This window comes from Anopheles gambiae, chromosome 3, assembly GCF_943734735.2.
Source record: "Anopheles gambiae chromosome 3, idAnoGambNW_F1_1, whole genome shotgun sequence".
In the NCBI taxonomy this organism is placed as follows: Eukaryota; Metazoa; Arthropoda; class Insecta; order Diptera; family Culicidae; genus Anopheles; species Anopheles gambiae.
In genome coordinates this window covers 44,848,677-45,084,489 of record NC_064602.1, presented here as the reverse complement: position 1 = coordinate 45,084,489, position 235,813 = coordinate 44,848,677, and the positions used below count along the sequence as shown (strand labels likewise).

The 235,813-nt window shown below is 42.5% G+C and overlaps 16 protein-coding genes across 65 annotated transcripts; 10 read left to right on the top strand and 6 right to left on the bottom strand.

Annotated features, from left to right (window-relative positions):
* Positions 1-12,293: 12,293 nt before the first annotated feature.
* Positions 12,294-79,468, top strand: LOC1279347 (metabotropic glycine receptor). Of its 18 annotated transcripts, none has more exons than XM_061659376.1 (14): positions 12,295-12,696; positions 13,759-14,192; positions 14,318-14,447; positions 25,199-25,762; positions 45,223-46,012; positions 49,810-50,049; positions 50,146-50,320; positions 50,432-50,500; positions 58,710-59,138; positions 59,219-59,413; positions 68,910-69,094; positions 69,245-69,356; positions 71,282-71,302; positions 76,005-79,468. In XM_061659376.1, the coding sequence occupies exons 5-14, from the start codon at positions 45,273-45,275 to the stop codon at positions 76,167-76,169; spliced, it is 2,331 nt and encodes a 776-aa protein (XP_061515360.1). In that variant the 5' UTR covers positions 12,295-12,696; positions 13,759-14,192; positions 14,318-14,447; positions 25,199-25,762; positions 45,223-45,272; the 3' UTR covers positions 76,170-79,468. The 18 variants fall into 18 exon arrangements, with proteins under 18 accessions (XP_061515373.1, XP_061515374.1, XP_061515360.1 ...); XM_061659375.1 differs by having other exon boundaries at positions 13,759-14,231; XM_061659379.1 differs by lacking the exon at positions 13,759-14,192 and having other exon boundaries at positions 12,295-12,462.
* Positions 79,469-79,590: 122 nt separating this feature from the next.
* Positions 79,591-82,583, bottom strand: LOC1279346 (vacuolar fusion protein MON1 homolog A). Of its 2 annotated transcripts, none has more exons than XM_061659395.1 (5): positions 82,437-82,583; positions 81,610-82,347; positions 80,972-81,536; positions 80,607-80,888; positions 79,591-80,487 (listed from the first exon to the last, which is right to left on the bottom strand). In XM_061659395.1, exons 2-5 carry the CDS (start codon positions 82,308-82,310, stop codon positions 80,347-80,349), a joined length of 1,689 nt encoding a protein of 562 aa, XP_061515379.1. In that variant the 5' UTR covers positions 82,311-82,347; positions 82,437-82,583; the 3' UTR covers positions 79,591-80,346. The 2 variants fall into 2 exon arrangements, with proteins under 2 accessions (XP_061515379.1, XP_319053.5); XM_319053.5 differs by having other exon boundaries at positions 81,610-82,337; positions 82,437-82,556.
* Positions 82,584-82,844: 261 nt separating this feature from the next.
* Positions 82,845-87,784, top strand: LOC1279345 (mucin-22). Of its 2 annotated transcripts, none has more exons than XM_061659393.1 (2): positions 82,845-83,304; positions 83,386-87,784. In XM_061659393.1, exon 2 carries the CDS (start codon positions 83,555-83,557, stop codon positions 85,772-85,774), a length of 2,220 nt encoding a protein of 739 aa, XP_061515377.1. In that variant the 5' UTR covers positions 82,845-83,304; positions 83,386-83,554; the 3' UTR covers positions 85,775-87,784. The 2 variants fall into 2 exon arrangements, with proteins under 2 accessions (XP_061515377.1, XP_061515378.1); XM_061659394.1 differs by having other exon boundaries at positions 82,845-83,310.
* A 1,371-nt stretch (positions 87,785-89,155) lies between these two features.
* LOC1279344 (exportin-1) lies at positions 89,156-103,255 on the top strand. 22 transcript variants are annotated; one of them, XM_061659350.1, is made up of 12 exons: positions 89,163-89,321; positions 94,074-94,350; positions 94,452-94,684; positions 94,787-94,947; positions 95,408-95,621; positions 95,859-97,811; positions 97,895-98,184; positions 98,276-98,377; positions 98,466-98,843; positions 98,939-99,271; positions 99,382-99,747; positions 99,811-103,255. In XM_061659350.1, the coding sequence occupies exons 6-12, from the start codon at positions 96,269-96,271 to the stop codon at positions 99,958-99,960; spliced, it is 3,162 nt and encodes a 1,053-aa protein (XP_061515334.1). In that variant the 5' UTR covers positions 89,163-89,321; positions 94,074-94,350; positions 94,452-94,684; positions 94,787-94,947; positions 95,408-95,621; positions 95,859-96,268; the 3' UTR covers positions 99,961-103,255. The 22 variants fall into 22 exon arrangements, with proteins under 22 accessions (XP_061515333.1, XP_061515334.1, XP_061515331.1 ...); XM_061659347.1 differs by having other exon boundaries at positions 94,452-94,705; XM_061659364.1 differs by having other exon boundaries at positions 94,452-94,705; positions 94,787-94,985.
* Positions 103,256-103,358: 103 nt separating this feature from the next.
* Positions 103,359-108,060, bottom strand: LOC1279342 (protein ref(2)P). 2 transcript variants are annotated; one of them, XM_061659371.1, is made up of 4 exons: positions 107,632-108,060; positions 107,283-107,477; positions 106,294-106,861; positions 103,359-105,798 (listed from the first exon to the last, which is right to left on the bottom strand). In XM_061659371.1, the coding sequence occupies exons 2-4, from the start codon at positions 107,443-107,445 to the stop codon at positions 103,983-103,985; spliced, it is 2,547 nt and encodes an 848-aa protein (XP_061515355.1). In that variant the 5' UTR covers positions 107,446-107,477; positions 107,632-108,060; the 3' UTR covers positions 103,359-103,982. The 2 variants fall into 2 exon arrangements, with proteins under 2 accessions (XP_061515355.1, XP_061515356.1); XM_061659372.1 differs by having other exon boundaries at positions 107,283-107,499; positions 107,632-108,033.
* Positions 108,061-111,210: 3,150 nt separating this feature from the next.
* On the top strand, positions 111,211-112,594 carry LOC1279340 (acyl-coenzyme A diphosphatase NUDT19). Its single transcript, XM_319047.4, has 3 exons — positions 111,211-111,458; positions 111,518-112,066; positions 112,123-112,594. The coding sequence occupies exons 1-3, from the start codon at positions 111,360-111,362 to the stop codon at positions 112,546-112,548; spliced, it is 1,074 nt and encodes a 357-aa protein (XP_319047.4). The 5' UTR covers positions 111,211-111,359; the 3' UTR covers positions 112,549-112,594.
* Positions 112,577-114,033, bottom strand: LOC1279339 (acyl-coenzyme A diphosphatase NUDT19). 2 transcript variants are annotated; one of them, XM_319046.5, is made up of 3 exons: positions 113,810-114,033; positions 113,163-113,720; positions 112,577-113,098 (listed from the first exon to the last, which is right to left on the bottom strand). In XM_319046.5, exons 1-3 carry the CDS (start codon positions 113,906-113,908, stop codon positions 112,670-112,672), a joined length of 1,086 nt encoding a protein of 361 aa, XP_319046.5. In that variant the 5' UTR covers positions 113,909-114,033; the 3' UTR covers positions 112,577-112,669. The 2 variants fall into 2 exon arrangements, with proteins under 2 accessions (XP_319046.5, XP_061513841.1); XM_061657857.1 differs by having other exon boundaries at positions 113,163-113,742; positions 113,810-113,929.
* Positions 114,034-117,480: 3,447 nt separating this feature from the next.
* LOC5668136 (protein naked cuticle homolog) lies at positions 117,481-162,236 on the bottom strand. 2 transcript variants are annotated; one of them, XM_061655622.1, is made up of 7 exons: positions 161,552-162,236; positions 160,205-160,952; positions 126,859-127,301; positions 122,735-122,839; positions 121,462-122,597; positions 120,956-121,378; positions 117,481-120,883 (listed from the first exon to the last, which is right to left on the bottom strand). In XM_061655622.1, exons 2-7 carry the CDS (start codon positions 160,266-160,268, stop codon positions 119,980-119,982), a joined length of 3,075 nt encoding a protein of 1,024 aa, XP_061511606.1. In that variant the 5' UTR covers positions 160,269-160,952; positions 161,552-162,236; the 3' UTR covers positions 117,481-119,979. The 2 variants fall into 2 exon arrangements, with proteins under 2 accessions (XP_061511606.1, XP_061511605.1); XM_061655621.1 differs by having other exon boundaries at positions 162,032-162,236.
* A 12,179-nt stretch (positions 162,237-174,415) lies between these two features.
* Positions 174,416-177,636, top strand: LOC1268683 (uncharacterized). Of its 3 annotated transcripts, none has more exons than XM_307249.5 (7): positions 174,416-174,853; positions 174,957-175,146; positions 175,323-175,425; positions 175,749-175,982; positions 176,070-176,319; positions 176,397-176,906; positions 176,981-177,636. In XM_307249.5, the coding sequence occupies exons 2-7, from the start codon at positions 174,974-174,976 to the stop codon at positions 177,499-177,501; spliced, it is 1,791 nt and encodes a 596-aa protein (XP_307249.4). In that variant the 5' UTR covers positions 174,416-174,853; positions 174,957-174,973; the 3' UTR covers positions 177,502-177,636. The 3 variants fall into 3 exon arrangements, with proteins under 3 accessions (XP_307249.4, XP_061514503.1, XP_061514501.1); XM_061658517.1 differs by having other exon boundaries at positions 174,498-174,743; positions 174,915-175,146; XM_061658519.1 differs by lacking the exon at positions 174,957-175,146 and having other exon boundaries at positions 174,496-174,853.
* Positions 177,637-180,510: 2,874 nt separating this feature from the next.
* On the top strand, positions 180,511-182,665 carry LOC1279335 (integrator complex subunit 11). The gene is made up of 2 exons (XM_319042.5): positions 180,511-182,237; positions 182,309-182,665. Exons 1-2 carry the CDS (start codon positions 180,703-180,705, stop codon positions 182,598-182,600), a joined length of 1,827 nt encoding a protein of 608 aa, XP_319042.4. The 5' UTR covers positions 180,511-180,702; the 3' UTR covers positions 182,601-182,665.
* Positions 182,666-182,728: 63 nt separating this feature from the next.
* On the top strand, positions 182,729-184,244 carry LOC1279334 (nucleoside hydrolase). The gene is made up of 3 exons (XM_319041.5): positions 182,729-183,118; positions 183,184-183,545; positions 183,616-184,244. The coding sequence occupies exons 1-3, from the start codon at positions 183,049-183,051 to the stop codon at positions 184,198-184,200; spliced, it is 1,017 nt and encodes a 338-aa protein (XP_319041.5). The 5' UTR covers positions 182,729-183,048; the 3' UTR covers positions 184,201-184,244.
* Positions 184,245-184,851: 607 nt separating this feature from the next.
* Positions 184,852-192,758, top strand: LOC1279333 (importin subunit beta). Of its 3 annotated transcripts, XM_061658030.1 has the most exons (5): positions 184,881-185,402; positions 186,388-186,629; positions 186,708-189,061; positions 189,329-189,609; positions 190,332-192,758. In XM_061658030.1, exons 1-4 carry the CDS (start codon positions 185,360-185,362, stop codon positions 189,333-189,335), a joined length of 2,646 nt encoding a protein of 881 aa, XP_061514014.1. In that variant the 5' UTR covers positions 184,881-185,359; the 3' UTR covers positions 189,336-189,609; positions 190,332-192,758. The 3 variants fall into 3 exon arrangements, with proteins under 3 accessions (XP_061514015.1, XP_061514014.1, XP_061514013.1); XM_061658031.1 differs by lacking the exon at positions 189,329-189,609 and having other exon boundaries at positions 184,852-185,402; XM_061658029.1 differs by lacking the exon at positions 189,329-189,609 and having other exon boundaries at positions 190,344-192,758.
* A 9,234-nt stretch (positions 192,759-201,992) lies between these two features.
* LOC1279331 (large ribosomal subunit protein eL43) lies at positions 201,993-203,070 on the bottom strand. The gene is made up of 3 exons (XM_319038.5): positions 202,914-203,070; positions 202,478-202,606; positions 201,993-202,400 (listed from the first exon to the last, which is right to left on the bottom strand). Exons 1-3 carry the CDS (start codon positions 202,914-202,916, stop codon positions 202,263-202,265), a joined length of 270 nt encoding a protein of 89 aa, XP_319038.4. The 5' UTR covers positions 202,917-203,070; the 3' UTR covers positions 201,993-202,262.
* Positions 203,071-204,461: 1,391 nt separating this feature from the next.
* LOC1279330 (transmembrane 9 superfamily member 2) lies at positions 204,462-208,074 on the top strand. Of its 3 annotated transcripts, none has more exons than XM_061658035.1 (5): positions 204,462-204,614; positions 205,101-205,583; positions 205,669-206,858; positions 206,932-207,091; positions 207,200-208,074. In XM_061658035.1, the coding sequence occupies exons 2-5, from the start codon at positions 205,422-205,424 to the stop codon at positions 207,701-207,703; spliced, it is 2,016 nt and encodes a 671-aa protein (XP_061514019.1). In that variant the 5' UTR covers positions 204,462-204,614; positions 205,101-205,421; the 3' UTR covers positions 207,704-208,074. The 3 variants fall into 3 exon arrangements, with proteins under 3 accessions (XP_061514019.1, XP_061514016.1, XP_061514017.1); XM_061658032.1 differs by lacking the exon at positions 204,462-204,614 and adding an exon at positions 204,703-204,870; XM_061658033.1 differs by lacking the exon at positions 204,462-204,614 and adding an exon at positions 204,719-204,917.
* A 1,215-nt stretch (positions 208,075-209,289) lies between these two features.
* Positions 209,290-220,092, bottom strand: LOC3292092 (uncharacterized). The gene has a single exon (XM_061658028.1). The coding sequence runs from the start codon at positions 219,476-219,478 to the stop codon at positions 209,393-209,395; it is 10,086 nt and encodes a 3,361-aa protein (XP_061514012.1). The 5' UTR covers positions 219,479-220,092; the 3' UTR covers positions 209,290-209,392.
* On the top strand, positions 220,049-230,739 carry LOC3292094 (uncharacterized). Its single transcript, XM_061658027.1, has one exon. It carries the CDS (start codon positions 220,279-220,281, stop codon positions 230,476-230,478), a length of 10,200 nt encoding a protein of 3,399 aa, XP_061514011.1. The 5' UTR covers positions 220,049-220,278; the 3' UTR covers positions 230,479-230,739.
* The last annotated feature ends 5,074 nt before the right edge of the window (positions 230,740-235,813 follow it).

The following is a 235,813-nucleotide window of genomic DNA, read 5'->3' as shown; positions in this document are numbered from 1 at the left end:
TCCGTGAAGTGCAATAAACATGCATAACTTAGCTTAAATAGTAGTGAGTCAAAAAGAAAGAGTTCTATGACAAAGAATATCAAACTTTGCTTTGAATACAATAATTTTACTTTAAGAATAAAAATACAAGCTTCATTTCATTTGAGCAATGCATATCATAATTTTGTTTCTCTGAACTGCAATGGAAAGTGTTGTTAGGTTTATTTCTCATTTAAATTAATACCCTATTCATAAGATAGAGCCGGTCTCTTTAATGTCAACTGCCTTGAAATACGACTAGGCAATTATAGCCTGCAGCAATAAAATAATTTTCTAATTCTGAATTAAATTTTGCAAAAGTCTCTCTCGTGTATGAAATTATTACACCATAAAAAAGTTTTATAATATTCATGATCTACCGTACTTCACCGTACTGTACCTAGCGGCATTTACCCAAATAAAAAGATATTTAAGAATATATATATGGCTACCATGTTTGTTTATGAATGTAAAGCAGGATGAATAATGTATAGCTCACTCTAGACGGGCACTAATTTCCTCCAATTAAAATACCCGATGTCACCATTCCAAAGCTTACCTTATTGTCATTCTCACTCGCAAATTAATCCGTTCACATAATAAAGTAACTTCTCTCGCTTGAATGATGATCGTGGGTGAATATGCACAGCAAATGAAATTTCGCATGTATGCTTTTCAACAGAACACAGACCGTTGTCTCTTAGAAGTAGATTAATTCATCTGGCAAGCCACGAACTTTCAACACGTCTGCTATTTACTTGACAAATGCTATTACTCACCAGTTGGAAATGATTCGTACTAAACGTTAACTGGAACAACGTTTGAAATCAACCCTATAGCTCACTTTTGTAGTTTACGTTGAAGGCGACAGGTTGAAAAATTAAGCCTCCGGAAATATTCATTCTACAGAGTAAAATGTTCATCGTTTTTCTCACTTAAATGAACTAAATCTCACGGGGTTATAAAATGTTTGCTTCCTCGCATTGTGCCCCTCCAAATGCCTTTTATCCAATACCCTTGATGGCATGCGAAGTACAATCGCGAGAACGTATTTTGCACTGAAACAGGAGAGGATGAAAAAAGCACGTTGTAGGATGAATTATTTTCAAAAGTCAAAAGAATTGAAATAGATAACAAGTTGAAGTCTGGGCGATAATACACACACGCCTAAGGCGGTTACGGTACGAAGCGTCCGACATAGCTGCAAGCAGTTCGATTCGGTGCCTAAAGAGATGAAAAAATGAACACCAACTAAAGCACTTTGACCGCTCAAACGAGTTGTTTGTTCTGATGCGGCAAGAACGAGGAACCACGTTCAAAATGAGCGTTTCCTTAATGCGATAGGAATTCACTTCCTTATTGATGAGAAATGTTTTACAAAACAACAAATGATACCTTAAATACAGATAGTCTTCCTTGGAGATGCAATATCATGCCAGATAATTTGTTGTCGAATTACGCACCTTATTACTGGTATAATTTATGAATGAGCAATTGCATTAGGCAGACAAGTTCTGGAGATCAAAGTCAAAACTGAAAGAGGTGCCTCGGATAATCTGTCTAGTTACGCATCAGTATTTGTGATATTTTGAGCGGATGTTTTTCTTTTCTTCTTTACATCGGATGTTGTGCTTTCTTTGATAGGAATTTTGATTTTGTTGCATTTACTTAAAAACAAGAATCATACATGTAAACGTAAAGTTTTTTGTTGCAATTTCACATATTCCATTTTTAATTAAATGAATGGTATTTAATATCAAATAATTGAAATTATTGAATGTATAAACAATTTGTCAAATAGCTTCCAAAGTATGCTGGAGCAATCGTGCATCGTATAGAACGTTCTATGCGAGTAATAAAATCATATTAGCACCAAAACCTCATTGATGTTATACATCTTTTGTGGCGAAATGAATGTGCTTTAGGGGTACCGTTTTACTGCCCCTTCCAAACCGCACCATGAGCCACTAACCCAAACTGTCCACCTTTTTACACCTCTTCAGCGGCAACGTTTACGGCTGCAAGCATTTTACGGTTCATTTTGACCACCCGCCTCTAAGCTACATACAGCCGCAAAGCGCTCTGAAGCTTACGCCACCATGCTTCCCAAAAGAACATCCCAAAAATATCGCTCCAACAAATGGGATCTAAGCCGGATAGGTCCTAAATGATTGTTGGTTTTCGTTTGCGCCCGGTCGCTGGATTGAAAATAGAATTTACAATAGAAAACATAATTATACCCTCCGCCTATGGCCTCGTCCGTGACCAATGCCGGTTCTAACCGTACGCACACGAGCACACCGAATGTTGCGGTAGTTGATGAAAAAAGTGCAAATCACTTACGGTAATAACAACTTGCATGAGCTTGTGAGTTGTCCTGCTTCCAGAACGGTAGTGTTAGAGCTACCGTAGACGAAAGCAACGATCGCGCGAGAGATTAGCGGTTTGATGCGTGTCAAACTTAACGCCCTGGAGTAGATTCCTTAACACAATTGATCGTTATGGGCCTCATTTCTTTAAAATTACAATTTTACCGGGTAAGTTTCTGTAACTTTTCTTGCATTTATCTTTAGAACAAATTCACTACCAGTATTAATAACAACTATGAATTTAAATTTCTTCTTCTAATTTTGTATATTTCTTAAACAGAACACCGTGCCCATCGCTTTAAACCAATCAAAAGCATTGTACATGAAACATTGCTAATTGATCCCGGCTTACCACAGGTAGCCGCTCATTAGAATAAATAAATCAGCGGGATATCCCTTGTTGACGGTGGACAATCACAACCAAAAGCAAGAAATAATTAAATGCTGCGGAGCCCTCCCAACGATCGACACCAGCATGAAAATGAAAATAAATTGCAAACGTGATACATATTTTGACATCAGGCGGAGTTGAATCGCTTCCAGCCCCTTCATTCCCCCCTTTTCATTGCAGAGCCTCAGCAAGAACCCATTTTCACGGACATTATCGCCAACCAGCGGGAACGAAATCATCATTCCACCAGCAATACCTGCCCATCGCCTTCGGTGGCACTATTGGTGTCGTAAAGAATAACACTTCACCGTGTCGGAACGCCAACATAAGATGCAGAACAGTTGGTTTCTTGCAGTTTTAGTTTTTGCTTTTTACCTTCAATATCCTTCGCATACTGGATAACATTGTATGCCAGTAGAAAAACATATTAAGGCTCGCCAAACTTTCGATTGGAATGCATTTATAACGCTGGAGTGCACCGGCCAAAGACGCAGCTCTCTTGGTTACCATCCATATATTTAAATCCGACCCTTATCGTAACTATTTGCTTTTCAAATTAAGAAAATTCGCATACAAATTCCGAATTCTCCATTTCTATCCGCCCCGTGTCGTTGCATTCAACAGGCATTTTGAACAGCTCACAGGAAGTATTTTAATGAGATTTACCTACGCTGAGTCGTGCTTGTTTGGTATAAAAGACTATCACATGTTCGCGTCAATTGATCGAAACTCCGATTACAGGTTCTTTAAATATTTCTCTCTTAAAAAGGAAAAATACAATAAACAGAAGATTTAACAAACTAATAACACAAGTACATCTAAACGAAAACATATTTGTGTAACTGAATACAACCAATGCATTATGTACATTTCATTTTTCAATATTCAATATTATTGAATTCATTTATTGCATTTTTTTAATTGCCTATACATAAATGTTGCATAAATGTAATGTTTGGCCTCATTCGTTTGATTTATATTGCTTCTAGGATTTGTTCCTTACGTAAATCATCGATGTACAACTCCCTTCGCATTGATTTGTTTATTGCAACAACTTCATACTAAATGATTATTTTTATTGTTAACATGCTTTCGACTACCTCGTTTCATGAATGAAGTGATACCATTCCATTCTGACTACGTTGATTGAAAGCACAGATACGATCTAAATCATCTGCTTAGTAAAACCATGGGAGTTGCATACTTTCTACCAATCGGCTCGCCGGAAGTAGGCGGGCGAGATAAAAATATTTCCAATGACATACAAAAAAACACAGATATCGTGTGAAACCTTTACCAACCGCAACACACTTCAGCATAGGAAACGGAACATGACTGCAGAACAGGTGTTAACATGATCATTGCGTTTTCTTCATCCACACATTTCTGAACAAACATGATTCAACGATCATGCAAAAGACCTTGTAATATGGAACGTTACGACTGTAAAAGCGTTGTAATAATATCATATTTATGTAACGAGCATCATGTTTTGCATATAGAACCGGAGGCAAAATGAAGAGTGCGCTTAAAAATTTATTCCATGTAGATTGAGCTGTGCGATTGTAGGTTTGGGTGGAAATATGAAATTAGTTATGCTTTTGTGTAGAAATAGAAGTTTTTGGTTTGTATACACCTATTATGCTTATTAAGAATGAAAATGAGATTACTTTTTATATTTTCTTGTATCTTAAAAACCTTTTTATAGAAACACACAGCTTAATTTATCAACTACATTCCTTGGTAATAAGCTGTATTCTTCAATGTGGCCAGCGGTCTTTTTGATACAGCAAACGTAAGTGGATTATGTTTGTCTAGTCCTATTTGATAAATTGGACTAACTAAACTTTTTCCATGTTTTTCAACTCAAGTTATGGTATGATCAGAACACTGACTCTCACCCAAAAACCCATACCAGGTACGGGGAAGAATAATGCAAAAATTCAATCCAAAAGAGCTAACAGGCGAAGCCACGGCATAAAGAGAGAGGAATACCGACTGCAGCACTAATGTTAAACAAGTGAAGCTTTGTCGCGGGATGGGAAGCCATGAAAGAAGAGAATCGAACCCATTAGCATACAAATGTAGCGCTCTGCTCTGGATTCTAGTAAATGGAAGCAAAACATCTTGTCAATAGCAATATGAATATTAAAAAAAACTCACTCTCGCAACATGCTTCCTCAGTGTCAGATGCATTTGCACTACGATAATAGAAATGTTTGTACAGCTATCATAGCTGTGGATGCTTTCACAAACGGACTTTTTTTTTATCCTACAACACAGCAGCAGCTTAGAGCGAAATGAAAGGTTTTCCGTTCCACATAGTCTACATCGTGCTGCTAGTCATTTGTTGTACAAATTGATTTTATGACTACACCGAGAGAAAGGAAGATGCTTATCTATAGGGAGCATGCTGCGCATCTATCTATGATGCAGCGACGATCCCGTGAGATAAGCGAAGGTGTAAAGTTTAACTTCTTCTGTTATGCTATGATCGTAAACCAACTGTTCAACGAGTAAGATAAAGTCATCACTGAGCAGCTGCTTGGTAGTGGGAACCAAATTCATTTGATTGACATGAAAATGGAAGATATACATTCGGGGGTGGGATGAGAAGGCTTGTATTCTTTTCCTATCGTAACGTGTATAATATGTTTAATTTAGCGTGGTATATGTATAGTTATCTTTTTTTTTTTGCTGAATTAATCATCAGTTAATCCTCGAACATTGCAACTATTCTTGAATCAACAAATCATGTTTTAAATAAACAAAAACTTAAATATCAATCAAATAACCTTAATTATGTTATGTTATATGTATTAAATATGTATTAGATATATGCTACATTGTTCACTCGAAAGTAAACAAAATGTATTTTTCTTTTAGTTGATAAAAACTCATTTGCAAATGAAGTCATATTCTGATATAAAAACTCATTATTTGATGCAATAACCGGTGGTAGAGTTATACCACAGCAGTTTCAATACTGTATATGTCTACCCACAGCAGAAGGGCTCGATTCGTATGAGGCCTGATCTAATACGGGCTGTTCCACGCAACTCCCACAATACAGATTCTTTTTATTGTTACACTACATAAAAAAATAATTATTTACTCACTTATCCGGCGCTATAACCGCTTTGCAGTCTTAGCCTGCCTCAGGAGTGTCTGAAACCTCTCACGGTTTCGCACCTTCGTCTGCCATTCCGTTATCCCGGCCTCAATGGCGGATGCCTCCACGCCATCTTGTCACCTCAATTCCTTGTGGACAGCCTATAAAAACTTTACGGGCTGGGTTGTCCGTTTCCATGCAACCAACATCACCAGCCACTGGAGCCTGGTGAGCTTGATACGCTGCACGACAGTGAGGTTGCCGTACATCTCGTATAGCTCGTCATTATAGCGGCTCCTTCATTCAACATATTCGGGGCCAAAAAACCTTCTGAGAATCTTCTTCTCGAACGCGGCCAAGAGGCTTTCGTCAGATTTGGACAGTGTCCATGTCTCAGAGGCGTATGTGTCTCAGCTTCCATGCTATTGCTATTGACCTTTGACCCGAGATAGGTGAATTCGGGACGACTTCAAAAGTGCGCTCACCTATCTCTACGTAACGCCTACGTAAGTTTAGGTTTGTTATTGGTAGGGCCGCTGATGTTGCCACCAACAGTTTGGTCTTTGCCTCGTTTATCTGCAATCCGAGGTTATCGGCCGCCTGCTCGATTCCTTGGTAGGCTTCAGCTACATAGGAGAGCCGCAGACCATTGATGTCTACCTCATGCGTATGCCAGGATCTGGGTTGACTTATTGAAGTTGGTTCCCGTAGTCTCAATCCTCGAGATACAGATGGCCTTCGCTAGCGTTAAGCAGAATAAGGGACAGGCAAGCCCGTCCTCCTGGCGCAGACCTTTGGTGATAACAAAAGGCCCTGAGAGTTATCCATCCACCTTCACCTGGCAAGTGACATCGGTCATAGTCACTCTAACTAACCTTATCAGTTTGGCCGGGATACCAAAAGAGCTCATAGCGTCGTACAGTTTTACCCTGGCTATGCTATCATATGCGGCTTTGATGCCAATGAAGCGATTGTACGTGTCGTGTCTGTTTTCTGCCATCTTTTCCAAGATCTGCCGCATGGTGAAGATCTGGTCAGTGGTTTATTTTCCGAATCCTCGTTCGTTTGGACCAATCTACTACCATTATCATTACTGTGGTCATGCGGACTGTGACAGCCAGTGTATTGGCGGTACGTTGGCTCCCTACCGACTTTTGCAATGGTGGTCCCAGGATGATGTTGAGGACATGCCTAGGACACGCATCTATGGCTTTTGCGAGGCGGCCGTAAAACAGGTCCTTTTTTTCCTTTTTGTCTTCAGTAGGGGCGTAAACGCTTATGTTACAATATTTGCCTCGCGTGTGCAGGGTGCCCTATCGTTTATCGCCTATCGTTTATGGCCTTGAAATCAATGATTGTGGGTTTCAATCGACGACCTACAGCAAAGCCCGTTCCGTGTTAGCACTTCTTACCATACTTGTTGTGCACACCGTTCCCTAGCCATCGAATCCGTTCCCCAGCCACCCTAATCCTGGGGTATAGCGGATCCGTCGGTATCGTGATATCCGTTTCACATTCTTCGGTGGCTTTCCGTATACCTGTTATTTAAAATTAATTACCAACTTATAAAAAAGAGGAGATCTAATAAATTAATGCATCCGACCCTTCAAAGCCGAACGTCACACGATACTCATCTCGATCGTTCCTGTGTAGGCTAAAAACGTGTACAGTTCAATTTAAGCGGAATAGCCAAATCCAACCCAAGGGCGGTTTTCAATCCTAATTCCCGAAGATACGCTGTACCTCTAATACTCGAATTTAGATTTCACGGGTACGTGGTTTTGTACATTGGACAGCTCTTTGAACAAATTGTAGTGATTCTACTAATTTTCCTTTTGATCTAATTTCGTTCGAATCCTTGAAAAAGGTGTACATTTGTAATCTTCAGTCAGAATTCCGACTTCTTCATGTCAAACAACTAATTTAGTGATTAAAACCACCCAATACCATAACATTGGCTACATTTTGGCTAGAAACCGCGAGATACACTGTTTCTACCCGTTCCTCATTACAATTATGTATAATTATAATTATAAAATAACTATTATAATAGCGTATCTCGGGAACAACCTGTATTTAGTACGATTTCTTGGTTTGTTCTAAAACATGATTTTTACTTGTGTGCAAGCTTGCTTAAGAATATTTGCATTCGCGTACCGTCAGATGGCGCTTTTACTTGCAGGCCTTTTTAAAAATATAACGGTTTTTTAACTCGTGTACGTGTACGTATATGGCCTAATTTGAATTTTTTTCAACTATCTTCTAGTTTATTTGCGATCTTTGAATAGAAACGAGATTTTTTCACATTTTTCTGAGAACAAACATGCCAGTCGTGAGCCTCCTATCGTCCCCCTGTTGCAAGGTCTGACTATCCGGCTACATGGTATTGACTAATAAATCTTTAAAGCGTATAAGGCGTATACAGCAAATACAAGAAAAAGTATGCACACTTTCCTTAAGTTTTGTATATTTGCTTTGCAGCTTTTGAATATAGATTACTATTTTAGCTTAATAGTTTTCATTTAAATTCATTATTAAAAAATGATTTTCTGCTAGAATCTATAAACATCGGATCATGCAGCAAATGTGACTTTCAGCTTGATTGCGGAACTAAGACATCACTCTTAAGATCTTCAAAATAAGATATTTCTATTCATCAATAATCATCGAGTGATAGGTAGTATTGTTGTTAATGGACATCTCTCAAAGTACAAATCGAATTATGAAGGAATATATACAAAATGAATAAATTTTAATTAGTTTACATTTATACTATTTTTAATTTCTATAGAATTACTGTAATCATATTTCACTTGTTTTTAGATGTAATATAATGTTGAAATATAATAAAGAGCTTTTTAACTTTTGTTATTTGTAATTTATTTGTAAATAATGTAATTTATTTGAATATTATTCAAGGAACCGCGAGTGGCCGTGTTGAAGTGGAATAAGGTTATATGTTTTACTCTAGTTTCAGACATCGTTGTAGTCACGTTAAGTCTTAATTCGTCCTCGTGCAAACACTATATTTCCACTCGTCTACATGGATTTGTGCCTAAAGGTTCAGTTTCAACCAATTTCTTGGAATTTGTGACAGAGTGTTATAAGGCTATTGATTCAGACAGTCAAATTGAAACTATATACACAGATTTTCACACAGAGATCAGCATTCGACTTAATCAATTACTCCCTATTGCTGGCTTAATTAGGACATTTGAGAATACAAGCAGTTCCCGAGATACACGGTCAATGGGGTCCGAAAACGGCCACAAAATATCGCGTATCTCGAATTTCCGCGTATGTCGAATTTCGAGATTTCCAGCCAAAATATGTATGCCGAACTGTCCCAGCCATCGTATCGTACCAGCCTTCGCCACCGTCATGATGATCGGTTCGCCGTACAGCTCAGCAAGCTCGTGGTTCATTCTTCTCCTCCATGCTCCATGCTCGAACACAACGCCAAAAATGGTCCGAAGGATACGTCGCTCAAACATGCCTAGAGCTTTTGCATCCTCCACTCGGATGGTCCATGACTCGTATCCATAGAGGTCTATAGAGGTCTTTTGGATCTCAACAATGGGCTTCATCATAGTATGCACGATTCCCCTGAACGACCGTCTCGAGATAGCAGAATTCCTTACTACCTGCGCTGCGGATGCTCATGTGCTTGGCGGAGGCAAAGTTTATCAGCCTGAGGCTGTTGTTGTTTGTCAGCTGTTGGACGCAGAAACTTCCGATGGTTGGTTTATATGCCTCCTCCTGTCCGACCTGAGCATTAAGGTCTCCGATGACGACTTTCACGTCATGTGTTGGGCAGCGGTCGTACTCCCTCTCCAGCTGCGTATAGAAGGCTTTCTTCTCGTCATCGGTGCTCCCAAGGTGTGGACTGTGCGCATTTATAATGCTCAAGTTTAATAATCTGCCACGAATCCACAACCTGCACATCCGTTCGTTGATCGGCCACCACCCTTTCTGTTGCATCTCACCTAGCACCATGAACGCAGTACCGAGCTCGCGCCTCTGTTCACTCCTATGGTAGATCGTGCAGTTGCTACGGTACTGGTGGTCCATTGCACCATTCCAGCGCACCTCTTGAAGTACTACTATCTCGAAGCCGCGGGCCCAGACCTCATCGTAAAGGTTACGGGTACTCCCACCCGATGAAAGAGACCTGCAGGTCCTCGTTCTGAGCTTCCAATCGTAAAGCCTTTTTCCTAGCAAGAGTCAGCATAGGTTGGTACTATACGGTTCTTCGTCTTGTTGAATTTTCGTTGCATTGCAGTTTTTACGAGGGTGGCTTGTACGACTCCTCCCCTAACCTTAAGTCTCGTCGTAGGGCCTACGCTCGCTGGCTCTTGGAGTCCTCCTTTAGACACCATTTCTCAATTTAGCCGTGCAACCCATCTATCCATGGCGTAGGGTTTGGGTTGGACATGTTACCGTTCTGTACGACGGGGACGTATTGAGTTGGAGTAGGGGGTCGAGAGTATATGTTAACATTCTAGAGGTTTCGGATCCGCCCCCGTATCAGTGAGGTATTGCTACAACATTGCCAACAGAACTAACGTTCGAAAATACTATATACTCCAAAAATATGCAAGAATATCAAACATAACCGTCAAAAAAGAAGCAGAAAGATTTTATACTTCATCAATACGTCAAAGTAAAAAGGTATAGCTCTAGTAATCTGACTATGTGCCTAATACCGAGAAATAGCGTCGTCTCGTGTTCCTTGATTTTAAAACCATATTGATCAATACGCACGCTACGTGATCATTATACTATGAAATGAAGACTGTCCGACTTTCAGTGGACCGCATAAATTTGATACATTTCACATATCACATATGTCATATTCATGCATGGTGTTCCGAGATTTTAAAAGATATCGGTCTGATTTGTTGCATGTGCATAGCTGAAATGCTTCCGCATCCATGGATGAAAAAAGTTTTCCGATTAGTGGTCTAGAGAACTGTCCAGAGTGCCGCAAAGTCAGATAATAGGTGAAAATATGAGGTGTCGGACCTTTGATGGCCGCCACTGTACATGCCGGCGTGAAAAGTTTCAGTCATGTTAAGGTTGGCTATTTTCACTTTTTCTTGTCGTGAAATTGTCTCGGTGTGTCTAAGGGCATGGGGAAATGGAATACCTTCTCAAACTTATTGCTTCCCCAAGCGTTTTAAGAAATAAAACCTCTAAAATTATTGCCAAATGCTGCACATTAACTGTTCGTTTCACCTACATTAAAAGATACGGCGGCAGCTTAGTTTCCCCCAAACGTTCGCTTTTCCATGCCTGTTTTATCATTTTTCATCCCTATCCGGATTCTCCTTTGTTTAACCACTCCATTCAGACGGATACACAGACATGCAGTACATACTGTAAAACAAATGAATTCGGTTGTGCTGTTCCGGTTCTATGCTAAGCTTCCTGCTAGTTTTACTGTTGCTTCTGCTGCTGCTGCTTGGTATCTGATCCTGTGCATCTGTGCTCACCATTACGCTCCTAATACGAATGTATGCACTCGGTCGCCATCTGTATGTGTATCTTGTTTCAAATGTATCATCGTCGTCCTAGCAGTTGTCGGTTACATTAGAACTAGTGCCTCAATGTATTAGTGTCAGTTATGTCTCCATCGATCGTTTTCTGGCGAGACCGTCCACAATGTTCGGCAATTTTCGCGATTGGAAGGAAAAGGGAGCTACACTCATACAGCAGAGAAGTGCACACCACTACACACAATCAGATATCAGGGAAGCTCCACGATTCGCCACCGATACGAATAAACCACTGTTCCTTGTTCTATTATCGATGGAAGGTGTTGTGCGCGCGCACTTCTCGAGAGAGAGAAAATAATGCACAGAAAGGCTGGAGCATATTTCAACATGTTCAATCTCATATGTAGAGCAGACGATGTTTCGTTTACACCGTAGTTCGTAATTTTTGGGACATATTCATGGTTTAAAAGGAAAATTTAGTTATACTTTTTGGTTGTTGTACAAAAATTACTTTAAATTTATGTAATCAATTACATATTTAATTTATATCATTGACATAATATATGTTAAGACAATTGAGTGCAATTAATTCATTCGAATATTGCTCATTTACAATACTTCTCCTCTATATTGCAACAGAAACAGCTATCATCCATGAGAAGATAAAAACAGGTCCATACGTTTGACAAATACCAGCTGCTTACCCGAAACGCTTGTTACGTACACCATCCAAACCTGGCGGGATGTTGGAAAACACAACCACGGAGCAATTTTCTCGTCTACGAACCGAATGTATACAAACACCAACACTGACACCACGCTACCACTGTGTTGGTGATATTGCACCTTCAAACGACACAGCACGAAGGTCGTGGAGCGAGGCGAAAATTTTCCTTCGCCATCTCGGCGACCCGACTCAGTTGAGGTGCGCTTTTCTTCGGAGCAAGACCCCGAGGTCCGGTGCGCTGGAAATTTGCTGTGCGTGGACGAGAAAAATCACATTCAACGCCTCCTGCTCCCTTGGTTCATTCTCTGCGCCTAGTGCACCGGTTGCACCACCCACCCGGCACAGGTGTATGTACTGTGGCAAATACAGTTGAGTGGGCGCATATGAGAGGCGGCTACTGTCCGGGGATAGTGGTGCATAAATAAAAAATAAAAAATAAGTCAGAGAGGACACCAAGGGAATAACAAAAAAAGCGGACGATGTCTGCGAGTTCGATTTTTCACCGTGAATCAGTGTAGTGAGCATTTGGTGTAGGGGGGGCTCTATCAACATCGATGCTGGGTGTTTGACTGTGTATATGTGTGAGTGTTTATATATATGTGTGTGTGTATGTGCTCGTATGTGAATGTGTCCGGGCTTTATGCTTATGTGGTTGATATTGAACGGCAGTGTTTATTGGCGATATTGTGTTTGATTTTGAGCGTGTGTGCAGTTTATGGGTCGCTCCATTGCCTCCTAAATCGGCAAATGAATGGTTTTTAGCTCTGGTTCTTCTTCCTACTCATTTTTAATACCTTTCTGTTTATTCACTGATCATCCGTTCATGCACATATTATGAGTAGAAAAATGGTTATTCCTTTTGTAGTTGCTTTTTTCCAACAATCAAAATTTATTATGTTGTCTTATTAGATTCTGATATCATTGTTCCTGAACTTTGCTACAAGCAAGTGGTTGGGAAATCTATTCACCGCATTTTTTATGCTCTTACTGTGAGTTAAACTAGAAAAAAAGATTTAAGTTAAAATTCACAGCTGTTTGAGTAACTAAACTCACTGTGCATCATTCAATCATCCTTCGTTTTGAGGTTTTATGCTTCTATGTTGCTGAAATTGAAGCATACCATGATTTTTACGATTAAACAACAATTAAGACGAGACTTAATTTATTACCACGTAGCCGGATAGTCAATCCTTGCTATGGGGGGACGGCCGATTCTAGGATTGAACCCATGACGGGCATGATATTGAGTCGTTCGAGTTGACGACTGTACCACGGGACCGCCCCCACTGATTGAACTATTGAACTCGTATTTTAGTAGTGTAACTTAAATGTTAGTAATATTCCTAGTAAAGTAATGCAAGGACCAGTTATTGTTTTTCTAACTAGTAGTCGAAATCAAATTAACGAGATTGAAATTAAATCTCGTGCGATATAAAAAGAAGTAACTCCACTCATTAAGCTAAATATGTGTCCAAGGCATACTTTTATTGCAAAACTTTCCATAACTACCCTTATTATCCCACACACAAACACACTCACACATAATTTCATCCGGCTCCTTCCACCAACTCCTTCCAAATTATATCGCAATTGAGTGCGTTTTCATACCCGCCTATCTTGCCAACCGTTGCTGTCAATTCAAGAAAGCTAGCTGTGCTGTGAAAGGCTAAGTCGGCGAAGAAAAGCAAAAAAAAACCCTTATACTAAGTGCCTCCAGGCAATCGGAGACCCACTTCCAACCACAAGCGTTGAAGCAAGGCATGATAGCGACGACGCCAACGATAGCAAGTTGCTGGCAAATGAAACGACGTTCAATAAAGAATTGTGTGCGTGCGTATCGAGAGCGTTTCGTTCCGAGAAAGGTTATGTGCTCGCAGTGTGCGCTAGTGGGCGCGTGTGTGTATGAATGTTTGTGAATGTGATTGTGTGCAATTTGAGTCTGCTAAAGTGGTTAAAATCAAAATCAATCAAGCGCAAAGTTCGGAGTCTCTACCACAAGCTATGGTCGTTTTTTTAGTGAAAGATGGAACAGTTTTAATGTAAGCCATGTACCCGTCAAACAAAAGGATTACTAAAGGTTCGACACCGAGTGTTAGAATGAGTGCATCTTAAGCTGGTACAGATTCTATAAATTTGAAGGGCATAATCATAATCAACCTTAAAAGTTACCAAATGCGTTTTGAATTTTTTGCTCTATAATAGGATTATGTAAATACAAGTGATTTAGATAAGTATGACTGATGTAGCGAGAAATCCACCCCGGATTATTATCTTTCATACATAACTGCATCGTGAAAGGCTTATGGATCATGCAACGCTGATCGTACAACAGGTAAATTTGATAAAAATGTCACAAAATGTGCATTCTTCTAAATATGCCTGTGGGATTGCACAGTGTATGTTGTAGCTTTCCCCTTCATTTTACTGTATGACATCATCACACAGCATCCTATAAACGTCACCATCCCTAATAAATCTACGGAAGGACTCATTTATCCTACCATCAACATCATTTCCAGCACAAATCAATCTTGAACACCGATTTTTTTTTTTTTTGCACATACACGCACATAACCATACAAACAACCATCCAATCGGCTTCCATTCTCTGGCTCATCGTTTATGACACATCGTCAACATTAGCAACATTCTTGATGAACTGTGATAGAATCAAGAGCAAGGGAACCACGACCCACCGGACGAAGCAATCAACGCACGCATTGTCGTCAGCGGCCGCTTTCGAGGGTTTTAGGTTGTTTATACCTCATACATCGACCTTTCATTCGTTCGATTTTAGGGCACATCTAAAGTGTCTTATCATATTTCGTCGTCCACTTTACCGTACCCCTCATACCATCGATCGATGCTCCCAAACAAGCCTTCACGAAACATTCCTATCTTTACGAGAAACCTTAGAGCTATATATCTACTACGCTGTCCGGTTTTATCTTCTAAGCTGGTCTGAGGAGCGTAGTGGCTACGGCTACCGAAAAAAAAACAAATGCTTTTACCATCCATTAAGCCGAAGGAAGAGGAATCCACATTCTATAATGGCAACGATTCATAGCTTGTACTGCAAGCCATCACTTGGTACGCGAATCCACCATCCATTTTGTTTCTTTGCTTCGTTTATACTGTGCAAAAACGATGGACGATAGGCAAGTAAATCTAAAGATATATGAGTGGAATTCAATTTGCTACCGAACATTATGGTACTCCACAATGGATGAAATGGTGTGGAGCAATGTCTAGTGCCACACGGTTGAATACGATACTTCCAAACTTATCAAAAATTAACAACCCACCTAATGGGGTCGTGATTGAGCAACCTTCGGATCAACATCCACTTGTGCTTGCTGAGCAGTCAATTGAACACGTGTTATCTCACACAGCTGGATTTTATTTATTTAGTTTTTGATCAACAGCAAACGAGATGCTGTGGGCGGTGGCCAAATTCACTAGAATCGATAAACTTAAAACGAGCCAATTTGGAGACGTTTGGTGTAAAGCAACCAAATCTACAGGATGTGGGACTATCAGACGCTCAAAACTGGCTCAAAATCAGTGAGTGTGGTATCATTGGGTTAGACATTGGCAAAATGACCAAATCCTTAATAATTTGTGGAATATTTTTTGGACTAGCTAATAATAGCCAAACTGGCGAAACTGTGATGTAACAGGGCAATTTGGCTTAACATGGCGACTCCTTAAAGTCGGTCTGATTTATTCTCACATTTTATGACCAGGAAGGTATTATCAGTAAACGTCAGTGCATAAAATGTTAAAATCATTATTTTGGAAATTTAATTATCGAGTAAAATGGTATAAAGCTAGATGAAGAATTTTAAACATTGATTACAGTGTCCGACTGGAAGCCTACAGTGTCCGTCTTTTTTTATTCTTGGGATATCTACTTCTGAGGAGAATTTGTTAAAACAAGAAGTTGTTCATAACTTACATATTATTGAGTTTAAGAAAAGTAATATTCTGTTGATATATATTTTAAATAACTCGCATATTTTTATTGACTTTCATTTTAAACATACAAGTTTTCGGAGGAGTGTATAATAATCAACATGTTTAGATTTTTCATTGACAATATCATATACATTCGTCCTGTTTGATCTGTAACTTATTCCAGTATGTCAATGGAATTATAAAAAGTTCAACGATGGACACTAATGGATCAATGAAAAACTTCCAATCGTCCATAACTATTTAATATCTGCTACTACGTTAACAACAAAACATGTACAAACCATTGCCTGCCAACGCAACATCGAACCCGTTTGACCCGCAAAAAGCAGTCGAACAGTAATCGAATGTCAACATATGTCAAGCTAATCCAATCCCAATCCCAATCCAACTGATACTGACGGCATTATCGGCTTCTGTTGTGCGCTTGAAAGCTGCAAGATTTCCACCACGCTTCCATCTCCTTAGAAGTGTCCGTGAAGTACAGCTTTCTCCAATGCCAACGTACACCAGCAGCGGTACGCATAATTGTCGGACGTGATCCCGCATCCGGGAGGTACTCCAGTGGGGCCCAAGCCACCAAACCCAGCCTACGAACGATTCGATTAGAAGTGCAAAAATAATCGATAGTATCCGGGGCCCCCTGGTTTGCGCCAGCACTGGTTGGTTGGTACGTACTGCACATGGCCAACGGGTATTGGATTAATGAACAATAATCCACTTATGAGCCAGGCCGAAGGGAAAGAGACGGAATAGGGAGTGCTCGGCCCTATCAAATCCATTTCTTGCACCATGGGCCGGAAACTGGCACCTATTTGCTGGATGCTGTATGGTTACGCGCAACGGGTAGACTTGACTAGGGATAAAAAAAACACGCTCTCTACCACGCATAGTTGTACCGAGCTCCGAAACCATTCCGGTGCTGAGAAATCAATATTCCACAGGCAACCGACAATTGGAATGCTACCGTTCCATTTACTAAACAATCTTTGCGAATCATTCCCGCGAACAGGGACCGTCAACTTTACTTTAATTCCTAAATGTTGTTATAAGCACAATATCGAAAACCTAGTATCTTGTTTTAAGAAGGTTTTAGGCCTTGTAAGCGGTTTATTTATTATCATCATATCAGATTAAATCTTTAAAGAGGCAGCTAACTGATTAACTGATTTTGTGATCATAAAACAATAAAAACCAATCAATTAGATCGTCTTTTAACAAATGTGTATAGATACAAAAATTAAAGCTGTTTTTTGCAAAGAATGGCTACCACTTCATTCCCTGATCCGATACCTTGTCCACTAAATTGCACTTCTACAGTCTAAAAGGAGCACCCACTGATGGAGTGCTTGGCCAATCACCCGATCCGGCACGCCCAGAGCTTGACTATGAAACAAGCAAGGACTGTCCTTTGTTGGGTGTTCGAGTGCTGCTTGCCCGTAGAAACGCGATCCACTTTCCCATCATACGCGTTTCTTCGATTCGTCTCTGTGTCGTTGTTTGTTTTTTACCCAGCATGTTCCGTTGCTCTGTCCGACGCGTGAAACCATGTTCGAGAGTCCTCGTTGTTATTTCGTCCCGAGGAATGAGAGAGAAAGAGCTTTTGATATAAAATTCGCAACGACGTCGGTATATGAGGATTGGCCGAACAATATCGACAGTCTTTTGAAAAAATCCTTCAGTTTAATCTTTAAGCCAAAAAAACACACACACAAGAAAATCTTCAAATGACACAAAATAGAATCTGAATCGATTCTACGAACAGGAATGGCAGGAGACGACCGTTTAGGAGCCTAATGGAAGATGGCATTTGATATTTCACAATCATCTGAAATGAAATAACCGCACGAAAGAGTCGAACAAAGCGAACGAACGAAACATGTTTTGTGTGTTATTGCAATTATCGTTGTTGAACATCAAGAGCACATTCTTTGACCGGGTAATGTATAGCTTCAAAGTACTGGGTTAGATAGCCGAAATTTTATAAATGTTCCCATGACAATTTAATCGTACTATACGCAAATAAAAAGAACCGTGTATGGGTTGGTAATAAATTTTGTAAAGCTTTATCAATCTGCACAAGCTTTGAAATACTCTCGTTATTTTAACGATACCATTATTTCATTTCCACACTCTGTCTTTCAAATGAAAATATAATTGGAGTTCCCAAATTGTGTTAGCACGAAAGCGGTTACAATTAATTTGAGTATGGATCGTTGCCGGTCTCGTAGTACAGTCGTCAACTCCTACGACTTAACAACATGCCCGTCTTGGGTTCAATCCCCAAATAGACCGCGCCGCCATGCGTAGGACTGACTATCCTGCTATGGGGGGGAATCATTTAGTCACTGAAAGCCAAGCCCACAAGTGGGTACAGGCAGGCCTTGACCGACATCGGTTGTTGAGCCAAAAAGAAGAAGAAGAATGGATCATTGCATCTTAACAGCGATTGAACTTCAAAAACAGGTTAGATCTCTGATCCAGGCGCCCTTTTGTGCTCAATCCTTTAAAAGGGTTTAAACTTATCTAGCAATTTTAATGTTTGTAGCATCCGTTTTATGACTCAACGTATCTCGTTTAAATTTCAAGTTTAAACATTTTACACTTGCCCAACCCCCACAACATTTTACAACCGAGCACAACGTGCTTCCATGACCTATGCACACGCGAAAAGGGGTGCCCCAGATAGAATTCACATTTCCATTCCAATTGTGTAATTATCCCGTCATTTTTAATGTTTTCAATGCCTATAGGTTGCTTGGTGTGCTCTCCCATTCCTTTTGAATCTATTTATTGAATAGGCTCTTAAAACAACAATTACCCAGAATCGATTCGTTCCAGCTATGTAGACAAACTGCCGTTGTGTGTAGTGTAGTGTGCCGTTAAGAGAAACAGTTACACGAGTTTCTTGCGTTCCGCCCCTTGAGTGCAGCTGGAAGGGAAATAATCATGCCTGTTGGGACGATCCACCGCTTCTCATTTACAATGAAACACACCACAGACGCAACAATGCTATAAATTCACTATGCGACAGATGTTGAACAACATCCTGCGAAAAGTACAGAATTATGCGCACCGTTTGAGATAGGGTGATCGCGCATCCAGCCGACGGGTAAGAATGCTTCGTTGGGTCGTTCTTACTCTTCCCTTCCCACTGCTCGTCATCGAAGGTAGCAAATGGTTATGACTTTATTTAATGGCCATATTTTCCTCCTGTAGCGCCTTCCTGCGCTTGCACGTGAAACGAATGTTTGCCAATTAACCGGCAACCAAATCATTGGAAAAGCCCTTCATAGGGAGTTTGTGTTAAGTGGAAAAGTTACTTAGTTACGCTTGAGCGAACGAGAATGCACTGACGTTCGTTCGGACGCCGCTCGGCATTAGCAGATTGTGTAGCTCCAGAAAATCATCCTATTACAAGTTTTTGGCCACTTTTACGGACGTTTTCCTTTCATTTCGCAGTTCAATTTTGTACTAAGTCGATTATTAATACTGCAAAACAATCTGGCCAGTTTAGATTCGTTAATACAAAAAGTAGGCAATTCCTAGTGTTCTTTGTTTTCCACACATTTCATAAGCAAGGGCTTTACCTCTTGCTTAAATTCTCATGCCAGTCGACTTCATTACCAAAGTTTTTACGCTTAATGTTTTGCATTTATATCACGTGCCCCTCTGCATCGGGATTGCTAATGGTCATTAATTTGCCAATATGCATTCTTCGTAATGAGATACCGTGCCACGGTGTAATTATTTGCTCGCGCAAAAGACTCGACACAGAAATTCGTTGCCGGAAATGAATCCAAAAAGTAAAACTCGTTCATTAATTGCTCGCGAGCCAGTGCTGAGCTCACACACACATACACACCCGTGCGACAACGGGAGTCGGGAGTCGAAGATTTCCTCTCCTTGTAAAACAAAAAAAAACACACACACACATAGACGTGATAATGAGAATTCACGAATAGTTGTAAAATGTGCAAAGGAATTGGGCACAAGCCCACGATTTTTACCTTAAGATAATGCCTCAATTTATTGCGACAACTTTACTACTTTGCAGAAACGGGCCTGCTGGTTATATTGGTAGAGCGAAACAGTTCAAAATATCACACAGCACTGTTGGTACCATGGGACTATTTCATTCAAAAGCTACGTTCACAGCCGTAAAAAGGAAGGGTAAGCCAGCCCTAACAGTGCAATTGCCGAGTAAAACACTGGGCGTCTCCATTAGGAAAACAATGAAGAACCTTGAGAGCAACGTTTCTAGGCGTGGTGTGCAGACTGAAACCGGTAACCCAACCTCATGAGAATCCTTTTCAAGCGCTTCCCTCCGCCAGCTCTTATTTAGCCGGATAGTTTATCGGTAATTTTATTTCCATTTATTTTTATCGTGTCACTTCCATCCCCAGGGTTTGTTTCGACTTTCTCGCAAGGCGACAACCACATTTGCCACATTTTCAGTTTCGAATGACTATTTGCTCACTGCAAAATTGTACCGAGTGTATTGCTGCACGTGTGCTGCTCGATTTAGGCACGGATTTTCTCTCGATTGTTGCGCTGGAAAATCCATTTCTAATCCCTGCCAGCCCACTATTACTCGGCTGTGCTTATGTATGTGTGCACCATACACACAATCAAGACGTGCAGGAGCGGTACGATAAAATGCTTGATGGTATCCTTTTCTCGATCTGACAAAGTAACGTTTCCATCGGTTTATCGATCTCAGAGCCTACAATCAAAGCGGAATGAGAGACAGCGTATGGGCGTGTGTTTCTCGGGAAATTGATTCGGTTTTTCGCGGATTCTCGAGAGTGTATGGAACATGTACTCATAACAGTATAAAGTGGAAATTTGCCTTAACATCTATACTGATTCCCCTTCACCAGTGGCTTCTCCTTCTTGTAGCGTGCTGTTGACATACGTTTTGAATTCACGGCATTCGGCAATTTTATTTATTACCCTACATCTCATTCCGACCACAGCTGGTTGTTCCGTGGAAAACAAATCTATACTTTATGTGCTTTATAAGCATGCCATTTCATCGTGCCGGTGGAAAAATTGCAATTCCAAGCTTCTGGCACACTAAACAGAACGGAAAACTGTTGCCGAAAGCAACAGATGTCTCGGTCAGATCGAACTCAATAGTGCTTTGTCCGACGCATAGCGGTACCAAAGGATGGTTTAGAGCTGCAGTAACCGCAACCTCATATCCGCCTAGTCGTCGCACTCTGTGGAGGCACGCTCCTGGAGCGTCGAGCCTGTCTCTGCCCAGGAATCAAACAAGGCTGAAGAGTTGATCCTATTTATAGCGTCGATTTATTCCTTTGTATCGGCCCTAAACCACTTTATTACGGGATACCACGTTCTACGCTCTGGACTCGAAGAGCACATTTTCTCTGCACGCATACAATGACGGCAACTGAATGGAACGCATTGCTTCTCGGAGGAAACAACACAAACAACCGTTCGGCTGTAAAGGTAGGCGTATACCTTTTCTCTTTATTTTCTACATGATGGAAAAGTAATTTGCAACGCTCTGCCGGAAATAGAGAGGAGCTTTTGCGTGAGGCAAAAATAGTTCAAAGCAGTTGTAAATAAAAAATCGATATGATGCTATATCCCAAATCCGATCAGACCGAGCATGCGACCAGGGATTATGTTTTTCCTTTGACATTCTCCTAGATTGGTCTGGGGATTTGTTAATCCTAGCAATAAATTTTCATGAGCAGCTCACACTTGGTCCGAATATCGACCCCGTTCTAAACTGGGTGCGTTCCACCAGACGGCCACCTCATCATAATCCTCCATTCACATCATTTAACACAAATTGTTTTGACATTTTTGAAACATTTTATTTTGTTTTTAACACACTATTACATCGCTCTTGCTATAAAGACATTGATCTTTTCATTTGTATATTCGGGTCATCTATTGATCTGCATTTATTCATTTATTTACATTTTCATTCATTATTGTTTAGTTTCGTCATCTTTTAATTATTTTATTTATTTTTCATGTACTTGCTGGATCTTCCAATTCGTATATAAATGTCTCATTTTATTTTTATTTAAATTAACGTGTTAACGACTTCGGCCGAATGTTTTTGTATATACATTAATTCATTTATTTTATGCTCGTTTATTTCCATTTGTTGATTTACAGGGTTATCCAAGTCAGTTTCAAATGTAAACATTGATATTCACCGCATCCAATATGTTTTTCAACAGCTGTCAAATGATTTATTTGCTTCAAAATGAAATTTCAGTTTCAACACATGATTTTCAACACATAACAAAGAGCTGTCAAATTCAATCCAGGTAGAGACATGTTGAAAATCATGCTGTGGATTTTAAAAATTATTATGATGGAAATTTAACGTCAGATAGATGTGGAACAACATTTTGCATGCGGAGAATAACAATGTTTACATTCGAAACATTCGTGACTTGGAAAACTCTGTATTGATGTAATTCTTTAGTTATCTTTGTCATCTATTCAACTGCAGTTATGCATTAAATAAATAATAATTTTTATTTTTCTATTTCTTAATCATGAGACTAAATAATTACAATTCAGACAAAGTTATTTATCAATTTTGTCGTTTAGATTCGTTCTAAGTCCTCTAAAACAGTGTTCTCCAACCTGTAGTCCGTGGCGTTCATAGAAAAAAATCCGTGAAATAATTGATTTTTTAAAGAATAGCTTTTTACAACACATATCGTGCAATTTTTATGATTAATCAAAATTACACTTTCAACAGACATGTCTAGAATAAGATTTAAACATATTTTTTATCAAAAAGTTATAAAATAAGCCTGAAAATTATAAGCCCTCAATAGCTGTGAGTCGAGGCAAATATATTTTTAAAGTCAAGTTGTCCGATATCCTAAAAAGGTTGGAGAGCACTGTTCTAAAACATACTAAAACCAACATAAGAAATCGATTATTATAGAAATGCCCCTCAATTTGCCACACAAACTGTTGTTGTGCGAAAACATTTCAAAACAATAGACCACTTTCACGAAAAATCGGGTAAGATCTCGACATTATCTTGTAAAATCGTTGTCTCAAACATTTTGTATTTCGATACAGATCTATGAAGTGAATATATCATCGTAGAATAGCAAATATTTTATTGAAATCACATTAATTTGATTAATCCCTTTTGTATATTTTTAATCCAATCATTATATTTATTTTTAATTAATCCCTATATCATCGCCATTGACCTACGAAGCTCCACGTGTCTGTGTCCTTTTCAACACAACAACACAAAACCTACAGATGTAACGGATTTGCCAAGCAAAGTCACCTTCACCTTTGACAGTTTATTGGCTCTTTATCGAAAAGGGTTGTCAAGGGACAGGTTTCACCCTCATTACAAATAAACGATCGAAAATCATGTTGCCAAATGTCAACGTCCTTGTAGGCCTTATGTTGAATCCTTTCCCAAGAAAGCTAATGTTTTCTTACGGTCTTTCAGCCTAACCTCACAGTACTAAAAGCCTGCTGAATTCTTCATAGTCAGTACTTCTAAGAAACCGTATGGCAAAATGGATGCTTCAATTGGTCTCCCGAGATTTGTGTACAACCTTATTGCTAGGAATATCATTTTGTCTGGTGGGACGTTTGTGTTTGCAATTCCACGATAAAAATTCGTCCCACCAACTAAGTGTGTAATCCTTTCTGTTTGTTCGTCTTTCGTTACCCCAGATGTGGAGTTTTATTGCAGAAAAAGAGTCTTTCTGAAACTGATGCTTTATTTTTTTTAAGATGGATTTCTTATAGGTAAATACTCAATGTGCAACTCATCACTCATTATAATGTATCCAAAATATCATTTATAAAAATATAATCAAACTTTTTCAGCATACTATGCAGAAAAAGATGAGAGAAAACAAAAATGCCTTCCTACATGCGTACCATGAGTGCATGTTTACGCAACCTCGTACGACATCCAAATAATTGACTTCATACGAGCAGGGTATCACATCTGCTCTAAGGACCAACTACCACTCAACTGTATTACCACAAATACTGACCGACCATCTCTTCTTCTCGTTTCCCCACAACACGGAGACAAGGGCAACAGGCAACATCTTGAAATTAGCAGTTATCAAGATTCACGTCACTATCATTTACCCTCTCATCTGACCCGGTCCTTCACGTACCATCCGTGTCAGTGTTTGGTCACATATTTTCCCTGATTGTTTTCAGGGTAGTCTGCGCACACACGCACACAAAAACCGATCAGAACCACTTCGATTGAAGGGCTCAAGGCGTGGGGCTCTATCCGTAAGCCAGACGATCGCCAGCAAAGTGATGATGCTCGCGTAATAACAAAATCGACTCCGATTGGAAAGGATATTGGGTCATACGTGCTCTACATACACCTCTACTATCCTTACCAGCTTGAGCTTTTGGGGGCTTACCACCAATATTTCACCAGTGTTGTTTTGGTTTTTTTCTTGCGACTCTTTCTCCCCAAATTCATATTGCTAACGCTAGCTCACGGTTAGTGTTGCAGAATCATCACCATGAACCTCGAACTGCACCACTAACTCCTTCCCTCTTTCCCCCAGCGTCATGTGTGTGTGTGTACGTTGAAATTGAGGCCAACGTCGAAAGGGCATGATGCATCCTGTGAGAGTACCATGTCAATGGCCTCGACTTCACTCTACTGTTTTGCTATTCAAGAACCGTGCCGATGGTTCGACTGTCGAGCGACGGCACAACAGTTATCGTTCCCCTTTTCGCACAAATGTGTTTTGAGTGAAGATACACATTAAGATTACGCCAAGAATCGGATCAGGCCAATTTGATGCCAGCAAAGTAGGAAAAGGAATACACGACGCGCTTTATTGTTATGATTATCACTAACGAGCATCGTTTCGAAATCAAATACAGCATTCACGCAAGACTCTGCTGATTGATGATAAACACAACGTCAATCTTTAACCACTGTGGCAACGTTATTGCGTGAATCATAAATGCAAATTTGTTACTAACTTCGCCACTTCAAACGCTTCAGTAATGTTTTCTATTTCATCTTTTGCATCACATTGAACTCATTACTGAAAGGCCCTTCTTACTTTTCTTTTCCAATTACAGATATACAACCTTCATCGTTCGGATTATTAGTAGCAATACGAAGAAGAGTATTTGCGGTCGTTTTTGCACCATGTGCTCTTTTCTCGACACGTGTTTTCCATTCTCAACTACTATCTCTCGAAACAACGAAACCTGATACACGAGTGGTGCGTGCATAAATGTGTTCAGTCCAAACGCAACACTTTCATCTACAAGTGTGTTCATAAAAATTGGAATAACCCACGTGAAACAGCGACGATCGACCTCGTGGCAATATCGAAGGTGACTTCAAAATCTTGTCTACACTCGGTGAGGTGCTCGTATATGGTTCATAAAACACATTCCAGAGGGCAGTAAAAAAAAGAACACCCATTCGTCGGCCGCCATCCAAGAACAGTATCCACTCGAGAGCGGGTCAGCGTTGCACAGCGTTTGGCTTCTCGTAAAACTTTCGGAAAACATACAGATACATCGTACGAAAATAAATCAAATTCCGGTAACGATGCCGACACCGCTGGACAGTGGACGGCTTGCGGTCGGTTCAACAAGTGGCTCGACCTTAGCGTCGGATCGAGCGTGAAGAGGGTAAGTGTTTTTCTTTTCCCACCTTTTTTCTCTCATTCTGTCGTTTGGTTACCTCTCGTGTAACCCGTGTAAGTTGCTCCCCTATTGATTTTAAACGGAATTTCCGTAGCCGAGTATGATGAGTGTTTGGATTTGAACCGCTTGGTAGAGAGGTTGGACGGTTTTATTTATTTGCCAATGAAACCCCCTATCTCGAACTCGTAGCGCTTGTTTAAAAAAAGACAGAAACATAATAATTGCTGACTGGATCCTTCACTACAAAGAATATAGTAAAAGAGAGATAAAAAAGCAACCAACATAAAGTGCGTACTTCGGCTATATGTTTAATGAACTATATTCTAAAAAACCATAACATAACTTCCAACTCAATTCTATTTCAATTCAATTTTAATAATGTTAGCAAACGTTCTCCCATTATACATGCAATATAATACAAATGTGCATGGAGGCTTTTTAAGTCCTACTATAATCATTATTCCAAATGATGGGAAGGAATTTTGATAACCACAAAGCAACTCAAATCACCTCCCTTAAGGGTTCATCCAACAAAAACCTTTCCTGGGAAAGCACGTGGCCAAACGTCTCCACGCTAATTTCAAAACGATTGCAATAGTAAAAATAATCATTCCATCGTTCAGAACCATCAATCCCCGCAGGGAGTCGAAACGAGGAGCAGTGGGAGCGTATTTTATTGCGCCCTGCTAAACCTCATTCCCCCATTCCCACGCCCCGGATCCGTGGTGATCTCCTTTAATTTATGTTTATTTTGGCATCGGTTGAACGAGATGCACCAACAAGGGGCCTCGTACCCAAACACGTCCATCTCGTAACGGTGCCAAGATCGAAAATTGCTTTTAATGAATCATAACGAAAGGTTTACGGATTATTTGCGCCGATCCCGCACGCCCTCGTTTTTATTCCGAATTACGACTTGTTTGCAAGTATTTTGCGTAAACAAATCGCAACATCTTTTATTACCAGCGCACAATCACAACCAAGCCAATGATGCGTGTCCTATCCTTGCTTTCATGATTTCTAGCCTGCAAACCATTGTGCCAATAATGGACGATGATCATAATGTGCGCTCGTAAACGCACTCGGAAGTGGTTGGTGTCTATTCTTTAGCGGAAAAGGAGTGTTTTACGCCAATCATTTACTTGATTTCTATTTACACGAACGAAGTAAAAGTATGTAAACAATGAGCAGCGAAATGTAGGTCATACTCTGCCTGTGCATGTTGCAATGGACGGCGTTTGATGCGCACAAAGATGAACAAAACCTGCCTTGCATCAACCGTTGCAATAGTGGTAGAATAAACACTGAGAAGCTGCCTGGGAATCTTCATTGCTTACTTTTGCTCGACTGAAGTGTATTATGATTTATCTAACAATTTACTGCCATGAACTCGTGAGAGTGGTTAGTACAAACTTCATCTAACTCAACCAAAGCTTCCAAAATGGCAATGGTTCGCCACGCTCCTTGCTTGGCAGAAATTACCCAATCCCGGATTTTTGCCGCCTTTTAACGAGCACGAGTACGGTTCTGTGCTACGTCGCGAGCAGTAAAGCGCGTAGTGATAATGAAATGGATCATTTTTCACGCTTACGCTTTTTTTCTCTTTTTGACCCAATCCCATTTCATTCACACTCCAATTTTGCCATGCTTTGGGCGCAGAGGCGCCATTCTTTAGCGTGGTTGTTTGTGTGGGAAGGCCGGACACACTTTCCATACTTTATGTTGTGCGATGAGAAGAAACGAAAGTTTGTTGTTATTAAAAGCTGAAAATGATCATGCCGGGAAACTAAGTTGGACCTGGGCGGTTGTTCCCGTAGCGAATCGTTGTGGGATTTTTAAACAAAAGGTCAAGATGTTTGCTCTAGGTATCAGTGTTAGAAAGGAAAAAAACAAAACAAAAGCTACTACAAGTAAATGTTAGTGTAAGCAAGTGATTGACAAAATGGCATCATATTTCGAGCAAAACCATTCTTCAGGCGTATTTCTCAAACATTTCCAAAATGCTTCCAAGTAGTATGAAGTAACGTTTTCAGCCAAACTCGGGGAATTGAGCGTGTGACGTCGATAACAGGCGATACAGAAACTTTTTTTCATTTGAAATACAGTCGTAAATAAAAAAAAAAAATTCATCGTACGGTCGTAAATTTTGTTCAATATTTTATTCAATTACATTTTTGGGGTTTAAAATTACATCTTAAATTCATGAGAACAGATCAACATGAAAGTATGATTCGACACTGCAGTCATTGGAGAAATATTTGAAACATTGACTCAGCTTGTATTACGGCCAATTGTTTATTTAAAAATAAAATTGTATTATTGCACTTATATAATTTCCATGTTTAATTTTCCTTCACTAACTTCCTTTTACAACAACAAAATATATTTTAATTTAAAAAAATGAAATGATTATTTCCTTTCACTTTTTCCTATACCCTACATCAAGTAGTAACGTACTCGGCCAGCCGCTCGCTCAATGCCACGACCACGCTGCTAACAACCGGATGTGACATGTGGTCCACGGACGTCAGCAAGCAAAGCAGAAAACATGCAATGCGATCCTTTCAAAAAGGGTTTTTTTATGGAAATGATAATGAAGGCATGGCAATCGTTTCACATCCGTTTTACTGTTAGTTGCTCGTTGGCTCCACTACGTGTTCGTCGTTCGTCCTTTGCCGCTTCGAACCTCGCTTATGAATATGAATGAAGCTCGCCATTCCCCTTTTCTCGGATACACGTCCGCGGATTTATCCACTGTAAGACGATTTTGCCAAGAAACACCACCATCGCAGCATCCAAAGTCTGAAAGATCTTTCCCTGCTAGCTTCGTACGTTTGTCGTGTTCGGGCGTACGGATTACACACACACACACACACATAGTCATAAGCGTGCGTTGACAGTGACACTGGATTTTCCGGTTTCACCATACATGCGCACACAAAGTTTGGATAACAAAAACACTCACAGCAATCCCACGTTTACATTCCACGTTCCCACGTGACGGAGGTGAAGGGGGTTGAGTTTGAATAATAAAAACTATGTAAATGGAACCACCGGAACGAATGCGATCAGATCAATGAAAGATGGTAAACCCTATTTTGCAGTTTCAAATGTGCAATGCCGCAAGCGTTGACCGTGATCAATGCATACCGCGAATTCGGTTACACTTGGCTGTGCAAATGTATAGTTGTGCTGCACATCAACAGTATCTACTGAGTTATATTTCAAACATACCTCATAGATAGATAAAAACAAAACCTAATAGCTGATAACGCTGGACGTTTCCTGAAAAAGTTGTTTCTACTAAATTGACATTTACATATTTCCCGTGTTCGGTAACATACAACATACAGACTAAACATAATTGATTTCCCTTTTCCAAGCCCCATGCAAACGGGGCTTCTGCCAGGGGTTTTACATAATTTTCTATTACTTTTACCGAAAAACATGCCGTAGAAAAACTCAATTTCGTAAGATGCTTTTTTGGCCCCATTTGTCACGTACCAAACGCCCATTTCAAACGCCGTGGGCTCGCACGGCACCAATCCATTGGCCCCAATCACATTATGCTTTTCTTGCGATGGTTAATTTGCATAGATCCTATAAATTATGGTACGCGAGACGCAACCATTACCGTTCGCCCTGCGGTTGGTTCCGTTTCGATTTCATTAGATTTAACAAGATCAGCGTTGTAATATCCTGCTGCAAGGGTGTTCGCTTTCCACGTCCGGCCGTTGTTTTATGAGCCATCGGAAACTGCGATACACACAAAACATACACACACACATACACCTTGCAACACTTCCGTACTTTAAACAAGAAGTAAGGCGCAGAGATTAAAACGCATCTAATACTGATTCATCACGCGTTGTTATTCCTCAGCAATAGCATACAACCCGAACGAGTAAACGACCCAAAAGCAATCAAGCTTTTAATGTAAATGAAAACGTTGACCGTTGACATAGCAAAGAAAAGCCCCCGGGGGCCTGTGAGTGCCAGTAAACCAGTACGACTGCTCCCCATCCCTGGCCACCTGGCTCGGGAGAACAATTTATCAAATATTTGCGCAAAGGTACAACAAGGAACGACGGATCACCCGGTACCAAACACCACACAAGTGTGTCGTTATGTTTGCTGATGTGTGTGTGTGTGTGTGCGTATGTGTTGTTTTAAAGACGTAAGCAAAGAAACTGCTTTCAGTTGGTAGCCACATCAAGCGTTGGAAAGGGATGAAAACTTTCGTAATGTTCCACAGCCTGTATGTTATCTTACGTATTAGGGAAAAACTGGGCGCAACGGGGTGAATGGAGATTAAAAGTTGTAATTACTAAGCCATAGTCATATCACTTTCATGATGAATGTAAACCGGGATAGAGGTCACAAATGCAAGGCAAAGAACACACAGACAGAGAGAGCAAGAAAGGACTACTCATATAATCAGACAGCATACACATATACAGCTCGGCATTATACAGCTCGGGTTTGGAAAGAGTGTATTATTTGTACTTTAAGCTTACATTATTTCCATGAGCTGTATGGCCTTGGAAACCTGCTAAGCTCGATACGGTTATCATTTCACTGCCTGGAGAACTCTTGTATGACCATTTTAAAATAATTTATATAGGTAACTGAAAATTGTCACTCGTTTTATTTAATCGCTATAACTAAATTCATAGAAATTAACAATAATTATAGTGATGCAAGGTTCGAGTCTCTCAAAGAATTTAACGTCTTCCGACATTAAAACATATAGATAATTAGAGAAACAGTTGATGGAAGGTTTAACGATACAAGCCAATTATTGTAAATAGAGTTTGAAAGTGGGCGGTTTAAATAATTTCAACACGCCATACAAAACCATTAATCTAGTCCAGTGGTTGTCAACCTTTTTGCAGCTTCTCACCCGTTGTAGAGTGCATGTAGGATTTTAGTCGGAGGTTCGATCAGACACGGTTAGTTAATATATAATTGAATATATTCGCTGAAGCAAACATATTTACTGAAGAAATGTAAAAGACTATTCCAATTGTTGTTGAAAAGTTTATGAATAAAATATAATTGATTTCTTACATAAAAAGTAAACAAATCGATTTGTAAAACTCAATGTAAAATTTTATAATTCATTTCGTACAGAAAAAACTAAATAAATCAATTTTGTAATTTATATGTTTGTAGACACAATTAACGAAATCCAAAATGACATAACGCAAGTGTCAATTGAGTTTGAAAATACTAGCCAGATGATGAATATTGTTCCACTGGCAGTCACTGTCACAGAATTTTCTAAATTTAAATGAATCTTTGACTCGAATATTGGGGTATTCATATAGAGCTTATCATTAGACTGCTACCATTAAGTCAACATTTCCTAGCACACGACAAGGCTTTTACAACCGTAAAGAAGCTCTATCAATACAAACAAATAACTTAAAGTAAATAATCATTTACTTCATCTACCGAGGTGTAGGCTTTTCGAAACTTCATGTGAAATCAAACTTTAGTTTTAAGGATATTATTCCAAACAAATTTCTTGCACGTCACTCTAAGCAACAAGTATTGTTCTATTGTTAAACCTCTAAACACGTTATCAAGCTAAATAAATAAAGGTCTCATTATTTTACTTCGTATCACAACAAAGGCTATTCGCTAAAAGTAACACAAGAGAGTTAACTGTCATGGAAGGTTTTCAATTTATTCATCACATCAGACCAGAATCGAGCGGCTATGGTATTATACTTATTTCTATTATATATGTACCATATATCCCACCACCACCATCTCCAAGAATGTCATGACGTGAGCGTTTGTCTATGACGCATGTTGTACAACTTTTATGACGAATTGCAGAATTGCGGATGGTGATGGGATGTGCCAACTGGAGGCGATGAAATATACCGGCAATAACTCGGCAGAAAATCTCTCCTCAGTGGCATCAGAGATACTTCACTTCGCTCAAAAAGCCGTAAAAAAATCATTCTTGCCTTGAACCCACTGTTGATTGATTTTATATGTTGAAGATTTTTCATCACCTTCAACCTTAAAAAAAGGTGCGTGCACACGTACGAGACCTCGCACCTCAATCCTTTATTTCAGCAAAAAGCAAAACGGTGCCTGAAGCTCACACTTGAGAACCATCGTGAACGGCAAGTTAGACAGCAAAAAGGTGGAGGAAAAATGAATTTTCATGTGCTTGCATAAAATGTTTCTCCTTAGAAGTTGGCATCCAACCAGGCCCATGGCATCTACAACGTGAGATTGAAGAAATATCAGCCGCGACCGCGAATGTAAGGGGCGTGCGTATTGTAACATCGCAACAGTAAGAACATGGGGTAAAGTTTGCAGTTCTCTTTGCCGTTGTTTCAATCTATTACCCCCTCCTCTCCCAGTCCAAAAAAGCTCCCCGAGCGATGTTGGTTTTGGTTGAAAATTGATAGGGATCAGCAGTGAAACGGGCCGGAAATGAATGAATCGTTTTGCGTTTAGTTTATTTGCGTAAACTTTACAAACTGCCACTGGCTGTTGGGCTATGTTGGGCGCGCTCATTCAACTGAACATTTGATTCCATTTTCCAAGTTTTTAATAATTTTACTAGCCGGTACTACGTGAATTGTTCCCGGAGAAAAACAAGAATATGCTACGCGTGCTATTACGATAAGAATTTTGATGATTTAAAATTAATGTTAACCTGTACTACACAAGTGACTTTATACTGCGTTGCGTCAATTTTAGGAAACGTTGTGCCTGTAAAGAAGGCTTTCACGAGTATATCAAACATATGACATACATGTTAATGTTTGTAAATATTAAAACAGGCATCACTTTATTTTGCTACGAAGAATACATATTAATTGCTGGGGATCTTTGTGCATTTGAACTCAAACTGTACCTGATATTGTCTGACACGTGTATTTATGAAAAATTATACGAAACCACTACCGTTAAAATACCGTACGCACACAATCGCTGTATTTTGCTCTGTTTTGCTGTATCAGCGCAAAACAGGCGTGTAGGACGTGAAAAATAAATAAAAACCCTACAAAGGCACCTTTTTACACTGGACCACAAAGTTATCCTCGTTCAATCTCAAAAAACGATTACGCTGTCTGACATTTTATCAGTTTCGAAAAAGTTCTCATCTTCGACCACCACTCCTCCGCACATAATTCGGCATGTTACTGCGTTAAACTAAGGCATTTGGACATCTGGCGGAAATAATATTTCATGCCTTATTTAGCGGAAAAATCGGCGTCCTGGAAGTTGAGCTTTTTTCGATTCGATGTCCGTTTTGAGCAACAATTCATTAAAAAAATAAGCATTGTTGTTTTATTTTTATTGAGCTTTTTATCGTTTACATTTTACAAAACAGTGGCTTCCGGTAGCAAAAATCACTTCTGCTGGGGAAATTCAGACGACAAAACTTCGTAAATCAGACGATGATCATTTGGTATAGATTTCATTATCTTATATGCTGTTTTTTTGGTGCCTCCTGATTCGAGTAGTTCTTATTCATCATTCACACATTTCTACTTGAGCACATACAGTGGCCAGCAGAATAAAGTGGCCACTACTTACAATTTTACATTTTTTACATTTTTTCCGTGAAAAATGAAGTTATTGTACTGCTTTATTTTTTGAAACATTGTTCGTGATATGCTTAAGAATGCGCAGTACCATAGCATGACAAAAATGAAAAGTTTGCTTAAAGAAAAAAAAATTTTTTCTAAAATTGATCAAAGTCACTGTGCCAAAATAAAGTGTCCGCTTTATTCATTCTACAAAAAATATTTTTCTGAACAAATATAACAGCAAACTTATAATTTATACGCGTTCCTCTCGCATTCTTTACATGTTCGAGGATCGTTGGCGTATTTTTTTTCTAATTTTTAAAGGTTTATCTAGTTCTGCATCTAGTTTTTGCATCTGGTTCTTCTTAAGCGTTATCAAGAACTTTAAATTTAAATTTATTTGTGTGTGACACCAGTTTTATCCACCTTCGCACATAGAATCTGCCACAAATTCTCGATGGAACAAAAATTTAGACTTCATGGAGGACATGCAAGGTGTTTTATACGATACTAGTTGAGAAATGAATTTTGTATTGATTGTGTGTGTTGAGATGTTAGCCTGTAGGAACATGTTTTTAGTTTTCAAACCCCATTTTTTTTTAAGAAATATCCCAAAGTATTGATGAAGAATGTTAAAAAAGGTATCAGCCATAGTTGTACTTTCGATTCACACCAGTTTTCCTGCTACTCCTAAAGAGAAACACCCCCTAGCTATCACATTGCAATTTTCGTAATTTACTGCCCGTTAGATGTAGCGTCCTTCAACTTCCTCGCCCGAGCTACAGCAAGACTAACAAAGCCAATTGGCTTCAATATGATCAAGAACATGCAGATATATCGTTAGATTGATGAAAAACTGGTATTTGGACAGATGAGTCCAAATTAGAACAGATGTTCAAAAATAAGTAGACGCGATCCAACAAACCAATATGTATGAAGAGTGCAATGTGATGACCAAGGAGGGGATTTCTATACGAGAAGTGGGGAGCATGATTTGAATCGACGGCATAATGAAAGCTAATACCTATACAAGCATCCTGTGTGAATTTATCTGTTTTCTGTGAAAAATACGGAGTTAGTAAATAAATTGATGTTACAACAGGAAGACGACTCAAGTTCAAGACGTCTCAAGGAATTTATCAATCAAATCGAATAATTTTTTTTTAATGGCTCCCAGTTATTCTTAATCTTTATTCAATCGAGATTTAGTATGCAAATTTTAATGCAAATATAGTGAAAATGACGTGATTAAGAAAAACAAAATATGTTAAAGCTCTGAAATACTCTTAGGAAGAACCAATGCCAAATATGTGCAGATAAAAAACAAAATAAATTATGGCAAAGATCATCGAACATGTAAAGAATGCGAGAGGAACGCATACAAATTATAAGTTTGGTGTTATATTTGTTCAGAAAAAATATTTTCTGTAGAATGAATAAAGTGGACACTTTATTTTGGCACAGTGATTTTGATCAATTTTAGAAAAAATATTTTTTCTTTAAGCAAACTTCTCATTTTTGTCATGCTATGGTACTGCGCATTCTTAAGCATATCACGAACAATGTTTCAAAAAATAAAGCAGTACAATAACTTCATTTTTTACGGAAAAAATGTAAAAAGTGTAAAATTGTAAGTAGTGGCCACTTTATTCTGCCGGCCACTGTATGTGTCTGATCAAAATTCTGGTGAACTTGTTTTATTACTCAGTCAAAACGTTTGCTCGGGTAAAAATATTGATGTGCATAACGACTCACTGTAATGACTCATAGTGAATGAGTTATTGCTCGATACGGAGATTAAACTCTTCAAGAGTGAGTTCAAGATTTAACTCAACCGTCTAACTCATTCACTGTGAGTTAAATCATGCTAAATTAAAAACATTGCAAAATAATTCTTAGCGTATCTTTTCACGTTTCCTAATGTTTGAACTATTATTTGAACTTAATTTGAACTATTTTTCTACCACGAAAAATGATAAATAAATCTATTATTAGTTTTATTATGTTAAGTTTATAATATCGTACTCCATCCAAACGGAATTCTAGCAACAACAACAGAACAAATCATCAACTAAGCCCATCGTGCTAAAACAATCAACATCGAAATAGATTTCCTCCAATCAAGATATCATTTTCCAGCTAGCTGTAAAATGTTCACATGTACTGAAATCATCGAACGATATTGATAAAACACACAGACTCACAGAACGAAGTAACACAGGACACAGTGTGTCGATTCGATAAAAATCTGATTGTAATCGGCTCAGCATCTCAGTGCCTCGCAGTGCCTCGCAGTGATTGGAAACAGCGATCAAATGCACGCTTTTCGAACACAGAAAAAACCAAAGATAAACGACAAAACGCGAGCGTACGGAATGGAATTAAAACAAACTCAACTACAATGCTAATCTTATCGTAGCTTCACAGTTGTGGCCAAATCCCTAGCTCAGCAGGAACGAAACGTTCGCCATCAGCCGGGCGATTGATGAGATAAATTGCGGGAATTGTCATTCCAGTTGGATTACCATTTTTTCATTCATCCGTCAACGATTGCATCGGAGGCGAACCATATCCATCCAATCAATGTCCTTGCAATGGAGAAGAATTTGCTCCTCATTCGTTATTTTGCTTCTTTTTTTACCTTTTTGTTACTCATTTGCTATGTTCGGCGCTAGTCAAAAAACGAAAATCCATCATATTAAGAAAGAACAATGAATTTTTATCTGCCTGATTTGACGTGGAGTTGGAAAAAATCCAACCATCCACAATTGCATTCAGTAGAGTACGGTTCAACAATTGGCAGCCACTCACCACATTGGTCAAACATATGGAGATCCTGATTTAGGCGATACATTGCCAACCCACAATGACAGTTTTCGGCCGTATCGTGCAGATTTTGTCAGCTAGACATCTATTGTTCCGCTAAACGTTCCGCCAGCATAGCACGGTATGATAATCCAACTTTTTAGCAAAAGCCTTCCGTAAGCCACCAAAGAAAACCACACAAAACTAAGCCGGATGATCAATGACAACGATACGTGCTGGGCGTAGTAGCTGGCCATTTCCGAGGAATGTTTGCTGCGCCAGTTTGTACTGTCACATAGCATCTGTCACCGTTTGACCATGGCCATTCCGACGAACTGTTCTCAATCCAGCCTTCCATTCATGCTCCTTTGCCATGCTGGGATATCAGATTTTACAATACGAAACTTTATCGATCTGGGCAGGACAACGGTGCCAGCAACGCAGCTATTCGGGAAGGTTGTATCCCGAGCCGAAAGCTTCACTAATTAAAGTGATAAAATTTTGAGTACCTCCCTCAGCTTTATAATGTGTGTGGAAAAAGTGCGGTGAGAGGGACAGCGGGACGTGGGTAGTTGATTCGAGGCATGCTCACTGTGTGCCCTTTTTCATGTCGAGTGGCTCTCTTTTATGATGAGCATGCAAGCAGATGATTACGATAGTGGAATAATTAACACAAAACGTTTTATGGTTCCACCACCCCTCCAACAAGTAGCTTCAGCAGTGGCCACATTGCTACGGAAAGCTATCGGGTAAATTAGTTTTGCTTTGTGTGAGTGGGGATACCCGATTTTGTGCCATACTTTGTATGCCTAGCTGTGCTGGGAGCGTAAATTATGTTTGCACAGTTTCGAGACAGCTGGAGTTATAATTTTGTTTGCAGCACGCTAGATATAGAGAGAGAAAGAAAGACGGGTACAAAAGAAATGGTAACGTAAAAACGCGGAGACTACTGAATATTTTTGCTGTCCTCTTTAACATTCGATTCTTTAGTTTTTATTTTGTACACCAAATTATTTTACCCCATTCAGTGTTTTGCCCAAGTCTATCTCGGAGAAGCGGATCGCTTTTGTAGTGATTTGCCCGAGTGAACTCAAGCTGATTTTTTCCCATTTTTGTTGCGTTCTTCGTCGCGCGGCGTTGTGGAACAGTTGTGTGATGACTCACGAGCGATTACGATATGGTTGATGTTATTGTCTGCACTTAAATTCTAAAAAACAATTTTATTCAAGACATGTTAACTGCAGACGTGATGCGATAAACTTACTAAAATCGCAACACTGCTGAAAGCATGCAATCCATAAGTCTTGAAAAAAAAACAATACTTGAATGATTTATTGTCACTACAAGCAATATCACTTTCAAGCATGTTTTAATATACCATATAATACCAAGAATATCGACTTCAACCATTTTTTAGCATTCGTTAAGTGTAGTTCTTCAAAATCTCAGATGAAAACTGTTGAAAATTTTTTGATCCATTTTTGCAAAATCACGAGATTGTCAAAGGGTTAAATATCTCTCAAGCACACGTTAAAACATTGACAAGCAAAATCTGATCATAATTGACCATTTTGTAACACCTCATCTTTTTTCTTTTTTTATGTTTTCTTGACTGTATGAATTTTTCACTAGATAGACTAAAAACTCATAAAAATTTAACTCTGTAATGCAAGGCGAATCGATGCCTTGTGATTGGAATCTCGGCATCATCTACCCCAATATACAAGAAGGGAGATAGGTTGGACTGCAACAACTACAGGGGTATTACGGTGTTGAATACCGCCTATAAAATATTCTCCCTGATCCTTCAGGATCGCCTTGTCCCGCACGTCGAAGAGATAGTAGGAAACTATCAAAGAGGATTCCGAAACGGAAAATCAACCACTGATCAGATCTTCACCATGCGCCAGATCTTGGAGAAGATGGCTGAATACAAAAACGACACATACCATCTCTTCATAGACTTCAAAGCCGCATACGATAGCATAGCCAGGGTAAAACTGTACGACGCTATGAGCTCTTTTGGAATCCCGGCCAAACTGATAAGGCTAATTAGAATGACTATGACCAACGTCACATGCCAGGTTAGGGTGGATGAAAAACTCTCAGGACCTTTTGCTACCACCAAGGGTCTGCGCCAGGGGGACGGGCTTGCCTGTCTCCTATTCAACTTGGCGCTAGAGAGAGCCATCCGTGACTCGAGGGTGGAGACTACGGGAACCATCTTCTATAAGTCAACCCAGATCCTGGCATACGCTGATGATATAGACATCATTGGTCTGCGGCTCTCCTATGTAGCAGAAGCCTACCAAGGGATCGAGCAGGCGGCAGAGAACCTCGGATTGCAGATAAACGAGGCAAAGACCAAACTGATGGTGGCAACATCAGCGGGCCCGCCAACAAATAATCAGAATCTACGTAGGCGTGACGTGCAGATAGGTGAATGCACTTTTGAAGTCGTCCCACAATTCACCTATCTGGGATCAAAGGTCAGCAACGACAATAGCATGGAAGCTGAGTTGCGCGCAAGGATGCTGGCTGCCAACCGGTCATTCTACAGCCTGAAAAAGCAGTTCACCTCAAAGAACCTGTCGCGACGGACGAAGCTGGGACTATATAGTACCTATATAGTACCAGTGCTCACATACGCCTCTGAGACATGGACACTGTCCAAATCTGACGAAACCCTCTTAGCCGCGTTCGAGAGGAAGATGCTCAGAAGGATACTTGGCCCCGTATGTGTGGAAGGACAATGGAGGAGCCGCTATAATGACGAGCTATACGAGATGTACGGCGACCTCACTGTCGTACAGCGTATAAAGCTCGCCAGGCTCCGGTGGGCTGGCCATGTTATACGCATGGAAACGGACGACCCAGCCCGTAAAGTCTTTTTAGGCCGTCCACAAGGACAGAGGAGGCGTGGTAGGCCCAAATTGAGGTGGCAAGATGGCGTGGAAGCGTCCGCCATTAAGGCCGGGATAACGGACTGGCAGACGAAGGCGCGAGACCGTGAGCGGTTTCGGACACTCCTGAGGCAGGCCAAGACCGCAAAGCGGTTGTAGCGCCGGATAAGTAAGTAAGTAATGCAAGGATCAATTTGTTTTAGTATTATGTATTTTGCGGTAACTCCTATGCGTTTTCGTCTTAATTCAAACCTACTTTACTTGACCTCAAACCATCAACTTGAAACAAATATATTAGTCTCTAATCGTATAATCATCGAAAACGCAGAAATTGTGGCCCTGTACAGACTTACTAAGTCTACGGCTTTATAGTAACGAAGGTGCTAATTAATTATTCCAACAAGTTGTTTCCTCAATAGAGCTTCTTCTCCTTCTAAAGAGTTGCAATCAACTGCAGTTGCCCCAAGCCTGCGTTATCGACTTATTTGTTTGATTATTTATCTTTTTTCCTGAGTGAGACTCTGGCAGTGGTTTTGTACTCCGTTTCGATTTATTCATCGCGAGAGGAGAAGAAGATTAAACAATTAAAATGACACTTTTTTCACTTCATCTTTACAATACCTTTTTCCGGGTATTCTCTCTAATCTCATTTTTTTTTTCTTCAATTTTTATTTTGTGCTTGTGAAATGTATTGTATTTATCCTTGACAGCGGCGAAAGCCGCAATGCAGTTTTAGCGCCAGATAAGTAAGTAAGAAAGTAAGCATTCTGTATCAATAAAAAATCATTTAACACACGACTCATTTGATTCGCTGTGAGTGAATTGTAACCCGTGGTAACGAGCTAATTCGTAATAGTGTTAAACAGACTCTACGTGATGGTTTGATTTAACACTTCTTCTTTTTTTCATGACGACCTATGCGACCATGCTGGTTCTTATAAGCTTCCGAGACCACGCTGCCAGATAACCTTGTCGTAAGTCCTTATTAGTGGGGCCGTCTTATACCACCCAGGAATCGATTCCGTCCTGGCTTTGTAGGAGCCGACTAGATTATCGACTAGACCTCGATTCATTTAATTCGCTACGATTATTTAACTTCTACATTGACTCTTACCCAGCCCAGTGAGTCTATTACCGAAATATCATCCAAGCTTATTGGACTGTTTGACTAGTATAAACACATTATATCTCATTTTTGACATGAAAATGAATTTTCGGGTATTGAAAATGAATGTTGATAGTCTGATCAAAATCAAAAATACTCTGAGAAATTTGGACAATCAATGTTCAAATGTTTATCCCAGGCCTGTGGCCAGGACTTTCCAGATTGATTCTTGAAAATATTTTTGCCGCAATGGACGAGCTATGCCATCGAGATTCTCACAATGACAAACTTGCAGCTCATATTTAACTTCTATATCTTTTAATCCCACACTAAACTCAACCCAACGTCCGCCCAAGATCCTTTCTTGACAGAGCATCGATCTTTAGGCTAATGTTTTCCCGCTTAACAAAACTGCGAACATGCATCTTGATCTTGTTCAGCACAAACGCTGAAGCTAAACAAATATCTTAACTAAAGCTAAATCACTTACCCTGAATGTTGAATGCAGCTGATTCCATCAACAATATTCGCATAGCTTTCAAAAGCCCCAGACCGATGGATATACCTCTCATTGTGGGATGGTGCGCAATGCCGCAGAGCCGTTGAAATCGTATTATAAAAGCAATTAAAACATTCAAATACTTGAGATATTTTGCAAGAGCCACTTCAAAACTTTTGCTTTTAATTAGGGCGAGTTGCTTGTTGTTGGTTGCCCTGAGCAAACGGCAAACTGCACTGTTCCGCCAAATAGCAACCCTAGCAACACCACCACTGCGTCACAAAACAGAAGGAGCAACGCTAGACGAGCTCGCGGTTGCTAGAAGTACACGATCTCAGCACAATTCACAGGTGCTTGAAAGGAGCACCACATCTTGGAACGGTCAGAGTAAGCAAACGATGTGGATGCAAAAGAGTGAGGAAACCTCAGGAAGTGTGGGTTCTTCTACCTTCGGTACCTTTGCTCACACAATGCACTCTTCTCCGCCTTCTCATACATAACCAATGCGATACCTCATCCAATCTGCAGGGGTTCTGCACCTCTTAAGCTGTTGTGCTGGCCATATTTGCGGGGGAGAATGGGGAAGCAGCATGTCTGGAAGCATGTAAAACACTATGAAAGCGTTACGCGACAAATCAACACAACGAAAACACACGCACACGTACATGCACACTAAGAACGGAATGTACATAGCACCATGTCTTGCACGGGTATCAGTGATGCAAAACGTGTGAAAACAATTTGTAGCCCGCAGCAAGTGACTGTAAATTATTTTCACTCAAGCTTAAGCAGGAAAAAAAAGATACCGAAACGCTTCGAGCTCTGCTCACTGTGTTAAGTGCCCATGACAACGTTGGTTGCTTTAGCATTAACACGCTACACACTAATGAGCTCGGTTGAATGCGTTTGATGCAAACAAACGGTTGCGCTATGAGCATTGAGTCAATGGTTGTAACTTATGTTATAAACTGTTTTGTCGTTTTTCTTTATTTGAAGATTCTCAGTAAGTTAAACAGTTGAGCAATTTGTTTTTATGTAATGCTTCATTTTTGACAATTTTCTTCATTCTGTGCGAGTGTTTTATAACCGGTAGGCAACAGATGGGGTTTACGAAAACTTACTTGAAATGTTTGTTTAATCCAATCACATTCGATGGCCATAGTAAGGAACGAAAGGACTGTCTAGTGCTTGATACGCTGGCTTATACAAAGAGCAGATGTGGTTCAATTCGTATTCCCATTGATACAATCTTGCTGCCAGGAATTTTGGCATTACAGAGTTTTCCAAGTCACTTTCAAACGTAAACATTGTTATTCACCGCGTGCAACATGTTAATCAATCAATCACATCACATCACCACATCAATCAGATATTTCATTTCTATCATATTAATTTTTAATTTGTTCAGCATGATTTTCAACACGACTCAATCAAGCTGGATTGAGTTTGGCAGTTCTTTGTTATGTGTTGAAAATCATGGGCAAAAACTGAAATTTAATTATGAAGCAAATACACCATGCGGGACTTGAACTCATAACAGGCATGTTGTTTAGTCGTTCGAGTTGATGACTGTACCATGAGTCCGGCTTAAAAAAAACACAGAAATAGCGTACTATTAAATTGCCTTTTTAACAGCACCGTTTGAAGCCAATTATTTAAATATCCTTATTACTGTGTAACTAATCCAAGTATTATTCAAGTACATCAATAATACAAATATTTTTAATACATATGAGACAATGTATGTTCTGTTTCATATTTCATGTTTTTATTGCTTACGTTAACAATAAAACAAAATTGATTTTCTCTTAGCCTCCCCGGCTCATTTTCTGATATATACCGTGTACCTATTCTCGTTTACTTTTTATCCTTTTTTTCAAAAACTTTTCATTGGATTTGATCAATTTCCCGACCCTTCTCATTGTGAACTGTGTTTCTGCTCTTGCTATTGGTGTCAAGCATGATTCATCTCGTTCCAATTTTTCAACTAACTCGATTTGGGACGGGGAAGTAATTCTTTTTATTCAACCAACCACCATACCATACCGCTTCCAAATCTGCCCGTGAATGACATAGATAACATCGTTCTATGGCCCAACACGAGCAAACCGGCAACAGAGAAAGTATTCCAAAGATGACCTTTTTTCAAGTGACCCCATTCTGGCTCGACTCCACAAAACGTTTCCCTATGCCGGTACGGATAACCCCTTCAGCTATGTAATCGTATCACCCAAGGGCTATACGGAGCACATCAATCGGAACATTTCAGCGTGAATGTGTGGGAATCTGTGTGCGTGTATGAGGGAGAGCGATAGAGTTCTTTTTTCTCGCTCTTGATACAGTGCAAAATTGGCTTACATGAAACCCGCAAGTATCCGGACAAGCACTGCCCAGAGTCCTTTTATTCATGCTTCTCATCGAGAAGAATGCGCATAAAACACCAACCACTTTAAAAGTGAAAGGAGCATTTTCGTCCTTTGTCGAAGAGAACCGAAACGATATCGCCAGATATCCCTGAACCAATGCACAGGAAAGAGAGATAGAGCGACAAGCATCTTAAGCAAACAAACTTTATCCACCGGCGTGTGGGGTTTTGGGTGGGCTTGCAGCTGTGTCTCTAAACCCCGCGCAAGCCCACCTAGCGTGAGAAAAGTGGGCAGAAATGCCTCAAAGATAAAGGGCACGGGAAAAATCGGTCAACCGGCAAAGTTTTGACCGGCCTCTCCTCGGGGAGCCCTTTTCTTTAAAGACAGTACCTGATACCGAAGGTCTACCATCCGCCCCAATAAGGGATGACAAATGACAAGCCTGTCAACATGATGCATGATTAGGATGTATTTACTTCTAACGGTTCGTTAGAGCCAACGGAAAATCATTCCACTGAAGGGCCGGAAAAGAGCACGCTTAACAGAAGGACTACATCGTCCGTTTGACGATGGAGACGATGGACGGGACAATTTCACCACCACAATTTCGTTCAGCGTGCTTCACCGCGTGCGGGCTTGGAATTTGAATAACGATAGTTCTGGACGGAAAGCCACTGTTGTTTGAGTACTGAGTAGAATTTTAAAAATGTTAGATGCACCAAGGGGTTTTCGTTGAACAAGTTAATCATTACTGCTTTGGGGCAGTGGTCGCTGGGATGACGCTATCATTACATGCCGCTTATTAGCGCACGATTTCTACACTACTCCTTTCCGAAAAATTATTGAAATGGATAGGCACATTATCCGACACAATAATGAACCACTATCGCCGAATCGACTAATGTACCCAAGAACCGTATTGCACACCCGATACAGCCAATATAGATTTCACTTTACAACGTCAAACCGTTTAGTTAATCGGCCACTAGAGCTACGCCTCGGAATAATTAATGATACAACCGTGCGCTGGGACGTTTGCTGGAAAGCACGAATAATTACCACTTCGCCTAACTCGCTTCTTAATGTTTAAGTGCGAGCAACTTTCCGATAACCGGAACATGCCCTACCATCACATACCCCCTTACACCAGCGAGTTCACGCCTGTAACCTATTCATTTATGCCTTGTTTCACCGCCGCTTTGGGAGACCAATGAGCAGCCTGTCAACCCGGGTGGGTCAAACCCGGCGGTTTCGATTTGGACATAAATCTTTCATGAGTTGCCCGCCTCCTGTTGCTACCGGGTTGCCGTCCCACGCTCATGCTACATTATAAGTCATTAAGTTCGGCTTCGAAGCCACCGAATTTTCCGAAGCGCTTAGCGATGCTATTATCTCCTCCCCGTGTTAAATCCGGGCCCCCGGGGGTGGGGGTATTAAATCCGCCATCCTACACACACACACACACACTGCTGCGAGCTGAACTTTGTCACCATCTTTCGCCATCGGGCAACCGGGAAACCCAAACACGGAGAGAAGATTAACGCTTGGCCGTCATGCCGAAATGTGCCGAACCTACTGGAAATGCCGTTTCGAGAAAACGTGTCGCCGGCGATTAGGTCATACGCTCAAGAAATGCTGCAAGGGAATGTGTATCGCGTTTTACGGTTTCATCAATACCACGGCTCAAGCACGCAACTACGTGCGAGCGATAAAATGCCCTTAGCCGGGCGGCGCTAAAGTGCCCAATCGTTAATGGAATGGAGAGTTATTCGGTAACCATCGGCACCAGAAAGTACAGTTGCTATAGGCATTACCGTCCGTTTGGCAGAGAGCAGCCTACTCCACCGGCAGTGTGGGAAGATTAAATTGTACGCACATTCATTAAACCTTCATATTCCTTCGATGATTGAATGTCGTTGATTTCCAGCCAGATAGTGACGTTAAGTAAGTGTTGAAGAGATTGTCGGATCAATGTTCGCTGTCAGTAGAAAACGTACAAATCGCGATGCAACGTCGAGCTTCATGTCAAGATTGTGCTAAAACATATACATTTGGATCAATTGACAAACCACACTAACATGATTTGCTTCTACTGGAACAAAGCTAATGTATAAAACTGCATATTTAAACCAATCTGCTGCTAATTGATGTAATTGTATTAATGCAACTAATCATCATCTTCATTTTCTGCTATTCTTCCAGATGCTCATCAAGGCTATACATCTTCACATCCAATTCAACAAACATCGGTGATGGGTCATCTTCATCATCGCCACCATCACCCGGCTCATGATCGGCTGCTCGCTAGACTCGTTTTCGGTACTGTATCGCGACCGACAAGCTCGCCGTCCCAACAATACCACTGCTATCGTCACCGACACATACTGCGCTGGGTGCTCGTGGGGCTTATCTCCTTCCTGATTAACACAGGACATGGACTGGAACAGCTTTCCGGTCAGCAGGAACCCCAAGCTGACCAGCAACCCATCCCACCAACGTTTTCGTCGACCTCCACGCCGACCCCAACACTCCCGCCCTGCGAACAGCGTGCCCTGGACGATATCCCACCCGATCCGTTCTACGACGTGTCGGACATTACGATCAGTGCGGCTAAATCGTTTGCCGATTTTCTCGCTAGCCGCAAGATAGATGGTACGTCTCGTGACGATCGCAAGTTTGCACTCGCCCGCGAGAAAGCCAACGAGCTGGCAACCAGTGTACTGAAGCAGGACGATGGATTGCTGCTGGCAGTTGGCATTGCGTACCCGCGGCTTCCACTGGCCGTGGTACAGTTTCGGGATCAGATCGACAGCGCGCACGTCAATCTGTCCGAGAGCAAGAACTTCCTGTCAACGTACTGGCGCGAGTTGGGAGCTGCATGGAACCAGAGCAATGGCGCACAGTTCTGGGGTGCTCCGTTTCGTGACTGCGGCCCCCTCTACGGACGGTGGCTTTGGCCGTACAGCGTTACCGTGGAGTCACAGGGTGTCAAGTAAGTACCGTTTGGTAACACTTTCCTTCTATGTAACACTTATCAGTTGGTTACCGCGAGTGCTCGAGTAGCAAATCTCTACAGGCCAACGAATACTTCCATCCGGGCCGGCTAATTATTCACAAACTTCTTCATTCCACGATTTCATTCGTTCGTCAGCAGCAAAGAGATTCCATAACTCTTAATTATGTATGATTGGAATGAAAAATTATGTACAATTTATCGCTACCACCACTACAGGAACACAATACGACAACTATAAGAACCATAACACCATTAATGGTACAGCAGAATATGATTTTTGGTTATGTTGAATGGTATAAATGGTTATAATTACGAAGATAATACGATATATCCCTAATAAAATGGTAAACTATTCACATGTTTGCATTATTGACATTAATAAAAAAATACATTAATTAAAAGTTATCTTCACCACTCCCAATTGCATCACTATTGGTAACGAACGCTGATACTAAAATTAAATATTAAAAAATTAAAAATTGTAAAACATTTTTTGAAAATCATCACACTGATTCAAGAACCAATTTAATTGAATTGTTATTGTATTTGTATCATATGTAAAAATCAATTGGCATGTTACCAAAATCTAAACCTTTGATTGTTTTAGTTATAAAAAGTGCCAATTTTGGGAATTTGCACCATTTTGAATGAAATATTTAAATGTCATAAATGTCGGCCAGAAAACATGATTTTTGATGATGAATCATTGTACTAAATATCTTACAAGCCATTGCCATTGTTTTAAGTATGTATTTATAACCATTGCAACATTTCCTGCACTGATATTAATTATACAATTACCGGAACAGGCAAACCTATTTGGTTTACAAGCCCAAAGAAATTACCTCCACAATTTGTGTGTCCCGGATAATCCCTTGAAGTTACTTCCAATCAGAACAATAAAGCAAAACGACACTTTGATGTTAGCAAAAGCGCTTGTTCGAGAATTAATTTTAGGAGTATTAACCGATTTTGAACAGTACTTGTAGGAATTTGAACGACGCAATCAGAAACGCTTCGAACTCGTTACCAAACGATCCCACAAAGCCTCACGAGTACGAGGAAATGTCATTAATTTCACAAACCCTCCTGAGGGAAATGTACTTGTCTCGAATTCCGAAAAATTTACCAACGATGCTAATAACACGATAGCAAGCAAACGACTATTGCCCAGGCGGTGCTAACAAATGTGTGTGTTGCGCTAAAAAATCCCGAACCAAACAGGGGAGGCGAATGTTTGAGATTTCTATCGCACAACTATCTGACTTAACACGGAGACTTTTCATTAGTGACATCCGCATCAAATGAGCCTCGGCACCCGTTCCCTACTCCGCCTACTCGTACCCTTCTCATGGCTCTATTCCAAATTCTGCACGTTGTCCATGCTGCGTATTGGCAGCAATACTGGACATTCTAAAAACAGCTCCGAGTGGTTGCTTCCCCGAAAGCGGATACCTTCAACATCCTAAAACTGAACTCATTCCCGGAAAGGATAGCAAGAATAAATTTAATACAACAGCCCAATTCCCCGCATGCCTGTTTGGTGGCCAAATGAAGCGCACGGGTGAACAGTTTGTACTGTAACAGCGATGTAACAGTCCAAGCATTTCCATCCACGGTTAGGCCTTTTTCTTGTTCTTTTTGTTTTTGCACTAGCTTCCTTTTTTTACTTCACAAAATGACCCCGAGGAGTTAATTAACATTATTTCATCACCGCCTCGGGCTTATTCTTACGAGACGATTTCACGAGAACAAAGAATATCCATCAACAAGCAGCGGGCATAGCGGATAATTATATGTTCACTTTTCTGTTTGGTGCCGTCTTCTAGGCTCCATGGACGGAGACGGAGGAGGTCTTAACTAAGCATTCGCGAAGTACGGTAGGATTTGTAACAACACTTACCACTACTACTTACCTGCTGATAAACCTGCTGATACTAATAATACTGATTTTTTTTAGCTAACACGAGAATTCATGGGATTATTAGATTATTATATGGTATTAGCTTGTATCTAGCTCTACCAACATTGAAAAGTTCTGGTTACTTTTTTTATGAAAAATACGGAGAAGTGTATTGGAAAGCAGTGTTTTTTTCATATGCGTTAATCTTACAGCATACTTTGCATGTTACTACATCGGAACTAAACCTTCTGGGAAGGCTCATATAAATTTTGTTTATTTAATAACTTCGCTCAAACTACAAAAGAAAAGGCCCTACAGTCGATGTTTATTGCTTTGACCTTTAACCAACCACACCTACCGGCTGAATTTTTGTGGTAAACATTTTCAGCTATTGGGGGCATTCACGATACTCGTCATGATTTAAGTTAGATTTCAGCCAGTGTGTGGAACAATATGTATCAACCGGGTTGATGATTCTCCATACTTAAATGACAGTTGCGTGCAAAAAATGCATCACAAAATCGTTTTGTTATCCATTTGCAGTTTGAAATGACTTATAGTACTGTTAATACTCGTTAAAGCAAAGTTTAAATTTGCCTTAAACCTTTACCTACAAAGTATGTATGCTTCTGGAACCTGAACAAGCCTGAGGCGAATGAGCATTTGTTTACTTTTTTTCAGGCTGAAATAATCTAGGTCAATATTCATAAAGTACTACAGGTCGATCTAATCTTCATTTGATAGTTAGGAAGTCCAAAGTTTCATTTTAAGCCCTTAGCAACTGTCACTCCCCTGCTGCCAATTTCCATAGAAATTTACATTAATGGTCCCTCCTATATTTTAAGCCACAAAGCTGAAATTTTCTGTTTGTTAGTGGAACAGTATTCATCATCCGGGTTGTATCCATTTGACAGTTTCGTTCCGTCATATTGGATTTTAGCAGTTGTGTACAAAAAAAAAACATTTTAAAATTGTTTAGTTTTCTTTTTTTCTGTTTGAAATGAATGAAAGTACTTTTATTCAACTAAAAAAGTCGATCAAAGCCATTCTTCCTATTCTCAATACAGCAAAAAACTATCAATCCGTCGTGAGCTAACGACGAAACGGCGTTTGTTTACATATTTTTCAGGGTGAAATAATCTAGGCTGAAAATCTGATGATAGTTTTGTGTGTGATTTTGTATGGAGTATTAACCTGATTCCCGTCACTAAGTGCCAAAGTCCATGAAAACAACTGGCTAATATCGTAAAAGCCTCCAATAATGGCAATAGAATTCAGATCCATATTCCCACAAGTGGTCTAGCCACCGGTCTCCGGGGAGCCGGTCTCGTAGTACAGTCGTCAACCCGTACGACTTAACAACATGCCCGTCATGGGTTCAATCCCCAAATAGACCGCGCCGCCATACGTAGGACTGACTATCCTGCTATGGGGGGGAATCAATTTGTCACTGAAAGCCAAGCCCACAAGTGGGCACAGGCAGGCCTTGACCGACATCGGTTGTTGAGTCAAAGAAGAAGAAGGTCTAGCCACCATGATGCAGGCTAAACACTTAAGGCAAGTTTAACATTTGATTTTGTATGGCGTGTTGACCTGGTTTAAGCCGCCAACTGTCAAACTCGATATTACAAAACTAAAACTAAAAAAGCTGACTAGTATCGTGCAACCTCTCTTTTTTGGTTATGAGCTAAAATTCTTTCATTTACATTTTATTATGATTTTTTAAACACCGGTAAAAGATATTCTATACATAACTAAATGAGATACATTCGGGTACAAGGCATTTGCTCGAACACATTCTCAAGGACTAGTTGCTCAAGCTTAATACCTACTAACGGATTCTTCTTTTTACAAAATTTCTTTCCAACAGAATCGTAGCTTCGGCGTTCATTGCAGCTGACGTGGATCAATGCAACGATGCCCTGGAATCGATTTTTGGCCGTCGTCATGTTTGCGATCGTGAGTCCACCTTCTGTCTGCTGTCGGAGCTGGACGCTTCCAAGCCCCGGGGCAAGTATACTTGCGTCTGTCGCCCCGGTTACTACATTCCCAACGAATCAATACAGGGGTTTTCATCCGAGAAAGACGATGGCAACATTACAAACTTTAGGTAAGCACAAAACTCGTCTTGAAAACGAAGTTAGTGTTCAAAAAGTTCACTAAAACCATCCTCCACCGATACGACCGCTTCCTTGCTTCGTTTTAGCTGCATTCCTTGCCCAAGTGCATGCGAGTGTGATTCGGAGGGTAGCTGCAGCAGCCCGGACGAGGACTTTAGCACCGAAACACTCATGAAGGCTACGATCGGTGCTATCTTAGGAGCTTGTATGCTTTGTTGTTTAGTGTTAGCGTTAATTGTGTTCCGCCAACGGAAGTGCAAGGTACGTGTGGCTCGGGGGCGTTTACTATCGTAACATTTCCACTGCATATAATGAACGGTGTTTCTTGCTATTCTGTGCTTTCTTTGCATTTTACTCTCTTTTACAATACAGACCATTGCCACCGGGATGTGGACCATTTTAGAAACAATTTTATTCGGCATTTTACTTCTATACTTAGCGGTAAGTGGTCGTAGATATATTTAAAGTTTTTTTCATTCATTTCAAAATAAAAGCATTCTTATCGGCTTTAGTGAAATGGAAACAATTAATTATCTTTAAAGGTTTTAGTGAATGATTAAAATTTGAAACAGAAAACGGAAAGCTATCAATTAACAAGCTATCAAAACCAAACTGGATTGTTTTTCTGCAACAAGATTAATTAGCAAATTAACCATTTAACCGGAAACTAAACGACATGCACCGTCTGCGCTCGTACTGGAAAATGGCAAAAAGGCACGGCAAACCGTTCTTAATAATTCACCCGTCGTGCCAACACGAGCAGCACCCAATTGCGCGAGGGAAAAAATGTATGAAAATGAAACTGTCATCAATATTATTCACCCGTGACCCATTGCTGCACCCCGCCGTTACACGTCGAAGAGAATTAATTTAAAAATCTCATCCCCATTTTCTCGAGCACCCCTTGCCCTTCCCTGGTGCGGCAAACTGTTTCGCGAATGATTTGACAAGACTGGAAACCATTAAGTAGGCCACGATGAAGTGAACCATCATGAAAAATTTAGCGGCTATCCTGCTCACTTTGGTGACCTGGTTGGTGAAGGGATGTTTTTTTTTTAAGTAAAGCAAACCCTTAGCGGGCCGATAGCGTCACGCACCATTGGTTGGGTTTATAAATAGAGAGCGACCGAAATTTTTACGGTAGACTCGGTAAAACTTTCAACCGACTAAACAAAACAAAATAACGTGACATTGCACCGGATTTTACTCTTTTTCTAGCTCTTTTGGTATTCTTGTAGAATATGGAAAGAAAATTTGCTCCAAAAACAAACCCTCAACCGAAAAAAAGAAACAATCCACAAGCGACCCGCATCACACTAGTTTTTATCGTGATCACGTGACCACGTAACACACAACCGCTCAAACCCCCGGTTATTGTTCGACAACAATTTTAATCAAAAGTTTCCAGTCATCATTAAAGTTGCAAAATATGCTCCACCGGCTCCAACAACTCCAACGGTGCGGTTCCATCAGGAAGATTTCTCTTGATTCCGTCCCGTGCACTCGGTGTTTCGTCTCGACCATCTGCTATCCCCTCATCCTCTCCCTTCTTTGATGAACGACCATTTCGGGGTGGATGTGTTGTAGATGGATCTGTTCGACCATTCCATCATGTGATGCACGGCAACAGCAGCCGTGCGTGTTTAGTGTCGGAAAACTAGTTTACCCGTAAGCATCACCTGCCATGCCAACAACTGGGACACAACAATAATTATTAACAGTCAGCGCGACACTTTCCGGCACTTCGAGCATTATGGTTGAATTACTAATGAGGATGTTTATAAAACAGGACGTTTTTGTTCTCTGTGATGCTGTTGCTACAAATTGTGGTGTTCGTAATGCATATGCATACCGCACGAGAGGGTGCGGGTGGCAACAAAAAATACTCGAAAAATTAATTAGCATTGCAAAGGGAAAAACTTTAGAATGAAATTGTCAACTTGCTAGATAGTTCTATGTGTGAAGTGACTTAAAGGATGTTTTGATGTCAAAACAGTGGATATATTATATTCACATGGAATTTGAAGGCCTTAAAGCTTACTTTCAATGTATGTTATTTATAAACGAACCAATTTTTAAATTTCCGACAACATCCCCGTCATGGGTTCAAGACCAATATGGACCGTGCCCCCATGAGTTGGACGGAATATCCTGCTAGGGGTAATCAATCACTGATAACTGATCTTTGGTTACTGATATTCAAGCCTATTAGTGCTAAAAACAGGCCTTAGCCAACAACGAGTGTTGTGCCAAAGAAGGAAAATATTTAAATAAACTGATACTGACCAATTTAAGATTTAATACTTAATACTGGCTCCCTTTTTTCGGCCATTTCAAATACACATGACAAACATAAGTGAAACAACTATTGCGTCAATAACCTTAGACATCTTATTAATAAAGCTCCCTAATGGCAGTGTGATCGCGCTACTGGTACTACCAAGGACGAAAAATCCTGCAAAACCGATGCCTGGTTGCATGTACCTCCTCAGGTTGTCACAAGCAGATACTATTCAAATTTAATTTACATCACTCCAGTGCATCTGTGCGGTAGCGTAATGTTTCGTCTAATTGATCACAACAAGCGTCACAACAACCAATCAATTACATCATACGTACCAACTTCAAAGCACTTGCAAAGCAGATGAAGTTGCAAAGCATGTGCACATACATCATCAAACGTACACACACCTAACCAATGAAAATGAGTTTCACATTCAGCCGCCAGACAGTGCAACAAACCAAACATTTTCTACGCATCGCCGCACTATTGATCAGCGTGCACCGCAAATAAGCACTGCTAATAGAATGGTACAGTTTGTTGAACACTACGCACTAATATTGACCATTTCAGTTGATGGTAAACAGTAACAGCGGGTTCCCATACCTTCCCCTTGTTTTATTTCACCGTGCACTCTACGACAATTATATCACAGTATCTGGGGGCAAATACACACACAAGACACGCAAGACGGTAAAGAGTAATGAGAGAGCAGGTGCAATGGAAATTAATTTATGACATGATGATGATTAACATATCGATTCGATAAACGACGCGCTAATCAGCGAGCTGGAAAACGATGACGATTGACAAGCTCATTGATTAAGGATTCACAGATACTGGAATCAACTCAAACGGCACCTCCTCGGCTTGACACGTGTCATTTCTTTGTATGATAAATCAATATAGTATCGCATAGCAAGGCGGCTATTTTTGTTACCATTCTAGGTTGCTATCTTTTTGTTTTAGTAGCCTGTCCAAAAAGGGTGTCGTACAGTAATCTTAAAAGTCTCTTCGGGAATTCCACTCCCCGAAATAAGGAGTTAAGAAAGTGTCCCAAAGAATGAAAGTTGGGCGGTACAGTCTTCAACTCGTACGTCTCTCCGTATCAAGGACTCCGGCTGCGTGCTACTCAAAAAGTCTCAAAAGCCTTTATAGACCGGCATGACCGCGTAGGTCGTTACCCCAATAACGGTTAATTTCACAGTTTTCTATTAATATACTTAATTGCTACCATACTCATTACAAGTAATTACGTTCAGAAATGAATAATTATCATTTATTACAGCATAAATGTGGGAATAACAAAATTATGAGATATAGAAACATTATAAAACAGCTTCTCTGACAAGATAGATTTGGAATAGCTGGTGCTCTAATAGAAAAGGTCCCCCAATAAAAATGTAATGGAACGCCACACAACGAGTTTAAGCCGTTCCAATATCTTACTCGTTAAGCGGGAGACTCTTTTCCATATACTTTGTATGAAAATTTAATCATAAATGTGTTGATATAAAGCTGTTAAACATTTTCTGATAGACTTTTTAAAAATAAGCCAATATCATAACAATTAAAGCAAAGTTTAAGGTATACATTCTTAACCACGATTTTTTTAAATATATATTTCATTAGATTCATTCGCGTCAAATCTACAATGCACATATAGTCATATGAAACACCGTATGATACAAAGTGGTAGTAGTAGGCAGATAATGCGTTGATAATCAGAAACACATCATATTATTTTTTTAATAATATTAAAAAATGTATCAGAAACATCAATTGTATTACTCGCTATGCGAGATGTTACTCGTTAAAAGAGGTAACAATTTAGATTTGATGTTTATGCAAAAAAACTCGTAATGAGGGGTTTCACTGTTATAATAGAATAACAATAATACACCAATAACAATAACAATACAATATATTAACGAAATAAATATTCAACGAAACTTGTGAAGTATCTTACACCCTTCTATTACACCGATAGAATTTTGGATTGTTTGAGATGGGTTTGTTCGTCTCTTTTCCGTTTGACTCACATAATTGGCCCTTATGTTGATTGAATAATACCAAGAATATAATATATGCACACAACAGTAACTTACTATGGTCAGTGCTACCTGAGATAGAGAATAAATGTTAAAATATTAAAGATTATTTAAACAATTTTTTAACAACAAATCTAACGTTAAATAACAAATTCCACTTCTACTGACAGTACGAATGTTATGTACCCATACAATGTATCAAATTTTCCCATTGATTTATCATACATTCTGCTTTCGTATTATGAGACCATTTACGAACAAAAGTTCCTCATAAATCGGCTATCGAAATACATCCATCTCGAAATGAAATCCATCCGCAAATTGAGGCTTTTCCTTCCCGACGCTCATTCAAGGCCACACAGCCACACCACAGCAGCAGAGTGCCCATTCAATTCGAACAAAGTGCCATGACTAGCCGTTTCCGTGCATCAGTTACAATAATCAAGCAGAAAAGAGCTGACCCTGTGATGAATGCCATAGCGGCTGTGTATCAGTAGCTGAGTAGCGCTTCAATCAACATTTTTAAGGAGTCTCACTTTCTACACCAATAGAAATGCGGTCAAATGTGGCACACACAAAAAATGAATATCCTGTAAGCCGCAATGTAGAGAAGAGAATACCCGAAATGGGAAACCAAGGAGTGCGGGGTGTGTGTTTGTGTGTGTGAGTGCAGGGTGGATAAACATTTGGAACCAAAAATAGTATAAGAAATAGCACCGAAAACATAATTTCAGCGGTATGTCAATAAACTTTAGTCGGCTGATGCCCGCCGAAGATTTACTTTTATCTACCTAAAAACGGCACACGTACAAAAGAGAAAATGTTGACTTTGCACACTGCTTCGAGCAACCCCTCTGCAGCCATCACGTAAAATCGAAGCTGCTTTTGTGAGCTTTACGAGAGAATGGGGTGGAAACTACGCATGCTAGCAAAGCAAGCGATATTTTTTATGCCATTCGAACGATCAATAACCTTTTTGGCTAGATCATTTTATAATTTTGTTCTCCCTTTTATGCTGAAATATTGCTAATACGTCTAAAAATGTTATTCTTCTACTTAGTATTGCAACCGTCGTTAAGGTACTGACATGCGCAACCTCACAAAACGCTTCGTCTAGAAAGCTCAGTATATATAAGAATCCAGGATTGGGCATGTTGGTATTATTGTAAACCTACCGAACTAGGTTATAATTATGTGTAAAATCAATACTGATAGTGGCACTGCCACTCAACCAAACATTTAAAACCACATTAATTGCAGTTTTGATTACTTCACCGCAATAATCTTGCTCAATACCACAGAAACGCATCTGATTGCTCCTCAGGGAATCGTTTGTCCTCCCGGGTTCGCAAATACCTCATATCGCATTGTGGGCTGCCGTTGTCGCACCCACAAGCGGATTCAATTTGCGATTGATTTTACCACACCAAAGCAATGTCAATCCACGTTGCAGTCATGCATCACCTAGCATTACAGGAGCCGTGAATAGCGTGTGAAACGCACGAATAAACACAACGGAACGAAAAGCGATAATGATGTCACTCTGCCAGTGATGAACGCAGGATGAACGACTGTACAACACCATCAACTAGCAAGATTTTTTTCCGACAGAACAAAAAATTCAAGAAATTCACCCATTATCTCCCACTATGGGGGATATATTTCCGCTCTCATCTCCTACCTTTAGACTAACAACTTTGCATTTTATTGCTTCCCGGTCGCAAAGATTTATTTCACGATACGCAGTCGCGCGTTTGGTTTCTGGGTAGTGGCATTTTTGCCAGCTGGTTTAAGTTGACAAAGCTTTCATATTTCCGTTTTACTATCGCTGCTACCAGCATGCTGTCTCCTACGGTCATCTGTCGATATATGAGTTCATTGTTACAGAGACACACGTTAAGTTGATTGCTCAGAGTTGATTGCTTCACGCTGAACATGAGGAATTTCACAAGGAACACAAATTAGATCTACACACGCAAAGGCTTGTTAAACAAATATTTCAAAAACTATAAATGATATTTGTTTTTATTCATAAACTTCATCCTAAGATTAATTTGTACGCTCTCGAGCAAGCACTGCGCCCCAGAAACTTTATGCTTAGAATTGAACGAGCGCGAACCTTCAGAGGACCTCATGATTCTCATGATATTGTTTCAATGCATTGAATAAGTTCTACTGATTTTTTGACTTGATTGCTACTGTTTCCACGTTTGAATATTCATTAATCTGTTCTAAGATATAGCTAATAAGGTTACTTTTTTTTATTTTTAAGAATTGCACGCGCTACTCAATTGTCTTCATCAATCAATAAATATAAAAATCTCGTGTCACGGTGTTTGTTGCCAGTACAAAGATTAATATTGTCAAAAAGATTAATATTGTTGTTTATTAAAAAAAACAATACACGTACAACAATACAACAAGAAAAACAATATACATAAAAAAACAACAATATACGGCAAGTGGCAATTATGGCGCGCTGGTGATATAATTGTCAATTGAGTGAATTTTCTGTGACAGAAAGTGGATTCTATGGCACCCTTATCGGACAGGCCCAACAGGAGTTTATATAATCCATTGGAATAAAATCATACAACTGGAATCCATTATCCCGGCCTTAATAGCGGTCGCCTCCATCATGCCTATCCCTCGGTCCTTGTGGACGGCCTAAAAAGACTTTACGGACTTTACTGAGCCTGACGTGCTTGATGCGCTGCACGACATTGAGATCTCCTTATAGCTCATATAGTTTGTCGTTGTTTTTTTTTTCTTTTACATATACGGGGCCAAAGATCATCTTCGTCACGAACGCAACGAAGAGACTTTCGTTATAAAAAAAAAAACAAATCAATTTAATTAGAAAATAAAAGAATGTATTAGTTTAATCGTAGCTACATTTCGAGTTGATATTCTTTAGTATATTTAATTGTAGTTATTAATTATAATTCTTGAGAATATGGGCATCTAAAAATGTGAATAATAAATCTTTAGAAGATATGTTTACATATGACATTTTCGAAAGAGATGAAATTAAATATCTACAAAATATCTTGTTATATGTACTAGTTATATATCTTTTTAAGTGCAGAAACACAACAACTTTATGATACAATCCTAACATGCTCTATTAAGATCAAATGATTTGCGTACCAATTGATTGTTGATTGCTGGCAATAAAGAACTTTCAACTACATACAACATACCATTGTATGTTTTTACCTAAGTTATTAAAAACTATTAGATACATTCAGTAAAAACTTATATTAATGCATTACGTTACTTACGTTTTAGAATATTTCAGATACATATCCAATATACATTTATGAGCAACACAGTGTTCGAAATAAAACATGTCTCTATAATAAGTATTGTTAAAAAGCATACCGTATAAAGACTTCATTAATTAGCCTTAATACGTGCATTTTTTTAATTTTATTTTTTAACAGCGGAATTTGGGGCAACTGTGCCATACGGGGCAAGAGTGCCACCAAGCATTTTTCCTTAAAAACTTAAGTTTAATGATCAATTGTGTATACAGTTGGTTGCTTTCCAATGACTAGGTATACTGAGCCGAATTTCATATAGACCAATCGATATTTCCCATTGTTTTGAACTGATTTATGTTAAGTTTCAAAATTGAGCAGAATACTATAATTTTTTAATCCAACCAAATAAGCTCTCACAAATCATGCGAACAATCAACCGAGAAAATATTTACACCACCGTATAGCTGTGAAAAACGTGAAATTTTTTGTGGGGTTAGTTGAAAAAAACTTTCTTTTTGTCACTAAAAAATTCAATTTCAAAAAAGTTACAACTTTTGGGGCAAAAGAACCATCTCTATTTGGGGCAAGTGTGCCACCATCTTTCATAGGCGCGAGCGCGAGTCAAAAATGTAAACATTGTTGTAGCGTCCAGCGGTATGGTGCGCTTTTACGAGCGGATTCTACTCCGGAAAAACAGACCAGCGACAACCCATATTCCGATACAGTTTGTGATGAAAAGGGGTTCAATGGTGACTCAAGACATGTAGATAATGTCTTTTTGGACCCTTTTTAAAACGCTTCAAAAACTGTTTTGTTTGCATTTTTTTCAAGCGAAGCTCATTTATAAGTGAGGAAATAGATGTAAAATGGTTATGAGATTTAAATCGGCTTTTAAAAAACACGTTTTAGTGAGTTATAACTTGAAATGCTTAAGGTGGCACACTTGCCCCAAATTCCGCTAACTTTAATTTCTATCAAACTGATTCTTAATAGCCATGTTATTACAAGTTTCCATTCATTACTTGAAATAATTTTTCCTTTCGCTTCTGCAGGTTGCGCTACACTTCCTGCAGGCATCGACTGTGCGTTGCCTGCTGGAGCCGTGGTGTCGCGAGCTGGGCTTCATCATCTGCTACGGTGCTATCGTGCTCAAGCTGTACCGTCACCTGGTGGAGTTCCGCACCAGAAAAGCTCATCGATGGGTTGTGAGAGATCTCGATCTACTGCGCTACCTGTGCGCCATGATCGTCGCGGTGCTGTGCTATCTGGCCGCCTTTACCGCGACCAGTCTCGACTTTTTACAGTACAGCGAGCTGGTGTGGCAGATGGACCAACCGCAGTCGATGGACGCCGAGCAGGTCGCGTCCAATATGTGTCGCCCACTTCGCTGGGACTACGTAACCGAAGCCGGCGAGCTGCTAATACTCGGCTTCGGTCTACAGCTAGCCATCGCCAGCCGCAACGCAAACACACAATTTCGGGTAAGTTTGTACACGCTGAACTGTGTTCATTTGCGATAAAATCATATTTTCCTGTTGTTCTTTTCATTCTCCATGAACAGGAGCGACAGTTTTTAGTAGCCTCCATACTGATCGAGTTTCTCGTCTCGTCCACGTTCTACATACTGCGCTTCTGGTATTTGGAGGAGTTTAATCCGTCTACACTGTTCTTAGCGCTGTTTGTGCGCTCGCAGCTGACCAACACCGTGACGTTGGGTTTGATTTTTCTGCCCAAACTCTGGTACCAGCATAAACAGGTAAATGTCGGAGGGTGAACTCCCTTTTCCTGGCCCCCATTTCCATCCTTCTCCTTCCTAGCCCAGCCCGGTCCATTCCGAAACCCCTTCCATCCCTGTTCACAGAGGAAAAGTTACAAATTCCACCATCGATCGAGACGCTTTGTGTAAATTTTCCCCTTCAACTGCAATTGGACAAATGTTTTGTAAAGTTGTCACCCCTGTCTGTATTGGAACACACAGTCAAATTAGTAGCTTCAGGAAACATCCTACAATCGGATCCGTATGCTCAAAGAGCGAATACTTCTCCTCCCAATATGGGCCAAACCCCTTTGTTTTTATCCCACAAGACCAAACACACCAACATGTCCTGCGACAACCCGCTTTTCATCCAACCCATCCAACCCATCTGCCCCTTCTTAATGCTGCCCTCGCCTATGCCTATGCGCCAACACAAACACCGCCTAATGAAAAAGTCAAGGGAACCAATCTGCGCTAGCACGCTGCGTGTACTTTCCGTTAGCAAATAACTATGTTGTTCAATATATTCGTCCCACCTTTTTGCCGTGACTGTTTTTGTGAGTGTCATCCATAACCGTGCACTCAGTATCTGTGCGGATTGTGTCTGCGTCTGTGTAGCATTGTGTCTGTAAATATGTTTCACTCCCGCCAAGACATTAACATCAATATTTTGTCACCTTTTTTAACATTCATTCACACATTTTGTTTTTACATTTGTTCTGACATGTGCGTGCTATTTTAATTTTGTTCTCTTAATTCTCTAAAGCATTGAAATTGATAAACAAAAATTTCTTTATTATTTTCACTCGTTTTGCACACCGAACCATAAACAAGCTCATTCATCTTATGAGTTTCCACTAGTCCCCCAGCCCAACGACGCAAGGCAGCTTGGCTGAGCAGCTTTCGTTTGCCAATTATTTACTCCACGATCTGCACACTGGCTAGCTAATTATTTCAACATTAGCCAAGCGAAACCGTCGGCATAATAAATAGAGGTGCTTCTTCACTACGCCCAAAAAAAGGGAAAACGTTATGTCATCGAAATTTACTTTCATTCTCCTCAAAAAAAAAAAGAAAAGCAAAAGGAATAATAATAATCACCACCCTGTACCCCCGAAGGGTATAATGTTTTCCAGCTTAAGTAAAGATAAGATGCCGGCGTTAATTCTTCCGTACCTTTTCCGCGTAGCATCTCCGCCGACTCCGTTCTGGTCGTCGAGTGTTTTTGTTCTACTTTTTGCTTTCCTACTTGCGCAATGATTTAACAATTTTTACTCCCGTTTGCTGTTTTGCTGACACATTTTTTTTTATCAACTACGACGCGTAAAGTGCCCACCGGCCTGATTTTCTTACAAAATGTGCCATTTTTTTCATAGACAATAACCTTGCGTATTTTAAAATGAACCGATTTCGGTTCGGGAAATGTGGGGTGAAGGAAGAGAATACATGGCAGAGGTTCTTCTTTTCACGAGCTTCTTCCCACCGTCAATCAGATGGGAATGGTGGTACAGGAGGTGGTTGGTATTAAGCCAACACAGACTGCTTTCTTATCTCGTCATCATCATCGCACGCTTCCTTTTACCATCTGTCAACCTGTTTTTAGAGGATGGGGCAGTGGGGAGCTCTGCGTGGCATGGGACGGACGCTATGGGCTTGAATGAAAAACAAATTGAACCACTTATTTACAAAATGTCCCCACCCGTTGTCCCTCCCCGGGCGGCGCTCATGAGGCTTTTCTCACACAAGAAAGATGGCGCCAACGACGGTGGCATCACCGTCGGTCGTCGGTTGTTTACTGAAACGATGTCAAAGGCAGGATGTTGTTTTTGATTCATCGTTATCAAGATAGCGTGGCTTCGGTGGAAAATAAACTCACACCCATAAAATGAGTCGCGCTGCTCCTCAGCCAAATGAGCGCACTGAACTAGCGGTACGTCTTGGATCGAAGCTCAAAGCTGCTCCACTGTCTCATTATGCTGCAACAGACCGAAGTGCGTGAACAATCGAAAATGTGAACAATCGTATGTGTGTCTTTTTTCCTACGCTCGACCGCTACATGTTGTTTGCCAATTACTAAACATGCTCCAGCTAGAGTACCTTCGCGTCGTTTCGAGAAGCGTTAATGTTGACATACGCCCTTCTTTTCGGAAGTGTGGACGCGAGTACCAGCTTCCCGCATCGTCGGTGCAATTGAGCGAAATTGATTGCGTGTTTATTCGACTGAAACAATCTAAACGCGACTGCTCCGCGGCCTTCGGTTTTTCCAACCGGGTGACACGCGGAAGAGAGTTAATGCAAACACATACACACACACTCACACATTGGCTCATGCTTGATTGGTTTGCTTTGGTGTGTCCCATTCCCTCAGAGGCGGCCAAATTGATGGCAACGTACAACAGATTCAAGCTAAAGGTGTTTGGTTTTAATTATGTCGCTCAAACAATTTAAAGTTCACTTCCACTTCACAGCGCATTAAACTGTGCCTTATTGTTGGTTGCAGCTTAAGCACTGTTTAAACTCAAACGATCCTCTGACCTGAATCTCCGGGATTGGAATGGTCCTAAGACAATTGTTGGATTTTTAGATTTATAAGTTAATCAATTTATAGAAAATTTCCTCCTATGGCACATCGAAAGGATGATGAGCAGCACTACCAGAGGTGGATCCATGTTTCTCAAACAAATTTTCATCCGCTTCTAACAATTCTGAAGTATTCATTTATATAACTAATTGAGGATGATTGATGATGAATAGATCCGTGAATGTTTGGATCTTCATATAAAGCAAACACTTTATAAATTATTATATCGTAGGAAACTTTCTTGATTTAATCAATCTTTACAGAAAGTCTTTCAGTCCTGAATTATTTTCTATCTGGGCAAGTTATGATTGCATTAAATTACAGAATGTTTTTTAGATAAAGACAAAGGATAAATCTAACTCATTGAATGCAATAGTTCAGGTCTGATGAAATGAAAAAAAATTATACAATTAAATCTTTTCAGCCTCTAATTCTTCTTCTACTTCTGCTTGGGGTAATCTTTTCTCCACTGAATACTGTCTTAATGTACATGAGTTGTGAATTTTGTTTGTTTTTCGATGCATAACTCAAGTAACTTTGATTGTTTCGGTAACGGTAAGGTAATGTATGTAATATATACATACCAAGACCGACGCAAGATTCAATGATAAACCACCAAACCGGTTATACCAAACGCATAAAAGCTAGCAATAAGTATTTTATCACGGAACAGAACCTGGGAGATAATCGATACACATCCGGATATTTCAGGAGCCAGCGTTTCAGTAGACTTCAGATCTGGTCTAACCGCTTTAACGGTTCAAATATATATTCTTTTTTCGTTAAAAACATTTGTGTTTATGCAATTGAAAATGCATTTCAATGTATTGACAAAGTTTTCATACTTATTTCAATATCATAACAGTACCAAGCATTTCAGCACAATTGGCAAGAGCGTATAACAAACATGCTTTGATCCAGAAGAAACCTTTCCGGAACGATGCTTATCCATCATTATGCGTCAAGCGTTCCAAAAAGTTAGCCCAGAGTACTTATCCTCTCCTTTTCGACACTCCCCTCTTCTTCACTCAACCGTAAAAATGTATCGAATCAATGGTAGCAGCGGTAAAACGGTTTCCTGTAAAAGTTTACCCTTCCTTCACCCGATGCCATTGCAACCGGAAACGGAAGTTTTGCTAATGTCAGTCCCAAGAAACATCACACCAATTTCTTGCTAACTGACATTACTAAATGCAAGCAAGAAAGGACAAACACGAAACAAAGTGACAGCATGCCTTATGTCTTGCAAAACTCTCTTCCAAATTACAGAACTACGTTCTGCCCAACCTCTGCATGCACTCCAAATCTGTGTGTGTTACTGTCTTACGCTTCGGTGCACACTACCATCGGAAGCACGCTCCGTTGTAGCTCGCAAACAGTGCACACGTGCACGGGCTCTTGCACTTTACTCAGGAAAGCTAGAAACCGTACGACCCAAAATTGGATCTTTATTATCCGCTTGCTTCATCGCCCGCGACCCATTGCCCTAGGGGACGATAATCCAGGATAAATGTGTAATTTAACACTTTACACCCATTGCTCTCCCGAGCCGCAGGATGCGCCAGTCGCCAGTTTCAAGTTTACAGCTTCCCCAGTGAAAACGAAGCTTGGACAGACTTTCAAATTACGTCAGTAACTGCCAAACCAGCGTCCGTTTCTAGGGGCCGAAAACTTCCAACAAACACACTTATCCCGTGAACCACGCGGCCGTCCGACGGAAATTCGGTACACGGTGTGATTTTCCGCAGTTCGAGCAAGCATCGTGCGGAATATATATGTATGTGTGTGTGTGTGAGCGGAAGTTGAAGTTGGAAGAAACCCCTTGCTCGAGTATCTCCGGACTTTATTAAATTACATAAATCATGAGAGGAAAATTCAATCGAAGGGACATTTCTCATCGTTGCGCTTTTCGCGCAAAATGGATGACGCGTGGTGATGTTTCCCCTTGCGTATCTGCAGAGGCAGCAAAGGCAGACGCAGAAGTCACCGGTAACCACCGGCTACACGTACACGGATTCCATGAAAGATTTGATGCCCACGAACAAGCCAAAAAAAAAGCTAGAACCGGCACCATCACACAAAATCTTCCACCGAGCCCACTGGCATGGTCGGGATGGGGATACAGAGAGAGAAAAGATGTTACTCCTGCGAATCCTAATCAAATTTTCATGACAATAAACTTTGTACTGTTGCGTTGGTTCTTTAAACGAGAGCCACCGAAAAGTTAGTCACGTAACAATCTTGAACGCGCACCAGAAAGCTTGTTGCACGTAAACGTGGCGAAAAGTTAAAATGAAAAGGCACACTGTAAAACATGAAAGATACGCAGACGACACAGCTTTTCCACCGCCTTCTATTTGGTGCGTAGCAGCGCAGGCGTGTATATGTGTGCCTGCGTGTGTCTGTGTTTATGTGTGTGTATGTATGTATGTATGGTATGTATGTGCGGTTCGAACTTTGTCTCCGCAGGTGTTGTTACTTGACTACTTGGATATTGAAGCATATTGAGGTGCCTCATCTCATTAAATATCGCTACTATCTCCCTAGTTTCCTTAGCTCGTCACGTCCGTTGCACTCTTTTAGCGGGAGGCAAATGAAAGAGTTTTCATTCTCGCTGCTCTCAAACACCTTAAATAAAGTGTACTGACAAGGTGCGACGTGCTTCGGTGAGAATGTTGTTGGCATAATCCACTAGAAGACAGAAGATGGGAAGTAGTGAACGAGCAGTACAATGAAAGGTACACTGAAAAAAGTATAGAAAGGGAATGATAGTATGGTGAGTCTGAGTTAGAGTGCTAAGAAAACTATTGATGAAAGTGATTTACGGTTGACGATAGTCTTCGGTTAACAATAATATAAAATCAAGGATTTATAGCTATTTTATTAAATTTTAGAACTGATGTTTTAACATTAGGTCATATAATACGCACTTTAAGTACCAAGGGGCGGTCCCATGGTACAGTCGTCAACTCGAACGATTCAATAACATGCCCATCATGGGTTCAAGCTTAGAATGGACCGTCCTCCCATAGCAAGGATTGACGATCTGGCTGCGTGGTAATTAATACAGTCTCGAAAGCCTGTATAGGCTGGCATGTCCTCGTAGGACGTTACGCCAAATAGAAGAAGAAGTATCAATGCAGGGTATTGATTACTTTTTATCTTCTATTTCGCGTAACAACCTACACGGTCATTCCGACATATTCAAACTACCGAGGAACAGTCCATACGAGGCTTGAAGGCCCTTGAAGGGCATGTTATTAAGTCGTGCTGTTTGACAACTGTACCACGAGATCACTCCTATTTTTTCGATAAATAGTCTAAGAAACTGTCCAGTAAGTTTAGATGAAAATGGCAAAAGATAGATGAAATTATGAGCTGTCCGACACTGTAACCTTTTCCGATCTAATTTATAGCGCAGCGTAAACAAACCATAGCATAATATTATTTCCATTAATAAGAAGAAAAAAAAATATTTGACCCACCCAAATTACAAACTAAGCTAAAGCCACAAATTTATTATATCGTTTTATAGTGAAAGCAGCGTTCTTAAGAACCTTCCAACTCTCTCATCTAATAGTCATACAGCCTCACCCCTACCACTCACGCACAGTTTATTCACTATTTGTGTGCTTACAATTGCTGTCCTCATCGTCTACCTTCCCCTGCTATGGCTACGGTAAAGTTAACACGCCTTCAAAATGAGGTAGCTCTACAACCTCCCTTGCAGACATTACTTGTGGACAGCGCGCCCCGGTGTAGGAGCGAGCATTCTGTGTAGCGACTGTTTTAACTTTCACTGTTTATTATCCTTACAATCTTGTGCAAAGTTTAGGCACCTGTAGGCAAATGTTTTCCTTTCAGCTAATCCTTTCCTACCATTTACGCCGTCTCTGTGCCGGATATCTTATTCGGTGCCCTAGGAAAGGCGGTTTCATAGTTTGCATAATCGTACAAGATCATTATCTTTCCCTCAAAGAGAGAGTTTGTGTGTGAGAGAGGGAGAGAGAGAGAGAGATAAAGCGAGAGAGTGAGGGAGAGAGAGAGAGACAGGTAGACGGTACAACAATTGCTCCTCTTAGAAACGGTATGTGCAGTTGTCATGCATCACAACCGATATGCTTTTCAACACTCTACGAGAGCGGCTTAACCGAACGACAATGAAAATACAGCACAATTCACACATATAAACCGTTTATAATTCATGCGTAAAGATATTTTATTCGCTAACTGCTTGAGATGGGCTTAGGCATGATTCAAATATCTATTCGATGAGCCATTATGGCGCATTCGATGTCAAAACTTTATTTCCCGTAGTGTCCCGAGGACTAATAGATAATCGACACCTATACAGGGTGGCAACCTAAAAGTGATGCACATTCATTCATTTTTGTCATAAAATTCGAACTTCTTTTTCTTCTTTGGCTCAACAACCGATGTCGGTCAAGGCCTACCTGTACCCACTTGTGAGCTTGGCTTTCAATGACTCGAAAATTCGAACTAGATTTTATTTATCTGAGGAATCGATGTTAATAAAATGCTAAGGTAGTCTAATTACATACATTGTTGTTAGTTGAGTTCAAATCTTTCTCGATTGGTACGTGATAACGGCCCGTAAATACTTTTCAAAGTCATTGCAAGCCTCGCGCACATCTTCATTCGGCATTTGGTCCCAAATCTTCACCAAACGATTCTTGAATTTGTCCTAGCTCCAATGCTTAATATTGTCGAAATTTCCAGGCTTGTATCCCCAAATTCTGAATGTCAATGATGATATTAAAGCGTTAAAATAATCTGATTAATAATTACATTAAGAGTATAAACATATTGTAAATACTTTAATTTTTGATCTCATTTTTAATACCATTCGTTGACATAGTCCTTCCCACGGCCCTTAAGCTTAATATATCTGACAGTCAATCTTTCAATTTGAAACTTATGCGGATGTACTTGTATTCAAAGCATAAAAAACGTTCAAAGAATCATTATAGTAGATAGGTGTTGAGCCTCAAAAGTACTGTTTGTAAAAATATAGCTAGTTGATTGCAAAGTTATATATTTAAATAAAACTGTAGTTTTGAGGCTCAAATTGTTTTTGAGAGATTAATCAAAGACCTTGGTATATGTTTTTTTGTGTGAAAATATGTGTTAAATTCCAATACAAATTCACAGCATGATTGATCAACCTTTTGTCATTGAAAAATTTCATCTATTTGTTGGGATTTTGAATAAAATTCCCCCGAAGTCATTTTTAACCAGTTTCTGGTTGAATTGGCAAAGTCAAAATATATTGAAAACTTGGGAAACCCTTTTGTTAAAAAATGTTGATTCTTCTTCTTCTTTGGCACAACAACCGTTGTCGGTCAAGGCCTGCCTGCCTGTTCCCATTAGTGAAAGTGAGCTTGTCTTTCAGTGACTTATTGTTACCATAGCAGGATAGTCAATCCTACGTATAGAGGCACGGTCTATTCGGGACTTGAACCCATGACGAGCATGTTGTTACGTCGTACGAGTTGAAGATTGTACCACCAGACCGGCCCAAAAAAAAATTTGATAGAAATGGGAATTTTCGAAGTTGATGTATTTCGGTGCAGTACTCAACAATACTCTTTCATGCTCACAAACTTACATATTTTTGTGCGATAAGTAGAGCAAAACTACGCAATGAGAAGTACGCGATATTCTTCACTATACACACACACACTATTTGTGAAAAATTAATACTTCCTATCTGAAAACTGAGCTGTACAGTTCACGAATTTCTTCATTATGATCTTTTACAAAAAAATTACCCCTATCATTAAAAATGATACTATGCCATATTATAAATGCAAAGCACCTAAAACATTGCGCTTCAACGAAAGCAATATGCGTAAAGCTACTAGTAATGAGAACTAGAGTGAAACAGTTAACCATTAGGTACGGCCATTAGGAAAATCTTCCAATCTCATCTTATTACCAAATACCACACATTCATCTTAGTTGGTCTGTCAATTCAATTGTTTCACTTGTTTAACCAGTTGTCTGTCACACATATACTGAGACACACACACACACACATACACACATTTTCTCTACCGACCTGCATTTCTCTATTGAATGTATCTATAGTGTCCTACTCGCTCTAACACTATCTCAATCTGTATCTGTACTAATCTTTCAACATTGGAGCCAATGTTCGCTCAAAGATCGCTCAAAATATCTTCAATAGTTGAGCAATGAATACAAACTTCATTTCATTTGTCAGACAAATCTCTGTATGTTTGTTGTTTGATGTTCTTTCGATGTGTGTATGTGTTTTCCTTCTATTTCCTTGTTAATTCCTCGTGAACAGCTGCCGCGCGACAACCAAATGCATTCAAGCATTCGCACTACCATTAAGAGCCGCATTAAGCAGTAACACAGTTTTGAACTTCCTTGAAAAAGATACGCGCCAAAACTCTCAATTCACGATTGTTTGTCGATTCATCCATCGTCTCTGTATGGCTACTATCTGTACCGTATCATCTGTTTCCAGTTTGTCTAGTAGCAAACGCTATGCATTCACTGTGTTTCCTTCGAATATCATTTTCCCTTCGAATAGGATCCTTCTTCCTTCCCTTTTTCTCTCTTTCTCTCTTTCTCTCGGTCTCCTTTCTTACTCTCCCATACTCTTTACCTATCCTGTTGGGATCTATTGATGTTGTTCGTTGTATCATTCTGTTTGAATCCAAGTAGCTTTGGTTCGATTGTGTTCTGTTCAGTACCCGCTCTCGGGTTCATTATTAAGCGTACGTCGCGAGAGGTTGGAATCTCTTTTCCTCCCGTTGCGTACGTCTATGTCTGTTTGTGTGCGTGTTTTTTGTTTGTTTTGTTGTTCTTTTTGGATGTTCCGTGTGTGTGTTGTTGTTGTTGTTGCATCGTCATAGCTTGCAGGTTCGTTCCCTTGCCCATGACGTATCATTCCGCTTACCTGTGGATGCTTTCAAGGGTGCACATGAGAGTACACACCATGGCGGGGCGCTCGGCACATACGCTGGCATCTGCATGGGTGACCCGGAGGTCGGTGACGTCACAATATCGGAGATGAGTCCCGAGGACATCAGAGCCGAGCTGAAAAGGTAAGTGTGTATGTGTGTGTGTGCGTGCGAACCGCGGTTCCGCGCTTCAAACTCTTCTGTCCATCTTCTCTAATGGTTTCCTTTATTTTCTGCTTCTTCTCTTTCCTATCTTTCTGGCCGGTTCCACAAACAACAACAAAACAACAACAGACTGTACACACAACTAGAATATTTAAAAAATAAAACCCTTCGCCAAGACAATCCCCACATAAGCAAGCGAAGAGGAGGCAGAAAGGTGGCCCATCGAAGATTCTCACTCCAGGTAAGAGACGAAACTTCCGGTTGCAAACACACCTAAGCAAAAAAAATGCAACCAAAGGGAGAGGGGAGGGACAATAAATTGTCCCTTATTTTTCTTATACCACCCTTCGTTGTTTGGATGCTTTGTAGGAAGTAACGAATTTTGGAAACGCTTTTTATTCATTATACTGCAGACAAACACACACGGACACTGAGTGAAAAGGGTATAGATCATGTGCAGTGTTTTTGATCTCACAATCATTACACGAATGCAGTAGTTATATTAACAATCTAGACGCTCAAATAAGCTACAGTATGAGAGCAGTTCACAATTTATCGCAAGTAATGGAGGCGCCTGGTCGTTTGTTCTATAAGATGGCTTATTTCATTTAATACGCAAAGCTTTTATAATGTTCTATGTAGGTCCAGTTTACTCCACATGCTATCATTTAACAATGATCATCATCTTCCGTTACAAAAAAAAATGACTTCAAATTAGATATCACGTTAAGACATCAATTGGTCAAACCTTCCCCCTCTCATACATGCAAAATAATGTACAACATATGTAGTAGATGTATCGTTTAAATGTATATCTAGCTACCATCAGCTCCAGCTATTCCATTAAATCCCAAAACCCCATCTGTTGAGTGTGTGTGTGTTTGTTTCCACTGCATTAAACAATGATCACGATACAAAATAACAGTAAATTTGGGCGTTCTTTCCCCTATTGAGTGTATCTCGTGATTGATACGAACAGTTGCAACAGTTTTCCACACCATTTCGGACCCGATATAAATACCTTTTCCAGTTCCGATGTATACACCCCCCCAACAAAGCTTTCCAAATCCGTGTACTTCCTCAATGCTCTGTATCACAACCGATTCTCCATCTACAGAGAAAGGGATCATCGTGATGGTTTTAATCGATTTTTCCTTTTTTAAGTACGTTTCTCTCTTTCTCAATTCTTTTGTTCGTTCTACCATCAATCGGGCAGTAGTTTTCATGAAAACAGTTTGTTTTTTATTGCTTTTTGAATTTGCAGTTTACCTTTACCATAATGTTTTATCTTTTTCCGCAGTAATAAGTTGGTTTTGGTACTTGCTTGTGAATTTATCTACTGATCGTTCGTCCTTTTTGCATTGTTTTGAGCGATTATTTTTGGGGTAGATTTTAAATCATGCGTGAATGAATCGAACAAAATTACAATTGACTGAAGTGAAAAAGTATGATATAATATAAATGATTTAAAAAGAAAAGCATTTTGCGCTGCCGTTTGTTCATTCCGCATTGATATTAGGTAGAATTGCAACTGTATCTCCTTATCTAACAACTAACCAAACTAATTCACATTTAACTGGTTGTTTTGTATCTCTTTTCTCTCTCTCTCTCTCTCTCTCTCTCTCTCTCTCTCTCTTTCTCTCTCTTTCTCTCTCTTTTCTCTTCTTAAACGTTCCCGTCGTATTGTATTGAAATGTTGTTGGAAAATGTGTACCCCTAACTATGTTTTATCCCTAACCTAACATAACATAAAAAAAACAACAATGCAACTCATGTTCACCGATCTACCTATACTATCTTACCACTCAACTTCACTAAACATTATATACTAAAACTTACATCCCCTTCATGAAACTCATTCTTGGTCCACCATACAAACCATGCGTTTCTGTAACACTCTTCTATCTGTATCTACTTCCTCGACGTACTGACGTACAACACCACGCATTCCAAAACTAATCGTGCATCCCTAACTCTACTACAAATGCTAAACATTGATGGTATTCCTAATCTCTTCACAACAAAACAAAAATCATCGCGAAAAATGCATACCATTGTCCCACCTCGATTGGCACCGACGTTTGGACTAAACAAACCCGGCACGGAACAAATTTTCAATGAATGATAAAACAATTATTAAATCAACCCTTCCTACTCCAACTTCAGAAAAAAGGAAGCCGAGAAAAGGTAATTTTAGAATTCACTTAATTACAACCACAAAATAGCGGTATAATTTGAGGGAGTCCCAGTCATCCAACAGTTTGTCCTTTTCTTAGTAAAAACGTTCATTTGTGTAAAAAGTGTTCTACAAACAGTTGGAATGTCTGGATTGAATTAATCCTAGATTCTTGTGCATTTTATATGATCAACTATTACAAATATTTAAAAAAAAACCTTCTATGTTTGCGTTTTGCGTATGATGCACACCAACCACAAGCCCATACAAAAGGCGGCCCGTTTGCGCTATGGGCTATGGGTGGAATGATTATTCTACGCACTGGAAGACGAAATCTAATCTTGCTTTGCATATAGATTAGAAAATTCGTGTGAAAAATTCATGCGCTCTTGTATCATTTCAATGCCGACGTCCGCCCGCCCGATCGGGTTATCGAAGGAGAGCACAGCCAAACACAACTAGTGGGAAAGCTTTCGGGCTTTGTCCTTTGGCAACACAGCTACGAAACTCACGAGTAGTTTCCACCAAATATTGATGTTAAATTTTGACTACACATCGCTTGTTTTGCTTCAATTTTCGATAAGTCTAGTTAGATCGGCATTAAACTGAAGCTTTCGTTTCACCGATAAACGGTATCCACCATGGCGTTCAATGTAACGAGCGCTCTGTGCGCTGGCTTGCAAGAATCGCTTTTCCATCACGCAAACCGAGGTGAAGTAATTCAATAAAGTTGTTTTTATTTTCAACATACGGATTTGGAACAGCATGGCACCGCCGGGAAGATGGAATCACTCTTAATCTGCACAATGTTGCTGACAAATTCAGTAGAAGGGAGCGGGGCCACCAGCAATCCGGCACGTATATAACCGTTGTCCCTGGTTGAAGCATGTCACCCTCTTCACGAAGACATCTCGAACAATTGGTTCTTGTTTCCCTTCTTTCACTTTAATTTTACTCCATTTACTACCCCCTAGCTGACTTGACTTTGACACTCGGATTTCTTGCTCCATTTTTCCCCCTCAACGGATTGTTACGGCGTGTCGGTGTAGTCGGGATGGCGCATATTTCACATTCCACCCATTCCCAAAGACTTCTCCGATACACCGGTGGAATTAATATTGACATCCTTATCCGGTAATCGTCACCCGATCGATTCACTTTGCGCTAGTGCCCCAAGTCGGGCCCTGGTTTGCCACCTGAACAACAATGTCATGATTCTGTCTGTGGAGTCGTTTTCGAGTACCTTCCGCGTACCGCGTTCAAAGCCTGTGCGCACCAACCTGTCAACGACACCATTATATGTGTGAGTGAATCCTTGAACGCGGGCAGGTGGGAGGGAGAAACTTTTCGTTTGCTGGTGTCTAAAGCTGAAGCACTTGAAACTGGCACGATCGTGCTCACAATTGACAATTAGTAGTGCGTAGCTGTCAAACGAAACCAAGCACTCGAGCACACTACTATTCCCTCGGCCCACCATACTTTCGTCCCATTAACCTTAGCAATCCTTCAGTGTGGTAGGTGCCATTTTTCATCGATGCTCGAGCACGTTCCACATAGGTGAGGGGATGGGCACAGTCCCACAAACCCTCACTTTATCAACCGGTTCCGATTGAGCGCAAGATCGATGGATGCTTCTCCACTTCGTGTTTGCGAAATAACGTTGCGCAGAAATTTATAGGCATACCATTGTTGACCTCAATTATTTATATGCTTTTTTTTTGTGCTTCGTCTCTCCGTTGGTCTCTGGGAGGGTAGAAAACCCAGGGCCCCATAAAAATGGGGGAAAAGGGAACATCAAGGGAAACGAAGGGATAAACGTAGATGATAGAGGCGTGATGTTTTGTCGGGAAGACAAAAGGGCACAGGAAATTGATTGAGTAATTCATGTGCTCTTTTACGCTGTCCATTACATCTTTACGGTGGTGATAGTGAGCGAAAAGCTCTACCTCAGGACCATCCATCCATCCATCCATCCAGTGAAGCTAGGGCAGCGGACTTTGCGAAAGACGCTATATTTCTTTCCATCCTCGTTACAATCAATAATTTCAATCAAATTAATTTCCTAGCGTAAAAGATGGCTCCAACTGTGCACACCCATTCACAATTGGGCAGCCCTAACTTTAAAGAGCTTTTACAGGAGATTATGAAAGTTTTCAGTGTTTCAGAGCTTTGATTGATTGCTCTTGTTTGTGGACATTTTTCCTTTTCAATTTGACGGAAAATTGATGTTGCATTTGTCGGTTTTAATTTAACTATTTTGTTATGATAAATAAGAGAAGATTTATCTATTTATTTAATATTCTGTTTTTAATTGAATAACTTGTAATTGTCAATAAACTAAATGATATCAATGGTTTGTTAGCTAGATGGCTAGTAAGTGAGTTTTATTTCCATTATTAAATTTAACTATTTATGGACAATAGTCCAATACAATAGTACTTTCAAAAGACTTGCGCGTTAATGGGTACGAATCTCTATTCTCTCCTCATTGACTCATGCTATGCTTAGTAGCTACCTTGGTCAGTGTAACTAAATAGATGTGTATAAAGTGCATAATTTAGAAACAATTAGATGAAGGAGAAAAATATAATTTGAATTGAAATCCCCTTGGATGATACAAGCCTTAAATTATGGTGTCAATTAATAGACAGTTTTCAAGGATGCTTTCAAAATAGATGCTTTCCTTACAGTAATGTCCACGGTCATCGCGGTGATGTTGCTGATGATAGGTCCCACCTCTTATCTCAACACAGGATTTGAGAAAGACAGAAGTATATTTGCGATAATATTACTCTAAAGTAGGCTTTCACCATGCGGCAGATCTTGGATAAGATGGCTGAATACAGACACGACACATACCATCTCTAAATTGACTTCAAAGCTGCATATGATAGCATAGCCAGGGTAAAACTGTACGACGCTATGAGCTCTTTTGGTATCCCGGCCAAACTGATAAGACTAGTTAGAATGACTATGACCACTGTCACTTGCCAGGTGAAGGTGCATGGAAAACTCTCGGGATCTTTTGCTACCACCATAGGTCTGCGCCAGGGGGACGGGCTTGCCTGTCTCCTATTTAACTTGGCGCTAGAGAGGACCATCCGTGACTCGAGGATGGAGACTACTCAACCCAGATCCTGGTATACGCTGATGATATAGACATCATTGGTCTGCGGATCTCCTATGTAGCAGAAACCTATCAAGGAATCGAGCAGGCGGCAGAGAACCTCGGATTGAAGATAAACGAGGCAAAGACCAAACTGATGGTGGCAACATCAGCGGCCCTACTAATAAATAATGCAATCCAACGTAGGCGTGACGTACAGATAGGTGAGCAAACTTTTGAAGTCGTCACAGAATTCACCTAGCTTGGGTCAAATGTCAGCATGCGACAATAGCATGGTAGCAAAGTTACGCGCAAGGATGCTGTCTGCCAACCGGTCATTCTACAGGCTGAACAATCAGTTCACCTCAACGAACCTGTCGCGACGGACGAAGCTGGGACTATATAATACCTATATAGTACCGGTACTCACATACCTCTCTGAGACATGGACACTGTCCAAATCTGACGACACCGTCTTAGTCGCGTTCGAGAGGAAGATGCCCAGAAGGATATTTGGCCCCGTATGTGTGGAAGGACAATAGAGGAGCGTAATAATGACGAGCGATACGAAACCTCACTGTAGTACAGCGTATCAATCTCGCCAGGCTCCGGTGGCCCAGCCCGTAAAGTCTTTTTAGGTCGTCCACAAGGACAGAGGCGTGGTAGGCCCAAATTGAAGTGGTGCCAGATGGCGTGGTGAGGTGTCCGCCATTAAGGCCGGGATAACGGACTGGCAGACGTAGGCGCCGAATACGTAAGTAAGTAAGGTTCTGAGGAAACTAAAAGTGTGCGAGCAAGTAGTGGTATCGGACGCCATTCAAATGAATTTACCAAGTTATATACACATCCAAGACCACCAACATAGTTCCACGAAGGATAAACGGGTCCTTATTCCATCGAATACAATGGTAGACCCTAGGCATCCTAATGTATCTGGATACAAGGCCACTTACAATCATCAATGAGTGAATCTCGTAGATTCCCAACGACTGTGTGCAGACAGCGAACTCTTCCAAATGAAATGAATGGCGGTCGTATACGGATTGTGGTTAAAGTAAACAATACAAATTTTACCTTTTCCATACATTTTAAGGACTAAATTCATTAGAATGCAGAAGAAATCCTGTAAGAAATGGAAATGGAATTCATCGATATGGAAATGCGTTTTGAAATACATTTGTACCATAATTGTATCATGTAACATAACTAACTGTTGATTAACAGTCTATTACGACAATTTAATTATTTAAAATGCCTAATTGCTTCATTGCTTAGAAAAGGATTCAGATATAAAGTAAAAGCTCTTTGCAGAATTCAAACAAATGTATGCTTTAGCACGCTTAGAGCATAACACATAGCAACATCTAAACAAAAGCGCACTATACTGCAAACGACATGCAATGCAATCGGTTCCATTATCTATTTTGCCATAGAAGGCAAAGATTGTAAGGGAAGAAACACACATACACACGCGCGCACCAACATTCAAATGGCACAACTATTACAAAACACATATTCACCACTGGCGGCGTTTACTCTTTTCTCCTGTCATCGATCCCGTTTTCCCAAATACACCACTCCAAAACGCCATCTCCAATCTTCCACAGGCACTGAGCGCTAAACATCGCCACAATCGCCCAGCGGTGAGCGAAGTGGAAGTGACCGAAGCGGAACCGTCCCGTACGCCCGAGGACAGCGTGTGCAGCGTCGAGGGCCCAACCGACACCGGTACCGGAACCGGCGAGATTTCCGGCATTTCCAGTTCCAAATAGCTACCGTCGGCCGGTGCGGTGCAATCGCAACAGTCTGGCGGCCGATCGCGCTACAAGGAATACAATTTTTAAGCAGTAGCAGCAGCAGCAGCTTTCCACAGCTATCCACAGCTATCCAACCAGTCCTCCAACATCTCTTCACCTGCTGACCATGCTGATTCTCAACACTCTCGGTAACAATAGCAGCTCAGTGAGTCTGGGAAATGCACTGGACTTATCCAGTGTTCACGCAAACCGGAAGCAGTTGCTGTTCAGACACGTCTATGGGGCTGCCGTATTGACGGGTTGCAGCCAGAACCTTTTCCCGTATTGTCAAGCACACGATATTACACAGCGTTAGTTAGCGAACCAGGGGTTCAAACATTGGCAAAAAAAAACAAGAAACGAATGTAACAAACACCGGATCTTAAATATCCTTATATCATCGTGAGAAACTCATTTATGTTATCATATGCAGCAGTTCGCTTTTACACATTCTCACGCCAAGTCAATATTACTTGCTTTGAGTATAGCTCATGCAACAGTAAACAGCAATAAGCATTGAAATAGGATCTCATTTTATTCGTTGTTTAGTAATGATGAGTTAGCAACATACTTCAAACATTTTTTCCAAGCGGTATAAAAGGTTGAAGTACAACTCTTATCAAACATATAATTCCTGCTTTTTCATCCTTGACAGTCCTGGGTACCAATCAGACAGAAGGGCGAGACATACATTAGTATGGAGTTACTTGCAACTGATCATGATACCTCATTCATAACAGTTTTGTTAGGATATTTGTTAATACAATGTGTGTTTAACAGTCAGAATCCGGCACCGAATGCATACGGACAACCAAATGTGTACATAAGAAGGGAAACTCTCTGCAACGTTTACATACACAAACACAAGTCACTCTTAACTCTTTTAATGAGCTTCTTTCTAGAGAGAAAGACGCACAATATAGTGTAGAAAACTGTGAAGATAGTTTAAACCGAACGAAATAGATGGCCATCTCATGCGGCAAACATTAGTTGGCAGCTGCACCACACAAAAGCCCTAGAAATAGGGTAAGGATCCCTTTTACTAGCAAGAACAGAAACAAGACCGCAAAGCGACAAAGTTTGAATTTAAGTAAAATTTAAAACGAAAGTAAATAAGTAGTGTTATGTACAAAAAAACAATACATATACGCACAAAGACAAATGACATTGTATCGAACATGTCTTAGATGGAGCTGGGTACTTGAGCGAGTGTGAGTACATCTAGACTCCCCCCTGTTATCACGTAAATCACGCAACAGAGTTGACGATTTCTTGTACCATAATAGGGAACAATGTGTAAGTAACGTGTAATGATTACTATTATAAAGAACAAACATACATACAATATCCCTTATCATGAGCTTAATCAAATAGATAATCCAAACAGCAGAAAACATGAATAAACACTTCGCCGTCGAGACAGTTGGTTGGGCGGTTGGTTTGGGAGAATCAGACTCCGATCGGCAATGCGCAAGTGTGGCACGTGTTGACGCGTAAACGCAGCCAAGTATAGCAGACATTTACACTCTGATCGCACGGACCATTCACCGCTGTGGTCCACTAGGATAGCATCATGTGCAGCGAGAGCTAGGGAAATGCAGAAGACAGAAATAACATAATTATATTACATACAAAATTTAGGGCAAATTTAGGGTCGGATGTTGTAAAAAAATAACTCACAACACACATAATCATTGCTTTGTTCTCTAGACAGAAAAGCGACTATAAGTGGTTCTGTTTTATGCGTTTACACAATGTACGCTAATGTTTTCATTCTCATTTAACAATTCGAATTTCTTCGCCCAACCGTCTCTGGGGCTGGGACCACCAGCCTAGTCGAGATTGGTGCTGGTAGGCGAAGAAATGTGTAACCAAACGCCAACTCCGAAAGATCCGCTCTCTCGATGCGCTTGTTCCCGGCTGTTGGTGGCGAACTCGTTTTCCACCACCCACAGAGACAAGAGACACACAACAAGACCGCGGAACCTGCTCCATCGATCGAGCAGTCGATTAGGGACGGGAAGGTATATATATATATAGTGTTATATACGTGTAACGAGACGAGACATATACGATTAGTTCGTTTACTCAATAAACAGAATTGTATCTTACTATCGTTAGGTGGAACTGCTACTACTACTACTACTACTGTAACTATCATTGCATAAGAAGTATTATGAAATGTTTAACATGTATCATGTCTGGGAGGACAAACTGCATGCAAATCAGTGGGATAGAAAATGAACGAAGCCGTAGCGGGGGTGGGGGGTTCGACCGACCGGTTAGTAGATTAAAATGGCAGCGAATAGCATATATACCTAACAGGTGGTAGCAACTATTGTAACAAAATAGGCAAAGTACGCAGCAGAAGCATAAAATGTTCTGATTACGCGGACGAAGGAAGCACAAACAATGACGAAATGAAACTATCCACCTTAACGTTTACTGTACTATCTTACTCTAGTTCTTACTGCAGATAAAATAGAAGAAAATACCAAAAATTAGCTAATGACAGCAGCATTGTAACGCTCACTCCAGTCCAGTCCACATACACGTACAGAGTGTAATGATGTTTGAAGATTGATAGTTGATAACAATCTCTCAATGCAAAAAGGGAATGACAGTAAAGCAAAGACAATTTAATTTCCTTTTGTATATGCAATGAGCTCGCGCTTGGAAATTTGATGATATTGCGATTTTGTATTGTTATGTGAAGTAAATTAATATAATTGCTTTCGACATTCTGTGCAATACAATAAAAGAAGAATTTTGTGCCACGTGTGCATAAACTTTCAAATCGAACGAAAGCATAAATTTCAACTTTCATATTGATGCACCTGGCCACAAAGAATAGGCAAGGAATGTGTATGCAAACACACAGGCAGAACACAGTTTAATTTCAACAGCCATTGTTCCCACCAGAAAGCATTTCCTAGGTACGTTCCCACCTTTTTCCAAAATTCAATCATGACTCGAATCATTTCTTTGAAAAAAAATAGAAAATCTCCATACACGAATCAACCTTGAGCATGTGAAAATAGAGAGCAACACGAAAAAAAAATTCCTAAATTTAAAGCGATTGACAGCAACAGAAAATGCACAAATGTCCAAGAACCTCGAATGTGTAGTATCCGAGTCTGAGCGCCAGTGGTGTATGGAGCATGGGAAAGAAATGGAACAAAACTGATAATAAAATATGTACTGCAGGAACTTTAGTGCAAGTAAATCAAGACGTAAACGTAAAACAAGAATGAATAAAACAGAGAAATTCCCGAGATCATGCGAAATGATTAATGTATGAGAAAACTTACTCTTTGGTTAGTATCCTGCTTTTGCCATTGCCGTCCACTTTTCCGCTGTCCGGAGCAGTGCTGCTTTTGTAACAATAATTCCAGTGTTACGGTTTTCAATAATTTTTTCTTTTTAGATCTTTATTCTTCAATAGTTTGTTTGTCTTTTATGTTTCACTTCTACCAGCTGACAAAGAGTAGTCGAAAATGCTAACGTTTGGTTTTTCTCTTTCAGAGTATTGCATTACGTTTCGTTATATTTTTCGTTTAGCTAAGTTTCTTTTAACCTTCATTTTGGTATTAATCATCTCCGACTACACCACTGGACACAGACGGGAGATGGTTTATGGGGTTAGTATATTTTTGTTTGTTTGTTTTACTTGTTATGTCATTTTCCCTAAGTAACTTTCTGCTCAACCGTCGAACAGTTCCTCATCGTAGGCACAATGAACCGATATTAGTTGGTATAACTTATTAACACACCGTCCGTCCAGTCTATAGTGATTGCAACGAAGATGTCACAGTAGTAGCTTATTATTATAAATAAATATATACAAAATACGTTCCATATAATAATTGCTCTCATCATTCGCTTTGCCCTTCACTTCCACGTACCATTTGTATGTTTTACTCTTTCTTATACCCCAACTACCGATCCACTACTTCCTTCGACAAGTGCTGCACACTGCTGGGATGTGACCTAAACATCAACTATCACGGCGAAATGGTATGTTGGAAAAATGAAGGGAGTTTAGCAAGTTTGGGAAATATATTCAATCCTGCATGCAGGACGTTCGCTCTGCCGGCCAGCTTGTTGGTGTGAACGAAAAGAACTGCAACAAAGGCGACAGAGAAAGTGACTCCTAGAACGTTGGTGCAGAAAGGATAAATAAGCTGTTTTCCTCCTTTTTGATCCATTTTAGCAGCTTATTCACAAGACTTATCACTTCGTTCTTCTCAACCGTCGGCTCAAACGTTACAAACAGCTCGTATGCCTGCGTCACCTACAATAAATATATTCAAATAGTGTCCAGTGTTAAGCAACGCATCTGTTTCGGCCATCAGATTGATGGTTTGAATCATCAATGAACCAATACGAGCGTATTAGGAGGCTAATATTTACCCAAGCAAGCAGCACTTCTTTCTCCTTCATCTGGTAGATCAACTTGACGGGGCGGCCAGAGTTGTGAATGCGATGATGTAGCCGAAAGTACATCCCTTCCAGACGCTTAAACTGTTCCCCGCTCGAGTACGGTACGGTCAGCTCCGAGCAGAGCAGCTGAGCGTTCGACTTGCTTTTGTACAGAAAGTGTCTTATCTCTGGAATGCCAATGTTCAACAGCTTGATGCCTTTGTTATTGATTGCATCGTTGATTGCTTCCAAGCAATTGCTTCTGCGTAGTTTCTGCACAAAAGGAACAGCATCGAAAGGAATTAATAACTTGTTAACAATTTTAGCAAACAAAGCGTTTTAAGAACAAACAATACCTCAGTTATCTTTCGCTTTGCCTCCGATAGGATATAGAACACGTCCCGCTCAATCGATAACAGCAGCAAACAGGCTTGACAGTCTTCGGCCAGGTACGATACGTGTGCGTGCAGGAATCCGCTCGAGTCAAACTTGGGAAGACATAGCGGTGTCCAGCTTTCGGCCGATTTGAAGCTTTCCGAGCATTCGATCAGGTTAAATATGAGTCTCAAATCAGCCGGATGAATGAAATACTTCTTCATGCGCACCAGTGCGATCAGCTTATTGTTGGCAATTAATACTGCAAACACCAGGTTCTTGATCTTTCCGCAGTTGCTCTGTATAGCGGACACAACCGTTTCTCGCACGGACGGCTGCAGCGGCAAGATGCGCACAGAGTGCGTCATAAAGCTAAACGGATTATTCGACACTACCTTCCGATCGCACTTGTCACTGACCAGCAAATGGTCGATCAGCCGTTCGCTACCGGCCAGTAACCGACGAAGATCGAAATTTTTTCGCCTCTCGAACGTTTTGATCATATGACTAAGCGTTAGGGTGGAAAGAATTTGATTATACACGTCACTGAAAAGAGCAAAAATGCAAAATTTAAGGGTACATGCTTTTTGTTTTCTTCTCAGATCTCAATTCGCCTTACGTGAGCTGCAGTTGTATTTGTTGCACGCTATGGGATGTCCGCGAAACCGCCACCAGAATCAAGGGTGATTTAACTAGAAACACAAACTTTACACCGGCAGCATGGATCGATTTGATCGTATCGTTGCCACTTTGGATAAAACTAACTAGCGCCTGCATCACTCCGAACAAGGTGGCCAATTTGTCTTCATTGCCGTGCATCGAGTAGATCGGTTTGCCCGCCGTGCTCAGTATGAAGACGTGTCGCTTGCGGTTTAGAAATTCGGTATCGTGCAGATAATCACCCGAATCTAACTCAGTGCCGATCGCTACAGTTCCGCCACTGCCGGGTTCCGTTGCTTCAGCAAGACTAGTAGTGGATGCATCGAATTCCCTGCTTTTGGCACTACTGAACGAACTCGATTTGCTCATCCCACCGTCAGCCGGGTAATTAGTAACCGTATCATCCTGCACCCTCGCTGTATTGCTACGATCGGACCCACTTTCCTGATCGTCCTCACGCGCCTTCTCGTCTGCATCGGTACGTTCACCAAGGCTGCCCTCCAGTTCCTGCAGGTGGGTGGAATTTTCCTGCACACTTTCCGCCGGTAGGCTATTTATTTCGTGGGAAAATTCTTCGAACGAATCCGTCGTTATCAGCGAACTTTCTTCGCACACTCCCGGCTCGCACTGATCCACCCCGTCTGGCCTGGGGTCGCTCATGTTTATCTTCGGTGTACCTATGAATATCTATTCGTATCTAGCCCGGCACGACGAAAAGAACGTAAAATTGATCGAGATCAGGTAAGGGAAACGGAAATTTCCACCTTTAATTAAAAAAAGTCTCACTTTTCAACCACGAAATCCGTAGTATCGTCAAATTACGTCCGTGGCGGGGAAACCAAAACACGAAGAAAAACAATCTGATTATTTGATAGATTTACATTTTCTTCCGCTCCACCCCGTCCCGTTGAACATAATTTGACATTAAATCTTTGTTGGCACGTTTGACGTTTCGACTAGTTCTAAATGAGCGGATATGTTTTTGCTTCGAAATCGAACCGTACTTTCTATTTCAATAAAAACATAAACACACACACATTTCTTTATTCACACAGCTTTCCGTACAATATAGCAGGGCATTGAGTTTTACTTTCGTACCCACATATCATTTTATATTGCTTGTGCTAAAAATTGTTCCAATTTCGGCAATGTTTTCCTCGGGCTGTACCAGACGATGACCATGTGCCCGTCCCGCTGTGCCCATCATGAACTGACTTTGCTGCCGAGACAACAAGAGCAGACGTACGTTTTCCTAAACCTTTGTTTTTGTGCGAATTTCAATCGGGAAGAATTTGTCTCATTTTGTGATCGCTTGCGGAAAGGAATCTTCGAAATCAGTGCAATGATGTTCTGTTTCCGCTATCGAGCTGCGCAACCGTTGTGTCTGCATACGTGCGTGTTTACATTTGCGCTGAGTGTTTGGTAAAGTTCCCAACCCCATTGCCCGAGCGGAATTGGTTCACCTTTTGGGAGGGCAACCAGCAACAGTGATGATAGAGAGACTGCGAATATCGGGACTCGCCCTTTCGACATTACGGCTTCAGTGGACGATAGCGCTGCGAGTTGCTAAATTTCGCTAATGGCTGTTGGTACCTGTGTACGGTGGCACCCCTTTTTCTAGTCTCTTCCACTGTCATCACGCCTATTGATACTGGTAGGGGTGGGTTTGTTTGCGCGATAATCTCCATTGTCGAGCTGTAGCGCGCACATAGCTAATCTTTCCGCCTTGTTGCAGGTGTTGTTTGGTCGATTTTGCTGCCAGCCTCTGCGTGTGTGAGTAACGGGTACGTGTGTTCCACGAGAATCGTAGGATTGATGGTATCGTTGGCCCTCCACTTGGCCCTCGTGAACGACGCAAACCTTAAACACGATAACCAGTACCGAAAAGACGCAGTCTAGAGGACATGGGTTGCATCAATTCGAAGAAGGACGACAAGGACTACCATTCCAACATCTTTCACGTGATCAACATCGACAACGATGGGACGGAGCTGTGGAGCGGCAAGTTGGAAGTGACCCGCGTCGAACTAACGCTCTACCGGAAGGGCAAGGAACCGACCAAGTGGCCGTTGAAATGTTTGCGCCGCTACGGTTACAACGTGGATCAGTTCAGCTTTGAGGCCGGTCGCCGCTGTACCACTGGCGAGGGTATTTACGCCTTTCGATGTCGACGGGCGGAAACGCTCTTTTACACTGTGCAGGCCTACATTCAGGGACGCATCTACAGCGATGAAAACACGAACCCTAACGATCCCTACCCGATACCGGTAGCTTCGAATGGGCCCTCGGTTGCGGCTCGCAGCGTTTCGCAAAATAATACTGCAACGCGCAGCAGTGGCAGCGGTGGTCAGGGCCAGCAAATGCAGTGCACGTTCGTGATGAACCGGACCGGCATGGCTACGAGCCAGTCGCTCAGCCCGAATGGGACGATTCACTCGAACTCAAACCAAAGCCGTAGCACGGACACGCTCCCACTGGAGGGCAACTATCTCGAGCCGACGCCGAATCGTTCGAACGTTTCCGGAACGGGGCAACCGCATACAATTACCACCCGCTTTCAGCAAGGACTACGGCTCAGTTCGGTTAGCAGTGGCCCTATTAGTCCCGACATAACATCACCCGGCTCTCCGAACAGTATGACCAACATACTGGAAGTGACGACCCTGAATCCGCTGCCCACGTCCCACACGAGCGGAAGCGTGCATCAGGGCGTGAGTAACGTCTACCAGGAGTTCCCCATGAAAGATTCGACGATGGCTTCCCTCCATCATCAGCATCACCAGCTGCTGCTGCATCAGCATCACGTGCATCATCCCATAGCTGCCCCGATAGTGGCCCCGCTCGTCGGTGGAGTGGTTCGAACGTCAATGGACGTACCGCCCCAGGAGCCTGCACCGGGCACATCGACGTTGCTGAACTCCACAGCTGGTTCCGAGGTAGCAACGGGTATGCAGAACGCCGGCCCGAACGATGCGCTCATTTGCGGTGCTGGAGAGTACGATCAGCAGCAACCCTCGACGCCAGATGCCATCGATCCGGCGCGACTGTACATGAATGTAAATATTGCTGGCAACGAGGTTGGCTCCGGTTGCGCTGCAAAGGGTAAAAAACCGGCCGCTTTCAGTAGCAAGAGCAACTCTAGTCTGATTTCGATTTCAAACATCACTAACAACAACAACAACACAAACCATAGCCATAACAGCACTGGTTCGTTCGACGAGTGCCAATATCAAAACGTGCGCACGCCGACATCCATAACCGCCATCGGCAGTGCGAATGGGGCAGCGTTGCCTTTGCTACAGCAGACCATCGTGACCGGTAACGTGTTCGCCCAGTTCCAGCGGCTGAATAGTGCCGGAGGTGGACCGGGGAATCAGTTTTCGATGGATCCGAATCGGTTCTACGAAAATTTGGAACCGGGCGAAATGAAAGCCGTCTTTCTTCGTGGTCGTTGCTCAAAGCCTGATATTTTCAGCAACGTTGACCTACCATTAGACCACTCGGAACCGTGCACTCCCACGGCAACTGCTGCGAACCAGCGGAAGGTGAACTACATCGTGCTGGATCTCGATCAGTCAAACTCATCGCATAGCATAAGCGGTGCGGCAGGATCTGGCACGAATGGTACCGGCATTCTTTCGCCGACTAGTACGGTGCCGGGCGGATCGACCAATGGTAACACGATTGCTACCAGCGCCACAAACGGTGCTAGTAACTTCAACAACAATAACAACAACAATGCAGCGATCAATCTGAACAGCGTTGCACCGGGTGGAATGTGCAATTCAGCTAGCGGTATGGCATTGGGAACGATTGGCTCAGGCCAATCCGATCACCGCGTCACGTCTGTTGCGGGTGTGGGCTGCAACACGGGCCTGTGCAGTGGCGGAACGCAAGGAGCTGCAGGCGTTGGCAATGTGACTCCTACCAGTGTCGGTTTACTGCCACCGGAGAGCCCGAAGAAGGCATCGCTCGGGTACGCGACGATCGATTTCAACAAAACAGTGGCACTCAGTAACTCTACCACGCCTTCGTCCGAACTCGACAGTGAAGGATCGCGCAAAACCCGCCACAACTCGACGGTTACGCCTCTGGCAAGGCAGAGCAACTCGGTAAGCGATTAAGGTTAACACGCTCAGTGAGTGGAGTCCGTGCACGTTATTCTAGTTGATAATTTGGGGCATTGTAATTAGGAGCAAACAATTAGCAAGACCTGAGTACCATCCCAGTGTTTGACTCAACTGTCACTCAAGCTATCAAGCAGCAACTTAGCTGCACTTTACCGGGAATGATCTTGCTTTGCAAAGTTGATTTTAAAATGATGCTGAATTTACATATTTTAATGAACAGGAGAACCATGTTATGAATCAATCTTTCCTTTTTGTAAAGGGTATTTATGATTTCGTTGTTTCGGTGGTTGTATTAAATTGATTTTAATTTCCTAGTTACATTTGCTACTAATATAACATATTTATCTCTTTCTACATTACGAAAGATGTATAGAACAAATTGAGCGTTTTTTTATGCAATTTTAGCGATTTTAATTTAATTTTACTTTAGATTAAATCAATTTAATTGTTCTTTTTTTAGAACACATTACGATCTCTTTCCGTGCTAAAGAGAGCGTAAGCTGCAACGTAAATGAATTATAATAGCATATTAGATGTCGATAAAAATAACGTAAATTGTTGTTAGTCTTAAGACAGTGAAAAAAGGAAGAGACATAAAATTTAGCACAATACAAAGTATGCAGTTTTCAAATGTTAGACAAATGCATGTATTGTATAAACCGTAACCGCCACTGGTTTCAAGCCGCATATAATTTGTTCTTCATATGAACGGGAGTGTTTTACAATACGGAATCAGTGAATCGAAATAATGCCAACATCATAACACGTTTACACAAATGATATCTCCAAAGAATAGCTTTATTACAAACAAAAAACAAAATTAACAGTGCTAATGCTCAAAAGATTGGAATTACATTGATTCTTGTACAAAGCGCGATTTATGAAAGGAATTGTATGCGTTCAGGGAACCATTCAAAACATCGTTGATAACAAGACATTTTTTACATTAAATTTCTACATATTTCATTTCTATGATGTGTATGTTTCGTTATCGAAAAATTAAGTGCGCAACGGTCAGAAAGAACCAAACCAAACGGTACAGCACAAAGACAGGACGAAAAGGTACGACAAAAAGCGCCAAAAATTACACAAAATATTTAAAAAAAATTAAACATAATTTAAGGAGAAACAAAAGCAGAAAGATTGTTACTGCGCAGTATGGGCAGATTTAAATTCTATCACTCATATACACCATTGTTTCGTTTAACAGTGTTATTGCGACGAAAAACAACCGCACTATAAACCAAACCCGTCACGATTTTCATAAAATACATAAACATATAAAGGAACACAAAGCGCCACTGCGCTCCTAAACGAAATATTGTATAATGCGTGATACGATGAATGTAGCCAAACAATATGCTGATGTAACAGTGGTAACAGTTAATCTGGGTTCTAGCACAATGAATCGTATGGGTTCGATTGGAGCAGCTGAGGGAAGACAAAAAAATTTAACCAAGCTGGTCTGAAAATAACCCCAAAAGGTAGGAGATATTATTCTGTAAGAATTTAAGCCTTCAGCACGGAAGAGAGAGAGAGAGAGAATCATAGAGAAATCATAGAGAAAATTGTCTGTAAATTTAACCAATAAGTAATTGGAAGCCGAAAGATGAGAACAGTTTGATATGAAAAACGGTAAAGCTAAACAGAAGTAACAAGCCGCCGTACCAGTGATCAGTTAACTTTGTTCATTTTATATTTCAACTGAGACATTAATTGTTTAAGAGAAAGCTGAACGTAATGTGTAACAGCATTTTTATAGTTTAAATTTATCTCATGTTAGGAAATGAAAAGGCCTGAACATCGTAGCAGATCGGCTACATAAATATGTAGCGAGTGTATTTTCCTCTGCAAAGAAGATGACACACACACATGGCCAAATAATAGAATGCCAAAAAGAAACGTTTGTTATACCACAGATGATACACAGCTGCGTCTGCCGTAAGTGTGCGGAACCATCAAATAAATCTAATAAAATTTATAGTTTACTATAAATACGTAAAACTTCTTGCATTTTCTTCCCATGGTCTAATCGCGACTAACGCCTCTTCCAATTCTATCGTTATCGGCTGTGAAACTCACCGATGAATTAGATATTTTATTATACAATGTAGCGCCGTTTCTCCGGGTACCTTTTATCCGGCTGTCCATTAATCCGAGAAATGACAGTTCAATACAAAGGTGACATTGCGTTATGAGGAGGATATTTGAAAAAGCGGTTATAAGAGCACATTGTCATCACAAAACAACGCTATAATTCATGGTAAATTTCAAATATTCACATTGGAAAAACATGAAGTTACTAAAACTGGGTTATTTTTATCAAAAAAACGTCTCGTCAGATTTGGACAGTGTCCATATCTCAGAGGCGTATGTGAGTACCGGAACTATATAGGTACTATATAGCCCAGCTTCGTCCGTCACGGCAGGTTCTTTGAGGTGAACTGATTTTTCAGGCTATAGAATGACCGGTTGGCAGCCAGCATTCTTGCGCGCAGCTCAGCTTCCATGCTATTGTCGTTGCTGACCTTTGACCCAAGATAGGACTTTATACAATAGCATCATTTAAAAATCTGCAAAACTTTGTTAATCGATCTCGCAGTTTTATTCTTTTTATTTCACGTTTTTTTACTCGTTTTTAATTGAAGATGCTTACTTTTGGCTATATAAATGTAATGCTCGTCACATCGCCGTGTTTTGTTAGCATTACACTGTTTTCCGGATCAGTTTCTGATGTTATTCAACATTATTCGCATTATTCAATCATCGCAAGAGATTTTTTCAACAGCCTAGCTGTCTCAAAAAATGGCGGCTGTTGAAAAATATCTTGAAAGTTTAGAATAATGCCGTTCACATTGAAAACTGAATAGGAAAACAGTATATTCTCACCAACTCTCTTAAATGCACCTTACGTTCTAGATTGCGCTCTCCCCTGTTTCTGTTCATTGCTAAAATGAACGTGTCTTCTTTCTCTATTGCTGTTTATCTTTTTCTCCCCACGTTGTATTTAGCGCAATGTTCTTGAAATGATTTTTTTTATTTTTTTTTATACACAAACGCACAAGAAAAACAAAAGCAGCAAAAATTAAGTAAGTTTTCGTGAAGAGTAATCGTGTTATAACGTATTTTTGAAACGTTATTTAAATTTGACGTTTGCTAATACAGTGCATGGCAGGTTACTTCATTATTTCCTTATATGCAAAAATGGATCTCAAAATGAGGTATTGATTCATTCAATCGCCTTTAAATTAGCTTTCTAATAGAACTGAATTAAAACAGGGTCACTTACCTGTATTTTGCGTCTTAAGCCGCGGCATACAAACACGCACACTACGTAGCCAATGTGTGAGCCTCCTCTTGTCAAACGGCCAGTTGCATGACGCTGTCAAAACGCATCCAACGTACCAACCTTCTGCTTCACAGTTCCATCAAGTTCAGCGACAGAGTTTCAAGAAAGTGCGCTGCGTGTGTGACTGCGAACTGGGTGCTGCGATGTGTGAGTGAATGCGTTCTTGTTGACTTTGTCACAGAATTGGAAAACGTAAGAATATTTCTGTAAAATTTGCACCAATTAATGGGTAAAAAGTACGTCGGAAGTGTTTGCCACCGTTTCTTGCTGCAAGATTGAGCGCTCCGTGTAGGTAATCCGCGGTGTGATTGACTGGTTTGCTCTTGCTGCGGGGATTACCACACACACAATGGAGATGTAGAATGGTGAAGCGGAAAAAATGTGGTCGCACGATTTTCTACTTGTTCTTCTTTCCCAAGTTACCGCTATTCGATTAATCTTTGGAGGGTTGATTCAGAAACCTATCTTTTTTTCTGAAAGTGTTCCGCGATTCATCCGATAAGGTGTGCTTGGAATGTTCCTGCTCCTATAGTGTGCCTCTGTGTGTGCGTGTGCGTGTGTGTGTGCGTACGCTCGCGTGTGTGTGTGTGTGCATGTGAGCGAGTATGTGAAAAAGTCTTGTCCAGCAGGAGGAGGAGGATGATGGAAGCAAATGTCGTCCACCAACAGCTTCGTTTGGCAATTTCCATCCAAAAACTGAACAAAAAGCACCCCAGCCACACTGCGTAAGTGGGGGGCAAGCGCAGGTCTCAAATGGAAATTTCCATCCACATCACACCCCACGCGCCCCTACCGTGCGTGCGCTCTGTCACTTCCACGGTGCGCGTCGGTGGAGGGTACACTTTTTTTCGGATGCGTCGCAATTGCGTTACCAGACCCAGTTTCACCTCCCCCCCTGTTCGGTCCAGTCGCACGACATTTTGCAGCACGTCATAGTCTGTGTGAACAATGGTCATGACAGGGACCGCACTCGATGAAGGAAAAATGTTTTCTTTTTTCCATGTGGTAAAATTGGCTCCTGGCGTAGATCGGGTCGTACGTTTGAGCGTGCATGTGCGTATGTGTGCGCGCTCACATGAAGGGCAACAATTTGGCGGAACTGTCAGTGGGACGTAATGCGGTACCCCATGTCTGGCTCGTCAGTCCTGCAAGACGATGGGCCGCTGTGAAAATTTTGTAGGTTAGGTTTATCACGATGGACGATGAAATCGACACCAACGACGACACGGGTGACGTTGTCCGGAGCAGGGAAGGAGGAAGATGGAGCAGAAGTGAAAGCGGCGGTGTGGCGGATAGCGCTTGTTTTTCTCTCGCTCCCTTGCAGCAATCGATTCTAGTCAGTCGCTGCTTCTAGATTTAATGTTAACTAGAATATCCTGGCCCGTTATCTTGCATTGGGGATCATGACGAAGTAAGCGGCGGAATTACTCCTGTGTGGGCTTAAGGTTTTGCTGGGCATGTTGCTTCATCGGGGAACCATTGTGAACGTTTGTGTGTATGTGTGTGTGTGCGTGAGTGTATGCGATCGGAATATTTTATAGAACTTTACAATCAAAGCGAAAGAACGGAAGAGACCGATGAGGTAATTTCATCGTGCGAAACATGCGGAAGCGCAGGAAGCTGTACGAAAGTGGTGGTGTTCTCCGTTAAAATGGCTGTCGCGAAATGCGTTGAAAGGTGGCACAAGAGAGACGAAAAAATAACGACGGAAACAGTGAGCAAGCGTGACAGAAGTGAGAGCAAGAAAGAGAGATGTAGCGTAAAATAGCTGTGTTCATAGATTTTTTTTATTATACCGTACACCGTTTGTCTCGATGTATGCAAATGTTCCTCGCTAATGTTTTGATCATGCATTGCAATTAGAGGGGGTCAAAGGGAATTCTTTTTCTGGTTATGTGTGTGTGTATTTATGGTGGATTGTTTTTTGTTCGATAGTGAATAGTTTTCCAATTCAATAGTTGTTCAATAGCAGCGTTTCAATCGCAACCTCCCGCTATTGCGGGCAACCACCACCGGGATATGGGATGAAGAGATGAGATACCCCGCTAAAAGGGTAGTGAAAATGAAGAAAAGCGAGCAAGGGGGAAAATAGAGAGCAGAATAATGGCAGCAAGAGAATGTACAAGAAGAAAATAGATAGTTCACTGTTAAAAGCGCCGCTAGGTGCTGTTGCAGCTGTTGTAACGCGTGTGTGTGTGTATGTATGTATGGATGGCATAGAAAGAGGAAATAGAGTAAAGTTTGTATGTGTGGTGGTGTTTTACAAAAAGAAAAGCCAGAACCGTATACTGGTGTAGAGTGTAGTGTATCGTCCACCACTGTCTGGCTGTTTCTTCTAGGCAGCTCGTTAAATGGCACCGCATGCTGCAACAGAACGTTTTACTCTAGCGTTTGAAAAAGGGTTAAACATGTTTTTTCTCGATTGCTTTTTTCAGATGCTATGCTATGCTATGGAAAGAGCGTCGTTCCTAGCATAATATTCAATCGAAACATAGCCAATATTTCAATGCGCCCCAAACAAAGCACGCCGAATTTTTGCATTATTCGTTTTGTGGCGTCAGGTTCCGTTTCCCCGTTCCGCAGCGCAGAAAACCGTTCCGCCCGATATCTCGGTGGAATGGGTGAACTGTTTGCCCGCTTGTATTTATGTGTACATGTATGCGTCTCTCTGCTGGCATGCTTCGACCGGGGTCAGACAATGCTGAGGCGCGCAATTTTAGCGCTTTATGTTGCTTTTGCTGCTGCTGCTGCTGCTCTCCTCCGTTCGATCTGTATGTATGTGTGTACGTTTGTGCACGTGAGTGTGTGTGTGTGTATGTGCTCATGTATGCTCTTGCTGGCTAGCGGCGGCACAAATTCGTTCACCAACACACATTGCTCAGCGGAAATTGCCCTACGCTTCTTGGGACGAACGCATCGTGGTTTTTGGTTGGAACGCTCTGGCGTTTATATATTATGCTGTGCGGGAAAAGGGTCGCGCATCTTCCTCGTCCAACGAAATGATGTACGTACGGTGTTAGTAGGAGGTCCGACGGCTAAACAGGATGAGTGTGGAAATGAGCTGTTTTAACCCGCGTCTCTTACCGTGCGTCTTTGCTGCTTTCAACTCTTTACGAGAGTGTAGGTACGCTTGGACGAAGCCGCTGCTAGTTTCAGCTTCCATCACTCTTTTTGTGTATACATGACTACAATTTCGATGCTGAAGTCGCGTTGTTTTTTGGCCCAATACAGTTTGTCTGGAGATATTTGTTTGTAGCTAACCAACGGTGGGTCTAAACTATTTTTCTTGCTGATATCTATTTACCCTTTTAAAAACTGTCGTATCCGGTATTTTTTTGTTTTTCGGATGCAATACAGAGGAAAATAACCTTAGTTTAGAATATGTTCCCTTTTAAGGGTATAATATGAAACTTCTATAGTGAGAAAAAGATATGAAAAGGATTGAAAAGCGTTTGCAAATGATTGTAAAAATGTTTAGCTAGTTTGCATTGATGTGTGAACCTAATAATGACACAAATTCTGCATAACAATGAAATCGTAGCTCGTCGCCACCATGTCGAAACCATAATTATACTTACAATACTTGCGAACAGCTCTACAAAGCCGATCAAGCCTGTCAAGTCAGTTCTTTCGGAGATTGCTAATGACGCCGCAGCAAAAGGCTTCATTGTAGCTGCCCAGCGTGCTCGGTTTAACCTCTGTTTACATATTAAATCGTTTCATTTCAGTTTATATAGGGTCCATGATATAATGCTTAAAGAACATCGCAAATGAGTCGAATGAGCGAAGAATTGTTATTTTATTCTTTTTGCAAGAATATTTTTTACACATGAATGATGCTTCACTCTCTGACATTGATAGCTGTAGCACGGTAGAGTGAAAGCCACGGTGGTGTTAGAGTTCAGCAAGTTCTACTGACGTCAGCCCGTTCCGAGCGAAGCCATTGAGGTGGACAACATAAATGTCGATTACTGTCGGCTAAACAACATCCCCTTAGATGGTAGTGCAAGGAAGCAGAGGTTTTGATAGCGTTACGCATGTATCGGACTCACTATGACACGCTACCTGACCCCACCGACACGAATCCATGGGTGAAGGTGCATGTGGGTGGAAATGGAGAAGCGAAGGAAGTAAAAAAACTGCAGCTCCATGTACATGTACCAAGTAGCTGCTAATTATAAACGATAACTGTACATTAGTAATATCAAACAGGAGTTAAAATATACAGTCTAATAATTACGAGTATCTTTCACAGAGATCCAATAGTTGAAGTGTCGGTGAAAAAGTACACATTTTACATTTTATAATGTGTGTTGCGGTTTAGTTCACTTAATTTTTAATTAGTTTAGTTTTTAAACTGCTTAAGAATGATAACATGTACTTTGCGTACTACAAATGTGGACTGGTTAAAGCTGCCTGTTTAACTCATCCATATTAACACTAAAGCTAGAAAATCCCCTTTCTATTGTATGATTATTTCGTCCTTTTTATTATACATAATAATCTACACATGAAACAAAACTACACCTCTTTTATATGATGGTACATATGTTTTCTAAATTTTACGACGAAAGAGAGAAAATGAGCGACAGCGACTATAACAAGTTGATTATTTATTTTTCCCTTAAGACACAAGGAATGGTATTTACCTTCCACAGTACTTGTTGAATTGCTTTTCTTTCAAGAATTTCGTGCTAACCACCAATTTGTTACTTTCCGGTGCGTGTCTTTAGCCTTCAGTTCAAAATTAGGTACTTGCACATGGACCTGTTCCACGAACTTTCCCCTTCTCAATGTACCATTGTTGAAACGGTAGTACAGTAAACTCTCGAACGAACTTGTTGTATTTTCCCCCAGCATCTTTTCCGACGCATTTTTGCCCATTGTTTTTTACAGATCTTGAATGTTTCAACATTTCTATTTCGTTTTTTTATTTCATTTTAGGATTGATGAATGTGAATGTGCTATCGAGTTAACCGGGAGAACAACAGACAAACGAGCGGAAAGGAAAGGCGCGAAGAAAGATACACTCTAACGATTATATTTTGACCGGACCACGCAAAATCATCACCAATCATCGGGGGCGTGTGTGAGGACGTGTTGTGTGTTACCGCTCGTTCTCCCGTTCACCATTTTACCTGAACTGGTGAAGAGATATTGCACCCACCGGAACAACCAGTGTAATCGGCGGACTGCCATCTATTCCGTTCCTTGTCCTAAGGTGTGCTTCTGAGCCAAAAGCATGATAGAACATTCTTCGTGCCTTCCTTAAACTTATGCTTTACGCCTTCAATATCCTTTCTTTTTATTTTCCTTTCGAAGTCTATTGCATCTCGGGAAACCGTGTGAACGAGTGTGTTGAGTGTGGCACGCATCTGCAGCACCCATGAATGTGTGCGCGTGTGAGAAGTATGCAAGTTTTGCTGTGTAGTAATAATGGTTGGTATGTTTGAGTGAGATTGTGCGAATGTTTGCTGTAAACCGACGTCGGCGACGAGTATACGTGGAGGAGATTTGAAAACAGAGAGACCTCGAATCTCCCATAACTCTGTGCGGTGTGTGTCCTATTCGTACGAGTAGGTATAAGTTTCGACGTTAAAGCTAGCCCGTCTATCCTTTCATTAATTAAGGTTTAAAAATACACATCGATTGTGTAGGAATATAGCTCCGCTTCGAACAGTGCCCATCGATCTTCAAAAGAGAGAACAAGACTGATGACCAACATCTTCTATGTTTGACTTGCCTGGGTAACGGTGCAAAGGAGAGAGCTCATATTTAATAAGCCCCGATCGCAAGGATAATAACAACCACTGCAGGGGTGCGTAAACCAAGTAATTTACCGATAAGGCAACTAGAGTGAGTTCAAATCATCCCTACCTAACATACATATACCTTGATATTTACTGCTCCTTAGTATTTTTGTTATCATTTTGCTTCCTATTTCAAATGCAACGTTTGTTTGTTTTGCAATGAAAGCTAAACATTACAAACAAATCAGAAGGAGTGTCAAGATGATAGTATAAATATATACATTTTGGAAAACAGATTTGTGTGAAATTAAGTTCAAATTTGTTAAACATAACTCCCCACGGCAGGCGGAAGGGCTAAATGTGTTTAACGTCACGCTGCTGGTGGGTAAATTGTTTGACAGCAGCTTGTACGCTTATTTGTTTTTCGTTGCATGTGACTATGCTCCGAGCGAAGAGGGAGGGTATGCTCTTTCAAGATTGTAACGGTTGGGGACGACACAAATAATTATCCTGCTCTGTCTCTATTAGACGGACAATACCCAAATCAGTGCATCCTTTCAACGAACAACGAACCAACCTCCACCACCATTACCAACATCACCATCCCCCCCGCTGTCGTCACCCTGCAGCGGAACTGTAGAATGATCGTCTCCTCGACTGAACGAGGGTGAATGCGGAAGGATGAATGCGTAACTAAGGACGACGTCAAGCAAATCAACAATCTCGACTGATTTGAGAATGTGTGAGTGCGAAAGTGAGCATGGAAGTGAGATGAGAGAGAGAGAGCAGTGCGGTAGAGCGGAATGAGTGGTGTACTTGTGTTAGAGAATATTATTCTTTCACTGTTTAGAATAGTTAGAGAGCGGTATTGATAAATTACTTAATCACCCCTTTCTCCCCAATCGGTACCCGTTTATTAATAACATGTTATATCTTTCTTTCTCTCTTTTTCTTACAAAATCTGTATCCACTGTTGTAGTGTCGGAAGGACCGTTTTGCAAGGGACCAGCAGCACAGTAAGCGTGTAAGGAACGAGTGAACGAGAGTGTGCAAGAAGCGCATTTTTAAAGGAAAAATTTGCTGAATTTGTTTAAACCTTTGTTGCCGTCAACATAACCGACGTTATCGTAGACGAAAAGTTGGAAAAATTAAGCTCGCGCAACGCTTGGTTTGAACAAATCCTCGAGGTGTGTGGTATTGTATATACACAACAGCGTGTGGATAGAAGCGTGCATGTGTGTGTGTGTATGTGTTGAATATTAAAGCGGACTGTTTGCGGTGAGAGTGTGTGAAAGATTATTGTGAGAAGGACGCAATTGCATCAATAAAAGTGTGCAGTCCGATTGTTTCAACTCTACAGTCAAGCGAATCGGTTGAACGGCAGTAACGATGGCTATTCCAATGATACGCCTCGACGAGGCGAACCAATTGTTGGACTTTTCGAAAAAGCTTGACATTGACCTGCTGGACAACATCGTCTCATGCTTGTACAATAGCACCGGCGAACAGCTGCGCCTCGCTCAGACGGTGCTGACGACACTAAAGGAGCACCCGGATGCGTGGACGCGCGTTGACAGCATACTGGAGTTTTCACAGAACCAGCAGACGAAATTCTACGCACTGCAGATCCTGGAGGAAGTGATCAAGACGCGCTGGAAAATTCTGCCCCGCAACCAGTGCGAAGGCATCAAGAAGTATGTGGTGGGGCTGATCATCAAGACGTCACAGGATCCGGCAATGATGGAAGCGAACAAGGTTTACCTAAACAAGCTGAACATCATCCTGGTGCAGATACTGAAGCGCGAGTGGCCAAACAACTGGGAAACGTTCATCAGCGACATTGTCGGCGCGTCCAAGACCAACGAGACGCTGTGCCAGAACAACATGATCATCCTGAAGCTGCTCAGTGAGGAGGTGTTTGACTTTTGCTCGGGTCAGATCACGCAAACGAAGGCGAAACATCTGAAGGACACCATGTGTTCGGAGTTTGCGCAGGTCTTCACGCTGTGCCAGTTTGTGCTGGAGAATTCCCTGAACGCGCCCCTAATCTCGGCGACGCTGCAGACGCTGCTAAAGTTTCTCAACTGGATCCCGCTCGGCTACATCTTTGAGACGAAGCTGATCGACATGCTGGTCTGTCGCTTTCTGACGATACCGATGTTTCGCAACATCACGATCATGTGCCTGTCGGAGATTGCGGGCCTGCAGCTGCCGAACTACGATCACGTGTTCATTGCCTTATTCAAGCAGACGATGGAGCAGTTTGACACGATGATACCGCCGAACACGAACATGAACCAGATCTACATGAACGGGTCGGACGACGAGCAGTGCTTCGTGCAGAACCTGGCCATGTTCCTGTGCACCTTTTTGCGGGTGCACGCGACGCTGGTGGAGAAGCGGGACACAATGGAGGTGGTGCTGAAGGCGCTCGACTATCTGGTAATGATTTCCGAGGTCGAGGATGTGGAAATCTTCAAGATCTGCTTAGAGTACTGGAACAGCCTGACCGGCGAACTGTACAAAGAGGCGCACACCTCCAGCCAGCGGCGCACCTTCTACCACAAGATCCTGTCGAAGGTGCGATACATCATGATTTCGCGCATGGCCAAACCGGAGGAGGTGTTGGTGGTGGAGAACGAGAACGGCGAAGTCGTACGCGAGTTCATGAAGGACACAAATAGTATTAATCTGTACAAGAATATGCGCGAAACACTTGTCTACCTGACGCATCTCGACTATGCCGACACGGAGCGCATCATGACGGACAAGCTGAACAACCAGGTGAACGGTAGCGAGTTTTCGTGGAAGAACCTGAACACGCTCTGCTGGGCGATCGGTTCCATCTCCGGCGCGTTCTTCGAGGAGGACGAGAAACGCTTCCTCGTGACGGTCATCAAGGAGTTGCTGGGGCTGTGCGAGCACAAAAAAGGTACATTTCGAAAAGTGTGTTTGTATTAGAAAGAGCGTTTATGTGACTTTAACGTTCGATTTCATTTTGTTTTTCGTTGGCAGGCAAAGACAACAAGGCTATCATTGCGTCCAACATAATGTACGTGGTCGGACAGTATCCACGCTTTTTGCGGGCTCACTGGAAGTTCCTCAAGACGGTCGTGAACAAGCTGTTCGAGTTTATGCATGAAACGCACGACGGTGTACAGGACATGGCCTGTGATACTTTCATCAAGATAGCGCTCAAATGCCGCCGGCACTTTGTCCAGCTACAACCAAACGAATCCTGCACCTTCATTGAGGAAATTCTGGCAACGATGAGTAGCATCATTTGCGATCTACAGCCTCAACAGGTAGGAGGAAAATCGAGCATAGGATATAATAGAATAGGTTGGTTTTGTGTGTGTGAGTTCGTATTGATGTGTTGTTTGGTTTCGTTCGCAGGTTCATACGTTTTATGAAGCGGTCGGATACATGATCTCTGCTCAGGCCGACCAGGTGCAGCAAGATATTCTGATCGAAAAGTATATGATGCTGCCGAATCAGGTAAGCTAGACGATCCAATCGCTGTCTCTTGATCGACAAATCAAGCATCCCCTTCATTAAACGTGACAATTCCTTGCCTTTTCAACAGGTTTGGGACGATATCATCTCACAAGCGACCAAGAACGTGGACATATTGAAGGACATGGGCGCAGTGAAGCAGCTCGGCAGCATACTTAAAACGAATGTACGTGCTTGTAAAGCTCTGGGCCATTCGTACGTTTCGCAGCTTGGGCGCATCTATCTCGATATGCTGAACGTGTACAAGATAATGTCGGAAAACATTACGCAAGCAATTTCGCTGAACGGACTGTCGATCAACAACCAGCCGCTGATAAAGGCGATGCACGTCGTGAAGAAGGAAACGCTGACGCTCATCTCGGAGTGGGTATGGAAGTCGAACGATCCGAAGATGGTGATGGAAAATTTCATTCCGCCCCTGCTCGAGGCAGTGCTGTTCGATTATCAGGTAAGCATATTGGACTTAGCGGTGTTGCGTACGGTGCATGCTAATGATGATGGGGCATTCATTCTGTAATATGTACCTTTCTGTATGTTGTGCAGCGCACGAAGGTCCCCAATGCACGAGAACCGCTTGTGCTTAGCACGATGGCATCGATTGTGAACCGGCTGCAGGCTGTGATCACGCCGGAGATACCAAAAATCTTTGACGCGCTGTTCGACTGCACGCTGGACATGATCAACAAAAACTTCGAAGACTACCCACAGCATCGTACGAACTTCTACGAGCTGCTTCAAGCGGTCAACATGTACTGCTTCAAAGCGTTCTTGAGCATTCCGCCCGAACAGTTCAAGCTCGTGTTTGATTCCATCGTGTGGGCGTTCAAGCACACGATGCGAAACGTGGCCGACACTGGCTTAAACATACTTATGCAGGTAGGTGATGCTGGCAGCTGGAAAAAGTAAAACAAATCCCGCTCCGTTTTAATCGTACGTCTCGTATGCTCTTCTGCTAACGCTGCTGTTCCATTGCTTTCCCATTGTAGATGCTGCAAAATCTCGAACAGCACCCGCAAGCCGCGCAAAGCTTCTATCAAACTTACTACACGGATATCCTGATGCAGATCTTCTCCGTTGTAACGGACACGTCGCACACGGCAAGCTTGCAAAACCATGCCACGATCCTGGCGTACATGTTTTCACTGGTGGAAGCCGGTCGCATTACGGTCAAGCTCGGACCCTCGGACGACAACGTGCTAAACATTCAGGAGTATGTGGCGATGCTGCTCAAGTCCGCCTTCAGCCACCTGACCGGCAATCAGATCAAGATATTCGTCACCGGCCTGTTTAACCTTGACCAGGATGTACACGCATTTAAGGAGCATTTACGAGATTTCCTGATCCAGATTAAGGTGAGTAGATTGGGGACAAAAAGGACGAACGCGGACGAGTTATTAACTTTCGCGCTTTTGTAGGAAGTGACCGGGGAAGACGATTCCGACTTGTACCTGGAGGAGCGGGAGAACGAGCTGAAAAAAATACAGGAAGAAAAACGACGCATGCTGATGACGGTTCCGGGCATGATGAATCCGCACGAAATGCCGGAGGATATGCAGGACGAATAGAGAGATGGCGGCGCTGCAAAATGTACAGGGAGAAAAGGTACCGCCGCGATTTCGCTGTCTGTCCCCCCGACTTCCCTCCTTCATCCATCCACTTATCCTTCTTATTTTCCATCTAGCAATGGCTAGGCAACTACTGCGGGGATCTCCCTCTCTCTCTCTCTCTCTTGCAATTCTTAATTGATCGTGAAAAAACAACAACCACCCACCACTCTCACATACACTGTGTTTCACTAAGCAAAGTGATCGTAATAAGGGAATATCATCGAGAAATGCACGAGAAAAGGAGGGGGACGGGCGATATCGCAAATAATAAGTGTGTGCACTAGTGACAAAAGTAGGCCGTGAATTGAGAAAGCGCGATCTCTAAGGACATTAACAGGACAGGACGGCTTACGCTGATGATGATGATGATGATAGAATCGATAAGCGTACAACAACACTGAACCCATGTGAGAAGAGAGGAGGATAAACAGCAGGCGTGCGCATAGAATTTAAGAATTTTCTTTCTTTTCCTTTTTTTTGTTCTGTTTTGCTCTGTCGTTTTGGAAGTAAATTGGAATTTTGCGCCTGCAGCAACGGCAGCACCACTCTACCCCCCATTGAACGCCTGAAAGGATCTTACTTTTAAACCACAAACAGTGTGTGCGTGTGCGCTCGTGTGTTCGTGTTTGTATGTTTGTGTGTGTGCTAAACTGTAGTATGTAAGCGTGTATGATGTGCGCGAGTATGGTATTGAGTTGATGATAATTGATGAATGCGTAGTGGTGAGGGGATTAGTGCACTCCACACTGCATGGTGGTAGTATGTGTATGTACAAAGGATAATGCATCTTTGGTTGAAAAATGTATCGACAGCAGTACCCACGGAGGAGAATCTGCTGTGTTTTGCTGTAGGTGAAGGTCAGTAGGAAGCGTTAAGAGTAGACGACGAGCAGCTGCTTCTTCTCTTCTTTTTGACCCCCCCCCCCCCCCCCACACACACACACACACACACACACACACACACACACATACACTAATGATAAACATTTGTGACCGGTTTGCACATGAAAAACGTGTATTATCAGCCTTTGTTAGGGAGTGGGGCTGGGGCTATTAACGCCCAACTAAATGAAGAAATATTCTATATGTTTTAAAGCATTTTTACAATACCCCGTACACATTTCAAATGCATTAACATTTGCCGGCCAGAAGAATTTCTTTTTTCGTGTTTTTGTTTTGCTTTTCGTGCAACAATCCCGGACTGCGGACGCTGTTTGTTGGGCAATTTTGAGAGTTCTTTTTTTTCATCTTGCATCATTTCAAACACACTCCACACGAGGACAATAACTTTTCGGCTTATTGGTTTACAAATTAATTAATTAGTTTCACAAATGGATTGTAAAATTTGCCTAAAGTGTATGGTACAGGCGAATCGCTTGCCAAGGGCTTGTTTCAGCTCATTAGTTCGCACCAATTCCCACTAATACCACAAGCGTTTACGTTCGCATCAACAACAAGGGAGGGAACGGTTTGTAAATAAAACGCGGTAGAATGTAAACAATCTACAATGTTGGAGAGATGCCTCAAGCATCCTTCTCCTTCCCCCGAGTACAAGCTTTGTTGTTCTTTTCTTTTCTTTGGGGAACATTACAAACAAGACTGTGTGGATTTGTGTTTGTGTGTATGTGTGTGTGTGTGCATTTTTGTGTAGTCCTTACTCGTGTGGTATATAACGGCAATGGATTTTTGCGTTTCTTCCCTGTCCAATGGAGACCCATTTTTGAAAATAGGTTTGACCCTTATCACAAACCTATGCTTAGCAGGTCACACATAGAAATAGGGAGAGTATTTTGCATTTTAAAGCATTGGTAGCTAACCATTTAAAGCATCGGCAGGTGACAGGAGCGGGTGTTTCAAGGGTCATGTTGTGTACACAGTGTAATCACACACACATACACAAATGAGCAGTGTAGTTTAATACAATACAAACAATTGGTCGCGGTGTGAAAACACCATGAGAGAAAACCACCACTAAGTGCAGCTAGTATGTAAGTGTGGAATTCGGCGCGTGCAGATCAGATGAAAGCAAAAGCAGCGTTTATGCAAATTGTATATTATCTTGTTTTTTTTTTCTCTCTTAACCTTTCATCCAACCTTCACGCTACGAGGGTGAAAATGTCGCAATTGTAAATTCAGAACGCAACAACTAATAATGCGTGTTATTTGGCATCAAATGGCATTGAACACATTTATTTCACATCCCCAGCGAGGGGGTTTACATTTAAAAAGCGCGCGACAAATAATGTAATATCGACAACAACCACAAATCATCGAACCACGTACGTGAGGAGGAGAATACGCTTCCCTTCTTATGCGTTTGTGTAAATGTGTTTTAACCGATAGAGAGAAAGAGAGTCCATTTTGCGCTATTCAAGCACTAAATTATCGAAAGGATTGAAAGCAAAACACACACACGCAACACAACATAACATACACACAAAGCGGAAGTGTGCTCCTGCAGCACGCGCGCGGTACTAGTAGTAACAGACAGTTAATAGTAGTAGTGTTGGGGCGCCGCGCATCTCCCGTTTCGTAGATTGTAAGCTGCTTAGCGATAGTGCACCCCCCCTCCCCACCCCCTCTCCCCGTCGGGGGTCATCACAGGATCGTGCACTGAACAAATTACACCTTTTTTTCGTTTGCGTGTTTGCGGTTTATATACGGGCGATGATGGAGAATGAATGTGTGTCTGTTTGTCTGTGTGTGTGTGTGTGTGTACGCGCGTGAGTTTACATTGAATGGTGAAGCTGGAGAATGTCCTTTCAAAACAGTGTGTTGGGGACACAACAGTAGTGGTGGGTTTCTTTTCCTTTCTACTTCTTCGTTTTTAATAATTATTTAGCAAAGTTGTTGCGTGCGTGCGTGAATGTGTTTTTTTTTTTCTTCTTTCTCTTTCTCCGGCAAAGGGTGGAAGTAGAATTGCACTGTGTGTGACGATGTTTAACACACACCTACAAAAACACCTTGATTGAAAACATGTCACACGTACGACAAAAGAGAGGAAATGAGGGGGAAAAGAAAAAAAAGCAGTGCAAAAGCAGGTGGAATGCAACATAGAATAAAAAAAAAACAAACACAAAATAAAGCGAGCGCGTATGTGTATGTGTGTGCGTGTGTATGTGTGCGTTAGTGCGTGAGAACATGAAAAGAAGGGTTTAAAGTAACAATAAAAGAGAAGCAAACACAAAGAACAAAAATAGTGCAACAAAAAGCAGCAAAATAAAAACAAAACAGAGAAGTACGATGAAACCGAACGAATGTGTGTTTTGGGTGTTTGATTTTATTAGATGTAATGGGGGGGGGGGGGGGGGGGGGAGTGGGTAAGTGGCAGATGTGTATAATAAACATTGCGTTCAGTTGTTGCTGTTTCGGCATTCGCCGAGATACATTTTATTTTTCCATAACCATACATATAATCTCACCGCCCCACACATCGTACGTAAGGGATGAGGGGAGGCGCAGTGAGTAAATACATCCATACAGGGGGGTTGTAGTGGGCATCTATAAACATTTTATATATGTATGCTTCTAAGGTGTAAATATATTGATTTAGCTCGTTAAACCATCCAATCCTCTGTCCTGTGTTGTTGGGTTATGTTTATGTTGTTTTTTTTACGTTTGCCTTCAATTGCGCACGATACTATTATAAATTCCCTTCGGCAATCTAATACTGGAGTCAAGCATGTTAAGGGAAATTTCGCCGTATTCGCTCTACCCGCCGAAAAAAATCTGCCGAATCACATCGAATTGACAATTATTTCTACTTCTTTGAAGCAGCTTTAAGAGCTGCTTCTACCATTTTTAGACTTACAAATTCTGATGAAAGGTTTGTGTACAATATACACCCAATACCTATCAAGCTAAAATTGGTTATACATCATGGTAAATGTGGTAGGTCGCGTGCATCTGCGACAAGTTGAAATACAATTCAAGAGTAGCATATAAGGCGAACGATCAAAGTTTAGTAGCTCTCGCCGTTGTTTAGTGGCGATGCTGAAGCAACAGATCGAGTGCTTTCGGGATGTCACCGTTCAAAGATTCGAGCAGCTGGGTCAGCCAACCGTTATGGTTGCTGAAGCCCATCGTCATCATCGTATGGATGGCATGGTTGACATGCGGGCGGTGGCTATATACTGTACAATCCATACGCTGCGCTGAGTCGCTCAATCGAGTGCTTTTATCTGGATTTGCGGCCATCGAATCACCCGACGACGACGATGACGACGACGACGACGAAGAGCACGGCCCTGAGCTTGGCGGAGTGGATGCCTTTTTCTCCTTACCAGCAGACGTCGTCGAAACTTCCAAATGATCGGCCAGGATTTTGCTATAATTCTCATAATCCAATTCACCAGCAACACCACTACCACCTGGCTTTGGCGAGAATGGTTCCTTCGTCTTATGTTCCTTCTGCTTATCTTTCGATCTCGAATTGCTGAATTTCTTCTCCTTTGGAGACAGGCTCGGTTTCGTGAAATCCAGCGAACCCAAAGAAGAGGACGACGAACTATCGTGCTCGATCAGTCTGGCAATAGCGTCCAGTGGCGCATTGGCCTGCTTTTCCTCGTCCTCGTCATGTGGGATGTCAACCAGGGTCCAGGTCTTTTCGGTCGCTAATGGTGGCTTGGACGGCGAGGCCGATTTTGCCACATCTTCTGCCACATCGATCAGGTCCTGGTCGTCATCGGTAAGCAACGAAGCAGACGATGTGGACGTTTGGGAATCGTTTTCACCGTCCATTTCGATTTCCTCTGCCTCCGCATCTTCCGCAACTGCTGCATCATCGGTTTCGAGCGATGTGCCCGCTCCTGCCACTTTTGCTTTAGTGCGTCCTTGCCCATCGGATGGTTTTGTTTCCTTTGTACCGACGACTTCATGGTTGTTCTTTGACTCCACCACTTCACCACATTCGGCCAACGGTTTTGCTTGGTTTTGTGCTGTATCCGAAACGGTCGTTGACTCCACATTCTGCGATTCATGTGTTTCGGTCGCTTTGTTTTGCTTCTCCTCGGGCGCACACGTCTCTTCCTTCGTCATTGTCGGGCCTGATGCGGGTGCCAAGTTAGCAGCCGATGTGGACGGAGTGCAATCATCCGTTTTGTGTGCGTTCGCATCTCCGTGGGAGGATGACGAAGGAGACGCCGCTGTCTTGTGGCGTATCTCGAAAGATAATCCGAGCGGGTCCAGCAGCTTGGATACATTCTCGCTTGCGAACAACAATTTCTCCTGCGTTGGCCAGGCAAGATTTACGAACGGTAAAAACGGCAGCGAAATTCCCGGTTGCTGTTCCGACTGTGGTTGCGCAGTTGGTGGTGTCTTGTTTGCATGCTTTTTAGAACCTTTCTGTGGCATCCTGGCGTCGGTAAATCTCTCAATACATTCGTCCGAAAAGGGTACCCCCCAGACGTTTGTTGAGGATGGCATTGCGCCGTTACCTCTATTAGATGGTAAATTGGATGTAGCATTCAGGGCGGTGTTAGCTGCAGCAGTAGCTTTCGCTGCGGCAGCTGCTGCTGCTGTGGCTGCAGCATTCGCCATGGCGACGTGATCGGAACCTGCTGCGGGGGCGGGGAATGTCGCCGTAGGATCCAACGCTTGCATCGAATTCATATACATGTTTACCATATGTTTGCAGCGTCGGTTAAAATCCGACACTGACCGTTGCGATGGTTTATCTTTCTCTTCTTTAGGCACGCGTTCGGCTGCCGTTGGCACGTGAGCAAAGGTTTGTTTGCGTTCACCGCTGGACTTACTGTAACGGGGCGGTTTGGATGTTTCGCCGCATCGACGATCCTCGCTGGGAAGCAGAAAAAGAAAATAACATATAAACAATTGAATTTCTACATTTTTCCCTTGGCACCGTGGCACAGTAGTCGCACGACCTAACAACATGCCTATCATGGGTTCAAGTCTCGTATGGACCGTGTGCTCCAGACACGTAACACTGTCACTGCTCTGTTTTTTAAACTGCAATGAGCGGGTCTAATCCAATCGCAAACCGTAATTAGCGATTAGTGAGTCGTCTGTCTAGTAAGATGTGTGTCTTTATTTAAAAATTACGATGATTAAGTAACAAATAATCTAGCAAATGAATTCATTAAAAATCATCACTTAATAGCCTTTTCACCAGCATTGTTAATGACTTTTCATTAAAAAGAACGAAAATTACTTCCTGAAACTCGTTATTGAAACGAATTACTCAAAGAGTCGTTGTGTAGCTCGGTAACCACGGCAACAGGGATAAAGCTTATACATATGCACACATACTACTTCTCTTTCCGGCACAACTTACCCATGATGCTTGCTACTGCGCTGTGCTGTTCGCGTAGTTTCGCGCTTCGCTGCGACGGATGCAGCAGTTTTGTTGCTCGGCACGCGTGCCACTTCATCCAGATCCTGTGGCGAGTTGGCCGTGATGCGAGTCCCGTACAGGCGCAGCTTTTCGAACATTCGCGACACCGTTGTCTGCGAACGGCACAACATTTCCGACCGCGGAATACGCATCATCAGATGGTCCTTGTGGCGGAACTTGGCCTCGCAGTTCATGCAGATGTCGAAATCGTGGCACGTCAAACACTTGTAGCGATGGCCAATGATATCACCGTCGCACACGTCGCAGACGACGTGCGGGTGGAAGGGAAGATCCTTCCCGGCCATCGCATCAGTGGCAGCGTTCTGCATTGGCGCACCATCGGCCTCACACTGCGCGACGGGTTGCTCTTCCTTGTCGATGCTCGTCGACACCAACGGTGCCGTCTTCTTGCCTACGACGTAAAGACGGGCTTTGGCGTTGGCCATCGCCTGCAAAAAGCTTCCGTAGTCATCGTCCGTAGTAATACGGATCTCGTCCCCATCGTCATCTGTGGGTGGTGACAGGGTGAGCAGAAGGATAGTTTGACATTAAACAGTGAGCAAGGGAAAGCGCAATCCAAGGTCAACGATATGCTCTCTTGCATTCGCACAAATGTAGTCCCCCCCCCCCTCCCCCCCCTTCGGCTATTTCCAGATTTTTCACCCGACTTCAATGTGCATACAGCGCCTACGTTTTGTTAGTGTTCAATCCCAATGTCTATGTGTGTGTTATGTGCATTTTCCGGCTAAAGCGGCATCCATTTTGATGCACTTCCAGCGAACACATTTGTTGCAAAGCCACCATATTGCGTCGTAAATTTACAACCCTCCCCCGTCTAATGGTTCACACTAGCGCAAAAGGTGTTTGCAGAAAATGTATCATTGTACTTAAAAAATAATTCGTTCTACGAATTAAACCTTTCTACTTACCAATCCAATAGTAGCGGAAGCCTTCTACAGCTTTCTGCAAATCCTGGTATCGGGCGGAACAAAAGGCGGCCAGCTCTTCCAAGTTGCGACAAATTCGGTCGCCGAAGAGAAGATAGTTCGCATCGTTTTCGATGGTAATTTTCAAAGAAATCAAAGCACTCATCGCTGTTCCTTTGTTCTCGGGGGATGCAAAAACTGGTTGAGGGACGTAGAAAAACTGGTTTTAGTTTAGCTTTTTTGGTTTGTTTTTTCTGACGTCATAAATTTTATGATACATCGTGCCTGCTCCTTCACCAAATGTCTTTTCACTGGTTGATGCTTTACATAATGCACTTTTTTATAAACTTACCTTTATTATTATATATTATTATTTATTTATTGATTTCGATATAACTTTATGCCGTGGATCCCTTTAGGTTCTTTAAAACTGAGCACTCTGTAACGCATTGATAGTTCTCAACAAATGATAGCACTTCAATTCCACTGAAAGTAATTTCACTTTGTAACCGGGTGGGTTCGATTGTTATTATGGTTCGTTCGTTTGGACTGGACTACGGTGTACCGTACTTTGAACTGGTGTTTTTATACGAAAACTATGAATGATTCATCACCAAAGTTGCATCACCCCAAAATGGAGTAAAATATCTAAAGCACATCCACGATGAGAGAGCACAATTTTCTGGCTTCCAAATTCTTCTAGTCACGGGCAGAGTTAGCCAGCGAATGTTGTTGTTTGTTGCTTTCTAGATCTTTGCAAACTATGGTCCATCTTTTGGACTGGACAAAATGAGTTGTTTTGATCCGATCAACACTGGCTAACTTGACAATCAAAGATAACGTACAATTTTCTTGAAATATATCGTTTCTCTACGTACATATTTGAAAGTACTGTTATTATTGTTTATATCAGTGGTTTTTCAACTTTTACCCTCTTTTGCAAGGTGGATTAAAAAAAAGGTAGTGGAATATAGAGGATTTTGACAATTCGTTATTTAACATAAAATCGCCAGGATTCAAACCGTTGTTTACATTTTTTCAACTTGTTCATATGAGCTTTTCTACATGCTTCGATATTGCAAGTGAGAGATGGCTGTGAGAGAATTAACAAACAAATTTCTCACGCCGGTTGTCGAAGACGACAATTGTGAAATTGAAATGGACAGTGTACCAAAAACGGCATGACTTGTTTGTAAGTGGTAGACAAACGTGTTTTTGAAATCGAGGATTGCTAGTAAACTGTCGACAGTTGTTAATTGGAATGGAAAACCCTGTAAACGGGAACATAGGAAAAATAAATGCCCAAGCGCCACAGATTAAGCTTAAACGACTGGAAAATTGAATATCCATAGAAAAAAATGAAAGCTCCACAGCTTCATTGGTTTGATCAATAGATGGCGTATTAAAACTGATTATTACATTGCTATCCTTTTCTTGCAATGTGTTTCGACAAGTTTCATCTTATCATGACCTATATATATATAGCCTTCTAACTTTCCGAGCAAAAATCTATATGAATGGTCGTGTGGTCAGATACGTGGGTATCAACACCAACGACCATTACTCAAATCTCACTTGCTTCAGTGCTGGTGGTTTCCATTGGAGTTTAGTATTTAAACAATCGTATCGCCGTTATAGTTCTAGGGATGCATAACTTCAATGCGAAACCATACAACAGTACAGAGGAAATGAGAAAGCTCTCCTCCTCCAAGCGAAGAAGCTCAACTGGTTGGGTATCCCACAAACAGATGGCGCCACCAGCTTTTGTGCTATTTTTAGAATGCATGAGTCGTTTGCCGTCTGCTAAACGAAGTCTTTCTATATTCCGTTTAGGTAGAGTGCTTGAGTCGTTTAGAAGCCGTTTAGTGGTCGTTTAGTGGATTTGTGGCAGTTGGGTGATTTCTTAGTTTTTATCCTCAAACACGTCGAAAACACAAATAATTATACAATAAATTCACGTAATAACACAAAATAACCATACCAACATTAAACGGTTTTGAAGGCATTTAAAAGGCATTTAAGGCCTTATTCGCCTTACAAGGCGAATAAAGATTTCAATCGAAATTTTCACGGCTGTAACGGTTTCTCTTCGAAATTTTTCAACTTTTTGATTCGACGAGAATCGATAGCTTGCCGCCATCTTAATTTGGCTATTTATCGGTTTTGCATCCTCACTAAAGTAACTGCCAAATACAGCAGTGATAACGCTATTGGTTCCGAACCGAGAAAAAAGCGTGTGTTCAAATCCCGATTTGTATGAGAACTTTTTTGTGTTTATTTCTATTCAAATTAATAGTTTCTTGCTGTAAATAGAACAAACTAAAATAATTTATACGCAAATTTAAAATTGTACCTGTGTAAAAAAAAAACATAACAATTTAACTTGGTTTAATCTTCATTATCAGGATGGGTGAAATATGTATCTGATTTATCCTTTTATTAGAGCTAATTTTGCAAATCATACACCTCTAAAGATTCATGAATCCCTGTAGATATATGAATTTTAATGGATTTATTAATCATTTAGATTCATGAATCTTTGAAGATTCATATAAATTTCGAGATTCATAAATCCTTGGAGATTCATGAATCTTTAGAGATTCATGAATCTTTGAAGAGTCGATTCGAGATTCGAATTAGTGATGAGAAAAATGAAGATTTCGCCGGAATCGATTCCGGCTAGCTTCGACGTTTTCTGGAATCGATTCCAGATAGTAGGTCCGGAATCAGTTTCCGGAATCGATTCCAGAATCAGCTCCGGAATCGAAATCGAGTCCAGAATTGGTTCCGGCTTCGGCTCCGTAATTGGTTCCAGCATCGGCTTTGGAATTGGCTCCGGCATCGGCTCCGAAATCGGAATTGGCTTCGTAATCGGAATTGGCTCCGGAATCGGAATTGGCTCCGGAATCGGAATCGGCTCCGGAATCGGAAGCGGCTCCGGAATCGGAATCAGCTCCGGAATTGGCTGCGGAATCAAAATCGGCTCCGATATCGGAATTGACTCCGAAATCAGAATTGGTTTCGAAACGGAGTCGATTTCAGCATCTTCATAAGAATAGGCCTTTAGGTCCAATGATGCTACGTGTGGATAACGGCAAAGAATCAAAATTAACTTGTAAATGATCTATTCACATGGAGATTCCCGGACTTACATCGCTTCCTACACTTCTTATTTCCGGAATTGATTCCGGAACCAACTCCGGAATCGGGTTCGGATTCAACTCCGGAATCGGCTCCGGTACCAACTTCGGAATCGGCTCCAGAACCAACTCCGGAATCGGCTCCGGAATCGGCCCCAGAATTGATTCCGAACACGGAATCGGAATCGGGTAGGTCAGATTCCTAGCTCCCACCACTAATTCGAATCACTCATCACTGAAGATTCATATGAATGAATCTTATCGAAAGAGTCAAGAAAATCACTTTATTAATTGATACTCACGTATATGACCACACGACCATTCTTATAGATTTTTGCTCGGAATGTTTGAAGGGTATAGACCATAAGCATAGGCCATAATTAGATGAAGTTAGGCGAAACACATTGCAAGAAAAGGACAGCTATATAATGATTAGTTATAAAATGCCTTCTTTACACCATACTGAGCAAACCAATGGAGCAAGCTATGGAGCTTTCGTTTTTTTTAGTTTTATGGATATTCGATTTTACAGTCGTTTAGGCTTAATCTGTGGCGCTTGGGGTAGCTTTGTTTGTTAACTGATTGCAATTATTTTACTCATATTGTTGAATACATGTTTTTTTCAAGAAACGTAAATATAAACTTAAATAATATTTTAAAATAATAAATAAAATGTAAATCGACATCTTGTAATTTTTGCAAAGCCTGCAAGGGTTAATCTTCAGTTCTTCCACAGAAGCGCTTCCTTCCAGCGTAAATAAACGACGTAGACTCGCGCCTATACCTAAGCTTCGCAGCACATGTCAACGTCAAACCAGTGTTTGTGTTGTGGCTTATCAAAATTACGACAAAGATTAGATGGGCGGTTTAAGGGTGGCAACTTTAAGCAATAGCAAAAATCATTCATCATTGCTTAAGAAGAAGCACTGGGGCTAGTAAAATGCGTGCGTACGAAAAATATTGGCGTGATTCGGCGTCTGTTATCGTTTTGGCCCGCAATCGGCACAACGAACGAGATATTCACGGATACAATTACAAGGTACTAAGCATATGCAAACGCATCGAAGCGCTTCGTTCTGATTGATTATCCTTTCACAGGTACTTGTGTTCAAACGAACCGAAAACACAAGCTTCCTTCCGAACCACATCGTATTTCCCGGTGGTTCTTTCGATCCTCAAGATGACTCTACCGACTGGCTAAGGTTGTTCGGCGAGCAAAGGATACCGCCGGAAGCATTACAAACGGTGACGTCGGTGTCTGGCCCAAGGCCTCACATATTCCGCCGAATGGAGGGTGATCAGCTCGATCGCAGCATTTCCGTCCGGCTGTGCGCTTTGCGCGAATGTTTCGAAGAGTTGGGAGTGCTGCTGACGGCAAACAAGGGCCCACAAACAGGGTTCAGCGTGGCAAGAACCGATTTCGATGTGCGCACCTGGCAAGCGGACGTTCACGACGGAAGGAAAGCATTTTGCCAGCTGTACGAGCAGTTGCATGAAACCCCAGACCTGTGGGGTCTGTACGAGTGGTCTACCTGGATGACGCCTACACACTTTCGGCGGAAGCGTTTCGAAACGGCCTTTTTCCTGGCTGCACTCAATGAAGTGTGTCCCGTGTTGCCAGAAGATTACGAAGTGGAGGAATATATGGTAAGAGCAATGTCCCGAGCGTTTAATTTGCAATGCTAATGGGGTTCTGTTTTTAGTGGGAATCACCGCGGAATTTGCTCGATGCCCATTCGGAAGGAATTCTCTGGCTAGCACCACCTCAATCGTACGAATTGCATCGTTTGAGCCATGTACACGATATCGACGTTATAGTACGCGTAGCAAAGGCGAGGAAACGCTTCGGCACAACCCCATTTTGTCCGGTTGGTTTTAATGCAGCAGACGGGTATATCGGTGTTCTTCCTGGAGACGATCTTTATCCAGAGCAGTTCGACTTCATTACTGACAATGAGGATATGAATAAGTACGGAGAGCTAACGATGCGAGAATTAGCCGAACGAGCACGTAACCTTCATCGCGTAGAGCATAGGGGATTACACCAGCAGACGCATTTGCACAATGGCCCATCGCTGGATGGTCATCTGCATGTGCTCGGTTATAACGAGCCACTTTCCAAGCTGTGATATTTTGTGTTGGGTAACATTAATAAAGTTTATGGGAAAGGTTAAACATTGTATTGCACTATTTTTTATAAAACCCGTAGCACCTAATTTTCAGACTAACCTCCTACTGTTAGCGGGTCATCTATTGGTTTTGCAGCAGATTTCCATTCAACCCCTGCACGTGTAGGTGATCATCAAGCGGCTGTTGATTCAGAAAGAATGCTTGGTGATGCAAATCCTTGTGCTCTACACGATGCAATCGTTTCGCTTGCTTTCGTATGGCTTCCCGCGTCTGCTCCCCGTACTTGTCTAAATCAGCATTGTCGGAGAGATAATCGTAGTCGGCTGGATACAGATCGTCACCGGGCAGCACGAATATCACACCATCCGCTGCATTGTACTGTATCGGGCAGAGCAATGTGGAACCCTTCCGATTGCGTTTGTCCGCAAACCGCACCAACTGGTCGATATCGTACACGAAGCTGAGCCTCGTCAGCTCGTACGTTTGGGGTGGTGCGAGCCATATTTTTTCCTCACGGTGTGCCTCTAATAAAGCTGCCGGCGTGTCCCACTGTAGCAAGCAAGCGAACCGATTTAGAATAATACAATTGGCACACATACACGCTCTTACTTACAAAATATTCCTGCACTTCATGGGGCTCTGGATGTATGGCAGGCATTTTGTTCAGTACCGCTAGATAGAACACCGTTTCAAAACGCCGTTTCCGAAACATGGCCGGCGTTAGCCAGCATGACCATTCGTACAAATTGAACACATCCGGCACGGTGCTAAGTGCAGTGTGCAGCGCCTGGAATGATGCTGTACCATCGTGTATCTTTTGCTGCCACGAGTCCACATCAGGCAGCTGTAGGCACTTGCTAAAACCAGTTTCCGTTTTCTGCCTCTGCTCGTCTGTAACGAGCAATACGCCGAGCTCCTCGAAGGCCTCTCGCAGTGCACAGAGACGTAGCGAGAGGTTGCGGTCGAGCAAATCGGTACCCTCCGTCTGGAATATGTAGGGTCTTGCACCGTCGACTTGAGTGATAGCTTTTAACGCTGTGTTGGAAACATTTCTTTCGCGAAAGAACGATTCCCAGCCAAGCGAAGCGTCCTGTTTGTCGAAACCGCCACCGGGAAAAACTACACTATTTGGCATGAATGACGTATTAGAGGTACGTTTGAATACAAGTACCTGCAAAAGAGAGGACATATCGCTATTAACCCTAGCCGCGTAGCTCATTTTTATCGCTCAATTGTAATGGTTTATTATTATGTATTTACCTTATAATTGTACTTATTATGTTGTGCCGCTGGTTGGTCCCGTGCTAACACTAGCAGGGACGCTGAATCGCGCCAATGTTTAGCGAACTTTCGGATCATTTTCCTTCTCTCTGCTTCGAGCACAGCACTGACTGACAGCTGGAAGCATTACGCCACGTTTGTTTACATTCATAGCGGAACAATAACAAATCTTACCGTACGTCATTCATCAGCTGATAGGTGTACAGCCATTCAAAGTGGATTTGGTACAATCTCTGAACTAGTGGTGGGAGCTCGGAATTGGACTTACCCGATTCCGAGTCTACGTTCGGAATCAATTCCGGAGCCGATTCCAATGCTGGAAACGATTCCGATTCCGAAGCCGATTCCGGAGTTGACTCCGGAGCCGATTACCGAGTCGGAATTGACCTGGGAATTTGCCCCTATAACGGAATCATAATTGACTACAGAATTAAAATTAGCTTCAGAATGTGAATAAGTTATTGAATGGATAAAATGTTTAAGAAGCGAAATCAGTCCGGGAATCTCCATGAGAAAGGATCTTTTACAAGTTAATTTTGATTTTTTGCGGTTATCAATATGATTGCACCCAAAGGCCTATTTTTATGGCGATGCCGAAACTGACTCCGTTTGGAAGCCGATTCTATTTTAGGAGCCAATTCCGATTCGAGAGCCGATTTCGATTCCGGAGCTGATTCTGATTGCAGAACCGATTCCGATTCCGGTATCGACTCCGGAACCGATTCCGATTCCGGTATCGACTCCGGAACCAATTCCGATTCCGGGATAAAATCTGGGGCCGATTCTGGAACTAATTCCCGAGTCGTTTCCGGAATCGATTCCAGAAACTGTTTCCGGATCTACTATCCGCAATCGATTCCAGAAAAATGTGGAGTTAGCCGGAAAACCTGATTTTTCCCATCACTACTCCGTACGTAAAACACAGAGTGGTACCATCTACTAGACCTTCATCATGAGGGCAAATCTTGGAGAAGATGACTGAACAGTAGTAGCTCGAGTCATTTCATTTTATCGCTACTGCATCGAACGCATCGTATGCATTGTAACAAATTCTAGTAAAGGGTTACGGGAATTTATGTTGTCTCTTCCTGTCTACTAGGAGCAGGCTAAATTTCTACGCTTGATGTCTACGCCGAATTTACCCCGAAGTAGATCCTGTATCGCATTTTAAACCAAAACAAGTTCACGAGCCGTTCTATGACCGAGATACATCCATGTGCAGTTTTTGCACTTTGAATGCGTTTAGAATTAGTTCCAGGGCCAGTATAAGTTAAGTATAAGCTCCAGGCTCTGTATGGGTTCGGTACCAGTTCAGATTCAATTTCAGGATTGATATAAGTTCTGGATCAGTTTCAGGACCAGTGTGGGGTTAGGAGAGGTTCTACGGTTTGGGTTATGTATAAGATCCAAAAGGTAGGTAGGTTTCAGATCAGTTAAAGGATAGGCATGAGTTCAGTAGCAGTTATAGGATTAGAAGATTCGTTCTTGGACCTTTATCGGTTTTATCAGTTTTAGGTCGTCGTGGTACAGTCGTCAACTCGTACGACGTAACAACATGCTCGTCATGAGTTCAAGTTCCGAATAAACCGTGCCCCCATATGTAGGACTGACTATCCTGCTATGGTAATCATAAGTCACTGAAAGCCAAGCTCACTTCACTTGTGGGTACAAGCAGGCCTTGACCGACAGTGGTTGTTGTGCCAAAGAAGAAGAAGATCTGTTTTAGGATGCTGATGAAGGAGTTTTAGTTTCCTAACAAGCTGATAATTGTTTTATCATTTTTTGGTCTGTATCAACCAATTGGCCTCATTTGCCTCTTTAACAAGTTGATCAGGCTGTGTGTATAGGCTGTGGCCCTCTATCCAACTCCTGGGCTACGCGGACGACATTGACATTATTGCGATCAACAAGAGGACGGCTGCGGAAACGTATGCTGGACTTAAGTCAGAAGCTCAGCGGGTTGGACTCGAGTTTAACATGTAAAAGACAAAGCACATGCGGGAAATAGGAAATCTGGAAATAGGAATAGGAAATAGGAAATCGATAGGAATAGGTAGGAGAGGAGGATCGTTTGTCCACGAAATCGCACCTGCTGTAGTCTACGTAAGTGGCTGCGATCTGGTCAAGTCTCCAGGTGAACAAAACTGACGCTATACCGGGCTCTTACAGGGTTTTCCAGGGGTTTAATAGTTGTGGGACTCTTCCTTGACTCTTTCTTATGAGAAGTGAACTTCACATGATGGAAATTGGACTCTATGGCGTCCTTTTTGAACAGGCTCCTTGGAAATTCCCATTAGATTTGTTCAACAAGGATGCTATGGAGACCAATTCCCATTACATTAAGTTTATTTCACGCAAGAAGGAGTCAATAAAGTCGCCCACAGCAATGATAACTCCTGGAAACCCCTGTATAAGGCTCGTTGTGCTCTACGGACTCTGAGACATGGACCTTACTGGAAGGCGATCTACGCGCACTTGGTGTTTTTGAACGCAAAGTGCTACGTTCGATCTTCGACGGAATACGGGTGGAATGATAAGCTGTACGAGCTGCTAGGTAATCGATTGGAATTCTGGTGAAAATCGGGCGACTAACATCATGTTTAAGACATATAGCGATGAAGCCTGTTAGCTATACAGCCAAGGAGGTCATTGAAAGGGATCCAACAGGCACGTGGATGAGTGGGGCGCAGCAAGTACGGTGGCTTGACCTGGTCGAGGCAGACTTGCGGAGGATCGGTGCCTCGAGTTGGGGAGATTTGCAGCACAGTACCGGGCGTTATGGTGTAGCATTCTGTTAACGGCACGAGTCGACCAACGGCTCTAGTCCGTTATATATACATCATATTTAGGACTAATATCGGTTTGGGATTAGTTTTCGGTTTGGGATTAGTTTCAAGACCGGTGTAGGTGCAATATCAATTCTATGAGTTGGGATCAGTTTCAGTACCGGTATGGGTTCTGCAAAAAACCTACTACTCCTAGATCAAGATGAGGGATTAGTTTCGGGACCGGTTTGGGTTCTGAAACAGTTTCCCTTAATTTGCCTTTTGAATTTAGTATGCATCTTGCAGACAATTTAGTTGTTTTGAAAAAAATCATTTGCGCCCTGTCACGAATAGAAAGGATATGTACAGGCGGTCCCCGAGATACACGGTACCTCTTATACGCGGATTCGGAGATACGCGGTTTTCTAAAATTGACAATTCTTTGAGCAAATTGTACTGATTTGACACATCAATTGCAAATTGCCAAATAATTTCCGTTTTGATCGAATGTTAAAAACTATTTCAAAAGGTTTAAAACAGTTATATTCAGTCAGAATCATATCAAATAATTCATAAAGTGACTAAAACCGCCCCCGAATTGCAAAATTACACGAAAATTTGTGATATTTTAGCTGGAAATCACGAGATTCGACTTACGCGGAAATTCGAGATGCGAGGTATTTTGCGGCCGTTTTCGGTCCCCATTAACCGTGTATCTCGGGGACCGCCTGTATACATTAGATCACTGTGGTTAACCGTAATCAGCCACTTTTGTAATTTAGTACCTTAAAATTGGATAACGAAGACCTACTAGAAAAGGAAGCTTTTCGTTCAGATTGCTAATTTGTGATATAGTAATTAGGAAAAAAGGCAGGTTTAACTGTATTCACGTTATAGTATCTTGAATATTATTGTTTCTATGGGTTATGTATGAATGATACGTTGGAACAGAACACATCCACAATACATCAGCTTCACACGTCCGATACTGCCGTCTGTGTATGTTGTGTCTTAGATAAAATATTCTTGTAAAACTTTCGAGGGACGAGGATCAACAGAAAAGGGCATGGTGTCTGACATTTTTTGGTGAGAATTATCATAATAAATAAAGCCTTAACCCTAACAATCGTACAAGCGCATACACACAATCTCACTCTTCTTGTCCTGGATATTATTCTGGGATTAGGAAAATATGGCCTACGGACGTCCGATGAAGGAAAATCAAAAGAAAGGCATTTTTATGTTTGTTTGTTTGTTTTTTGCGTGGTATTTGTACTTGTATCATATATCTGTACGGTTTGAGTAATTTACTTTTCGATAAACATATACTCTGATAGACGACCTAACCCAAAAGCAGGAAACCGTAAACATGAAGCTCAACATTAGCCACATTACAATACATATTTTGCACAAACGCACAAGCTGTTTCCATAAACCAAGCCATATAGCAGCAACACGGACTGGCGCTTTCTTTTGCCAAAGCACGCTAGCTATCCGTGTAGCTATTTAGATTTCATTCGTTTTTAGCATTTGGACCACATGGTTTTTTCCCAAAGATTTGAATTTCGTTATCTTTTCCTTTTGTCTCATGTCTCATGCTTAATTTTGTATGATTTAAAAGATCTTTAAAATAAATTTAATATACCGAAAGAATTTAACTCACAAATACAACCAAACGATGGATGTTCATAATTTACAATACACCATTCCCTTTAACGTAGACAACGTTGCACAAGTTGCAAAACGGAAACCTTTTGATAATTTTGTTTTCTTGCGCCTTAATAAAATTTCGTTTCAACCTTAATTATGTGCCAGTACAGTAATTTTAACACAATTTAAATTAAAAAAAAAACATGTTGGAAACCAACCGTCGGGAATATTAGCAAAAATGGCAATGAAATAATTTTAGTAAAAAGCCGTTGTAGTGTAACTTTTCCTCCCCAAAAGTACGTATCGCTTTCCTTCGCACTTCTTTTTCTTCTATCAATTTTCATAAGCGGACTATTCTTTATGTGCATAACAGTTTTAAGAACAAAAGGAGATAAAGTTTTAAACAAACATATCGAGATACACACAAAAAATCATTAATACGATTTAATAACATGAAATCAGTCTTGTAAGTTTCGTTTTCTTTTTTTTTCGTCACGTGTTCACATTTAGCAGATTGTTCCAACAATTGAATTCTGTTTGCATTATTTATCAACACCTCTACTCAAAGGTAGAACAACGTTAGAAAGGTAAAGTAGTTTTGACAAATGAAACTGATAAAATGATAGATGAGAAAACATTGAAGAAAAACATCAATATTAATAGAACGAAACAAAAAATGGCAACTGAAACACGGACGAGAAAATCTGCAAAATATGAGAAATTACGGTACATGCATAGAGTGATAGTGTCCATTATCATATGAAGGTATGTTGATATTAGAGTGTTTTCCTTTTTTTTGTGTTTAAAAACGATTTCATATCAATCAATGTAAAGCATTGTAAGGTGTTTTGTTTGTTTCTCCTTTCCGTTCATTTCCCCCCCCCCCCCCCAGCTGCTTCTTCTACCTGGGTTTCGATGATTTGGTTCCAACTAAGAAAATAAATAGTAACTTACTTATGTTACTTATGAGCTAATAGCTTAATACTTATGTTTCCCCTCACATACATACACACACGCAATGAATTCCTAGTTCTCGAATCTGTTTGTCAGTGTTGCCTCGCGGGCAACATTTTCCCATACCCATTGACATAACACGGTAGAAGCCCTATTCTTTCCCCGTATGTGACGACGTTCGGTACATTTACAATTGGGTGAACATTTCCCCCCAAAAAGCTCTGTAATTAATAACAACCCTAACCATTACGCTGCTGCAAAAAATAAACTCTGCACCCACGGGATACTAAACTGCGTATACAAGTTGGGAAAATATAGTATATACAATCGCAACAGAAAGGGTAGCGCTTGCGCTCACAACTAGAGTGTTCTATAATGCATATGTACATCGTGATCAGTGAGAGTAACTAGCGGAACACTTGCTTAACACTATTTCTTGTTCTGGCAGTAATGGGCACGCTTTTCACACGCTTAAGACTTCTTCCTGACTCACCATGAGATTCATAAGTACACAAAAGAGAGATATAGTAGGTTGGGAATGAGAACATGGTTGAATGCTTGAGAGAACAATCCGCGAAGCTAGAAGCAACAAAACCAGCCCACGGGCGAATGGCGACGTTGGCCTACAGTGGCTATAACGGTGGTAGTAAGCATCGATCACGAAGGGGGTGGCGGTTCTTTCAGTGCCAGCCAGGGACCGGCCACCTGTTCCAGTTCGGCCGTAGCTTCCGGCGTTGAACGAGGCGGCCGTTCCAGCTGCAGACGATCGTACCACCAGCATCAGGATTCGTCTGGATCATTTTCGAAATGGTGATAGTGATGGTGGATGTGCTCGTGCACGTACCGGTGAACGGCAGTCGTCGAAGCGGCCGATGCAGACGAGACGGAATGTGCTCTACCGCTGCCACAGTATCGTGGCTCTTGCTGATGATGATGCTGATGATGCTGTGGCGATTGCGGCTGCGAACGGGACTGCGGTTGATGGTGACGATAACTATGCTTGGTTGCTGCCATTGGCGCTGCCTGTTGTTGCTGCTGGTGCTGCTGTTGCTGCTCAACATCCTCACCATCGTCCGACATACGGATTAGATTTTCGCATTCGCTCGGCTCGGCATTGATCGGCACGGACCCGTACTGGAGCTGAACTAGCTGAGCATCACCGACAGGAATGGATTGTTTGTTTACCACCGTCAACGGAGCTGAAGGCTTCTCAGCGCTAATCGCAACAGTTGGCACTGCTGTCAGTTGACGCGAAGGACTGTGCTGATGCTGGTGGTGCGTTTTAATATTCTTCTTGGTGGCGGAAGCGATCAACGATTCTTTGTTGAATACTTTCTTCGGTGTCACCACCGCTATTTCCGCAATGTCCTCGCTGATCTTCAGATTTTCCAGCAACAAAAGATTGCTCGGCGTCAGTTCTTCCTTACTCTTGGAACGCTTTAACGGCCGGCTGACGACCGTTCGCTGGAGCTGCATATCGTCCGCTAGTTTGATCTTGGGTACGAGTTTGGGACTACGGTGATCAAGCCACTGCTCGACCTGATTGATGGAGCGAGTTAGTTTCTGTTCGGCCGAGAGATTCGGGTACTGCTGGTTGAGTAGGGCCGTGCTGAGCTTTACCGGCGTCGGCTGGGTCGACCGAGTTGCACCCACAGCTGCCGCCAAGCGATGGTGTTCCTTCCGACTGGTAATTCGAACCAAAAAAAAAGTAATTATTAACAAACAGTCTTTTGCAGATTTTTCACACAATACTAACCTTTTCAACTTCGAGTGATGGAAATGATGCTGCAGCAAGCGGTTAGGGGTGCTGGTGGCAAGAGCTTGAACCCCGCCATTTATAGCGGCCGTTGCTGAAGCTGCGTGTGCTGTCGTTAGATGCATGGCCGTGGCAGCACCAACACCACCATTAGCAGCGGCAGCGCAAATTGTTTTGTGAAGGTACGAATCATACCCGCATAGGTTTGCCTCGTGCCCGGCCATTGCGACTAGGGCGGTCGTCGTCGTCGTCGTTGCGGTGGCTTGCGCTCCGCCCAGATCGGCTGCCATGGTAGCACCAGTATTGGCCGCCATCAGCGCTGCTGCGGTCGGATGATGATAGTTGAAGAACACCTGATCCCCAACGCGAGAAGCGATCGTGTGCGATCGGTGGCGATGCTTCGGTGAACTATCATTCGCTTTCCTGCGGAATATATGAAAAGAAAAAATGCGTGCTTAGTACAAGGATGCCAAACCATATAGTGAAAGCTTTACTGGGGAGCTTACCGATTTGGTTGAAAACAGAGACTATTCTTCACCATACTTTCGCGTATGATCTCGATCAGCTCCCGCCGACACAGTGAGCTCTTCCAGCACTCCTCTTGTGCGGCCGCCATACGGCCTATTACATTCTCGTAGCAATTTTCGTTCCCCACCGATAGGCTACGCGCTCTTGGCCGTCTGGCAAAGTCTTCGGACATCATTTTTGCTGCGATTGCCGTCTTGCGTGAGGCACGAGTCTTGCGAACTAGTTTACGTTTGGCACGCCCAGCAACTCCTGCGGACGGCGCTGGAATGACGACCGTTTCCAAGGTGGACAACGGTGGCAGCAGAGTCGTCGTTGGAGCTCCACCATCGACACAATCGTGACAAATCAGCGCTGCCGTCGATGTGGTTGATTGATTCAATCCAGTTGCTGTTACAGGAAGCGAGGAAGCGGTAGTTTGAAGGCTTGTATTATTAGATGCCGTATGTTGCTGTTGCTGCTGTTGAAGGTTACAGCACTTGAGATTGTTAATGCTTTCGTACACATTCTCATTTGCCTTGCTCTTGGTTGCGTTGGGAGCATTGTTGAGAACACCCTTGCCCGCGCCTGCATTAGTTGCACCAGGACTTAGATTATTTTTATGATACGCTTCAACCAGCAGCTGTCCGACCGCCGACGAGCCCTCGGAGCTGTTGCTCAGCCCTATCGAGCGATTCACTTGATTATCTCCTGCTAATGCGGTTGCCTTCGACAGATTCGATTCCTTCAACTTCCCCGAACTACCGTTCGAATGATGGTGATGATGGTGGTGATGCTGCTGCTGCTGTTGTTGTTGGTTCTGAAGGGCAGCCTGATTATTGTTTGCCGTTTCGCCATTGTTAGTAACAGCTGTGGCTGCCGTTCGATTGCGAAGCAGCCGGGGACAATTTTCCGACGTGTCGCTACCATCATCATCGGAGATAAGCTTCCGCGAACGATACCGACGACGGGGCGTGATTATGGCCTTCTTTACTGCAGCCGATGCCGGTTTCGTGGTGGCTGTTTTGCCGTCCGGAGACACGGTCAGCCTTACATTAATGGTTTTGCTACCATAGTGAGGAACTACTACCGATTTGCCTATAGATTCGTAAATTGTCGACACTATTCCGGCAATATCCTGGAAAAAAACAATAGATGAACAATTAATTGTTGTTATGGACTGACTATCCGGTTACGTGTCCGGTTACTAATAATTCTAGGGAGTCTGTATAACAGCCCGCTATGCCAATGAAGAAGGAGAAACAATTCACTTACATCTTTGGTTATTTTGCCATGACCATCCAGATCGTACAAGGTGAAGGAAAACTGTAGCGGTTGTGGCTTTTTACCATCCTCGAGAGACACATCGCAAGTGAATTCCTAATAGAAAAGACATGAGAAGAGAATAGTTTTAGTGACTATACTTTTTTTCATTACCAAACGATCGAAAATAATGGGCTTAAAATAACATACATTCTCCTGCCCTTTTTCCAAGGCATTCCAATTGTAACATTTCATTATACAGTCAAGTCGAAACTTGAGATTAAATTTTAGTACAGTCCTTCCCCTACAATTTCCCCGAGTTACGCGACACTCGAGATACACGAATTCGAGTTACGCAAATTTTTATTTTTGACAGTTCAGATGTCAAATTAGTACAATTTTCTAAATCAATTGTCAAATGAAATAATAAATTACATCAATGAACTAAATTCAATCAAAAATAATTATCAATCAAGTATATTTTGGCTGTAAAACGTGATATTCGACTTACGCGAAAATCCGAGATACGCGAATGTTTCCGGAACGCATTATTCGCGTAACTCGGGGAAAGACTGTACACAGTGTGTACCTCATTGATGGATATGTTCATAACCATTTTCAAGACCCCACTAAAAGTTATGATACTATCTACTTCTTCTTCCTCTTCTTCTTCTTCTTCTTTGACACAACAACTGTTTTCGCTCAAAGCCTGCCTGTACCACTAGTGGCTTTCAGTGATTTATTGATTACCCATAGCAGGATAGCCAGACGTTCCATTTGGGGCTTGAACCTATGACGGGCATGTTCTTAAGTCGTACGAGTTGATGACTGTACCACCAGTCCGGCCCAATCTACTACTACCGGATCTACTACCCCGAGAGAAAAGCTAGACAGGATTGTTTGCAAACAAAATTATGCTTTATTATTTCTTCAATACCCGTGACATCTCCGTACACTCTGCCTGTCACAGTGTTAGTACAGAGACCGCAAGTAACTTTGTTTCTACGCTCTTCCAACGCCAGCGTGCATGTTTCAGGTGTCTGAGGTTGTTAGATAAGATAAGAATCTACGGGCTGTGTTCAACATGCTCTCGTACAATACAGCGAACCATGTAGATAAACGAATCGCCAAAGCAAAACTGTATATGTATGTGCCCATCAGGAAGGATGGTTATTAGAGGCACAGCAATCACAGAGATATAGGTCGGGTGTCTTACTGATACGCTACATGCACACAAGCAATTTATCGTCCTGTTAATTATCGCCAAGCGCCAAGATATACAGACAATCGACGATAAACAAAATAATAATCGATCGATGCAGTCAATTCCACTACCACCACAGTGCACACAAAACCAAACACTGACATCACGTGTTGAATCATTTCTGGAAATAATTAATAATTGTTTATTTCGACGTGTGCTATAAACTATATTGTCAACAATATTATAGCAAATACTTGTTTAAAGGTATCTTTATTTATGTTACCGAAAATGTATTTGTTAAAGCTAATAAGTGAAATGATTGGAACTATTTCTTAATACGACTATGTAAAGTCTCACTTCAGCAATGAATCGAATCATAGAAGCTTGTTGATTCTGACTGGACATGGAGAATGGAAAAAGTCTTTGAACAGACATACCCATTACACAGCTAATTGAGTGCAAAAAAAAGCAATTGTAAAAGCCATTTATCAGAGTACATTTATCGTTGACCTAATAAATGATCTTGATGCTAGACGATAAAATCATGCACAAGTTTCTAGTTTTCATGAAGAAATGAATGGTTCTTTCACATCGTAGTCGAGTTTCTTTTTTCTGTGATACCTATGGGTATGGCTCGTACATTCGAGATGTCTACTGCATATATGCTTTATATTTGGCACATTCAAACCGTTGTATTTAAATGTAATGACGGCGCTATGTTAACGATGGTAATCAATTTTAAACCCGTTAACTAAACATAACTTCTTATTAATATCTTTATTTTTTTATTTAAATAGTCCGGCCACATCACGAAAACCTGTTATGCACGTTAACAACCGTTTAATGACTTCAAATAAAAACAACACAGCATGTTTATTTCATTGATTACTTTAGTAGGTAGAAAATATCTTAAACACAGCTGTAGCATTTGCAAATTAATCCCTATTTTCGTTTCTTAACCTTTGCGCACACAAAAAAGTTGGGTCTTTTATGGCATATGGCATGCACACACACATACACACTGTTGGCCCTGGTCACGATTAGTATGCCCACGGTTGAATGGGAAGCAAATCAAGGCAGCAATAACAAAAAATAATAATGATAGTAACAACAATAATAAATCCTCAAAGTGTGCCGCCCCTATCGAGCCCCTCGTTGACGGATTGGATTATTCACATGGACACCGACGACGCTAGGCAAAAGCTAAACATTCCTTATTGTCGGCAATGGCGGCAACGGCGGCAGTACGCACTCCCCCCGGCTTGATCCCGGCCTATATGCCAAGATTCTCGTTCAATTCTCGTTTGTTTGTATTTATCAATGGACAAACCACTACCACCACACACCTCGACCACCTTTTGTTCCTTCGTTGTTGTGCCTTCTCGCAATGTCCATGTGAGCGAGATTCGAGTGGGTGCTGCAGATGGACGATTGTGGGGTTGAATTGGCGCACAGAGGTTTGAGATCTGTAAACTGTAAAATCGCAAATTGATAGATACTGGCCAAAACCAAAGCATTATAAAAATCGAAGCTACACGTACTATACACTCATAAGAATGAATTGGACGGGAAAGCAAATTATCGCTAGGCAGGAATTCACAACCTATGACTAAAGGGTTTCCCCTTTCGACGGTCGCCACCCTTCACTCAATGGCGCGCGCGTGTATGTGTATAAAGTGGTCTTCTTTTTTTACTCGACCGCGATACGAAAATAAATAAATCAAAACTTCAACGACCGCGACTTCGGACCGATTAGCTTCACCCCGCTGCCGGTCTCGCTCAATGGTTCCCTCCGGTTACCGTCTACACCATACCCGATAGAAAGGGAGAAAATCGGGAGATATTGGATCGTCCACATCGGCGGCGGCTTCGCTTTGTACATTCTCTTCAAACGAGCTCGTCTCCTAACAAGCTTTCCTTCCCTTCATCCCTTGTGCTTCATCGATGATCCACCTCCTTCCCACACACGCTTCTTCTCTCTCTCATTCACATTTTTTCGATCGGCAACTTCAAGCATTTCAACCAAAACCGGATCGTTTCGTGCCATGCTGCCAACGTCTTCCACACTGCACCACACCGCTACACGGCGGCGGTGAAGTACATCGCGCGTCTCACGCAGCCGTATATACCCCATCATCCCTCCGTTATTATCAGCTAACTGCTTTAGCGGAGCGCGAGTGTCGGGTCGGCAACTTTCACAAGCACACAGAGGGTCCCTGATAACACAGCCGGCCGATTGTCAAACGCTTCAGAGGGTACCGCCGTTGTCAAATGCGCGGCCGGGCCCCACCGCCGCCGCCTGTCTCCGTGCTTGCCGACGGGGGAAACGACAGATGAATAGCTTGCTGACTCGCCAAAGGCAGCGAACCAAACGGTCACCACACAATATTAGACTATTTCGATCTTTTTTTTATGCAGCTTATGTTTACGTGGAAGGTGTTTATCGTGACGGGGACATTGATAAGTGGTTAGCAATTTTATGGTACCACAGGCAGCAGGTTATTCTCAGTATTTGTTGATGGTTGATTTTAAGCTGACCCCCAGTGACAGGCAACAACGTTTCGAACCTTTTGGAAATTTCAATATTTATAATAGAAATCTTATCTTCTTTCGAACATGCAATAAACACATTAACAACACTCAGCAGCAGCAGTGCCTAGCGTATTTTTCTATTGCGCTCAAGAAATCCTAGAGATTCGCTACACATTAATTATTGTTGGACATATTATAGGTAGTTCTCAAACATCTTCACCTAATTCTGAGCAGGTTAATAAGCACAAAGGACTATGTTTTGTTAACCTGCTGTAGCGTCTTTCACGGCTCATGCATAATTAAAATGTGTATACCCAATGAACAACCCATCTGATCGTGATTAGACTTTGTTTAATGGTCATTTATGAACTAAAAAAAGGGTACAAAGTGTTCGACCTACCTCTAATCGCACCCGATCTGGATCACTTCGAATAGTGGCGGCGGTGGTGTTGATTGTGTTAGTAGCTCCAGCACCGGACGCCCCACCGGCCGTTGCATTGCCGCCTCCCGCCTTCCCGTTGGTGCACTTCCGGAAGGCATCTTTCTGTGATTTGTGATGGTGGTGGTGCTGCTGCTGCTGCTGCTGCTGGTGGGACGTGCCCGAATGATTATGTCCATTCGAAGACGGTGACTGATGATGATGTCCGTGATGATGATGGTGGTGACTATGCTGGAAGGATGTTTTCGTCTGGCCAGTGCCAGAACCGGTGCTTGCGGATGATTTCACTTTAAGCATTTGCTCGCGATCACTAGTTAGCAGTAGGTCGGGTGGTGCACTGCAGGCTGAAGGCGCCCGGCCGGGATAGATCAGCTCTTCCGAGTCGGTGGCGCATTCTTGTAGCACTGTAAAACAAATATACAACAAAAAGTAACTCATTAGCACACTCAAATGTCGGTTCGTGGCAGTTGCTTCACAAAACATTCGAACTTTGGATCGATCCGTGCTGCTGAAAGTAAAATATGGAGATTGATGACGCAAACGGCAAAGTGTAAACGAAACGAAGCATCTTTGAAGTAAAGGGCTTAAGGGGCTGTGCATTCGTTAATGGGACACATTTCATCATAAAACAGTATCGCGAGCATCTTCTTTCGACTACAAAAACCTTTTCACATGAAAGGAAGATTTCGAAACCGCATACATTGGAGTCAACGGAATTGGATATTTGTTTCCTATTTTTGTTCACCTTTCATGTTCACTCTTTCCCATTTCGCCTAGGGAACCAGGACAAGAAGCGGGGTGTGCGGTGTGTGATTGGAATGTCTTCACACTTAAAGCACTTTCCTTTGATCTGATTCAAAAAGATGCCATATATACAACACACACACACCCAGGCTCGTGGAATGCTCTTTTCGTCGGTTTTCGACTGCTCCACGGCAAAAGAAAACTGGGACGAAGATGGTGATCATCATCTTAAGGTGATGTGTTGTTGCGCTGCTCCGTCCGCGGGCAAAAGAGTTGACGCGGGTCTGTTAAACGCGTTAATGGGCGCACTACTGTTCCGTGTTGTTTCAAAGCACACCGAAAGACGACACTTGGCGCTCTGTTTAGCAAAGGATGTTCCCATACCGAGAGGGTCGGAGAGCAGACAGGAGTGTGGTGGTGGTGGTGCAGGCTAGGCCGTGTAGGCAAGCGAACCGACGACCGAAACGCTGTGTAGCGACAGCTGTCGTTAAATGCCAGTGGGGAACATCCGTTACAGTATTTTCTTTGAAGATTGCTGTTTTGCTTTTGGATGAAATGGGTTAAATGATGCCGAGCAGCACTTTTTTCTACTGATTTGTGGCAAGCGCGTATTGGCGCAAATGGAAATGTTTTCTTTGAAGGTATGCATCATCTAAAACACGAAGGTTTAGATTTTTTAAACAAATCTGGAATATTAATTATGCAACTGATATATTTGCTTGGTTTTATGTAAAAACTACTGTATCATCAAAATTTATTGAAAACATAATCGATAAATGGTTGATCCTTCCCACGATTCAATTATTGATTTCGTAATGTACCATATTCAAGAGTTTTCGCTTTTTCCAGGCAGACTTCTATTCTAACCATGCATCGTCCGCCACTAGCGTCTCCATTTCCATTCCTACAAAAATGTGCTGCTTCCATTCACTGAAATGCAGAGTTTTTGCCTCATTTGCATGAGATGAAGTACATATTTAGATTGACTGTTTAATTAAAATTTCAATTAAATTCCACCATTCAGCTCAGCACCATTCAGCCAGATGCTCGAACCGCCGATATTCGACAGCCACTAAACCGCATCACAGTAGTGCAAGAGAGAGGAGAATATGGAAGTGGATGGTGGGAAATTCCAAATTTTACGTTTCTATTATCATACCACAAGCGATAAACGCAAGTACTGTGGCAGTCCACAAGCACATACGGTCGTATGCCAAATCAAACGACTATAGCAAATCGGGCAGATAAATTGATTTTAAAATCCGAACCTGCTCACACTCTCTCGTTGATAGGAAAATTAAAAACAACGATTAAATTGGAATTTAAATCACTTCCTGCAAAATCACTGGCCATACCCGCCGAAAACGGATGGGAAATGTGGTGAAAGGAAAATAAAATCCTTTCCATATGGTGGCGCGGTCCAACGTGCAAAGGTGAGAACCATTGGGAGGGCTGGAGGGAACTACTGTACCAAACTACCGGAACAGGATTCCGTGTGCCTCGAGTCGGATTGCCTTCTGGATGCTCTGGCTTCCGTTGTATGTGTATGTGTGTGTGTGTGTGTGTTTGATTGTGTGCACGATTCAGTGTACGTGATTGGCGTGCTTAACGATGCGGATTAGAAGCGTTTTTCACAGCGTTTCTGCTGAACCGTACACTGGCCAACCCCAGCCCCACAGGGAACAAGTTTTTGGGCAAAGTTCGCCTTTTGGTATACAATTTCCACATGAGTTTTTCATACACACACACACATGCACATACACACTAACACATTCAAAAATTGGAGCAAATACACACCACCTTCATCAACACGCTCTTTTCCATTTCCGAGGATTAAATCTGATTTTCGTATGGATGGAGAGCACTCCCGGACGATAAGAGTCGTTGATAGACAGACGTACAGAGTAAAATCTATTTTTTGCCACACGATAAAACCGTCCATCCATTCAATGGGGGGAGTTTTTTGGCCTGACCCTTCCGGCACACATTAGCGCCGGCTTTGTACGATGTCTGTCTGCTGACAGCATCTTTCGTGGCCGCCTGTATGTGAACAGTATGTGAAACGATTTCCGGTTGACTTAGTTTGCTGGCTACAAATCGCGTAAGCTGTCTGATTTCGTTCAATCGGGAACGTTTTGTTACCAAAAAAAATAGTTTAATACGGCAAGTAAAGTAGTTAGGAGAAGAGCTCTTTTTTAATGCTAATAGTTTGCAAAATGCCGTTTCATACGCTATTCTTAAATTATAAAAATGTTAGCAAAAAAAAATACAAAAATCCACTCATGGCTTCTCACGACAAACCTCACACGGTGCTGCTGGCAGGAATGCTATGACAAACTAATAGCGTGTCACCACCAGACAACTGTGCCTTGCGGCGCTGCATAGTCGTTTCAACATTCGTTCGTGTCATTCACGGTTCGATAAATGTCGTTTGCGGGTGAATTTTTGTGGTTCGTCTCCATCCTACGAACGGACCACCACACCACTACTGCCTTCGTAGTGCATCACTGCGGGTAGAGAGGAAAACTAAAAGGAAAAACAGAACGCTACCTTTGAAGAATGCCGCAACAAACACACACACAAAAAACATGTGAACACAGTTTGAAAAAGTACCATAGTTAGAGGAACACAATATACGAATGCCGAAGGGAGGTGCTGCATATTATGCGCCAAACGGCGCAACACAAGAATATTAAAAAAAAAAAAACACTGTCACTTACACACGTGCTAGTTCTGGAGGAATGTGACAGTCGAGTGCTTCGTGGGATTGTCTGCTTTAGTAGACACCAAGGCACAATGAAATGTTGAGTGCAAAGCGAAACCAACAACACAATTAAGTAATTCTTATAAAAAACTTCTCAAAAACTAAACCACAGAGCTTTCGAATGCAGCATTAACTGTTTGTTGGGAAATTGAAACAAATTCCTCGACGTCTTAAATAAGTATAGACTTTGTTTTGACTTCTCTCATTCCAACCGTACATGCAACACAGTTTAACAACATATTTTGGCTTCCAATTGCCCTCTTGGCGTGTATCCATCTCTATGCGATGTCCATGCCGCCCGATCGCTAACAGTAACGCTGTGCTCTTCCATCGCTCTAAGTTTTGCTTTCAGCCCCCCCATTCAAGTGGCACCAGAGAAAAACAGACATCGGTGCGGTGCTCGTGGCGCAGCAATTCGTGTCACGGGATGTGACAGGCGCGGATAGGATAGAGATCGACTCGTTGAATGAGACACCGTAACGATCGCAGCTGCCAGATGCACAGTACACCGCCGCACACACCATACACCATACCGCAAGCAGCAGCGGCCAGGATGATGTGGGACAACAAGAAGTGAAAGCAAAACCATTACGAAACCAAATGCACTATGGTGGCTAAATTTCAAGTGATTTTCGAGTTCGAATGTAGCAGTGATTTAATGCCGTCCAACGTGCGTTGGCTATTTCAGTGTGCCAGAGAACGAAACGGGCTTTTAACGGTTGTAAGGAGGCTTATTGATATTTTTCCTAGTAAAGCATAGCATACAGATCTTTGCTTTCGAGTGCATATATTAAACATTGATAATAACACGGGATGATCGCTTCATATAAATACAACTGCAACAAGGCAAGCAGACATTCTCTTCTAAAAGGCATGTGAAACTACCACTTGAAACTACGATGAACTTATAACATACATCACCATCATCGTTTTGATAGATGGCAAGTGTGCCTTAGTCATCTTGAGTGAACATTTCTATGAGATTAGGACGACAGACAAACGTGTATATTTCGAATTGCTTGTATTCTTCGTAAAATATGCCAGTACACGTACGTAAGACAGCAAGAGTAAAACAAGACACTTCCAATACACACATTTTTGAGAAAATCTGGAGCAAGATTTTCAGAACATTCCTAAATACTTAGGGGGTGAACATCCCGGGAGAGTATACTCACGAGTGAAACAACGTAATATTTACGTCTGTTTCAAGACGAGGGCACATTCCCATGACTTGTTTTCTTTTGTGATATGTTTTGAAGTTTCTCTCTGGAGAAAATCGGAATGAAAACAGTAAAACGTACGACGCTTGTGTGACAAAATTTTTCATTCTTCACTTCACAATTCACAATTCTTTTTTTTTAATTTAAAGTAACGTCTTTAGCTTTCGCCACTCTCCATCTATTTGTATAGATTTTCAATATTAAGGCATATTTCTTGACGGTCCCGTGATACAGTCATCAACTCGACCGACTCAATGACATGTCCGTCATGGGTTCAAGCCAAGAATAGACCGACAAGACATTTTTTCAGACCAACGTTAACGAGGAACCGGTATAAGATCAGCTAGAATGAGGAAAACCGCTATAAGTGAAAACAATAGGCGCCACACACACCTTCCGCATTACTACTATTTCAGAAACGATAGGCTGCCGGCGCGGTCAACGGTAAGCGGAAGTGATTCTATCCTCACGACTCTCTTCTCGACTGCCCTCACGATGATGGTAATGATGATGATACTGATGATGGTACCAGGGTGTTGTTGTCAGTTGTGGTGTCATTCCAAACTGGCCAGATTCGATCAAATCACGTCGCGTTACAGATTCACGCCGACCGGTTGAATTGTTACCCAATAAGGATAGTTTGCGGCACCGCAAGCTTGGCTTTACACGCTTTTTACAAAACCCGCGCCTCGGGAAGAGTGGAACAGTATTTCTGTGCCTGTTTTCGCCTTTCTTTATTGGCCGATCGTGATGGAATTTCACCGTAACGTTTCATCATCGTCGCTTCGGTTTACGAGCGCATCGTACACACCACACCGGGGCAAGCTCTCTACCATAGGAGGACGAACGGTTGACGATACCGAGCAGTCGTTGTCGCTGTATCGTAGGAATGGATCGTCCAGCCGTTGGTAAGGCATCATCACAATATCCCTATATCCAACCATTGGCGTGCATCGTTATCGCCACGAAAATGTCATTTCCAAATGAACAATAGCGGCAGCAGTGGTCTGGGTCGTGAGCAGGCTATAAAAATAAAATGCTAGCAACTTCCCAGCTGGAGAAAGTGAGACAAAGATATTGGATGGAAATAGAGATCACTCCAGATATACAACACAAAAACAAGAAGTTCATGTAAGGGAAATATTTTTCTAACGATGCCAGCCAGTAGTAGAAACTACAATTTCTTAGTAGAAATACTACAATTTCTTTACAAAAGATATATTATTTGTGCTATCAAAACTGATAGTTTTAATTTGACTTCAAATATCTACAACTTCGACTATTGTCAATTCGATCGGATTAAATTGAAAGCACACTACAAAACTATAATAGAAAAATTAAGCATTCTGTTGAACGTTGTGTATACTTTGCTGCAAAAAATTACCACATACATAACACATTATTACAAAAAGAAACAGCAAAATTAATCTCTCCATGCTGTGTTCGCCATCCACAATTGATGCTCATCATAAAAGGGAAGTATTAGTGTCTTTTTGTGACTGAAAAAAATGATCCCTCATAACAAGGTTAATTGAAAATCGCACATCATCTCCTCTGCCTGGGCAAGTTTTTAAACGAAAAAAACACACACACTCGCACATACGCTAACACACAGCACACAACTCATGTGCTCCAACATGGTACACGAAAAAAGAAAGTATTCAATTTTAACTGGACATGAAATATGAGATGCATTTTCGGCAATACAAGTGCGCTCAACACACATACACAGCACGAACGTCCAGTTGGACGTTAATGGTACCAGAACGATGAATGATAATGGAAACGAGATTGAGTTTAAATTGATTCTGCAACACTCTGCGGTGTCTGTTCGGCCCCAAAAGGACACCTGAGGAGCCACCACCTTTTGGTTGCATTTTATGTGTCTTTTTTTAGCGTTTACTTTCGTGATGGAAAACTCTCGCCCTTTATTTTGTCGGCACCTGGTATTGCTAATTACTGTCACATTACGGTGAAATCGGACGCCAACGATAAAGTTTGTAAGTGAACGATGATGTCCACACCGTGTCAACCGGATCTCATAAATACTCAGCAATGTGGGACATGGTTTTGTGACCATCTTTTTGCACTGATAAACATAACTTTTGGACCATTCATATACAAACCTTGCTGGAAAGGTTTCACAGTTACAATTGTCACAATTTGGAAACGTGAACAATTTATAAAATTAGTAAAAATATATGCATCTGAAATTTTGATAAAAGGCAATTCTAGTAATTTCTTTGAAAAAAAAAAACAATTAATTCTATAATTCATCAAGCCTACGTTAACAAGATACAGATACACACTGTATAACAAAGCATGTGACAAAAAATATGAAATGCGGGAAAAGAGATTATTTGATTCTTCGGCGTTGTAGAAAATGGTTTGTTTTGCTACTTCTGAATGTTGCCTTCATTTGGCATCAAGGATAGGTTACAGTTGGGGAAAAAAATCATTAAGATAATTAAATCGCAGGATTACAATCAATGTTTTCTCACTTGATGTTGATGTAACTATCGCAGGGCTTTTACTCTTTGCAGCCTACTGACAATGTTTTATTAAGCAAATGCTCTGGTAATTGCTGGCATCATTGCTTATCAATACGGGTACGGGAATATCCATTAACGTGGAATCTTTCTATTCTTCTGTTTAGGTCGGTAGTAAGGAGCTTCTATCGGGATAAAAAAAAATGGTACAGAATAGCAGGAGATGGATCATGGAATGATCATGCAATACTTTGTGAATAAACCAGGTGCGCTGTTGTTATAAACTTTCCACACATTTCCCCCCGAACCTAGTATAATTACTGGTTTGGGATTCATATCCTAATGGCATACATAGTTTACACAGAAATAAAATTACTCGAAGCTTGTTGATCTGCTCAAACATAACATTTGTACCAAAAGTATTAACATACATATGATACTAAATTTCACGCGTCTTTGCAATTAATGCGCTCTGAACTGTAATGCATTCCAAAAATTACGATCATAACTTTTATATGCACTCTCTCATTCATACACACACTCTCACTGTGAGAGGCTTACGAGTGGGCCTAGAAAGCAATGAACGATAATAAACATGCATAGAAAAAGGGTATAATAAAAATACCACCATTCAAGGACCCATTCAGACCAGCTCCAAGCATTCGAGACATCCTGAGCCAACGTCGTGCCGCTCGGTGAGACAAACGGCGGCGCCGCAAGGCTTAAGCGAACAATAACAAAAGACAAGCAAAGCCGCCTCCTTCCCAAGCTTGATAGATGATCCTTGAAGTGACTGCACAATCAGAATCATCAAGACTACGAACGACTACAAACCAAGCGTGTTGACAACCTGCAGAGAAGGCCACAACACACAGAGCCGGCGATGATATGAGGGGAAGGGCAAGGAACAGAACGCGGGGTGTGTGCTCGGTATTGCACTTTCAAGTGGCAGCAGCACAGCGAGTATTCATCTTCGCGATGGTGTTTGTGATGGTGGGTTCATAAATCATTAATTAATATCATGCCGGCGCGCGCGAGCGTAGCTTTTGACCGGCGCGGCGCTATGTACTGGCGACAGAGCCGTGCCCGGGTTCCAGTCGCTGTCGGTGGGTGAACGTCCGGTGGAACTGGTTTGATGCATCAGAACTGCACAAAACACCTGCCCATTCAAAAGGTCTTCTCTTCGTGCACGGCAAAAACTCCTGAACGTCCGCGGCGTCTCCATCATGACGCGGGCAAAACGGCCTCGCGTTTACAAGCACACTCGCTATACCAACCCGTGGGCCCCGTACTCTCGCTACCACTCTCAGCAAGCAACCTACTTCAAATATAAACGCGTCGTCATTCCGCTGGCTCTACAATGGCGTGACGAGGAAATCTTCGATTGTCGGCAGTGGATCTTTTGATGTTGCTGAAACCGAACCGAGTTGAACACACGGCATTCAATCTGTGGGCTAATAACAGACAAAACGAGCAGGCAAATATCGTTTGTCGAGCGGGCGGTGAATACCAAAGAACTGGATGCTCAAAATTTCAACTTAAAAACTCAGCCGGTTTTATACAGAAATATTATTTAATGATCCATGTTACAATTCTACCATGTTGTAAATCTTTAAACAGAGCCACAAGGCCTCTTATCCAACATATATATGTGAGCAATTCCAGTGTGATTTAATATGTTGAATGTAATTGAATAAAAAGTGTCGATCTGTATAGTTGATGAACTAGATAAAAATCCTTGGCTGGTTTTTGTTATTTGCAAAGAACCACCTCGGTCGTATTACTTAGGAACATGGCTGTTAACGTTAATATTTTTTTGACAACGCAAAAACAGAAACATCACCTCCCATCGCAGCACGAATCTTAATCGCTCCCTCGAAATGTGCTTTTCTCGTAATGTCGGTAAATATTAAAAGAGCCACTCTCGTTGGTGGTGCCAATAAAATTATGCCCACTAGCGGCGCAACATGGAACACACGCACTAACCTACTACCGACCACAGGTTGTCTCCGGATTAATCTGTTGCCATCGGCATTCGTTTAGTGGCTCGCCGTTTTACGGATTTGGCGCGCCAGCGGTGGTTGGTTTATGCTTATTTTTTTCACTCACAGGCTATTCTTTTGAAAATTCAGGCGACTCTACCCCCATACTGGAAGTTTCAACCGCAGCATTTGTGTGGGGAGCGGAAAGCGTCACCAGGGGATTAAGATTCCATTTTCGTGGTCTGTTTAGCGCTAACCGGCATTTGTGCGATGCCGCAGGCTTTGCAAACGTGGAACTGACACATCTTGAGAAGCATGTGAGACGGATAAGCACCGTACGCCTTGGGCCACCCAGCCTAATGTCTTTGATTGCTCAGCTCAAACTTAGTTGCCGAATTAATAAAAGTCCCATAAAAGAGCGAGCCCGATGATGGCAGCAACAGCAGCGAAACAACCAGTCATAAATGTAAAATAAGTTGACGCTTTTATCTCCTCCCAAATAGCGACTCGGCCCCGCAAGCGTAGAGATCTTGGTTCGGACTAAATCTCGTCTCTGCCAAACTCGTCACATACATGGTATGGTTCAAATGTGTTGTATGAGCTAATATAACATGTAAAGCATGTTAACAGAGTACTTGATAAAGTGCCTATGTTATCATTGAAGTTTAATGATTACTAATTCCAATCTACGACCATCCAACACTTTCAAACTGATTTGGTATTTTATTAGCGCTTTGACTACTTCAAAGAACGCTCCATCAGTACATCTTCAAAGATCGGACCTGTCTGATGCTAAGGGATTTGATTCGGCTTTGTTTAATTGCCTAACCCTTCTAGCTTAAAGTGGTTTCTTCCGCACATTCCATTTTCAAAAACTCCATCCACTTCAAATCGTTTCCATTCATTGTGAAATGACGCATCGGGTACTTTCCATGTCCCGAAATCGAGGGAACTTCCTCTAGCGGTTGGTATGTCAAACAACTGAACACAAAAACATCCGAGGGTTTGTGTTACGAACGACGATGAATGAAAAAAGGCCACAGACCATCTTCCGGTGGCTATGTCACGGTGGTCCTCGTTTCCTGGTCAACTACTCAAGCGCGCACGATCCTGCATGGTAAGAACCATTGTAATGCATCCCGTTCTTGAATGAGAAATTTCTACTCCGGTTAAAGTCCTTAGGAGGTGAAAAGAATACACATGGCACAAAAAAAGGAATTTGAATACCTCCACTCGACAAGGAATGCCCTGATGAATTTGTTCAAAAACTGAACAAACACAATCAAAACCAGTCGACGAAAGCAGAACATGCCTGGTTCTTTATGTGTTTCATTATTTTTTTCTATTTTTTGTCATTTTTTTTCTATTTTGTCTAATAAAACAAGGATACAGGGTCTAGAGGTTGCGTATATTGTTTCTACCAAATTAGATATTAAACTAACCAGACCCTCATTGCGAGGACTGACTCAAAAGTATATATGAACGAATACGGCTGCTTTTAAATGTTCAGACGCCAAACTTACAAAACCGGGATTGGTTCAACTCTAATTTTAAAACAAATGGCATTTTCAAATAAAAAAGTAGCACTTTCAAGAATAAATCATTTCATTTCACATTTTTAGTAACAAATTTGAATTTTTCACGGCGTGCATTGTTTGACAACGTGTTGAAGAAAACAACTACCAAAGTGACTGCGTGAGTGACGCGGTGTGCTGAAACAAAACGCATGTGGTGTGATCGTTTTAATTTTTCATTTCACGTTTTGCATTTTGTTGTTCGACTATCGGGAGGCCCACCCGACAGACAGTGATTAAACGTAATGATAATCAATCATCCTTGTTCTTTTCTGCCCCAATCGAAAGGTTTTTTTCTTCTCCATCTCTTTCACACCTTCCAAACGAAATGGAAATATACCCAGCGGGATGGCTGTACGGCTTCTCTGGACGTGTGTCGCCGTTTTGTCACCGGATGTCGGTACGAAAGTCGGAAATGGTAACTGGAGTTTGATTAATGGAATATGGTACTCTCGCATGAGGTGCTTTTGATATGGTGACCATCGTTTTAAACAAAACAGTGCTTTAATAGCTTTAGCTTTTGTAACTAGATATCTGTAAAAATAATTTAAACTAAATCATGATTCCATTATATATAAAAAACATATCAGTTCCTTTTTTCAATGCAAATAGATTACTACGAATTTTGTTTTAGATTTTTTCCGTGATTTAACAAGTGTTTTACCTATGCTTGCCGCGCATCTCCATACAAAAACCCATAAATTATGTACAAACACCAATTGAAAACGCTCTCAAACATCAGAGGCTGGGATAAAAAACGCCAAAATAATAATAGAAATTGGAGAAAAAAAATCTCATCTTCCTTGCGTATAGCTGGATTATACACAGAGATAAAAGCAGCAAATTGAAATCGTCATTGCACTCCTGTCTTGATAACGAAATAGGATTTCACTTATTCATATGGATGAGCAAAAATTCAACACGTCTCCCCAGTGGTGAAATATCAATCGTACCGTAAAAAAAAAAACATATAATCCCAATCGTCCTTGTTCAGTTTCTCACTTTCACATGCAAGGGAGCTGCTATTTTCGATTTATTTTTATCAACAAAAGCCGATGTTTTGGAAATTATCGATCGTTTTATCGTGATGGAAAAATAACAAAAACAAAACTACTGTTCAATTCGATTTGGTGTTCATGGTTTCCTATCGATTGGGTTTACAATATATGCATTGTGCTGTTCTACCAAATTCAAGCAGTGTAGCAAGATAGAATATACATTCAAGTGATTTCAGACGACAGCTGTCATCCCAAAAGTTTATATCAACAATAAAGGTACATATTTCATATTTCGTTGTATACATTCGACAGTGTACTCAGTTTTGTGACAAAAAAAAACATTTACATACTGCAAATTACTCGCCCAAAACAGAATGATGAGTTTTTGTCACAAAAGTCGTTACAACTATTTGCGTATTGGTTATCGAGTTTAGACATACCTGTAAAAGAAAAGCGTATAAAAAATGTGATTAGACATTTATATAAGAATCGATGTAAACAATATTTTTATTTTTAAAATGTTAAAATGTAGTAATCATTGAGATACTGCTCAAAATAATTCAACCAACGAAAGAAAGAAGGACAAACGACATCCGAGCCAAAGTAAAAGACAGCTTCCGGAAGGTCAAACCGAATTATGTAAAAACAGGCCAACGACGGAATGTGTTATGCATACACAATTTCGATCCTGAGAGCATAATGAAAGCTCGGTAAGGAAAGAAGTAGAGTAAACTAGAGGAACTGTTCCGACTATCAATGCTACAACGTGCAAGAGAATGCTTTAGCAAAGGAAGAGTACGAAACAGGAACAGGAAAAAATATCTCCATTAAAAGAAGGACCTCGGGGGACTACGAACAGCTAAGGATGTTAAAGTACTCTTCAAAAAACGCTCACGTAGAGCTGGGCCAATGTGAATACTAATGCAGACGCTCCTACGGAAGACCATTGCTTTTAACAAGTCATACGATAGGAAGTACACACAAGCTGTCGTTAGGGATAAATACTAGGCTCGCCCACCGAGATGCTGCAGACCAAACTTATCATAAAAAAACGGGTAACCTACAAAGCAGCCATTTTTAGCTTAAGAACCCCCACTTTTCCATACTAAAGACCTTATGGAAGTAATAAATCCTCATACGATATATTTTTAAGCAACCAGGATATATAAAATCGTTGCAACTAAATCGCTGAGCGGATCAAGATACTAGAAATTTGATTTGAAGATGAATACTGTGTTTAATATGTACAACTTAATGATGGGCATACAGAAGAAAACTATAATAAATTGTTCAACCCATATTATCAAATTCAAAACGGACATGAATAAAACGACCATTATTACTTATCAACTATTTTTAGCTTTACTCATCTTGGACTTCTGATAACAGTGGTAGATTTTATATTTGTTATTTTTTACCTCCTTTTGTTGGCAGTAGTTGAATAAATTGTCTTTTCCAGTTACAAACTCTATATTCGCGAACTAAAATCGGTCCCTATTGCCTAGTTGATTTATCAAACTGTAGTCCAAAAAACTCCCAAAATAAACAACGGACTATATATTGTTCATTATTGTCATTCTTTCTATTGTTTACCCAATAATCTGCTGGTGACGAAAGAATGATGGAAGTATCTCAGTGATGAAAAAATCAATACCACTAGCTATGTAACGACGTATTCGTCTGAACATAACACCTTCCATTCCTCGCCTTCCAAGTCCAATGGTATGAATTTGGTCATCGTCGCTTCACGCTAAAGTCATCGTATATAGTGTACCTTTATCGTCGGATGTCCGGATACTGGATGGCGACAACCATCCAGTGAGGTGCAACAATCCATGCCATGGCAAAGGAAAACCCAATCAACGACAAAGCTCCAGATCCGCACAAAAATCCTCTGGTGCAAAGATCTCCAACCTCCAACAAAGACCTGTCCGACAATTACTGACGCATAGAGCGATCAGCACAAGGCGGTAGGGTTAGAGTTTATTTACCGTTTGGAGCTCGTAATTACATTTCCATCACGATGCCGTTCAAAAACAAAAAAAAAGTACACATCTCCGGGGAAGAGCGGCTGTCAGATGTGACTGATTCAAAGACGAATGCAGACAGGGGGAAAACGAACCCAGGAGAGAGAAAAAGAAACACAATTCCTCAACCACACACACACACACACACACACACACACACACACACACACACACACACACACACACACACACACACACAAATAAACACAGAGCAACGAACAGGTCCACGAACAAGTGAAGAGTTTCATCTAGCAATAGAAGAAACCCCGCCGGGAGCGCTATTGGTGAAACTTTCCCGCTAGAGATACGCCGGGAATGACTGAGAAGCAAACCCTTAAAGGAAACGCCAATACTTTTGTACTTCACCATGCTGAGTGTACGGCGAGTTCGATCTCGCAATTTCAAGAGAAAGAGTAATAACGGTATAGAAAAGACCACAACGAAGGCATATTGGAACGATGATGGCAGCGGAAGCCTATAAGAGGAAGAGGTAAAGGGAATATTGACGGAGACGGCAATCAACGACGACCACCTGCAGACAGAAACTACGAGAAACTGCATGTCGGCTCGTCTATTGTGGTCAGTGGTCGTACAAGTAATCTGGTATCGTTGGATGTTGTACGGAGTTTGTGGACACCTTTGCATATAAATCAAGTACAGCCGACGTCTGAAATTGTACAGCATCAGCATATACAATGCCACAAATGAAGTTGTATCGGACATGTTTTGCATTTCAAAACAACGAACAAATGGCTATGGCTTGTTGAATATGAGCAGACAGCAAAAAGGTTTTTGTGTTTTCCTCGCTTGTCTAATACATAAGCAACTTTCTTAGATGGAAATATCACTCACACAATCAACAAATTACGCTCATTGCTGGTTACTATAATACACATTTCTATTGTATAGTTTGCAAGAATCATATCTTTCTATTTCAATAAATTGTTAAAAGCAAGTCAGGACAGCGTTTGAATGAAAAAAAAATCCAACACACAACGCAAAATGCTGAATACCACCCACATTCTCTTTTCAACGATCCCACAGCATCGATTTCTGTGAAGGCACCGAAACTGTCCAGGTCAAAACCTAGGGTTTGTAAAGAAAAACGGCATCGCCATCTGTTTCCAGTTCCATCACCTTTTACGAACTGTTGTACAGTAGAAACTGTACTGATTCATAGCACTTGTAAATCTATAAAGAGAAGGAGTCAGCCCTAATTTTCGACATTTGAGTATTTTACGGTATGTATACGGTATTTTATGTGTGGGATAAATTTCGTCAGTTATTCCAATTTTTGAATACAGTACGAACTCACTGGTTGAACTTCGATTCCCTGCCAACTATTGAGTATGTGCTTTGGCACGTTTTTCCATACAAAAATTTTCGGAATTTTTTCTACAAGACATGAGATTTTTGTTAATTTTTCAAAAACCGGGTTTTCCATACAAACGGATGCTTTTTAATTTAAATGTCACCCAACTATTGAGCGTTAAACTGAAAAGCATGCCAACTAAAAAGCGTTCAACTATTGAATTTTGTACATATGAAAAAATGGAACTTCTAATGTAGGATGTTCACTCATACGATGAGAGTCATACACAAACGTACAATGTATGCTAAATGATTGCATAGATGTCGAATAATGAAAAACAATAGGGTTACATGTATTTGCATAACACCGGGTGTCAGTTACGACCGTGTTTATTTGCTATGAGTAACAAAATCTATACAACAGAGAGCGGAAGTATCCAGACCCATGTAAACGAATTAATTATACTTTAGTTATCCAATCATTGTTTCTATGCATCCTACCAGACGGTCATAATAATTAGACACAGACACTAAGCTCTTATCTGTCACATCTTCATCTTCGATCACCTCTAGTAGCTCGCGCCGAGACCGATGAAAGAATGTTGCAATCGTTGGGTTCAGATCGCGCAACTGCTCCTTCGATAGTTAATATCGCCAACAATTAAGTAGTATAACGACCACCTCACACCGACCGTCACAGCTAAATGATAGGTCTCCTAGATATACCGGTGTTGTCGCTGACAAGAAAAGTGGTGATGGCGGTACGCAACAATTACTACCCCCGGTTCACCTCATTCCGCGCTGCTGTGATTACTGCGGCCTACCACCGAAGTTGCAACAGCAAAACATGAGACTACCACTGTGGGAGAGGATTGCGTTACGCATGGGCACGTCCACCATGAAACACCAGCCAGCCTCAGGGTGCGTCCGCTCGACCGGACGATTATAATTGATATCAAACCCCATGTATAGATGGGCCCGGCTCTACGCATCCGGTATAGCGTACCAGCATTATGCGCGCTGCACCGGTGCATTTCCCACCACTCGTCCAATAATAACGCCCGTCGGTGTGTATATCCGATGTCCGACATTCTACCGGATACTTTTTATCCAGCATTTCAATCACTGTGGATGGTGGAGTGTGTGTACAAAGATGGTGCTTGCACAAAACAATTTGTGCAACGGCACGCCAAGGTGTGGCTAATTGAGATGTAGCGCTTGGTGTTCGGGGGATATTACGGGTGAAATTGATATAATTAGCAAGCTGATGAAGAATGATGGTATGACGATTGGAAGCGATTTGTTCCGGGCGATGCCCGAAGAGGATCCGGTTGCGGACATGCTTTCGTAAAGATAGAGACACCAAGCAATCTTACATTTGACAAATGGAAACATATCGAACATACTCTAGACGTCGTGAATTTAAAAAAAGAGACAGGCTTTGAAAAGAAACGTGTCGCAACAAAATGATAAACATAATTTTACCTACTTTTTGACTTGTGAAATACGTTTATTGTTCAAAGAGTATTCAAAAAATCAAATGCGCATAAGGCAAATGTTAAAGTCTCATTTTATACATTTACTCATTAATACATCATGACGGGTAAGTTGTTAACTTAAGTTTTTGACTGTACCACGGGATCAGTCTTTTATACATTCATTGATATATAACAACCGGTCATTTTATACAAATCAATAATAAACAAAGTAGGCCCCCACATTTAGAATAGTTTCAGACTGGCAGATGAAAATAATCCTTAAATTGATTTGAGTTCCAACAACACGACAGCAACAATAATAATAATAATAATAATAATAAAATTATGAGAATGAATGAAAAAACTATCATAAACCAGATAAGAGGTATTGTTTTGATACGAAAAATAAAGCGAATATCTTCATGGCACAGTATTGTGAAGAGTGTTTCCCTCAGACCATTGCATATTTCATAAGCACCAGGCATTACTGTTATGGAGCAACACCGTCCAGTCAAGCAGATGAAAACCAGAAACTTCCGGGATAACCTTTGGGATAACCAAACATTGACTCGAACGAAAAGCACCAGTACCCGATTCTAGGTCGAAGAAAATAAAATACAATCTCGATTTCCTGTGCATTTGTATATAATGCATTTTTCATTGCACTGTGTTAGATGCAGATTGGAACTGTTTTCTAAATCGGTCATAAAAAAAGTATTGAATAAATAAATAGCCCATTCTCTTGTAGTTACTGTTGTTTGTATTGAAGATTTGACCTCTTATCTGCATGTCGTATGTAGTCACTATTACTCATACAAAAAATAGATGGTGATGTTGTTTTATAAAACAATAAAAAACAAACAACACTTACTGCGTGCGATTCTAATAGCATAATGATAAAGATGTAGTTATGCTTTTCATTATTGTAATAGCTTTCTCATAACAACTTACTACAGTACTGATGATTTAACGATTAAAAAGGATGAATGTTAAATCACCGTTACCCAAAATTGACGGTCAAATCAAGCTGGTGTTTTGGTGCTTCACTGTTCACTAAAAGCACTATTTTGCTCTAGAGCTAATTTTCGGTCGTTTCGTTCCATTTCGGAGCAACCAATAATTAAACACAATCCAGAACTAAAGCCGAAACTAATACCGAACCGTGACGAATCAACCGAAATGGGAATTTTTACAACGACGTCTGAACAACAGTCCTAGTTCTCCTTCTTCCAGCCGCTGCCCTTGGATAGCCGCTACGGGAAGGGAAACGGCTTCCTAGCCCGATGTGCGCGCTTGAGAAACAAAACATTTTTTTGTATTTACTGCCGAGGTGAAATCAACGACACGAACGTTTAGCCGTTACGCTTGAACAGGAATACCATCTGTGGCGAATGATTTCGTTAGGTTTCGCTCAAGTCGGCAGAGGATCAAACGATCTGTGAAACAGGACCGTGTGTTATTGATAGATAGCCACAGTTCGACCATCTTTTTTCAACTTTGGCCAATATGTATTCATACATGCATGCCGACAATACTAAAATAATACTAAAAAAATATAGTTTGCAGTATTAAAAAATGCACTTAAACACAACCTTTGGCTTTAATCCTCTTTTCACCAACAAGATATTTTGCTTGTTGTTCGCCATTTTTCATATGGCATAAATCGAGCAAAAACGCAACCACGACCGGAGCTGCAAATAGTAGCAGCAGCCGAGGGTGTATCAAACGTACGATCACAAATGGTCGAAAAGTAGTGGTCTAAGTGTAGCGGCACACAACACAGCGAGGCCTGCCAGCTTGCCGGTATAGGTGTAAGACAGTATACAGCCGAGCCTGCACACAGCAGAAACTGGAGAAACACGAACAGCCTCGCGTTGGACGGTGAAAATGGGGAGAGAATGCACGCGAAGGGTGCATTGGTCCATAATGGCGGAAAACATTAAAAGCCTCTTTTGGTCGATCGAAGCGATTTGGAACGGGACCGTAACACGTGCATACATGCAGGAAAGAGAACCAGAGACAACGAGAGTGAAGAAAAAAGGCAACAAAATCTCGCTGGAGTGGAGGACGACGACGGCATCCGACCAGCGCTGTGGAAGAGGCAGTGGTCGAATGCAGAGATAAAAGCGCACAGCCGAACTGACCATACGAGTGCGGCTTGTTTTTTTTACGATCGGAGAGGGGGCCAAAGGTTCCTCATAACTTGGCATCAACCAGATGGAGAAGCGGAAAATATGCTATGCTATGGCGAACCGAAAATATTGTGTATATTTGATTGTAAGCAGATGCAAAGGGTTCCAATGAACTAACTATGAACCTATGGCAAACATTTCTTATTGTCAAAAGCAACTTATATACCAAAAAGGTAGCTGCACATTTTCGACCATTTTAATTTAATGCTCACAATCGTCAGACTTTCCTACACATACTAACTAACAGTCTGTTCTGCTTATATTTTTAAAAATCACACACTCAATGGAACGAATGACACCAACACAAATAGTAATTCTGAAAATAAACAACATCCACCAAACACATGATCCAAAGCAAAACAACTATCAAATAACAAATAATAAAAAAAAAGTTATTCTAATTGTAGAGCGAGTAATTGATCCGCAAAATATGTAAACGAACACACTCAGCCTACACCATGCAATCGTAATCCACCTTGTTTTTTCTCTCATTAAACGTGTGAGAGTGTTGGTGTGGGCCATAACGCGGGTTTCAAATCGTACCGCCAATCCGCGAACCTCATGGCGGCCCGGCCACAAAAACGCATTAAAGAGCACAGAGTTCGCTTTACAAGCGCAACGGCGCACACGGGGAACGCAGCAATAACCCGCGCGCGAGGAGGATCGATGTGATCGAGAGCTCCGAGCAGGGCGAGATGAAACATATTTACGCCGAGCGAGTGAATGGGAAAGGCACATTTATTTAAACTCTCGAAAAAGATTGAAAGGGTTACACCGCCGACGTGCGCACCTTCCTTCACTCCCTTGAAGCCCCACCAAGCACACTCTCACACCACACACCAGGCTTTGGGCAACCCCGCGCATGGATGCTGGAGTGAACGGGGTTCACGGTTCCAAAGATGTACGAGAGCGCAGGCTAGAGGTGGGTGCACGGGAAGGAGCGCACAGAATGGGAAGCGGCCAACTGGCAATGGCGGCGGCGGATGATGCTCTATTGCCGCTATATTGCTTGTGCGCCGTTGCCGCGCAGATGATGGCATTGATCAAGCGACGATCGGCATGAGATCTTACCAGGGGTCGGCCGATCGGCGGGTGAGAAGCAAAAGAGAGCAAGGCAAAGAAAAACGGGAGAGAAAAAAACCGTCGTATACCGACAGGCACCATCAGGGAAGGTTAAACCTTCAAAGAACGCACGGGCCGAAACTCGTGGGGATTGAAGGCGGGTGGAAAGGCACCACCGCATAAGAAATTCATCGTTTCATCTCGTTGGCCCCGCTGGACGATGATTTCGCTGTGCACGCTTCATCGATTTTCCTTAAGCGGGCGATCCCATCCAAACCCGATTCGATTCGCCTTTTGCGGGAAGGAAATGGAAATACATTTCAAACTTTGAGGAAACCTTTTGCAAAAGAACAATCATCACAGACACCAGCAGCTTCTAGCGTTGTTTTGTTGTATCTAATGCTATTTGTCGCAGCCTTTTGATCCAAAATAAGGTTAGGGACACCGAAGGTGTGTTACAAATGTTGTAGTATGTCACGCGGGACGTGGTTTTTTAATACAAAAAACGTAAAAACTAATCTTATTTCCGTAAGCGTAATATCATCTCTTTGGCATCTTATTGCAGGTAGTATTCCTCCCAAATCAGATAACTTCAAAATAGAAATGTCATTATAAGTTTTGAAAAAATCTCAGCTGCCTATTACAGAGGAAATTTTAATAGAAGGGTTTGTTCATTATTTTCGAGACATGCAAAAGCTTTCCATAGCATTTGCTCTCCAATTCTATTCTCGTCACCACGCATGTTTCAACTGTCGCCTTACACCTCATCTCTCATTAGTTTTGTAGTCTTACGTAGCCTTTGCAGCACACAAAAAAATCCTTACAATGGACACTCTAAATCTAAAATTTAAAACATTCCTATGAAAGGCACCCCACCACGTAGGCCACACTGTAAGTTTGATCTCATGAGGACCAGACCCCGCTAAGCCATCCTAACGAAAAAAAACACAACAACGTATACGCTTCACCACTTTAACGACCCAGGGCCTCAGATAACGTTCTCTTGCGGCCAACCAAACGGCCGTATACGGCATACAGCAACAAACGCGGTTCGATCTGAGCGCGGCAAGTATCAAAACCGAATAATTTGATTCTGTGTTCATCTCTCGCTCGTAATCGAGACCGGCGGAACCGAGGGATGCACGAGAATCACTGCAGCTCTATGCTGGCTCCCTCCCCAACTAAGGCAGGGGATATGATGGTGGTGGAGGTGGGTGTGCGAGATTTTAATTAACGGTAATCAATTAAAATTCCCTTCAATTTCCCGCGATCACTTCACCGAACCTCTGGAAAGACGACAGGCGGAGGGCCGCGATTGACGCGCCGGTGCAAGGTTTTTGATATCCACAAATGGAATCTCGTCTTCACCTTCTTTCTTGGCAACTTTCAAAACGAATAAAAACTCGAACCGAGAAGAACGGTGGGATGAAGCAAAAGCAGAAAACCGATTCAAGATAATAATAATAAAACAGTCATCCGCTGCCAGCGACCCACGGCCATGGCCACCCCTATCGACAGAAAGGACACGGTGGCAGTGCTGGAACTGGGAGAGCGTTTCACGTTCATTACGGGCAGCATCTCAGCCACCGCCCAAACTGGCAGGCCGCCCGTAGACGCGTACAGTCTGGCCAAACAACACAGTTGTGCGTCCATTAAACGACAATAATCGTCATTAACTTATATATCGCAGCGCTCTTCTGCGCGTTTGCCGCCACTATCGCATGAGCGTTCCGGGAGTGCCGCTATACGAACACAGCCAGAAGAGGGAAACGCACTAATCTAGAGTTCTTCCTGGTTTGATGAATTTTGGGCCGGCGCGCCTTAAAGTAAGCGCGTACAATAGATCTTTTTTGTATGTGTGTGTGGCATTCTTATGTGCGGCAAATGCGGCCATTAATGTGTATTCTTCACCCCCTTTTTAAACCGCTTTAATCCGTCCTCCGCCGTGTATTTATGACCACCGCCGTATGTCGTAGTAGTTTTGGCCGTTTCATTCTTCGCGTCGTTGTGCACACACAAATCGGACGTTGAACCGTGGCAGATGAAAAGGAGAACAACACTCTTGCTCACCTGTCACTGTAAAGCAGTGAAAAAAGGTCGTGGAAATGGAAAAATGTTGTACTTATTGTCGAGAAGATAGTTGCTGATATGAAACGCGGTTGAACCTGTCCTCCGTCGAGTGATGCAAAAAGATGGCCACATGTTTTCGTTGATTGTTAAGCTTACCTGCAAATAAACGTAAGATTAGGAAGGAAATACGGTTAAAACTTGTAATGAATAGTGGTGTTTATATCATCTCTTTACTCAACATCGCTTATATTTTGGGTCGGTGCCACGATAAAGCGGTAAAACCTCGAAAGTACAATAAATCCTCGAAATCCTCGAAGTCGAATTTGATATTTGAAACGCTAAACGAATATTTGAAATCTGTAAACTAGTCTCTTCCCTCTAAAAGAATAAGAAAAGTATCCAAATAAAAATATACAACATTTATTTATTATACTACAAGCCTGTTGTGAGCGTCTTTAAACTTGAGATTGTGATCATAAATAGATCGTAAAAATACTTATAATTTTGATATGGCAAACACTCAGCGATGTATTCAACATTCCATAACACTAAGCGCATTCGCTTCAAACTTTAAATCTTACACTATCACAATGGGCAATAATTCAATAAGCACTGGAATGTGTTCTGTGTCAGACTCTGCCAGTGCCGTTCCCAACTATTACAACGACCATCCATGATTAACCACTCCATGCAACTTAATGCAACTTACCATCAGGTACCCGAGACTAACCCCCGAAGGTACTACTGCCATAGTAGTGGGAAGAAATCGGCAAGGGGAAAAAAGAGCAAAATCGATCAATTAAAACCCCGTCTAATGGCACTATTTCGCATGCCTGAAACAACAATAACTATAAATTGCGCACATTATCGCGCCGACACGGCGGAATAGCGATTGCAAACTTGGTTGGCGCCGCCCCACAGCCACAGCAACTACTCTCTGCTCCACAGAGTAGACCCAGGTCTGTCTGTCGGTCGGCGCAGCGGGCTTTGATGTGAAAAGGAGGAGGACCCCTCGAGAGGAACGGTGAGGCGGAGTGCTCGCGTGCGCGGCTATATCTTCCGTGCCGACAATCTACGTTACATCGCTCGTTTCACCTATAGCAAGGTTTAATGACCACGGGGCGGTGTTTGGCGGCCCATTGACGGTTGGCCGCAAAACATAAACCGCGTGAAGTAAGTAAACTATTAGACGCGCTATGGAATTGTTTTTAATTAATATTGAAACAACGCTCTCGGTTGATTGCGCGGGCGAAATGTGGTCCAGCAGCGCACATTCACAGGGCGTCAGTCACAGCCAGTCACAGATTGTAATCGATTCAATGCCGCGTGATTGTGGACGAAAAATGTTGATTGAACAGTTTTAGCGTCGAATCTATTTTTAGATCAAAACGGCTATTTGTTATTGCAAAAGTATAGAAAAAGAATATGAACCTTGCATGATTGGCATTCAGTTGTGTTAATGTTAGTTATTAAATTATGTGTTTTCCAATCGTGTAATTAACACTGGATCATAGCGTATCTACTTTGAATATATGGAGAGTAAGTAGTTGAGAAAAAAATAACTTTTTCCAAGCTCTGCAATATATTCAATCCTAGCTACAAAACGTGAAAATGACTGGCTAAAGGCGTACAAGTTTTTTTTATTATTTCTACGTGTTGCAAGATGCTGAACACTCAAGTGCCCAAGAGAACCGAGGAAGGCAGGAGTATACATTCAACAGAAAAGAAACTCGACTGTTTGGATAGAAGATCTATGCGCCAGCGTCTACTACGCAAGCTTCGCAGTCCATATAGGCAGCCGGTGAGAAGTGGTACAATATTTACCAAAATTCCATTTGAATAAGTCATCACCATTGCCACCCGAGAGCTTCATTTTTCCTTACCGGGAAGGTAAACAAGCGCACACCAGGGGCATACAGCGGCATCATGATGATGGGGAAAGGAGTTTAAACGGTATAAAAAAGCAAGCCAAAAATAAAGATAGAGTGTAAAATGCGTAGAGTATAGCTCCACCATGGAACGGTTTCGCTGTAAAGTATTTGATGGAGTCCAAACTTGGATGTCGGAAGAGCCGAATGTCTCTAGATCTTAGTGTTGAAATGGAATCACCAATTTTGTGATTAATTCGAGTTACGATGGCCAACTTCGTTCGGACCACGAAGTTCAAGGCAAGTAGGAAAAACTTAAATATACCTTCCATATCTCTTTTTGTCAATTTTCATGCCTCTTTTTAAGTCGCACAGCTCAGCCCACGGGCAAAGAAAAGCCTGCTTATACATTGCCGGTCGGGTTCAAATCATGTACTGGACCGTCTTTCCTAAGCGCTATGATATATCAATGATGCAAATGTCAATACGTTAATACCAATGATTCACATAGCTTGAATGTCTTTCGCTAGAACTATCTCATATCATAGCCTATGGAGCCTACCTTGTATAAACTTCTGTTAACTGTAAGCTGTTTGCCACGAAACAACTGCAAAACGCAACTGCTAGCAACGCTTTCCAACATTCTTCCAAGATCTGCGTGTGCACATGCATGTAGGTGACGTGCGTGTCGAAGAATTTTAAGCCGCAAAAAATGGAGTGTCAAGCAAGGTGCATGAACGTCAGCTTCTCGGTTTAGCTTGGGTGCAATCGCTGGGGCAACACGCAAGTGGAACGGTATTTTCACAACGACTGCAGATCAGAAGCACGCGATCTGCGATAGCTTTTCTGTAGCGTAACAACAGCCACCAAGGAGTGATGCGCATTTTGCACCTCACCATAATTATAACCCCGTTTGTGAGAACAGAGTCCCGGCAAAGGCGGAAATAGCTGCAGCTAAATGGCATCGTCACATTGGTTGCCCCTGTTGACGCGCTAGAAAAGAAATAACCATCAGCACTGAAACACGTGGATGCAAAAATGACCACAATATGTTTTGAGGTTTTAGGGAGTTTTTAAATAATTCTTTATTTTTTTTTTCTAATAATTTATCGAACAACGTCATACAAACCACGAACGAACACAACTCAACAGCCTCCGTCGTAGCTGGTTGACAGTTTCTTTGACCGAAAAAGGAGCAACTGTCACGTAGCCAGAAAGGAATGGACCATATGTCTTCGTCATGAAAAGTGCAAAACGTCAGCATTTACCGACGCATCAGTGACCATCATCACGAGGCAAGGGTATTAAGCAAATAAGGAAACGGCAAAACCAACCGAACGCAAGGTTGGTAACGACGGTCCATCATTATAATTGTAGTTGTGTTCGAATTTCACCAAGCCGATCAAAGCCAGTACGATGGATTAACCTGAAGCGAGCAGGAATGTGGTTTTGCAGATATGTCGGGTTCTCGTTAAACCCCCCGGAGACGACGAAACAGCGGCAGTGCAGCCTGTTGAGTGACAGATGGATTCAATTTAACTGCAACGGAAGCGAGCGGTTTTTTTCTTCTTTTTTTTGTTCACATTACCTTTTCCATACGCATAATATATCCAGACTGGCAGACAGCGAACGCAAAAGAGATCTGGCCGAACGGAATCATTCACCATTCATCCATGCGGATCGAAAGCAAAGGGAAATAATAACGTTTTGGAAATGAAAAAAGCAACGCCGCCAATCGCGATACCTGTCGTAGATGCTGGCAGTTAGGAACAGGGGAAAAGAAAGAACCGGACAAGATACAATACCCAGACAGACAGGTCCTCGTGCGCTCGCCCGAAAACCTCGCTGCATTTGTTTGGGGGCCACCAGTGATACCGGAGTATAGCGAAAATCTCAAGATGCAATGTTTGGCGCGTAACCACCGAACGAATGGAAACAAATCTCAAGGCAAAATAAACCAGATCTCCTTGTTTACGACTCACCCCCCGGTCTTCGGTGACGGTTTTCTTTGCTCTCTTTATAAATTTCACATCCTCGCCAGAGCATCGAAAATCGAAGAAATATCTGGCAAAACGTGGCTCGTCTTTATTGCAACTAAGTCCGACATCGGCAAGAAACAAAAAAACACACACACACAGAGGCCGCCTCAACAGTACACAAACGCGCTCAAGGCAGTCGCAAAGAACGCAGCAATGCTCTGCCATGCCAAAGAGGACGATCAGGCCATGGGGAAGCAGCTGGAGGTCAGCAAATTCAGCAGAGACATTTGCGGGACAAACTTAACAAAGCACGGCTTCTCAAAAAGACTTTGTGCAGCGGCCGCATCGGGCCACAACAAACAACACACAACCAGCAGCGATGTTAATTTTTTCAATACAAAATTCCAAACCAGCAAGTATGGCTGAAAAATGTGTACGACAATATAAAGCACTTTTGACGAGAGGCAAACCGCGTGCAAGAATGTGAGGCGGAAATATAATGCGTCGCCACGTCCCCAGTGTGTCGTCGTTTCCCAGTTCGTAGTGTTTCCAATTGAAGAACTGTCGATTATTGTGTCGATGCCCTGGGCCTGCCTGGTCCGGAGCATCCGACTTAGTGTGCACTACGGTCCGCGGGTCCATCCAGCCTCTTTTCCAAAGCCTCAACTCAGAAAACAACTGGTTCCGGTTGCGTTCACGAAACGGTAATCAAAAAGTGTAGCGTTTTCTTTGTTGCTGCTCTCTTCATTAAAGCATTTGGTCACACTGCAAGAAATGATAACCTGACCGAGCAATTTTCATCGCAAGATGCTCCCACTTAAGCTCTTCCGTTTTCTGTTTTTTTTTAAAATGCACATATGTATGCTTCATTCTGCCTATCGCGAGCGACTGTCGAGAGGAAAAATGTTAATCATATCCGCCAGCACTTTTGCAAGCTGCTGAAAAAAAAGAATGCATCTTTACTGCTTTTCTGCAGATGCAACAACTATCTGTAGGGCCAATGGACGCCAAAAAGGTGCCCAATATAGGAGAGAGAAAAAAACAAGCACCATCGTTTGCTGCAGCAGCACCATCGGCTTTTCATCGTTAATTGTAGGCTTTTGTGTAAGAAACAAACCGTTTCGCTCTCTCTTCTTGTTTTTCAACAATTTCTGGCAAACGTTTGAACTTTTTCGAAAAGCAGAGCAAAGAAAACTGCACGCGCTTGCCAGCTGTATATTTGAGCAATTTTACATTGGCATTGGATGTTACTTTTTGACCACAATGTCGGTAATGACTGTGAACAACAATGTTGCATAATCGTGTACCAGGAAATCAGTTCTGTTGGCGATTGGAACCACGAAACGAAAACCGACAAACACGTCAGTGGGGGGAGGGGATGAGGTTGTCCCTCCAAGACCACTTGCTATTTAGAACAAGCGTGTTGCAAACCTACCAGAATAGATAATTCATTAGCGGAAAAGCTATATATGACTGCTATAACTGAAGTATACAATTTTTTTTTTCTTTTTTTACTCAAGTGAATTATATTCACTGTTAGCTCTTACTAGTAGAAACCTTTTAGCTTTTAAGGCAAATAATTGTGTGCTTATAATTAACTAAATACACAAAACCACACGAGTTCCACATATTACACATCTACATAGATGATCACTGGCAATGGTCCGGAAATTGTTCCACTTTCCACCACTTGTGCAAACTCTCTTTACCCTCTTATCTCGAAGCAACGTAACGTTCTTTTCAAAATTAGCCCTTCCCTTAGTTACGGATAAAATACTAATCATGCCAGGAGAGCAAGCTCAGCCTTACCCTTACCTTCCATGCAGCAATTGCAGCACAGAATCAGCGAACGCTCCCCCCTGTCCTGCAGTACCATGCGTACCATGTGCAACTATCGAAAGGAACCTTGAAGCAGCCACCACTGAGAGACCAACACAACACAAAAGACAAACAAAAGGCTACAATTTTCATCGCTTCCATATTTCAGCACCAGCAGGCAGTAGAAAAGGCGATAAAGTTTTTCCCTTTGCACTGTGCGGAGCGCGCTGGCAGTGCTGACAAGCAAGAAGATGCAGGCACCGCAGCAGCGCGACTGAGCAGCAAAGAAGCTGGATGGGATAGGATCGGTGCATCGGTGGCGTGCAGGACGGCGAAGGGACCGGCACGGCACTTCAGCCCGTTCGCGCGGTTGTAACATTTTCCCCGGTGTAACCAGGCATCATTACCATTATCTTAATTTTCCTCACAGTTGCACTAATTTTCTGCCTTCTGCACAACGATGCATCCGATGCGCAAACGGGCAGCCGCACCTAGCGCGTTCCTAGAACGGGTGCAATCCGTGTAAAAAGCTTTTTTTATTATTCTCTTTCATACTGTACAGGTAAGTCCCTTTTTGCAGGCAAGTGTTTTATAAAGTGGATGGAAACCCATACTCCCGTGTGCCGTTCTTGCTATGTCAAGGATCCCTCCTAGCATTAACATTAGCACTCTCAATATTGTGTCAATTGTTTGAGCAAAACAGGCAGTGTTTTATAGTCCAGCATACTTAAAAAGGCAATAACATTGTTGATTATAACGTTGTCGAGTTTCATATCTAACACCCATATAAGCCCATAACCACACGCACAATAAAGCTTTAAATACGCATGTTTCAGTAATATAGTTTTAGGTAAGCACTGTCCTGCGGTACAGTTGTCAATACGCATGACTCAATAACATGCCCGTCATGGGTTCATTCCCCGAATGGTCCGTCATCCCCTTATACGTAGGACTGACTATCTTTCCTGCTATGGGGGGAAATCAATAAGTCACTGAAAGCCAAGCCCACTAAGTGGTACAGGCAGTCCTTGAGCGACAACAGTTGTAGTGCCAAAGAAGAAGCGTTGGTCGAAACGAACTAGTATAAATGCTGATAGCATCATTTCCGCTGTTAAAGTTTTACAGCGTAGCTTCCAACGAGTTACTTCGCGTTTTAGTTATGCGAAGATTAGGACGAACCAAATTTACAACATATTTTTTTCTCATTTAGTCTACAAAATATCCACAAACCGATCGATCAAATGCTTCAAACGGTGATGTCCGGAACAGATGGTTTCGAATGGTGCCACGTTCACGTCCTACTCATTTGCTGTTTGCCCTCCCTCTCTCTTCCCTCTCCCTCTTCTTCTCTCTACCTCTCTCTCTCTTTCTCTCTCTCGTTCGACACCATTCCCTTCGCTTCCTTACTATTCCTAGCGATCATAATTCTATTCGGTCAACGCTTTTTTTATCGTATTGAATCCTATTGTTCGGACAGCTTGCTTCAAACCTCCACCAACAGGCATGCGAAGATCGGTTCAAACGATCGTCCTGATCACTTTTGATGCCGCCTTCTTTCCTCTGCTTCTCGACCACCAAAAACAAAACAAAAACGACCGGTGTGTGTTAATATGCGTACGGGTGCGTAAATGTAAAAGCCGCACCGAAAAAAAAGGTAAAACGAATTGTAGACTTCACCGCCAAACATTCACCATCCGGGTGTATTCAGGATGTGTAGAGTGTGTAGCAGCGGTGGAAGAGCAGACCGACAAGGTAAGAAACGGCTTTTGTCGGATGCCGTCCCATTCCACGGCATAAAGCATAAAAGCAAATACATACACACACACACACGCATGCACGCTCTCGGCACATACATAGCAGCATACGGCAGGCTATCGATGACCGTTGAATATGACATAGAAACACACAGCGAGCAAGCAGAGCAGAGGGAAAAATCCTTCCCGAAAACCTAGAAAATGAAACGATCGAAGCTTAGAAGCGATGAGGAGAAAACGGGATCGCTCCTGCCTCTCTCTCTCTCGCTTTCTCTTTCGCACTGTATGCGATCTTTCAACTCAGCCCAAGATGCGGTAAGAACGAATTCACAACAACAAAAAATCCCGAGAACGCACGTATCTTTTCCGTAACGTACCCTACTCCTCATCTATGCTTCCACGCGTTCACGGCTTCCTCTTTCATACTTTGCTTTCATCCACTTTTCATTTCACCATCCCTTTCCGCCACCCCCCTCCCCCCTGGTGTCTCGTCGTTTCCTTCTTTTTCGGTTCATGGAAGGCTGATGTTCCAAGACGCCAACAACGTGTGTGAAGAGATTGGTGAAAAGAAACATTAAGGAACGCCACTGTAAGATGGGACAGTGAGCAAGAGTGGGAGAGAAAGAGAGAATAGAGAAAGAGGAAGGTGTAAAAACTCGACGCAAATGAAGAAGAAGGGCAAGAAAACAACACACAAAGCGCACCGAACGGCGAAGGTAAAGACACAAGCCGAAGCAAAGAAAGAAAAGCCAAAAATGAACGCAAAGAAGAACGCAGCCGACCCGACCCCTCCTGGTCCGATTCCGAAACATGCATCAAGGCAATGTAAGAGAGGGAAAAAAATGTAGAAGAAAAAAGTAAAGATAAATGTAAAAAAACAACAGTTTCACACACACACACACACACACACACATACAGATCCACGTAAACACACACGCACGGCACGGCAGAAGTAGAAAGAAACCGAAAAGACATCCCGCGCGACTGCGCACTGTCTATTAAGGGGTGGGATGTATTCCAAGAGAGCCGCACCACACACGAGCGGCGGAAGGATGCTCCAGAGGGTGTGGTGCACGAAGGGTACAGCAGGGTAGGAGGGTTGATGGCCGGTCGGTCCAATGGAACAATTCCGAAAACGCGACCGAAATAGGAATGCCACCGAATGGTATGGTAGCACGGGGGCACACACATGTGTGTACGAGAGAACGGCAAGGGAGTGAAGGAAGGGGACGGGGAAGGCCGATGGGGCCGACGCGTAACCAATGGAACGAAACACGCGGAGCGGTCAAAAAGAATCGAAAAGCCCCGCGCACACAAGGTGTTCGAGCGGGGACCGAAGTGAGCGGGACGCGATGGAACGAACGGGAAGGGACGGTGGTCAAACGGGGGTGCTTGTCTGGTTCCACATACTCTATTCCCCGCACCCTCCATGTGGTCGAGGGGGAGAAGGGAAGAGAAGGGTGCTGAAGGGATGCTGAAGCCACCATGCACGCACTCGCTCGCGTCATAAACCGTCCAAACGGTCGAGAAAGAGCAAGAAAAGACACACACAGTAAGAGAAACGCCGAAAGATCACAGGCAGACCGAAACCCGGCACACCCGGCCCGCCCGGGTACGGAGCGGACAGGGACGTAGGGTCCAAAGAAAGGAAGAAAGAGAGAGAGAGAGAATAACAATCGATGGCAGGGAAGCGAAAGAGAGAGAAGGACGGGAGATGAGATGAGTAAAATAGCTACCAGAAGTGGCGCAGCAGCAGCAAGTGGTGGTCTTCAGGGGGTGAGTTGTTTGTTCGCAAATGCAGGAGCAGGACAGCGATTGCAGCAGCAGAAAAAGAGAAAAAAAAGAGAGAGAGAGAGAGAGAGAGAGAGAGAGAGAGAGAGAGCGATCATCTGAAGGAAGAGCAGCATGATCGGACGCAGGCCAAAAACTTAAAAGAGAAAACCCATGCGTGAGAGACGGCCGACGGTGGGTGGACGAACACGCATGATAATGACGCTGAAGATCATCACACACACACACACAAGCAGAGACACGCACACATACGCGGAACACGCACGCATCCATACGTGCCCGCGTGTACGCATAGTGCGGTAACTGCAGCAACCTTTCCTTTTTCTACCTTTTCGTTGCCGTCGTATTCCAATCTTTCCTTTCCCTACACAAGCCCGAGTGTTTCCGTTGGCAATCAACTTGTTGGATGACGGCTCCGGTTAAAGGCAGGGCTTTGATCACTCTCCCCACACGTATCTCTTACTTTTCCCCCTTCTTCCCCCTTGAGGCAAACGATAACACACGAATGTTGCGTGTGTCGCTTGTATAGAAAGAAGAAAGAAAAAAACAGTCCGACCTTTTTCTATTCCGCCCCAAAGCTTCGTCCAAACTGACACCCATCGATGGAAGAGACCATCTCTGTTGGCAATAATAGAAAAGTCGTACCATTACATTGTAATGTGAACTATTAAATACTATAATACAATGAAAAACAATAGATAAATCGTTCGTTTTAGTACCCTGCCGTACCATTTCGAGCGAGCCATAAAAGATTTGCTAAACAGCCGCCACAAAGCCCCGCAAACGCGGCTATATCCTGAACTACAACCCCTTTTAGCATCCTCCCACACACACACATCTCCCATCCTCCATCCCTCCCTCCCAGCCCTGTTCCGAACGCTACTATAACTGGGTCAAAACCATCTGCCAAATCGGTCTACAGCAGGGCCACACAACAGGCACACGCTGCCGTAACGAAGAAAATGGCCTGCGGTGTAAAGAATGGCTCAATGTGCGATGGCGCGTTCGGGAGTGTGAGAGGTGTGAAAATTAACCACACTAACAGAACAGGCAGCGCCGTGGCCAGATGGTACTGCCGTCGCCGCCGCTGCCGCCGCCACTACTGCTGCTACGCAACGCACAAGCACAGCCGAACGCGCGCGCGCGCCATCTTTGATGAATGGGAGAGTGCACTCTTCTTTTTCCAAACAACCCCGGCAAACCCCAGCGCAAAGAGCCGGCAAAGCAACGTGCGTGCCATGGCACGCCAATTGACACCAAGGAACAAAACGCCATTTCCCCGCTTGCTCTTGCCCTGCCTTGTTCCGGATCGACGCAAGGGGTGGTATTTTTTCCGCAGCCATAAATTGGTTTTTGGCTGGCGTTTTCAGTCGAGCCAGTCACCGCTTTCATTGTTGTTTTCGTTGCTCCCACCCCAACGGCTGTTGTAGGCACCTCGTCAAAGCAAGCTGGTGGCAATAATAAGCCGTGCGAAGTAGAGAAGTTGCCTGGCCTTTGCCTCTTTGCCCGATAAGCGCTCGGTTTAAGGCTTAAGCTGAGCCTACTTCTCCCAGAGTCGGCAGGAATGGAAGGCAATTTTCTCCAGCACCGATTCGAAGCAGTTCGGCGAAAGAGGGAAAATGTTGTGCCACCCTTGGTTTCGTCACGTCATCCTTCCAACCTTCTTATCCATTATGGATGTACGGCCCATCGGAGACGCATTTGGCAATTTAAGGGAGAGAGGCGAAGGAAAGCACGGGGTTAAAGAGCATATCCTAAGCCGAGGGGATTATTCCCGAGCACACACTTTTCTTACCACCACCAGCAACGTTAAGGCAAAGCAGGCCGAAACGGACGAAGGTGGCACCACTTGGCAATGAACAGATTCTGCCCAGGATACATCAAAAAGCTTCCATTCAAAGGATCCATACCCATTTCGGCCATCTTTCTTTCAGGGCGCGTTTCGTCTTTTCATGATCAGTATTTCTATTGGCGTTTTTGTTTTCTTCTTCTCTCGCTTTGATTGGTTGAGATGACTGATTCGACATTTGACAACTTGACACACAAATGGCGGTAGAGTAAATTGGGCACACCACTACCATTCGGTACAATTTATGCGCCGCCATATCGCAACTATACGCAGCGGCGGTTTGTGGTCGCGGCTGTGTGGAGATTGGGCCCACAACTTCTTGATAAGTGAACCTTACCTGTGAACTGTTTGTAGCCGCCCAGTATCTTGTGCTTCCACCATTTGACGATATTTCCTGCCATCGTGCCGGATGAAGGGGTGAGGGTGCTTGCCACGTTCACTGAACACACACACACAAGTATCGTCGCGCTTGCTTTATTCTGGCGACGCGCTGTTCGATAACAGCACTTGCTTCAATTTCACTTTTGCTAACACTACACACTAAATGCGGGACGACGGGGGAGAAGGAGGAAGGTTTCTATGCGCTTTTCCTTGCCCCATAACATTCTCTAACTTTCCACTGCGCTCACTGTGCCACCGCTACCAACGGCACACGAATAAACAGACTCTCCCACACACTCACACTCATACACACATTCTCACAAAGCCCGTTGCCAACGAAACTCCAGATAACTATTTTCCCATTTTTCACTCGCCTGCCACACGGTGGTTGGCTTTACACTACACACTCAGGCGCCCTTGCAAGCTGCAAGTGACACACAAGGGGACTCTCTCCCTTCCAGCGCTCTACCCCTTTCCTCTTTCCTCTACGCGCTTTTTGTCGCACCATTCGCTGCTACACAACGCACACTTGGAATGTTGGCGGTAGCTTTTTTATCGAACTGCATCACACTGTACTTTCAAAACACACTTCTTCTGGGGGGTTCTCAGCTATTTTGGAGCACAAGATCACACACCACGATCACACATTCTGATCTTGTGTGCACACGGTTTTGGTTTGACAGGTGGTGCTGATGGTGGGCTTGCTGTAAAAAAAGGGTTTGAAAACAATCAGCGAATTGCGAAACGAGCATGAAGAATGCCAAGACAGCTTTCAAGCAGTAGTTCGTGCAGCTTATGTTCTTTAGCATAGCAAGCCATAACATACTATTTTCGAAGTTTAGAGAACCACTTCAGCGCACAGAAAAAATCGTTCGTTTGTAAATGTTCAATCAATGCCCGAAGTCCGGATTTCGGCCTGCTAAGCACACACCGTAGTACGACCATCAACTTCCACATCCACTTACAAGACACAAACGTTCGCTTCTTTTTTTTCTAACCCCTTAAAATTGAGCGGGAATTGAAGTTGAAGATTGTTAGGTATGCGCTGCTCTCTGCTTAGCTGAACGTGGCCACAAAACACAAGGCCTGTTTCGGTGTGTTGGTGCACATTCTTCTACCTGCACTCTGGTACTATTGTGTTGGTGCGGGCTGTGTGATTGTGGTGTGCGTGCCTATGCTGGCCTTTTTCCACCACACCGACAGCACACACCTCCCTCTCTATGCAGTGCGTGTTCGCAAGATTCTGCTTTTGTTTTGTTGTATTTCTGCCCTGTAAATTGTTTATGTTTGGCCAAAGACTTACACGATTGCACTAATTGTTCTGATGATTTTCGTTTTCCCAAATAGCGAAGCGGCGAAAACTACACAACAGCTCGCTTTTAATTGACACTTTGTTGCTTCGCAAGACGATGATATAATTAGTGATACAGCATTTTGAAGGCGGCTTTTGCTGCCGAATATCTTCAAACCCGTTCCACTCATAAATATCTCAGCTTGTAATACGAACAATTCGAAAATGAACGCTCTGGACCAAACATCGTGCAACACCAACTCTCTGCACGTCTCTCACCATCCTCAGTGTCTGCATGTTAAACGATCAAGCGCGGCCAATTTACGGATACACGGCATATGTGCCATAATTTGCTCAAACACAAACTCAACACATTATGAATCAATAACTACGGGTACATCGTAACTAAAATGATTGCTGTACGACGCATTGCTCAGACAACAAACCGAAGCAGTAAAAATAAACATTCGCTTCGTAGCCGCCAATAATCACCTTGGCTAATACACGTATAATGCACAACACGCAGCAAGAAAATACGTTTGTTTTTGTTTGCAAGTCTCACGATAAACAATGGCGCACAGAGAATCGCTGTAAATAGCAAATGCGTGCAGCTCTTTTCTTCACTGGCATTAAAACCACGAGCACGACATGCCGTACGTCCGCACGCTACGAAAGTAACATCACAAATAAAAGAGAGCAAGCGAAACACGCAGTTGAATGCTCGCCTGTCGCTATCTCTTTTTCATGCACGCTGTTCTCGCATGCTGTGTGCAGGCGTGTGTAAATGTGTGCGTACAGGGGACGCGATGTTTGCTGGCAGGCGTAGCGTAAGTGGGAAAGAGCAAGCTTCATGCGAGAGAGGTTCAGCATCTGTCAAGCTTCGAATGTTTCTCGCACACATATGAAACGGTCAGATTGGCGATGTGAAGTAGTCAACCTTGCGCCGTAAACGTATCGCGACAACGAAACAATTGAGCTTTTGAATTTTGTAAGAGAAGCAGGAGCGTTGCGGACCTCGTAGGTATTTTTATTTGTTTGCTAATATAATATTGAACGTTTAAGAAAATAAATATATCGTATGTATAACAAACTTAATTGGAATGGAGCAGTTTAAAAAAATGCTTACATTATGTGACATATTTTCCAGCATTCCGAGATGCAATGAAAAAGTTGTTCACCAAAAATATACGTTGTATCCTTTCTCTACAGCATTTCATAGCCCTAATTTCTTCAAATGTTGTAAAATTCACGTTACGGATTGTCTATGCCGCGTGTCAAAGCATTAGCACGATTAGATACAATTCGCGAAAAACGTATCTTCCAGCTGGAGATAATTAGAAGGAGCTGCTAAACATTCAAGCCATACTCTGAACTAAAACCAATTGGACTGATTAAATGCTAGTTTTACCCTCTGGGTGTACTGTTGGGAGCCGTGTGCAGAAGCATCACAACGAATTCATGTCAAAATGATATTCATTTCCGATCGGCACTAAAAGAAACCGATTTTTATAAAACATTATTATAAATGCTAGAAATAATAATGATAATAATCTGTAAAACAAACAGTAACAAACTCTAGCGCAAGGTTCTTCTTCATTGGTGGTGGCAAAGTGGCCCTTCGGTGCATTAGCGGAAAAGGACTTCATCGGTGTAGTTTTGCTTCAATTCTCTGTGTACGTTTTCAAAGCTTCAGGTTGTTTTTTTTTTTTATTTTAATAGCTGTTATTGCGAGAATCAAACACGCTGAAGTTATCTTCAATTTTACTCAGTTTCGGGTAATTTGTAGATGCCTTGCAGTAAAACACTTCAAGCAATGGTACGGCGTGTTAATGCACGAAGCATCTATATGCCGTACAATGGTCGACAATCAAAATTTTAAATTATGCCTTAGTCGTTCATTCCAAATTGCCATACACACACACCGATAGCGGTAGCTTTCATTTGGATATGCATTGCTGCATTTGACGTGGGACGATGAAACTGTATTGGTTAAGATAAAATAAAATCTACAAGATATTTTCATCTATAACGAATGTGGTCCGTTGAACAGTTCAACATATTTAAGGTAAACTTAATAACTTTGATAATACAACCTCAAAACAGGAAGGAGTCATTACAATTAACTTCACTTTCATAACAAACATTTTAACTTCTGCCAAAACAATATTCCATTCAAGGGTTTACTACATCCAAAGCAAGATTAATTCAACGGGAGATTCTTTATTTTTTCCTATACTTCTCTACCCCATCGTTCGTCATTTGCGGCGTTCTTTTAAAGTTCCGCTCCTATGCATTGAAACTGTAGGCCATAACCCGTACGTGGGCACATTAGTTTGATGGTTGCAATTAATTTCGCATCCTACGGCCGGCAACAAATTCATCGAACAGCATCGACCCGATGGTGCGAGCGTCTCAAGCAAGTGTGTGCATTTTAATTTTATACCTCCCATTTTTATATCTCCTTCCCATGCTCCACGCTTCCAAGAGCGGAGGAACCGAAGGTGCATCTGATTTGCAGATTAAATAGCAATTTTTGCGTACAGTAGCAAACAATCGTCCAGTTTTTTGACATACGTCATCTATTTTGTAATTTATGGACTTTAATTTTTTTGTTGAACCGAAAGCTCAAATCATGTTAATTTTTCAAGTTTTCTACAGATACTTTAACACTAAGTGCTTTGTGCATATAGTAAATATTAGTAAATTAATCAATTTAACACCAATAAAACTGCACTGGACATTAAGTAGCAAGGTTGTGATATTGTAATTGCAATATTATTACTATGCTTTTTGTAGGCATTATTCCATTATTATTATAAAACAAAGCTCAAGAAATAATCACTCTTATGAATATTACAATTGTTTCAATCTCGGTTAACAATCAAAGGAGAATAAAATGTATGTCACCAACTTCCACCGCACAGGTACATTTTCCATGAAACATGACTCTTTTATCACAGTGCCTCTTTCCAGCTGCACTTTAGACATCAAAGTGATGCTCTAGATGTTACATGAAAAACAGGAAAATTGTAACAAGCTACCTTTCGATGGTGGAATGTCAAAGTTATTACACAATGCAACACATAAAACAGAACAATCACGAAATTGATGCAAGATGCAGAGAAGTAAAACATATTGTTGGATATGTATGTGTTGTTCATGTTGACCTGTTTAGTCCTTTAAAGGGCGTACCAGAAAATTGCTTAATATTTAATACAAATCAAAATACTGTCAATCTTGCGAATAGGAAGCATGTTCTAGTTTTGTAGAATGATCATAGAGCTGATTTACAAATCACTTGCGTATTTTTTTCTCCTATAAAAGTGATGTGGCTACGACACTTTATCATATATAGCGAACAAAACCACATCCCAGCGAGACTGAGGTATTTCTGTGTGGGTCCACCAAGCGGACATTTTAATTAACCCACAATTGCAAAGCTGTAATCCATTCCAGTCACCTCGTACCGATCGCGGTGCTCTTCTTTATGCTCAAACATAAGAATCGCTCAACATCACTGGCCAACCGTTCCAAAAGCATACAATCGGCGGCGCACGATCTAAGAGAAGATCGTCAAGATCAACCCTTCCGACCGAACTGTTCAACGTCAGCTAAACCAATTCTTCTTCCACTTACCGCGTGGCAACAAGCCACCGGCAATCGGCTGGCCAACGTACGAAAACCCCACTTCTATAGAGAATCTGTTTGGCTGAGCTTTTGGCTGCGAGATACATCTGAGCTTGTACATCTTTGGGCGGTTTGAAAGTATAGATAAAGAGGGTAGGGGAGGCAGGAAAGCGGTTAAAAGTGAAGTCGTCAAGAAGGGTAGAGAACAGCGCCATCGTACGAGTCGGTAAAAGATCAAAGCACAAGGCGCACAGGAAAAGCCTCACAATAATCGGAATAGGCGAACTATGGCATCCGTGATGGTGTACTTTCAAAGGGAAATTATCATTTAACTTTTTCGAGTAAATTTTGATTTACAATAGTTTTATTTTATTTACATTTAGGTATAAGTTTAGATTTTTAATACCTATGAAAAAAGTGTGCAAAAAAAATTATTACATTCATGCTACATTGGACCATAGTGCGATCGGTGCCGCGGAGGATCGACCGGTTTGAGATACCAAGCAAGAAAACAGGCGGCTCCGGAGAGCAAAGGCTTTAAAATCTTCACAACCTAGCATTTGCCGTCCAAGGGCGTGTATAATTTTTCAAACCATTGCAGCCCCACTGGAATACAGAGAAGAAACAGGACACGAGACCGAATGCGGTGCTCCATCCATCTTTGCGGTGCCACCGTCATCTCTTGAGTCTTCAGCAAAGGCAGCACACGGTACGTACGCGTGTCCGATGCCTTTACTTCTTTTCCGTTTTCACTGTACCGTTTCACTAGCTTTTTATCTCTCAGCCGTTAGTTGAATTTCTTGGAGGCTTATCTGCCTTTGTTTTTTTTTCATTTGTTTTACTTTTTCAGCTTTTATCATGCGACTAAAAGTAATCCACTGTTTCGGTAAGGTTAGCTATTCTGCCTTTCTTTAGCGCTTCTGTGTCCATTTATTTCCCATTTGCTGAACGGGGCCGCTAGGTAAAAGGAAGCTGTAAATAGGTTCCCGATAGTAAAAGTGTGTGTTCGTGTGCGCAGAGACCAGTGCAGTCTTGTAGCCAGCAGCAATTAACTAGCAGCTTCATTATGCGACGGATCTCGTTTTACCGCACCTTCAGTGGATAACAATCTTTGCAATAGTTTTTGAAAGGCACAGCAATTGGATGGTGATGCAGAAAAGTAGGCAAAATAATTTATTCAATCATAGAACTATTTGCCGCTGCTGCGTTGTATCTGTATGATGATGTATGAGCGTCCTTTGGATTATTATAGAAAATATAGAAAATATAAACGAATCCATCTTTTTCTGTATTAAATTGCATTTTGTCAAGACAAATAACTAGGAAGCTAGACGGCACATTTCATTTCAAGAATTCACTTACAATAAACCAAACTAATAAATATCTACTCATTCGTTTTTTGTAGTTTAATCAAAATCAAGCGACTATCTGACGCTTTAATCCACAAACCATTTGGTGGCCTTAATAAACTTATGTGACTTCTAAGGGGCCGTCCATAAATTATGTAACAAAATGATTGATTTCATCTGCCTAATCTAGTGATAGTTTAAACACTTTAGACTTTGTAAACTAATATTGAATGAAAGCTGACTGAATATCAACAATGATGGTTAGCTAATAAACGGTCATATACCGTATTGCTTTCAATTACGGACACTTGAGACATTTTTGACATTTAATAATTTTGTACTAATTCAAATTTAATCGGCCATAGGTCTGCTTACTTTACTTATTTACCTAAAACAAGCCTTGTAAATTTGTGGAAAAATTAAAGATTTCCCATATTTTTACTCGAAATATAGCAAAAATCCATCAAATTAAAACGATATTTTGATTCATATTCCGGACAGCTTCGACTTCATGTTTCATATTACGGACGTTTTGATTCAAATTCCGGACAGCCACGACATTTCGTCAATTATCTTGACTTTAACACATACGCTACATCTTATTTTGATTCGAACTTATCTTATGGTCCGGACATACAATTCTGAGGATCAATTGCCTCCTGGAACGATAGAACGGCGGTCTTATTGACAACGGATTTTGAGTGCGGTTTTTCTCTTGTACTCATAGATGAATTGAACTGCAGTACTGTTGTGCGAATCGACGATCTTCCCCTTACGGCCATTTACTCATTTGTCTTTCTTCAAATGTCGTGGATTTATTCAGGTTCACTAAATCTTTTTTTTGTTTATATCTTCTTCTTCTTCTTTGGCTCAACAACCGATGTCGGTCAAGGCCTGCCTGTACCCACTTGTGGGCTTTGGCTTTCAGTGACTAATTGATTCCCCCCCCCCCCCCCCATAGCAGGATAGTCAGTCCTACGTATGGCGGCGCGGTCTATTTGGGGATTGAACCCATGACGGGCATGTTGTTAAGTTGTACGAGTTGACGACTGTACTACGAGACCGGCTCCTTTTGTTTATATCACTGTCCTAATATATATTTTTATGCAATTAACCACAATTTACTTCGGTTGTTCGGAATTAAACACAAGATCAAAAAATGCTCCGAATTCTGGACAGAAGCGCATACGTGTTTTAATTAAATTCAGAGCAATATTGTGCTACACTAAAACACTGTTGTTATCCCTTTGATAGCTACTGCTACATTGAATTCCGATGTACTTAAATGAAGGCGCGATTATTAAGAATTATAGAAAAAATTACACTGGCTTCGGTTTTTAGCAAAAACGCCTCCGAATGCCTCCGGTGGTGAACTGACATATAGAACATATTTATTTACCGTGGCATCAGGGCCTTCTAGGGGTAAGACACATTTTTGACAATTGATTGTAGTGCGTCATGGCAATTATCTAAAAATTTAAAATCGGCATCACCAACGATAAACTGTGAAGAAATGAGTTAAAAACATGCCGAACGTCTGGAGATTGAAGCTGTCCGTAATTTGAATCAGAACGGTAATTAAAGTACGATAATGGCTAACGTTTGTTTGCTCACTTGAAATTATGGGTTTGAGATGATTGTTCATTTTAACATAGTCTTTAGCTTTACCTTACCGTAAGGTGAGAGTAGTGAGCATGCTATTCGATTGCTGCGATTCGATTCTGACCAACTCAACCGCTATTACCCTGTGCAATATGTATCAACTAAGCGGTTAAAGCTCTTCATCAAAGATTGAATGCGTGATATTTTATAATTGTGCATAATCAATTGCTTTGTACATTGAAACTTCTACAATGTTATAGAACAAAATAGCTATTAAAGCAGCAGTACAGGTTCAATGTGCTCAAAATATCACCATCACAAGAGTGTTGTTGATGGGTGACGAACATGCTCATTTTGACATGGGTTTGCGCTCATCATAACAAGCACACAATAAATGTTTCAATAGATTGAATATCTTATTTTTTTCTCATTTGCTTATGCGAGTGAAGCTGAATTTGAAGAAAAAACACACACGTTCATTAATTAACAATCTAAGCTGTTTTGTATTAAATCAGCTCGACGGTACCAGCAGCCAGGAGCAATTGTACAGCTTTATCGAACAGTCTGCTGTTTAGTTTAAAAACGCGATCCCTGTGTCTAGCTGTGTTTTGAAGAAACCTGTCACAAATGTTCATAAATCCATTTGAAAAAAGATGATAATTGTTTCCCAACTCCTCAAATATTGGAAGCGCCACTTTAAAGTGACACCGTTAAAAAACGACACATTTGCATCATCACATCACAGGCGATCGTTTTGTAATGAAGTGAGGATCATCATCAGAAAATCTATGTTTTGGGTTTTACATAATGCTGATCAATATCTTACATTCCTGATACACAAATCCACAAGATGGTTCGAGCTGTTGAATCACACACAAACACACACACACTCATACTCTCTCTTGTAAAGTATTCCTGATCACAAAAGGCTCGCTCGCGACGCGCTGCAAGCGCCAAACTCATCAAAATAATGCTAATAACACCACCGATAATAAAAATCGCACCTTTGCCACGATCGGCACAAACCGGGCCCAAAAAGTAGACAGTCCAGGGATCGGTACCGTGGCGGTTGCATGCCGGTTTAACCCTTACTTTGAAGGCTCACGGCTCCCGCTCCGCCAAAAAGCGGGTCGACAGTATCATCGAACCCCCCCCCCCCCCCCCGCCCCGAACGCTTCGCCACATCTCGTGGAGGTGTGATTTTGCCGTTGTTACGTTTTTCTCCCTGTGCCGCGGTACTTTGCTCTTATTGTTGTGTTCTTTGCCGATGCCGCTAGTTTATGTTTCCTTTCCCAATTCCACTGCGCACCGTTCGCGGCCATTATCTTTTCGGTCGGCCAACGCCATACGCGGTGGCTTTCGGAGGTGTAAAATTTAACATTTCCGCCGCATTCCGCCCGATCGTCGTCTCCGGGCCCGGGTCGTATGCCCGCGTCCGATGCCAGCGCCGCGCGTCCTGCCAGACGCAAAGCGCAAAGCCATCTCCTGCTCCGTCTGCTCGTACTTCATACCGAACCGGGCGGCCACGGGGTTGAGAACAAAAAGGAAGCGCTTGCCCTGCTTGACAGGTATGAATTATTTTAACACCTTCGTCTCCACCTCAGCGGTGTGTGCATCATTCTCGCTACCCTTCGGTCGGAACGCCAATGCTCGGAGACTCCGCCGAAAATTAGTCTTGTGTTCTTTTGTTTTCGTTTTTGAAGCCATTTTCGAAGCTTCACGATTTTTTACGCATCTTTTCGTTAAATTTTGGATTATTATTGCTTTGTTTTTTTGTTTCTTGTTCCTCCCCTCTCCCCTCCCTTTTCTGAGGTTGTACGATCACGTTTGCCTCTTTCTGAGTTTGCTGCGGGCAGTTTAGGTTTGTAATATGGGTTTCGCCGGCTGCACGAAAATGATACACTAATTTATGTATCTTCGATATGCCGTATAAAGCATCCTCTTCATAGCGTACATTGCATGCGTGGTTCGATCGCATAGCCTAAGGCTTTTTGGGCTCTCCTTTTTAATATCTTATGATTGTTATGTAAATTACAACATTGCCCGAGACGGTTGTTCTTTCGTACAATGTCCATTGTTTGGTTGCAACTTCGTTTGGTATCCGTTTCAGTGGGTTCTGTTTTTTTGTTTATGTCAGTATAAGGACAAATTAGAACACTAATGCGACTGTTTCGAACTTCGGATTTTTTTTTTTTTACAAATTTCTATCAATTTTTTGTATTTTAAAAATCTACACATATGCAATGAATTCTTGATTTACTCTTTTACCATAAATAAGGAAAAGAAAAAGAATGAATATTTATGATAATAATATTATATTCCTTCGCTGCTCTCAATACATCTGTAGTACTTGCTTGTACTTACTAGAAGCTCTACTTAAAAACACGTCTCAATTGAATTCTCAAACCAATGATACTTCATTCTCAAAACATATTTCCTTAGATATCATGTCAGGAGTCAGACAATTTCAGCTTCATTCTGCACCAATGCAATGGTTTCGCATGCTACAATGAGTCTGTAAAGTCTCGTAGTAGAATAGCAATGAAAATTCTAGTCTAAACTTTCTTATTCCTCCTCTCTCCTCTTCAGCTTACCCCTACTTTCTGCAATCTGTTAGCACAAGCTATCCCCCGTCATCTTTCTCTCTCTCTCTCTCTCTCTCTCTCTCTCTCTCTCTCTCTCTCTCTCTCTCTCTCCCTTCCCTGCCCCCATTCAACTGCGGAATTGGGAAGACAGCAACTTCGGTTGAAATCTTAATTAAAGGGTTCCGACATGGAGCGCTGCCGGCCAATACGCAGGACATAATACATGTACATGTACCTTTGTGTGAGTGAGCGTTCGCCTGAGTAGAGGAGAGGGAGAATTATTATGGTTTCGGTCGGAACAATGTTCTTTGTAATTATGCTCGATTCTGACGGGATGGTCAGAAGCCGCAGGCGACCCGGCACGCTGGACAACCCCGGGTGAAGAACAGCGGCTCCCGCGGAAGTCGGAGTTCCTCGATGCAGCTTACATGGCGAAGCAAAGAGAGTTCGTGAGGCACCGAACAGAGGGAAACACATTTTCAATCGGATATCAGCAGGAACCTCTGTCTTCTGGCTTTCTTTATTATTTCCATTTAGATGGGCTTACTTCACAAATTCCATGAGGTATCGTAAAGACTCATACTACATACACGGTGAGTTAGTAAATGAAAAGAACTAACTTAAAACCATCCTCAAATTCATTTCCGAGGCGTTAACAGCCGTATCCGAAAAAAAACACGGGAGCACATGGTGGTCGACTTCCGTTCGTTCTAGTTTGGCCGCTCTCCGTTTTGCCTGTTTTGTCATATCCATGTTCAACTTTACCCCTCCCGCACATACCGCATACGATACGAAGTGAATGAGTCTCGAGTGGTTTTTGAAGTTTGCCGTCACATATGGAGCGATTTGTCGGTTTGGGACAGCGTAAAAGCTGCACTGAGTTATTGAGATGAACTTCAAAGGGTTCCGCCGTTTTGGCAGACACAGGACAGGACACAGCACTGCACAGCGACAATTGATATAACATTATGATGAATTGTACAATGGAATATCCAATGATATCGACCAGCAAACATACATATTAAATGAATTTTTTGGAACCATGAATGAGTTTATCTAATTATTAGTAAAAAAAATAAACAGTTCGTTGAGAGCCACATTAGAATTTGTTGCTGAAAAATAAATGAAACATACAGAGGGCTAGCGATTACCGCAGCTGCACAATCGGCCAGAAAACACACGCAGCTTATACGTACACAACTAACGTGCATCATTCGATTCTCACCTACCATACAAGCCGCCCGTTCACGTTCCCGCACCGCACATATGTCACGCGAAACCAAAGTCAGGGCCTGCAGAGCATCGAACCGTCTGACCGCTGGCTATAGTAAGCGGTCGAACATACGGCTATAGTAGCGGTTCGGGTTTCGCGGTTCCGTCCTTTGAAGTTTTCCGCCATCGAAACACGTTTGCAAACGGTCGTGCCGGCACGATGTAGAACGTTGCTATTATGCTGGTCGGGCTTTTTACCCCGGTGAGCCCACATTGCCATGTCCACCGGACTAGATGTGTCCGTGACCGTAGGCCGGTTCGGTTTTTAATAGCTAGGGTTTTTTCTTTAACGCCCAAGAAATGGAAGAAAAAAAACAGTATTTGCCATCGTGAATATTGGTTGTGGCAGATACTTTTTTAATATTATTTAATTCATCCTTTTACACCAGACGCAGTATATAAGATATTATTTTAAAACTACGGTAAAGATTGCATTGGATAAGTATAGTAAGTAAGTAAAGATTGCAATGTTTCTGCCGCTATTGAAAATTTAAAATATTAAAGTTTTAGTGCAACCGATGAACGACTCCCTGACAAAGGCATTAAATTTATAAATTATATCTCAAAGAACTCGCAACTAACTAGCAAGTAACTAATTAACTATGTTTCTTTTGACAGTTTATCTTGCACTATGTAAGTATTTTGGCAATAAAATATTGTGATTTTAATTCAAAAATTAATGAGTAGGCACACACGTCAATACAAAATGCAAGGATTATGCGCAGATCTTTTTAAAGTAGTTCTCTAATTCTTCCGGTGACAAGGCTTACCGGATCAATCATGTCATCCTTATTGTCCGGGACTATCTAGACTTCATTACTTTTACTAAATAAACATATTACAATAACCCACCTCGCTCAAACCCCGTTTGAACCGTGAGGACCTTCCCACACCATCTACCATCACTAAGTACTGACCATCATGCCATGGGTAATCAATAATCTCTGATAGACAAACCCATTAGTGGTAAAGGTAAGTCCATAATACATTGTTGTTATTAGTGATGGGTGGGTCGACCCGAACCTAACGGGTCGGAGCCATCCGTAAGTCATCCGTAAGCCATCCGAACCTACCTTGACCCGACCCGACTCGAACTAACGGCACCAACGGGTCGGAGTCGTTTATGCATACTCGAACCTACTAAACATTCGGGACGACTCGAACTCGTAGCACCCGCGGGTCGGATTTGATTCCGACTGCGACCTAGCACACCCGCTGCACCCACGGGTCAAAATCAGAAGAAGAAGAAGAAGAGAAAACATACACAGGCAGTCAACATTAGTGATGTGCTCTCCGGAGCGCACCCACGACTCCGATCCGACTCCGACTATTATTAGTCAGATTCCAGATTCCAACATTCCAGCAAAATGGAACCACTAGATCCGCCCGGAGTCGGAGTCGCCCGGAGTTGACTGGAGCCGCCCGGAGTCGTTCGGAGTCGGAGTCGTTCGGAGTCGTTTGGAGTCGTTCGAAGTCGTTTGGAGTCGTTCGGAGTCGTTTGGAATCGGAGTCGTCCGGAGTAGTCCAGAGTCGTCCGAAGTCGTTCGGAGTCGTTTGGAGTCGTTTAGAGTCGGAGTCGTCCAGAGTCGTCGTATATAGGAACGACTCCAAACGACTCCGAACGACTCCGAACGACTCCGAACGACTCAGGACGACTCCGACACTGAACGAGTCCGAACGACTTCACGCGATTCCGGGCGATTCCGGACGATTACGGACGATTCCGAACGACTCAGGATAATACAGGGCGGACCTAGCTTCCGGAGTCGATTCCGAATTTATCGGAGTCGGATCGGAGTCGACTCCGGATTTTTGCTAACTTTACCCATCACTAGTCCGGGGTCCCATTGTACAGTCGTCAACTCGAACCACTCAATAAAATGCCCGTCATGGGTTCAAGCCTAGAATGGACCGTCCCCCCGTAGCAAGGATTGACTATCAGGCTGCGTGGTAATGAATTAAGTCTTGAAAGCCTGTAAAGGCCGGCATGTCCGCGTAGGACGTTACGCCAAATAGATAGATACCCATCACTAGTCAACATACAAGGACTTGCCTGCGGTCGAGGACGGTCCGTATGGTTAGAATATGTAGAGAAACGCGTTAACTAAGAAACACGTTAACCAATCCACGCTACCTTTTGCCAATTTTGTATTTTCCCAATCGATATCTGAAGCCGGTCAAAAAGCAAACTGTATCAGTGTACAATCGGCTTCTTATCACTTCAACGGCAATATGCATTCACGTGTTTCAAACACGACCCAACATGACTCATCCGAAAAAGCGGCAAACAGGCACAACAATTGCTGCTACCTTCGGACACCTGTGCGTACGAAGCCAGTGCATTTTTCTATTTACCCAGAAGCCCAGTCTTACTTACAGCCACCCACGCCGACATGCGGACACGGACGTGGTGATCGGTGTTAGAAACAGCTCTCTAGTGTGCGTTATCACACCGCACCGTACGTGTGTTTGTTTCTTCAAACCACAGCACCGTTTGTGGGCCTCTAGCGGGTACACGCATCGTATGGACCCCATAGCTTATCTTATCAACAGCAGGTAGAACATCGACGGTACCACAGTCCTACACGATAACAGTGGCTTCAATGGAGGACAAAAATTCGATCAACGACATTAGCAACCAGTGCGTTTCTGTTCCTCCGCTCCGGAAGACGGAAGGTTTGCTACGTTGGCTTGGTGGAAGCTGCTGTGCACGCGTGCTAATGCTGTGAGAAAAATGTGACAAGTGGCAAAACCGGTGCAATGTAACGTGTAAGATCACCGATCTACACCCGAACCGATTAACTAAGTGACAGCTCATCAATCGATTTCGACAACAATCGAACGCTGAAACGAAACAATACACTCGGAAAATACTTCCGGTTTGTGCTCGCTCTCTCTCTCTCCCTTTCTCTCGTTCTCTTGCTCTTTGGCATTATACAGTCATCTGTTTGCTCTCTTCACCTGTTTTTACCGCGTGACTAGCTGAAGTGTATATCATAATGAGGGAAAAAGGTTACGACTCGAATACTTTTCGTACAGTGGTATGCGTTATACTGCTTACGACAAAGCTTTCCGCAGTAGTGTTAGCTAGCGGCAGTGAAGGTGGTAGTAAATTCTGTCCAAAAATATGTAGCTGTGATGTGATTGAAGATCTAAAACGGGCAGACTGTAGGTATGTGCGAACTGAAAATATATCCCTTTGTATCTGAGCCTAAGTTTTGGTTGACTCAACGCTGTTAGTCAGTGAGCGTTGTCTTATCTTCGAGCAACGATTGAGCAATGGCAACCGCTCGCTTTCTCCCTCACTCATGCATTTTATTCTTTCTATTTCCTTCGTCTCTTGTATAGCAATGAAAAGCTTATCAACACCTACACCGACGTACCGTACGATGTGGAAATTCTTGATCTTAGCATCAACATCATATCAACGATCGAAAATGAAAACTTCATGGTAAATAATTTTACACAAAAAAAAACTCTATGGCACAGTCAGCATTTTACAAACATGAAAATTTCACTTGGTTTTTGCCTTTTATGTCAGAAATTAAAATTAGACAGAAATCCTTGATCGTAACTAATTTAATTATAGAAATTTGTTCATAGTCCTTACGAACATATTTTTGTAGAAAAAAAAATCGAATTCTTCAGATTATAATCAACTTTAGATACATTTATTAATTGAGTAAGATATCTCAAAACATATCAGCCATTTTTTAGCTAGTACCAGCATATTTCCCTTTCATTCCCATTTTGATGTATTTTCCAATATTACAGCACTACGATAATTTGGTTAAACTGTTCCTATCGGAAAATTCAATTCAAACGATTTCACTCGACGCTTTTGCAAATCAACAACGACTTACTACACTCGACTTGTCCTACAATCGGCTGGAGCACCTAAACGAGCACCTGTTTGAGCGAAATCTGCAGCTAGTGGATTTAAATCTTTCCGGCAATAATTTTATGATGTTGCCAAACACACCATTCCTGAAAAGCTACTCCATAATGGTTCGTTAGAAGATGGTATCCATCGGTTCTGTCTTCTCAATTGAATACTAACGCCCCCCCCACCTCCCTTTTCGGATATACTTTCAGTTTCTCCATCTCGCCAGCTGCCGTATACCGCACGTGTTCGATACCATGTTCATCGATCTGCCGAATTTAAAGTCCTTGGATCTAGCGAAGAACATCATGAACAGCCTATCTACCGTGCCTTTCGCACATCTGCGCAAATTGAACTCACTCAACTTGATGGATAACCGGTGGGATTGCAAAACAGAAGACGTGCGTAGCACGGTACGATGGATGAAAACGAGAGTGCCAACGTTAATCGTGGATAGTTGTCGTAAGTAAATATTGACAAGTTTTTTTTTTTACTTATATATTGGCAATCATTTAACACTGTACCTTTTTTACTCTCAGTACTCTCAGACCTCAGCTATAAGGGCGATCGATTTGAGCGAATTATGGAAGATCCTGCACTGCAGGAAAAAAAGAATTCCCGCCAAGACGTCGCGATTGAGCACGTTTGGGGCACATCAAAACCATCGCTATCTAAAGACGGCGGAGAGCTTCACTGGCCGCTCTTCATGAATCGCAGCTGCTCTTACACTGAGCTGGACGATGATCTATCGAAAGAATCTTGCGTACAGTTTGCCGAATGTCAAAAAAAGTACAGCGAGCTGTACCACGCGCACAAACAGCTACTATCGCGTAAGAAGGCGCAATGTGGTGGATACTTTCGAATCGGTGTATTCATTGGTGGTGCCTTAGTAGGATTACTAGTGGGTTCGTTCACGACGTACACTGTAAGCTGGGCAGTGCGAAGCTGTCGCAATCGATCGGCACGCAAACGGACACACCAAATCCCCGATCATAAACGCCTGCAGCGGGAGCTAACACGAGAAATTCGTGGTCGAAATCAGTTCGAACGTAATGTCTGATCAAGAATGTACTGTAGGTCCCAGAATCAGTTGCTGATAATCGTTTAATTTGCTCTCTTTTAGACACCCGTTTGAACGAATCGCCAGTTTTCGCGCGCAATGACCGCTTTCCAGCCAGCTCGGCACCACTGCAGGATGAAATCTATCGCAATCATGAGCACACACGTCAATTTTTAGTCAACCTTTTCTCCAAACGGCAGCACCGGTACGTGCGGAGCAACTCTCAGCTTGCAAACATTAACAACCGATATATCCCGCCAACACAAACCCGCGACGAGCCGCGGGAAGCGGTCAATGTGGTGCAGCGCGTTGCTTCCGATGCAGAACCTTTGTGGGAACAGTACAACTCCCACAACCAATCAGAACAAGAACAAATGCTATCGAATGATCCTGAAGCTTCCTTTGGGCTGAGTGGCGATCAGCAACCAACCTGGATTAGTATCCGGCCAAACGGTAATGGTACGCTAACACGAAGCCCACGGTTACGCCATGATGTGCCAACAACGGATGAAAGTCCACCACCGCCATATGTAGAATGTACGTTAGAAACAGAACCAAATGCAGAGAGAGTGAGTATGTACTAGAGATAGCTTTAATTTGCGATATTACGAATGAAATGGTTTTTATATTATTTAAAAGAGAGATTATCTAAGTAAAGCTAATGTTAGACTAATGTTAAGCAAATGACGAAATTGAATAAAAATGTAATAAAATTAATTTTTGTATGGTAATAGCTGGCATCGCGAAAGAAATGGTTTAAAATTAACAGTCGTTAAAAATTCATCAGAGTCGTTAAAAATTGCTAGAATTTGGCATCGCGAACGCATTGAGTTCATTTATTAATTTTAACGACTGGTCCTATGCCGCCGTTAAACAAACGACTGTCAAGAACGTATGCGATACAAATTAAAAGTCTTTTAATTATACTGTTCGATTGTTTCCCCGTGTTTGCTTATATGCAATATCCAGCAGTCGTTAACAGTTTTGACGATCGTTTATTTTAACAGGAATGAACATCAAATGACTCGGTCAAACCAAAATGAACTTCAAACGACTGTTAAAATGTGTTAATTTATTCGCGATGCCGGCTATTGTTGCTTAAAAGATTCTAGATGCGTAAAAAATAATATATCAACGAAAACCGAAAGACTATTGAATGTTTTACGGCATTGAATGGGCTACCGGAAGCCATACAGCAGCATACATTCAATATGGTAGTTGCCCTTGTCATGCATGAAAACTGTCCTCACATTTGAATTTGCAACTAGAAAAAAAAAGCCTAAAAGCTTGGGTACCCAAGCGCGGGTACCCAGATTAAGCTTTGAACGACTGATCAATCACTTGAACTTGACTGAAAATCAAGTATCCATAGAAAAAAAACGAAAGCTTCTTAGCTTCACCGGTTTGCAAAATAGATGGCGTTTTATAGCTCATCAATGTATTGTTGTCCTTTTCTTGCAATGTGTTTCGCCTACCTTCGTCTAATCATGGCCTAGTTTGAAGGATATACAGGCGGTCCCCGAGATACTCGGTACCTCTTATACGCGGATTCGGAGATACGCGGTTTTCTAAATTTGACAGTTCTTTGAGCAAATTGTACTGATTCGACAAATCCATTGTAAAATACCAAATAATTTTTGTTTTCATCGGATGTTAAAAAGGTTTAAAACTGTTTTATTCAGTCAAAATCATATCAAATAATTAATTAAGGGCCTAAAACCACCCCCTACTTACAAAATTACACGCAAATTTAGTGATATTTGGGCTGGAAATCACGAGATTTGACTTACGCGGAAATTCGGGATACGCGGTATTTTGCGGTCGTTTTCGGTCCCCATTAACCGTGTATCTCGGGGACCGCCTGTATCTCAAGTGGCACAAATCCACTAAACGACCATTAAACGGGTTCTAAACGGCTCAAGCTATCAACCTAAAAGGAATCTAGAAAAACTTCGTTTAGCAGACGGCAAACGACTGATTCATTCTAAAAATAACAAAAAAACTGGTGGGAAATCTATTGGTGGAATAGCCACACAGTGGGGCTTTCCTCGCTTTGAGAGCTTTTTTCCTTCTCTCAGCACTGTTGTTTAGTTTTGCATTGAAGTTATGCTTCGCTAGAACTAGAACGACGATATGATTGTTTAAATACTAAACCCTAATGTGAATCACCAGAACAGAAGCATGTGGGAATACAATACCCAAGTGCCACAAATCCACTAAACGACCACTAAACGGCTTCTAAACGACTCAAGCACTCTACCTAAACGGAATATAGAAAGACTTCGTTTAGCAGACGGCAAACGACTCATGCATTCTAAAAATAGCAAAAAAGCTGGTGGCGCCATCTGTTTGTGGGATACCCAACCAGTTGAGCTTCCTCGCTTAGAGGAGAGCTTTCTCATTTCCTCTGTACTGTTGTATGGTTTCGCATTGAAGTTATGCATCGCTAGAACTAGAACGGCGATACGATTATTTAAATACTAAACTCCAATGGAAATTACCAGCACTGAAGCAAGTGAGATTTGAGTAATGGTCGTTGGTGTTGATACCCACGTATCTGACCACACGACCATTCATATAGATTTTTGCTCGGAAAGTTAGAAGGCTATATAGGTCATGATGAGATGAAACTTGTCGAAACACATTGCAAGAAAAGGATAGCAATATAATAATCAGTTTTAATACGCCATCTATTGATCAAACCAATGAAGTTGTAGCACCGACAAACCGACGTGACACTGGCGTTACAAAAGTGTCCCACAAGAAAGTACTTTCATTTACCAGTGAGGCGATCACTTCTGTCAAAGTAAGCTCTGTTCACTGCTGCTTCGATGTAAACAACTTTTCTAAATACAAATTGCGAAGGAAGTGTGAGGCAAGATTTTGTGAGAATTATTGGACAAAACACCCAGGAAAATCATTTTATAAGTTTCCAAATCAATACAAAAGATGTGAGAAGAACATAAAACAATACGCATTTGAATTTGCGAAGAAAAACAAAACCGGGATTTAGCAGTTTCTTCTTTGTGTCAGTGTAGTAAGCGAATCGTTATAGAGATGGCGCTAGTGTTTAACGTATTTTCATTTGAAATAAGGAGACAACTTTTGAAGCTCTTTTTGTTCGAAGTGTCACGTCGGTTTGTCGGTGGTTGTAGAGCTTTCATTTTTTTTTATATGGATATTCAATTTTCCAGTCGTTTAAGCTTAATCTGTGGCGCTTTGGTTATATAACTGTGCCCGCGGAAACGTGTATAACAATCCAGCCATTGAAATTAAATGTCATTCGAACGCGCTACCGCGGAAACGCTGAGATGCTCATGCTGGATATCTCGGCGGAACTGTTATACGCGTTTAAATGCGCGTCGTGTATTTTCGGCCTTATACGCGTTTCCGCATCCGTGGATCTGTTCATACCACGGACCACATATTGGAGACCACTAGTTTAACCTACCAAAGTGATATTTTTAGCAACTGTGCTACTATGGCATAATCCAGCCAACGTAGCACAGTTCCTACCGAACAAAACATATTGCTAGAACGCCGCCTCAGTACAATTGCTGCTTGGGTAGGCGCGCAACCCCAGCTGTCAGCCACATGATTTGACGTTTCACAGAATATCGTGTTTTTTTATTTGCTACGAGCGGCAAACGTAAATAATTATTTTACTTTGCTGAGTTTTTGCGGAAAGAAACCTAACCAGAGAACTGTAGTTTGTAAAACGATTAGAGAAGTAACAGTGTACAAAACCTTGCACCCGCTGGAGTGAATCGATTCGTCCCGCAGCAATGCCGGACATAAAAATAACACCGCTTGGCGCGGGCCAGGACGTCGGCCGAAGCTGTATTTTGCTATCGATGGCAGGCAAAAACATAATGCTCGACTGTGGCATGCACATGGGATACAATGATGAGCGCCGGTTCCCCGACTTCAGCTTCATTATACCGGAAGGACCGATAACCAACCACATCGACTGCGTGATCATATCGCACTTCCATCTGGATCATTGTGGCGCTTTGCCGTACATGACGGAAATGGTCGGTTACACCGGTCCAATCTACATGACACATCCCACCAAGGCAATTGCACCGATCCTGCTGGAAGATATGCGCAAAGTGGCCGTGGAGCGCAAGGGTGAAAGCAACTTCTTCACGCCACAGATGATAAAGGATTGCATGAAGAAGGTGATCGCGGTGACGCTGCATCAGAGCGTTATGGTCGATAGCGAGCTGGAGATAAAAGCATACTACGCCGGTCATGTATTGGGGGCTGCCATGTTCTGGATTCGCGTGGGCTCACAGTCGGTGGTGTATACTGGCGATTACAATATGACGCCGGATCGGCACCTTGGCGCGGCCTGGATCGATAAATGTAAACCGGACCTGCTCATCACCGAAAGTACGTACGCCACCACGATCCGTGACTCGAAACGATGCCGCGAGCGAGACTTTCTCAAAAAAGTGCACGAATGTGTGGCCAAAGGCGGAAAGGTTCTGATACCGGTGTTTGCCCTTGGACGTGCGCAAGAACTTTGCATACTGCTGGAAACGTACTGGGAGCGAATGAATCTGAAGTATCCCGTGTACTTTGCGGTGGGGTTGACGGAGAAGGCGAACAACTACTATAAGATGTTCATTACCTGGACGAATCAGAAAATTCGCAAAACGTTCGTGCAGCGCAATATGTTCGATTTCAAGCACATCAAACCGTTCGACAAAGGCTACATTGATAATCCCGGCGCGATGGTGGTGTTCGCTACGCCGGGCATGCTGCACGCCGGGCTGTCGCTGCAGATTTTCAAAAAGTGGGCACCGAACGAAAACAACATGGTCATCATGCCGGGCTACTGCGTGCAGGGTACGGTCGGGCACAAGATTCTTGGCGGCGCGAAGAAGGTGGAGTTCGAGAACCGACAGGTGGTGGATGTGAAGATGTCCGTCGAATACATGAGCTTCAGCGCTCACGCCGACGCCAAGGGTATTATGCAGCTGATACAGTTTTGCGAACCGCGCAACGTGATGCTCGTGCACGGCGAGGCGGTCAAGATGGAGTTTCTGAAGGAGAAAATTAGAGAGGAATTTAAAATTGAATGCTACACGCCGGCCAACGGGGAGACGTGCACCATCAGTACACCGATCAAAATACCGGTCGAGACGTCACTGTCGATCCTGAAGGATGAGGTGAAAAAGTACAATGCCCAGCCACCGGATCCGAAGCGGCGGCGCATCATACACGGTATTCTCGTGATGAAGGATAATAAAATTTCTCTCATGAGCATCGACGAGATTTTCAACGAGGCCGGCATCGATCGGCATGTGATAAGGTAAGGAAGACTTTGTTCTGCCAATGTGTGCCAATTTACTATCATAGTCTATCAAACGATCTCTTCCGTAGGTTCATCTCAAAGATAAAACTGGACGATCCAGGGCCGCCGATGCGCACAATCGAGAAGCTGTATAACATGCTCAACGAACGTCTTTCCGGCTGGACGGTGACGATGAATGATAACAACTCCATCAACGTGGAGTCTGTTAATATAAAAATCGAAACGGAAGAGCAACCCGCCGCCATCGGATCGGTTGGCCAGCCGAGTGTGCCCGGTATGCACAAGATTTGCAATGTGAGCTGGGTTAACCAAGATGAGGATTTGGGTAGTTACATTCTTGGATTGCTGCAAAGCCTGTGAGCTATACGAATCAGTATGTCCGCCAGCGAACCGAAATAAAGGAAATAAAAAGGCCTTTAACCATACCAGAGGATTCATTGGTACAATCAAAAACAATTAACCCTACACATAAACGTCTGTAGCACTTTCACACGCGATAACGCGATTTCCAGACGCTTGGTAGTTACGAATTATCTGTTTTTTTCTTCTGACATGTGATAATGATAATACACGTGCAACGAGCGTGCTGTAAATGAAAAGGGTCCCCTCTCCGACCGTCAATTGATTTCGCGTGGTGGGGGGGCTCTTAACTGTTGCTCGCCATTGCGTAAACAAACATGCAATTCGCTTTTACGATTCTAGTCGGTCTGACAACGGTCAGACAGGCACGATAGTGCTGCAAAATTTTGTGCAATCATCTACAATCAGCTCTTGTTAACGGCGGAAGGAACTTACGGCGTGTGAAAAAATGGATATCTTTGATTTTGTCAAGGTTCTTTCACTGCTATGCGCATTAGTGGCTAATGTAAACAGTGCAGGTAAGTGCAGTGGATGGTGCAGTGGTTTGGTTTTGTTTACGAATCCTCTCGTTTATCGTTTGAAGATCGCACCAAGGTGGTGATAAGCACGGATGCAGGTGCAGATGATGCATGGGCGTTGTATTATCTGCTGGAAGCTAAACAAGAAGTGGAAGTACTCGCTATTTGCTGCACGAAGGGCAACACCAATGTTACAAATGTGGCCACAAACGTGCTGCGAGTGCTCGATGCCCTACAGCGTACGGATATTCCGGTATACATTGGTTCGAATGAGCGGATACTGCTTCCCGAGCCATCGGTAAACCCGGACGAGATGTACTTTGGCGCCGATGGCTTTTCAGATGTCGTCTTCGAACGGGAACCGACACGCGCTCCTTTACAGGAGCGACAACACGCACTGCAAGAGCTATACACGCTGATAGACCAGGTTAAGGGTTAAGAGCATAAAATGGAGCGAAAGAGACTTATAACAATGTTTATGCTTCTTACAATTGCAGCATCCAAACGAAGTGATATTTGTTAACCTTGGTCCGCTGACGGATCTTGCATTGCTGTTGAAAGTTTATCCTGCTACACGCAAGCTCTTGAAGGCCATCTACCTGATGGGGGGAAATCGTCACGGCATCGGTAACACGCAGAGTGCAGCTGAATTTAACTTCTACAACGATCCCGAATCGGCTAGCATCACGTTTAATGCCTACCAAGGTCCGATCGTTGTTATACCATGGGAAACGGCTTTGCGCCCTAACCTTGTTACCAGCTTCGAGTGGCGGATGGACGTGCTGGGGAATAGCAACAAAACAATCGTCGACATTTTGAACCAGGTCGAACGTGTAGCGCTAGAAAAGCTGCCGGAAAAGGATCGCATTTGGATGCCTTGCGATTTGCTGGTTTCGATGCTGCTGGTACACCCTCACCTGCTCGTGGAAAGTAAACGGTACAGCGGAGACGTTGAGTTGAATGGCCGGCTAACCCGCGGCCAATTGGTGCTTGATCACATGAACGAAGGCAGTGGTAATGTGACGATCGTGGATAACTTGGATGAGGCGAAGGTGAAACAATATTTGTTGAATTTACGTTAAAGTGTAGTTCGTTAGAATTGATATAAAATACAAATTGAAACAGGCTTCGTTATTCCCGTTCATTTTCTGTTGGTATATTTAATGCACAACCCTGAAATTTCGTTAAGTTTGCTCAACATCAATGACACACTTTGCTCGGAAAATCAGTTTTTTACACATTTGATTTATTGCGTCACTTGCTGAACGACAAGACACGGGTGAGTTTCAAATTATACTGCTTAAAATATGCTACCAAACACGCAAGTAGTTAATTTATGATAGCAAATTTGTCGTTAATTCAAATTAAAAATTCATGCAATCAAATTAACGGTCAATGTTGACGTTTGACAACCGAAAGCATCAGGGCTGCTTGCATGTTTATGTAAGTGGCGGGATGTCCTTCAAACGCTCAAATGACCGATTATTAACTTTAAACAGAGTTTTAACTAGTTTGAAAGCAACAACATTTCCACTTAAACACATAGACATGCAGAAAACGATTGAATTACCTTCAGTTAAAGCGATATTATGAAGAAAAATGCATGAAACCAGAAATCGAGCACCATGCACGGTCGTGCACCCATGATTGAACGCTACCAGACAAACCGAGATGAAGTGATGTGCGTTGCCAGACAACTGTGACGTCATAAACCGGAATAACGACCAACCCAAGCGGGGCGACGGCTACGCTATGCGCGCCTGTCAATTTTTAGCGCTTCCCGTGAAAAGTTTGGCTCGAAGTGTGCGAGAAGGTGGAGATTGGAAAAAAGACGAAGCAATCAGTCAGCGATTATCTGACGTGAAAACGCTTTTCCGCATCGAAAAACGAAGAGCTTCTTTCCAGCTGTAGCTGTAAAATCTGTTGAACATTCTGTTGTTTCGTGGAACGAGTAAATATTACGCTGAAATCGGTAGTTCATTGTAGGCCTTCGTTGGACGAGTGACGGAATTCCCACGGCGTGTGTGTGTGCATCCCTTCGCATTTGTTCCGTCAGTGCGTGCCTACGTTTGTGTGTTTGTGCGAGGTGCGCGTGAGTCGCCCCCGTGCTAGAAGTGAAAAAGAGGCACCCAAGTGAGCAAGCCAAGCTCCTCCATAAACCATCATCATCCTTGTTTTATTTGCGGCAACCAGTAGCCGTTTGTTTTTTGGTGTAAACCGTCTACAGCACCCGCTTCACCCATGATGCATATAGTGCAAATCCTCGAGAAGACCGTCTCGCCAGGTAAGTTGTGCGAATCGTCGAATTCACCGGGAGGGGAAAGGTGTGCGTGTGTGCCAAGATTGTACAGTTGCCCGAAGCCTTGGATCGCCCAGGAGAAGAAGGGGGTCAGCGTCCGCGACGGGATAAAGGACGACGGGACGGCGATCTATGGGAAAGCCTCTAGCGTTACTGGAGAGGATTGTTCTAGAAAAAAAAAGAAAGACAACAGCTACACAGGAATCCTTCCGTTCCCTGTGTTCCGTCGGAACCGTTGGAAAATGGCATTATTTCCGTTTCATTGAATGTTCGGCACACACAGTTGCCTTGAATTTACTCATTCTCTTCCCCGCTTTTGCCGACCTTCTTGTTGCTGCGGGTCGATCGGCGATTGAGCCATTGCGCGGGGGCTACTTTTCGCCTCAGCCGCCTTCCTTTCGGTTGATCTCTGTGTGTGTATATGCGCGCGCGTGTGTGTGTACATCTTGTACGTATGTAACTTTGTGTGCAATCTCGCGTGTTCTGCTTTGTGTGTGTGCGTATGTGCATGCATGCGCGTATGTGCGACTGGGCCGTTTTGTGCTCCGCCTGGTGGCAGCAAAAGGAAACTTTTGTAAGAGAGAAAGAGCAAAAGCAGCGGCAGTGAGAGAAAAAATGACAGCGATAGAGAGCGTACGGGGCGCCAACATAACCTGCAAAATGTGGACCGCGAGTGTGATGAAATGCAATGGCGTTCCCTTTCCTTTCGCGAGGGGCACTTAAATGTCTCTTGCGCCATCGGTGTGTGTGGGCAAAGCAACAGTCGATCTCGCTAAACATAACTATGCATGTTGGTGATGAATGATGGTTCACATGGGACACAGCATGCGAGCTGACCGAGGGAGTTTGCGGCAGTGGTAGAATTCCCGACCATTAGAATGAATCTCACATTTCTGGTCTGCCTGTCTGCTTTGGCAAACAATGGCAAGTTTCCACGAATAAACGGTTTATGCCCTTTCTGTCTCCACAGATCAGGATGAGTTGCTTGCGGCGAAAAACTTCCTGGAACAGGCGGCCTCTACCAACTTGGCAGACTTTCTGCGGGCGCTGTCCGATGTGCTGGTGTACCCAGGCAACTCGACGGTCGCCCGTATGGCGGCCGGTTTGCAGCTAAAGAACCACCTGACGAGCAAAGATCAAACGATCAAGCAACAGTATCAAGACCGCTGGCGAGCATTTCCCGAGGATGTCAAAGAGTATATTCGAAAAAATGTAAGTCGGTGCTACTGAATGAATGTGTGATTTATGTTGCGCATACAATGATATGATGTCTCCCTTTCCCGCCTATAGATTCTCGGAACACTCGGTACGGAAGAATCGCGCCCTTCGTCAGCTGCTCAGTGCGTTGCGTACGTTGCCGTGGCAGATCTGCCCGTTCACCAGTGGCCCGACCTGATGCAAAAGCTCGTGGACAATGTGGTGAACGAAAAATCGACGGAAGCGCTGCGTGAATCGACCTTGGAAGCGATCGGATACATTTGCCAGGACATCAACTCGGAAATTCTGGAACACCAGTCAAACCAGATCCTTACCGCCATCATACACGGTATGCGCAAGTCGGAACCCTCCAACCACGTCCGGTTGGCGGCAACGAATGCGCTCCACAATTCGCTTGAATTCACAAAGGCCAACTTTGAGGAGACGGCGGAGCGGAACTATATCATGGAGGTGGTGTGTGAGGCGACGCAATCGACCGATACGCAGATCTGTGTGGCTGCGCTTCAGTGTCTGGTGCGCATTCTGACCCTCTACTATCAGCACATGGAGGCGTACATGGCGCAGGCCCTCTTCCCGATCACGCTCGAGGCGATGAAGTCGGAGAACGAACAGATCGCGTTGCAGGGCATCGAGTTCTGGTCGAACGTCAGCGACGAGGAGATTGATCTAGCGATCGAGGCCCAGGAGGCGTCCGAGACGGGTCGTTTGCCGAACCGCGTCTCGAAGTACTATGCCCGTGGTGCCCTGCAGTATCTGGTGCCCGTGCTGATGGAGAAACTGACCCATCAGGAGGAGTTCGACGACGAGGACGACTGGAATCCGGCTAAATCGGCAGGCGTGTGCTTAATGCTGCTCGCCACGTGCTGCGGCGAAGAGATCGTGCCGCACGTATTGCCGTTCGTGAACGCGAACATCAAATCGACAAACTGGCGCTTCCGGGATGCGGCCGTGATGGTGTTCGGTTCGATACTGAGCGCTCTCGAGACGGATCGATTGAAACCGATGCTCGAACAGGCAATGCCGACGCTAATTGAGCTGATGTACGATGAGAGTGTCATCGTGCGCGACACGTGCGCCTGGACATTCGGACGCATCTGTGAGGTCATCCCGGAGGTGGCGATCAAGGAGGTGTATCTGGAGCCGCTGCTGAAGGCGCTTCTCAACGGTCTGAAGGCGGAACCGCGCGTAGCCACCAATGTTTGCTGGGCGTTCACCGGTCTGTCCGATGCTGCCTACGAGGCTGTCAACATCGAGGATGATCCGCCACAGACGTACTGTCTGTCGAAGTACTTCGATTTCATCATCACGAGCCTGCTGGAAGCAACCGACCGACCGGATGGTGGTCAGGGCAATCTGCGCTCCTCCGCTTACGAAGCGCTGATGGAGATGGTGAAAAACTCGCCGCAAGATTGCTACGTTTCGGTGCAGCGCACGACCATGGTGATTCTGGAGCGCATCAATCACGTGCTGCAGATGGAATCGCACATTTCCTCGCACAGTGATCGGCATCAATTCAACGACTTGCAGTCGCTGCTGTGCGCCTCGCTCCAGTCAGTGCTGCGCAAGGTAGACGCCAAGGATGCACCGCAAATTTCGGACGCCATCATGGTCGCACTGCTGACGATGTTCAGTTCCAGCTCGGGCAAAGTGTGCGGCGTCCAAGAGGATGCGTTGATGGCCGTCTCGACGCTGGTGGACCTGCTCGGTGAAGAGTTCATCAAGTATATGGATGCGTTCAAGGAATATCTGTACATGGGCCTCAAGAGCCACCAGGAGTATCAGGTGTGCTGTACGGCAGTTGGCCTGGCCGGAGACATTTGCCGAGGCTTAAAGAGTAAGATCCTGCCCTACTGTGACGACATCATGACGCTCTTGCTGCAGAACCTAAGCAACCCGAACCTTCACCGCAGTGTCAAGCCGCAAATCTTAACCGTTTTCGGTGACATGGCGCTTGGCATTGGACCAGACTTCAAGAAGTATCTGAACGTTGTGCTGCCGATGCTTGCCGCAGCCACCCAGGTACAGATCGATCAACACGACTACGACATGATTGATTATTTGAACGAGCTGCGCGAAAGCGTGCTGGAAGCGTACACTGGCATTGTGCAGGGTCTGAAGGGCTCGGACAAGCAGCCATTGGAAGACGTTAACGCACTCCTGCCACACGTTCCGTTCATCGTCAGCTATATCGTCTCGATCGCGAAAGACTCGGAGCTTTCGGACGGCAACATTGCGATTGCGGCCGGACTCATCGGTGATATGTGTGGTGCGTTCGGGCCCATGATGTTGCAGTTTGTTGAAGATCCGAGCATTACCGAGTTGTTGAACGATGGCAAAAACTCACGCACAAACCGCACGAAAACACTTGCCGGCTGGGCCATGCGGGAGATCAAGAGGGTGAAGAATTTGCCGGTGAACTCGAGTTGGTAAGTGATGCAACGTTGGCCAATGTTAACCACACGATCCACGATCGTCGAAGGCAACCAAAGCATGAACATTACGTATTTAACGTCCTTTTTTCCTATACAACATACGCGTATTAAACATCATAAAGAATTGGATATTTTATGATAATTTTTCTGGTTACTAGAGCGACTTAAAATTACGAAAGCAGTCATTAATTCGTATATAAGCTGGAAGTGTTGTATTTTACGTTAATATGCAATCATTCTTTCAAACACTATTTTCCGCAGGAAATAGTGATATCAAAGTTCCCGAACGTTATGTGGTGCCATTTTTTTGCGGGTATGAACGGACAACCCGCTCTCCCTCTCTTCGTTGTATATGCGAAACCATGGGAAGGAGAGAAGCGTTTATCCTGAGTAGTGTTTGAATGTTATATTTTTAATGCATAATATGTATCGATCCAACTCTGTTGTTTGATACTCTGACGTCATCGTCACCGGCATCGATCACATACAAACGCAAGTCTTCTCGATGCTGGCTAAACCGATCAGTAGAAAATGTCTTCAAGGTGAGGATTCATTGTCCTATATTATGTTGCTGGCCGCTCGGAAAGGGATTCTTGTTCGCTTCTGTCCCTGTTTTTGTTTTCAATGAAATCGTTATTATCGCTTTGTTTACCATGCGCGCATATTCTATTTTATTTTTATTTGTTTCTTACTTTGTGTCGTCCAGCATAATACAACATTCAGCTTCATTGTTTTCTGTTACATTGTTTGTATCCTAAACATTCTTCGTGTGTTATACTAACTTGAATACTACAATTGTTTGTGTTTTTACTAAATTGTTTTCCAAATATTGCTAATTTGTTGCCCCTTCCTGTATATCCTTTTGAGATATTCGTCGGGCGGGACACATTTGTGGATGTTATTTGATTGACTAGTTTCATGAGTCTAGGTTTCATTAATTATCACCATGTACTACAAAATGTAACTTTCTACGAAGTATTTGATCATACGCTATAGATATATATATGAGTCCACCATAATACTAAGGCAAATTTAGTTCTTCTTCATACAGTCCACTCAGTCGTAGCTTATGAAATGTGCCAGATATAGGACTACAACTCACAACTCACTTTAGCTCATCACACAATAGCTCCGCACATGACCGTTTGTGAACATAATCGCTACGTGTTGGGGGTACTGTAATTTTCCTGCTTTATTGCCTCGGCCGTAGTTCGTGTAGCCAACCCCAAGCCATCCGTAAATTGATTCTCGTCGCTCATTGCAGATTCGGACTCAGCATTAATGGTAACACAATTAGCTACGCCAACAGTAGCGGGGCTACACCAACCACCACCGTTCCTGCAACATAAATTGTACTCGCTCTCAACCTGTATAGATACTTTTACTACAATCGTCACACCCAGCACCAAGCGGCGCTACATTGTTGCTTTTTTTTTGCGACTGCAGATGAAGCCAACACAAAATTAGCGTTACGTAGAGAAAATTTTACTGCTCACCTTGGACACACATCGGTTATAGTAGCAACATCTCAGATGCAATCGCAGATCTAGACGCCCAAAGGAGACGCGCCTTCCATCACAAAACAACCATCCGACGGAAAGGGGAACACAACACCATGCAATTTCCAAAATCCATAGTAACGCTGGGAAAATTAGCTGAAATACATACTTCGCGCAGACATGACGTGTGCAAATTCTGCTGGACAGGGCAAAGCACAGTTATCGAAGTGTGACCGATGCCACTACCGTCCATCTGGTTCATGGTTATGCAAATTCAACAGCATCTATTCATCGGATTCTTCAACCTCCTCTCCCAACATCTAAAATCGAACACCAGCTGCTCACAAGCACATCGAACGTCCTCAAGTAAGTCCCCTATTCTTGAATGAAATAGAAACAATTTCTAGATGTATGTCTCTCAGTGCAGGAATTCTATCGATTAAATTAAATTATCTTTAAAAGAGCTTATACGATTAAGAGATGAAGCACACACAACCGCTCTACACATATACATTAACACACTAGTTTGAACACATTTTTGTTATCGCGTTTGTTCTGATGTATTGTTATTTTTTTACCATTAATGAACACACATAAACAATTCCAAAACCGAATCCCGTTAAATACCTGTTCTAATTGCCTTCTTGATTCCCATGATCTATCCCAGCGGAACTAAGCTTTCGTAGTTTTGCTGTAATTTGCTAGGTGTGGGTAGTGTTCATGGCTTACGTTCATGATCACAAGCCAAGCACACACATACAGATTCGAATTACCATCTGCCGCTTGTGATCAATCGGATGCAGGTGGGCATCGAACGATTGCGATTGTAAGAGTAAAAATCGTGATTATTAAAACACAACACCCTCCTTGACAGCTAGTAGTAGTAAACCACATTTGGTTAGGAACTTCAGAAAAAGAAAACAGAAAGTTAGTTCGCACCTGCTGCACCTAAGTAGATAAATAGATGAGCAATAGAGCAATAATGGGATGTAGGTTACACTTTCACAATTATATTTATGTGCAGCTGAAATCAGAAACGGAACCAGAAAGTTTACGAATCGATAACGAGATCCATGCATCATCCATTCAAATATTACTGAGGGTGGTATACACATAGAGGCTCTTGAAATCTGTAGGATGTTGCACTATCGCTCTAGGTTGGGATAGGTAGCTGGTCTTAATACAGGCGTATAGCGAGTCAATACTACACAATACAACGTGTGTGCCATAGTGAAAGAAAGCATCATTAAACAGAGGAAAGAAACAACAGGGACTGAAGCGAATAGGAGTAGTAGTGTAGCGATAACAACAGAAGGCAAGAAAAACACAAACTTTCACCGTGGGCACACGTCGTTTAGTTTGCTTTAAGCTAAGTTTTCTTTTTCTTGTTTTTATTTTCTCATCCTTATGCATCCTCTCCTTAATCAAACAATCTGACCGAGTGAAGTTCCGCGCAGTTGGTTTTTGTAAAAACAGTTGGAAAATGGGACACATTGCATATCCTTAGAACCGCTCCTCCTCCCTTCCATACACCTGTGACACAGGACGTGAAACTGTTTGTCATACAAAATTTAGAAACTTTTATGCTCAAAAAGCGTGGAACGCTCCCGTTCTCGTTTGCGCTGACTACATATTTCTGCGTTTATCGGATTGATTTTACACCATAAATTCTTTTTTCCCCGTTTTCCTCTCCATCTGTTCTATGGTTATAATTTTGCCCTTTCCATTCCATTCTGTACTGTGCGGAATAATTACGATGATGAATCTTTGATCCCACACTATATCCGGAGTTTGCGAAGCAGATTGCCAAGCGACATAATAGTTACTACACAACAGTATAGGGAATGAGTAAACCAATTATCAGATACCATTACACTCGTAGTATGTAGCTCAAGAAAAGACAAAAAAAACAAAAAAAGTACGGTAAAGTCATGCGAATTTAGTAATGGTGTGGTTGGTGTGTGTGCGCGATCTATGCTGTATGTGGAATAGATAGGTGCTGAGTGTGTGTATGCGTATGATGGTGTATGTGCTGAGTGTGCATGATGAAAAAAATTAATGAAAAAATGAGGATGTAAATGGAGAAAGTAGCGTGCGAGAACGAGAGGCCGAGATACAGAGAAAGAAAGAAAGAAAAAAATAGAGAGAGAGAGAGAGAGAGAGAGAGAGAGAGAGAGAGAGAGAGAGAGAGAGAGAGAGAAAGAGAAAGAGAAAGAAAGAGAGAAAGCGAAAGAGTATGTATGATTGCGTTAAAAGAACATGTGAAACCGAATGATCGAGGCAGTGTGCGTGTTGTTGTTTGCGCGTTGTGCGAAGGAATACACGGATTGCGTTTATATGAGATGATACTATGTATGCACTATTTCCTCGAGCGTTTTGTGAGCGTGGACAGCGTGTGGATGAACGCGATCGCGGTGGAAATGGTTGAGTGTGGATGGACGAGCATAAGGGTTGATAAAAAAAAGTATGTTATTCGTGCTTCTCATCTCCGAGGGTAAACGGATTGGGTGGTATTTTGCCTATTACTAATAGGAATCTAAATCCACGCGATAAACAACGGGATGAATGTTGGAAATATGATACTAAAGAGGATAACAAAAAACTGCGCGAGGGGGGTGTGTAAAATCGATGGGGTGGTATTTAAAGGTATGTGTAAGATTAGGTGTGAATTAATGAAAAAATCAGATCGTGTAAGCGAATGAACGTGATATTTAGTATGTTTTTTTAATTGAGCGAGAGAGAATGTGTGTGCGTGTGTGTGTGTGTGTATGATTGTTATTGTATGTATGACTGCGTAGATTAAGTAATGTATGAAACTGATGTGTGTGGTGTACGCATGAGAGGGTAACTTGAATTGATACGGATTAATAAATAAAGCTACGGTAAACCCAACACTTTCTCACCCCGTATACGCCTCTTCTACCTTTTAGCACAGATGGGTGAAATATACATGTATGTTACTGTTAAGCGTTTTGTTTGTTTTTCTTTTCTTTTGGTATAATTATTGAATTTGACTTCACTCGATCGAACAATGTGTCTTAAAAGAATTTTGCTCGCCAAAACTGCGTTCCTTATTAATATGTACTAATTAGCAACGCTTATTACTCGAACGTTCTTTTGGGGATAAAATGTGGGATTATTTTTACTGGTAATTTAAAATTACTTCTGTTTTAGGGGGAAAACAAACATTTGCTTGCAAAACACACAAGCAAACATTCGTGGCATTTTGTAAGAATGCAGACTTCGCTATGTTATTTTTACCCAAACCTTTCCTTTTCAGCTGCTCTTTATAAACGAATTCAGCTACTAAACGCTCAAATGCATAATCGAATCAGGACAGGAAACAATAATTAACACAAAAATGAGCAATATACAATGATGATGCACGGCATCATAGGAAAAACGAAGAAATAAGTAGAAAACTTGGGTGTTAAATAATTGATGCAGCAGTGGGATTATTATAAAACCCGAATCGGCAACATGGATTGAAATTTGGAAGGAAAACGCATAAAGAATTGGAAATGGAAAATCTATTCGTAGATCGTTTTGAAACGCAGGTCAGCTGTGCTTTCAAATTATTTTGTTAAAATAATTTGGACTATGCGTGTCTCACGTGTGTGTGGCTTCATCTAAAGAACAAACACTGTTGGGCGTTCACCTGACCTTTCCAATGTACACCTATGTTTTAGGTGTACGAGTAATGAAATAATCAAAACAAACAGCCATTAAACTCTGCTGATCTATTTCCACAGTCGAAAGAGCGGTTCCCCTCGGGTTAGTTATGTGTGCGCGCGCGCGTGTATGTGTGTGATTGAGGTACGAAATTAGGATACTATTTAGCATAAATGATTCTGTGAGAGAGAAAAAAGTAGCGTTTGAGTGAATGCGATTGTGTATGCCATTGTGAGTTTTTAGTCTCGTTGTCAATAATTGTGTGACTGGGCAGAGGTAGACAAATACGAAACAACTATATCATTAGTAGGTAGTAGTAGTGCCAGGTGAATGTGAAATGATACAATAATAGCGCAAGAACGAAAAATGATTATTCAAATTCCAATGAAAACCACCACAAAATGTGTGTGGCCGGGTGTGTGTCTGCGAAAAGCTAGCAAAGAAGCAGATAGTGAACGCGTTACAAGGGAAATCATAACACAAAACACAACCAAAAACGACTGAATATACTAGTTTACACGAAACGAAACGTTAGAAGAAAAAAAAAAAAGAATGCACAACGCAACAACAAGAGGAAAGCGACGACGCGGCAACAGGACAAACCGAACACATTGCGCATATAATGCAGACCAACATTGTTACTCTTACATGTACTTTTTTTTGGTATTTTTGTTCTGCATTCTACAAATTGTTGTATTGCAGCTGAATGTTAAAACGTTTGATCTATCCCCTCCGCTGGGTGATTAAACCGATCCTTCCCGGGGGTTTTGTTGTCGTGTGACACGATGACACGGACAATGACGATTCGCAACGGTGGTCGACTAGTGTTCTGTATTTTAAATGTATATTTTTTTATTACTTTCGAACTTTTGTGTTTTAGCTCAATGCAATTGCGCTTATGGCCGGGCCGGGACACACCTTTCATTACTGTGATGCTGTGTTATAGGTGAAACACTAAACAAGCAAAATCAAAACTATTCTAGCGCCTATGCCCAAACTTGTATATGTACGTTACGTTACACTGGTGCAAATGTAAAGGGCACTTACAACGTAACGCATTGGGATGGAAGTGGGAACAGAAAGGCCCCAAAAGCGCCGCCGACATGCCGACGTGTGTTGGAAACACAATTTTACTACGACAATTTACTCAGGTACCCGATACGGACAAACACAACAAGCAAAATATTGTAAAAGAAACACTAGGGCAGGGATGATGTGTGTGATGAGAGCGTGGTAAACACAAGCGCCGTGGACATGATGGGCGGGTCTGACTGGGAGGAGAGCTACATTACAACATTCTACCGTACCGTAACATATATACAACAATAAGAAGAAACAAAGCAAATAATACGAAAAAAAAAACAATGCAATACCTACCACTACACACTCTCTACTGAAGTACACATAGGGAAAACAAACATTTTTACTAAAACCAAAAAATACACTCCAAAAACACAAGGAATAAACTAATTACTGTATTAGAAAAAGGTGGAATTAACTAAATTTAGTCAACAGAAAAGCTACACACTGGGCTTAGACAGTCCGAGGAAGGGAGAGATAGAGAGCGAAAGAGAAAGAAATCAACGATACATAAGAAAAGACGACTTTAATATTAGTGTAGGCAACACAAAAACACACACAAACACAAGACTACTAGTTGAATATTACGTTTTTAGGGAAAAAAGATCGGTACGTTTGAAAATGTGTGCGTAATGTTGTGTTTTACTATTACATTGCCGATACACAGTGTGTACAGGAAGGTACGAACGGGACGACAAATGAATCTTATATAGCAAAACAAATTGTATGAAATACGGAGCTAAGATCAGTTATGATTTTCACACATCAATTGGATTGATCCAATCGGTTACAGATTTCTTCCGACACCGACTTGTTTGCTGGCCAGATTGTTTAAGGCTAATACGCGAAACAGGAGGTAGACTATAAGGGCACGATATCATCATACAGAACAGGGGACAGAACAGTGACTCTGAGACAATGAGAGAACCACATTTATATGAAATATACTAGGAAAGCAAATATTGGGGAAAACGAAACAACAAAATCATTAAAAAGAACAATTTACCTAGCCTCTCTCTGGGAGGGCCTTTACACAACATAAACACCTGGCGTAACGCGACAATGAAGGAGCTGATGATGGAGGAGAGGACTGTAGGGAAGATGATGGAAGAAATATTAAACCAAAAAAAAAAAACAAACAAGTAAATTTTTCATTCTTGCTAATATTGTTGTATCGAACCCCATGTGTGTGCATTCGAGAATTTAGGAGGAGTACTGTGTGCACGAGATACAAGGTTTTCCGGGAGTTTTCATAGCTGTGGGACACTTTCTTGACTCTGTCTTATTTGAAATGAACTTAATCTAACATGAATTGGACGCTATAGCACCCTTGTTGGACAAATCTAAGAGAAATTTCGATAGAGTCCAATTTTCTTCATATGAATTTCACTTCCCATTAGAAAGAGTCAAGGAAATGTCCAACAACTATGAGAACCCCTGGAAAATCCTGTAAATAGCATGTACGTGAATGTATTATAATGAGTGAGTGTTGCCTTTCACTGGGTTGGAGTTGGTATGAATGTATAGTGATCATTGAAGAGATCAATGCAATGTGAATGTGTGTATGATTTGATGACCGATTTACGTATGATCGAGTAATAATCGAACCAGCAGCCAGCAACTGGTGCAACTACATCCTTGTTCATTTGAATGAGAGAGAGAGAAAGAGATAAAGAGAGAGAGAGAGAGCGTGTGAATGTAATGAAGCACTTCAAATCTATGATCAGGTTCATCTACTACATTGAGTCTTTAAATCTATTAAACTTTTTTGATCTACATTAAAATTACTTGGAAATAGTTCGTCCAAGTATTGCCATTTTTTGTCAATTTTTTGCGATATTCGTTCACATTTTTCCTGTATCATAATGGTTACTACTTATAATTTATATCACATGTTTTAACGTTCAAAGATCAAAGATTGCAGCTTTCGTTTTGATATTTCGTTTTAAAAGATCATGATATTGGCAAAATAATGTTTAGAAACCTGAATTAAATTTTGATAAATCATCCAACAGACAGTGAAGAAATGATATATAAACGGCTTGACATTGCTTCATTGTACCTTGGAATAGGGACTCTAGAACCTTTAAATTTTCATCTCTATGAATACTTAACTTCAACGGAAGCTCATAGTAATGTCAACATTTCTTTATACCGGTTACATTCAAAAGAATCAATAAAACAGGCTGTATATTTTCCCCAAAACGCGGTTTTGATGATGTGTGGTAGCGAGAAAGAGAATGTATGAATGAGGCTCCTCTAGTCATTTAATGGTGTGCATGTGAATGAAGGTGTTGTTTTTGAATGGGTACGATCACGTAATGTTTGCGGGGTATGTATGATCGTGTTCGATACGGGTGAACATATTGTGTATAATAAAGCTGTATGTTAGTGTGCGGCAACAAAGCGTGTGTATAAATGATTTTGAGCGCAAGTGTGTGTGTGTGTGTAAATGCGAATGTGTGCGGGCTGTTAAGGACTTCCTTTGCGGTGAAAAGTACATAAGGTACATACAGTAAACACAACACCAACTGATGACTGACCAGAACCAGGAAGCGGGCGGTAGCGCCTGGTGGCGCCAAATCATCCCAACTGCTGACGGAAACATACAAACACACAACATACACGCTCTGGGACAACACTATGTGGAGGAAAGGTGGGACGTGAACGTGAAGATCGTGAGGACTTTGCATGTTTAATGAGTGCGTGCGTGCGCGCGCACATGATCGTTATGATTATTATCATGTATATGATCGAGTTTGAGACTGACCAATAAAAAAAAGGATGCGAGGGCGCGCGAGTGAAGTTAAAAACATTTTAAACACACACAAAAATTATATACACTCGCATGTTTACGAAACATACGAACCAAGGACACAATGCACACAGCGCTTTTAATGTAAAGTCCGAACACATGACCAAAGACTTTGCAGGAAGAACCTGAAGAATGACCGACTGCTACGTACTATTAGTTTTAAGTCATTTTTATCATTAAACGGTCTGACGCGGACTGCGATCACCACCGGCTTTCAAAAAGCATGATCATCAACATGATCGCGTTCCATTTGGAGGTACGAACGAACCGAGAACAAACTCACTCGCAAGCTCCTGAACTGTTACGACGTTGTTAGGACAAGAGAAAGAAACACATGAATACGAATTACTATTACTGCTACTGCTACGTTTAACTCTACTACTTATCATTAAAAACACATACTAGACACAAACCATTGTGCTGTGAGAGCGAACGAGCGAGCGAGCGAAAGGCGGGTGCACGCGGACGAGTACGGGAACAGTAGGGGCCCATAATGAGAGAATAAGGTGTGCATGTGACGAATCTGTGAATATATGGGGTAATGTTGTGTAACAAGTTGGGGCGTGTAGGTTTTAGAAAGGATATGATGATGGAGCGAAAGCCGAGCGATCGTGTGTATTTTGTTTGCTGCAAGCGCGCCCGAGAGAGAGAGACACATTGATTTGTATGTACAACCGAGTAGCTGAGAGAGCTATATTTGTGTCGAGATTTGTATGAGATTTGTATGAGAGAGTGTGAGCGAAACACGTGCGTTGATGAAAGTGTGATGATGATGATTGATGATGACTGAATAAAAAAGTACATGACTGCCAAAAAGCAAAAAAAAAAAAAAACACAACACACAAACGAACACAATTTATTTAATAATTGTTTTTTTTTACTTAATCCTAACATTGTTACATTTTGCTCTTCTGAGAAATGTTGCTTACAAGGTTTTGTCAGGGGTTCTCATAGTTTACAAATGACAAATCATAAAGAGGCAAGTTATGGGAACTCCTGAGAAATCCTGTACATTAGTGTTTTTTTTTCAATATTAAAAAGAAAAATTTGAAATCGATCTGAATTTTGTGATGCGTGCGCATACTCACAAGCACGATGGAGATGCGCAATGTGCCATTTAGGGATGGTTTACAGGTCGAATAGAAAGAAAATTTTAGAAATAAACCAAGATGCAGGGTGCAATATGCAAGTAAAAACTAAACGAAACAAACAACTTTACTGAACGGCTGTGTTTTGATGGAGAGTTAAAGTTAAAGAACAAGTGTGCTTGCGCAAAGCGTGCAGCGCAAAATGCGTATAACGCAAATACATGTAGACTAGTGAAATGACTTTTCATTTTGCTTCCTCAATGGCTGTTCTTTTCTATTTACACAAAAAGGATGTTTAATATTGTTGCCATATTTCTATTCCTCATTTTCCTCACCTCATCTTTCATTCAAAATTATTAATCTTCCGTTAGTTTTACTAGCTCTCGTGATAGAAGTGATCTGAACAATGAACCATCGATTAATAATGAAAAATATACACTTTTTTAATATAAAAGAGAAACCAAAGGAAAAGTAGAGTGTTGGTGTGTGATATTGTGTTTCTGTGACCGCTTACCAAACGAAGGAGAAATGAAAACACGAAGTATACTGGTAAGTTAAGGGTTGGATAATCACAAAGAAATGTAGATATGGGAAGGGGCAGATTTGTAGACATAGTAGCCAATTAAATTAAAAAAAAGCTCTTTAAAAGTACCGTATTTTAGCATGTATCTAAAATGTATATGTATGCATGTTGTCGTACTCACCATGATGAATTGTTCTACATTAAAAAAGGGCGGCTTTTACATTTACATAATTAAAAAACAACATTGTCTATTTTAGCAATTTAATTAAGTTCAACATTTTAGTGCTTCTAGTACCGTACTGCTTCGAATTACGGACACTTAAGGCATTTTTTTACATTTAATATTTTTATTTTAATTTTTATAATATTTTTTTAACTAATTCAATGTTAATCGGATAAACCTCTGTGTAAGCTCCCTTTACTAAAGCAAAATCTTTACATTTGAAGAAAAAAAAAATAAGATTTTGAATAATTTTACTAGAAACATTGCAAAAAATCATAAAATTATAAAGATATTTTATTTCTTATTCCGAACACCTTTTCAAGCACGTGTTTCAAATTACGAACGTTTTGATTCAAATTCCGGACAGCCTCAAAATTGCGTCTAATAATCTTCAAACTCATACTCACAGTACACTTTGTTTTAATTTCTAATTATTTTATGTTCCGAATATCCAATTCTGAGTGAAGCAATCTTTCTAGAACAACAGAACAAGAGTCTTTAAAAACAGGGGTTTGGGTGCTGTTTTGCTGTTGTACTCGTAGATGAATAAAACCCAGAAACTGCTACACACATTGAGGGGCTTTCCCGTACCGGCCATCAAGCCATTTGTTACATACATCTTCAAATATCGTCGTTTTCGTGTTATTATCACTGACTAAAAACATAATTTTATATAATTAATCACGATTTGCCTCGGCTGTCCGGAATTAAAAACAAGATAAAAAATCTTGCTTCATATTCTGGACAGAATTAAATAGGAGATTTCATCAAATTCAGAACACAATATGATACAACACTATTGTTTTCACGTTGATTAATACTTCCACAATGAATTTCGATGTATTTCAATGCACTTGGACGTGATTAATAGGAATTATCGAAGAAATAACACTGGCGTCGGTTTTAAGCAAAGCTGCCAAGAACGCCCCTGATGGAGAACTGACAGACAGAAAATATTTATTTACTGTGGCATCAGGGCCTACTACGGGTCAGACACATTTATAATTCATTCTAGTGCATCATAACAATTATTTAAAATTAACAAGCCGTATGGTCAGGGACTGGATATGAAGATATTCAGTAAAAATATGCCGAATGCCCGGAATATGAATCATAACGGTACAAGCGAATGGAAGGCCATTAGCATACCATCGGATTCGTTTCGTTTTTTGAGCTTTAGTTTTTGACTTTATGCTTAAATGGTTCCTTTTTGAACACTTCTTGTTTTTTTTTTTGTATTATCTTTGCCCTTTTTTTCACGATAATATTTTATGTCTTTTATTCATTAGACTAGATAGTAATCGAATGTAATGTCACAGCTGTAAAGTGACTACCCGTATATAAGGAGACCCCTCTTAGCCTGATTTTGGTTATTTTCAACCTAAAAGAGGGTCGTTCTACACGCTAAAATATGGTATCGTTCTAGCCCACGCGCAGAAAGGTTTGAATAAAGAATCCTAATATTGGAACTCGGTCTGAAATCAAATTAAAAAGGAAGACCTTACTCACTTTATTTTCTGGCGCTACAACCGCCAAGGTCTCCTCCACGCCATCTTGTCACCTCAATTTGGACCTACCACGCTCCCTCTGTCCTCTGTGGAACGCCTAACAGAACTTCATGGGCTTGGTCGTCCAGTTTCATGTTCAATAACGTCCGCTTATGTGAGGATCCGGGTTCACTTATAGAAGATGGTGCCCGGAGTGAAGTAAAGTGAGAGGCAAATAGTGGCGAAGTAGCAGAGAGGCAAAAACGGGAAATATTTAGAATGTTTCATAAACCACATCTCTATGGATTCAAGACTTAATTAACGAATGAATCTTTGAATATTAATGGCCTTCACCTTTAGGACGGCCTTCCGAAAATACGGCAAACGGGACAGTTTGGTACTGTAAAAAAAAGGTTGATTATACAAGATTATTTTAAAGATACATTGAAATTTTAAATTGGTTGAGGCGACTACAAGCAATTACTGCCACATTTCGGATTTGCACCATGCACGTTAGCGAACCACAACACCCGGATAGTTTGTTTTCCTTTCAGGACTGTTTCCATTCCATTCGTTCCGTACAGAACCCTTCACATTTTATTAACAGACGATCTGATTCACACAAAACGTAGACGATAGGTGCCAATCGGAGTTGAATCCGACGGCGGATTGCTTCCACTAACTAAAACATGATGGAATTTGTCACATTTTAGTTTTGAAAATCAATGGGAAGTATCACCACCACCACCACCACCGGCTACCATTTCGCATGCATCACTTCGGCCTCCCGTTTCCGAGTTAATCCTTTTTACATCTCACGCAGACGTCGGACAGCTGATCGCACCGAGGCGGCTGCGGTAGTCGAGTACACCCAGGCACCGCCAGCAACGACGCGATTGCATCGCTTGCACGACCAGATTCCGACGCAGGACCGCTTCATGGCATCCTACAAATAGAGAAAAAAGGATTTAGCACAATTTTTTATGGTAACGTGCGCAACATATGCGCTTGCCATTCCCTTACCTTGCCGCAGAACGTGCAGGTGTACTTGGCGTGCTGGGTGATTTCCATCTTCTTCACCATCTTACGCAGCGAAGCACCATATCGGGTACCGTATTTACCGACGATTCCAACTTTCCTGGTACGCTTGGCCTAAAACGAGGAGAGATATTGCCTTCGTCAGCATGGTTGAACGATACAAAAGCAACTCAAAATATGATTCCAGCACTGCACAACACCACAGTCTATCCACGCAAACAAGACCGGCGCCACTAACGATAGGACGGGGGGCTAGCTGCTACACATAGCTACCGGACCGATCAGCTAGCAGCGCCCTGGCATGAATTGAACCGCCGCATCAACACAACACAATAGCGAGGAAAATGTGCATCGCATGGCGTTGATTTGATATTGCGCACGTCTGCTGGAACATTATTTACACATTGCACACGAAACTAACCATTATAGGTAAATATTATCCGATATTTTTCAGATTAAAAGAGCTGGCACAAAATGTGTGCACTTTCCTCAATCGGACAGGGACGAAAAGAAAGAGACAGGGCAAATGTCAACAAGCGGAAGTTGCTATTCTGCATCTGACACGAAGGCTGCATACTGTACGAAACGTCACGGAAATGTTTCGCGGCCGTGCTCTTGACTATACAGTGCGTGCTAAAATTATGCGCAATGTTCTAAGCTTGATCCGCTCATAAAAACCCTGTCTATGTTTCGTCGCACGCGATTTTATCGCACATGCTGTCAAATGCTTTTTCAATTCATATAGCGATTATTTAAATGATTTTAATAGTTTAACGAGTATGAAAAAATAGTTTTAGGCTGTTCCCATTATTAGTTTGGCAGATAACATCGAATGCGGCGTCCGAGCGTTTCTACATACAGTCATTATCCGATATACGCTATCGTACGGGACCGAGCGCAATAGCGTATCTCGAGTTTTCGCGTATAGCGGATTTGTATGGAAAAATAGTTTACACTACCAGTTCGAGGGTTGAAAAATATCGCCACAGAGTTTTGCATTACAGTTTTTTGTTGTAAAACAGGTATCTTTTGCACAAATTCAATGCAAGATGCAAAAAGAACATTAAGGAAATTCAAAAAGAGCATAAAATATTTCAAAGTATTAAAATATTTGCAAAAAACACATGGAGCTGTCAATTTTAGAGCAATCGCGTACTGCGAATTCGCGTATATCGAGTATCGTGTACTGCGGATAATTGCTGTACACCGAGAATGCAGCTGAGAAAATAACTGACGGCATGCTTTGACAGCGACTGACAGCATTTTCGGTGAGAGAATTTTCCTCGGCATGCAAAGAACGATGGAGCTGAGAAAAAATTGAATTGCAGTTTATAACGATCGATCAATTATAGTTTGCATTTTTGTCTTATAATCGTAGAAATATTATTAAAAAGTAAAAGAAACTTTTTTGATTTCATTTTAGCGATTAAAATGCATTTTTTCAACATCATTTTAAAAGTCTCATCTCGGCGCTTTTCAGAGCTTCTACACACACCGGCATGAGAAACCGATTGTCAATTCTCTCACAGCCATCTCTCAGCTGCAGTCTCGGTGTATGTAGAAACGCTCTCCGATGTTATCTGTCAAATCCCATATTAAATTTTGAAAGGCCTGCCGATAAAATTGCATCCGATGCAGCATAGAAACGGCCCTAAATGTGCTTTTTTCAAGCGCAAAAAATATAATTTCATGTTGAGATTTTAAATAAACAAGCGATTTAAATAAGGAAACATCAAATATTTGAGCAGTTTGGGAGTCGGAAAATCATCATTATTTGTAATTTCATTTATTTAAAGCATTGTTGATGTTTAAAGACCAAAATGTTGGTCAAATGGCGTGGCAAAATGCATTTCAAACGAATAATATTTTTGATTATTGCTCATCTAAACGCAGCCAAAAGGACTCTGTGAACATGCTCCTTCATATTTGGCGTTTATGACGTATGCAAGCAATGACATGACCATGAAACAGGTTGGTCAACCCAGTTTGGATAGACGGTTTGCTTCGTTGTGGAATGTTTTTTTTATTGAACTTGCACGATTTCTTTTGCAAATCGATAGGATCATCACTTCACACATTCATCATGTCATAGACTTGATTTTTCACTGAAAATATGAGTAAGGTGAGGTTAAAATTACCCACTTTTCCAGACGATCACTATTTTCTAATGTTCAGCGCGTTAATGTCAACTTTGGATGTCAAACTGTGAATGAGAAAAAAGAACTGGTACCACCTTACCGCTAAATCTTTTGTTCTATTCGGCCAACAATACACTGGGTTGGGAAAAGTGTATCTTTTTCGTTGAATTTATAACAAATTCAACGCAAAAAAAAACGATTACATTAAGCAGAATGCTGCTGTTCGTGTGAATAGTACAGGTTAGTTGTGCAAAACGGCCTGAAAAGTGGATCGATAAGGCGTAGAGGTTTGCTACGTTTCATATCACTTTGCCGTTCTTAGTTGGCACCTACGTCTACTACCACCACTAGTGCCAACAGCGGTGAAGACGAGGCTGTCGTCATCGAAAGGAATAGAAAAGAGAAAAAAAACAGTGTTCTGGATCAAATTGTAAATATTCTCCTACTTTTGCGCTTTCTCTTCGGTTTAGGTCTTCAGTTTTCGTTGCGTTCAGAAGGGTCGTTGACTACAGACTGTGCAAACATTGGTTTGTTGGTGCAGCTATACAGTGTAAGGGGTGGGGTGGACGTGGTTTGAAACCGGCACAAAAGCTACTCGTGGAAGGAAGTTAGGAAAATAATACGAACAAAACAACGCTTGTTCGGCGAAAAGAATCCTCGACCGTCCAAGTAAGCAGCACGTAGTTGTAGGCTGCTTGTGGGAGGGTGCGTGTGTGTGAGTGTGTGTGTGTGCGGTTCGTTGTGTGTGTTGCATCCGGTACAGCGATATCGAAGTAACACGATAAAGCATTATGACGAGACACAGTTCTGTCACCGGCGGAATGGGCAAGTTGGCCGTAGCTTTCCTTCCGCTGCTCTGCTTGCTGTCGGCGGGACTGGTGGAAGCTTTCTACCTTCCCGGATTGGCGCCGGTCAACTATTGCCGAAAGTCAGAAATGCAAAAGTCATGCAAGGTGAGTGTGGGAGGAGTGCGCCAGGAGCGAAAACACACCGAAATGAACCGTCTTTTGCTAACGACAATGCACACTTTCTTTGCAGTCCGAGGTAACGCTGTACGTGAATCGACTCAACACGGAAGAGTCGGTGATTCCGTACGAGTATCATCACTTTGATTTCTGTCCCATCGACGAAGCGAACTCGCCAGTGGAAAACCTTGGCCAGGTGGTGTTTGGCGAGCGCATCCGCCCAGGACCGTACAAGATTCAGTTTCTCGAGGATGTAAAGTGCGCCAAGGCTTGCGTGAAACACTACAAGGGAGGCGATCCGGACAGTGACCATCGGCTGATGGTGCTGAAAAAGGGTATGAGTCTTAACTATCAGCATCATTGGATCGTCGACAACATGCCCGTCACCTGGTGCTATCCGCTGGAAAACGAGCGTCAGTACTGCAGCACCGGCTTCCCGATGGGTTGCCTGGTGCGCCGACACCCGGACGGCGAGGAAGGGTGCATTACGAATCCGAACTACAACCGGGCCGGCTACTATTATCCGTTCAACCACGTCGACCTGACCATCACGTACCACAGCGGTGCTACGGAGGAGTGGGGTGTGGCATTCAAGCAGAACGGTGGACGCATCATCTCCGTCAAGGTGGTGCCATCGTCTATTAACCACAAGGACCCGAACGAGCTGAACTGCGACAGCAAGGAACCGATCGAAATCCAATCAAGCGCTCTCCCCAACGGCCAAACGCTCGACATCGTGTACACGTACTCGGTGCACTTTACGCAGAACAACAAGATTAAGTGGTCGTCCCGATGGGACTACATCCTCGAGTCGATGCCGCACACCAACATCCAGTGGTTCAGCATTCTGAACTCGCTCGTAATCGTGCTGTTCCTTTCCGGCATGGTGGCGATGATAATGCTGCGCACGCTGCACAAGGACATTGCGCGATACAATCAGATGGATTCGGGCGAGGACGCGCAGGAAGAGTTCGGCTGGAAGCTGGTGCACGGGGACGTGTTCCGACCACCGCGCAAGGGCATGCTGCTTTCCGTGTTTTTGGGCTCGGGTATACAGGTCTTCTGCATGACGCTGGTAACGCTAGCGTTCGCGTGCCTTGGCTTCTTGTCGCCGGCCAACCGTGGCGCCCTTATGACCTGCGCCATGGTGCTGTTTGTGCTGCTCGGTACACCGGCCGGTTACGTTTCGGCCCGCATCTACAAGAGCTTCGGTGGCATCAAGTGGAAGAGTAACGTACTGCTAACTTCCATGCTGTGTCCGGGGTAAGTCTGACGACAACGTGGAGCTTGTTTTCTGGTGGCATCTCACGCTAATTTAACCAATGTTTTCTTGCAGTGTCGTGTTTGGACTGTTCTTCGTAATGAATTTGATACTGTGGAGCAAAGGCAGTTCCGGCGCGGTTCCATTTTCGACTCTGATTGCGCTGCTGGCCCTCTGGTTTGGTGTATCCGTTCCGCTCACGTTCGTTGGAGCTTACTTTGGTTTCCGCAAGAGGGTGAGTACAGCGTCCATACAATGAAAAAGATTAGATGTATACGCTCATCCACACACAATACACCAACACAATTTAACAATGGTACATTTCTTTAAAATATTGTTGCAGTCACTGGAGCATCCCGTTCGAACTAATCAAATTCCGCGCCAAATTCCGGATCAGTCGATCTACACGCAACCCATCCCGGGCATCATTATGGGCGGTGTGCTACCGTTCGGTTGCATTTTCATCCAGCTGTTCTTCATCCTAAACTCGCTGTGGTCGAGCCAGATGTACTACATGTTCGGATTTCTGTTTTTGGTGTTTTTGATCCTCGTTATCACCTGCTCGGAGACGACGATTCTGCTGTGCTACTTCCACCTGTGCGCCGAGGACTACCATTGGTGGTGGCGATCTTTCCTCACTTCCGGCTTCACCGCCGTCTATCTGTTCGTGTACTGCTGTCACTATTTTGCCACGAAGCTGCAGATTGAGGATGCGGCCTCGACCTTCCTCTACTTCGGCTACACTCTGATTATGGTGTTCCTGTTCTTCTTGCTGACCGGTTCGATAGGGTTCTTTGCCTGTTTCTGGTTCATCCGTAAAATCTACAGCGTGGTAAAGGTGGATTAAAAGTTCGCCTGCTGCCAGGCTGAATTCAGCGTGTGTTTTCGTTTCCGGTAGATTAGCTCTTTCCGTTTTTTGGCACACTTTCCGACTTGGGTTAGTTTATCCGCTGCTTTCGACACCTTATATTTAATTGTATCATATTGTCTATTTCTCCCACCCCACCTACACCGATTTTGATTGTGCTTTGCACAGTAACAGCGCATCTTTGCTTCAAAACAATGGAAAACCCAAACCGTGCTGTTGTCTATGGTTTAATTAGGTTATTGCGCTGCTCGCGCTCGAACAGAGCTTTGATTGCGCAGCCCTTTCGTTACGAAGAGCTCGACGATTGGAGTAGAGCTAGCAACACCGACAATACGCGCATTACATACTAATGATCAACAAAAATAACCATTTTTTTATCACTTGTGACGACGAAACGATTAAACTGCGCAAATTCGAGCAAAAGCAAGCATGTAACGAGGTGGAAGGAGGAAAGCGTGTTATTGGAACGGTTAAACCTGAGGCGTTATGTGGCCCTCAAAGAGAGCTTAGCCGTTTCGGTTTCGCATCGGAAAAAGAAGAAACACAGGCGAACAAACAAAAGAAAACATTCTGTATTTTGTTTATTACAAATTCCAATCTTATTGTTTAATCGTATCGCGAGCAGGTTCTTTTGCTTAGTAATAATCTGCGGAACTAATAATGAACAGTGGCACAGCTGCATTAGTTTAGTGTAGTGCCTCCCTCCAGCCCACACAACGCGCTTATCGCACGGTGGCACACGGCGACCGGACGAAAGTCTGGGCCGGTGGGGAAGAATTCTTGCACCAGTGGTGTGGTTAGAGCTGTAAAGATACAAAAAGAAGAAGAAAACAAAAATAGCACCAGACCATACCGGTGAGCGTACCGTAGTGTTAGTAGAGTTTGTCCACAGCACACAACACTTATCTCTAACTTTGTCCTTTCCTTTCCAAATACTAGGTTAGACGTATCGAAATCGTAACAGAAATGGAACGCGTTTAAGAAATTGGCCTGTGAGGGTGATGAGTATTAGGTAGAGTTTTTGCGATGGATAGGAGCTGAGAAGTTGAGACATTGTGGATTGCCGATTTCACTCTCCGCTGTACATCTGTTTGGTTTTTGTGGCAATGTAAATTATCAATTAGAAAACATTGATTTTCATGCATCGCAAAATTCCGTGCAGCAAGAGAATGAAAATTATAATTTACCTGCAAGCAGCGCCATGCAAGGCTAACAGGGCAGAAAGCAAACACACATTTCAAAAATAATGAGCGTGTGGAAAAACGGACGGCTGGAAAAAAGGACGGTACAGTTGCCGCAAGAGTAATTTGCATGCACGTGCATCTATAATTGTGTGTGTGTGTAGGTGTATGTGTGGGTGTGTTTGTGTATGTGGGAGTGTTTGCGTGTGACTGGGTGATTCAACTTCGCACCTCAACTGATCGTGTACCGTAGGACGATGTGATGAAACACTAAACTTAAAACGAAGAGCATGAGTAATAAAATATTAATGATAATGATACTGTCATACATAAATAAAACTAAAGCAGTACGCTACTGAAGTACGAGAAGCTGAACGATAGTGATTTGGTACGTATATACTTTTATTATCATTAGTCAAATGTGTAAGTTTTAACCTATTATTATTACATATGATTCACTCATTACGTATGATTCGATTTCAGCAAATTATGTAGAAAGACATCGAATAGAGGAGCTCGCACAGCAGCTTGCAGCAATGTTCTGCTGTACTTGTCCTATGCCGGATTCTGCAACCGTTGGGTTTGCTCCCAGCAAGTTCTCGCGTTGGAAAAGATTGTCCAATGCCAGGTTTCCTTTGTGCAGTTCGATCTCTTCCAGAGCATCGGTATGCAAAGCCTTCAAACGTTCCATTAGTATGTTGCCGTTGCCGTGTCCATGCTTTACGTATTCCTGCACATCCTCGCGAAGGTCCTCTAGCATGTATCCGAACCAATCCATATCACTTCTGTTAGCTACAGCTTGGCTTTGGAGAAGCTGCAAATCAGATAAGCCATTTTCCAAACGTGTTTGTAAGTATTTACGAATTTCTGGAAGATCTTTCGTAGTACGGGATGAACTGCTACCCCATCCAAAGAAATTTTGAACGATACGCTTTACTTCACGGACTGCGGCCGGAGCGACATGTGCCAGCAGAAGCCAACTGTCAACGTATTCGAACAATCTGGGAGGTTCCAGCTGCACCGCCAAAAGCGTAGATTGTTCACCATCACACGAAATTCCTCGAACGCCATCATAGGTCAGTGGTAAACAGTTCCGATACTCATCATGCGATTGAAGTATCGCTTCTACTTTGGGGAAAATTGTTACCAAACCCTGATCAGAGTAGCAGTTGACGTAGTTCAGTTCGCCGTGCGTCACAGGATAACAGTTTTCGATCATGCTGTGCTTTGACGTTCGCTTGTAGTGGGATTTGTAGCGTTGTATGGTGTTGTCGTGAACTTGCTCACCTTCTGGTGTGTTTTCGTGATAGTTTAAGAACCAATCCAAGGGAATGCGAAGATAGCTTAGGAAGCTTCCCAAACTATTGGCCCCCGAAGAACTATACCGCCCGGAGGAGTTTTCATACGTCTCAGGCGCTATCAACTTCTGTGCCAACGGTGCGTCAATTCTTTTCGGTATGAGCGGTTTGACTACGCGATTCGTGAAACCTCTGGTCATTACTGCTGTGCTGAGAATTTGTAAAAATACCGAAAACCCGGGAATGCTGCTCTTCTCGTACGCGTCTACCATGCGCAACGTCACAATGAAGGTGTAAAAAGCAATCGGAATTATGCCGCGTTGCAGGTCGCCAATCGCTTTCGCATTGGCTGCCATGAAGAAGCGCGCGTTGGAGAGCTTTGTCGACCAGTCACCACCTCTCATGAGTTGCTTTGCTCGGAAGAACACCTCCGTTTCCGCCAACCGATCCAGTCCGGTTTCTATCTTTCTGCCTAAGCTTTTAATAGTGTTTGGTATATTGCGGACCATTATCATGGTGAACGAGGCGGTAACGTATGCGTCCAGTATACCGTGATATAATCTTGGATCGGAATAGTCCCACTTAGTCATATCGAACTCTCCGCCCATCTTGAGAGCCCCAAACAGGTAAGCGAAGGTAATGGTTATTGCTACGGTTGCGGTAACAAAGAGTGCTCTGCCAAGAGTGGTTGTGATGGATCGGAAAGTATTAATCAGTTGATTTGGGTTCGTCACGATGAATGCTGACGTTGCAATACCACCCAGCAGTGCGTTCCAAGTGCCGGGGCTGGAAAAATCGAAATTGCGTGGATCCCAGGAGCCGCTGCTCGCGGCCAAAGCGAAGTAACCGAACGTGATACCTGACCCGATCATAACACCGATCGAGGCAGAAAGTGATAGTCCCATCCCGACGAAATACGCTATCGATGCAGTCAAATTGAAAGGAATCGAAAGCCCAGTTAATGCACCACCAATCATTCCTAACCAAAGTGATTTCGACTTCCAGTTCCATTCCAACGGATTCCAAGATTGAGCCGCTGCCGAAGCACCAATGTAAGCACCTATTATGGCCATTATAATACAGCTGATAGCAAATGCAAGCTCTCCATCTGGATCGATCAACGAAACGGGCGAGTTTCCGGCATAAACGTAAGGGCTTGGGTACTGTTCTTTTGGATCCATTTGATAGAACCTCCCAATGTCGGGATCATACAAACGAGCTCGATAGTTGTACAGCCCGGTCTCCGGTTCCCACTCCTGACCCGTGTAAAGATACGAGATCTGTCCGTCCAAATCGGTCCCAAAACGTCGGAATATCTGGCCATATGGAAGATAATCATATGCGGCGACTACTTCGCCCTCTCTCACCACCAAGCGTACAGATCCTTCGTGATCTGTGATGACCCCGTACAGCTTATCGTTGCGCACGAACCCAATCAGCTGCTGATCCTTGTAGATGTAGCTCGTCACTCGCACGTCCGGCGGATGATCATTCGTCAGGTAAGCCATGTCTATGTCCATTAGTACGAATCCATTCGCATCTCGAATGTAGTACTTTTCACTTAAGACCGTTTCATCCTTTGCTCGAACCTGCTTGAATGTCCGCTCTGCGCGCACATCATACTGGTACAATATCTTCCGTCCGTCGGTCATCTCAATTTCACTAACTCGCTGCAGAAGCTTGTCATATGCCATGTGCTTTATGCCCTTGTGTTCCGCCTGGATTACGGCTCCATCACTATCATGGGCCATGGTGAATTCCTCTCCATCATCTTGAGCTCGGTCGAACTGCTGACGATATAGCTTGGTTATTTTATTTGTGCCCTCCTGGTACTCCAAACGATACCGCGAGAAACCCGTGTAAAACTTTCGATGATTTCCATTTGCATCGATTTCGTACGATTGCACATCCCCAGCCGACATTCCCAGAGCCGTCATGAAGTGATTATTAAGCACCCCAACAATGTCTGGCACGTGTGAGTTGTATATCTGTAAAGCTTTTCTAAACCCTTCACTCAAAGACGCTACAGGCGCATCCGCGCTTTCACCGAACAACTTTTGTTTCATCATTTCTTCCTTGAGGTTCGTACAAGCTTTCAAAATCATGTTCGATCCTTCAATCCATCGTGTACACTTTTCTTCAAACGTTTTTACATCCAATCCCTTCCGTGCTGAGATGGCCTTTGATAGCATCAATTTCAAATGATGGCTATATCGATGTTGATGGATAAAGTCACTGAATATCGATTTGGTACCTTCACGTCCATGGCAAAGACTAGGATTGGTGCAGTCGGTGGTCAGGAAGGATTTCTCCCGTAGTGCTTCCCAAATCTTTTTCGATTTCGCTTCATCAATTCCTTTTATCTCTTTGTGGAATGTGTGATGCGTCAATGGTGCAAGCTTCAACTCTTCCAATCCGTGGAAATACTTCGCCTTAATAAGCTGATCATGATCGTCATAGTCATACCGATGACCGTACTGATAGGGGAAGGATCTGGTGCTCAATACCTTCGACAGATGATTGAGAGCGAGTCGTTTTCCACACACAAACGGTAGATCGTCATTCATGTCACCGTACAACGTCCGATTCACCAGATTGTTTTCGTCAATATAGCCTGTACGCTTTAGCACCTCAAGACACAGTGACGCCTGTGCTCGGTTCATGTTGTCTGACATTAGATACTCCGTATAGATACCATTACGAAGTGGGCTGGTCGCCTTTTGCCAGTGGGCGGTGAACAACGTCTTGGATATTAAACCTTCATAGATCGGTGTGTAAGAGTCTTGGCCGTAGGAGTCTGTTTCCAGGTAGCTTACACTTTCCGTCAGATAGTTGTCTGCCAGCTTTATCAAAAAGCCTGGTTCGTTGTAGGTAAAGTTTCTCTGGAATGTATGCGTGGGATCCGTTCGTACGTTCATTGTTTCCACCATGCCATCTGCGTTATAGGAGAACTCAAACATAGGTTCTGTCATTGTCGATTCTCGAATAGATATGACATCACCATTACCATTCCAGTCGTAGATCAATCTGAACGGCTCTCCTCCAGCACCGAAAGGATACTTGATAGATCGTAGATTATCGTTTTCGTACTCGTAGTCAATCGAGTACGACGTGTTGAGAGTGTTTATTACGTAAACTTTCTTCAGCACTCTTTTACTTTGATCGTACACTAGGTACTCGGTCATTTGATCCCCACCAATACGTCTGGTGGCAAATGCCGAACGGTAGCGCAAGTTTGGATCGTCATCGTACTCTCCATACAGTGTATCGATAAAGTTTGTAGAATTGGGCGCATTTCCACTGTCTACCAGTTCAATACATTCGGTTTCGTTGAGATGGACTAGTGCTTCGCGCGCCACTTTATCATCGGAAACGTACGTAAAATGTATAACGCGATCAAGCGTTTCGTTATGTTCTTTATGAAGGCTAAAGCGAAGGATACCCTGCTTATCGTAAAGATATTGCCAGATACCGCCATCCGGCGTACGCTTTCTGATTAATTGATTCGCATTATCATAATTGTAGCGAACTTCCCACTGCTGCTGCAGTTGCATCTGTTCGGAAGTGTAATTGGCCACGAAAAATGGAACATTTTCCATGGTCGATGTATGCGCCCTGTAGTGATACATCGGTGGCAGCTCTTGCTGTAGCTTATCATTGCTCCCGTATCGCCAAGTACTCAGTCTATTCTCGTAACTACCCACCTTGGAGTATTTGGCCACTTTTTTGCCCTTAGCGTTTTCAATGGTCACACGCACGGCACCGCCGGGTAGTTGCACGGCCTTATGATGAAAGCCTTCCCTTGGTGGGAACAGGTTACTTAACAGCAAATTGTGCGGCTCGTAGGAGTAAGATCGCTTATATTTCCCATCAACGGTGTAGTCTTTACCGGGCAGGCCCTGCAAGCGTTTGTTTTCCGTAGGATCATTGCCGTAGATAGTGTGCGTGTAGGGATAGCCTTCACAGGATGGATTTAGCTCTGCCACCTTGCCAGTCAGCAGCTGTGTTGCGTTATCGAAATTGAGGATAAAATTTTCATGAAATTCAAACATTTTGGCATCGTTCTCAGGGTGAACTTTTGTCCATTTCGTTTGCAGGATAGGACGTTCGATATCGTCGTAGAGGATCTCGCGAACCCGCACCGTGTCTGGTGACTCGTACTCTAACACCTGAACCGGTTGTCCAGAAAGTTGCTGGTAAGTTATTTTTAATGTTGAGTCGTACATTTCAAAGAATTCTGTTATTTCCGCGGTTCGTGAAAGATGTAATGTTAGTTTCCGTTCTGCATCTGATTTGACATCTTCTAGCAGCGTCTCTTGCACTACAACTCCTTCGAGCCAGACGGAAACGCGTAGGGACGTAATAAAGATAAGAATTTCTCCACGTCGTGGCAGTTGTCGACAGTTTGTCACTGATTGTACCGGACACGGTAAGTAACATTCTTTTCCTCGCCAAACGAATCGCATGCCATTGTCGTTCGGTTTCAAACTGTAAAGAAATCGCACTGCTAGTGTAGCCCATGTTTCATCAAATGTTTTAAACACGCTTCCATTAGAGTTGATTTTATTATCCCAACCGCTCTCCATGGCCCATGCAGATTTGCGAGGCTTCATTTCAATGACACACGGTCTCCGACCAGACTCACGAGTGTACACAGCCTTTGACTCCGTTATGAATTCTTCCACCATACCCTGCTCGGAGAACACGGTTGTTCTTTTGCCGTTGCAGTTATAAAGGTAGCGTTTCATCAATCCGCTGCTGCTGAGCAGTGCGCTTACACTTCCTCTGGCAGGTTCGTAGATGTTAGCCGCGAACGGCATGCTAAGTGGTGAAAATCGTATATGGTCAATATCGATGCGTCCGTGGGTGGTGCTTGGGATGAAACTGATATCAAACACGAGCTTTGTTTCGGTTGGAAAATGTGTTGTATCGACTATCGTTTCCACATAGTTCCACGATCCGATGCGTTGTTTCACTTCCGCCTTGCGAAGGGATATTTTTTTCTCTTCTCCCTTCTCAACCAAAACGTCTACAGCCACAATGTCAACAGTATCACCGAGCTTGAGTGCTTTGGAAGTGCGTACCCAGCATGAAATCACATAGTTCATAAGCGGCTCCTGTGGTGTAAATACGCCCGCCAGTTTGTGTTCTGGTTGGCTAAGTGTTAGAAAGCTGTTACCATTCTGCGATTTGATCATTGTTTTGTCAAACGTCCATTTCTTCTCCTTACCGAAGTGGTTTCTCTCGTATGGCTCAAAGCCGTAGTATGATACCATCTCATCCACCAACCGGTATGGACCCAAGTCAACGATGGGATGCCGTCCGCTAGCATCGCTAATCATTATGTCACTTTGTGCCGATGTGTCTTGCTTTTCCGATTGGCGTCGTTTTTCCTCCTGATCGCGTAACTTCCGATCCAGCACTTCTCGGCCATCCGCTGCAATCGCTTTCCGAACCGTGTTCCCCGTTGCGATGTCTATCGTCTGCTCGTACCAACCGAATCGGCTCGTATCGGCACCGGTGGCTATTTTGATTTTGCGAAACACGATCCCATCCACGGACAGCTGTACATCCTGCGGATCATAGAGGTACGCCGTTTTGCGATCTGTTTCGTCAATGTATGCCAAAGTTTGACCTCCCAGCACCGTTACATTCGGATTGAGAAAGTACTTCATGCATCGGAATACCAAAAACTGTGCAGTGGTATTTGCTTGGTGCGTCGTGACGATCGCGATTTGATTGCTCGCACGATTAAGCCTTTCCTCGTCGGGGAAGGTAACGATCTGCTTACTGGCAAAGAAGTACAGTCTCAATGGACTGCCTTGTGGCTGGGACTGGGCGTAGTACGGTACGGTGAGCTGTAGTTCTTCCGATTTAGTGGTATTGGTATCGAACAGCGTCTCTCCAGTTGCAATCGACACGATCTTGAAGGTGTCCTTGTCATGTGCCTTCACGAGCCGATAGTCAGCGCTCAAATTTTGATTTACCTTACGCAGCCGTATCGTATCTTCGTCCAGCAACCGCTTGTTCCAGTGAAACCCATCGTACGTGATCTGATGGTTACCTGTAAGCACGCCCTCCTGGTTGGTGAGCATTCCAAACTGCGATAGATCGAGGGCAAACACGACCGCATCCTTCACTGCCTTGTAAATGCGCTGACTTTCTTCGCGCGTCGTCTTGTGCGCCTCGTTATTGATTTTATTCCACTCGGCGCTTCCTTTACGATGTTTGGACATTTCCTGCCTCGCCGCTTTCATGTATTTGTTCAGCTCTACCACATGTGGGCCGGTAGATTTTTTCACATATAAATGATATTTCTTCTTCACCAACCGGTAGCCGAGCACGAACGAATCCTTTTCATCCGTATTCACCGTGTAATTGTATTGCGTTAAGACGGTGTGCGGAATTACCGTAGTGTAGCAATCAAATACGTGTGGTTTATTCTCAAGACTGAGCATGAAAAAGCGGACGTGAATGTTTAGCACGTCCTTCTGCAGAAAGGGTGCCTTTAATATAATGGCTTGCCGGTAGCTTCCCAGCATGTCCGCCGTGAGACCGCGCTGAATCGATTGCCTGAGCTCAGAGTTGATCTCGAAGGAGGAAACAAACTTATCGATCTCGTTGAAATAGTTCACCTTTTCTGGTGCTGCTTTCACGGTTACCCATTCTCCATTTTGTTGCAGCAAAAATATCTCGAGCCGCCCATCGTACGTTGCATACCCGTGTGCAAATGCTTTGACGACAAAGTTTGCCGGTAAATTGGGGCGCAGTTCAACTTCGCTGAGCTGATGATCGGTAGTAGTCGTTATCAATCGTAACGACGTCTTGTCCGAAAGCAGAACAAATGCACTACCGGTAGTAATGGTTCCGTCGAGTGGAAATTCGTCGTAGTATTTCTGCTGTCGCCAACGGTCGCTAGTATATTGCAGGATCGCGACATCCTTGCACTTATCGTAGATAACGATCACCACGATCAGGTTTTCAATCGCATGGACCAGATACCGTTTGATGTCGTTTAAAGTGTACACCGTTTCGGTGCTGTCGGTTTTGTTCGAGCTTATGCCTCCGAGCGGATCGCGAATGTGCAGCAAAAGTCTACCGTCGATGAGATTTGCGTCCACAACAACAGCATAGTCTGGCCCATAGTAAACGTTAGCTTCCGATCCAGTAATTTCCATAGTTTTCTTAAGCGATGTGGGATTAAGCGTTACTTGGGCATATTCCGGCTTCCATTCGGCACCGTTTGGGTAGATAATTTTCGACAGCCGTTGGTGCTGATCGTACTCAAAATCGAAAAGCTTGTGATCGCTTTGTTGAATTGTCTGCAGCAACGGCTTGACATCCTTGCTGTAGTGAAAGGTAAAATGCTGTATGAACTGGTGAGTTGCCACCGTGATATCTGCAAGCCGATCCTCGCTGTAGCTTAGGTCTATCATCGAGTCGTCGGAAAAATTGATGGATGTTAGGCGTATGTCGGTTTTGTTTTTGATCAGATCATAAAAGTACAGGATCCTCAGCCCAGTGTCGGTATTGTCCTCCTGGTTCAGGTACCATTGCGATGTGAAGGTTTGCGTTTGTCGCGATGCACTACCGCACAGTGGCCACAGTGGGCACGCTTTCACTGTCTGAAACTGGTGTAGGGCTATGTATGTCATGATGCGATTATCCATCGACAGCTTCCAATAGCTCCGCTTAGTGTTGAAAACAATGCCGATATCTGGATAACCATCAATGGTGAAATGCTTTTCTTCCGATTTTGGACCATTGTCCTTGGTGGGTTGAAGCATCATAATAATTCGCTGATTTTCTTTTACGAGCGAGTACACATGATCCTGCTCGAATGCGCTTGACTGACGATCTAGCACAATGTAGTCGAGAGGGAAGGACCAACCAAGCCCGAGCTCGTTGTTGTACTCTACGTTTTTATACTTAATAATTTTTCGAATCGGAATACCGAACGGTGCAGGAATGTCTATTATTGGGATCATCAACTCGACGGCTCCATTGTAAGCATTGATTGGGTGCAGCATGGAACCCATATCGAGCTGATCGTGCAGCCATCCAGCGTGGTAACGGTTGGGGATAATTTCGGGAATCGGAATGAGTTCCTTTTGTTCGGTTGATATTACGGGGTTTGCTGGAACAATGGGCTTCGTTTCAACGCCTTCGATCGAGGGTTGTATATTTACATGGATCAAACCATTTGATGTGTGTAAGAAAAGCTGCAGAACGTTGGTAGAATTATGTTTTTGAGCCAATTTAAGAAACGAATAACGCACAATTTGATTGGCTGCTGTTTCTAGCGCAACTTCGTTCAGTTCGTATGGATTGGTAGTGGCGTTAACTTGCAATAGACTCAAACCTTTCGGTCCACTATAGACCAGCTCGTCTTGGTCGTCTCCGTCGAAGTTTAATGGTGTAACAGTGTCTATACTACGTCCATCCCAGCCGCGTAGCTTTGAAAATGCCGACGAATAGAAAATCTTTTGAAAAACTTTTGCGGTATCATTGAAGCGATATATCATAAGGCCTTCGGTAGAAAAGTGCAGTAGATCGTTATAGCTGGTTGTACCAAATTTGGCAAACATTATCCTGTCATAGTCCGTGTCTTTGGATGGAAATTCATCTATGGTCGTTAACTTTTCCAGATTATATTGGTTATTAAAACGGAACAGCATTAGCTTTGATTCGGTGCGCAGTGCAATTGCAAGCTGCTTATTGCTATCCAATTGTTCTATCAGCTGTATGGTGCTAGTGGAAGACTTCCATTCACTATCCAAAGACGGGGGCTTTTTCAATAATCTTACGGTAGTCTTCGCTTTGCTCAAATCCAGTGAACGAAATTGCACGTCCGAGTTAAGACGCGAAATTATTCCAATATGATGTTGGGATGGAAATATCTGCCCAATCAGGAACGTATTCCTGGACGATCCATAACCCGAGTGATCATGATACTTGGATACCGTGTACTGGAGTTTTAGGTCGGGTTTATTCCAATGGTATACTTCGACTCCTTTCGAACTGCGAACTATGAGTGAAGATGGTTCATACACATGCCAAGGGTAGTTGGCATTAGGGGTGGTTAAGGAAAAAAAATCATCTTCATGGAACACTTCTGTATAATCTTTGTTGGAGAGCTGATAAATCAGAAGAGCTCGGTTCTTACGCACAAACACGGTGTTATTGGCAATTTTCTTCACTTCCACCAGATCATGTACATTTGTGTCTGTGATCGTTTGCACGGGTAATTGCACTGGTTGGTCTAGGTCCGCCATCGTTGTTCAAAAATGAACAATTATCACGCACTATCTTGCCTGAAATAGACTACTAACAGTGTTAGTTGCTTCTTTTCACTATGGAATGTTTCCGTTTTTAAAATATCCTGATTAGATTGCTGTGTTAGCACGTGGTTATAAAGCACATCAAACAAGCACTGAACTGTAGATGTGTAATGTCACATATTTTATAGTGTAAAAGATTGTGGTGCTGTTTACTTAGTTGATGCTTTGGACCATGTTAACTACAAACTACAATCTTGTGAATATTTGTTTTCATGGTAAATTGCTCAATATGACGATAATATTGCAGCCGCAGATTCTTTGTGTTAGTACAATATCTAGTGTATTCTTGTTTAATAGGTTTCGCAAGTAATAATCTTTGAAGCACATATTCAATCCTATTGACTGTTGATAGCGTGGATAGCAGCTGAAGTAAATAGTTGAATGAATGAGCAAATAAAGAGCATTTGAATAAACCTCTGTGGAAAATCGATCTATTGATCTGAAAGAGAGCACTGATGCAGGCAGTATATAAGATGCGAAATGTATAACACAGAGTTCAGTCAACAACAAGACTCAACTACTGGAAGACATTTGAATTTTCGTTGTTTCCGAGGCAATCGGCTTAGTGCGTGGTATATACTAATGCATCTTTCATTTGAAAGATCGAGAGTTTGCCTTATATAAAAAAAACATTGATTAGTGAAATTTGTTAAATATCATCAATATTATCAACTGACAGTGAATTGTGCTGACGAAGGTAGTGAAGATCGTGGTCGAAAGCTCATCCGTCCAATATGGACGCGCCTAAGCAATTCTACAGCTTGCAGTTGCCCGGAAAATCGCTTACTAAAGCGCCTCCCGGCAATACGGTGGAAGTAAAAAGAGCACACAGCGCAGAGCAAATTATTTTTGTGCGCAATAATCGGGCCCTGCTGATCTACGAGCGTATGGGTGGAAGTTGGTCCGAGGTGCACAAACGTAATAATTTCTTCGCTGTTTCCAATGACGATGCTAGTTACCCTTGGGCGGTATATGACGATGCGTTGCTTGCGGTGCGCAAGGTGAAAGGGTTCGTGTTGTATCGTTGGAATAAGAAGGAGCTGAACGAACTGTTGGTGGCAGCAAAGTACCACGACGAGTATGGCTATGCTTTGTCAAATAACACCATTCTTTTTGGAAACATTTATCCCTCTGCGGAGTACATCGGTGTCATTTCGCGTCTGCATTCGGTCGTTGAATTTAGTTCGGCCAAACCGAGTGATCCGCGCAAACGTGTGCGGCCATTGAAAAAGCAGCTGGATTTGGAGGCTGCATGGATGCAGCCTTCTAGCACAATATCGTTGGTGGAGCGTTACGACAACAATGCGCAGCTATCGATAGCGCTACGTACCGCCGCAGAGTTGAAGCTTTTCCGATTTGACAATCAATATCAACTGAAGGAGTTGGCCACTGTTAAGGACTTTCTCCCGCTGGACGATGAGTATGATAGGATCATGTTTGCGAAGTTTGACGATGCTAACATCAACGATCTGCTCCATTTTACGACCAAGGGGTTGACCATGTATCGTTTCTTTGAAGAGTCTGGCGTTTTCGAGAAGGTGTACTATTCAACGGCATTCTCCAAACTGCGTGGCTGGAACAGGCGCACTATAGAATCGATCGCGACGGTAAACATCGATGGCGACAAGTGGGACGAGCTAATTGCCTCTGGACCAAGGGGGCTTTGCCTGTATCGTCCAGTGTTTGGTAACGATGGGTTCGAGCTGGTTAACATTTTTGATGAAACGATCGAAGATGGTGAAATGCGTTACGGCATACCAAAGCTGACCACAAAGCTTGCTGACAGTGATGGCTTTAACGTTCTGCTTTTTACCGGCGCGAATCTTGTAAGCGTGCAAACGAAGCCCTACATCCCCAGGATATACGATGTCCCGTCCGCCGCACAAACTGTTGTGAAAGCTAATGCCGTTGCACCCTTACTGGTACCGCAAAAGAAGTACATCGTATGGTTGCATGATCAGCTCGATCTAAACAGTATGCTGCAACCGTTAAACCCGCACGCGGGTACGGTCGAGCTTAGCATACCGCTGATCGAGCTGCCGAACGCTTTCGGCGTGAGTGTGCGCAAGTATGTACAGTACAAAAACATTCCGTTTGAGAGTTTCTTCGGGCGCGGCTGGTCCTTGCCGTTGGATTATATCAGCGTGGAGCGAAAGAACAGCGCCTTTCTGCAAGATCATGACTACGCTGTGTTGAAGAACAACAATCGAATCATTCTGAAACGCTACCCGCACTTGGATTCAGTTGACTGTTGGAGTTTCGAAATCGATGGGTTCAAGCAGGCAACGATCAAATATTATCCCTCCAAGGAACGCTGGGAAATGACAATGGAAGATCGTACATTCGTGTACGGCGCATGGGAAAACTTGAGCAAGCGACGCGAAGAGGACGTGTGTGCATCCTGGCCTCTGTGCGGAGAGAAATCAGCAAAGAAAAGGAAGCTGCCATCGCGTTGGTATTTGGTGCACGAGGAGAGTAAGTATGGTGCTTATGCAAATTACTATTACGACCCGTTCGTGGAAGGGAAAGGCGATCGGTTGGCACGCATAGAGTTGAGCAGTGGATCGAGCGTTAGCTTCAAGTATTCGGAGCAGAACAAGTTGGTGAACTTCAAAGTGAACACCACATGCTACGAACAAAACGTGTCGTTCGAGTACGAAGGGAACTGGCTCAAACAGATCAATCAAGAGGATCGACCGCTGTTCAAATTCGATTACAAGGATGATCGTATGTGGAAGATCGTTTACCCCAATCGGCTCGAATCGATGCTGGAGTACAGTGACGTGCAGATCGATCGAACACGCTTCGAGGAAGCGGTACCAGTGGATTTAAATCCAACGATCTACTACGGACCGGACTATACCGTTATTTTGGACAAGGAGTTTGAGGACGACCGTGTTGCGATTACTATTCGGAACCTTTTGGGCGGCACAGATGGACCGAAAGCAATGAAAGAGAAGCTACATTTTGGTCAACCCGGTATAAAAAGTCACACGATACACGCGCTGGAAGACATGCTTGTGGTGGTGCTCATCTACGGCTCGCAGAAGGAGGTAACCGTTCTACAGTTTACTGGCAAGGACTGGGTAGAGAAGGAATATATAAGCGATTTTCCACTGGACGCTATCATAAGTGTGGGCAAAAAGTTTGTTGTACTGTGCGATCTGAAAACTTTGCGTGTGCTAACCATCAACCATAAGGGGAATCTAAACGACACGGAAGTGCAGAAATCTCTGCCGCCCAAGTTTTTGATACACACATTTGGGAACGGTTTCTTGATGTGCAGCGCTTCGAGCATCGATGTGTGGACGATGGGGATTAAGAATGAATGGCAAAAAGGCTCTACTCAAGCCCCGACCAATATCTTTACCGATATTGATAAGTTACTGAACGCGTTCGTTTTGGATGCAGAATTTAGTACCGCTTTGCGGAAGGGTTTCCTGGCCGATGCGGTCACTGTGTATCAGAATGCAATCGTCATACGTGTGCCGGTACTGGATGGTCAAAAGTTGAATTTGAAAGTATTTTTCTTAATTATGAATTACGATCGTGGTGCTACGCAGGTATCAAAACAGACCGTGCAGATTCCGATAGCGAACTTTGACACGTACGAGTACGATATGCCGACTAAGGATGGAGACGTTTTCAAGCTGCACTACAAGGTGCAAAATAACAAATACGTTCTGAAGCTGAAGAGCATGAAAGGCCCACTCAACAATTCGCTCACGCAGCAGAAACAAAAATCGTACAAACAGATTGACGCAAGTGGCGAGGCAGTGGAAAAGAAGGCACAGTACAAGAAAGAGGTAGATGAAAAGTTCGCCGAAGAGGTGGATAATATTAGCCAAACCGTTGTTAGTAAGGCGCAATTTGCCATGGATCTTTCGCAGTTTGGTGTGCTTACAAACCAGCACGGTGTGGTGACGGGAAACGTTCAGCTGTCGTTCGATGGGCAAACCTGGCAGCAGCAACCGATCGATCCGGCGACGATGCGCATGGAGAAGGTGGATCAGCCGCTTGGGGCTGGCTTTAAGCTGGCGAAGTACAGTTACCAGGACACGTTCAAGGTGTACGAAATGCCGAGACACGCGGTCGTGTACGATACGCAAACTAACAACCCGCAGGAGATTCAGGTTGTCGCGCCCCGGTATATCCAATCGCAACCGGCCGGTAAACAATTGAGCATGTTTTTCTTCCACACGAAGGAAACGATTCAGCAGCCCGCGAACGTGACGATGGTGCGTGCCAGTAACACTATTTCACTGGTGACGGTTCGGCATGTGAACGAGACGAGCAAATTTGTCGTCTTTCGACCGGTGGATTCATTTCTGCTGAAGATGACGAGCCTGTTTACCAAGCAGCGCGTACGGCTCGATCAGGATGAGCTGCGCACTTCGTCTTACAATTACCATCCGCGGGATGTTCATCTTTCCAGCGAGGGTGCCATGTTTTATCGCGTGAAAGTCGCTCCGGGCGACAACGAGAAACGATTTGGATGGTACGAGCAAGCTACTAATTCCAGCACGGGAGCAACCACGAAAAAATCTTTCGCAGCCGATGGAACCGACGTCACAGTGCGCGAGAAACCCAAACAAGAAAGTAACAGAGACGCGGATGTGAAGGATCTTGAACGGACGATATGGGATAGGAGCAAACAGCTAAAGATAATAGACTTAGGGGCACTGAAGTTAGCGGATGAAGTGGCGTCATATTATGGATTCGAAGCGTACGAACTTAATCGCTATGGGGTAGATAAAGAGTGGTCGTTCAATTTAGCTGATGTGCAATTTGAGCGGGATAACCATTACCTTAAACTTCCGGCAAGCTCGACCTTAAAGGCAACGTTTACGCCAACTGAACCAAAGAATTTATGGATTGTTTCGTTTTGGGTGCGAATCGGCAATGGTGAAATGGTGCCAAAAGTGGACGACATGCTCAACGTGTTGATGGTGGAGCTTGTCAATTTGAACAACCAAAAGCGTGTACAGTTGACTGGTGCAAAAGTGCATCACATAATGTCAAACTGGTGTTATGTGGAAATGACTATTGATACGACACACACGGCTGATGGTTCGAAGTTGTCGTTCAATATCACTATCAAACCTTCCGAATCGCATACAAGTATCGACGTTGATCATGTGCGGTTTTCTCCATTGAACTTAAACTTTCGTGCCAACGTTTATACGCCAGATACGGCTGAAGTCAGAGCTACGCTTTGCAATAACGGCCTGCTGAAACAGAACCTTTATAGTCCCACTGGGAAGCGAGTGGCACTGCTATCGGAAGATGGGCAAGTGGTAGACTTTGCGATGCACTCTAAGACCGCATTTGTTGCTTCAGTTAACGCCAGACAATGCTTGATTGAAATGAAGCCGAACTACGGTACATTCGAAACATTCGAACCATCCTACTGGAAACAGGGCAGTACGGAGTGGTCAATCAGATATGGTGAGGTTGAGTACAACCCTGGCAGTGTTGCTCAACGAGGAGAGCTAAGCCGCACCTTTGATCGACCGTTCGAGTCAGTAGCGCTTCGCTTTGTCTACAATACAAGCGTGGATGATAGCAAATTGTCGTTCAGTTGGAATGGGCAAGAATTCAATCTATTTTGTTCTACAGGATCTTCTAACAGTTGCAACAGGCCACCAAAGGCTGGCGAAGTGCTTATATTTATTACCGAGCTGCGTGTATCGGTGTGGTTGGAAGGACATTTACTTAGCGAAACACTTATAAAGCCTGATTCACGGGTTCAAGCATTGAAAGAATTTCGTTTACTACCAACGGGATCAATCAAGATAGCAGAATTTCTGGTGATGTATGACGCACGGGTAAAAGTTACATACCACAATCGGATGGGACGGCCGGTGCAGGTGGTTGTATATGATGATCCAAGAACAGTGCGCGTACGTGAGATCATCTACGACGAAATCGATCGTCCCATAATGCAAACCAAGTGGACGAAGCTCACGAGTCATTTAAAGGAATATTTTGCGTTCTATGAAAACTTCATCACTCAAGTGCACGGTACGAGTCACGTGATGAGCGGTATGGTCGCTAAAGCCCATCCATCCTGCGAAGGTTTTCCATACTCACGCACGATTTATGCGAACGATCCGACGGAAAATAAACAGTATCAGGGATTGCCAGGGAAAGAGTATACCGTACTCGGTAAGTACAAACGCCGATACGCTATGCGTCCCGAGATAAAGGTGTTGGCAAACATATTTCCCGTAGCGGAAGGTTATCGTCAAAGCATTGTGGAACGTCCGGGAGGTGCGATTCGGGCTACGGTCGAGGATAAGCGCGGAAACAAGGTTGCCAAATATTGGCAGGTGGGCAATTACGAGCATAGGCTAACAACATACACATATTCTGAGACCTACGGTCATTTAATTGAAGTGTTACCACCTCAGTTTCATGCACTCGCAAAGACCACCTCCAGAACGAGACCGTTCCTGACCGGAGGAAACACGCAGGAAGAAATAAAACTAAGAAATTTGTGGCGGGTGTCGTATGAGTACGACTACGGGAACCTGATAGGCAAGCGCACACCGGATGGTGGTACCTATGAGTACATCTACAGTGAGTCAGGAATTTTGCGTTTTTCAATACACTACAACGCACCGGAAAGGGTTAACATGGATCGGGTGGTTCATTTTACGTACTCCTCGCATGGTAAGGTGATGCGCGAAGCGTTAGTTAATTTAACGCGTGAAAGTTGTTACCAGATAGTGAAGACAAACGAAGTTCCTGAGTCAACCGATTTGATTGAATCTTTCTATGGCGAGGTCGAAAGCAACCCAGATGTGCGGTATAGATCGCAACAATCTACCCGAAAGATAGGCAAAAATCAGATGATGGAGAGTCTGATCTTTGACGAGAACGAACAAGTGATCAAAAAAGTATTTTTTGTGCCAACAATTAACAGAACCTACTCGATTGATTACGAATATGAGAACGGAAAATTGCATTCTTTGCGATATCCTATGGATTCGGCTGCATCATCATTTACTCTGATCTACGATTATAACAAAAATGGAGAAGTAAAGTCTATCAAGGAATCGACAAAGCGAGTTCCTATGTTTGAGTTCTCCTATAATGCAGATGGCATGGTGGAAACAATGAACGTACGAACGGATCCCACGCATACATTCCAGAGAAACTTTACCTACAACGAACCAGGCTTTTTGATAAAGCTGGCAGACAACTATTTGACGGAAAGTGTAAGCTACCTGGAAACAGACTCCTACGGCCAAGACTCTTACACACCGATCTATGAAGGTTTAATATCCAAGACGTTGTTCACCGCCCACTGGCAAAAGGCGACCAGCCCACTTCGTAATGGTATCTATACGGAGTATCTAATGTCAGACAACATGAACCGAGCACAGGCGACACTGTGTCTTGAGGTGCTAAAGCGGACAGGCTTTATTGACGAAAACAATCTGGTGAACCGGACGTTGTACGGTGACATGAATGACGATCTACCGTTTGTGTGTGGAAAACGACTCGCTCTGAATCATCTGTCGAAGGTATTGAGCACCAGATCCTTCCCCTATCAGTACGGTCATCGGTATGACTATGACGATCATGATCAGCTTATTAAGGCGAAGTATTTCCACGGATTGGAAGAGTTGAAGCTTGCACCATTGACGCATCACACATTCCACAAAGAGATAAAAGGAATTGATGAAGCGAAATCGAAAAAGATTTGGGAAGCACTACGGGAGAAATCCTTCCTGACCACCGACTGCACCAATCCCAGTCTTTGCCATGGACGTGAAGGTACCAAATCGATATTCAGTGACTTTATCCATCAACATCGATATAGCCATCACTTGAAATTGATGCTATCGAAGGCCATCTCAGCACGGAAGGGATTGGATGTAAAAACGTTTGAAGAAAAGTGTACACGATGGATTGAAGGATCGAACATGATTTTGAAAGCTTGTACGAACCTCAAGGAAGAAATGATGAAACAAAAGTTGTTCGGTGAAAGTGCGGATGCGCCTGTAGCGTCTTTGAATGAAGCGTTTAAAAAAGCCTTGCAGAGATACAAATCAAACGTGCCTAATATTGTTGGGGTGCTTAATCATCACTTCATGACGGCTTTGGGAAGGTCGGCTGGGGATGTGCAATCGTACGAAATCGATGCAAATGGAAATCATCGAAAGTTTTACACGGGCTTCTCGCGGTATCGTTTGGAGTACCAGGAGGGGACAAATAAAATCACCAAGCTATATCGCCAGCAATTCGATCGCGCTCAAGGTGGTAGAGAGGAATTCACCATGGCCCATGATGGTGATGGAGCCGTAATCCAGGCGGAACACAAGGGCATAAAGCATATGGCATATGACAAGCTTCTGCAGCGGGTTAGTGAAATTGAGATGACCGATGGACGGAAGATATTGTACCAGTATGATGTGCGCGCAGAGCGGACATTCAAGCAGGTTCGGGGTAAGGATGGAAAGGTAATGAGCGAAAAGTACTATATTCGAGACGCAAATGGATTGGTATTGATGGACATGGATATGAGCTACCTTGCGAGCGATCAACCACCCGACGTGCGAGTGACGAGCTACATCTATAAGGATCAGCAGCTGATTGGGTTTGTGCGCAACGATAAGCTGTACGGGGTCATCACAGATCACGAAGGATCGGTACGCTTGGTGGTGAGAGAGGGCGAAGTAGTCGCCGCATATGATTATCTTCCATATGGGCAGATATTCCGACGCTTTGGGACCGATTTGGACGGACAGATCTCGTATTTTTACACGGGTCAGGAGTGGGAACCGGAGACCGGGCTGTACAACTATCGAGCTCGTTTGTATGATCCCGACATTGGGAGGTTCTATCAAATGGATCCAAAAGAACAGTACCCAAGCCCTTACGTTTATGCCGGAAACTCGCCCGTTTCGTTGATCGATCCAGATGGTGAATTTGCCTTCACATTGGCTGTGCTTATTTTGGCGTTAGTCGGAGCGTATCTTGGTGCTGCATCAGCCAACAATTGTTGGAATCCTCTCAAGTGGGATTGGAGATCATCATCGACCTGGATAGGTCTGCTGACAGGTGCTGTTACAGGCGCATCCATACCCTTCAATATGGCCAGTTCGGTAGCGTTTTTCGTCGGGATGGGACTATCGCTAAGTACGTCAATTGCTATTATGGTTGGTACCGGTATCACCTTCGCCTATTTTATGATGGCGGCCAGCAGCGGTACATGGGATCCTACAAAGTTTGACTACTCAAGTCCAGGCACGTGGAATGCGTTGATGAACGGTGTAGCAACTTCATCATGGATATTGATGAATCCTTCTTCGCTGATTAGTTCCTTCGTATCGATAACTTCAGTCGCCGCCAAGGCACTATTTTTTGTAGCTAAACTCACCATGAGTCTTGGTTTCACGTATCTTTTTGCCGCGCTTGGTCAGGGTGGTGAGTTTGACATGACCAAATGGGACTACTCAGATCCCGCACTGTACATGAGCTTCGTTGACGGGTTTACTACTGCTACCGTTGGAGTGCTGTTCCTTCGAAACTTGCCGAGACAGATCAGCAAATGGTCGGGAAAAGTGAAACGTACCGTCGATATATTCGTTGCTAACATGATTACATTCCGCGCCCAATTAGCGTTGGGGCGTGATTGGTCGAGATTGATCATGCATACCAAGAATTTCTTATACGTTGGTGTTCGCAACTTGCAAACTTTGCAGAAAGGGTTTCTAACTGTAGGATTCTATTCACTAATTGTTTCGTTACGCATGTCGCTGATAACTGAAAGCGCCATCCCTGAGTTTACGGCAGCGGAAGCATCCATCAATGTACTCTTTTCAACTGAGCAATTTTCAGACTTTATAGTTAAGCCTTTGTCGAAGGCTTCGCCCAAATTGAGGCTACCCAAGCCACCGAACTTGGCACGGATGCTCCGTTTCCGCATTCGATCGGATGCAATAAGAATTGGCAGCAATGAGTCAATTGTCTTACCAAATCATATGGAAAGATCGTCCGCATCATCACTGCATAATATGTTTAACAACTGGATAAAGTTACCATTCGAATGGTTGTTTAGTACATCGATGCGCGAAAACGAGAACGTATTCGATAAGAGAGTTTCAATTATCTCTGCACCAACAAGAAACATGGCAAAATCAGCGTTTTCGTTGCGAAATTGCTATAAAATTTATTCCGAGGAGCACCTCGACGGCATGATATCATGCTTCGGACATAGTTCTACGGTGACGATAATACCTAAATTCGAAAGTAATCCACGAATTGAAAATGCCGACCACTACAAATACTGTATGCCATTGACATACGATGGACATCCATCAGCCTCCTGTGAAGGAGAGTGGTCTTCATTGGTATACACGGCGAAGGAAACGGCAAGAGTTTTTGATTTTGTCGATGGGTGGATATTACTGGCACAGGTTGCACCAATTGCCTGGAAAGAAATTAAGCTTGGATTTAAGTATATCTTTTCGCGTCCAAAACGCGACCATCAAGTGCCTCACACAGATATGGTGGAATATGAAAAGAAAATGCTTTATTGCAGGTTAGATGAAATGAAGACACAGATTAACACACATCAACAGCTAAGCTGGGCTCAATGGACGTATGAAGATCTGGCAGAGGATGTAGAAGTATATTTGAGCAAAGGGCAAGGCTCAATGAACTTGTTAGAGGAGCGGATAAATGCTCTTGAAGCAGAAATAAGGGAAGATTTTATCTTGCAACGGCTTCAAAGCGTGCTAAGAGAACATAACCATGCAAAGGACAGCAGTGTGCATGCTAGAAGAAATGCGAACAGTAAGATTGACTGTCTATATGCAGGACGGACAACTAATCATAAACTACAAAATGTCGTATCTGCTTTTGATCTGCTGGTTGACAACGTTAAATTTAACGCAATCCTACAATCAAAATTGAATTAAAATAAAAAAGCCATAATACGTTTTTACTAAGCAAAACTAAACGATAAATACACTATAATATTATTATGCAGGTTTTTGATTTCAAAATATGTTTCTGATTGTTATAGATCGTCTCTAAATTGTAGAAATATGTCATAATTTACATTACAATTATAAATACTTAAATGACTAATGTTCTGAAAGTCTTATAATATTTAAAAAATAATATGCAACACAACACAATAAAACATTGTTTGTAAATTTACTTACGCATAGAGATAATAGATGAGTACGCTGAGAAATTTAAATGAAACAAGCATAGTTTTAGTTTTTTCCTACAATTTATTCTTTTTATTTTACATGCATTATCGTGAGACAGCTCGTAATCGCTAATAGTTTATTTGTATATTCAGAAAAAATGATTAAAGCTACTAATGCTAGCTTGTTATGTTAATGCTCGTAATAATCCGCTGGTTTCTTGATGTGTTATTCCTATTGCACACATTTTGAACATACTCTGTATTCATTAATTGTAGCCATAGAGCTGGCCTTATTGAACTGCAACGGAAAAATCTCCTGCGTGTGCAATCCAAATGTAAAGTTATTTAAAGATTGTGAGTTGTTTGAGTACAATTTATGCTGCAAAATGTGTCTACTTTCTTCTAGCTCATCACTAAGCGCAGCAATACGTTCACACAGCTGATAGTAGAATGTACGAGAGGGATTAACAGTAGAAAGAAAAACATTAAAATCTTCTTCGATGTCTTTAAAAATGTTATCTAACCAGTTGCCGCTATTTCGGTTGTCCGCTAATTGTCGATACTCTTGTACTGTTTGTTTCAAATCATGGAATTGTTTATCTATTTGTGAATGTTCTAGTGTTGAAACTTCATGCGCTTGTTGCTCTGGCTTCTTTTTAAAGAATAAATTTCGCAATCCTGATGCAATATTTCTTACTACGGTCGGGGCAACGAGAAGCAAGGTAAGAGTTCCATTCAATTGATCGAGATAGTTTACCGGTCGAATGTAAGGCGTGTACATGTAAGAACTATTCGTACCAGCACAGGCGGTAGTAAGGAGCCCATTATATTCTATTGGATAGCATGAAGAATAGTGATCTTCAGTGATGCCAATTATATTGCTAGTGTTGTGAGGAAACACGTAAGAAAGACCATGCTGCTCGTAGCATGTGATTGTGTTTAGATTATCTGCAGAATTCGTGCGGAAACAGTTGGCTATATGGAACGGAGTTTTAGTTGGCCTTTTGTGATGTTTTAAGTAGGGATTGACCTTTCGATCTTCTTGGTCTTGTTTCCCTTGGTTTGCCGTGTTGAAAAAATGTTCAAATATTTCGTTTATCCAATTTGTTACTTTGTATGAGTTAGACGTTATTGAAGATGCATCTTGTGAGCAATCTATGCAGCATTCAAACCTCATTAGGCTATTTTTATTCTTAATAGTTTCATATGATTGCGAATCACTCGTCAAATTATTATACTTAACGCCTCGTCGATGTTTTTTCTTTAGAATGGTCAAGACCAAGTTGTCTGTTATTATAATTTCGTCAATCACCTTGGATGCCGCGGAAGGAAGTTTATCAAATATTAATGTGCTTTCTGGCCGCCCTACTACTTTCCCAGTAGTAATGGCATGTTGCGTGACATCATTCCTTGAAACATGATAGCCAATCTGTTTCATTTTTCCAACTTTTTCCTTGATTTGCGTAATAAATTTTAATTTTTTTTCTTTCAGAACCATTTTCATATCTTTAATTTTATCCATTTTATTAATAACAAATTTATCTAACCTGTTTAGTTTTGGGGATATGGAAAGACCGGAACTGATACCTTTGAGAGTACTCCACACCGTTTCCGGTTTGCTCCAGTCCCATTCCCAAAAACGGGCGTTTCCATCATTTGCCTTGCTTCCCTTGTAAAGCAAATATCCTCCCGTTGCACCGGTAGTCAGGACGATGAAACCAGCGCGCGATAAGCCTGTAAATGATATGACCGCTTGATGGATACTTCCGATCGTGTTGTAAAATGAGGCTCCAGATATGCTCCCGGTGAAAAGCGCATTCCATGTACCCGGTTGGGACCAGTCCCACTTGATCGGATTCCAACTTTTGGTTGCGGACGCGGTACTAACGTAAGCGAAACCGACTGAAGTGGCCGCTGTTATACCGACAGCCGCCAACGGCACCGGCAAGAAAGGTAATCGAACCGGCAATGCCAACCGGAGCAAAACCACCGACGATAGCTCCCACAGTTGCTCCCACGATTGCCTTCTTCACTTCCCATTTGGCTGGGTTCCAAGATTTGTTAGCTGCCGATGCTCCCAAGTACGCTCCAACGGCAGCTGTTACTATGCTCACTATTAAAAGAATAGCGAATTGACCGTCGGGATCGATCAAAGAGACTGGAGAATTTCCGGCATACAGATACGGACTAGCGTACTGTTCCTTCGGGTCCAGCTGCAGGAAACGTCCCAATTCTGGGTCATACAAACGGGCATGGAAATTGTACAGATTTGTCTCTTCATCCCAATCCTGTCCAGTGAAGCGGTAATCAAGATGACCGTCAGGATCATCGCCGTAAGAGCGAAGCAACTCACCATACGGCAGGTAATCGTACGCGGCCACGATCTCGCCATTTTTAATCACTAACCTTACCGATCTTTCATGATCGAGCCATACGCTGTAGAACTGATCGTTGCGTACAAAACCAACCAGTCGATCATCGGCGTAAACAAATACCGTGGCTCGTACGACGGACGGGGCATTATTTTCTGATTCTTTGCCTTCATAAATGCCTTCATACTCTATCAAAGGCTTGCCCTGCACGTCCCGGATGTAGTACTTTTTCCTGCATAACCTGCCCGCGGAATCATATACGTATTTGTACAAACGATACCCTCGAACGTCGTACTCAAATTCCAAGTATCTTCCATCGGAGAGCATAATTTTCGACGGACGATTGAATAGTGGATCGTAAACGATACGCTCGATACCTTTATGTGTGGCCCGGACTACGTTACCTTCTTCGTCGTGCTCTACCTGATAGCGCGTTTCATCCAGACCAGACCGTGCGGTGAAGTTGATGCGGTAGACGGACGCTATTTTGTTTGTATTTTTAACATATTCGAGCCGATATCGCCGAAAACCGGTGTAAAAATGCTGATGATTTCCATTGGCGTCGATTTTGTAGGACTGAACGTCAGCAGAACTGTGACCAAGTGCGGTGGCAAACTTATGGTACAGGGCTCCAATAATTGCTGGTAAATGTGATGCATATTCGCTTAAGAGATCACGCAACTCTTGATTAATTGCTGTCATGCTAAAGTTAGACTTGGACCCAATAAATCCTTCGTTCGAAAGAATTGTCCAGACCGAATTGCATGTGTCGGCTATTGCATCCGATATATCGTCCTTGTACCATCCGGCACACAGTTGATCAAACATGTTCTTGGCAAGATTTTTACGCTGTGTGATTATACGAACCAACAAACTGCTGAGCGTTATCGCGTTCGGGTGACCAGCAATGGTAGGATGGAATAGAGATTTCCCCGGTAAACCATGGCAATTCTTCGCACTGGTGGAATAACAGTCCGTGTGCAAGTATCCAGCATCCACGAGCTTATGCCATATGTCCGTAGAACTCTCTTGCGAAATGCCTTGAATTTGTTCGAACGTGTCTTTGCGCAGTGGATTAAACAGCTCTTCGGCACTACTCTGAAAGTATTTCGCACGAATCAATTGCCGGTGGCTTCCGTAATCGTATCGATGACCGTAGAACTGGGGAAACCCTCGACTGTTCAAAGCTGCAGCAATCTGATGCCCGTAAGTTCCCAGCCGACAAACAAGCGGTAAGCGAAGCTCGAGCATTGGATAGAGACTTTTCAATGGTCTGCCCTGCGAGTCTAAATATCCGGCAGACACAAGTGCGTCGTAGCAAAACTTTGCCCTTCGTCCTGTGCCTAGATGGGAAGGTTTCAGCTTCAGAAGCTTTAAATTGCTGTGTGCATGCCAGGATGCGTGGAAGCGTGTGGCCTGCACGGTACTGTCCCCGATCGCACGTCCACCGTACCCCGAGCCCGAATAGTCGATCGTTTCGGTTAGGTATAGATCTTCAATGCGAGTCAAATATCCCGGCTCGTTGTAATGATACGTACGCTGATATGCATGCCGAGAGTTGGGTTGAATGAGCACACGTTTCGGTAAACCAAGGCTGTTGTTATCAATTGCTATGAACTTTTCATCAGTGGCAGCATTCGAGATACCGATCAATTTACCACGATTATCATAACTGTATCGTAAACGAAATCTTTTCCCCTTAACCGATACAGGATAGTGTATCTCGTGTATTTGATTTTTCTGATACTCGTAGTTGATAGCCAGTGATTCGTTTCCGCTCGAGTACAGTGCGCTAGTAATGATTTGTGATTGATGGTTAGATAACAAAACATCAGAAAGAATGTGATCACCAGATATTTTTTGAATATTCTCCACCCTATGACGGTGCAATGGAGCAACACTGTTTTCTCCGTGATGCAACAGTATGAAATTGCTCGAAGCAGGCAATTCCGAGTCGTTCGGTAAATAACTATAAAGCTCGTTCGAACTTAGCTTCACGATTCCCCTCTGTTTGAGCTTTCCCACCGAGTTATAAGTGTAATACATCACGTTACTACTATTCTGTTGAACCACGAAGCGCAGTAAACCTTCTGGTGTGTACATGTACCGCGTGTTACCTGCGTCAGGCGTTCGTTTAAGCGTTAGCAGGCCACTCTGATTATCATATTCGTACCTCATTCCCCAGGTGCGTTGCAATTCGGTATGTTCGGGCGAAAAGTTTTCTCCAAAAAATGGAATTGTTCGGGAAAATGTGTCCGCCTGTTCGTGATAAGCTGGCGGTAGTTGCAAAACTAAGCGATCGTTAGTGTCATACATGTAGGTGGTTAAATGATGATCACCATGATGCGTTTTCACGTAGCTGGCTACCTTCAGTTTGCGTTTATCATATACTAACACGTAGACGGATTGATCTGGATATTGCTCGCTTTCGTAGTAAAATGCGTCCTGAGTTGGGAAAAGGTTTGTCAAAAAATCTATACCTTGAATGGAATTAAAGTGCTGAGCAAAGGGTCCATCGATTGCAAATGACTTGCCCGGGAGTGATTGGATAGATTTGTCTTCCAAAGGATTGTCCATGTAAACTGTGCGACTGTAAGGAAAACCTTCGCAGTCGGAGTTCAACAGTGTAACTGTACCCTCCATTTGCCCCGTCTTCCAAAATCGTTCTTCTTTTTCGATGAAATTATGTCGATAGCTAAACAATATGGGCGAATTGGTGGTGTC

Coding starts and splice junctions, on each gene's coding strand:
- LOC1279347 (XM_061659379.1), top strand. CDS start 45,273: ATGGGTCATCTTCATCATCGCCACCATCACCCGGCTCATGATCGGCTG. Junction 59,139..59,218: donor ACGCAAACACACAATTTCGG/GTAAGTTTGTAC, acceptor CTCCATGAACAG/GAGCGACAGTTTTTAGTAGC. Junction 69,357..71,281: donor ATCGAAGATTCTCACTCCAG/GTAAGAGACGAA, acceptor CTCCAACTTCAG/AAAAAAGGAAGCCGAGAAAA.
- LOC1279346 (XM_061659395.1), bottom strand. CDS start 82,310: ATGAGCGACCCCAGGCCAGACGGGGTGGATCAGTGCGAGCCGGGAGTG. Junction 81,537..81,609: donor CAAATACAACTGCAGCTCAC/GTAAGGCGAATT, acceptor TGCTCTTTTCAG/TGACGTGTATAATCAAATTC. Junction 80,889..80,971: donor CAAAGCGAAAGATAACTGAG/GTATTGTTTGTT, acceptor CCTTTTGTGCAG/AAACTACGCAGAAGCAATTG.
- LOC1279345 (XM_061659393.1), top strand. CDS start 83,555: ATGGGTTGCATCAATTCGAAGAAGGACGACAAGGACTACCATTCCAAC.
- LOC1279344 (XM_061659349.1), top strand. CDS start 96,269: ATGGCTATTCCAATGATACGCCTCGACGAGGCGAACCAATTGTTGGAC. Junction 97,812..97,894: donor GCTGTGCGAGCACAAAAAAG/GTACATTTCGAA, acceptor TTTCGTTGGCAG/GCAAAGACAACAAGGCTATC. Junction 99,748..99,810: donor ATTTCCTGATCCAGATTAAG/GTGAGTAGATTG, acceptor GCGCTTTTGTAG/GAAGTGACCGGGGAAGACGA.
- LOC1279342 (XM_061659371.1), bottom strand. CDS start 107,445: ATGAGTGCTTTGATTTCTTTGAAAATTACCATCGAAAACGATGCGAAC. Junction 106,862..107,282: donor CTTCCGCTACTATTGGATTG/GTAAGTAGAAAG, acceptor CACCACCCACAG/ATGACGATGGGGACGAGATC. Junction 105,799..106,293: donor CGCAGTAGCAAGCATCATGG/GTAAGTTGTGCC, acceptor TCTGCTTCCCAG/CGAGGATCGTCGATGCGGCG.
- LOC1279340 (XM_319047.4), top strand. CDS start 111,360: ATGCGTGCGTACGAAAAATATTGGCGTGATTCGGCGTCTGTTATCGTT. Junction 111,459..111,517: donor TTCACGGATACAATTACAAG/GTACTAAGCATA, acceptor ATCCTTTCACAG/GTACTTGTGTTCAAACGAAC. Junction 112,067..112,122: donor ACGAAGTGGAGGAATATATG/GTAAGAGCAATG, acceptor TTCTGTTTTTAG/TGGGAATCACCGCGGAATTT.
- LOC1279339 (XM_319046.5), bottom strand. CDS start 113,908: ATGATCCGAAAGTTCGCTAAACATTGGCGCGATTCAGCGTCCCTGCTA. Junction 113,721..113,809: donor ATAATAAGTACAATTATAAG/GTAAATACATAA, acceptor TCTCTTTTGCAG/GTACTTGTATTCAAACGTAC. Junction 113,099..113,162: donor ATGAAGTGCAGGAATATTTT/GTAAGTAAGAGC, acceptor TGCTTGCTACAG/TGGGACACGCCGGCAGCTTT.
- LOC5668136 (XM_061655622.1), bottom strand. CDS start 160,268: ATGGCAGGAAATATCGTCAAATGGTGGAAGCACAAGATACTGGGCGGC. Junction 127,302..160,204: donor CGGCTACAAACAGTTCACAG/GTAAGGTTCACT, acceptor TTTGTTTTACAG/TGCTACAAGAATGCGCCACC. Junction 121,379..121,461: donor CTCTGTTTTCAACCAAATCG/GTAAGCTCCCCA, acceptor TATATTCCGCAG/GAAAGCGAATGATAGTTCAC.
- LOC1268683 (XM_307249.5), top strand. CDS start 174,974: ATGAGGGAAAAAGGTTACGACTCGAATACTTTTCGTACAGTGGTATGC. Junction 175,426..175,748: donor TCGAAAATGAAAACTTCATG/GTAAATAATTTT, acceptor CCAATATTACAG/CACTACGATAATTTGGTTAA. Junction 176,320..176,396: donor GTTAATCGTGGATAGTTGTC/GTAAGTAAATAT, acceptor TTTTACTCTCAG/TACTCTCAGACCTCAGCTAT.
- LOC1279335 (XM_319042.5), top strand. CDS start 180,703: ATGCCGGACATAAAAATAACACCGCTTGGCGCGGGCCAGGACGTCGGC. Junction 182,238..182,308: donor ATCGATCGGCATGTGATAAG/GTAAGGAAGACT, acceptor TCTCTTCCGTAG/GTTCATCTCAAAGATAAAAC.
- LOC1279334 (XM_319041.5), top strand. CDS start 183,049: ATGGATATCTTTGATTTTGTCAAGGTTCTTTCACTGCTATGCGCATTA. Junction 183,119..183,183: donor GGCTAATGTAAACAGTGCAG/GTAAGTGCAGTG, acceptor TATCGTTTGAAG/ATCGCACCAAGGTGGTGATA. Junction 183,546..183,615: donor TATACACGCTGATAGACCAG/GTTAAGGGTTAA, acceptor TTACAATTGCAG/CATCCAAACGAAGTGATATT.
- LOC1279333 (XM_061658029.1), top strand. CDS start 185,360: ATGATGCATATAGTGCAAATCCTCGAGAAGACCGTCTCGCCAG. Junction 185,403..186,387: donor CGAGAAGACCGTCTCGCCAG/GTAAGTTGTGCG, acceptor CTGTCTCCACAG/ATCAGGATGAGTTGCTTGCG. Junction 186,630..186,707: donor AAGAGTATATTCGAAAAAAT/GTAAGTCGGTGC, acceptor TCCCGCCTATAG/ATTCTCGGAACACTCGGTAC.
- LOC1279331 (XM_319038.5), bottom strand. Junction 202,401..202,477: donor CCTGCACGTTCTGCGGCAAG/GTAAGGGAATGG, acceptor CTCTATTTGTAG/GATGCCATGAAGCGGTCCTG.
- LOC1279330 (XM_061658035.1), top strand. CDS start 205,422: ATGACGAGACACAGTTCTGTCACCGGCGGAATGGGCAAGTTGGCCGTA. Junction 205,584..205,668: donor AAATGCAAAAGTCATGCAAG/GTGAGTGTGGGA, acceptor CTTTCTTTGCAG/TCCGAGGTAACGCTGTACGT. Junction 206,859..206,931: donor ACTTCCATGCTGTGTCCGGG/GTAAGTCTGACG, acceptor GTTTTCTTGCAG/TGTCGTGTTTGGACTGTTCT.
- LOC3292092 (XM_061658028.1), bottom strand. CDS start 219,478: ATGGCGGACCTAGACCAACCAGTGCAATTACCCGTGCAAACGATCACA.
- LOC3292094 (XM_061658027.1), top strand. CDS start 220,279: ATGGACGCGCCTAAGCAATTCTACAGCTTGCAGTTGCCCGGAAAATCG.